General features: G+C 40.7%; 3 protein-coding genes, 2 long non-coding RNA genes and 1 other non-coding gene across 12 annotated transcripts; 4 read left to right on the top strand and 2 right to left on the bottom strand.

Annotated features, from left to right (window-relative positions):
* Positions 1 to 3376: 3376 nt before the first annotated feature.
* Positions 3377 to 182886, bottom strand: UBAC2 (UBA domain containing 2). Of its 2 annotated transcripts, XM_072782516.1 has the most exons (10): positions 182727 to 182886; positions 151493 to 151620; positions 148482 to 148601; positions 147830 to 147939; positions 72768 to 72891; positions 69128 to 69175; positions 48238 to 48480; positions 18639 to 18761; positions 15380 to 15434; positions 3377 to 4607 (listed from the first exon to the last, which is right to left on the bottom strand). In XM_072782516.1, exons 1-9 carry the CDS (start codon positions 182755 to 182757, stop codon positions 15399 to 15401), a joined length of 963 nt encoding a protein of 320 aa, XP_072638617.1. In that variant the 5' UTR covers positions 182758 to 182886; the 3' UTR covers positions 3377 to 4607; positions 15380 to 15398. The 2 variants fall into 2 exon arrangements, with proteins under 2 accessions (XP_072638617.1, XP_072638616.1); XM_072782515.1 differs by lacking the exon at positions 15380 to 15434.
* GPR183 (G protein-coupled receptor 183) lies at positions 81745 to 96799 on the top strand. 3 transcript variants are annotated; one of them, XM_072782512.1, is made up of 4 exons: positions 81762 to 81894; positions 87149 to 87329; positions 89795 to 89964; positions 95176 to 96799. In XM_072782512.1, the coding sequence occupies exon 4, from the start codon at positions 95206 to 95208 to the stop codon at positions 96274 to 96276; it is 1071 nt and encodes a 356-aa protein (XP_072638613.1). In that variant the 5' UTR covers positions 81762 to 81894; positions 87149 to 87329; positions 89795 to 89964; positions 95176 to 95205; the 3' UTR covers positions 96277 to 96799. The 3 variants fall into 3 exon arrangements, with proteins under 3 accessions (XP_072638614.1, XP_072638612.1, XP_072638613.1); XM_072782513.1 differs by lacking the exon at positions 87149 to 87329 and having other exon boundaries at positions 81745 to 81894; positions 95178 to 96799; XM_072782511.1 differs by lacking the exons at positions 87149 to 87329; positions 89795 to 89964 and having other exon boundaries at positions 81751 to 81894.
* On the bottom strand, positions 126046 to 126152 carry LOC140608505 (U6 spliceosomal RNA). Its single transcript, XR_012010525.1, has one exon. It is a non-coding gene; the product is annotated as a U6 spliceosomal RNA (small nuclear RNA).
* GPR18 (G protein-coupled receptor 18) lies at positions 134302 to 141658 on the top strand. 2 transcript variants are annotated; one of them, XM_072782517.1, is made up of 3 exons: positions 134302 to 134464; positions 136742 to 137095; positions 140493 to 141658. In XM_072782517.1, exon 3 carries the CDS (start codon positions 140526 to 140528, stop codon positions 141519 to 141521), a length of 996 nt encoding a protein of 331 aa, XP_072638618.1. In that variant the 5' UTR covers positions 134302 to 134464; positions 136742 to 137095; positions 140493 to 140525; the 3' UTR covers positions 141522 to 141658. The 2 variants fall into 2 exon arrangements, with proteins under 2 accessions (XP_072638618.1, XP_072638619.1); XM_072782518.1 differs by having other exon boundaries at positions 137039 to 137095.
* LOC140607899 (uncharacterized) lies at positions 150181 to 153237 on the top strand. Its single transcript, XR_012009812.1, has 2 exons — positions 150181 to 150321; positions 152565 to 153237. It is a non-coding gene; the product is annotated as an uncharacterized lncRNA (long non-coding RNA).
* Positions 181085 to 243557, top strand: LOC140607900 (uncharacterized). 3 transcript variants are annotated; one of them, XR_012009813.1, is made up of 6 exons: positions 181085 to 182479; positions 184061 to 184164; positions 200467 to 200613; positions 201972 to 202168; positions 221790 to 221967; positions 243456 to 243557. It is a non-coding gene; the product is annotated as an uncharacterized lncRNA (long non-coding RNA). The 3 variants fall into 3 exon arrangements; XR_012009814.1 differs by lacking the exon at positions 243456 to 243557 and adding an exon at positions 223863 to 224062; XR_012009815.1 differs by lacking the exons at positions 221790 to 221967; positions 243456 to 243557 and adding an exon at positions 216730 to 218606.
* Positions 243558 to 243793: the final 236 nt, after the last annotated feature.

The following is a 243793-nucleotide window of genomic DNA, read 5'->3' on the forward strand; positions in this document are numbered from 1 at the left end:
AGGAGGGTGGGGGCGGCCGAGTCCACGGTTGGGGCAGGGACCTGGCTGGCAGGGCAAGAAGGCTGCTTTTAGCCTCAAGTCCATCCTGCCCTGTCCCTGCTCCTGGCTCCTTCTGACCCCATGTCCTCACTATAAAATGTAGGCTGGAAGCAGGTGCATGTTCTCTGCTCCTCTGACCGGTGTGTGAGCTGCGTAAAGTTAAGATACCACATGGGGCGGGGGGGCAGCTTTGCTTGTGGAAGCCTTGGGGGTACGGGGGTTGCTAAGGAGTCTGGGCCAAGTGGCAGAAGTCAGATTGAATGGGCTCCTTCCAAGCCTGGGCCCAGATGTGGGGGTTCTGGAGGTTTTCTCCAGGGTCAACCACTGGAGGTTACTGGGTCACCCTGCAATCTGTTTGTTGCTTCTCTTTTTGCGGCAGCCAGGTGGAGGCCCTGAGATATGTGGGTCTGGCCACTGGGGGACACCTCTCTGCCGGCCTTGGAGTGATCCCAGGGCCCCCAAGGCACCCGTGTGTTTGGGTGAGGGGCGGGGGGTATCTAGGGGTTGGAAGCGTTGGGGTGGCCCCAGGAGACCCCTGTGCCCTACTCATCCTCAGGAGTCTCCCGCCCCCAGTCTCCTCAGACCCCAGGGCAGCTCAGAGCAGGGAGAGGCGGAGTCGTGGGTCGTGGGTCCAGAAGGCCCTGGGAGGGGCGGTGCAGGGGAGCTGGGCTGGGACTGCCTGAATTTCTGTCTGCATCTCTTAGGGCTCTGCAGTCCCCGCTCAGGGGGCCTCAAGTGGCCGATACGGAGTGTGTGTGTGTAACAGGCCTTCAGCAGTGCTCCGCCAGCCCCCAGCCCCACCTGGGGCCCCTCCTCACTTCCTTCTTGGTTAGGAAGCCAGAAACGGCCACTTGAATTTCTTCAACTTTGCTCCAAGGTTACGGCTCACCTAGCTCCTTTCACTGTCCCCTTCCTCTGGTCCTGAGGACAGAGCGTCCTCCCCGGTTCCTAAGGCCAAGGCCAACCCCTGTTCTCGGTTCTCATCACGCGCCTTCCCGGGCCTCGAGCTCGGGGCTCTCCATGTCTTAGTGACCTTGACCTGCAGCGGGCCCAGGACCCGTCCCCCCGCCCCCTCCTGCCCCACATTTCCTGGACCGGTGCACACACGGCCCCTGGCCTCCTTCCCGTCCGCTGCTGCGGCTCTTGTCCTCTGGCACCGCCACGGCTGGGCTGCCCGACCTCTCCCCTGGCCCTGGCCTGCAGCACCGCCACGCTGGCCCCTCCCCCGGATTCTCACCTCCTCTCCAGCTTCTCCTTCACCAGAAATGCACGAAATTAACCCTCTTCTTTCCTCTCTCCGCATTGTCACCTGCCTTCGCTTTCTTCCTCCCCGATTCCCGGAGCAGGACTCCCAACCTAGGTCTCTAATCCCCGCCTCTTTCGGGATCTACTCCCCCCATCCCTGGTGGTCACCCCGACTCCGACTCCGGGCAAACCCCCTCCGCCTCCAGACCCAAGCCAGCTGCACCCCTCCCCACCCCTCTGCCTGAAATCCCACCTCTGTCTAGGCACCAGCACGTAGCCATCGTGGCTCCTCCGTAGACACGACCGTATCAAGCGGGTTAGCAAGTTCACAGGATTCTGGTGAGTCTTCTCACGTGCAAGACTGCGGTTTTCAGAGCTAAAATTTCACTCGGAGCCAGAAAGCCCGTTTGACATTCTTGGCCTGTCCCTTTACAAACATGCTGCAGCGGTTAGGGGATTCTGAAGAATAACCTTTGATTCTCACAAATTAAGTACCACTGCAGCTACCTGAGTAAAATAAAAGTCAAGTTCGGACTGGAGACCCTTCTATCTCCACATAAGAACCACTGCCATGGGAACCTGAGCTCAGGGACTCAGAAAAAGTCCTAAGCGGTCCTGGAGGGTGTGCGTTCCCAATTTTGGACTCCATTTCCCCGAAATTTTGCTTTTTTACTTTCTAATCCTAAACTCAGCCTCGGTTTATGAATCAGGACTTCAGAGGCAGACTTTCCTTAATTTGGAAAGAGGGGGAAAGGGGGGGTAGTTCACCATAGACTTTTTCCTTCTTCCCTTCTCTTTTCAGTCTGGAATCTGCTTGTTTGAAAATTAGGCCAGATCTGTTACTACTGTTCTCACCAAGTCCCAAGTCTGCATGATCTTTTCTGGGCTTTGGGAAACCAAACCACATGGCTCGCTGATGCCCCCCGCTGGCATGCGTCACTATGCATTGAACACAAAAGGTTTTTCTCTAGGGATCCCATCAGCCCGAAAGATTTCTGGGGTCTTGACAAGGGGTGGTTTGGGGTATTCAAGCTCTTGGAATCAGTGGCTGCAGTTGGGTCAAATCTGCAGGAAGAGCCACGGGCCAGGGATGGGAACTCCAGTGAGGTCAAGAGAATATCGTGCCCAAGACTGAAGAGTCAGATGCTTGTGCAGGGTTGGGGCGTGTTGGGGGTCGGGGTCGAGATGAGCTGCAGGGGTGCGGCGGTGGCTGGGCCTGGCAGGTGCGTGATACAGATGGGCAGCTGGAAGAGAGGCTGGGGGTCAGGGTGAACTTGAGGGCGACTTCCCACTCTGCCCCTGAGCAGGTGCGTGTCTGCGGTCATAGCCCCCCCCCATCATACTCCCGTCAGTCGGAGGGCGCGGAGGCTCCTCCTTCAGCAGGACGAGGACCTTTGAGAGGTGATCCCATTTAGGAGAGAAGCCTGACCCAGAAAACTGACCAGAACCGCCGGGTGCTTGGACCCTTCTGATCGGGGCTGCACGCTGGGGTCCTCGCAGGGGGGGCTGTCTGCTTCCCAGCCTCTGGGCCCTGGGCCCTGAGACGCCTCTGCCTCCGGTTTGGTTAGGCCTTGTGCAGAGCTGTTTGAGAGAAGGCGCACAGGAGCTGGTGGAGCTCCCGACACGGGGGAGTGCTCCCGGGACCTTCTCGTTGGAAGGTCGGAGGGGGGGCGCGGACGGGCTCGGCCATTCGTACCCGAGCGCACCTCAGTGCACTCGCAGCCTGTCCTGTGTGAGCCACTCACTGGTCTGTGAAAGGAGCCGGGGACGGTCTGCCCGTCAACTGTCCTTACACCCAACGCAGGGAGACTCAGATCAAGTCAGGGCCTGTACTGGGACCAGTGAGTGGGGCTCCCAGAGTCATCTCAACCCCCATTCTGAGCACCTGAGGGCCCCAACAAGCCTAAGGATGGGGCCTCACAGGGTCATCTTACAGGAACAAAGGGGCTTTTCTCACTTCCAAAAAAAGCACCCAAATCTTCTGAAGAAAGATGAGCACTGGCAAAACAAAAAACTAAAGAATTTTGGTGGTAAATTATACAGTCTAGAACAAAGTTTTATTTAGGTAAGTCTAATAAAAAATATCACAAAGTAAAACACATTAAAAACTTTATTATAAGTATTACACTTGTCCAAATTTGCATCAATTTGATACATTGCCGCTCCTTTTGCAGAACACAGGAGTCACATCATTGCCTTTGATCTTAACAGTTGCCCTGCTTCCATCCCCTGGCCCTCACCAGGCCCACCCCTGCCTCCCTCTGCCTCCCTCCTCCCTGTGGCGGTGTCCTCTGCAGGCAGTCCACCCCGCCTGGCACAGACATCAGGTCACACGGGGCTGGGGAGCTCCTGCCTCCAGAGCGGCTGGGCCCCACACTGCTCCAGGGAGCCCCTGCTCTGTCCTGTTTTCACCCCCAGCCTGAGAGGATAACCGCACATATTCTGAGCAAAAGGAACCTCAGTTAAGTTTCACAGAGTATTCCAGAACCTTGAATCAGAACTTACTATTTTCTTTAATGGAAGTGAGGAAGAGCAGGAGTTAGAGATACTCCCTGGATGAAATGGGCAGGAACTGTGGGGAGTAGAATCTGCTTCTCTGTTTCTCCTTCTTCGCTCAGGCCTGGCTAAGACCGAGGGCAGCAGATCTGTGCTGTTCACTCCCTAGAAAAGGTGACACCCAGCAGCCACTGGGGTTTGAAAGCAAATGTGAGGGAAAAAATAGTGATAAGAAATAGTCCATAAGGAATATTTTGCCATGTTCTTCCTGAATAACATTCCCCTGTCATGGGATTTATGATCGGATATAATGTAGGCTGACACATTACAGTGGAAAGAAGATTACGTTAGCAATAATTTCCCATTGTGGGTGCTATTCCATTGCTTACAGAAATTTGCAGTTTTAATGGATTTTAAACACATTAGGAATGAGTGATGATTCACCAAATGAAGGAAAATGCCCCATTAAAAAAAATGCAGATAGAAAAATACATGCTGATTTAATGGCAAACTTATTTTCGAGACTTTTTTTTAACGGCAATGGCCTTGGAATGAAGGGAGGAGCGGTGGGAACCACCGTTTGCCCATGAGAGCACAGGAAGACGCATGCCCAGGACAGTGCTGGCCCCAGGCTGCCTCAGGGTCAGGACCTCACCCGCTTGAGGGGTGGGGGTGGGGGGGTAGCAGCTTGGCCAGTCTCTATCCACCACTCAGGACTCTCAGTGCTGCAGCAGGAAGTTGGTAGCCACATTCAGGTCATTGTTTGAAGCTCTCAGGGCTTCCAAAGCATCACCCCTAGAAAATCCCATCTCCATGAGCCGAGCAACCTGAAAACAGAAAAACCAGAAATCTGATGAGGTTGAAGACTCTGCTACTTAGCCACCAGCCCCCATAATGTTCCCCATGAGAGTTCTGTAGGAGAGGTTTCTTTAAAAACCCCTAATTTTCATTTCAGTCTGAAATCTGATCTTTAAAAAATTTTGATTAAGCACAGCTTAATGTGCCATAAAGTGCTTACCATATAGCTAATAAGTATAATTATCTCATTTAATCCTTATTTTAGAGACCAGCAACAAGCGTCCAAGGGTCAAGTGACCTGTCAAAACGAGCAGAGGGTGGATGAGCCCAAGGGGTGCTGCCTGGAAAGCTGGTCTGTACAAGCAGCCCTCCGTTCACACAACTTTCACACTTCTTCAGTATCAAATCTGATTCCTGCAAACAACTCCTCAAGGCATGTTTCCTTGTGCATGTAAACAGTTGCTTAATTGAATATTATTTCTGATGCTGGCAAACACCGGTGACAAAAATCTGTGCAGGTTCTTGGAATCACATAGAGAAGTGTCCTTTGGATGCCTATACCTCATTAACCTTTCATGTGAATTGTAACATTTGCTAGGTTCCTGGTGGTGGTGGGGGCTCTCTGGGCAGCAGCAGAGAATGCATGCACAAAAAAGGGGGGGGGGTGAGGCCTGAGGCAGAAGCAGGGGGGGAGGAGGTAGCTAAAGTTACCAAGGGTAGGGAGGAGGAGGCTTGCATTTTCTTGACCACAAATCCTGAACCTGTGAATACAGAGGTTTCCTGTACTTTGACATACAATTTCCAATGGAGTGGGCAGTGCCACTAAAGTTTATTTGTAAACTTTTTTCGCATTTAGAGATGTATTATACACATATTTATGACCCCAAACTAGCCAAAGGAATCTATTCTTCGTACTTATGTTGAAATATACATTTGCAATAATATGTAATGAAAAATGACACACACGTTGAGATTTTCACATGTGGGTGAAAGAGGCTTTTGTGGACTGAAGACTTAGTCACCATTCCTAATGTCTTGGGCAAAATGGAAAGAAAAAGCCTGCTACTGCCCTCCTTCCCCTGCTAGGGGAGTCGGGGTGTGTGAGCAGGGCGGGCAGAGGGGCCGCAGTGAGGAAGAGGGGGAGGAAGGAGCGCAGAGCCAAGCAGGTGGCAGGGCCCTCGTCCCTCCAGGAGCCTCAGGGAGAGAGAGGAGGCAGGGGGCACTTCTCAGAAGCTCAAGTTCTAGCTGGAATCTTTCAAACTGAGGCTGTGATACCTCTTTAGTGCATCACCAACACTTAGTGGGTTAAGATTAGCGTTTAAAATATGCACGTAGTGGGGGTCTTTCTTCCATAAAACTGCATTTCAGTTCTCCATATGCACACATATGCATGCTGTGCACGGTGTTTCTTACTGTGGGCTGTGGTCAGAGACTCTCGACAGCTGCTTTCTAAAGAACCGTCGGGCCTGGGAAAGGGCTGTCGGCGAGTGACAGGCATGGCCCTCACACGCGGGAGAGCCCCGGGGGCCACGGGCAACGGCCAGCTCCGCTCCCCAGGCCGACGGGCAGTGTGCAGAGTGGCAGGGTTCTTCTGCTTTCACTTCCGGCTCCAGGAAAGAACCACCTTCCCCAGAATGTCACAAGCACTCCTCACTCACTGGTCAAGATGGAAAGTTCTTCCTCAATCGAAGAAGAATCTGCCTCTCACCGGTTGCCACCCATGGGACTTCAAAGGTCCTAATTTTGCCCTTTGAAGTACCAGGAAACAACCCCATTCCCTTTTCTGGGTGAAGCACTTGGCACGTCTGAAGGCTGCCGTCCTGCCCTCCCCACCTTCACTTCTCCGGGCAGCACCCCGGCAGGGCCCTCGCCGCCTTCACTGCCGGTGCCTCCTCTCCCGGGGGCTCTTCCTTCGTCCCTGGCCTGGTTAGCTCCGCTTCATCCGGGGGCTCCGGGGCGCCTGGCCCTGCCCCATTCTCCCAGACGAGAAGGAACCCCAGAGACATCCTGCGGCTCCAAGGACCTGCGTCCTGTGCTCGCCATGGTTGTGACTTGCACCCGTACCCGTCGGGAGGGCTGCTCCCGGCCACTCCGTGGGGCGGCCTCCGAGAAGGGCCGTGGCTGCCTCACCGACTCCTGAGCTTCAGGACTCGTCACTTTCTCGCGGCCCTCCCGGCAGTGCTCGCCCGCTGCGCCGCCCTGGGGTCGCAACCTCCATACGGCACGGTGTGCTTCTGTCGTGTGCACACACGTGTGTATGCGTGTGCCCATGCTCCTTTGTGTGCGGCCAGGTATGCTGGGGCCTGCTATAAACACTCCGGTATTTTCACCTGAAATGCCTCCAAGCCAGGCCTCACATATCCTACCGTGGAAATTTTATGTGCTCTTCTGGGTTTAGGACCTCACGGACCTCCGTTAAATGTCCTCTGGCCGTTTTCTAGCCAAAAACTAATTTCAGTTTAAATTCTGTTGTCTCCAAGTTACTCAGCTCCCTCAAAACTGTATCATCCCCAGATCTGATTAGTAAACCTCTATAAGGTCACTCATGTGATTATTGAAAATGTCAAGCAGGCAAAATCAAAGATGTGGCCCAGAACTCATGAGAGGCCTCCCTTTCTCAACTGGCGAACCAAGAGATTTTTAGCCAGCTTAAAACCCACTTCATATTATAACTATCCATTCCACTTGTCACCGATGTACCTCTCACAGTGACAAGATTTAGTTAGATGTCTTGATGACATCCTGTGTTAGCAGGAGCAGGTTGGTACCTACAGACCACAACGCTCTTCTTAACACTCAAGTCATCTGTTTGATAATCTATTTTAGGCTCTGCCAGACATGAAACATCAATTTTGCCATTTGATTACCAGAATCCACACTTTCCTCTTTCCTTGGGGGGATTTCAAACTGAGTATGACTCGCCTTGCTTTTTCTGCCCCAACCAGCACACTCTCGGGGAGTTGGGCTCCAGGACTCGGGCTGGACGCGTGTCAAACCGAGGCAATCCTTCCTACATTATTACCTGGATTGAAGTAACCCTTAATGATGTCTATTCCACCTACTTCTAGCTAAGAACCACTACCTTTAGTGGAGTTAATGGAGCTTAGTGAGGATGTGGGCAGCTCTACCCGCCTTCTCTCTGTTATTCATGAAAACAATAGCACTGGCCAGCAACATGGCTGTTCTGAACAACTTCAAACAGTGTGGCCAACACTACACTCATCACCACCACTTTGTCACCTTTAGTACGTCAAGCATAGCTAAAGACTGGCGGCTTCTTTGCACCTAGCCAGCAGGAATAAATCTATTTGTTTGACAAATCATGATTCACAACCTGGAACTGATGACATGTGAGCCAGACCCACAATGGTGGCAGGCGAGGGTGCTAGGCCACAACTTCCAGCTGGTACTTGAGTCTTCTGTCCAGGGACTCTGAATCTGGTTTGGAGTCCAAAAGGTGCTGACGGTGGGCTGGCTGCACAGACCACCACGGCAGAGCACCAGTACTGACTGCATGCAGGCCCTGCACTTGCCCCCCTAGAGGGGATCTCCTGGGTGTCCCAGGGAACATAAGTGACGTCAGTGCAAAGGGAAAAGCTTTCTCTGCATGTGAGGCTTCCTCCTGAGTTTGCTCTCTCAGAAATGAAGAAGCCCACGTGCGCCATCGTTGGTTTTAACAACTGGGCTGGGTTTTTCACAGGTCTTCGCTGAAGAGCACGTTGGCTGTACGTATAAGGTTGCAGCGGCTGGCCATGCCTCCTCTGAAGGCTGGCGATCAGGCCCTGTTAGCCAAAACTGACTTCAGAGCTTCCTGCGATTTTTAGGGGTGAGACAACAAGTGTGATTGGAGAATGGTCCTGGATGAATGACCGTGTACTGTAACCAGATGAAAAAACTTATAAAGTAGAAATAATGTTAATAGTTCTTCTTTTAAAAAAACTGTAAAAATTACACTAAAAAAGTGTATCTGTAAGTTTCTCCTAGTGTCCCAAACAGTAAACACCCAAGGGAAAGTGAAATTGTATGCTTGGGCTTAAGAATGTGGGTAATAACCAGGCAGAAAAGACAAGAAGCAGGGAGACAGCAGTTCTGACAGAGGTTTCTTAACTGCTCCCATTTGCCAATGGGGGGCGGTGCCAGGAGGGGTTCCCCTGCCCACAAGGAGGCCTGGCGCTGCCGTCCCTTCCCAGTGTGGTACAAGGTTCCCAAGCAGAGTTTGAACTGCAGCGGGTTGGCGACACAGACAACAGGTGCCTACAGCTCCCCTGGGTGCTCCACCATCACATGACAATGTAACAACTGCAACACCGTAGCAGTGACCTGTCCTTGACCTCTAGCCAGCTTGCCCAATGCCAGTGTGCTCTGTCACTGTCTGAGGAAGAGGCTTATCAGCACCTGAAGCATGAGCTCCTGCAATGACCTGTAGTCAGAGAAGCAAATACAAACAGGACTCCAAAGATTCACAACTCCTTAAGATAAAAACACAGAGAAGGCTGGCGGCTGTCTTAGCTCTGACCTCAGTGCAAGAGAACTGTCCCAGCCCCTGCTGCTGAGAGGGTAGGGAAAGCCCATCAGCAGGCAGGTAGGGCCCAGGCTCTGGGGTCAGGCCCCACACGCCACATACGCACCGTGTGAGCCAAGCAGGGAACTAAAACTGTGGGCTTGAAGCATCGCCACGGTGGGCGACATGTGTGAAGGGCCTTGCCTGGTAACCAGCATCTGACAGGTACCCAGTAGGCACTGCCCCTGGTGAGAATTCTCACCCCCCTGAAGACGGACTGGCCCAGGTGTGTGGGTCCCTCCCTCTGACCCTCTTAGCTTCAGTTCAGAGGGTTCCCACAACCTGACAAAACCACTCTCAGGTTTTGTTTTTAGCGTTCACTTTAACTGCTTTCACTTTACTCAATTTATATCCTTTGTTGGGCAAAGAACTACTGTGTCTATTACACCAATTAGGGAGCCCTGGTTTGTTTTCAAGGAACCCCAGCTAGCCCCGAGTGGCTGGGAGGAGGGTCTCAGGGCAGAAGAGTCAGTCCCTCTGGAGCCCCTGGTCACTGCCATCGAGGGACAGGCTTGAGCTATGCCCAGAGGCCAGGGACCTGGTACAACACTGGCTCACAGCAAAGTCCACCCTGACATACACAACCTACTGGAGCTTACTAACAGCCATGCTTAAACACGAAGGCAAGAATGACTTTTGTTACCTATTTCTAGTGATCAAATAGCACACAGAAGAGCTGGCCTGAAAAATCTAATGTGGTGAGCCCAAGTAAGGGAAAAAAGATAGGAAGAATCGTTTTAAAAATTCTATCAAGGGCAGCTCGGGTGGCTCAGCGGTTGAGCATCTGCCTTCAGCCCAGGGCGTGTCCTGGAGACCTCGGGCTCCCTGCATGGAGCTTGCTTCTCCCTCTGCCTGTGTCTCTGCCTCTTTCTCTGTGTGTCTCTCATGAATAAATTTAAAAAAAATTCTAACAAAAGCCTACATTATTTGTGACTCTTATAAAGCCTTACTTTACATTTGTATAAATTCTGGCAAATATTCAATTCTGATGATTATATAAATAATGATATTTACAGATACTCAGTCTACCTCCTTCCCCATCCAAAGCATATATATTAGCCACAAAACACATTAAATCACACTGAAAACCCAATTTGTTTCCTCTACAGGCTGCTTCCTGCCCTTTTAGTTCAGCTATTAGAACGTCCAAGGGAAGAGAAAACATCAATGTAGTATCTCTTCGTTCTGACTAGATAAAAATATGGAAATACATCCCGATCAGTTTAAATCGAGTTGTGACCATATAGGAGTGTCCCCTGAGGGGATCCCTGGGTGGCGCAGCGGTTTGGCGCCTGCCTTTGGCCCAGGGTGCGATCCTGGAGACCCGGGATCGAATCCCACGTCGGGCTTCCTGCATGGAGCCTCTTCTCCCTCTGCCTCTCTCTCTGTGGCTATCATAAAAAAAAAAAAAAAAAAAAAAAAAAAAAAGGAGTGTCACTAACTCAACAAATATTCAGAGACTCTCTCGGCGGCTCCAAGGGTCTGTGTGAAGTAACCACGGTGAGCCGGTGTCTGTGACTCGGGCGCTGTCCATCTTCCCCAGCAGATGAACTCCCGGGGACTGGGACCACGCCGGCCATGTGTCCCCCTGACTCCCTGACACAGAACCACAGAGCCTGGCACAGTGGCGATTAGAGAAGGGGCTTCAGTTTAGTGATGTAAGTTCTTTAACGAACTGAACGTGTGGTGGGGGAAGACCACTAATAAACAGCCAAAATTATAAAGCTGGTAAAACACCAAGGCCACCACGGCAGACGACCATGAGACAGACCACAGACACGGGCAGACACACCTGGCGTCTCGGTCCGTCTGGGCCTGGCTATGTTCGCAGTAGTTTGGGAAACTTAAAAAATGCTCTGTAAACTTTTCTGGAAAACATTTCTTTCAACATTCCTTCTGCACTTTGGAGCACGGTGAGTACTCTCTTTCTGCTTGTGCATCGTAGGAAAGCTTCTGCCTAAAACTTCTCACCACAAAACATCAGATTAGAGTTCACCTGGGTTTCTAGTCTAAACATCTAAATAACCCTTCTAATTTCTTTAAAAAACCAGGTGTAGGGCAGCCCAGGTGGCTCAGCGGTTTAGTGCCGCCTTCAGCCCAGGGCGTGATCCTGGGGTCCCGGGATCGAGTCCCATGTCAGGCTCCCTGCATGGAGCCTGCTTCTCCCTCTGCCTGTGTCTCTGCCTCTTTCTCTCTCTCTCTCTCTCTGTGTGTCTCATGAATAAATAAATAAAATCTTAAAAAAAACAAACAGGTATAGTTGGGTAAACATCCAGAGAGAGTGTGTTAGGCTTTCCTGTCTTCCACATCACTGATTCATAAAAACTGAAGGTACCTGAGGGGAACACCATCAATGCCTGTTTTCTGGAGCTGAAGACCTAACTTTCTCGAGGCAAGGTTCAGAGATAATTCAATGTAAGGGACAGCAAGGGGAAGCTGGCCCTGGAATCTAGCCTAGCCATGTGGAAGGTCCCCCAGCAGCATGTGACTCTACCAGTGGCTCTTGGTCAAGGTCCGAGGCTCCCATTTGGCCAGCTGAGTGCGGGAACTTGACCAGCAGCAGGCAGCGCAGGAGAGCACTCGCTTAGGCAAACAAGGCACGATGTGTTTTCCCCATAATAAGCTTTCTAAAGAGAGACCCTGCCAAACAAGAAAAAGAAACCTATAGACATGGAGATAAATCTGCATCAGTTCTCCTTTCCTTTAAAAAAAAAAATCCTTTATGAGTGGGACATGTGTGCCTACTATCTCAAGATAATTCTTACTCGAGGGAATAAATGAAATCCCACTTTGGCCTTCTACTTGCAATTCAACTACTTTTCGACACTAAGGAAACAGGACATTCTTTCCAATGAAATGTATGGCAGTGAAATACACTGTTTTGTTCAAGTAAAACTGTGGTTTTCTTTAACTTCCCTTTAACTTAGGGTGTCAAAAACAAATGGTTTTGAGGGTTCTTACTTCCCAAATTCTGATACTTGTAGGAAGTGATGCCCACCTGAAAGATGCCCGACCCAATCCCATGCTGCCTTGCCCATTCGTGGCAGGCAGCTGGGCCATGTGCACACCCTGCCAGGAGGAGCAGCCCAAAATCACAGGGAGAAGTGGCTCGCCCTTCCCTCCCCTTCATTGTAACAATCACATTACTGCTTGGGGCCAGCTGGCTCTCCTAGCTCTCATGGCTACCCCCACCCCCAACCTGGCCTGCAAGTGCGGTGTCAGATCACCTGGGGATCTCTTTCGTTGTCACTTGACCACTCCCCTCCTCCTCAGAAATGCTGAACCCCTTTGATGACACCTGTTGGCTGAGTGAATGGTTACTGGTTATTTTATGCTTTTGCCTGGCTACAGACTGCCCAGAGGCCCCTTATTTTTGCATTTCTGCTTTGTTTAGACTTTGATACTGAGAAGACCCTCATGACAGACTGGATGAGCTCCAGTGCTTGTATCTTTTGATACCCAACAGAATTAGGCAGCCCAAAAAGTTGGTTATTTGATTGTCGTGCAATATTTCATTCTAACACGTTTAGCTTTGGTATTTCTCTTAGAAAACCTATTTCTAATCTAAGCATTCAGATGGAAAAGTCTGACATAATACTACTCTCTAACACATTTGTAAAATGAAACAAAAGAAACAAGTGTTCTTTTGACCACAACTTCACATTCAGCCCTGCTCTCACCACTGCTAGGCACCCTCTGTGTCATGTGGGAAACAGGAAGCGATGGTACTAGCCCTCACGGAGCTCACCATCACCAGGGAAAAAGACACAACTTGGGTCACCGCTGGACCAATTCCCCCCTTGCTGCAATTGTAGATACACAGAGAAGTACAAAGTGTTTCCCAAATAAACAGCATGTTAGTGAGGGGATTGTTTGTACAAGGCTGAGTATTTACGGTTGAGGTGGGTTTTTACAGTGACGGTGAAGGTTCCTGAGATGGGAACAAGAGAACCTAAGATTAAGATTCTCTCAGATTAAATGCATTTTGCTATTTACCAGCTAAGACTGAAGTGTCTTCTGTGCTGAAAGCCATTCTCTCTCTACTTGGGTCAAAGAATAGTTCAGACGACATGAGAATGGAATCCACACGACAGGTCTCATGTATCATAAGTGTACTAAATGGTCATATAGCTAGCTCATCAGGGTAGAAGTCTCATAAGCGCTTCTAAGCACATTTCCTGGGCAGTTAGGGAAGAAGTTATAATATGCTCCTTTCTCCCTGCGTAGTCCACCTTCCAGGGAAACCCAATGACGTAACTCCCCTTTAGGATACTACCATGGTTTGTTAGTGCCTACAACGCAGAAGTGGAAGTTCACACACCACTACAGGACCCTAGGGAGCCTGCCTGGGCCCTTGGGCCATCTTCCACTCCAAACTCCTCCCTCGTGCTTCCCCAAACTTAATGCACTTTTCACCACACCACATGCAGACAGATGCCGCTGCCCCCATGCTCCGGTGCTGCAGTCCTTTCTTAGTTTCAATGGTACTGGGGCACTTGTGCAGAGTGGGCTAGAGCTGTCTCCAGGCCTGGCTCCCTACACCAGGCTCTGCACCAATTAAGGGCAGGAAATGATGCCGTATTTATCTCTGTATTTCATGAATCAAGCCCAGGGGTCAACCTGACGCAGAACAGACAGGTGATAATTCTTGGTTGATGAGGAGGAAAAGAGGGGTGACTTGAAATCTGTAACATTTTACCTCCCCTAGCTCTGGATTAGTCCTGTTTAATTTCCTAGTCCAAGTTTTCTTGTGTATCCCATTAAGAATAAACTGAAGCATCATTTTCTAAGATTGGGGGGCTTTGGGAAAGACAAATTTAGTGATTTTTTTCCTCCTTTGATTTAAAAAAAATAGGATGCTTACAGGACAGAATTTCATTGTTAGAGTATAGGTGTAATGAAAATCACTGGTTAAAAAGAAGAAAGAGAAATGGAATAACATATATACTTATTTTTAAGATAGGAGACATTTGAGAAATGGAATAATAATTTTTAAGATAATAGACAGCTGAGTACATTTTATTATTATATAGAGTTTTGACAGGGTGGCGCTAGGTTTTGATTTTTAAAAGGGACTGGAATGGCATCTTCAAGGGCCAATGAGTTAGTTGGCAAAGGTGTTTTGAGTCCATCCACTAGTTGAAAAATAATAAAAGTAGGTTGGGAAGAACTAAAAATTCAGAAACTTAACAAGAACATAAGCAGAAAAAGTGGCAAAGTTTTGGGATCCCTGGGTGGTGCAGCGGTTTGGCGCCTGCCTTTGGCCCAGGACGGGATCCTGAATCCCACGTCAGGCTCCCGGTGCATGGAGCCTGCTTCTCCCTCTGCCTATGTCTCTGCCTCTCTCTCTCTCTCTCTCTCTCTCTCTCTGTGTGACTATCATAAATAAAAAAAATAAAAAAAAAATTGTCCCTTTAAAAAAAAAAGTGGAAAAGTTTTTCTATGGCCCTGTGTTTGACTATTACTAGATTTAATAAGAGATGCACATTCTTCCTTAGAATATTCCTGGCTTTCCTACCTTAAAGAACTCTCACTAAAATTCCTAAAGTATTTTTTTTTACATCAGAAAAACCTCAATCGTTTTTATTGTCCTTGGTTTAGAAAATTATTAAGTTTCTTAATGAATGTATTAAAATCGCATGACTCTGATATTTAAATAAAGAAGATATAGCACGATTAATTGAAGAATGAAGCATAAAGAGGTTTTGTTCATTCAAGCTGACTACATTACTAACAAATATTATTTTAGATAGTGTGCCTCAACTAACTAACCAAGAGATTATACACGAACTGTATATTTCTTAATGTTATTATAAACATCCTGAGGGCAAGAACTTTTTTTTTTTTTTTACAGTTTGGCTAACACCTATCACAAGAAGAGCCAAGAGTCTACATAACAAGCAACACCCAGAGAAGGATCTGTGTTTTAATGAAATGACAGTCTGTAACAGCCATGTTTGGGATAATCAAAAACACAAAACACAAGGTTTAGAAAATCAATGAATAAAAAGAAGTTTATGTTAAAAACAGCCTGTGATATATTTACATCTCTTCATATCAGAGCAGGGAAGTAAATGCCATTGAAACGGATTCTGACAACATGTTAACCTGTTGTTATTCTGGGAGGATCAAGGAAAATGATTCATTAAAACACCCTGAAGACTTCAATTACACACATTCTCCTTATTGTCATGTTCTGACACTTTTGTTTCAAAATGTCAACACTAAGAACTATCTCACCTTTAAATACCTCATATCGTTAACGGCTGTTCTGTGATGAATGTGACCCACGGTTCTGGCAAGTAAACAGTAATAGAACAGAACTTTACTTCTTTTTACCTGAATTGGAGAGTATTAGCTTATGTTTTAATGTTACCGTATATATTGTACAAAAGGCTGAGTTACTGGGATTTTCATATGTATGGGGGTACCATTTTTCTAGCAATCCTCTAATGGAAGTGGAAGAGAACATCCCCTTCCTCTACCTCTCCATCCTAAGAAGCTACTAAAATGATCAGTCTGAGTGAGAAGTTGTGAGGGGGAAAAGTTAGATCAATTCATCAGGCATATTCAACCAGTTTCTTTCTAAGGCATTTATGGTGGCCTAATCCAGGGTAGCAGTGGGAACCCTGCCCAGACCAGGTGCCCTGGGTCCGAGTGACCTTTATTGACTCTGGGGATAGGACAGGTGATAGCCTGGATGGCGTGACCAGCTTTGGAATGCTGCACTTGATTTGTTGGATGAGAAGAAATCAACATATGCAGAAGGAAATTTAAAAGTCTTATTGTAATGCTCTGAACTTCTTCGATGGATATTTTTTTTAACTTTCTAGTTTGAAATTATTTCAAACTTATAGAAAAGTTTCAAGAATACCAAGAACTCAAACACTCTTCATTCAGCTCACCAGAACTTTGCCACAGCTGCTTGCTTTCTCTCTCTCTCTCTCTCTCTCTCTCATGCTTTCCTGGAACATGTGAGATGAAGCTGCATATACCATGTCCCTTTACCCTGTAGTACTTCAGTATGTTAATTTTCTTAAGAACAAGAATATGCTCTTTCCTAACCACAGTCCGTTAGAGATACTAAATCCTAGACACTCAACCTTTATATAAAACTTTGATCTAGGGCAGCCCGGGGGGCTCAGTGGTTTAGTGCCGCCTTTGGCCCAGGGTGTGGTCCTGGAGACCCAGGATCGAGGCCCGCATCGGGCTCCCTGCATGGAGCCTGCTTCTCCCTCTGCCTGTGTCTCTGCATCTCTCTGTCTCTCTCTGTGTCTCTCATGAATAAATAAAATCTTTAAAAATAAATAAATACTGTGATCTAATCCAGTGTCCAACTGCACCAGGTCAGTCAAACATGTCTGTTCACCTGAAGTTCTTCCTGGTACAGAGCATGGTCTAGGATCATGTCTGACATGTCCTTAACATGCCTCCTTAGTCTCTAACTGGAAGCAGCTTGTGATGTCACTACTGAAGAATACGGGTCAGGGATTTTATATAATGTCCCTCAAATTGGGTTTATCTGCTTTTTCTTTACGACCAAAGTTATGGATTTTTTTAAATTTTTTTTTATTTATTTATGATAGTCACACACACACAGAGAGAGAGAGAGAGAGGCAGAGACATAGGCAGAGGAGAAGCAGGCTCCATGCACCGGGAGCCCGACGTGGGACTCGATCCCGGGTCTCCAGGATCGTGCCCTGGGCCAAAGGCAGGGGCCAAACCGCTGCGCCACCCAGGGATCCCCTGGATTTTTTATTGTAATATATAACTGATGTATCCTTTAAGGGCATGCCCATGGCGTCTTTGGTCCATTACTGGTACACTGATCCTTATAACTGGGTTAAGCTGGTGTCCAATCTCTCCACTGTACAGTTAACTATTTTTCCTTTGGTAATTAATAAGCAAAGTATCTTGTGGGGAGATACTCTGAGATTACATAAATAGTCCATTCTTCGTGTTATTGATGATTTGTACCTAAATTGATTTTTGCTCTGATAGCTGCAAAATTATAATTTTCTAATACTATCCATCATTATTTTTTGCTTTATATTCCTTTTCCCCTGAGGATGTATCCATATAAATATGTATCCATATAAATATCTCCTAATATCAGTATGAACTCATGCATCACCCCCCATCCAGTGGATTATATTAAGTACTATCCTTATTTATTTATTTTTAAAGGCTTTATTTTTCAGAGAGAGCAAGAGAGAGCACGTGCATGCATGAATGAGCGTGCGCGCGCGCGCGTGTGTGTGTGTGTGTGTGAGAGAGAGAGAGAGAGAGAGAGGAGCCAAGGGAGAGGAGAGAAGCTTAAGCAGACTCTGTGCTGAGTGGGGAAGCCCGATGCAGGGCTGGATCCCACAACCCTAAGATCATGACCAAAACCAAGAGTTGACACTTAACCACCTGCAATACCTAGGCACCCCTGTGCTTATTTATTTTGATATCCAAATCTGATGTGCCAAGTTTGATCAGTGGGATCCCATCAAGCTAGCTCCCTTAGTTACAGAGCACTTCCTTAATTCCCTGCATGCTGGTCCAGGGTTATCATGTTCCTTCCCAACCATGGGCCTGTGACCCACCATTTCATTTCTCTAAAGAGGCTCATTTCTGTTAGTGGGCCAACATATTGAGAAACTAGATCTGGGCACTAGGTGTGGTCAGTGCTACTGGGATGCCATTGCTTTGGATTCTTTTAGTTTGACAGAGTTAAGACACATGTGCACACACACATAGACACACACAATCTTATTAAATCATGAGTTTACACTAATACCTCTAATTCCAATCCAACCCCACAGGGTTCTTCCTGTATTTGTATTTTCTTTCTTCTACAGTAAGATCAACCTAGCTCATTTGCTCAAATTTATAATACACATACAATATAATTTCAGAATTGCTGTACTCCTACTACTGTGAAAATAAACCCAGGAAGAGCTTATGATTTCTTTGCAATTATTTTTTGTCTTTAGACTGATGGTATATTACGTTCAAAAATTACTAAAATTAATTTTTCCCTCTCTCCTATGATTATGTTATTCATTTAAAGTACAGTTGGATCCTTTATTTGTTTCTTTTTAGTCTATGGTTGTCCCTATTGTTGATTTGCCTTTTGATTATGTAAAATAGTAACCTGATTCCTAAGTCAAATCATACAAAAGCCATACTTAGAGAAGCATTACTCCCTCCCAGTCCTTCTGTCTTGTTCTCTCCTAGCCCTTATAGAGAACAAACGTCAGTAGCTTCCTCTATATATAAAGTATTATAGATTTCAAAATAAGTGATCACATTTTTTTTTTTCAAATCATGCCTTCCTCAAACCTGTAAGACCCACAGTGGCCAATAAAGGCCCAAGTGTCTATCACTGTTACCAGTAACAATTTAACTGTTACCAAAAGTTTTGTATGCTTGCTTTCTTTCAAGTCTGATTTACCAAGACTGCTTCAAGTCTCCTAAACACAGGTTTAGGAGAAGCACCAGTGTTACTGCTTACCTGTTCCTCAGAAACCTCCAGAGGAGGAGATGCTTGTTGTTCAGACTGCCGACCATCCTGATAGTTTATATTTCGTCGCTGACGTAAAGGAGGGAAAAGACGATTCCAATTGATCATTCCTCCCTAAAAACAGATCAATACATAGTGATCAGACATAGGAGAACCATCTTAATGCTTGGAGGCGTTTTTTCTTGCAATGAAGTCACATCCATAGATTGGGAAATAAAAAGTCATGCCGATCTGCTGAATGCAAGCAATCCAAACCCTGAAGTATCACATCACCCTTCAACAAGATGAAATCAAGAGAAATGGGGGAGGAGCACAAAGAAGGTAATGGTACTGCCAGAGTTATTTGTGCAACTTGGCTCTGGAAGGCAAGGGAAGATGCATACAGATACAGACACTCCTAACCTCAGCCTCACTGACCCTGTGCCATCTCCCCTGGACTTCAGGGCTCTACCGGGCATGACAGGGAAGATGACACAGAGCTAAGGCTAACTCACTGCTGGCAACCAGAAACCCGGAGCTTCCACAGCTTCTCCTTCTCCTTCTTCCTCCTCCTCCTTCTTCTTCTTTAAAGATTTTATTTACTTATTCATGAGAGACACAGAGAGAGGCAGAGACAAAGGCAGAGGGAGAAGCAGGCTCCATGCAGGGAGCATGACATGGTACTTGATCCCGGGACACCAGGATCACACCCTGGGCCGAAGCCCAGGCGCTTAAACCGCTGAGCTACCCAGGCTGCCCTGCATGATGCTTTTTAAAAATCCATGTTTTTAGCTATCTGCCAATATTTTAATTCATCAATTTAATGCTCTATTTCTAGATTTAGGTAAATTACAGACTGAGATAACATGAAAATTTTCCTACTATAAACATTTAAAAATGTCAGACAAAATTTAAAAAAAATATTTCACATGCATAGCTGAACATAAAAGGAAGACATGGAGGTCCCAAGGTGCCAGAGACAAGCACTGGCAAACCAGAATAGTAAGCAAGCAAGCTGCCAAGGGTGAGGGTATAAGGGTGAGCACATCCTGCTAACCTAGAACCATTTGGGTTTTATCACCATTTGGGTTCAGGAGACGAGGCCTTGGGTAGGAAAGAGGTAGTGACTCTGAGCTCATCACCTACTTAAAGGCACAATCCTCAAGTGGCAACATCCTTAGTGAAAGAGAAGATGATAAAAAACAAACCCAAAAGGTGCTCTTTTTGAGGGAGAGGGCAGGAATGCTCACCTGCCTGAGAATTAAGAAATGAGAAATCTGAGGTTGAAGTTACATAAATATATATTTTAAGAACCCATAAAAAATTACGTAAGAACTGGTTCTGGGATAGAGTTGGATATACCCAAGGAGCCAAGCAGAAGCAAATATAAAATTACTCTGTAGGGCCACCCTCTTACCCTGAGATTACATGAGATTTATAGATAAAACTCCTATTGGAAATACTTAGTATCCAAAATTCAAAACCCACGAGGAGAAAAACCTATCATAATCAAGACTCAGTATATACAATAAATAGGACGATTAGATCCCAAGAACCTAAATTTTTTAAAAACACTTTATTTATTTGAGAGAGAGAGAGTGAGAGACAGCAAGCACGAGTTGGGGGAGAGGGGCAGAGGAAGAGGGAGAAGCAGATTCCCTTCTGGGCTGGGAGCCTGACGTGGGGCTCAATCCCAAGACCCAAATATCATAACCTGAGCCAAAAGCAGATGCTTAACTGACTAAGCCACCCAGGCACCCTCTCCCAAGAACCTAAATTTATAACAATCTGAAAACAAACATAATTTCAGAAGTTTTAAAATGACTAAGACATAGAAGGAAGACTTTTAAAAAGGTAAGATATTATAAAAAAAAAAAAGATTTGAGGGATCCCTGGGTGGCGCAGCAGTTTAGCGCCTGCCTTTGGCTCAGGGCGCGATCCTGGAGACCCGGGATCGAATCCCACGTCGGGCTCCCGGTGCATGGAGCCTGCTTCTCCCTCTGCCTGTGTCTCTGCCTCTCTATCTCTCTCTCTGTGTGACTATCATAAATAAATAAAAATTAAAAAAAAAAAAAGTAAAAAAAAAAAAAAGATTTGAAAAAAATTAGGGAAATTAAAGAGAGACACTAAGATATTATATAAAATTGTTTTAGAACAATTTGAAAGAAATTCAAATATGGTGGTGATCATAATATATATACATGGACAAATTCTCCATTTTGAAATGTCTCCCACCTACCTCCAACAACAAACCTAAACATCAATAAAGATGCTGATGGAAAAAGATGGAAAAGGAAATATTAGAGAAGTATCAACAAAAGAAAGCTGATGTCATTATATTCATGTCAAATAAATTAGACTTCAAGGGCAAAAAAGGCATTAGTGCTGATATAATCACTGAGATGCATCAGTATCTTTTTTTTTTTTTTAAGATTTTATTTATTTGAGAGTGAGACAGAGCAAGAGAATGGGGGAGGAGTAGAGAGAAGGACAGGTAGACTCCCAACTGAGCACAGAGCCGACGCAGGGCTCAATCCCACAAGCCTGAGACCACGGCCTGAGCTGGAACCAAGTCCAACGCCCAACTGACCAAGCCATCCAGGCACCCCATATCACTATTATTTTTACTAACACAACAGCGTAGAGCTCAAAAATTAAAAGAACTACTCAGACATGTATTTAATTTTTAGCATCTGTTGATAGAGCAGATAAAGTTTAATAAGACAGAATATAAATAACAAATTATATCAGTGGGTGTATATAAGCTTGTACTCTGTATTTATAGTATATTTTTCTATTATAGATAAAATATTTTAAAAAGTAATGGTGGATTAAGTCCTTATGAAATGTCCATAAACACCAAAATGTAAATACTACACAGACTATATTTTTTGGCCACAATGCAATTACATTTGAAATTGATATCAAAATTACAATTAATACAAAACAAGATTCACACACTGGAAATCAGAAATGGAAAAACCCATAATGTATATTAGAATATAGCTACAAGTGAATAAAACTGAGCACAGTCAATTGAACATCCAACTCTTGCTTTCAGCTCAGGTCATGGTTTCAGGGTCATGAGATTAAGCCCTGCACCGGGCTCTACACTCAGCAAGGAGTCTGCTTGAGATCCTCTCTCTCCCCATCTCCCTCTGCCCCTCTTTCCACTCACATGTATGTGTGCTCTCTCTCAAATAAATAAAATCTTTAAAAAAAAAGAATAAAATTGAGACTATTACTTATCAAAGCTGGTGGGATATAATTAGATATAATTTTAAAATATTGACCTTAAAAAGAAAATGAAGACTGACAAAGAATTAAGTATATTCAAGAAGTTAGAGAAAATAGTAATAATCTAAAGAAATAAAATGAGAGCAGATGTTAGCTGAGAGATTTGGGAGATGTAAATAAAGTGGAAAATAAAGACATAATAGAATCAATAAAGTCCAATGTTGGGCTTTAAAAAAAAGATTATATATATATTTTATATATATTATATATTTTGTATATATATATTTTGTGTGTGTGTATATATATATACACATAAATATGGAGAACATGAGTGAGGGGGAGGTGCAGAGGGAGAGAGACAGACTCTGTGCTGAGTGCAAAACCTGAGATCATGACCTGAGCCGAAATCAAGAGTCGGATGCTTAATCAACTGAGCCACCCAGGTGCCCTGAAGGTTGGTTGGTTGAAAACTCAAGTAAAATGGAAAACCTGGCAACCCTGATGACAAGACAAAGAAAGGGACATAAATTGTATTAGGAATAATGCAAGAGATACCATGGCAAACATTAAAAACCATAAGAATATTTTATTCATATTAATAGCTATGATGAAATAGATTATTTTCTAGGAAAAATGTAACTTACTAAAACTTGATACTCAAGAAGAAACAAAAATCGATAATCATTTTTGAAAACTGTTCAGGAGCATCTACTAAAGCTGAACACATGTGTCTACCTCAGCAATTTTGCTCCTAGACACCAGAAATGCAAATGCATGTCCACCAAAAGGCATGGGCTAGAACATTCTTAGTAGCATTACTTGTAATAGACAAAGACTGGAAACTACCCAAATGTGCACTAAGTATAATGGATAAATTATGGTATTATGGTATAATCACATAATATAAAATTACACAGCAGTTAAAGTGAAAAAACTACAATTATATGTAGCAATATAAGTGAATCTCTCAAATATAATGTTAAATAAAATAAAACACAAAGTACATTTATATAATTACTTTTATAAATATTTACTTCTATGTATACTTCCATAAAAAGCTACAGAAAGAGCTAGAAAACTGGACTATTTTAGCCACTAATATAACTGAAATAATACTTAAAAAAGTGTTCCCACCAAAAATCTATAGGTGAAGTCTACAAAACTTTTAAGGATATTCCATCTTATAGAAATTGTTCTCGAGAACAGAAAAAGAGCAAAAGCTCCCCACTGAATTTTTTGAGGCTATATAACACTGTTTCCAAAACCAGACAAGGCCATTACAAGAAAGAAAAATTATAGGACAATTTGTTTTTCATTTATGGACAGATATAATAATCCTAAATAAAATACTATCAAACTCAATCCAACAATGATTTAAAAATAAGCATCTTATCTGAAATAACGTACTATATTAGGATTTATCTCAGGAATCTCAGAAAAAATAATAATCTAATTCACATATTAACAGTTTGAATGTCTACTACCACCTCTTGCATTCAATACAAGTCATAGGATAATGAGGGCCAAACTAACCAACCATGAAAGAAAATGCAGGATGAAAAGAAAAACAAAACTGCCATTATTTTTTTTTTTAATTTTTATTTATTTATGATAGTCACAGAGAGAGAGAGAGAGAGAGGCGCAGAGACAGGCAGAGGGAGAAGCAGGCTCCATGCACCGGGAGCCCGACGTGGGATTCGATCCCGGGTCTCCAGGATCGTGCCCTGGGCCAAAGGCAGGCGCCAAACCGCTGCGCCACCCAGGGATCCCCAAAACTGCCATTATTTACACATTAATTGTCTGCTAGGAAAATGAGAATAAGAGAGTACAAGACACAAAAGTATCAGTAACAGTCCTCTATTGTGATCATTTAGAAGTATAAAAAATAGCTAACAAATAAAAACTACTAGGTACTTAAGAATTAAATCTAACAAAAGATCTGCAATATTTAATGGAGAAAATAGTAAATGATGTGGAAAGCAAAGGTAAAAGATACTTTAATTAAACTTCCTTACAACTTAGAGCCCATGGACAAGTATGTGGGACAGGAAGAGTGACCCTCCTCAAGGTGCCCAGCTGCCTAAATGTTAATACTTTGTTAGAGACAAAGGCAACCTCAGCTTGACATTAACCCTACCTCAAGGATCCCATAAGTCTTCTTTAGCATATAAAAATCCCTTTGAATTTTTTTTTATCACTACCCCCACCCCAAGATATATGTTAGCAATAATCCTCTAAACACAGGGCCCACGGATATCCATCTGAAGGGTCCCGTGACTAAGGTTACACTAGACAGTAGTAAATGACCCCTCAAGATCCTGGAAACCTCATTGCCAAATTCCTTAGGCACTTCCACTATTCCTGACCTTCTCTCAACTTGAAAGTTTATGATCAGTCCCTCCTTACAACCCTACCGCAGTTCTTTCTGTCTTTTCCCTGTGCTTTAATAAAACCATCTTTTTTGCACTGAAGATGTCTCAAGAATTCTTTGTTGACTGTTTGTTCCTGAACCCCAACATTTCACATCAATAAACTTGACTGCTTCAGATATCAGAAGACGTAAGTGAAAAGACTGCACAGTCTTGCCTGCAAAGATTCAACTCTGCAGTCTGCTCATACACTGTGGATTTCAGTCTGCAGAAAAGAGCACACTGGTTGGCTCTGAATATCTATATTCCCTTTTCTTTAAAAATAGGGTTTTCTGTGTGTGTCTGACATATGGTTTCAACATTTCTCAGTTCTAGCCACAAGGACTCAATTCTGCCAATAGTACTATGTAAAGAGAGGGGCGAACAGGACTTCCAGATGATCTCAGAGGCTGGATGTGCCCTTCCTCATCAGGTTCTACTTTTTCCTGGAGCTAAAAGCAGCTGTCCTGGGCAGACAGGTAGAAGCCCTGTATCAAGGACAGAGCAGGGCCCAGAGTAAAGGAGCCTGGCCCCACAACTTCATGTCCCTGCCTTGTTATCAGGCCAGGGCTGTCAACATCAGCACTTCTTTTATATGAGAAACAAGTGTCTGCCTTTTAAAACTTTATTTTGTGGGGCATGTGGGTGGCTCAGTCAGTTAAGCATCTGCCTTCGGCTTAGGTCATGATCCTGGGGTCCTGGGATCCAGCCCTGCATTGGGCTCCCTGCTTAATGAGAAGTTTGCTTCTCCCTCTCTCTCTGACCTCCTCACTGCTCTCTCGCTCTCAAATAAATAAATAAAATCTTTAAAAAGAGACATCTGTTATTTTTGTGTTTTCTGTCATATGAAGCTAAACCTATTCCTAACTGCTATATACTCAAAATCCAAAAGTGTGTGGCTGTGTTTTGGCTGAATTAGATAATGTGAAAGTGAGTGAATTAAGGGTCAAAACTAGACATGGATATTTTGAAGAAGTATAATAAAGGGTATTTTTTACTACTATTACCAGTCCTAATGGACTTCCTATTAGACTGTGGTAGTAAGTAGAGTGGCATTAGTACATGATAGGCAAACCATGCAAAGAAAACAGGACAGAGTGTCTAAGAATCAAAAGTAAACACTGGTACTTAGTCTATGACAAAGCAGACATTACAAGTCAGCAGGAAGAGGGCACGCCACTTAATGACAGCCATGGGACAACCCTGGTTATATGGAAAAAGATAAAATTAGACCTTTACTTCATACCATATACAAAAATAAGTTTATTTTAAAAATAACTTTAAAGATTTCGGTGACACAAAGGAATGGAAAGACATTCCATGCTTATGGATTGGAAGAACAAAGATAGTTAAAATGTCTATACTACCCAAAGCAATCTACAGATTAAATGCAATTTCTATCAAACTACCAACAGTATTTTTCACAGAACTGGAACAAACAACTCTAAAATTTGTACGGAACCACAAAAGACCCTGAAAAGCGAAAGCAATCTTGAAAAAAAAAAAACAAAAACAATTCTAGACTTCAAGTTATATTACAATGTTGCAGTAATCAAAGCAGTATGGTACTGGCATAAAACCAGACACACAGATCAATGGAACAGAATAAAAGCCCAGAAATGAATCCAAAATGATATGGTCAATTAATCTTCAATAAAGGAGGAAAGAATATACAATGGAAAAAAGACAATCTCTTCAACAAATGGTATTGGGAAAACTGGACAGCCTCATGCAAAAGAATGAAACTGGACCACCTTCTTACACTATATAGAAAAATAAACTCAAAATGGATTAAAGACCCAAATGTGTGACCTGAAACCATAAAAATCCTAGAGGACAGCATAGGTAGTAATTTCTCTGGCGTTGACTGTAGCAACATTTTTCTAGATATATCCTCTGAAGCAAGGGAAATAAAAGCAAAAATAAATTATTGGGACGTTAAAAAAAGCTTCTGCATAGTGAAGGAAACAATCGATAAAACTAAAAGACGACCTATGGAATGGGAGAAGATATTTCCCATTGACATTTCCAATGAAGGGTTAGTATCCAAAATATATAAAGAACTTACATGCAACCAAACACACACACACACACACACACACACACACACACACAAAATCCAATTAAAAAATGGGCAGAAGACATAAACAGAAATTTCTCCAAAAAAGACATACAGATGACCAATAGGCATGTCCCTCTTCATCAGGAAAATGCAAATCAAAAGTACAATGAGGTATCACCTCATACCTATCAGAATGGCTAGTATCAAAATCTCAAGAAACAACAAGTGTTGGCAAGGATGTGAAGTAAAAGGAATCCTATGCACCGTTGGTGGGAATGCAAACTGGTGCAGTCACTGTGGAAAACAGTATGGGGTTTCTTCAAAAAGTTGAAAACAGAACTATCCTAGGATCTAGTAATCCTAGGATATTGGGTATTTGCTCAAAAGAATTTCTAAAAACACTAATTCAAAGGACACATGAACTCCTATGTTTATAGCAGCATTATTTATAATAACCAAATTATGGAGCAGCCCCAGTGTCCATTGATAGATGAATGGATAAAGAAGATGTGGTGGTGTGTGTGTATATGTGGGTATAATGTAATATTATTCAGCCATAAAAAAGAATGTTCTTGCCATTTGCAACAACATGGATGGAGCTAGAAAGTAAAATGTTAAGTTAAATAAGTTAGTCAGACAAAGATAAATACCATGTGATTTCACTTGTATGTGGAATTTAAGAAACAAAAGAAACAAGCAAAGTGTAAAGGAAAAGGAGAGAGAAATAAACCAAGAAATAGATACTTAACTACAGAGAAAGTAAGTAATTATGGTTACCAGAGGGGAGGTGGGTGGCAGGGTGGGTGAAACAGATGAAGGAGATTAAGAATATATTTATCATGATGAGCACTGAGTAATGTACAGAATTCCTAAATCATTATATTGCGCACCTGAAACTAATATACCACTGAACGTTAATTACACTGGAATTAAAATAAAAAACAAGGAAGGAAGGAAGGAAGTTAATTAAAGATTTAAATGTGGAAAGCTAAATTGTTAAAAATTTTGGAAGGGGGGCCTGGCTGGCTCATTTGGTGAAGCATGCTACCTTGATCTTGGGGTTGTGAGTTCAAGCCCTGCGCTGGGTGTAGAGATTACTCTAAAAAACTCCACTCTTAAAAACAATTTTTAGAAGAAATAAAGAATATTCTTTATGTCTCTGAGATGGAAAAGAATTTCTAAAACAAAAATATAAAAAGTAAATCATAAAAAAGGACTGCTAAAAATTAGAGCAAGAACTTTGTATGATTAAAAAAATAAAGTTAGAAGACAAAGTACAGATTAACAAAAAATGCTTGCAGCATATAACTGAGAAAGAATAACCAGAATATACAAAGGATCAATGAGGAAAAAAAATAAATGACTTGAGAGAAGCTAATAATGTATAGCTGAGCTTTAAACAACATGGGTTTGAACTATGCAGATCCACTTACACACAATTTTTTGATAAACACAGTACAATTTGTGGTATCAGTGGGCTTCCCAACAACAGGCTATTAGTCATTCTATTTTGGGGGAGTCAAAAGTTATACCTGGATTTTCCACCGTGTTGGGGTCAGCACCTCTAACCCCCACGTTGTTCAAGGGTCAACAGTATTCCCACAGACCATTTACACAAGGGAGAACCCTGAGTCAATGTGCAAAAGAAAAGACGTTCCACTCACTATGATTAGGAAATGCAAATTAAAACAGCAATTATTTCTTATCCACAAGACCGGCAAAAATAAAATGTCTAACAAAACCAAGTACAGGGAAGGTGTGAAGGAAATGGGGACTCTATGCATTGTCATTTAGAGTATAAATCGGCACAAACATTTTGGAGAGCAATGTGTCCAGACTGAGTAAAACTGAAGATATTCTATGACCCAGCAATTTCACTTCCAGGTAGTTACAACCGTCTAATGTGACTGTGAGGATGTTCTACGAAGCACTGATTATAGTATCAAATAAGAGAAAACGTAAAAAATGCAACTGTCCTTAAGTAGGGAAATAAATTAATAAATGGTTCTATTACATAAAGAACTATCATATGAGCAGCTGGAATAAATGAACTACATCTATCGAATAAGTCTCCAAAATACAATGTCAAATGAACATAGAAAGTTATATGAAAATATGAATATGTAATACCATTTACATAAATTTTTTAAAAACTCAGAACAGTATACTGTTTAAATGACTTTATAGGTATACACTGGTGGTGATTTTACCCCTGAGAGGATATCTGAAGATGTCTAGAGGCATTTTTGGTAGGGTGCGGGAGGCGGGGGATAGGATGGTGGTGGTGCTGCTGTGTGTAAACAGGGATGCTGCTAAGCATCCTATAATGCACAGGACAGACCCCCACCACAAAGAATGGTCTGGACCAAAATGTCTGCAGCTTCTAGGTTGAGGAACTCTAACATAAAAACATGTGCTAAAGATACAAACACCCTTAGGGTTAAATACCACCCACCAGCTGCAGGACAGTGGGAAGGGGGATGAACCTTTGGTTGAAACTGTAACAATTTATTTCTTTAAAGGGAGTGAGAGTGGAAGAGTAGGCGAAGCAAAACAAAACCTCAGTCCCTCTGTTCTTGGGATGGCAAAAAAGTGCTTAAAAAGCAGAAAATTACAGGAGTTCTAGGCTCTAGGATGTTTTGACACACTAATCTGCTCTTGATGCAGGTTAACTAGGAGCCTCTACAAACAGGAAACGCTTCCTTCACTTTGTCTTCTTCAAAAGCAATAACCACATATTTAAGAGAGGAAAAAGGAAACAGCTTGCATTTTGAACAACCGCTTTATGAAGTATCTGTTATTAGTTGGTAAAGAGATCTTCAAATGAAAGAAAATTTCTTATGAAAATAAAAAAATGACTAATTTTCCATCTGAAACCTGTAAATGTTCGTAACATTTTATCAAGTGGACGTCCCATGGAATAGAACTCCACCTCTGAAGGCTGTGGCAGGTGTCAGGACAGGCTAATGAGGCAGTGTCTACACTGAGAAGCTGGGTCAGAGTTACTCACTAGTGGCTTTCTGTGGGCAGCTCCCTAGGGAAGGTACAAGCAAGGTGCATGTGGAGCCCATGATCTCCTGGGGGAAGGCAAGACCTCCAGAAAGGGAAAACATCAGGAGGCAAGGTGGTATTTAATAGAGAAAGAAGCTGAGCAGCATTAGTTAAAGGGCTCGGGAGGTTCAGAGTGGGCACCAACCAACCACAGCCTACATGTGGGAGTAAAACTTCAGAGAGGACAGGGGCTTAGTGGAATTTTAAAGGATGAGGATGATCTCTGCAATGGAGGAGAACCAGCCACTCTTGTCCACCTGTTCAAAGCTCAGGGTTTTTTTGTTTTTAATTTTATTTTAAAGATTTTATTTATTTATTCATGAGAGACAGAGAGAGAGAGAGAGAGAGAGAGAGAGAGAGGCAGAGACACAGGCAGAGGGAGAATCAGGCTCCATGCAGGGAGCCTGACATGGGACTTGATCCCAGGTCTCCAGGATCAGGTCCTGGGTCGAAGGTGGTGCTAAACCGCTGAGCCACCCGGGCTGCCCAAAAAGCACAGGTTTATACCTAGTCCAAGGGGCAAGGCAGTGCTAAGGAGTCGGGACAGATGAGCAAAGAGGGAGAGGAAAGCTGAGTAAGAGTAGTCTCTGGAGGGCAGCCCCGGTGGCTCAGCGGTTTAGTGCTGCCTTCAGCCCAGGACCTGATCCTGGAGACCAGGGATCGAGTCCCATATCGGGCTCCCTGCATGGAGCCTGTTTCTCCCTCTGCCTGTGTCTCTGCCTCTCCCTCTCTCTCTCTGATGAATAAATAAATAAATAAAATCTTAAAAAAAAAAAAAAAAAAAGAGTAGTCTCTGGAGCCAGACAACCTGGGTTCACATCCCAGGTCTGTCACTTATGGCCTTGGTTTTAGACAAACTTCTCTGAGCTTGTTTTCTCATCTGTAAGAAGAGAACAATAACGACACTTACCTCGTAAGGATGTTATGAGAAATAAATGCGTTAATACATGGAAAACACTTAAAACAGAGCCTGAAAACTTCTAAAAGCTTATGATATATATTAGCTATTATTCTCATCTAAATTTGCATTATGCCTTCCAGTGTTATTTCTTGTCTTCCCAGTTTGACCGTGGGACCCTGCAGGGCTCTGTGATGGGGTAAGAATGATGTTCCCTCCAGACTCTCTGGGTGGTTTGCTCAACTCTAGGCTCAGTGCCTCCTGAACTCATTCCCCAGCGAAGATTGCGTTTTGTCAAAGAGCAAAATGAAGAACAATGATGGAATGGACATTGAGAATGTGACATGTAGAACAATTAAAATTCTTTCTGGAAGCATCATTGTCTTATTTTAAGAAGGTTCGCCCCTGGAAAAAAATGCATCCTTTGTTCTCAGTTTTAGGTGATCTTAAGGGTTTTCTCATGTTTGGTTTTGAAGTGGAAAGCAGGCAGCAGGGCCACCTCTATTGTACTGTCTTTGGCTGCTGGGGGACCATGTCGGGAAGAGTCAGAGGGAGGGTGTGGGTTCAACAGGGAGCTGATAAGACTGTGTAGTGTTGTCTGCTTTAGGAAAAGAGGAAGTGAGCTGGCACCTATACAAGGAATTGCTAACCCTCTAAAGACCAAGACTTTCCAACAGTCTTTACGTCACATACAGAAGAAGATATATCTGCTTGATGCTCAGGACACAGAGCCAAAGTTGCTTGTAACCAGTTGCCCCGTGGGCTGAGGCGATCTATATCGCAGCCCATCTGTGACCAGGACACATGGTGGTAAAGTTCTACCACAGATCCTCGGAAATACCTATACACATTTAATGTGAGCAGTTTACAACGGGGATGACCTACCATAAAGTTCAAGGGCAGAAAAGACCAGTCTGTTTCAGTAGCACCAGTTAAGGTAAAATCCACATAATTATTGAGTGTCTACTAATATGCCTGTAGTACCTCAGGCAAAGAAGCTAGAAAGAGAAGTAAGGTGATCCCCTGCCTTCTAGAAGCTTTTTTGTCTTCCAACCATTAGTTTTTCCCTTTTTCTTCTAGGGTATCAATGACATCCTTTGCTAGATCCAAAGCAATCACCTCAGCTGTGTGCTAGAAAGCCTAGAGGCCCTGGGCCCTATGACTTCTCACGGCTCTGCTCTTGTGGCATCCCACTTTCTTGCTCTTTCTAGCTCTCTGGCCATGCCTTCTCAGTGGCCTTCAGAGCTGTCTTCTCCTACTCACATCCTTTAAATTCTGGTGTCCCTTAGGTTCTGTATAGGGTTATTTCTTTTCTTTTCCATGTTCTCTCCCCAGGTGCTGTGGTGGAAACTCCCTTTTTTTTTTTTCTTTTTGTGGTAGAAACTCCTAACCTCCTACCTCTCAGTGCTGTACCTCAGAGCTACATACCTATTTATCTCCTAGACACTTCTACTTAAGACATTCCAGAGATATCTAAAGTGGAGTATGTCTCAAACAACATTCATCTTCAATCCCATGTCTCCACCTGCGTCCCCATTCTTGGGGACTGACATCAATACCACCCATTCACATATGCCAGACCAGTGGGCTCTGTCAACAGTAACTCCTCAATGTCTCTGAGTCCATCCATTTCTCTCCACTCCACTCTCACTGCCCTATAACACCTGCATCAAGGGTGAGGTGGCTTCTGAGTGAGTTTCCCAAGATACAAATCTCACCATGTTGTTCTACTTTTTTTTTTTTTTTTTATAATTTATTTATGATAGGCACACAGTGAGAGAGAGAGAGGCAGAGATACAGGCAGAGGGAGAAGCAGGCTCCATGCACCGGGAGCCCGACGTGGGATTCGATCCCGGGTCTCCAGGATCGCGCCCTGGGCCAAAGGCAGGCGCCAAACCGCTGCGCCACCCAGGGATCCCCATGTTGTTCTACTTTAAGACCCATCAATGGCTCCCCATTGTCTTTCCATGAATCTTAAAATATTTACTAACTCATTAATAACAATCACAAACTCATCACTTACTAAGATAATATATTTTTACAAAAAGCTACAATGTTTTCCAAAACATGTTTTTTATGAGGGCTGATACATTCTTTAAGGACATGAAAAAGAATCAGTTCATGAGAAGAATGTCACTGTTTTTCCCTGTTGCAAATCTTTTAACAGTCTGATAACAGAAGATAGTTGGATTCTCATATTTGCTTCTGTATTCAATTCTGTTATAGGTTTATTTGGCCTCTGAAATATATAGCCACAAACAGAATACAGTTAAGAAGAAAAAAAGCAAGTACACTAAAAGTCTTCTCAGATAATTGTAGATATTCTTCTTTGATACTACTCAGCAAGTCCCCAGGCTTTTGGGGTATAGCTGGAATTTCTTACCATGGTTTGTGAGCCTCCTGTTCACCATTCCAATGGTTTTTCTCTACCTTCACATTCTAGACTCCTGCCTGGGAGCCTACCCTAATTCCCCAAATGCTCTTCCTCCTCTGCTCAACTCTCACTGTACTTTCCCAGGACAGCACATGATACAATATACACTGTGGGTGCGTGTTGACTGGTGGAAATCTCATGGCAAGCCAGCAGCTCCATGAGGGCAGAGACTATCTGTCTGGTCTTTGTAGACTCAGTCTCATATGTGAGTGAGTACTTAAGAAATATTCGCTGAACGAATCAATGAATGAACAAACCCACAGAGAAGCATATTGCTGAGTTAAGTTCTATGGGAATTTCTATAGCAAAAACTTCACAGTTAGTTGTTATGGGGACCTAAGTGGTAGGCTAATAAGGATGGCTTGGATGGAAGGGATGAGAGGGGCTGAAGCAAGACAAGTTCAGAGAACAAAGCTTGTGGCAGATCTATTCTTTAAGGACGAGAGGCACACTCTCCCTCGGACACTGGAACCAGTAGTTATGAAGAACCATTGCTGGGAGACTGTGGGGGCTGCCAGTGAAGCCACACGCTATCTCCTCACATAACAGGATACTCAGAACTCACCACACTGCTTCTAAGCGCTCTGTGGAAGCTACAGCTTGCAGCTCATTCATTTATCTTCTATGTGCAGCGCACTATCTGGGGCCTGATAAAGTAGGCTGTGACACACACAGAAAGACTAACTTCCCACAGCCCCAAAGGAGCCCAGCAGGGGTGACAAAACAAAGGAGCCCATGAAACCAAACAACGGGCAATGAAGACGCAGCCTGTGACTGCCATCTCAGCAGACTTACAATTAATAATATGTGCTACTCATTTAGAGGAAAGAACAGTATCAGAGGCTGCTGTCATCGGCGAAAGCTTCATGGCAAAACTCGGAAAAAAGAAAAACAAAATCATCCCTCACCTCCCCCCCCGCCCCGGCCCATCCCTGCCAACACACACAAACTACCAATCCATCCATCTCTTGAATAAAAGATGGGAGGGTCAATGATGAGGCACAGAATAAATCCTACTGCATATTCAGAGAACAAATCACTGGTAATACCTTACAAATATGGAAGTGCCCAGACCTGGAATGTAGCACATTGTGTGAAGTGCTACACCCTTGCACCTGTCCAGTGTTATGGTGTGTTCCTGGGCAGACAGCAGTCTTAGCAGGTGTTGAAAATAATAAGCTAGAGGGAAACTCAATGAATACTTGAACAAAATCCCAGTCTACTCTCACAGCTCTTGGTTTCACTTTTTTGTGTGTGTGTGGTTTATGCTACTGACCAGTTTTGGGGGCTCAGATACTTCATTTCATACCATTCTTCTCAGCAAAACAGACCACTTTTCACAGCAGTAAGATAAGGAGACAAAACACATCCTTTTGCTCAGTGTTTATAGCCTTTGGCTTGGAAGGCAGAAGTTCCTGACAGTACTACTGCTCTCTGCCACGTCTCATCTTCCTTTCTTGCTCTGGTCAGCAGAGCGCTGGAGGCCATGGCCTTACCTGTCCACTCCATTCTCGGGTTGAGAGGGCCAGATCCAGGAGTGCCAGCCTAGGGCCTGAACTGCGGTGTCGGTGAGGGGAGGGGCACAGAGAGACCTGGAGAGTCTGCCATCAGGAAGCTTTGTGACAGCCTAGGACGCAGCCCAACGGCTGGGCTACAGCGGCAAGGAACACTAAAACTGGGGCACAAGCCAAGGGAGGGGCCCCAAGTCTCATGTGTGCTATGTGGTGACATTTCTCTCAGGAGGCCCCAGGCTCCTTCCACAGCCACTCTTACTTCTCCTGAGACATGGGTACAATTTTAACAACAGTTATAGTTTCTACTTTAGCTGCAAACTCAAGAGATGGATCTTCCCTCTGCTGCCATAAAGCATAGTACCTGGTAGATTCCTGCTGGGGGAACCACAGTGGGTAGGGGAAAGGACTGGAAAAAGAGCAGCAGGATTCAGATTCTGCTTGACTATCCACCCTGGTGACAGGCTCTGCTGTCTGCCCTTCAGGGCATGAGGATGGAGTGTGGTACTGGGAACACACACTGAATCCTACAGAGAGTGCTCACGGTTTTTCTGGGGGGGGTGGCTAACCGACCCCTCTCTTTGGGAAATCAGGAGCAAAGATGACCCCAGTTTTGGGGGGAGGGGTAGTTTTGGTTCTGGCAGAGCACAGGAACGCTTAATCTTTTCTGTGAGGAGGAGATGGTGGGAAGGGGTGGTGTGAGGGAGATCACACGGTCCCCCAGACCCAGCCTCAGGCTGGGGACACTTGGTAGAGGAAAAGAGGACATCTATCTCTTGTTCTAAAGCCTTTTTTCTATCTTAGTTTTATTTACCTGCTTGCAACCAATGAACCTAAGTGATGGTAGGGACAACAGAGGGTAAGGACTTCAGTGCAGCTTCCCTGAAAACAGGAATAAAAGCATCTTTCAGTATGGAAATTACTGATTTCTGTGTTCTGTCTTTTGTTTTCCCCCTTCGCCGCCTGCCAAAGTTCTGGTCATTTTTTTCCCTCCTTATCTTGAGCTCTATACAAAAATCATTAAGTAAAAGTCAAAGCTAAAATAAGTTCTGGTGCTTGTTACCATAAGTATTTTGATAGAACAGGTGAAGCCCATTATTAGAAATGAGATTGGGGTGCCTGTGTGGCTTAGTCAGTTAAGTGCCTGACTCTTGATTTCAGTTCAGGTCACAATCTTGCGGTTGTGAGATCAAGCCCCACATGGGGCTCCATGCTGGGTGTGGAACCTGCTTAAAATTCTTTCTCTCCCTCTACATCTGCCTCTCCCCTACTCCCTCTCTTAAAAAAAAAAAAAAAAAAAAGAGAGAGAGAGTGGGTATTACTCAAGATTTCCCCTCTTTTTACATCTCCCCCACAAAGAGGCCAACCATTTTCATATCTTCAGTGATCACATCTTGCTCACTTGCTTATCCTTCAACCAGCAGTGTGCCTGGGCAGGCAGTGATCTTCCCTCGGTGAGTTCCTGAAAGCCTGGTCACTCTTGGACTCTTCTCTCTCCTCTGTACATCAAACCGAGCCAATTCTCAAGTACACTGCGTTTTCCTTTGAAGGGGGTGTGCCACTTTATAAATCCTTGTTGTTCCACTCTGAGATTAAGCCAAAGGCTTCTTGGATGACATCACTGCCACCAGCACCATCCCTGTCCAATACTCACATCCCTGCAGGTGAGTGACATCACCGCCACCAACACTGTCCCTGTCCAATACCTACAGCACTCAGATGAGTGACATCACTGCCACAAAAGCTGCCCCTGTCCAATACCTGCAGCACTCAGGTGAGTGACAGCACTGCCATCAATGCTGTCCCTGTCCAATGCATAAACTAGGTGAAACTTCCTGATAAGCCCTTTCACAATGCCACTGCCTCTACTGAAAATCTTACTGCATCGTACCTAAAATGTCATCCTGTTTGAAGGTCTTCCAAAACCAGACCCATCTTAAATTATTTCTTTTTCTGTCCTGCATGTTCCTTCCACTCACTGTGTCCCTCATAAAGTGTGCCTGTCCCTAAAATGCCCACCCCTGTTCTGACTGTCCTTCCTCCTACCAGTTTGTACAGGATCCAGCTCTTGTTTTATATTTGTAATTGGCTTCTTTCTCGACAATCCAAATACTTACTGCATCTACTCTCTCTTTGCTGAACTTCTATAGAACTCAGTCAAGTTGCTGATTTTAAAAAATATTAATACTAAGTCCAGGTTTCCCTATCTGTAAAATGGGAAGCTAATCTAGATGATTCTTAAACTAATTAAGAGTTGCCTCTTCCTAATCAATATATTAAGATTTTATTTATTTATTCATGAGAAACAGCAAGAGGCAGATGCAGAGGTAGAGGGAGAAGCAGGGTCCTGGCAGAGGAGGGAGCCCAATGTGGGACTTGATCCCACGACCCTGAAATCATGACCTGAGCCAAAGGCATATGCTTAACTGACTGACCCACCCAGGTGCCCCTAATCAATAGATTAAAGAATATCTTGAACCAAGCAGTTCTCTCTCAAAAAGAGCCCAATGGCCACTTGCCAGAGCTGTTGCAGGAGGGATTCCTAGGCAGACTCTGGTCTAGGGGGCCTCCATTTTATACTCTCCTGTCTATTTCTGAGTGTTACTGCACTGATCAAGGACTTCTATGAGCTATGAACTCCTTGAGCAACCACCCCTACTAGAACTGCAGAGTGAACGGTCTCCCAGGGAGGAAGGCAGATGCAGAGTAGTCAAGCGCTGTGCAGTGGCCACTCCTAGCCCAAAGCCCATGCTCACTTCCCACTGTCTACCCTGGAATCCAGGCTCAACATGCATGCATAAATTTCTATCCCTTTAAAAAGTATGATTTTTTAAAAATCTCGGTATCACTAATCTGTATTATAATCTCGGACAAGAATCATTACTCACCGCTCTGGAAATTCCTGGGCTCCTGCTGCATTATGCACAAAACCACATCTGTCAACCACAGACCAGGGCTACAGGGTCTGAGCCTGAGGTGGTTCCACGAAATCAAGATGATCAGAAGGATTTTTCCCAAGAGACTCCTTCACAAGATGATCAGAAGGACTTTTCCTAAGAAACTCCTGGGTACCCCAATGATCGTTCCTGCACTAGAAACATTTTCTGTTTTTGAAAACACAGAGGGATGGCTTTTTTGGGTTGAAAAAAATTGTGAAGTGATTATGAGGATGATTTTTCTAATATACCTGTTTAGCATTATGTCTGCTTTAGGGCATATCTCTACATTCATTTGTGGTTTTAAAAAGTGATTAATAAGAGTATAAAAAGTTATGAAAAGGACTAGAATTGCTTATAGCTTCTATCTCTCCAAAATACTGAGTACAGCATCATGAGATTGTACCACACTCTTCTTTCTCATGAAGACACCAAGGCAAAATGGAAAATAGAAATGATTTTCTCGAGGTCACTTAATGAGTCAGTCTTGGAAAGGGATTAGAATTTAGATTGATCCTATCTTTCTCTTCTGAATTTTCGTCAAAAAGGTCAGTACAATCAACTAGAAGAGCACCAAAACCATAACAGTTTCTGCAAGAAGGTACAGATCGAGATAAACAGCTTAGCTTTAATTTCACTTGAAAATAGCGTTCTCGCACCTAATTTTCATTTAATTTGCAGATTTTTATCAACTAAGCACTAGTAACTTATTCCGCACCTGATACTATACACTTCATACTCATAAAAGAAAAAAGTCATAAAAAAACTAGCTCTAACTGATTAGATTGCTTTGTTGACAAGGCAGCAGAGCAATGTGGCGAGAATGGTTTTTAAATCAAATTGCACCAAAAAGTGAAAGAGCAAAGTTAAAAAGGAAAAGTGCTGAGAAGTGTGCCACATGCCACATGCTGTCTTCAAGGCTGCCTGGGTTCATCCAGGCTGAGAACTTGCTCCTCTGGATTCAAGGTGGACTCCTATGCTATGTGTGTGTGTGTATACAAACACACACACACACACACACACACGTGAAGGTACGGACAGGTATACAGTTTGCAGGGTTCACTTAGAACGTATTTCCTGCACAAACTATTTCTTAACCCCCAATTGCTAGGCAGGGTGCTTCTCCTAGAAGAGTGCTCATGACATTTTACAGTAATTGTCTTGTTTTACTCTCGGCTCAGAGAGAGGAAGGATCATGCTATGCTGTCTTGTTCATTGTGATGCTCCCCAGAGTCTGGCTGAACATCAATTATATTTTGTGGAAAGTAAGTATTTTTTTTTTTAAGATTTTATTTATTTATTCATGAGAGACACAGAGACAGAGAAGAGAAAGAGAGAGAGAGAGAGAGAGAGAGAGGCAGAGACACAGGCAGAAGGAGAAGCAGGCTCCATGCAGGGAGCCCAACATGGGACTCCATCCCCGGTCTCCAGAATCATGCCCTGGGCTGATTAGGCAGCGCTAAACCGCTGAGCCACCCGGGCTGCCCAGGAAAGTGTTAATGGAAATTGTAGTGCTGGTGTGGCCAAGAGGTGAGTAAGAAGCTTATCAGACACCTAGCCAGATGAAGGGACAATGACAGAAACTCAGTCCACTGGATAGCACATGCTAGCACAAAGGTCTACCAGGTGGGTCCTGCTGTTTAAACACATCACAGAATAATCACGCATACTGTCAACAAGGATGAGCAGGCCACAAAGGACCAGACGGGGTATGATTCCATTGTATGAACAGTCCAGAACAGGTAAGTCTAGAAAGAACACATTAGCCCCAAGTCTCATGTGTGCTATGTGGTGACATTTGGAAATGTCCATCATTCCCTCAGGGCTACTCACTTTAGTAGGACCAAGAGAGACAAAAATAAATAAAACACATAGCTAGAGCTAGGGGTATGGGGAGATTGAGGAGTGAGTGCTACTGGGTACAGTTTCTTTTTGGGGTAATAAACACAGTCTAAAATTGAATGTGCTGATGGTTGTACAACTCTGTCCATATTCCAAAAATCATGGAATTGTACACTTTAAGTAGATGAATTATAAGGTATGTGAATTCTATCTCAATAAAGTTATTAAAAACTTAAAAAACACATTGAGAACCTAAAAGCACTTTTAATACACTAAAAATATTTTACTAAATTAAAAATACTTGATTAATGAGAGGAACACTCATGATTTACAAGGCAAATATGACTCATAATAATGTGTGTTAGGTGTTACCTAACAACCGTCGCTGGGTAAAGAGAGAACAATTTTCACAGCCACAAAATGTAACTAAGAGAGGGTGAGAGAATATAGCTAGCTCAGTTCAACTGAACACTGCGAAAATAACTGAAATGCACCTGTGAATAATGGTGAACTGCTATAGGCAGCAACATCTTCTTTCCTTGCAGGTCAAACAGACTGCTTATTACTGAAAACAGAGGTGATGATCATTCAGGAAACATTGGGAAGGTCAAAAAAACAAAGAGGTAATAAAGAAACTAGCACCAATGGACTCCATTGCTTTGCTGACAAAACTTCCACTTGGCTTATCCCAAGCACTGTGCACCCACAATGGGCTTCACCTTAAATGTGGTTCCAAGGGAAATGGAGATTTTTACAGATGTACCTTCTGGAAAAGTTCGATCACCAAGTCAGTGTTGTGGCATATAATGGCATTAATATCATCAGCCAACAGAGAAAATGGTGGACACACAAATAACAGATGATCAGAACCCAGAGAGAATTAAGACTTTTAGTAAAACTTCACTTTCAAAGTTGCTGGCCATATAATCTTCTAGAGCAACTGGTTGGCAAAGTTCTTTTTATAAAAGGTCAGCTAGTGAATGTCTTAGGCTTTGAAGACCAAGAGGCAAAACTGAAGATCTCTGAAAATGCAAAAGCCATTCTTAGTTTTGGGTTTGGCCCATGGGCCACAGCCTACTGACCCTTGTTCTAAAGGTTACAAGTTTTCAAGAGTAGCAACTATCAGGTTAGCTCCTAAACCAGAACTCTTTCTCAAATATTCTGAGAGCCAGAAAACAGATGTCCAATGAGATTATAATACTAATACTTAATAGATTTTTCTGTTATATGAAGTAAGTCTGTATAAATTATTTTATTCTCATGACAACACTATTAGGTATGTGTACAGATCTCCTGTCAACCCAGAGCTGATCTCTAGTTAAACAAATTACTTGCTCCTTCTTTTACATTCTGCTGCTTTTCTATTGCGAGCATTGGAGTTTCTCCCATCATTACTGGTGGAGAGGCTCTTATATGCAGAGAACCTGTGCAGATGCATGCAGCAACCCCATTCAAATGTTCATGACTGGGGAATTTAAGCGGCTGCCCTGGAGGTGTGAATGCACGGAGGTTCTGCAAAGCCTGATTGTGGCCATTTACTATTATTGTGGCCATTTACTATTATTCCGTGAGGGAGCTCTGCCTCGCCACCATGAATATCCTGAAAACCCAGAGTCCTCATCACATCCCCACTGGTCTTCTTCATCCAGGGTCACCTTTTCCACTGATCACTCAGATTATGGCCAAAAATAATCCTTAAAAAACAAACCTAACATGCTCTCCTGCTTAAAAGGCTTCATGACTCCTTGCAGAACAAAAGGAAAAACAATTCTTCACGTGGCCTACGACCCCCTTTGTCCGGGCCTTTGCACTCTCCCCAGCCTCTTCCTTCAGGAAACCTGTGCTCAGGCAAAGGCAATCACTTGTCACTCCCACAGCTATTTGGAGCTCCTCTGCTTTTTCTCCCAAGGTTTCCTGGGCCTGAAACCCTACCTGAATGCTGGCATCTTCAAGGTTCCTGTCAGCCACAGAGTGGGATTGGGACTCTCATTTTGCTGCATATGAACTCCAGCAGGGACCCAGCACCTGGTACTGACTCATCTCTCTTCCCCTAGTAGGGAGTGGGCTGCAAATCTCTTGTGGGCCAGAGAAATGTCCATCATTCCCTCAGGGCTACTCACTTTAGTACGACCAAGAGAGACAAAAATAAGTAAAACACATAGCTCCTGGTCTTCAAGAGCTCACATACTACTTGAATGAAGAAAGCACAAACTTGTGAAAAGTTATGTAATGGCCCCGAATGGAAAAATGATCCACAGCTGCAAGTAGCAAAAAGACTCTGAACTGTCACCAGCCACGCAGCCTGCTATCTTGTCATGGGGAGAGGAGTGGAGTCATGGCATAACTAACACCCTGCCCCATGTGAATGCACAGAGGAGTGGGAGGACCATGGTGGTGGAGGGTGAGGAGAACCAGAAGGAAGGACTGGAGCCTTACCATGTGGTAAACTCAGTAATCGTCATTATGACCTTGAGACAAGGGTCCATGGGCTTTTCAGCAGTAAGTACCATGGTAATGTTCAGAAAGATCATACCGCTGTGCCTGATGAACCTAAAGACATTATACACTGACTCTGTCAGTGTTCTGGTCTCAAGAGCCAGAGGAAGCAAGGTCTACAGAGTCATCCCACCGTTCACTGTCCTTAGAAGCCATGGAATGTGTATACACTATGGAACATTCTAAAGATGTTTGCTCATATAACATTGCCGTTAACTTTAAAGAGTGTTGCTGTGATGACCGTAGCTGTCTCTGAGAATGAGGCCAGCTGCTCAGAATAAAAGTGATGCATGCGGGATCCCTGGGTGGCGCAGCGGTTTGGCGCCTGCCTTTGGCCCAGGGCGCGATCCTGGAGACCCGGGATCGAATCCCACATCAGGCTCCCGGTGCATGGAGCCTGCTTCTCCCTCTGCCTGTGTCTCTGCCTCTCTCTCTCTCTCTCTCTCTCTCTCTCTCTGTGACTATCATAAATAAATTTAAAAAAAAAAAAGTGATGCATGCTCCTCCTCCACTTCCAATCCATGTGTGGCTTCTCAATGTTGCATTCTCACTGACACTCTTCAAAATTGAACCAGTTCTTGCTGAGTCTACTGGTCTTTTCCTCCTCACTATCTCTGCTTGGCTTTTAATTTGGGGAGGAGAGTACCTGAATCTGAACACCTCCTCTCCCACTTTCCCTCAAACATTCTATTCTCCCTGGCTGCTGCACCTTGTGGTTTTCTCCTTATCTCCCTGGAACTGCTTTCCTTTCTCCTCTCTTTGCACTCTGGAAACATGGGTCTCAGGGGATCTTTAATGGTTTGCCTCACACTAGTCCTTTCTGAGGTTATCTGTATACCTTCCCCCTGACTATTCACCTGTATTCAGCTGGCCTCAGGACATTAAGTAATTCTGTAAATATTTATTGTATACATATTTAATCATTAATTTCCCAAATATGTGAGTTCCTCCCATGTGCCAAGCACTACTCACATACTGCAGATACAAAGAAAAAGGTCTCTACCCACCTTTCTCCTCAAGACACCCTACTGGTAGAGGAAGAGAAATAAATTAGGAGTGAGGTGTCCAACTGGGGAGTACCATGCAAGAGATACCTAGGGGCTGTAGGAACAGGGAGAGGATCAGAGCCACACCAAGAGACTGCATGAGGTTTCCCAGAGGAGGTAACCCTTGAAAGGAAGACTGGAGAGTGAATAGGAGTTACAAGCAAAGCCTGTGTGTGGGGGTGGGCGGTGGGCATGTTGGCATGGGAAGGTGAAGGCAAGCAGTGACCAACACCGGGGCTCTGATGTGCTCCGACCAGTTGAGCAAGGTTAGCCTAAGGCTGCACCATGGGGCAGGGGAGGACAGGTGGCTAAAACACAAGAAGGGCCCCGGGTAATGAGTGCTAACTATCCTGAAAGCCATGAAGAGTTTCTGAAGGAGTCTGGTGGAGTAAAACAATCATATTTGTGCCTCTAAAGAGATCACTCTGGGGGACGACTCATGGGGCTGGGTGGGGACAGGGAGTTGTGGCCAGGCTCCAGGTGAGAGCTAAGTGACAATGATCTAAGGTAGTGGGATGGACACAGGGAAGAATGGCTTTCTACTGCTGAGGTGAAGCCTCATTCTGGCTTGAGTCTCTGGGCAGGTAGATGATGGTGCTTTTCATTCAGGGAGGGAGCCAGGAGAAGCCAGTTTAGCAAAGAAATGGAAGACTTCACGAGCCTGTGGAGCATGTCCTATAGGGGGTGGGATGTCTGGGTCTGGAGCCCGGGAGAGAGGGAGTCAGGTCTGTAATCGAGATCTGGCTGCTGGAGCTGACGGCGGGGTGAACAGGAGGGACTGGGGGTCACCTGCCGGGATGGCAGAGCCTTGAGAAACAAGAGGGAGCCAGCGGAGAGGTGCTCAGTAAGGAGACGGCCCTCAGCTCACAGCTGAGAGCTAGATTTAAAGATCTTCTGTCTCCTCCTCCCTGCTCTCTGCTTTCTCCATTCCACTGTACACTGCAATACAATGGATTTTTCTAGAACACTGTCCTACCTTTACTACTGGCTAAACCACATTTCACAGCCTCCCATGTCAAATCCCAAATATGCTATCAGGTTTAAACACCTCTCCCTCTATTACAGGTGCAACATGATTTCCCGTCTCTCACTTGTGCCCTGTCATCCTTCAGCAGGGGTGAAGGATGGGGGGGTGGGGGGGTGGGCGGGGATGACTGCATGCTCCATTGCGCTTCAACCAGAGGGCCTCCCAGACGTCTTCCTTTCCAGGACCTCTTTATCACCTCTGTGCCTGCCTCATTCCTGCTGGTCCTCTGCTTGGGGATAAATCTGCCTCATCTCAGCCCACTCAATCCTGCCTGTCCTCCTAAGCCCTGAAACCACACAGTATCATGCCACACTGACGGGGTTCTTCTCCAATACCTTACACCCAGGGTGCTCAGGCCAATGCTTTTGTTGTACCCGGGTATTATCTAATTCAAGTATATCTGCTCAAGCTCCTTGAAGTTGATCACAGAATCATTAAGGGGAAGGGCATATTTTTCACTTCTCTTGTGCCCACAGAGGACCCACCCAGATTGCTCAGAGATCTCAAGTAACAACCGACTGTGACCCCAGAACCAAGTGAGGACCACAGGTGGGTGGGTGACAGAATACTAAGCAGTTGCCAGGTGGTGAGATGAAACATGACAGCACAAGGCAAAAGAAACATAAAGGCATACACTGAAACAAGACTTGAGCATTACATTGGAATGCTCATCTACCAGAAACATCTACTACAGAAGAGGGAGACAGAATGACTCAGCCAACGGACATCAACCAGCCTCTCTCACCGGCACCCCCAGTGCTAGCACAGGAACAGAGCGACCATGATGGCAGGGATGGAGGCTATGCCTGGGCCCCACTGTCCAGGCTGGACTAGTGACTGCCAGCAACAGAGACCGATTCTGAGCCCTCATACATCACCATCCCTTGAGGAGAAGCAACAGTCCATGCAAGACAGGCTATACCGGGCCCTTTCCACCTTGGAAGGGACAGTGTTATGGACTTATACATTCACCCCCAAATTCACAGATTGAAGTCCCCTAACACCCAACGTGACTATATTTGGAGACAGGTCCTTTAAGGAGGTAATGAAGGTTAAATGAGGTTGTAAGGGTGGGACCCTAATCCAATAGGATAGGTATCCTTATAAGAAGAGACACTAGGAGCATGCATAGTGTGGGAAAAGGCCATGTGAGGACAGAGTGAAAAGGTTGTCATCTGCAACTCAGGGAGAGTCCTTTCCAAAGACCAACCCTGCCAGCACCTTGATCTTGGAATTCTAGCCTCCAGAACAGTAAGAAAAGAATTTTCTGTTTTTAGACCACCTAGTCTGTGATATTCTGTATGGCAGCCTGAGCTGACTATAACAAAGGCAGCAATTCATCTTCACTGCAATCGACACATATTTTGGTTCTAGGTCTGCCTGCCTTTTCTGTCAACCAGCACCACCATCTACGGGTTTACTGAAGTTTGGTCTACTGACCAGGGTTCCAACTAACATTGCATCAGATCACAAGATCACTTACAGCAAAGTTAAGTGGGATGCACTGATCCTCTCACGTATCACACGACCTAGGAGCTGCCAGCCCGCCAGACCAATAAGACAGCCAGATGAACATACAAGTGTAATGCCAGTTTGGAGAGGATGCCCCACAAGGATGGCACTGTGGGCTCCAGCCAAGCAGTACAGACCCTAAATTAACAACCATTACCTGGGTGCTATGTCCCTAACAGGTAGAACACATGGATCTTGGAAATAAAGAGGTCAGAGTGGAAGTGGCCCTGAATACCCTCTCACCCAGTAACCCACTTGGGAATCTGGGCTTCTGGTCCCTGAAACTAGATTCCGTGGGTTTAGAGAGCTTGCCTCCCAGGAGGGTAACACATTTCCATCAGGGACAAAGTAAGAAGGCCATTACATTTTAAGTTATAGCTGTTGCCCTTTTGGGCTCTTGTGCCAACAGGGCAACAGGCAAGGAAAGAAATCATTGTCATGGCAGGACTAATTAATTGCAATCCTCAGGAAAAAGTACAGTGAGGGGGACAAAAAGTAGGAGGAAAAAGTACGTGTGGCACTAGGGCATCCCTCGGTACTCCCGTGGCCCCCTTTTTACAGTAAGAGGACAAAGGCAGCAGACACAGCCTGAGAGAGGTGTGGTAATTGGGGACTCAGAGCTCACAGGGATGAGGCTCTGTATCACTGCAACAAGTATGTCTGCCAGCCAAGGGTGGAATGGACAGTAGAAGACGGAGATAATGACCAGTATGGCCTGGAGATCAGCTTCTGCAGAAGGGGATGAAATGTGTCCTATTAACCTTCCTCCTGAAGGTCTCTCCTGGGGAAGGACTGTCATTAGAGTCTTGGAGGAGCTGCTCCAAGAATTTATGTCAAATAAGAGATGCAAGCAGCACCAACAGGTGGATGCTTTGGTCTGCTGCCCAGATCCCCTACCTCCCCAGGACTGAAGTGCTTGGTCTTCCTGCTGCGGGGATTGTTGGCAGGGACACCCATTCTGTGGATAGTATGCACCTAAGGAGAGCCGGTCGGTCCAAGACCTGCAATCGCTCCCAGTGACCAGCTGGTGGAGGTTGCCAGTTTCAGCTCCTTGGCCAAATCTGGTGCAATCTGGAAGGGCTCTCCTTATCTCCACAGCTCTCTGTAAGGCTGGCTCAGACCCTCTTCATAACTGTTGTTCAGCCTCCCTGTGTCCTTGACCATCACTCCTCCAAAAGATACCAATCCTGACAGCATTCCCTGAGAAACTTCATGCATAAAACTGGGTCTGGGGATGCTAAGCTGAGCGATTCAACTTCTCTGGCTTGCTCATGAGCATGAGATCTGTAGCCATCTGATGGGATTCCCAGGTATTCCAAAAGTACCCCAGTCAATATATTTCTCCCGCCAATCTACTCTTTCGATATTGGTGAGACGGTGCTATCATCAATCTATCCCATTATTAAGCCAGAAACCTCAGAATCCTACCTTATTTGTTTCTCTCCCTCACAGCTTTGCCCTTTCTACCTGAAAAATATTTTTACTCATCCTTACTTCATTTTTTGGACGCTGGTCATTCTGAGTTCTCATACTTTTCATTCTTCCTTCTATTTCCTTGAAGAATTCAGCTCCTCCTCTTGCTACATATGAGGCTTCATCTATAGCTTCTGTTCATCTTGGATGTAATTCTCTTAAAGAACTCACCTAGCACCTAGTCAACCCTACAAAGTTGACTCCATGATCTCTACCCCCAGCTCTGACCTTTCTGAGAGGGTGGTCTGTCCTCCACATTTAACTGTATCACAGGTATCTTTGTTGTACATTCTATTTTTTTTTTTTAATTTTTATTTATTTATGATAGTCACAGAGAGAGAGAGAAAGGCAGAGACACAGGCAGAGGGAGAAGCAGGCTCCATGCACCGGGAGCCTGATGTGGGATTCGATCCCGGGTCTCCAGGATCGCGCCCCGGGCCAAAGGCAGGCGCCAAACCACTGCGCCACCCAGGGATCCCTGTACATTCTAGAGTCATCTCAAGTTCAAATACATCTGTAGGGAACACCCTCTGCTTCTGTTTTTCTTTTTTTTTTTTTTTTTTTTTTAAGATTTTATTTATTTATTCATGATAGTCACAGAGAGAGAGAGAGAGAGAGGCAGAGACACAGGCAGAGGGAGAAGCAGGCTCCATGCAGGGAGCCAGATGTGGGATTCGATCCCGGGTCTCCAGGATCGCGACCTGGGCCAAAGGCAGGCGCCAAACCGCTGCGCCACCCAGGGATCCCTGCTTCTGTTTTTCACCTGTAGAGTCAACCCATTCATAAGGGACCCCTTCTTCCAATCCAGATCTAAATGCTGGGACCCATACCTCCAATGGGACATCTGGGATGCCACACTTGATGCCACTTTTCCAGACCACTGTGAGGCCTGCAGACCTACTTCTCACACTCAATAAGGGCAAGAGATAGGGAGATGGCAAGAGAGTACGGTATCCTCTCTCACACCCCAGAGGGTAAAGAAGATGGACATGAGAAATGAAGAGCCCAGTATGCTGTATCACAGGGTGCCAAAGCAAGATCACGTGTGAGGTTTTGGCTGACATATAGTAACCCCTGACAGACAAGTGTGCTATTAGAGTGTTTGAATACAGCAGTTTTTGTAGATAAATGCTCAAGATTTCCTGATATCAATGACAAGGCTAAGAAAACAGATTTGATTCATTGGTTATTCCCCTGAAACTTTCTTACCTTCATATTCTCTCCATCGAGAAGTTTTACATCTGCTCTTCACTCCAGAGCACATGATAATAAGCATTTTAACAGGAAGACACTGTGGCTTTTACAAGATTATAAGAGCAGATAAATATCATATCTTGTTAACTAGGTTGGTGTTTCTCTAAGAAATCATGTTTATTTAATAGAAGTGGAACAAGAATGTCCAGTTTGACCAGTCTTTCGGCTGCAGTTTTTGTTGTTTTTTTTTTAACTTAAACACACACACACACACACACACACACACACACAGCTAAGAAAGCCACTATCAGAGACCTCCATCCTACCTTGAAATGTCAAATGATCCACCTTGTAATGCATAGGGGTAAAATGTACTCTCAATCACACCAACAGTCACAGAGGCGAAGTGTACTGAGACCACTGAGTATTTCTGCATTTTGAATTACTATTCTGTTGCTACCTGCTGTCTCTGCCTGTTGCTTACCTGCTGTCTCTGCCTTCTCACTTGTGCAAACTGAGAAAGCATCAGCTGCCGGTCAAGCAGCTCCATCCTTTGCTGTCTCTGGATGTCTACTGTGGCTCCCATCCCGATTCTGGCTTCAGTGGTGGGTTCTGGAGATGAGAAGATAGGCTCAAGTGTCCAAGAAAAGAACTTTGCCATCCATCTGGGAATGCAGAGCACCTGCTGGAGTTGGAACACTTTGCTGTTGTAGCAGATGCCTGATATCTGAAAGGAGAAAAGTCCAACTGGATTGTTTCAATGTAATGATATTAAAGAACATAGTAACACAGAAATCAATAACCATAAAATACTTCAGATGTGATTTTTCTTCATTTTAGTAGCACTGGGTGACAATCAAAACTCCTTCTAAGCTGCAGAATAGGAAGCAGTACAAATCAACAAAAATCTAGTCAGTGAACAAATTTGTTTTTATTAAGCTAGAAAAGACAGCAAAATTCTAACCACTTAACACTCAACGAACTGGTAAAATATTTAAAAAAAACAATATTTTCTTAAAGCCATACGAGATCTGATTATCAAAAACACTTTCACAGTGTACTAACTCTGTGGTTACTCTTATTGGCAGATGGCCATCAGAGACAGGTACTGGCAGAAAACAACTTTAATGGCCAATGATGCGATCCAGCATATAATAAATTTATCACAAAATTAGACAATCTACATTTTGTTCTAATACATTTTTCAAGTACTGATTTTTCTAGTTTCAAAATCCTTAAAAAAAATAAAATCCCTGCCAATACTAATTCACAATTCTCTTTACAAATAAGCCTATTTTTCATCTTTAAGGTAATTTGTACAGTAATAGACATCTAAAGACTATGGTTTTCTAGGTTAAAATAAGTATGGCTATTCCTTTGTAAAAAAAAAAAAACTAACAACTTGAATTTTGTGAATTTGATTTTGAGGATAAGAAGTTGAATTATTCTCACCAAGTTAGAATGTATTTGACAATGTGCTAATAGGAGAAAAGTACACTTTAATGTTTTCTTAATACAATTTAAATTAATTAGGCAAGAATTTGCTGAGCATCTACTATACCCCGGACACTGTTGCAGGCATTTAGAGGTCAGTGGAAGACAAGATCAACAAGGCCCTACTCACAGAGGTAATAGTGGTCAGTATGGAAAATTAGGGAATAAATGAGCAAACATCAAGCAAGTTCTGTGAAGAAAACAAGTGGCCTGGAGCAGGGACCGTCTGTAGGTCAGGTGTCAGGGAAGCTTTGGAGGAAGTGACATTTGAACAAAGCTCCTCAGGATAATGGGGTGGGTGCCAGGGATTTGAAGACTCAGAGGAAGAACCTTTCAGCCAGTGCAAACAGCACATGCGATGCAGCAATGGGCCTGGCAGCATCTATTCGAGATCTCAGTGGGATATCAAGTGGGCAGTCAGGTCTACACATCTGGAACTCAAGGGAAAACATAGCAGAGGTAAGGATTCGGGGCTCACAGGCACTGACGGTGGTTAAAGCCCTGGGATTAGGTAATGGCAAGGGCATGGGACAAACAGCAAAAGGGAGAAGAGGATGTAGATTCAACGCAGCAATTCTCTGTGCATGGACAGAGTGGGAGAGGCCAGTGATATCACCTGGAAGTGCTGCCAAGGGAGAGGAGAAAAACTAGGAGGGCTTGGTATCACCGAAGTGAAGAGAACAGTTTTAGGCTGGGAAAAGCCAGCTATGAACCATGCAGCTCCAGGTTCAACCAGGCCAGGGAGGAAAATGAGCACTGGATTTGGTGAAATGGAAGCCCTGATGACCTTGTAAGAACAGTTCTGGTGCAGTGGTAGGAGCAAAAGACAGACTGGGACAGCTAGAAGAGACGATATAGAGGACTTTTGGTTTCAAATCATTTGTATGCCACTTCTCTCAAAAACAATACAGAACAACAAAGAAAATGGAAACAAATTCCACACTCAATGAAACTAGAAGGCATCTACAATCCTGAACCACACTAACAAAATGGAAAACACGCTGAGTAATGGAAGTGATTTCTAATGGGAAGAAAGGTAAATCTAAATGCTGGCAAGGTCTCCTGGAGCTTAGAGAGCCTCATGGATTAGAGGCACCAAGGACTGTGAAGGCAGGAGGGAAGCAGAGTCCTCCTTAACTCTGCAGGAAGGAACCCTGAATCCTGCCCCTACCCAATGTAGCCCATATCCACCCTCTCTCCTTCTCAGGGAGAAGGTAAAAGCTCTGTAGGGTGTGAATCAAAGAGGCTTTGAAGTGGGCAGAGCCTGCCCAGTGGGGAGGCCCAGGGCTCTGCCCATAAGATTCCAGACAGAGAAGAGAGGCCCTCAGTGAAGGTCTCATAGAGATTCCAGAAAAAGACTATGGGGGGAGGTGGGGAGAACAGGACAGTATTTCAAGAGATAATAGTTAAGAGTTCTCCAGAATTTATAATAAAGAATGTAAATCTCAGATTGAAAATGCAAGAGTCCCAGAAAGGATAACAAAATGAAATTTATATCTAGATGCATTGTAGTGAAACAAAGAAAAAGTCCTTAAAAGTTACCAGAGATAAAACAGACTGCCTAGAAAGGAAAAACAATTATCTACAGAACAGCAAACTGTTACAACAAACAAACAAACAAACAAACAAACAAACAAACAAACAAACACTAAAATGCATTTGGAGGGCAGCCCTGGTGGTGCAGCGGTTTAGCGACACCTTCAGCCCAGGGCGTGATCTGGGAGACCTAGGATCGAGTTCCACATGGGGCTCCCTGCATGCAGCCTGCTTCTCCCTCTGCCTGTGTCTCTGCCTCTCTCTCTCTCTGTGTGTGTGTGTGTCTCTCATGAATAAATAAATAAAATCTTTAAAAAAATAAATAAAATGCATTTGGAATATTTAAAGCTTAAGTTTAAAAAACATAATGTGAGAAGGAAGAAGCCAGACAAAAAATGCATACATTATATGATTCCACTTTTGTGAATGGATCAATCTGATCTATCTATCCAACTGTCTATCCATCCACACATCCATCCATACCAAGGGCAAAAACGAAGGAGCAAAGCATGAGGGTGATGACCATCTGTCCTGGGAGAGCTGCCACAGGAGCAAGAGGTGCCAAGAGGCTTTGGAGGCTGGGAGTACTCTGGCCTGTATGGGTTTTTATGGGTGTGTTCACTTTATAGTGACTTGTTTGGTTTCACGACATTTATAGTTTATGAAATATTTGGTGTGTGTGTGTGTGTGTGTGTGTGTGTGTGTATCATTATAAAAAGATTTTTAAATAAATCAAAGGATCCAGAATGGCCAAAGTAATTTTAAAGAAACGTAATAAGGCTCATCAGATTTCAAGATATGATATAAAGTTTGAGTAATTAAAATAGTGTGGTCTTTATGTGGAGCTACTCAAATCGACCTAAAGAAGAGAGCATAGAAAGGCTTCGGAGGAGAAGGGCATGTGGTACCCAGCAGAAATGGTAAGTTAGAGGGAGCTCTACATCAGGATAAAGATAAAACATCCCCCCTTCCCAACATCATCTGTAAATTCCCAACAGATGAAGGAAACAAATAATTCACTGTACTTGAAATCTTTTTACACAAAATACAGAAGGCACATCTTTTTGACACTGAGATGGGAAGAATTTTTAAATAAGGACCAGATAGCACAAACTATAAAAGAAAACATACAGTTATTTACTTTATAATTTAAAAGCTATAGTATGCTAAAAGTTACCATAAGTGAAGCCAAAGGACAAGTAAGAGCCCAGAGAACACACTTAGAATCCTTGCTGCCAACAAAGGTAGTACTCAAAACACAGAACTATAAATTTCTCAGAGAAAGACAATCAATCCAACTTAAAAAGTGGATGAAAAGGCAATTTCAGAAAAGGAAATTCAAAAGGCCAACAAACACATGAAAAAGACGTTTACCCTCCCTTGTTTTTAGGGAAATGTAATGTTAAATATAATAATTGGGAAAAAATGGAAAAATCTGGGATCAAGTTTTGGTGAGGAGGAGGAGAACTCCAAATGCTCACAGTCCTGAGGGAAAGTAAAGTGGGACAAGCTCTCCAGAGAGCAATCTGATAGAACCTAAGCAGGGCTGAAGCCATGCTTTAGGGAATACTCAGCTGCAACATTGTATGTAACAGCTAGGAAATGCAAACAAAGTGTCCCCAGAAGAGGACTGGCTAAGGACTGGTTTATAAACATCAATTAAAATAAACTCAGTTTACATGTGTCAATATATTTTTAATATATCATACATCCTCCTTTTTACAAGATTCCAAAGCACAAGATAATAGTATAGACTATTTATGGGTACAAACTTACATCGTAAATACAGAAGCATGGAGGGTAGATTTTTCTATGACAGGATGGGGAAACAGAAGGGACGTGCAGGGGAGGCACTATCTGTGTGTGTGTGTATAAATTTTTTTTTTAATAAAGAAAGAGATAGTATGTTATGGCAAAAACACATAATGGACTGGAGGCAAGGATCAGAAATTCCTTTTCTAAAGATCTGGGTATGAAGGAAAACAGAAAATGGGACTGTATCACATTGATTTTGCTTAAGACAGCAGAATATTGTTATACACATAACAAAATATGAAAATAATTTATCAGATTAGAACTATGAGATTTGAATTATATAAAAAATTTTAAATTTTTGTTTTTAGCTTCAAAGCCTCAACCATGAATGTGAATTTGTCCATTTCTTCCTTTAGTTCCCTTTTCATTTCTTGTCTGTGTTCAGAAACAGTTATTAGGTGCACATACACATATAATGGACCCTTTTATCATCACAAAGTGATCTTCTTTGTTTTTAGGATTACTCATAGAGAAATCTATTTTGTCAGGTATTAATGTGGCCATTTTGGCTTTTTGCTTCCATGATATATCTTTCTTTATCTTCTGACTTTTGACCTGTTTTGTATGTCTGTGTGTAAAGTTTGTCTTATTGACTACATATAGCAGCTCCTGGGTTTTCATTCCAGATTGACAATCTCTGCCTTTTGTCTTTTTTTTTTTTTAATTTTTATTTATTTATGATAGTCAGAGAGAGAGAGAGAGAGGCAGAGACATAGGCAGAGGGAGAAGCAGGCTCCATGCTCCGGGAGCCCGACGTGGGATTCGATCCCGGGTCTCCAGGATCACGCCCTGGGCCAAAGGCAGGCACCAAACTGCTGCGCCACCCAGGGATCCCATCTGCCTTTTGAATGGAGTGTCTAGCTCTTCAGACTTACTGGGCTTACTCTGATATCGGTGGTCTTTGTTATTTGCTTTCTATTTGTCTCCTCTCTCTCTCTCTCTTTTTTTTTTTTTGTTCTTTGTTCCTCCTTTCCTACTTTCTTTTGTGTTAAGCTAACATTTTAGTATTTCACTTTCATTTGTTTATTGGGTTTTGTTTTGTTTTTAGCAATACTTCACTGCTTACTTTTCTTGTGTCTGTTCTGCAGATTACAATACCCACCTTTAACTTACCACAATATGCTTAGAGTTAATACTGAATTATTTCAAATAAATATAGCAAGCTTAAAAGAGTACAGTCTCACTTAACATCATCCCTGTCCCATATGACTTTTTTTGTCTTATATATTACACCTATGTGCCTTATAAACCCAGCAATATGATATTATTTTTACTTTATGCAATCGTGTCTTTTAAAGAAGTTAGGAAAAAATAATGAAAATGCATAGCTGTTGCCTCTACTTAGGGAGTTCACAATTTATCCGGGGTTCATAATTTGGAGAGTGAAGGAGTAGTTCATAGGTTCTTTCAAGGAATTGATGAAAGCTAAAGACTTTCACTTTCCTGCCCGTGTCTACTCTTGTCCCCCACTATCATGTATATACACTCACCAAAATCATGTATTCAGTTTTATTTGGATCATTCTGTGAACAACTATGATAATTTATAACCCCAGTAATAAACAAATACACCACTGCAAATTCTGGCAGGGATAAAATAGGGCTTTTGTGCTCATTTGCTTCAATTTCATCCTAATGGTTCACTTCCTATTTGAATGTATGCTCTGGAAGAGGAAGAACTGTGGTTGGTTTTAATCAGTTTGGCTTCTGAACCTAGAATAGTGCCTGGTACATAGTAAGAACTCATTAAGTATTTGCTGGGAAAATGGCAAATGAATAAATGTTCTAAAAAAATACAGTATTTCATATTTCTTTTAAAGGAAACTGGAGGGATCCCTGGGTGGTGCAGCGGTTTGGCGCCTGCCTTTGGCCCAGGGCGCGATCCTGGAGACCTGGGATCGAATCCCACATCGGGCTCCCAGTGCATGGAGCCTGCTTCTCCCTCTGCCTGTGTCTCTGCCTCTCTCTCTCTCTGTGTGACTATCATTAAAAAAAAAAAAAAAAAAAAAAGGAAACTGGAGAGTTGCCAACAGACACATTTTTGGTGCTAAGTTTCCACTTTCCTATGTTATACAAAGATAGAGTTCACCCGTCCATGCATTTGGTACACCAGCATGACCTCAAGTTGTCCACTAAATAAAGTACTATCCATAAATGTTTTAGGTATTCATAAAGGATTAAAATATGAAGAGTTTAAACAGTTTAGTTTCCTATAAATATTTGATAATCACCACCCTATTCTATGACAAGACTGGATAAGAATCACTATGTTAAATTTTCCCTGAGTTAAACCTCATTACTACTGAGAGCTTTCAGAGAATATCCACTTATTATTATGCTACCTTACATTTATACATTACTTTTAACTTTAATTTTCATTATCTCATAAACCTTTCATGTATTGGGACTTCTGAATGAGAGTTTTCTCGAAACACTCTGTTCGTGAAAAAAGAGGCGTTAAAAATAGACCATATGCTCAGATTTGCATGTCAAGAAGCCAGGGGAAACACTAACAGAGGGGCTCTGTAAGCCCTTAGAGCAGGAAATCAAAGGTCAAGCTGGCAGGCCCAACGATAACGGACAAAGTAGTAGCACTGGTCTCCGGAAGGCCAGGAGTGAGATCCAGGATGACCAGATATAGTGAAATGGAACAAGTGTCCGAGAAGGCCAGCTGGAGCCAAAATCAGAGCATTCAAGCAGCAGGAATCAGGAGCCCTGGCCTAGGAAAAGAAACTCAGAGGTCAGGAGACCAGAGAGCATTCTGGGCTACAGGCAGTTGAAAGCCTACACCAGAGAGCCAGGCCACAGCCCTGGGTTAGTGCTAGGAGGTGCCCATAAGCCAACAGAAGCTATTACCTCATAAATCTGAGTGTACAACAACAGGAGATTGTTTTCTTTGAGCCATTAACAAACATGGATGTCTTACATTTATTCTGATTTTTCAGATTATTAGTCTGTTTAGAAAGGAAATCATGAAATGAGAAGTAATTTAATTTGCTGGGTAGAAAATAGGTGAAACCCTCTTGCTTATAGAGAGTAAACCTCAAGTGTCCCCTGGTCCTGCTTAGCATTAGTATGAAACCACAGCAGACAAAGGTGAGAAACCATGACTGGGCAATGACATCCAGGTGTTTGATGATCTCTTTTTGCAGACAACCGTGGCTGAACAAAAACCTGCATGGCCAACTAGAAACCATGGTCCTGGAAATGTGGATCCCAACATTCAGAAGCCTATCATCTGGGACATCTGGGTGGCTCAGCAGTTGAACTTTTGGCTCAGGGTGTGATCCTAGAGTTCCGGGATTGAGTCCCGCATCGGGCTCTCTGTGTGGAGCCTGCTTTCTCCCTCTGCCTATGTCTCTGCCTCTCTGTGTGTCTCTCATGAATAAATAAATAAAATCTTAAAAAAAAAATAAGCCTATCATTTAACAGAACAACAGAATAAACACGAGGAGCTGTTCTCCTGGGGAGAAAGCACTGCCTTCTTAAGACAGGGATGAACTAAGGGAACAAGCATCCTTTTGCATCATGCAGACCCCATGATACAGACTTCATATGTATTCCAGTCCTGAGGAAACCAGACTGACTGAGGTTTCTCATCTAACATTTATTCTTTCAACACATACTTACTCAACATTTATTATGTGCTAGGCTGTGTTCTAAATGCTGGGATACAGTAGGGAACAAAACAAAGAAAATCCCTGTTCTTAACAGACCTTACATTTACATATTCCTTTTCATCACTTAAAAAAAAAAAAAAAAAAAAAAAAAGAAGGAAGAAACTTTGGAATTATCTTTTTTTTTTTACCCAAAGAATATGTATACAAATTAGAGATGCCTAAAGTTATTTCTGCCATTTGTGATTAATTATGGAATGATTATTCTTTTCCTAACAGACAGAATCATGTGGCTTTAGCACTTATTGAAAGAGTCTTGCAATCTTGTTCTTTGTGAAGTGTAAAAATGATTCAGGTGAACTTCCTATAGCTCTCATCTCTTGTACTATCATCTTGAAGTATCTAATGAAAGCACTGGATATCTTGATTCTTGGGAGGTTACACTGGAATAGGAACAGAATTAATTAGACTGATCACAGAGTCTTTGTTTCTAAAGAAACTGTATTAGGAGGCTGCTTTAAACTTTTGCTTTCGGAAAATCATACATCAGGATTATCAGGTTAAGTGTGCAAAGCAGAAAACCACAAATAACAATAGCTTAAATACAACAGAAGTTTATTCTCCCTCATGTTATAAAGGCTCTATCTATCTATCTTAGCTGCACTCCAGGTGGCAGAGGGAAGAAAATTAGGGAGGACAGGACAAAAGGCTACTTAAAGAAACCTTCCCAGAAGTCCCACCAATATGTGGGTTTACAGCTCACTGGCTAGGACACAGGATTTAGTGTGATGGCTATACCAAATGCAAAGGAAACTGGGAAGTGTGCTCTTTCGGTTGGAGGCACTGCTGCCCCAAATAAGATGAAGTTTCTGCTACTAAGTGAAATTACATCAGGAGACAACTAGAGTCTCTGGCACGTGCAAAAAGCCTTCATCAGGTGTTAAATATAAATACCTTTTAGTATTCCTTTTAACAAGGAGACCACCTCCCTTTATTTATTTAAAAACTCACTTCTTTTTTTTATTTAAATAAATTTTATTTATTTATTCATAAGAGACACACAGGGAGAGGTAGAGAGCAAGGCAGAGGGAGAAGCAGGCTCCCTGTGGGGACCTGACCCCAGAACTCCAGGATTATGCCCTGAGCCAAAGGCACACGCTCAACCACAGAGCCACCCAGGCGCCCTGATCAACCCCCCTGTAAAATTATATTCACTTTCATAAACTGATTCAAGAAACTAAAATTAAGGAGAAAATAGGCTTATTCTGAAGCTTGCTTCTTTTTTTTCTAAGATTTTATTTATAAATAAATAAATAAATAAATAAATAAATAAATAAATAAATAAATAAATAAAATACACAGAGAGGAGAGAGAGAGAGAGGCAGAGATACAGGCAGAGGGAGAAGCAGGCTCCATGCAGGGAGCCCATTGTGGGACTTGATCCCCGGTCTCCAGGATCACGCCCTCAGCTGAAGGCGGAGCTAAACCTCTGAGCCACCCGGGCTGCCCAGCTTGTTTCTTATATTGGTCTCAAAATAGCAAAATAAAAATGAATGTGAAAATGGAGAATGATGTATGAATTTGTAGATACAGACTCAATGGTGAAAAACTCCATGCTTTCTAAGGCAAGAACAAGACAAGGATATCTATTCACCACTTTTATTTAACATTGTGTTAGAGGTCTTAGCTAGTGCAGTAAGATTTTTAAAAAAAGGCACAAGGATAGAAAGAAGTAAAACACATAAACAAAACATATTTCCTGATGACATGATCATGCATGTAGAAAACCCTAAAGAATCCGACAAAAAAGCTACCAAAAGTAATAAATATAGCCAAATTACAGGACAAAATAGCAATATACATAAATCAACTGCATTTCTATATATCAGCAACAATTGGGATAAAAATTGTAAAAACAGCTCCATTTAAAATAGAATCAAAACCCAAAAATGCTGAGGAATACATTTAATAAAAGAAATGCAAGGCCTATACACTGAAAATCTAAAAACTGTAAAGGGGGAATTAAAGACTTGCTAAATAAATGTGGAAATATACCATGTTTGTGGATTGGAAGACCCAATATTATTAAAATGCTTCTATTTAGTTATCTATTACTGAATAACAAATTACTCAAAACTCAGTGGCTTAAAGCACTAAGCACTGGTTACACACACAGTTTACAAGGGTCAGACACCTGAGGGCGGCTTCATTGGATGGTTGTGGTTCAAGGTTTCTCACCAGGCTGTAGTCAAAGACGTCAGCCTATCTGCATTCATCTAAAGTTTGCGCTAGATGAACTGGAGGATCAGCTTCCAAGGTGGCTCCAACACGTAACTGGCACATTAGTGCTGATTGCTGGCAGGAGGCCACAATTCTTTGCCATGTGGACCTCTCCATATTGCTGCTTCAGTGTCTCTGGGACATGGCAGCTGGCTTTCCCCAGAGCAAACGATCTAAGAGGGAGCAGGATGGAAGTATCCATGTTTATACAACCTGCTTTTAGGAGTACACACCATCAGTTCCACCACTGTGAATTGCTAAGTATAGCCCTCACTCTAGAAGGGGAAATTAAACTCCATTTTTTGAATTATAAAAGGAGTTGTGGGCATATTTTAAAATCATCACAATGGTAGCTCTCTCCAATTGATCTATAGTTTCAATGCAATCCCAAATAAAATCTTAACTGCCTTTTTACATTTTAATTAATTAATTAAAATTTTAAAAGATTTTATTTATTCATGAGAGACGGCGGGGGGCGGGGGGTGGAGGGCAGAGACACAGGCAGAGGGAGAAGCAGGCCCCATGTAGGGAGGCTGACGTGGGACTCAATCCCGGGTCTCCAGGATCACGCCCTGAGCTAAATAAAGGCAGCGCTAAACCACTGAGCCACCCAGGCTGCCCTGCCTTTTTTTAAAAAGAAATTATAAGCTAATTTAAAAGTACATTTTTCCAAATGTACTCAATGTTCCAAAAATAGCTAAGCCTGTTTTGAAAAGTAAGAACAATGTTACCTGATTTCAACTTAACATAAAGCAAAAGTACTCAAAACAACAGAGTACTGGCATAAGGACAGACATATAAAGCTTTGGAATAAAAAAGAAAGTCATGAAATAGACCCACACTGTCAACTGATTTTCAACAAAAGTGTCAAGGTAATGAAAGGAGCAAAGAGGGATCCCTGGGTGGCGCAGCGGTTTGGTGCCTGCTTTTGGCCCAGGGCGCGATCCTGGAGACCCGGGATCGAATCCCACATCAGGCTCCCAGTGCATGGAGCCTGCTTCTCCCTCTGCCTATGTCTCTGCCTCTCTCTCTCTCTCTCTCTCTCTGTGACTATCATAAATAAATAAAAATTTAAAAAAAATTGAAAGGAGCAAAGAGTTTCTTCAACAAATTATGATGGAATGATGCTACATATCGGTATGAAAGAAAATAAATCTCAACCCTTACCTCACAAGAATTACACTCAGATGGGATCTTAGACTTAAATGTAATAGCAAAAACTATTACATTCTAGAAGAAAATACAGAATAAAATCTTTGTGTCATTGGATTAGGAAAGATTTCTTAAATAAGACTTCAAAAGCAGAAGCTATTTTAAAAATTGAAGACTGAATTAATCAGGATGAAAAACTTTTGTCCATAATAGGGAAACAAAGAAGCAAGCCACAGACTGGAATAAAATTTTTACAAAATATATTCAACAAAGGGCTTATATCCAGAATATAAAAAGAATTCTTTTAACTCAATTATGAGACAAATGTAACCTAATGAAAAAGTGTGTAAAATATCTGAACAAATACCTCATAAAGGAAGCTACAAAAATGGTCAGTAGGCACAAGAAAAGATGTTCAAACCACTAGTTATTAGAGAAATGCAAATTAAAGCCACAAGTAACACTACATGCCAACTAGAATGGCTCACGTTAAAACCACTGACAAGGCCAAGTGTTAGGTAGCAGGGATGTGGACCAACTGGAACTCTCATGTATTGATGATGGAAATGGAAAATGGTACAGCCACTTGGTAAAATTGTATTGTTATTTTATAATGTTAAACATACGTTTATCACATGACCCAGCAATTCTCCTCCTGGGTATTCACCCAAGAGATGTAGAAGTCTATTATGCCCACACAAAAATGTATGGACAGATGTTCACAGCAGCATTACTCAGAACAACTCAAACCTGGAAGCAACCAAAATGCCCATCCACTGGTGTATGGACAAGTTGTGGTACAACCATACTATAGATTAGTACTTGTAGTAACAAGGACTGAGAGTAATAATAAAACAAAGATCAATCTCAAAAACATTATGTTAAGTGAAAGAAGTAAAACACAAAGGGCTCATACTATACAATTTCAACTATATGAAACTTTAGAAAAGGCAAAAGTATAATGACATCAAGAATATGAGTGGTTACCTGGGGATGGCAGTTGGGTGAGACAACAGAATACAAAAATAAAAGGAATGAAATAATGTTCAAAGTGAGCGGACTGTTCTCTACCTTGATTGTCACGTTAGTTACATGACTATAAAATTATCTGCATTGTAGGGGTGATTACATGATACAATTACCAAAATTCACCAAACTGTACACTTAAAACTGGTGAATTTTATTGTATATAAATAACACTTTACTAAGCAAAAGGCAAAAAAGTTTTCACAGGAAAATGAATGTGAAGATCTAGATATCTAGATATCTCTAGATCCATAAATCTTTTCAATTTCATAAAAGAGGTAGAACTTTAGCAGACTAAAACCAATCTTCAGCAACAAAAACTTCTGGTATCTTAAAAATGTTCCCAGCTAATATGAACTAACATGAGAATTTTCTGATAATAAGCTATACCATTGTTTATAATTAACAAATTCAAAATCACATGCATTCATTTACCATAGTCCTTTCCTACAGGTTATAATCAAGTTAGAAGAGAAGTATCAACACAATCAGTCTCAAAGAGGAAGGAACATTGGATGCTTCTATTAAAAAAAAAAAAAAAAACACCTGGGTGGCTCAGCGGTTGAGCATCTGCCTTCGGCTCAGGGCGTGATCCCAGGGTCCAGGATCGAGTCCTGCATCAGGCTCCCTGTGAGGAGCCTGCTTCTCCCTCTGCCTATGTCTCTGCCTCTCTCTGTGTCTCTCATGAATATATGAAAAAAAATATTTTTAAAAATAAAATAAAAATGTAAAAACCGTTTAAAGAGCCAAAATTGAAAGCCTTGTCTCTTGATAGGAAAACAATGTGAAGACCCTGTGTGAAAATGATCTGTGCTGAAACGGTCATGATAATCTACCAGAGATCATCTAAAATTTAAAAGTATGGGTGTTTTCTTGGTAATCTTATCTTGATCTTCCTTTCTTTGACCAGCAGCACTACTGAACCAGGTTAATGTATTTTAAATCATCCTTTAAACTTTTTCAAAGCCATTTTAAAATTTCATTTTCTTGTACATGATAATGCCAGAAACACAAGGCAATGAACTGTTTGCTAAAAGGTGGGGTCTGAGCTGCATTTTTTATCCATCACACGGAGGACAAGTTAAATACCTTGATCCTACAAGAGCAAGTACAGCTAAATGCTGCAGTCTGCACATCAGGAGGGTAGTAGAGGCTGTCAATGGGATAACATTTTCTTGGATATTGTTAAGCCCACAAAATACATAACTAAGGCTATGGAAATTTGAGATGTGTCTTTGGCACCTGTGGGTACTTTAAAAATTTCTTCATATTCAGGATCTCCCTCCAGAATCCTGTCTACGTTGATGATGAACAGGGCCTCATCTTAGCAGTATAGTCAAGGGAAGATCTAAGGATAGCTTTGTGAGTGTCTTGTGGTTGAAAGAGACATGGAGGAGTGCCTTGAAAGGTACAGTGGGAGACACTGGACCCATGGACTGAGACCAGAACACCTGGCCTTTGGTCCTAGTGACATCATCCATCAGTTGTACAATCTGAACTTTAGCCACTCCATCTTTGAAATCTTTAAAATGGGAAGCCCAGTTTCTCTACCACAGTAGAGATAACCTAACAAGGCAGTATGCACTGAAAGTATCCTGATGGTCACAAAATATTAGTGTTTAACAGCACAGAAATTATTTTGTGAATTTTGTTAATACCGAATTTTGAAATTCTATGATTTTTTATAGAATGTAGATAAAATGTCATTGTGTTAGGCACTGGGGATTATAAAGAATAGTGTATAATTCCTAAATTGAAAGATAGGGCTGACTCCGAAAAAGCTTCAGAGTCAGGACTTAAATGAGTAAGATTTTGCTAGGAAAAGAAGGAATCTAACAGTGAAAGAAGGGATACAGTTGGAATAAACTGTGTATGGTTATACAAATCTACCTCTTAAAAGCATAAACACTATTGCTAGAAGACCTGCTTTTGAATTCTGTCACTACTACTTATTAGCTTGTGTTCTTAACAAATCACTTCATCCTCTGTGCCTTAGTTTCATCTAATAGTCCCTACTTCATCAGGTTTTTACAAGTGCTAATTAAGATCATACTTATAGAGTGCTTAGAAAAGAGCTGTATTAGTCTGATTTCTCTCGGCTACACTGTGTTAACAAATTATCCCAAATTTCAGCAGCCTAGAGCAAACACTTCCTTCACACTCATCATGCATGTCAGCCACGACCACGCTCCATGTGTCTCCTTCATTCCAAGGTCTGGGCTGAAGGAGTAGGTTCTATCTGGCACATGCTTTTCTCACGGCAAAGGGAACAGAGGAAAGGTGGAACTGTGCAGCAACTCTTAAAACTTCTGCTTGAGAAGCACTCATCACTTCTCACATTTCAGTGGCGAATGTAAGTCACAGTGTAAAGCCTGATGTTAACAGAGCACGCAGAGGTCCTGCATGGAGGCCCCCCAGTACAGAGGGGCTGCAAATATTTTGAACAAACAAAAATATTTGAATGAATAACAATCTATCACAAGTGCATGTACACAGTAAGTGCTATGTGTTTGTTAAGGAAAAATTAGTGACTGCACAGTGGCACAGAATCCTGAGACAGGACAAGATGTTCAGAAAAAGTTAAACTTAGTCAGTTTCTTTGAAGTATATGGTGCATAGGGGTTAGATTGGTACACGAGGAGAACAAATTTTGAAAGGAGGCTAGGTTTTTACCTATAGGTAAAAAATTAATTGCAACAATAAAAACTCTACACCTATATTTTATAAGGCACTTCTGTGACAGTTTTATCAGGACATTGGCAATAATATTTTCTTTTGCAATGAACATGTAAAAATTAAAGTCTACTGGTCACTTCCTCCCTGTAGATACCTGATAGGACATTTGTACTGTCAGCCCTGGATTGAGCTACAACTGTCATGCCAGGGCAGAGGACAGAAGGTTTTTTTTCCAGTAGGTCCTGGCTACCTGTGGTCAGGATGGGGGATGGGGGCAGAGTGAGGGGGTACGGAGAGGGCACTAAGAGAGAAGGAATGAGTGACTCCATACAAGAGAGAAACTGTGCACTTGCACGTGTGTGTGTGTGAGTGATGCACAATGGGCTGATGAGCACTCCATTTGATGGTGGAATTATAAATGCCACATTAACCATAAGAAGGTGAAAGCAGCCTCTACAGCTGGATACTTCCTGGGAAGTAACTAATGTTTTCCTTCTATAAGTGGCCTTCCACAAGCCCAGCCAACCCTCACAGCTCCAACAAGCCTTGACATCCCTCTGCTATGTCTGTCCTCATTTCACTGAACTGCTGGAACTAATCTCAATCCTTAAAATTCCACTGAAAACTTTGGGTATCGTGGGAGTTACCTGACACACTCTACTGTACCGTTCTTTGGTCAATCCAGAGAAGAAATATAAGGGAAGAAAGAAAAAGGAAAAGGAAGCATGAAGAGAAGAACAAGACATGAAAAGCACAGAAAGGAACAGAGGACCCCACACACATTCCCATTCACCAGAGAGCAGTCAGGTCTCTAAAACTTACTCCACACAAGTCTGGATTTCCACCGATGATGCTAGTTTCATAAGCTTTCCCCTTAATGGTCCACCATGACTTAGAAAGGCAACCAACGTAAGGTTCTGTTTGATGCTTTTTCTTTTACAGTTACCATAAGACAATGTTTTATATTTTTTCTTTTAAACTATTGTGGATAGAAGAGAAAAAAGTAATCACAGCCCACAAATGAGGCATCCTGACTCCTACAAGATTGCTCACTTTTCCCTTCCTCTTTTCTATGATTTACAAAGATTAGTAAGACTTCTATAATCTCCCATCGTCGTGAAGTTTTTTGTTTGAAAAGCTTTAAAGATCCCTACTGTCTATAGAAAAAATACACAGACATCATATTCAGACTCCTAAATAATCTGGTGTTGATCTATGTTTCTTTTTTTTTTTTTTTTTTTTTTTTAATTTTTTTTTAATTTTTATTTATTTATGATAGTCACACAGAGAGAGAGAGAGAGAGGCAGAGACACAGGCAGAGGGAGAAGCAGGCTCCATGCACCGAGAGCCCGATGTGGGATTCGATCCCGGGTCTCCAGGATCACGCCCTGGGCCAAAGGCAGGCGCCAAACCGCTGCGCCACCCAGGGATCCCTTGATCTATGTTTCTAATCTCTTTATTGGGTAGGACAGATTTTTTTTTTTTCACATTCAAGTTGCTTGATCACAAGATAAAGCCTGGTATATTGTACAGAATAGGGAATGAACATAGGAAATGGGTAGGTTGTGAAGGGGAGCTGAAGGGGAAAAGCCTAGAGTCCAAGAAATACAGGCCTGTCTGCTATCTAGCCCCCAAACAGCTTGAAAGAGGACCAAATGATGATAAATATGTGAACTGTAAAAAGAAAATTGGCAAAAGTAGGCTCTTTCTGTTTTAATCATTCCAGAATCAGCTCAGGCCCCAGACTTCAACTTTCGAGAATCCGGGTACATCCCAGTGGTAATGACTCACTACTATGATTCATACGATGGCAGAAAATGAAGAAGTGCAGGGATATGGACAGCCCAGAGGTTCTCTGCAGAACCACAAAAATAACTTAAATAAAATTCAATAAGTAAACAATACATTCTTTAAGGAAAAGAAGTGTTAATATGTAACATGATTAGAGAACCTGTGACAATGTGAAGAGTGTCCCTGATCTTTGAAGTTCTCTTACCAAAGATACTGAGAAGATGAGTCAAACAATGGGGAGAAGATGACAGAAGGAGGTAGATAAGAACATCGTCAAAGTTCATGCTTAAACGGAGACATTTACCCTTGGCTGCTGTCGCCAAGCTTTCCAATTACAGTTTTGCAGTCTTTCACGGAAACAATCGTATTTTAAATATTAAGTGGTGGTATTAAAAACCAGAATTTCCAAAGGAGGGACGACTCAACATAAAACACGTATCAGTGTTATATGTGATTAATCTCAGAATGATTTTTATCTGTAATCCTGAATACCCCTGACGCTTTCTGGACAGCAGGCAGAATTTCTGACGGATCACAGAATGGAACTGAAGAAGGACAGTTGTTAGTTGCCTGTCAGGCAACTGGTGAGCTGAACACTTTCCCCCTCTAACCCAGGAAAGAAATTTGGTCCTCGTTTTTCTCTGTGACATCACTGAACACAGAAAGTGGGCTTCCACCTAGAAAGTACTGTCTTGACTATAATCTATCAATCTCTCTTTCAATCAGTGAGGTATTTTATTATTTTTTTAAAAGATTCTATTTACTTATTTGAGACAGAGAGTGCATGTGAGCATGAGCTGAGGGGGGCAGAGGGAGAGGCAGAAGCAGGCTCCCCACTGAGCAGGGAGCCTGACATGGGGCTCGATACCAGAACCCTGGGATCATGACCTGAGCAGAAGGTAGACACTTAGCTAACTGAGACACTCAGGTGCCCAATCAATGAGGTATTCTAAAGTTATATATTCAGAAATATTTACAATCATGTAAGAATAAGTGACATAAGGAGAGATAAGAGCTAGCCTAACCAAAATAAACCCACCAATAACTAAATAAAATAAAGCTGAGGCTGGCAGCTTTCCAGAAAACCATGAGTAAAGTTTGTGGTTTCTATGACAGCAGATACACATGACTTATGTTTTACACAAATGTCTTTAAAAAAAAAAAAAAAAGGCTCTTTCTCTTAATAAACACTTAATTGCCAGATTGAAATAAAATCACTTCCTTAACACACACAGTATGTCAGGAGAATTATTGATTTCAATGCTGAAAGGTGAAATTTCATTAGCAGGTTTCCTAACATTCTTCCAGAATGTTGAATGCCATCTGTGCATTTCTTCATGATAGTAAGAATTATTTTCTTTTTAGTATTTTATTTAGCATAAAAAAAGGGAAGTCACTTGATTTATATGGGAAGAGGAGAGGAGAAGTCACGTTGAGCAACAGACATCTGGCTGTGGCTTTGTGGATCTCAGAATTTAATTCTACAATCAGTAGAGTGTAAAACAAACATTTACAAATAATTTTAATTCCCTCTTTTATAATTATCCTTATCTAAAGTGTACTATATTAAATATTTCATAATAAGAACATGGCTTTCTGGAAAAAGTCAGAAATAAAATATTCATTAAATTCATAACTAGCACCAGCATTAGAGCATAAAGGAAAACTGGCTATGATTATCCTGATATTAATCATTGTAAATATATGTAGTATCATCTAATTGTGGTGGAATAATAATGAAAAGTAAAAGTGATATGAAAATTTATCAGATTTGTGTTCATGGTAGGTCAACATTGGCTGAATTAATCACTATAAAAAGTGAAATCTCAGTTGACTCAGAAGAATTCATTAATGGGGGATTATTTAAGTGCTAAACTTTGGGAACTATATTCCAAATACTGAGCAATTTTACTTACTCTCCTTAAACAAGAGTTTTTTATGTTAAAAATTTATTATTGTGGAGCCTGGGTGGCTGAGTCAGTTAAGGGTCTGACTCTTGATTTCTGCTCAGGTCATGATCTCAGGGTTGTAAAATCAAGGCCCATGCTTAAAAGTCTCTCTCTCCCTCTCCTTCTGCCCTACCCTCACTTCTTTCTTAAAAAAAAAAAAAAAAATGTTAAACTTCTGATTCTTAAAAAAAAAAAAATTTCCAACAATTCCATATACATCATCCAGTGCTCATTACAAGACATTGGTTAACAATACTGGAATTAAAATAAAAACGTAATTTTAAAAAAAGCAAAAAAATGAAATTTAAACAAGTATCTACCACCTGTTAAGCATGTGTACTGGAAAAGACTACACCACAACATGAATATTTTAGATTTTAAAAAGACTACAAAGACATAACAATAAGGCAACATCCAATTCTAGAGCTCTGAATGTCACAAATTTAAACTTTCTATGGTGATAGCAAGCATCTAATTTAAAACCAGAAGTCTGAGAATAGAGAAATAAAATGAGATGTCTTAAAACAAATGTCACATAATGAGTTATTAAAGAAGAGTTTGGGTAATAAGAGCCAATCAATCAACAGTAAACTAACACAATGAAATGGAATACAGTCTGGTACTTCTCAAATTCTTAAGTGCTTTAGAAAAATATCCAAAAACAGGGCTCTAGACCATTCACTGCTAAGAGAAACACAATGTATTAAGAAATAAATGGTGGGCTGTCATGGCACTTACATTGTGAGAGCAATAGGCTATCTATCTATTGTTGGCAGGCTGGCGGAGTAACTGTTAATCAAGCTGGCAGTTTCAAGTGGGAGCAGATCAGGCCGAGGAGAGCCTGGTGATCTTGCCCCACAGACCGAATCTGACCTCACACTGTCACCAAGTCACTATAAAGTCTTAGGAGCACCAAGTGGCTTGGAGAGTTTAAAGACCACATAATGGAGGTCAGTGCTGTGGTCTTAAAGGCCTGGGTATCGGAGATGGATTTTGATGGAGGGAAAAACAAAGTGACTTCAACTTTCAAAATGTGGGCTGGCAGTTTGGGGAACAAAGGACTAAACTGTATATGAAAAGACTGGACATAGAAAAGAAATGATACAGAGCACATAAATGAGGGAGAGAAATGAGCAGTCCTAACATAATGACACAGGGGCCCCAATCCCACTCACCAGAGCAGACAAGAATAAATCATGATAACTTACTGACAATGCCTGTAGGAGAGGGCATGGTTATTTCCAAATCCTTCCCCTGCGATGTTATATACACCATAATGAATCCTTTCTGCAATTTTCTTAGTCTTTCCCAAGAAAGAAATTAAAACTGTATTCCATATACATAACTATAAACTTATTTTTATACAAATTTGGGAGTGCAAATTTAAGTCATAAATGAAAGATAAAGCCCAACTTCATGTTCTAGATGTCTTTTTAAATATCTCATAAACTGATCAGTTTAACACAAATGCTTAAGAAAATGAAATGAATTAAATTAAATTTAAAAGAGTGGAAGGGGGATGAGTGAGATGAAGGCATTTTTGCACATGGGTGAGGACACGACCTGATCCTTGAGTTCATCCCTGCTGCTGCCCTGGCTGCGCACCCCGATGATTCTCCTGCCAGTTCCAGCCCACCTGACTTTCCATTTCGCCTTATTTTTCCCTTTGCATGACAATGTCTCCTTATAAAACAAACAGAACATCTCTTGCTATTTTTAGTAAATCCAACTTCATTTTTTTGGTCATTTTTTTCCTACTAGGAGTTCGACTCATTAAGGTAATTTTTAAAAACACTAACAAAAAACTCAGCTAAAACTTTCATCAAAATTACCTTGAAAACTGAGACAAACTGCCCCTCATCTCAACTGCTTGTATAACTGTCCCCTTTGCATTAATAAGGGAGCAGCACAGAGATGGAACTGACATAGTTAAAAGAAAGTTGGAGACAACTGAATGTGAGCCATAATCCAAACATGACATTTTTCCTAAAGTTGCTTCAGAAAAGAGAAAGAATAGGGGGAAGGGAAATCACACTTACAAGTCCACTTATGGCTACAATCCAGATGTAGGAACCAGAGGTGAAAAGCTACAAAAGAAAAAAAAGGCAACTAGAAATGAAATTGAACCGCCAGTTACAGCATACTTTTGTTTTTACAAAATTACGGTGATAATCATTGAAGTATTATTCAAATATATCTCTTAATATAAACAAGTAGAAAATTAATAAATATCAATTCTGTCATCCAAAAGAAAATGATATATTATTATTATTTTCTTTTTTTTAACCAAGCTCTCAGCTTTTCCGTAGCCTAAAACAGACTAACTAAACCTGGCCTACTCCCACACAAAGAAAAATAAGTGAAATTCAAGCAGATTCTTCTTTACAAATGGACATTAATTGATTTAAATCAAATGAAATACCACATACAAAGAAATTATTACAATCAAGAACATACAAAATATGTAGTCACCATCCCATGCTTGGTGTTGAGTAATGACAAGTAATATTAGTTTACGTTATTCTCTCATTTTAATTTCTTATCACTGCAACTCCAAATTTAGATGAGCAGACTTCTGCAAGCATGCGGGCCACTGTTGTAACTCTCAGAGAAGTGCAAACCAAGTAGTGATATCAAAGTTAATTAATGTAGAAGTAATTAGAATTAGGTTTCATAAAATCTCTCTTTGTTTTCTAGTTATTCACATAGGAGAGTTGTGCTTAGGGTAAAAAAAAAAAAAAAAAAAAAAAAAAGTTATAGAGATTTAAAGTGTTCCTGAAAGAAAAAAAAAGATCTAGAGCCTACTGTTTGTTCATATTCAGATTGGGAGTATAAGAACTTCTGCCTCTAGAGAAAGCAGCAGAACCAGGGGTTAACTGCAGACACTATGCTAGATGAAAACCTCAAAGTTCTGCACATCTATCAAGGATACATTAAAAAAAAAATCCATAAAAGGCAGATTCAAAGGAAAGAGATAACAAAGCACAGTAAAAAGGAGGCTGGCAGATTTTGTTTCTAGTGCTACCTCAGACAGAAAAGAGCACCAGTTGCAAATTTAAATTTAATCCCTTGATCTAAAACTTAATCCTTAAAAAAATAAATAAAACTTAATCCTTTTATCTAATATGGGTGTTATTTCAGAGTGTTAACGATTCTGAAAATAACAAGGATAAGACTATGTGGAAAAATATTTTTCTGTAGTCTTATTCTAAAAATAATAAAATACTAATGCTTTCTTCTTTGCTGTTCTGTTTTTTGTTTTCAGCTAACACTTTCACAGCACTTACTATGTGCCAAGCAGGGATCTTAACGCTTTTCATATATGGAACTTACGGAAGCCTCCTAATCATCCTACAAAGTAAGTTCTATTAAGAACTCTATTTTAATCATGAAAACTGAAAGGTTAAGGAATTTGCTCAAGGTCAGACAGCTGGTGGGTAATGGAACTGGGAGCATACCCAAGTGGTCTGGCTCCACAGCATAGTGCTCATGACTTCTATGTTTTATACACAAGTAGGAAGAGCAGATCATTAATTTCATCAACAAAAAATTATTTTCTTTGTACTCTTAAGTGCCTCATCCTATTGTATGTCTGGTCTCAATTGCGTCGGCTCATGTTTTAACAGTGTGCATGTTTTTTCTCACTACTGGGCTCTTTGAGAATAGGTGCTACATCTCATCATTTTATCTTCCAGTCTCTAGTACAGGGCATTACATGACTGGTTCTCAAGCCATTTGATACCTTCTCATATATTTTTGTTTTTCTGATGATGATTAAAATCATTCAGTCATTTAGTCATTCCCTCATTCATTCATCCACCCAATGTCCCTGGATTCAAAAAGCTGTTTTGTGGGAGATAGCACAGAAACACGTGTGAAGGTCCAAGGAGGCGGGAGATAGGGAAAGAACGGAAACTTTGAGAATATAGGGTTCACATTCACTTCAAGGTGGGGAGGGGCAGGCAAAAAGAACCCTGGATGCCATTCATGCTAAGGACTAGATGTTATTGAGAAGCCAATGAGGCATCTTCACATCCACTTTCTGATACCAACTTCTACGAAAGAAAAAAGAAAAGAAAAAAAGAAAGAAAGAGAGAGAGAAAGAAAAAAGAAAGAAGGGACATTCACAATCTCAGAAAAACCAATAGTGGCAGCTCTAGAGACATAAATTATTAATTAATAATAGTAACCAATCGACTTAGTTCTGTATGGATTATTTTATTTTTTGTTTGGATTATTTTAAACAACCAATACTATTATCTCTAATCCTTCAAGTGACCTCATAAAACAGACATTATTATTACTGCTCTACAGGTGGGCAAATGGGACCTCACAAAAGTGACAAAGCAAATAATCAAACCAAAGTCCACTTGGCTCTAAAGACCTTCCACAATGCTCCACTGAATTCCTATGTCATAATTAATAAAACAACACTTGTCATCCCTCTCGAGCTCTATAACTCTAGAGTTGGAAGAACTATAGCGTCAACATGAGGTTCAGAGCCCTTCCATAACTTGGCCCCAAGTCTCAGGCTAGTGGGTGCCATGCTAGAACTAGAACATGGCTGTCCTGCTCCTGGTCCAGAGAACTCTTCCACCACTGCATTCTGCCTTCTGCTGTAACATCTTTTAAAAAAGTCCACGTGTCACAGCAAATCCTAGTAATAAGAATAAACTGCAAAAAGGGGCTATTAGATGATATGAACACTAGGAAGGATAAAGGAGAGTTAACAGCATGCTGGTTGAAAGATGAAGAATAAACATTTCATGAGAAACAGTTGTAAAAGTGGCGAGGAAACACCCACCCCAGATGAGCCACTGATAACACCTGATAGCACACCAGACAAGTTGGAGGAAACACCAAAGGTTAAAAGGGGAGGGAGGAGGACATTTGACAGAGACACTAGTATCCGGTTTGATATGTGTGGGATAAGGAATGTTATGAGTATTGACAGTGGATCAAAAGGCCAAGCTACACATGGTACCACAGGAAACAGAAGAATAAAAGTTCACATCAAAAGCTCTGAGAGTGAAAGAAAAGTGAAGAGTAGTATAGGTAGAAAATGAAAATCGTGTATCTTCTGTCACTTGGCCTGGAACCCAGCAGAGATAGGTCAATGGCACTAGATATTGGTGAACATAACCTTTTTCAATTTAAATCAAACAGTAAGAACTCTTAATGGTCTTCATATCAAACCATTTAGCAAATGGTGACAGTGCCATCATGCCTATGCAGCACATGCTATAAGGTATAAAGTGGGTAAGGCATATCTGGTTTTTTCTTTAGAACTTTATTTGGGACACTGTACTCAATAATTTAATTTTGACAGTGATTTTCCACTTTCTACCTTTTGGTTATTCTCCTTTGTTTCTACTTCATACTGTGATTTTTAAAAAGAACTTACACAGAATTGTACAATGCAATTAAAATATTTTCCACTGATACAAATTACAGTGAAAGCTCTTATCAGATTTCTAAAGACTATGAAAGTATTCTAGTACTTTATATACCTTGATGTTCTTGTTCTGTAACACTTCCTTTGAACATTTGATATAGATCATAAAGCCAAACTTATGGGGAAAAAAGCCATTGTTTTCAAGGAGATCAAATGAGAAAAAGACACACACCCCCCGAAAAGATCTGATTAAAGAAATGTGAACATAAAAATGCATACTGTACCTGTAGTCCCAATATATAAATCAATGTCTTGTTTGTGATGGACAACGGGCCCAGAATTTGTGCCACTTGGATTCTTGGTATGGAGCAGTAAAATGGTACAAACAGAGCAAACACAGGTGCCAGGCTACGCAAACAAACAAACAAACAAAATCACTATAGTATAATACTCAATTTAAAATACCACGAACAAATACATATCTGAAGTAACACTGCTTATAATTTTGTTTCTGTCTAAAAACATGGTCTCTGATATACAAGTTGGGTTTCTATACATGCAACACATTGGAAATAACTTGTACTTATAACATTTTATGAAAACTCGAATTATCTAATAATTCCCTTTTTTTTTAAAGATTTTATTTATTTATTCATAAGAGACACAGAGAGAGAGAGAGGCGCAGACACAGTCAGAGGGAGAAGCAGGCTCCACACAGGGAGCCTGACGTGGGATTCGATCCGGTGTCTCCAGGATCACACCTGGGGTGAAGGCGGTGCTAAACCGCTGAGCCACCCAGCCTGCCCCTCGAACAATTCTCCTAAAACTACTGCAAAGTGGTTCAGCATCTACTAATTAATTGTCGGGCATTGTGGGAAAATTTAAAGTTGCTGCTATGTTTTCTTCCCATGAATGACTTAAATCTAATGAAAGAGACTGTACTAAAGTGACAAACATAATCCATCACAGTCATATCTCAAAGGCTCATCTCACATTGTAGCACTTGACACCCTTACCACTCCTGCCTTCCCTCCCTCAAACCCCTTTTTCCTTCTGCCTTAAAACCTGTTCTTGCTAGTTTCCCAGATTTCTCCTGCTACTCTTCTATTCTCTCTATGGTTCCATGATATCCTCTTCTTCTTGTTCCAGTCTCTCTTTGTTTCATCACAAGCCCTTCCCTGGCATTGATTACGAAAATGAAGTGGACCCACCAACTGTCTGCCTGTCCCTCCTCTTGCTGATGAAACTCAATTTGATACCTGCAACTTGACATATTCAAAAGTCACAAATGTCTTTCTAAACAAAGTCATTTCTTTTTAATCCATCTCTTAACACTGTTGACACACAAACCACAACTCTGATCACATCACATGCCTGTTTAAACTCATCCTTCTACAGGCTCCTGGTATCCAAAGAAGAAATATAAATATTAGTATGGAATAGCAAAGGCCTCCAATTCTTTCTTATTAGTGTAATTTTGCACACCTGGCTTCCTCTCCCTTCCCCTGATCTAGCTCCACCCCCCATCTCAACTCCCCCAGAGATGCTCCCTGGGTACATTAGGCTTTTCTAAGTATTCACTGACACAAGTAATACTTCCAGACTAAACGTCCTTCTCACTTTTCTGCTGAGTTAACACCCATGGTGTAGGACAGCCCAATTCTTTCCCACAGGGATCACTCCAACTCCTCTCGTGGCCAGAAGCTCCCTTCTTCACCCTATTGCTACCTCACTTTTACTGTTTCAGTGAAACAGTAAATCAATCACCTGGGTACTGTGGGAGAGGCGGTAGTCCAGATACAGGAGCTCCAGCTATATCTGTAAGTAATGAGCAGTCTCTAATGCCAAGAAACTAAGCTCCAGGACTGCATACTCACATTCCTGCCAGGAGTAGGCAAGCAACACGAATGAGAAGAGTGGTCTGGACACACATTTGCACCAATTCTTTTATCAGGCACTTGGCTTCATGACTCAATCTGTCTTTTATTTTCCCTTTACTTTTTTGGTGAGTGGCACCAGTACATCTTTACCATGAGAAAAATACAAGAAATGTCCTTTCTCCATTTTTGTGGAAACACAGGACCCTCTTGTGCAAAGTTTTCTCTTCTTTGATAGAGATCATGTTATTAAAAAATCACTCCTTATCCTCTCAATTCTGCTTCTAAAAACAAAACTAAAGTAAACATACACTGCAAATGTGAAAAATGGCAGCAGCATCAATAGGCATCTATAAGAATGCATCAAGTGCCAGAACAGGGAAAACCCCAAGTAGCAAACACCTAAGTGCTAGACACTGGGTAACAAGGGGAGATACAGATGTGTAAGATGCAACCTTTCTCAGTCTTACAAGAAGGATGACAAGGGTAGGGCAGCTGAGGTATGTACACAGCACAGCACATTAGTCTCAAGTGCCTCATCTGGCCTTCCTCCTAGGGAAGGAGGGAATGCACCCTCTCAGACCCTCCAGCATGCACCACAGTACTTGGCACAGCACAGGAGGCTCATTCAATTTAGGGCAATAAACTATTCCTTATTCTTGAAGAGTTGTATGATCAGGTTTTTTTTTCAAAATGTGATAGTACTTATGAGTATAGCCTAGTGGCTATAATTCTAATCTTTTTGTTACTCATTTTTTAATTGAAGTATTAATTAACACATAAGTGTTATATTAGTTCCAACTGTGCAATATAGTGATTTAACACTTCTGTACATTACTCAGTGCTCATCGCAATAAATGTACTCTTTTTTTTTTCTAGGGTAGGGTTAGGTTTGAGGTTAGAGTTAAGGTATATGTTTGGTATCCTATAGTTCAGAGACCTCTCCAGAGGATTAGGGTTAGTGTTAGTATTAGGGATAGGATTAGGGGCAGGGTTTAGGGGATGTGCCTGATATCTAGCAGTTTGGAGACCTCTCCAGAGGCTTATGATTAGGATTAGTGGTACAGTTAGGGTCAAGGGTTTGAGGTTAGTGGTTAGGGTTGTGCCTAGTACCCTACAGCAATTCAGAGACCTCTCTAGACAATAGACTCTACTGGGGTGACAACAGACATAGAAGCCATCTACCGATCTGAGGCAAGGAGGTGATTTGGTGCTCTAAATGTTCTTTATTTAAATAGATATTTGGCTGCTCCTTCCATTTTTATCTCTACCTTCACACACAATAAATATACTCTTAATCGTCTTACCTATTTCCACCCATCCCTACACCCATCTCCCCTATGGCAACCACCAGTTTGTTCCCTTGTATTTGACTCTCTTTTTCATGTCTTTTCTTTTCTTTGTTCATTTGTTTTGTTTCTTTAATTCCACATATGAATAAATCCATACGGTATTTGTTTTTCTCTGACTTATTTCACTTAGCATTATATCCTATAGGTCCATCCATGTTGTTGCAAATGGTAAGAACTCATTCTTTTTTTTTTTATAGCTAATATTCCAGAGAGTGTGTGTGTACAGGTGTATGCAACATCCTTATCCATTCATCTATCAATGGGCACTTGAGTTGCTTCCATATTTTGGCTATTACAAATACTGCTGCAATAAACACGGGTGCATTTATCTTCTTGAATAAGTGTCTTCATTTCCTTTGGGTAAGTACTCAGCAGTGGAATTAATGGATCATAGTAATTCTATTTTTAATTTTTTAGGGAACCTCCATACTGTTTTCCACAGTGGCTGTACCAATTTGCATTCCTACCAACAGTGCACAAGGATTCTTCTTTTTCCTCCACATCCTTTTTTTAAATTTTTTTAAAGATTTTATTTATTTATTCATGGAAGACACACACAGAGAGAGAGAGACAGAGACACAGGCAGAGGGAGAAGCAGGCTCCCTGCAAGGAGCCCGACGTGGGACTCGATCCTGGGTCTCCAAGAATCACATCCTGGGCTGAAGGCGGCTCTAAACCGCTGAGCCATCCAGGCTGCCCTTTTCCTCCACATCCTTGCCAACACTTGTTATGTCTTAGCTTCCTGATTGTAGTCATTCTGATAGATGTAAAATGATATCCCATTGGTTTTGGTTTGCGTATCCTTGACGAATGAGCATCTTTTCTCAGTGTCTGTTGGTTATCTGTATGTCTTCTTTGAAAAAAATGTATGTTCAGACCCTCTATCCACTTTTTAATCAAATTATTTGTGGGGTTTTTTTGGTGTTGTGTTGTAGAAGTTCTTTGTATTTTTTGGATATTAATCCCTCAGCAGATAAATCACTTGCAATATCTTCTCCCGTCCAGTAGGCTGCCCTGTCATTTTGTTGATGGTTTCCTTCATTCTATTTTGGTGTAGTCTCAATAGTTTATTTTTGCTTTTGTTTCCCTTCCTTGAAGAGATATATCTAGAAAAATGTTTCTACAGCCAATGTCAAAGAGATTACTGCCTATGTGCTCTTCTAGGAGTTTTATAGTTTCAGGTCACACATATAGGTCTAATCCATTTTGAGTTTATTTTTATGATCCCCTTTTAATTAACTATATACAGTTTTTAAAAGTCTCCGATTAGAAGGGCACCTGGGTGGCTCAGTTAGTTGACCCTCCAACATGTGATTTCGGCTCAGGTTATAATCTTATAGGTCATGAGACTGAGCCCCATGTAGGGCTCTGTGCTGAGCAAGGAGTCTGCTTGAGGTTCTCTCCCTCTGCTCCTCCCTCAACTCACGCGTGTGGATGATCTCTCTCTCTCTCAAATAAATAAATAAATCTTTTTTTAAAAGTCTCCCATTCTGTATGTTGGTAAATTGAACACCAATAAAAAATAAATTAAAAAAATAAAAAAAAATAAAAGTCTCCCATTAGATTATTAATTGTCAGAAAGCTCAATATTTTATTTGGCATTGCATCCCCTGATACTATGTAAATCCTTACATATAATTTACTCTCAATATTTGATTGTAAAAAACTGACAAAGCAATTTTAATGAAGAGAGAGTTATATAAGCTGCCATTCTATGGATAAAGAGGTTTTATATATTATATATATATATAATATATATATAATATATATTATATATATATAATACTCAGCCATGAGAAAAAATGAAATCTTGCCACTTGCAACGATGTGGATAAAACTAGAGTATTATGCTAAGTGAAATAAGTCAATCACAGAAAGACGATTTATCCTATGATTTTACTCATATTTAAGAAACAAAACAGGGGATCCCTGGGTGGTGCAGCGGTTTGGCGCCTGCCTTTGGCCCAGGGCACGATCCTGGAGACCCGGGATCGAATCCCACGTCAGGCTCCCGGTGCATGGAGCCTGCTTCTCCCTCTGCCTGTGTCTCTGCCTCTCTCTCTCTCTCTCTCTGTGTGACTGTCATAAATAAATAAAAATTAAAAAAAAAAAAAAGAAACAAAACAGGACAATAGGAGAAGGGAGGGGAAAACAAAACAAGATGAAATCAGAGAGCGAGACAAACCATAAGAGACTCTTAATCCTAGGAGACAATCTAAGGGTCATTGGAGGGGAGGAGGGATAGGGTGGGAGGAATGATATTCAGGAGGGCACATGAAGTAATGAGCACTGGATGTTATATGCAACAGATGAATCACTGAACCCTACCTCTGAAACTAATAATATACTATATGTTAACTGAATTGTAATAAGAAAAACCCTGCCATTCTAAATACCACACAAGAGAACACTTTCGTTATATTTTAACTTAGCTAAACTCAAAGTAGCTTTCCATTAAACCTACAAGGCCCTGCATGCCAGACCCTGAACTCTCCCTGCCACTTGCTGTGGCTGCTCCCTCCACGCTGGGCCAGTGCGTGTCTCACTCTAGCCCCAGCAGGCATGTGGTGCCCCCGGGCATGTCCACCTCCTGGCTACCTTCCCAGAGACGTGTACCATTTACTCCCTCATACCCTTCTGCTCTTTCCTTACATAGCTCCTTCTTGGCCTCCTCATTCCAAAGTGCAACCCCTAGGCCACCTCACAGACCCAACCCCACTCAGAATTCTCTATTTCCTTTTCCCATAGCACCTATAACCTCCTAATCCACTACATGACTTATCATCTGTTTCTCTGACTGAAGGGAAACTCCATGGAGCCTGAGATTTCTGTTGGTTTTGTTTGCTGCTTTATCACTGCTCTCTAAAATGATGCCTGACACAGAGCGGTGCTTAAAAAATACTTGCTGAACAAATAAATTTCTCTTTAAAGTGGCAAACTACACAGTTTCATATACATACTCAAAATATGGCCTTCTCCTCTCCTGATAATAATAATAAAACTCTATTTTGGTTGCACTTGAGAGATCTCACACCAGGACAGGTTTTTTGAGGTACTTAATTTATAGAAGTTCTTTTGTTTATATTTAGCAACACAGTGTAAAGGATGATGTTACAATAGAGAATTGGAGGCCATGTTCCTGTTTGAGGTTACATTTCAATGTGAACTAAGAAAAATCCTGATAGGAATTTTAATGACCACAGTTCATGTCTTATACACCAATAAAAGAAGTTTAAAAATTCCTTAGAAGTTATTAATCACTGTGTAGTTTTAAATGATGACTAAGTACTAGACCACATATACATACCCATAATACAAAAGCACACATTTCAGACCATGAACATACAGGTTGTTTTGTAGAAATTTCCGTTGCTATTTCTATACACACAGACTTCACAAAATATCATACTGTTATTAGTCACTGACCAGTTTTTCTCTTTTCCTTATTTTATGACACAACATCTGTTCTATTGTCAACAATAATTCAGTTTGACAAAAAAAAAAAAAAAAAAAAAAAAAAATAATTCAGTTTGACCCTTTTCAAGCTATGACTAGCTAACTTCTGAGAGCCCTATCGGGCTCAAGCATATGAAGCTGAAGTACAGAAAAAGGAAAGGAGGTTATAGTTCATTTCATCCTTCCTTCCTTCCACTAAAATCACTAATATTTACTATCTACTATACACTCACAATAGTACTTGATAGAATACTAGAAAACATTCACTTCAGATCACAAATGTCCATCGTATCTCTTCTAAGAAGAGGACACTGATTGCACTTTTATAGTACAGCAGAAGAAACCCTGGTAACTTTCAAAGACAATAGAAATAAGGCTTGTGGGCTCATGCAATTATCGCACACTATGCCCCACAGCATCTCACAGGACAATCACTCCATTCCCTTTTCTTTACATACTCACCTTCTCTAATACCAAATAGGAGGTAGATCCAGTTTGCTAGAACATTTCCTTCAACTAGGTGAGTTTTTCATTATATAACAATGTTTTACATAATAAAAGCTATTTCAAAAAAATAAAAATCAAAACACCCCACAAGGATGTTCTTCCAACAAAGAGAGAAGCTTCTCAACAGTGTCCTCCTTGGGACGCCTGGGTGGCTCAGCGGTTGAGCACCTGCTTTCCACCCAGGGCATAATCCTGGAGTCCTGGGATCAAGTCCCACATCGGACTCCCTGAGTGGAGCCTGCTTCTCCCTCTGCCTGTGTCTCTGTCTCTCTCTCTCTCTGTGTCTCTCATGAATAAATAAATAAAATCTTTAAAAAAAACAAAACAAAAAAACCCCAGAGTCTTCTTCAAGTATTCTTCAATACAAGTTTTAAATAACTCATCCTAGAATATATTTTATCATATTTATCCAGCAACCATAAAATCTCTTTATTTCCTAAGAATTTTTGCACTAGGAATTATCTTGGCGATCATTTACTTCAATACCTTTATTTTACAGACAGTGAGATGGAGGTCCAAAGATTTGTGTAAGTTGTTGCTCTTCTGTCTGTCAGTGTTCCTTTATAGATCTTCAGCCTTTTAGAGCTTAGAAGAACCAAGTATGCTTCTAGATGGAAAGATATCACTGAGGGGCTGAAGCCCCTTGGCCATTTTGACAGATCCTAGAGTGGAAGGTCTGAAGTCAGAGTTATAAATTCCTACCAAATGATTCAATTCTTTCTATATCATTCCTCAAAATAGTCGACCAGTTTATATAGGCACCTAAATCAGAAACAGCCTATTCCATTTTTTTATGATCCTAACTTTTGGAAACTACCTTTATAATTTGATTTGAAAGCTGTCTCCAGTAACTTCCTCTACTGGCCTTCCTTCTATTCTCTAGAGTCAGGAAGATTGACATACGCAACCTAAATTCTTTTCTGTGAGACAGTTTTCAAATACATGATGATGATCACTGCCCTGCCAAGCCTAAACATTCTCAGTTTATTAGATCATTTCTCCTAAGACTCAGGATCCAGACCCCTACCAGCATAGTCACAGTAGTCATCTATATGCCCTTCGTAAAATGCAGCACCCAGAGCTGACTGCGAATAGCCATATCAGTCCTGGGTAAGTGTAAATATCACCTCTCTCATTCTGACAACTATATGTCTATTCACTTAGCCTACATATAAATTGCACTGTGCTAGCCCTGTTACATAGTTGGTTTAAACTGAGCCAACTAGAACTATACGGTGAACACCATAGTCTCCATCCTATGCACAAAGTCTGGATTTTCAGCTATAAAATGTTCCCCTTTAACTCCTCCCTTGTCACTCCTGTGTCCATGCAGTCATAGATTGTGTCAGTTGGCCTCCTGCCTGAAAACATTGACTAGTCCTAGTACAATGCAAAAGAGCATCATTCCTACTCACCACAGAATCCTTTGCTTCTTTCTCATAAGCTGTTAAGATACAGAATGAGCAAACTACTCTCTGCAACAAGTTTCCAGGTAGACAGAATTATCATAGTCAACATTTCTAAAAAATATTTTATTTATTTATGAGAAAGAGGGGCGGGGGGAGCAGAGACACAGGCAGAGGGAGAAGCAGGCTCCATGCAGGGAGCCCAATGTGAGACTCGAACCCAGGGATCCAGGGTTACGCCCTGGGCCAAAGGCAGGCATCAAACCACTGAGCCACTCCACTGAGCCACCCAAGGACCCCCATTTTTTTTCTTCAAAAAAATTTTTAAAATCACTTTTACACAGAATATGGATACAAAGTCATTAGTAATTGTTTTTTTCTTTTTCTTTAAAACATTTAAAAACTCACACTTTTACACAGAATATGTATACAAAGTCATTAGTAATTGTTGGTTCTTTTTTTTTTTCTGGTTAAGGTTTATTGCTTAGTCTTCCCTTCAAAGAATTTTAATACTTAACTCTTTATTAAAAAAACTTACAAAGTTCCACAGATATTACCAAGGGGTTTTTGGATAATTATTCAAAAAAAAAGTCACTAACAGAAAAATTTCACTTCCTACTTGAAAAAAAAGTGCTCACGCATATATGAGGTTAAGTGATCGCTACACTATGCTCAGTCACAAGGTGACAGGAAAAAAAAGCCACCACCCATAAAAGGATGCCTGCATAATCTCTCTTAACAACATGCCAAAGTAAGCTACTTCAGTTGGGCAAACACTGCTACTCCATGGAGGCCCCAACAAGTCACTCAGAGGTAAGTACTACATACATATATATATATATTTTTTTAACAAAGTCTTTTGTAAAACTTTAAAAGCCTACTTAAGGAAGGTATATAGGAATAGAATCTATTCAATGGCAACTATACATTTCTAACAAAAACTGTATAATTAGTATAGTTTAGACTCTTTGATAACCGGCAGTTCTAATTAGCTAATATTGAGGTCGGTGAGAATAATGGATCATGCCAGAAATCTATGCTCAAAAAAAGGGTTTACTTTGTACTTCTGTGTGAACTCAAAATTGCAAAAAAACAGTATCCACTATAAATCAGTAAATAATGCCAATATTTCAGGATACTTTAGTATGAAAGGAAAGGAACAAAGTTGTTTTTAATTTTTTAATTTTTTTAAATTTTATATTTTATGTATTCATGAGAGACATAGAGAGAGAGAAGCAGAGACACAGGCAGAGGGAGAAGCAGGCTCCATGCAGGGAGCCCAATGTGGGACTCGATCCTGGGACTCGATCCTGGGACTCCAGGATCACGCCCTGGGTCGAAGGCAGGGGCTAAACCACTGAGCCATACAGGTGTCCCACAAAGTTATTCTAAAATGGAATATTCCTACACTTAAATGCATGTGTATACCAATTATTCAGCACAATTTAAAATAAAAGAGTCATTACATTCTACTATTTGACCATGTATCTATGTATATAAAGGTCTTTTCTATATCTCTATTACTTCTATACTTTCTGGCATTTCTCTGGAGAGAATCTCAGTACTAGAATTCCTTGGGCAAAGGTATAAATGTTTTTAAAGCTTCATATATAAATTGATATTTTTTGGTTTACAAAACATTTTAGCAATTTACCCTTCCACTAGTGACAGTTTGAGCTTTACTGCTTCTCAGCTAACCTGAGTATTTTAATTATAAATATAAACTGTTAATTTGATAAGTGAAAAATAAACCCATTGCTTGCTTTATATTTATTTGATGATCACAAAAGCTACACATGTCTATTTTCTCTAGAATTTCATGTGCCTAAAATAATGTCATAAAACAATAAGGTATATGCAATGATTTGCAATATTTATGTCCAGATTAGGAATGGAAGTAATAGAAATTTTTGGCAAAATATAAGCTGTGAGGAGACTTCCTCTAAAGGAAGGGGGGGGTGTCCTGGCGGGTATCACTCGAAGTACAACACAGTGCAGTGGTTCAGAGCATGGGCTCTGTAGTCAGGCTTGAACCTGGGCTTGATTATTTCTAGGCTGTGTGGCCTAGGGTAGTCTCTGACTTCAGTTGCTTCATTTGTAAAACGGGGAGTAGTAATACAGCTAAGTCCTTGTCACCCTGGCCATCACATAGTATATGCTAGAAAACTGCTATCATTCCCCCCTCCCTCTACCCATTAAACTACCAAAGGATGAATCCAATAGGCAGTTTCCTTGCCCCATTATTTTGTGAGAGTTATTTTTCTTAAACTTATTTGCAGATCTTTATAGAATATTTTACATAAAGATTGGGTCTGTGGAGGGTAAACATCTCACTGTGCTCACCGTCTGGACTCTGCATCTGCTAATATTTCAGTACATGCTTTCTCTCCAGGGCTTAATTGTACTTTTGGGACATAACATTGCAAAGAGCACACTGCTGCACAAAGCCTCCTCACTCACTGGCTTGCCATCTACCATGTGGCGATGGTGCTGGTAATGCCTCTTCTAAGTTACTTTCAATTGGCTTCCAAGAGCTTATTAGTAATACGACCAGTCATTTACTGGAATAAACACCACCTCAGGTCACTATATGACTTTCCTTCACTTAAGTAACCCATAGGCATTTATTAGCTATCTATTGTGGGATGGTTCTGAAACACTCTACGGGATAAGAATGTTGTAAGAGAGAAAGCCATGGTCCTTTTAAGGATGAGCGTTTAAAAGGAAGAGCTTCCCATCCAGCAGAGGAGTTTAGAAGTGAGGCTTCTCCCCCTGCCGTGAGTAAGGGCCTGCTGCAGCGTTCAAGGCCACAGAGTACAGAGCATGCTGAGGGTGTGCAAGCCCCTCCAGCCCATAGAACTCCTCAGCTTTTCAAGAACTCTGTAAAGTACAGGGCTTCAATGTCAGATGAGATAATACACATAAAATCATCTGGAAACTGTAGAGTTAACATGTCTTGAAAGCTCAAAGAGAAGAATAAAAATATTGTGTTAAATGTCTGCAAATACCTAAATAAGTAGTATAAAAATAAATTAATAGCATAAAAGCTATCCTAGGGGGTGCCTGGTGTCTCAGTTGGTTAAGTGTCTTCCTTGGGCTCAGGGGTCCTGGGATCAGCCCCTGCTCAGCAGAGAGTCTATTTCTCCCTCTCTGCCCCTCCCCCTGGTCATGCTTGCTTTCTCTCTCTCGAATAAATAAAATCTTTCTAAAAAATAAAAAAATGAAAGACGCTATCCTTGGTATTTACCATCTTCTTTCAGTCCAAATTGTTTTATGGAAATATTATTAAAAATAGTAAAATCTAAATTCATTTGTAAAACCTTTACTTGCTTTAAAATATGTTTCAAGTAAATTAATGAATGCCTTCGTTTAAATCAATATATTCCCTTCTTCTCCTCCCTTCCTCCATCTCCCCAGCTCTCCTCTTCTTTCTAGTTCAGACAGGATAAGTTGGTATGTGTTAAAGTTTTGAAAAATCTTCCTATTTTTACCTGTTTTCTACCAATAACACCAGATCATGTTGGAAACAGGAGCTAGGGATAAAACACTGCACCAAATGTGATTTCTGGAGTCAAACTGCCAGGATTGAATCCTGACACCTAACAGCTGTGTCTTTAGACACATCATGTAAAGGCTCTGTGCCTCAGTTTCACCACTGGAATGGGTTTGTGAAAATTCTGTGATGATTCAGTGAGTGAATAAATATGGAGTACCCAGAACAGTACCTGGAAGACAGTCTGCACTTCACAATACTGGTTACTATTACTAATCAAGAACTCTGATAAGGAACCTCTGACTGAGGATGGAGAAAGCTGGCACTCTGCTGTCCTGTACTGGGTAGTTATTGGGCCTCAGTCCTGGGTCAGCTGGAGATATACAAGATTCACAGTTCTTACTCAAAGGATTGCACCGGCTAGTGGGAAACAGAAAAATAAACCTAACAACACTGATGCTAATACAGAGCACAGTGTCCTCACAAGGATATTCCATGCTGCTTTTCTTGAGGGGTGCTGGTAAGAAAGCAGGAGAGGATAAAATCAAGGAAGTTTCTAGGAACAGTTGATTTTTAACTAAGTCTTGAAGGAAATAGAAGCAAAGGATTTGGGACAAAGGAAGGATGCCTGGGTTGCTCAGGGTTGAGAGTCTGCCTTCAGCTCAGGGTCCTGAGATCGAGTCCTGTATCAGGCTCCTTGCAGGAAACCTGCTAATCCCTATGCCTATGTTTCTGCCTCTCTTTCCATATCTCTCATGAATAAATAAAATCTTAAAAAAAAAAAAAAGGATACAGGACAAAGGAGAGGAGGCATCAGACAGAAGCAAGAGTGCCTAAAAAGCACAGAGCTGTGAGAGAACACAGGACATCAAAAAACTGCAAATAATTTAGTAAGGCTGGAGCCAGGGATCACAGGGAGAAGACGGCCAGAGAGCCAGCTGTGGAAGAAGACAGTGCAGTCACAAGGAAATCATGTGTCACGACTGAGAGCTTTCCATTTGCCCAGGGTGGTCGATAGGCTGCATTTGAAAGGCATCGTGAGAGTGGCAGCAGTAGCTCCAGGGAGAAGCAAGGGTGGTCTGAGGGCAGGCAGTGGGAGTGGGAGTCGTATAAGGACAGGCAGAGGGACAGACAAACCCACAGTGCAGTGGAGAGGTGGAGGGTGGGAGTCAGGAGGCTGAAGGCACAGGAACTGCTGATGGGAGGTGGTGGGTGAAGGAGCGCATGGAGCCCTGGACACCTCTGGGACTCCTAACCTAGCACCCACGCTGAGGGAGGACCCCAAGCAAATGACCTTATCTCTGAAATTCTGTTATCCACAAAGTAAGGATATTTAATGTTTCTGACTAATTTCCATGAGGTAAGAGACAAAAAACAAAACCTGAAACTCCCTTGAACTTTAAGGAGAAAAGGCACATATGTTTTCTAGAAACCTTCTGGACTTAAAGGATAAAGACTCTACAGACTCAGATCTTCGCTATAAAATCTTTTTAAATTATTCAATTATCCTACTTATAGGTCAAATCCTGCCACATGGAAACACAGTATTTGTCTTCCTCACACTGTAATGAGTATTACAGTGGGGTTCTTTTTTTTCTTACAACTCCTAAACATTACATTGTATAACTCTAGTCCTTTGTACTACCACCTCCTTTGTCTTCATGTTTGAGAACTTTCACACCATCCTCGTCAGTACTAAAGCTGCCAAAAGCCACACAAAGAAAATCAGTGAAAGGTGAAAGAAAAATAGCTGGAATATGTGAAACCCCAAATGTGCAAGTGGGTGTTTGATCAAATAATCCAAATGTCAGGCCCCTTCCCCTTTAATCCCAAGGTACATGTTTACAGAAGGTGACATGGTCTTCAGTGCCCACTAGGTCAGGATGCCAGAGGCACAAGTAACCTACAGATTGGCAAATGCTAGTTGGGTTTTGTTTTGTTGTTTGTTTGTTTGTTTGTTTTTCCTGGATCTTCAAAAAGTTCTCCATGGCCTTAGTAAGACTGTTGTCCTGTACTGGGTAGTTATTGGGCCTCAGTCCTGGGTCAGCTGGAGATATATAAGATGATGTTCTGCAGACCTCCTGAGAGGTGGTCAGAACCAGCCTAGGCCATGGCATCAGCGGCAGCATCACACTTTCCAAAAAAAGCGAGCTCCCAGGGGGCAGGCCAGGGAGGTTCTCGCATACAGACAACCACAGACAACACTACACTGAGCACACTCTGGCAGGTGTGACATTCTATCCTGACAAAGTACAAGCAGCTGTCAGTGTGTCAGCTTCCTGGACAATGTTCCCTATATCCTTCCCAAAAGGACTCGACCACAGTTACCTACCAAAATAGGACTCAAAGCTGGTTGGGGGAAAAAAATCACCTGAAAGTGTAGAAAGATTTGCTTCATTAAAGTGAACTGGGCGTGTGCTACCAGTGCAGCCGAGTGGCAGCTTACTGGAACACCCCTTCTGACTTTGCCCATGAAGTGACAAAAGGCTGTGCCCATGCTGCTCGTAGTCCTTCTGTGCCTTAGGTTTCTGTCCCCCAGCAGGAATTAATGTTTCCCACCTGCCTACTTTACAGGCAAATGGCCCACACAACTGCTCAGGTGATGATTTTTAGTCAACTAAAAAGAAGGTGAAAAAAAATCATTGGTTGAGTGCGAGGCCACCATGTGTGTGATGCTGGACCAAACTCAGATGTCTCTGATCAGTCAAGAAGGAGGAGGCTTTCTCAAGTAACTGACAAGTGCTCATAAAACTAGGTAACCAGAGGAAGAAGTAAAGCTTTCTTTTGTGTGTGGTGGGCAGGGGGAGAGGGGTGTTTATTCTCAAGGGCACTGTTAAACAGCCAAGGCCTGCTACTTGATACATCTGTGTTTGTGTAGTTCCTCAGCAGATCGAATCCTTATTGTTCCGCAGGACCCAAGCTTTCACCTATAATCTCCTTTCTCAAAGCTTTCATTTTTTTCCCCCACTCCAGAAACTCCTAAACCTTACCTCTCCTCCAGAAAATAGTCAAAGGACAATGTATCAAGAGAAATCAGAGAAAGATCAGATCAATCAACACTTATCATTTAACAACATACAAATATAATTCATATCTATGTGTCCACATTGTGTGGCTCTTCTGGTTTTTGAAAGCATGGTCCTGGAACTTCCTCTTTGGTGCATGTGGGCACTTGAGTGAGATCATCTTGATGTGTAAATATGGTCTCCAGCATACTTGGTCTTACAGAGAAGTCACCTCCTATTGCCTCACATGACTTGAACCATTCAAAGCAATGCTAAGGCCTGAATTTACACAAAATTACTAGAGGTTTAGCTCTTTTTCATTTAAGGTTGTTGACGGTTATTATGTGAATAAATTATCAGAGGTAAAAGCAACATTTCAGGAATCTTAAAGCAAAAACTAAAAGCTGGTATTCTCGTTCATACTAAAATCTTTGAATATAGTGGTTTTATTCTGTTTCTGCTACAAATAAAAGCTAAGATATCATTATCCAAGCAAGTTGGTACCAGGGTAAATACTTCCAGAGTACAAATTACATTAGAGCTTAGACAATTTTCTTAAATACTAAAAGATGAGTTTTGCTTTAGTTTCTGTGGCTAGAAAGAACTTGTCAGCTCATGTCAACATGTCCGGTTATGCAAAAATGAGATGATAATGTCTTAAGAAACGTTAGCTGCTCTAGTAGCAGTGAAGTCAACTCTAAACACACAAAGACCCACTTCCGAAAACATAAGTAAAAATACAGTGGAGGATATTTTGCTGTGGAAGAACATGCTGTTTTACATATGCTAGAATAGTAGCAGAGTTATCAATATTGCATTACAGAGACAAAACTGGGATAGACTCCTTTGCTTAATAACAAAAATGGCAAGAGAACTGGCATAGGTGGCTGCCAGGAAGGCTGTAGGTACTTCACTGTCAAGAGGTAAGGGGGTTCCTCAGATAGGACCTGAATACAGCCCCACACTTCATGCAGCCCAGTTACTAATTGTGCTCTTGGGGCAAAGTCTCAATCCTCATTCATGTCCCTCAGAGATGGGGGTATTAAGGACAGTTTCGTGACCACATACACCTTTCCACTAGAAAGCGTTATGAGGAAATTATAATTATTATAGATAAAAGTATTCCAAGGAAAAAAGAGCTAAACACTTCTTTGTGCTGTTCTCTAGGTAGTAAAATTATAAGACACAATACTTCCAAGTACAATACAGTATATCTATACTACTAACATGTCAGAAGCTGTTGTCTAATGATTATAAAAATGTAAAATACTTAAGAGGTGCTTGGCTGGCTCAGGCGGTAGAGCATGTGACTCTTGATCTGGGGATCATCAGTTCAAGCCCCCCGCTGAGTGTAGAGTTTACTTTAAAAAAAAAAAAAAAATTGGGATCCCTGAGTGGCTCAGTGGTTTAGTGCCTGCCTCTGCCTGTGTCTCTGCCTCTTTCTCTCTCTCTCTCTCTCTGTGTCTCTCATGAATAAATAAATAAAATCTTAAAAAAAAAAGATTAACTTATTTTAAAAATATTTAAAATGTATTAAAAAAATAAACAGATAAAGGAAGAAAAGGAGAAAGGGAGGTGGGAAGAAGTTAGTTATACCTGAAAAAAAAGATTAAAAGAGCAGTTTGCAATCCAAAGGTTGCTAAGGAGTATTGTAATCCAAAGAGCAAGCAGAACCCTGGTAGGTGTGAGAAGGAGCCACTGGAACAAGAGTGAGATAATGTCTCTTTAGATGGCAGCACATTCCCAACATCATACATACATCCATCAGTTTCAGGCTCTCCCATACTGAAAGATCTCCTCTCGGCATTTCCAGGACCTAGCATATGACAACACTAAAAGCAATTTTTGCTGAATAAAAGAATGGAGTAAGTCAAGGTTCAGGAAAGTAATATCAAATGGATTAGAGGAAGGTATAAAATAATACCTCCGAGGGAAGATATTAATAAACTAAGATTCATTCATCTGAGAATGTAATAACAATGGTCAAGCACATGAAAGCATCTTCCTCTCAATTTGGAAAACATAAAATTGACTAAAACTAGAGCATCAATAGCTTAGGACAATCAAGAACTAAGGTAATATGCTAGTGTCACTAACAAAATCAACTTTCGAGAGCTTATCAAACATCCAAATGACCAGATTTGAAGACTGCCTTGGTTCGTCTTTACCAAAGATCATTTCTGAGCCATCCTATTTACATGACCACATTGTGCAGGTGTCTCTCTGATTGACTCAGCACGAAGGTGAGCAGTAAGAGGCGCATCAAGAGTCTTTCCCTCAGGGTTCTACGCTATCCCAGAAGTGGGAACTCCACCGTCCTCAGAAGAATTATTCCCCTGCTCTGGAGCGGCTGGGCCACATTGTTCCCGGGCTGTTTATTTACAGGTAAGAATGGTTCTTAAAGCCTGGATGACTTTGAAACCATAGGCTCTTAGTTCTATGAGCTGCCCCTGCCAAGCAAGGACGGGACAGAGTAGGAGACCCAAAGCCTGGTTGCCACGAAGAAGCATCCAGCATGACCTTTTAACTTGTATGACATGCAGTTTTCTCACACGGCAAGTAAGTAGGTGAGAGCAGTACTTAGCCCACAGGCTTACTGTGAGAGTGCTTCCAGATAGGGCTTCAAGGTAGGCGCCTAATAAAAATTCATGCATCAACCCAAATAAAGTGCACTGAAGGACCACCTCTGAAATGCATTGCAGATGATAAGGTTTTTGTAAGAAGAACTGACCTAAAGAATTTTTTTTTATTTTAAGAATTGTTTTTCTTAGATTAAGTTATTTATCTAGTTCCTCATTTCATAGGCAATTCATGTTCGGTATTAGAAATTTAAAGGTATATGGACAAAACTCAAAAATGACTTGTACAAAATTATGTTTTGGCATACATATCCATACAGGTGTGTATGGATTGTGTATAATTGCTTTTCCTTTCCCCGAAGTGATATGTTGTGTAATCTGCTTTCCTTACTTAATATACGTCTCTGCCCAGTAACAGGCACCCACACTGCCACTTCCAGTGACTGCAGAGTATTCCACTGTATAGCTATCTCATAAGGTATTAACCAATCCCCTGATGATGGACATTTGATTTGTTTGCAAATTTTCATCTTTATAATTAACATCATGTTAAATATTCTTGAAAATCAAATGTTCTGCAACCCCTGCCATTTCTGGCTCTAATGGGTGCCATACTTCATTCAGTAAGAAGTTGGATACATATTTACCACATGGCAACAATGCACGTTCTTCTCTGAGTCTCACATTAACATAACTTTTCTCATCTCTGCAATAATATTTATTCATATGGAGAATTTCTATCCCAGCATGTATTTCAAAAGCATTTCCTGAATCTACCGAGAAATATTCCTCAAAATAAAACAAACATGTTGAGATTTTCAGAAAAAAATTTTCACAGAAAGTACAAAAATAAAAGTTCTTGCTACCTGTTCCTTAAGTTACAGCCCCTGTCTGGGATTTTCACATCTTTGTGTCTAGTCTCAGTTCTTGAAAAGTTACTTCTCACATAAAGCCTTTCCCAACTAAGCGGATAAAGGTTTTTCTACTTTCATTCCACAACTGCAATTTCCATGATTCAAGAAACATTTTTTTTTCTGCACAAAATAGAAAGTCCATATTTGTTGGGTTTTTGTTTTGTTTTCAAATTTATTAATTTCTGTAATTGTCATTTTCTTCTACTTTCCTCGGGCAAACAATTCTCTTCTAGCTTCCTGAACTGTATGTTTATCTATTTTCAATCTTTTTTAAAAAATGCTTTCACAAGCACACAGAGTTGAGTCACTGCGCTGTACACTTGAAACAAATGTAACATGTGCTAACTAGCTCAAATAAAAATTATTTCAGAATAAAAATCTGCAAATAAATGCATTCAGGGCTCTCCGTTACTTCTGAGATTAACACTTCATCTGAATCCCACAGTTAGGCATAAAGTATTTTAGTCATTTTGTTCTAAGTACTTCAAAATTCCCACTCTCATTTCTTAACCCATGAGTGCTTAGAAACATATTTTTTTAGATTCCAAATTTATCCTTTATTTTTTTATCATTCATTTCTAATTTAGTTGCCCTGTAGTCTCTGGCATGTCAGCTGCTAAATTAACAGTTTTCTGAAAGTTCTGAGTCCCTCTGATGACCTCGTACATAGTCAAATTTGCAAAAATGCTCATGTACAAATTCTATAAGGTCACAAATTCTATAAGGTCACATTGGGTAGATCTAAGTCTCTAATCTCTTTTTTATCTGGCATAGTCCAATAAAGATGTGCTAAAATCTCCCACTATGGTTGTGAATTTGCCAATTTCTCCTTTAAATTTTGCTGTTACATGCACAATTTAAGATTATTTTTATGTTTTTTGTGAACTGTTCTTTTTACCTTCTATAGTGACCCTCTTCATCCCTATTAATATTCAATTTGCCTTAAAGTCTGTTTTTTCTTTTCTTTTTTTTTTTTTTTTTTTTTTTTAGTATTGCTACTCTGGCTTTTCACTGACGGATTTGCCTGATACACATTTTCCCGTGTTTTTATTTTCAACCTGAGTCATTTTTTGAGTTGTATCTCTTCTAAGCAGCATACAGCTGGATTTTTCTTTTTTACAAATCCAAACTGACAGTTCTTTTAATAGGTGAGTTCAATCCATTTAAATTTCTTTCTCATTATCAAGAAAGAAATTATCTTTCTTGATTAATAGAATGTACTACTTCCATTTTTGTTCCCTTTTGCTTTAGGTCATATTTCCTTTTTTTTTTTTTTTTAAATAAATTTTTGTTTATTTATGATAGTCACACTCAGAGAGAGAGAGAGAGGCAGAGACACAGGCAGAGGGAGAAGCAGGCTCCATGCACCGGGAGCCCGACGTGGGAGTCGATCCAGGGTCTCCAGGATCGCGCCTTGGGCCAAAGGCAGGCGCCAAACTGCTGCGCCACCCAGGGATCCCTAGGTCATATTTCCATAGTTTAACAGTTAACCTATGTATGTGATGCACACCTATAATATTATAACATTATTCTCTGATAACCCCCACTGTGTGTTAGTTTCACTGTGTAAGATTGTTAGAACTAGAGGCACCCGGGGTGGCTCAGCAGTTTAGCACCGCCTTCGGCCCAGGGCTTGATCCTGGAGACCCAGGATCGAGTCCCACGTCAGGCTCTCTGCATGGAGCCTGCTTCTCCCTCTGCCTGTATCTCTGCCTTTCTCTCTCTCTCTCTCTCTGAGTCTCTCATGAATAAACAAAAATCTTAAAAAAAAAAAAAAAGATTGTTCGAACTAAGCAATCAGAGGAGCAGTTGGTGCTTTGATATGGCTAGGGATAGAGTCTTTCTCTTTTAATATAAACATCATCACTAGATATATTGAAATTTTCCCTAATTTTGCTGAGTTTCAGATGAGATTTGTGCATAGAAACTGTCCTATCAGAATATTTTTCTTTTAAAAATAATTTCACAGAATTTATTGTTCTGCTCTTCCTAAGTTTTATCAAAGTTCAGCCCCATATAAGGAGTTTTATTGTAGTTTCCCACTTTTCGATGTAGGACTTGAAATTTCATCTTAACATTATTTATCACAAGAAAAGAATTGGAAATAATTCATCAAGGGAGTAGCTAAGCAGATTATGCATGAACACACTGGAATACTGTAGAAATATCCAATGTCTGCATGAGATCTATATATGACAGATCTATAGATTATACTGGTCCATGGCCATGTTAAGTGGATAAAGCAGAACACAAGACACCATATGTGTAATGCTTACTAGCATGCAAAATACAGGAATGTACACCGCATGCATCAGTGGGGTACTTGGGAAATGATCTAGTTCAGAATTAATCTTTCCCCCTTAAACAGCTTAAGTTTTTTCTTTCTCTTTCGTCGTTTTTGTCGTGGTTGTCGTGGTTACCATCTTCTTCTTTTTTAAAAGAAAACCTAACTTTCAGTTCCTAACAAGGCCTTAGCTTGTTTCTCATACTTTTTAGGTTAACACAAATCAGATCACTGTGGTAAATTCATATTTCACTAAATAAATGTAACTGATTTCATTTCCTGGCAGTGATATGCATTTGCCCCCCCCACAGAAAAAAAAAAAAAAAGTCCAACTGAAATTCAATTTAAAAGCAGAATTTTACTCTCCTCAGAAATGTGGGTGCTGCACATGATTTTGTTCTTAACCAGACAGTGAATCAGGAAAAAAAGGGGATATTTCTGCCTAAAAAGTTAGTGCATCCCCTCTTCCCACAAAAATATATTTGCTCTATTTAGATGGTTATATTTCCTTTGCCAGAGCTTTGCCAAAATCACCAAATTGTGAGTAAAAACATAAATTTTATTCTTTGATCTTTTATTAAATAGGTAAACATATTACATATCACAGATTTTTTTTCCTTTTGAGGGTACTTCTTAATAATCCCCTTTATCTATTTCACTTATACTCCCCACCTACTTCTCTGGTTAACTACCAGTTTATTATCTGTATTTATGGGTCTGTTTCTGCTTTTTTGTCTTGCATTTCAGACTCCACATATAAGAGAAATCATCTGGTACTTATCTTTGACTTATTTCACTTAGCATAATCCCCTCTAGATCTACCCATGCTGTTGCAAATGACAAGATCTCATTCTTTTTTATGGCTGAGTAATATTTCAGTGCGTGTGTGTATGACTAGTATCTATTCACCTATCAGTGGACACCTGGGTTGCTTCCATATCTTGGCTATTGTAAATAGTGCTAAAATAAACATAGGGGTACATATATCTTTTTGAATTCATATTTTCATTTTCTTTGGGTAAATACATGATAGTGGAATTACTGAATTGTGTGGTATTTCTATTTTTCTTTTTTTTTGAGGAACCTCCATCCTGTTTTCCAGAGTGGCTGCACCAGTTTGCATTCCCATTAACAGTGCACAGGGGTTCCCTTTCTTCTGCATTCTCACCAACACTTGTCTTTTGGATACTAGCATTCTGACCAGTGTGAGGTGATACCTCACTGTGGTTTTCATTTGCATGTTCCTGATAATTAGTGAGGTTAAGTATCTTTTCATGTGTCTGTTGGCCATTTGTATGTGTTTTTTTTTTAAGATTTTATTTATTTATTCATGATAGACATAGAGAGAGAGAGATAAAGAGAGGCAGAGACACAGGCAGAGGGAGAAGCAGGCTCCACACTGGGAGCCTGACGCAGGACTCAATCCCGGACCCCAGGATCGCGTCCTGGACCAAAGGCAGGCGCCAGACAGCCGAGCCACCCAGGAATCCCCCATTTGTATGTCTTCTTTGGCAAAATATTTATTCAGGTCCTCTGCTCATTTTTAATCAGATTACTTTTGTTTTGAGTCAGAGAAGTTTTTTATATATTTTGGATATTGACCTCTTATTAGATATATCATTTGCAAATATCTTCTCCCAATCACTAGGTTGCCTTTAAAGGTTTTGCTGATGGTTTCCTTTACTGTGCAACACATCACAAGATTTTTAAAAATTATATAAATCTTAAAATTTTAGATGTTAGATCTATAAAAGGGAGTTTACATTGTTTTTACCTAAATATGCTTTTAATCAAAAGTACTCTTCTTGGTTCTTCCTAGAGATTCTGCACACCATTAACGGATACAAAAATGGACAATTTAACTACACCCTCTGCAGCTACTCAGGGAAGTGACTGTGATCTCTATGCACACTACAACACAGCCAGGATACTAATGCCTCTGCATTACAGCATTGTCTTCATAATTGGGCTTGTAGGAAACGTGCTAGCCTTGGTGGTTATTATTCAAAACAGGAAAAAAATCAACTCTACCACTCTATATTCAACAAATTTGGTGATTTCTGATATACTTTTTACCACTGCCTTGCCTACACGGATAGCCTACTATGCACTGGGCTTTGACTGGAGAATCGGTGAGGCCTTGTGTAGGATAACTGCTCTTGTGTTTTACATCAATACATACGCAGGTGTGAATTTCATGACCTGCTTGAGCATTGACCGGTTCTTTGCTGTGGTGCACCCTCTACGGTACAACAAGATGAAAAGAATCGAACATGCAAAAGGCATTTGCATATTTGTCTGGATTCTAGTATTTGCTCAAACACTCCCACTACTCATAAAACCTATGTCAAAGCAGGAGGAAGAAAGGACTACATGCATGGAATATCCAAACTTTGAAGAAACAAAATCTCTTCCGTGGATTCTGCTTGGTGCATGTTTCATAGGATATGTGCTTCCTCTTCTAATCATTCTTGTGTGCTACTCTCAAATCTGTTGCAAACTCTTTAAAACTGCCAAACAAAACCCACTGACTGAGAAATCTGGTGTAAACAAAAAGGCTCTCAACACAATTATTTTTATAATTGTTGTGTTTGTTCTCTGTTTCACACCTTACCATGTTGCAATTATTCAACACATGATTAAGAAGCTTCATTTTCCTGATCTCCTGGAATGCAGCCAAAGACATTCATTCCAGATCTCTCTGCACTTTACAGTATGTCTGATGAACTTCAATTGCTGCATGGACCCTTTTATATATTTCTTTGCATGTAAAGGGTACAAGAGAAAGGTTATGAAGATGCTGAAGCGTCAGGTCAGTGTGTCAATTTCCAGTGCTGTGAGGTCAGCCCCTGAAGAAAACTCACGTGAAATGACGGAAACTCAAACAATGATACATTCCAAGTCTTTAAATGGAAAATAAAAAGGATTAAATCTTGGATTTATAGCAAAGTAGACTGTATGATGAACTTTGCCAGACTTTTCTTATAAAGCAAAATGATTGTTTAACTTCCAAATAGGATTCATGTAAATTCCTTTCATTGGGCATGAGCTCCCATCTCCGACTTGGAAGTAAACTGATATATATTATTTTTTACACTCAAGAAAACAACATAAAGCAAAGTTCTAATTTGTAAATGGAATACTATACCAAAAGGGAGGCTAACTCTCAGTGTAAAAAGTTTTGTGTTAATAAAAAATTTAAGCATCAGTATTTCCTGCCAATCATTTGGCAAAAGAAGACTGTAAGACTGTATATTGCCCATGTAAAAATGTCAATATTGTAATATGTTTCTTTCTTTACGGTAACATATTATTTTGATCCATACTTCTTTCAATCTTAGACTTTCATCTCAATAACATTGGTGTTTTGTTTTGTTTTGTTCTGAGTTATAAAATTTTGTTTCAAAGAACTCTTTTGGAATAAAGAGCAGGATACTACAAAATTAAGAGTATGTCTTTCAATGCCTACTTATAGGTAGAACAGAATTAGCAATAGATAGATTTGGATGACAACGTTTTAAGTAATGATGATGACAGAGTCAATGAAAACACTGAGCTCTTTCCCAAGCAGCCAGCAGAGTAGTTAGGGCCCACAGGTCAGGCACATGACAAAGATTTTATGTGGAGGTACCCACTGGGAGGAGGGTCCACTTGCTGAATTCTGCTTAGGAATAAAATAATTTGCAAATATGCTTGGTTTTTCTTGGGTATCTAGGGGATCATTTCATTTCTTTTTTATTCATAGGTTAGTAGTACCCTGATCTGTATTTCAATGGGCTGGGTTACCAGAAAGGGCAAAGAGCATGAGCAGCAGAAGGCATAGTTGCCACCTGCTTAAATAAGATAGGGGACAGGAATCCCTGGATGGCTCAGCAGTTTAGTTCCTGCTTTTGGCCCAGGGTGTGATCCTGGATACCCGGGATCAAGTCCCACGTCAGGCTCCCTGCATGGAGCCTGCTTCTCCCTCTGCCTGTGTCTCTGCCTCTCTCTCTCTCTCTCTCTCTCCCTCTCCCTCTCTCTGTCTTTCATAAATGAATAAACGAAATCTTTAAAAAGGAAAAAAAGGGGACAAAATGCCCAATTATAAACTTAGAGTTGCCAAGATTCTCTCCAACATTATATATATATTTGCTCACATAAATACCTCAGCATGAATTGTATGACCTTTGCAAGTATAGTCACCCTAGTCTGTCAGCTCAATTTTGTTTTACTAAGTCCTCAAATTACTTCAATATAGTATGATTTTAGCAGTAATACCGATTTTGATGATAGAACATAAAGAAATGACACACTGGGGTGGCCCCGGTGGCGCAGCGGTTTGGCGCCGCCTGCAGCCCGGGGTGTGATCCTGGAGACCCGGGATCGAGTCCCACATCGGGTTCCCTGCATGGAGCCTGCTTCTCCCTCTGCCTGTGTCTCTGCCTCTCTCTCTGTGTCTCAATGAATAAATAAAATCTTCAAAAAAAAAAAAAAAAGAAATGACACACTGTATCATGAGTCATACTTCACATTTTTCTTAGGCTTTATATCCTAGAAATCTTTTCTTTCAAAATCTTATCTTACTCATTTCAAACTTTTACCTTGTAAGAAAATTCATCTTTATGGTTGAGTCAATACTATTTACTGAGTACTTTAAGATTTGTATTATGTGTATTTCACAAAGAGCTACCTGACCTTGAAGACACTGACCAAAAAAAGGCATTGATCTTTTTAACACCTGATGGAGACAGGTTGAAACTACATGGAGGGAAGTCAAGATCTTAGGACCTTTTCTTCCCTCCACATATAAACTCCCCAAGTAAAGGAGAAGAAAGGGCAGACGACTACATACATGCTATACAGGGCAGAGTGGCACTTACATAGTCATTTGAATTGGATCCCAAAAGAAAAATTGTAATGAAAGCTACTGAAGGAAAATCAAAAATAGAGCCACCATAATTTCAGAGAATCTCTATGGTGCACAAGTTCGATGATGACACTGGAGCAGAGACCAGCTTACATGTGAGCCAACATGTTGCTTCACAGAAGATGAGAAAGTCCTCTCTGCGCTAAGGATCTTAAGATGTTTCAAACAAGAAAGTAAATATCTATGTTACTTGGCAAATGGGTAACACATTATTTTTATCTGTTTAGTTTTCTGCCTTCTACCTCCATTCTAACACAAACCTATATAAATGATTTTTTCCAATCAGTAGCCATATTACCAAAAAGGTAAACTTTAAACCTATCTCCAACTAATTAAAAAAAAAAAAGAAGAAGAAGTCTGTACTCCAGTCAAATCCAGCTATTCACTCTCCTTCAAAAGGCCCTTATTGCCTATTTCATTCATGAAGCCATAGTTTGTTTATATCTGGCCTTTGGGCACCCTTACACTATCTGGGATTATTAGTTGGCTTTACATTTTTTTCCCTCATGGAATATGTAAACCTGGAAAAAAGGGACAGTTGTCATAAAATCTTTGTATTCTGGAGCAGCCCGGGTGGCTCAGAGGTTTAGCACTGCCTTTGGCCCAGGGCCTGATCCTGGGGACCAGGGATAGAGTCCCACATCGGGCTCCCTGCATGGAGCCTGCTTCTCCCTCTGCCTGTGTGTATCTCTGCCTCTCTCTCTCTCTCTCACATGAATAAATAAATAAAATCTTTTTTAAAAAAATCTTTGTATTCTGTTACAAAGAGGTGGCCTTATATAAAACACACTCTTTGAAAATCACAACCCTGTAAAAGTATTTTCTATATGAATCAGGTGATACATTATTAATAATTTTAAATAATAATCGTGAGCTAGAAAAACTTACCTAGGAAAGCTGACAGTTATATAGCAGCTAATCATATCTACCTCTTCATAATTTGTCTTCTAAAAGGATATTTGGTTAATTAAAAAAAAAAAAAAACCTCAAAGCTATTTAGCTTGAATCAACTCTTCAACGATAGTATAGAATAGTAATTTAGATGTTAGAAATCATATTAGGTATATGTGACAAGCTCAGTAATTTACAAAACAGTCCATACTTTATGTAATGTCTTCCTTTCCATATTCCTGTGAAACAGGATGAACACATAGTATCACCCATACTTTATTACAAAATCCAAAGTTCTGGGATGCCTGGGTGGCTGAGCGGTTGGGTGTCTGCCTTGGGCTCAGGTCGTGATCCCAGAGACCCGGGATCAAGGCCTGCATGGGCTCCCTGCGTGGAGCCTGTTTCTCCCTCTGCCTGTGTCTCTCTGCCTCTCTTACGAATAAATAAAATCTATAAAAAAAAAAAAACACAAAAAAAACTCAAAGTTCCAAAGAGGGACCTGGTAAATTGGAGGCAACATTAGGTATATAACCCTAACTCTATTATCCTAGCCATAAAGTAGACAGAACTGTATCACAAGACCTTGAAAAAGTATTAGAAGGCTTAAACTGTTCCATTATGTGCCAGCAGACCATCTAATCTTTCAATGGGACAAGAAGCCAACAGTAGGTAGATTATAAACTTGGCTGAGGTATGAGTTCCATGAACACTAGGATGCCATTTGCTATGTATGTACCAGCACCTGGTACAGAGCCTGGCACACAAAAAGTTCTCAAATATCCATCTAACTGAATAGTGCCTGTTTTGTACTATTACTAACAAAAGTCTAAAGCCCTATAAAATTATCTGTGAAGTTCTTCATTTCTCAATAGAGGATGCACCTTAAATGCTTAATTACATTAGCCAAAGCATATACATATATATGTGTGTGTGTGTATACATACATATACACACACACACACAAACACACACACACTAGAGCATACATGTAATTGAAGACTGTGATCATCTAAGACCTTGCAATTTAAACTAGGCATATTTTAAAAACAGAGCTAATTACTCAACAAGTCAATTTAAATCTAGAATATGTTCTGCTTGGAAATGATTTTATATTTCAAGAGGCGAGGGCAGTGACTCTCACCAATCAGAAACATACTGGGCAATTTTAAATGGGGAAGCACTGATCTTAAAATGATCTATTTTGGTCACTCCTTAGCCCATTATGATTTGTTATTCTTTGCAAAACTTAAAAACATGTCCTTACTGATTACTCAGGTCAGAATGAAAAAAATGAAAACTTGATCTGGTGACAACATGGCATATTCTTTGAATCCAGGGAGTACTAAAAGCACTCATGAGAACTGCTGCCAATGCAAGTCTGTTTTACATTAAATTCTGAAAAAAATGATCGCTTAAAAGATAATCTCCAAATTTCTTTTAAAATAAAAGCTCAAAAAAAATAAAATAAATAAAATAAAAGCTCAATTAGCTAAGAAGGACATTTATTGACTGCTTCCTACGTGACACTTTTCCAAGCACTTGACAGGCATTATTTCACTTAATCCTCATTGCCTTAAGAGATGGGGACAATTATTATCTCAATTTTGCCAATGAGGGACCTTGAGTGCCAGAGCACATGCAGAGGTGGAGCCAGGAATGAAATCCAGACCGTCGGACCCCAGTGCCTGGAGGCTGACTCAAGAGTGCAAGGATGTCCCTGCTTACAAAAGCATGTTTATTAAGAGATGGTTCCATTCCCCCACCTCCTGTGCCTTCCTGTGGCCTGGGCATCCCCCACCAGAACATGAGAGCTTCCATGAAGCCTCCTTCCTGCAGGGTCCCTAAGTTCTCTACAATTCAAGCTTCAATCTCTCAGACACCCATACTCCATGGCCCTCCTCTCCAGTGACTGCCACCTGGGTGTTCTTTCTCCCCGTGCATGTTCCCTTGCCCATCTTTTCTTGACCCAACATTGTCATCCCAGTCCAGATGCTGACATTGCACACCTAAATTACTACAGCTTCTTTCCCCTGGCCCCTTAACTACTGTCAGAAACCAGCCTTCCTGTCAGATGTTATAGTGGAAGCCAGCAGAGCAGTAACAACAAATACTTGCTGACAGTAACATGGCATAATGCTTTGACCAATATACATACATACATATATATAATCTCTCTACAGAAGCACTAGATAGATAATCTCATTCAAGCCTCATAATACTTCAGTGAGGTTCATCTCATTACTATCCCTATTTTACAGGCAAGGAAATTATACTCCAAGAAACTGAGTAACATGCCCAAGGTCACACAGCTCTAAATATTGGCAGTCCAAATCCAAGGTCTATCCATTAGTCTTAATCACTATACTATTTGTTTTATTCAAGTAGAATTATGGCCTACATCCTCGGAGAGCCTTGAAAGAGACACTCACCAAGTAACTTCAAATTCCCTTAGGGGGTATATGTGACTACTTTCGGCCAATGCAGTGGTGGCAAAAGTGACATATGTCACTTCTAGGCTGATGTGTTAGAGAGCAGAGCGAAATATTCTATTCCCCTCTTGCCTCCTATCACAGCAGCCAGAGCTGTTCTAGATGGTGGGAACCTTTGTCAGCCTGGATCCTTGAATGAGTCAACGGAGAACCCCCCTACCGCTTACCCTAACCATTCATGTTGGCCAAGTGGCACAAGTAAGAAACACACTTCATGTATTTATCCACTGAGATTTCAGAGTAAATTTGTGGCTACAACATAAACTGGCCTTCTGACTAATATAGTATTTAATCTAGTTAGAGTGAAACAGACCAATAAATAGAACATTAGAAAAGGGCAGACATGCTCCAGTTCTCCTGGCAAACAAACATAATTTTTATTCCCACTTTCACTGTGTCATTTCATGCTCCAGGATTGAGAATAGTTCCCCATGATCTACCACACCAAGTCCAAGTTCCTCTCCCACACTTTCAAGTCCCTGCAACCTAATTCCCCTCTATTGCCCAACATGGACCTTTCAAGTTAGTCTAGTTGGTTTTGTTCCTGTACCATGAATATAACGAATATCTGGTTCCCAATAATTGGATTCTTCTACTTCCCCTATTTATTCTTTACACTCATATCCCGATCATACCTCCTCCTTAAATTCTTCTTTGACTACTCACAGCCACCCATCTTCCTTTCCTCAATTTATTTGGATCTCATACAGTCAATGCCATGTAGCTGTAACTTTAGATGTATATTATCTTAGAATAAAAGAGAAAACACACTGGCCTGCAAGCCTGTGGCCTGGTTCTGGTCTGACTGTTAATCAGCGACACCACCTCCGTCTAGTCTTTTAGTCATTCTAGGGTCAGTTTTCTTATCAATGAAACAATAGTGTTAGATAATGTGTAAAGTCTGCCAACATCACATAGCCCACAGTCTATTACTTCATGTACATTTACTCTTACGTAATACAACCGCCTCTGGAGCAGAGACTCTTACTTCTTTCTATTCTGAGTAACTCCAAGCACAGCACCTTGCACATCAAAAATGCTCATAAGATATATTTTGATGATGGGCAGCCTGGGTGGCTCAGCGGTTTATCACCACCTTGGGCCCAGGGCATGATCCTGGAGACCCAGGGTGGAGTTCCATGTTGGGCTCCCTGCATAGAGCCTGCTTCTCCCTCTGCCTGTGTCTCTACCTCTCTGTCTCTGTTTCTCATGAATAAATAAATAAAATCTTTAAAATATATGTATATATATATGTTGATGAAAAATCATCAAATATTAGCTAAAGTTACTATGATTTGTAGTATTTTTTAAAAATTTGTACTGTTAAAGCGCAATGGGTAAGGGGTTTTATTATTGCCAGTTATAACTTGTTAAGCAGCAACAGATTAACACATGCTTCATATCGGAATATTAATCATGAAAAATATACTAAATTGGAACCTGGAATGGCAATGAGATCAATCAAGATTTATTTTAAAAACAAAACAAAACAAAATCCCTCCAAAAATAGTTTTCTGCTGTGAGTCTAAGTAATACCGCCAGCTTTTCCTCTTCCTTCCACATACAAGGAAGCAACGTGTGGTAAATAGTTATTTAATGTCTCCCTGATAATATATATCCAGACTGCCCTACCTTACCACACTACAGCTATTAGAAAGAGATCACAGAGGAAACTAGTACATGTGGGAAAATACATGATCTTATTTTTCAATAGTTTATCTTCCTCAAAAGTTTTAAAGACATTCTTTTCTCTTTATTTGCATACCTACTATGTAGCTTCTTGCTGCTAACAATGTTTTTCAGATGTCTTGCCTACTCAACTAAACAGCAAGCCACTTATGGGCACATTACTCTTCTGTCCCACATGGCGCCTACCACAATTGATCTAAACCAAGAATTCAAATAGTGTTTGATTGGCTTTTATCAGTTTTCTCAGAGTGTGAGAACATTTATTTCTGTTTTCTACACTTGCAAGAATGACTTTTCCCATGCAGGTTTTGAGAAGAAAAGAGTGTGTCAGAATGAAACTACAAGGAGGCTACAAAAGGTTTTAATGGTGCTCTAAAAATGGTAACATCACTATGTGTTCTTATTGCTGAAGGGTGGCAGCTCTACAATTTTCCCCTTATGTCCTAGAGTGAAACATCGGTTTTTTTGTTTTAACATACATAGTGAAAATATATGGAGTTACTGCCTTGCAGTCAGGCTTAAAAGATAAATGCCAACCAGATTATGCACTGATTTACCATATACTTATTATAGTTCAAGAGAGTAATGAAAGCATCCCAAGAACCATCATATGTATTACTGATGGTTTTCCCTATTAAGGGATCAGGAGCAAGGAAAGATCAAGAATTTGAGTGTTACTAGCTTTACCTAAAGAACAGCTGTTAAGAAAAAGACATCATCAAAACAGACTCATAGACACACATTCACACAACAAGCAATCAATGCACGCCCATTTTTAGTCCTACAACCTGGTAAGTACTCTACCTAGGACATGGCCCACGATTGTGCCTATACCCACACACTCAGGTATCAGAAGAGACCCAGGGAGAAATCAGTCAATTGGAGGCAGGGGCAGGCCTTAAAGATGCTAGAGGTCTTGGCCATGCAGAACTGAGGAAACAAATGGTAAAGTGGTAGATGGAAAGAAAAAAAAAGTATCCCATTAGGGAACCAGTTGTCAAATTATTTAAAGATTGTGTGTTTGGCAAAATTATCAGCATAAGGTGACAAGTACTTGGTAGTCATTACAGTATTCTCTCTGCATTTGTGTTATGTTTAAAATGTTCCTGTAATACAGTTAAAAAACTCGTAAGTAGTCTCGAACACATTCCCATACTCTTGTTACATGAGAGGTGGAAGCAGAAATTTGAGGACTCACAAAGGACTGAAAGAGAGATGGGTATCACGTGGCTCCAACCCCTCTCTCATCAGTAAGCTGCATGACCCAAATCATACCAGAGGACAGGAATGGGACATTTTAAGACCACATGTAAGAATAGTCTCAACAGACCTTCTAGAAGTCCTAGTAAGAGATGGCTTTTGGTAACGAAGTCATCAGCAAAGAACAGGTTATACTAGAAATCCACATGAAAAGACTGTCAGGGTTTCATAAACATATACACATGCATACACACAATGCTCCATTGATCTCCTAACACCAAAGTCCACTTCCTTTTCCTTAAACCATGTTCCAGTTCAAATATAAGTATTTCAGATTCAGGTATGCTGCTTCGTATATATACCTTTGAAGTCAAATGTAAAAGTCGAATTCTCTTAATTACCAGTCCTGTCAGCAAAGATTCACTTCTAGATAACAGAATAGCTCTCAAGCTATCTTGGGGGAAAAAAAGACTTAGTACACAGATTTTGGTCTTATAAAACTGCTGAAAGAGCCAGACAGGCAGATTTAGCCTGTGCCTCCAAGGAACAACAAAGAACAACTGGTCTACCTGGAAAAATGCATCCTCTGCCACATTTAGGACACTGGGAATCAGGAAGTCGTTACATCATTTCGATATAATCTAGGAATCAGGAAGTTGTGTGAACTGTAACCTCCAGTGCCTTGGAGGTTACAGTTGGGTCTGTAGAACTAGACCACAAAATTGGTATTTCATATGTTACTGCCTTGCCTCATATTGAACTCAGCACCATACATATTGTTCTGACTGGTGGAGCCTAAATCATATCTAGAAAACTGGATGCAAGGGGGCTGAAGAAATAAAGCATACAGCTTCCCACCCTTTGCTTTATGTGGAGGTACACTAAGGACCACGGGAAAGGTAATGTGCAAGTCAATCTAAGCATATCCATCATACCACATAAAATACCAAAATACTCTACCAAAAGAGAGGAAGGAATGTTTAAGATCTTATTTATTTATTTATTTATTTATTTATTTATTTATTTATTTGGCAGAGAGAGAGCACAAGAAGGGGGAGCGATAAGCAGAGGGAGAGGGAGAAGCAAGCTCTCCACTGAGCAGGGAGCCCAACATGGGGCTTGATCTCAGGACTCTGGGATCATGTCCCAAGCAGAAGGCAGACGCCTAACCGACTGAGCCACCCAGGCACCCTTGAAAAAGAAGAAACAAAAGGGGTGCCTGAATAGCTCAGCTGATTAAGCATCCAACTCTTGATTTTTGCTCAGGTCAGGATCTCAGGGTTGTGAGATTAAGCCCTGGCAGGTTCCGCCCTCAGTCTCCCTCTCACTCTGTCCCTCCTCCTACTCATGCACTCTTTCTAAAATAAATATTTTAAAAAAAAGTTTAGTTTTACCATTTATTAAATAAGATCCATCTTCTATACAGTAACTGGCTTAATCTCTTTAAAATGTCAAGCCTGGATGGCTCAGTTGGTTGAGTGCCTTCCGCTCAGGTCATGATCTCAGGGTCCTGGGATTGAGCACCGCATTTTCCTCTCCCTCTGTCTCTCCCCCAACAGCTCATGCTCTCTCTCTGTCAAATTAATCAATCAATCAATTAATTAATTTTTAAAATCTTTTTAAAAAAAATCAGGCTCCTAAAAAAGACAGAATGAGAACTGTTCCAGATTAAAAAGTTAAGGGACATAACATGACACAATAATGGATTGAACCCAGACCAGATTTTTTTTTCCTTTTTGCTATAAAAAAGGACATTATTGGGACAATTGCCAAATATGAATAAAAATACATACTGATGTATTTAGGTGTAAAGGGGTATTATACCTAAAATTTGCTCTCAAATGATTCGTTAAAAATTCCATTCATATAAAGAGAGAAAAGGACAAGGTAAATGTGAAAAGTGTGAATATTTTAAGGTTTAAGGTCTATAGGAGTTTTTGTCCTCTTCCTGTAACCTTTCTACGAGCCTGGATTACTTCAAACATTTTTTTAAAGCCTAAAACATAGCTGCAGCATTTGGGAGCTCTACAGAGGAACAGCACAGTTTCTTCCACTAAGTTAAAATGAAAATTAAAAGCCAAATAACTGGAGTGGCAGGCATACAGTTGGTGCTTTTTCAGATACTGATCCATGGGGCATTTCCCCTCACCCTGAAAAGTTTCTTGCAGCATGTGCTTATTTTGTACTTCTCATTTTAGCAGCAAAATTTGAATGCAGTCTAAAAGTTGTCTTTAGACACTAATATCTACTTTTATAAACATCTGCAACACTGCAGTTGAAAATGTATATAGGAAGACCCCATTTGGTGAGTTCATATACTCAAATGTCTTCCTAGTAAACAGAGGACCATTCACTACATCTTCTACCTTAAAAAAAGAAAAGTAGCATTAAGGCTGTGTTACACAAAAGGAAATGTCTGAGCTAAGAGTCAAACAGGCATGAATTTCAGTCTAGGCTCTGCCTGCTAAATACGTAGACATGACCCTAGTGACTCAATTGATTCTAAGAACCTCTGCTTTCTCACAGACAATAATACTAACATCTACTCTTGTAAGACTGTTGTGGATGTTCACTTAAATCAGGAACATATGTAAAACAATGCTCTATGGTATTCAATATTCAATATGTATCTGTCGAGATGCCTTAACAGAAAGAGTAAATTCTGCTATCAAAAAATCTCCAAATACAATGTATAATATTAACATTTCATAATGCTACTCTCTGTATTTTTTCCATGTTGTTGCTAATATTACCAAACATATCCTCAATGCAGTAATTTATTTATACAAGTATTTATTAAGTGCTTACTATGAACCAAGTACTGTTCCAGGCACCAGGATGAGAGTTGAAAATAATGCAGACCAAGTTGTCCTCATAAACCTTAGGTTCTCCAAGCCAACATTAAAACATTAAGTAAACAACTAGTATCAGTTTAGGGGAGGGATAACTTTTGAGTGTCATTCTGGCTTTGCTGCATCCATGGCTGGTTCTTTGCCATCCCAAATCTTCTCTGAACTGCTTTACTAATAAACTCCCTTTCTGCTAGATAAGCCAGAGTTCGTTCTATTACTTCAACTAACAAGCATGCCTGTGCTCTCATAACTGAGAAAGCCTTTTTCCCTTTGACCTCAGATAACAAAAGCACATTAAATACTTCAAAACTCAACACAAATCATACACACACAAAAATTCAACCCTAAGAGAGGTATGAGATTATTTTTGCATGCTGTATATATTGATTGCTATGGTTACCAAGACGTGGTTAGCATTTTGAACTTTTTTTCTTAGAATAATGCAATGATCTGAATCTCAAATCTTTCATAAGGTGCAACTTTCCAATGATAAACAAGAACAGGAAGTGAATCTCGAATATACCAGACTTGTAGTTCCCTTCACTATTATCTACATTGCTGTCATTGCAGCTTGACGTAACATTAAACTTTCCACTGTCCTATCTTAAGTTAAAGTTATTAATAGTTTTATTTCTGCATTAAATAAAACGTATCCCATTAAACTAGAAATTCTGACATATACTCAAATGTTTTAAGTTCTAAGAGGAAACATCTAAAATAAAGGAATTGAGTAGCAAAGCAACTTACAAAAGCAGAAATGAAAACAGATGTTGAACTTCTTTGAAACAAATTTTTACTAGTAGCTTCAACCAAAGCTATTTCAGTCGACTACTAGAAATATTCTACATAGTCAAAAGACCTCAGCAAGCTTCACAGGCCAGCAACTCAAGGGTGTGGGCTCTTTTCAAGGTTCTACTTACCACCCAGCACCGTGCACATTATGGGATTTCAAAACACAGGTGATCGGTGCCATAAGAGCTCAGTTTAAGTCAGTGACCCTCCATCGGGTGCAATTTTGCCCGCCCAAGCATCATCTGGCAATATCTGGAGACATGTTTAGCTGTCAAGACATGTTTAGGTGGGGTTGCTATTGGCATCTAGTGGGTGGAGGCCAGGGATGTTGCTGAACACCCTGCAAAAGCACAGCATAGCTCCCCCCGCCCCCCAGTGAAGAAGTATGTAGCTGAAAGTGCTGACCAAGGTTGAGAAAAGTGGGTTAGGCTAACTAGACCAACTCCTCACATTCACATATAAAATCACTGATCACGTGGCTTTCCACAACCCTCTCATGACAGCCTACAGACCCTTCTGAACAGAACACATTAAATCTGTACCCTGGAAAGACACTCTGACCCTTGAAACTGTCAAGGAAACCCTGCAATATGAAAAGCCAGCATCTCCTTTCACAAGTAACCAACAATCTCCAAGTTAAGAAATTCTGTATGCCATTTTATTTGCTTCTAAAGACACTGGGCTTCAAATTTTACTAATATCTCGATTACACTGAGTAGCTATTTCATTTCCTAATCACTCCTGGGACAATATCAAGCACATAAGCCACTTCCTCTCCATACTTATTTTCTAACATCATGATTTTTCTTTCATCACTTTACAGAAAATGGTGCTCAAGGTTTCTGAGCCTGTTTCCTTACTGGAGAGGATTATTCTGAGGATTAAAGTGACATCGAGGCAGCACATGGTACATGGGACATGGTGTGTGCTCACTGACTCCTAACAGATACGTCATACACATGGCATTACACACCCAAATACTGAACTGGTGGGAAGATTGAGACCTTGGTTGAGAAAGATATTTTGAGAATGACAGAATGAATGGATCATATATTTCTCTCTAGATAAGATGTTGGAAATGATTTCATAAATCCACATTTCAATTCTTTAACTCAAATTTGGAATTCAATGTTTATATTTTTCTGAGTAACAGATCTGAGGTGACTTCCTGAGAGAGAGACAGAGGAAAAAAAAAGAAAAGAGCGAGCCATTAATACAAAAGAATAATTCAAGTAACTAGCATGTGGCAGCCCAAAATCTCAATCACAGCCAGGTCTCTCTCATATTAAAAAACAGTCTTTTCCCTACTTTATGCTCCACACTGAAGGAGCCATAAAATAGAAGAGCCTGCTCTTAATTTGAAAGAGTAGTCAATTAGGTAAATAATTACAAAATCAAGTAATAAATATTATATGTAACTTGTAAGCATAAAGTCATCTGTGAACACAAATGGATAAGTGATTAATTCTGGCTGGGGGAAGGTTTCACAGACTAGATATTCCAGGTGAGTCTTGAAGGATAAGCAGAAGTTGGCCAAGCAAGGGAGAAAGGATGCTGCAATCAGAACTATCTGCATACACAAATTCAGAGAGATGGGAAATGACACAAAAGTGACAAGTAGAGGTGAATAATGCACCGAACCTGATGTGTAGAGTATAAGGGGAGAATGAGGGAAAATGAGACTAGAAAGGTTGGTAGGAACTCAATTCTGAGGTGCCTCACTAACAGACAGCAGTGGGAAGTCACAGGTTTCTGAAGGCGTAAAGGAATAAAGATAAGATCTCCTTTGGAGGTAAACTCAGGGGGCGTGGAACAGTGTAGATGATAGCTTTGAGATGGTGACAGAAAGGTTCCTGCAAGAGTCCAGACAAAAGCAGAAGAAATGCAATCAAAAGACCAATGCCTTTTCATTCATTTATTTACTCTGTCCACCCATCCGCCATCCATTCACCCACTCATCCAACATAGGTGCCCACTAGGTGGAGCCACTAAGCTAAGCGAGGCAGGATCAGTAAGTAGGTGAGACTGTGATTAGCTTGCATAAAGCTTCAATTCTACTGGAGGAGACAGATATTAAACCATTCATTACACAATGAATTATTCAATTTTTATGGTGATAAGTGCAATGAGAAATGTTCTCAGAAAACATCTCTCGAGACCGTGACCTAGTCTGAGGACAAGGATGCTCAAAGAAAGCTTCTGCAAGAAGTTACTTTTTAGTTTTCCTGCCGCCCATGAGCTGAGGTTATTTATTATCTCATATCTCTCATTCTGAATAAGTTTTGAGAAACTTCTGTCTCATTAGTCAACTTTGCTTGGTACAATTACATTTAAGTACCTACTTACTAAAATCTCTGGTGAGTCTAGCCAAAGCAGTAAGGTATTTCTGGAAGGGGGAAGAAGGACTAGGGGTGAGCAGAGAAGGGTGGGGAAGAAGTTAAAGGGTGAAGAGGGTGAGAGAGTGGAAGGAAACAGGACTTAATTCCAAAGGTTTTAGCTACACAACAGGAGACTTTATAAAGAGAAACTCATTAGGAGAGAACACCTCAATATTTCTTATAATCAATACTCAGAAACATAATCCTCTGCAAATTGATAAACAGGATGAACCACCAACCTGTCAACTTCTACTAACTTATCTTGACTGGGAAACACTCTGTGTTTTAGATCAAGGAGTGATCTAGGTCTGTTTTTAGATCTAGGAGAGATCTGGGTCAAAATTCCAACTCTGGTCAACTGAATTACATACTCCTGGGCAGATTTCTTGGTCTGAGAATCCATTTTCATACCAGTAAAACAGATATAACCATACCAAATTTCACAAAGTATTTTTTGATAGGAATCAAAGGAGAGAAGAGATTTAAAATATCTATTCATTCAATTCAGTTAATCTATCATTCTAAACACATTAATGTGATCACTTCAAATCTGGAGGCCCTGGCAGCTCTATCTTTGTCTTGAGAAATATCCCTTTTCTTCTAAAATAAAGGCATTGATCATCACTCAAGCTGTAATGATTATATGTTAAATATTTAGCCCAAGTTCTAGTCAGAGGGACAAATAATTCAGAAAGCTAACTGTCACTTATTGTTAACTTTGCCCACAATACCCACTTCCCTTAAAATATCCCAACGGTTGATATACAAGATGACCACAGATGATTATAGGTGTGCTGCTAACTCTCCAATTGGCTCTTGGCTGTAGAGAACCTAATCCCTTAGCACTTTCAAGATTAAAAGTTAACACTACCTCTTGGCACCAACTCTTTTACCACCGTAACACCATGGCACAACTGAAAGTCTAACATAGGACTACAAAATCAACAATTACATTTAAATATCTATGACTGATTCTTTTAAATAGGTCCAAATAACCAAATTACTCCATCAAATAATTATGGTGGCATATTTATTAGCATTCTGAATCATCTGTGCCCATTCCTGGAAAGTTTTACCCTTTTGCAATGCCAAGAAGCATAATTAGAAACTCTGGATAAAGCAAGATCTAAGTCAAACATATAATTTGGTCACCAAGAGCAACAGGAAAGGTCCTCCTATGATGAGATTAGTAGGAAATTTATCCTGCTAGAAAGGGAGTATTTGTAGAACTCAGAACATTAAATTTCTGTAGACAGAAATGGATACCAAGCATCCTCCTCTTTGCTCCTTTCACCACCGCTGCTCCAGCAGACTACGGGGAACAGCATGTCAATGACTAAAACATAATTTGCAAGGAAACAAAGAATGAGCCTTGAAGAAATGCTACTGGTTGCTACAATTGGGGGAGATAAAATGACCGATATACTGAAAGACAATATAGTACTTGGTTACAAAGTCTATTTTATTTTGAGTAAAAGAACACTGAGAGGAACATAAGGTACAATGACTTTAAAAAAAATTTCTGAAGGCTTGTAGAGATAACCTGATATAATCAATGGAGAAAAAATAATTTGAATCTACAATTTTAAGTGTTCTTAAAACACACACTCACTTTTAAACAATACTGCCAGTTAAAAATGGTGGATTGAGCCCATGTACTCACCTCCTCTGTTCCCTACTGGAACCGTGCCAGAAGAATATTAAAAGATTTTTTAAAAGGCATAAACCCACCAAAAAAGGAAGAGTGGATGACTATAAAAATTTCCCTAAGCTGGAAAAACAGGAATAGAGTGCTAACTAAACTTGGCATATCTGAGAAAATGAAATATGAAACCAGCAATGGTGAAATCTGAGAAGCAAACTGAATGAACACTTCACTCTCCAGGGCTGTAGCACTGGCAGTGCCAGGTTTCTCTGGAACTGCTCAGACACAGCCTGATCACTTATCTTCTCCCAATAGTCTGCCCACCTGCTGACTGCTCCTTCCCATCCCAGTGATTGACTGGGGTATATTATCTAGAAATGGTTAACAAGGAATGTCTTTGCAACTGGGGGGCTCCCATGCAAACATATATGAGAGTGCAAATATAATATTAAAAATCAGGGGCAGCCCCCGTGGCGCAGCGGTTTAGCGCCGCCTGCAGCCTGAGGTGTGATCCTGGAGACCCAGGATCAAGTCCCACGTTGGGCTCCCTGCATGGAGCCTGCTTCTCCCTCTGCCGGTGTCTCTGCCTCTCTCTCTCTCTCTCTCTCTCTCTCTGTGTGTGTGTGTGTGTGTGTGTGTGTGTCTATGAATAAATAAATAAAATCTTTAAAAAAAATAAAAATAAAAATAAAAATCAAAGTTTATATATTAAATGTTAAGACTCCTAGACTTACACCCTATAAGTAGCAGACAAGAGAGTATGCTCTGGGCAATCTGACAATTCATGAGAGGAAAAAAGACATAAATGCATAGATTCTGATACTGAGAGTTCATAGTGACATCCCAACCAGGAGGCCCTACAATGAAGTTCATGGTCTTTCAGCACCTTGCACACAATTCCATTTCTTCAATCAGCCTTTTTTAGAAGCTTGCTCCTAAATATAAACAGATAGCCAAAGGCTCAGAGATATTTAAGGAAAACCCCTAACATCAAAAGCAGACAACAAAGAGGAAAAGAAGGAACTCAGAAGAAACAGAAATTGTGCAGGGAAATGAAAAACCCTGGCAGTGGGGCAGGGATTATCCATAATATCATAAGAGATGTAAGAAAAAATACTACGTCCATGGAAAAAAAATTCAGGATGCCAGCAGAAATGAGTATTCTGAAAATAAAAAGGAACCACTGGAAATTAAAACTAGGAGAGCAAAAGTATTTAAAAGCTACTCAAAAGATGAAAAAGTACTTCAACTGATTAGTCATCAAGGAAATATAAACCCCAAAGTCCATCAACAGTAAAATGGATAAACAGTAGCAATTCACATGCCAGAACACTACATGGTAAATGATACAGTGTGAACTACTAAGAGGTACATGGATGAAACTGAACATGATACCAAGAGAAAGACACTAGACATTGAGTCTATATTTCCATTTATACCAAATTCAAAAGCAGACAAAATTAAAAGTAAGTACAGACTTTGGGGGAGGAAGGTATTAAAAGTCAGTACAGACTTTGGGAAGGAAGTAGTGATTGGGAGGCAGCAAAAGTGCAAGTGATGCTCTACTTCTTTATCTGGATGGTGTTTAAATTTAAAAGAATGTCACTTTGTAAAAATTCAATAGGCTCTGAACATAGGACATGTGCATGCTGTCCTTCAATATAAGTTTATTTTACTGTGTCTCTGCCTCTCTCTCTCTCTCTCTCTGTCTTTAAAAAAAAAAACAACAAAAGTTTATTTTAAAATATTAATTAGAAAAGTTAGAAGAGGGATGCCTGGGTGGCTCAGTGGTTGAGGGTCTGCTTTCAGCTCAGGGCTTGATCCCAGTCTGGAGATGTAGTCCTGCATTGGGCTCCCTGCGGAGAGCCTGCTTCTCTCCATGCCTATGTCTCTCTGCCTCTCTCTGTGTGTCTCATGAATAAATAAATAAAATCTAAAAAAAAAAAGTTAGAAGATAGGACTCAAGTAGTTTCTCAGCAAGGAGCGCAAAAATACAAAAAAGGAAGAGAAGAAAAAAAAAGATTAAAAATAGACCTGTTTAACCAGATAACAGGATCTTTGGAAAGAGAGAACCAAGAAAATGGAAGAGGAGATGATCAAAATAACTCATGAAAAATTCAATGGAAACGCATGAGTTCCCTGACTGATGGGGCCCACCAAGTGCACAACCAAAAGAGGTGAAAGCCAGATTGAGTCCAAAGCACCTCATCACAGACTGTCACCAAGTATTATTCGTTAGATCTCCAATACATTTGTCAACCACACTACAAGGCTGGTACTGGCACAGCATTCCCTCATCTACTTCTTCCTCATATCCTGCTTCCCCCCACCCCAGACAAATCACCATATAAAGAAAAATGCTGCTTCTCAATATTGTTTATTTCTAAGAGTTTGAAGATGAATACCCAAGTAGCCTACATGCCCAATGGAACATCAGCAAACAAGAGTGGGAAACAAATGATGCTGTGGTGACTGTGGGTTCTCAAACCTGGGGGGCTCATTCCCCCCACATCTGATCTAACATCACCAAAATAGTTTAATATGCCTCAAAGGAACATGAGTTTTGAGGCCCAAACAGCTAGACATTCTTAGAATACAATCACAACAAAAGAGAAATAACAAATTGCATGGCATTATTAATGAAACAGAATTTTTGGAAGAACTCCAAATTATCATCTGTATTAATAACTATACTAGAAAAAGAGAAGATATTAAAAATATGAAATCAGAGTATATGGAAACATTAAGTATGAAAAACATAACAGATGGGTTGGATACAGTTGTGGAATGAATTACCAAGCTGAAAAGAAAGAAACCAAAACCAACAACTAAGGAACTCTCCCAGAAGTCAGCACAGAAGGCTGAGGAGAAGGGGTAGGGATGGAGAGAATATATTTGAAGAACACAAAAATATTTCAATTAAGGGTTAGCCATACAATTTAAAGATAATCTATATGTACAGACATTACTAATTAAGTGATATTTAAGAAAGTAAAGGGTAAATTCAGTAACTTCCAAGGGCTAAACAAATGACAAAGAACAAGATCAACCTCAGATTTCTCAAGACACGAGATTCAATAAGATCATGGAGGAATACTATGAAAATAATAAAGAAAACGAACTTCAACCTAAAATTCTCATCCATACAAATCATTATTTAAAAGTGACAGCAAATGAAAAAAATCTTGTATACAAGAAAAAAATCTTCATTTATACAAGAACGCATGGCTTTGCCATGCACAAAGACAAACTTTGGGAATACTTGTGGAGGAAGTGCTTCATTAAGAATTGAGGAGGGCAGCCAGGGTGGCTCAGGGGTTTAGCGCCACCTTCAGCCCAGGACGTGATCCTAGAGACCTGGGATGGAGTCCACAATCAGGCTCCCACGTCAGGCTCCCTGCATGGAGCCTGTTTCTCCCTCTGCCTGTGTCTTGCATGAATAAATAAATAAAATCTTAAAAAAGAAAAAAAAAAAAAAGAATTGAGGAGGAGGATGCTTGGGTGGCTCAGCAGTTGAGCATCTGCCTTCAGCCTAGGGTATGATCCCTGAAGTCCTAGGATTGAGTCCCACATCGGGCTCCCCATATGGAGCCTGCTTCTCTCTCTGCCTATGTGTCTGCCTCTCTCTTGTGTCTCTCATGAATAAATAAAAAAAAAAAAAAAAAAAAAAGAATTGAGGAGGAAACTACAGAAAGCTGAAATGAAGGGCAATCAAAAAGAAATAGACAAATCCACAATTAGAGTTCAAGTATTCAACATTCCTCACTCTGCAAGTAACAGAACAAGTGGACAGAAAACCAGCAGGGATGCTGAAGACATAAAAACCGTATCAACCACTTGACCCATTGACATTCCTAGAGCACACCACCCAATGACATCAGAATATATACTTTTTTTAAGTGCATATGGAATAGTTAGCAAGATAGGCCAAAAAACAAACTTTAACAAACTGAAATGAACTGGAATCATACAAAACAGGTTTTCCGAATATTCAGAATTAGCAACCAGTAACAAATATATTTGGGAAATCCTGGAAATAAAACAATACACTTTTTTTTTTAAGATTATTTAAAAAGATTATTTATTTATTTATTCAGAGAGAGAGAGAGAGAGAGAGGCAGAGACACAGGCAGAGGGAGAAGCAGGCTCCATGCAGGAAGCCTGACATGGGACTTGATCCCGGGTCTCCAGGATCACATCCCGGGCTGCAGGCGGCACTAAACCGCTGCACCACCGGGGCTGCCCAACAATACACTTTTGAATAACTCATGAATCAAAGAGGAAATCACAAAGGATGCCAGAAAATATTTTTAATTGAACGAAAATAAACACGTCAAAGAACCTGTGGGATGCAGCTAAAGCAGTGCTTATAGAAAGTGTATAGCACTGAACATTTATATTAGAAAAGAAAGGTTTCAAGTCGCTGGTCTAGGCTTCTGCCCTAAGAAAGTAAATAAAGACTATCAAATTAATGACAAAGTAATCAGAAGGAAGGAAATAACAATGGCAGGGGGGAGAAATCAATGATATTGAACACAAAGAATAGAAAAAAATCATTTAGACTTTTTTCAATTAAAAACTTTATTCTTCCTAGAGCAATTTAGGTTCATAGTAAAATGGAAAGGTTATGGATATGTCACCCACACACGCAATCTCCTCCATTATCAACATCCTCCACCAGAGTCATGTACTTGTTACAACTGATGGACTAACACTGACATATTATCATTCAGTCCATAGTTTATAGTATGAGTCACTCTTGTTGGACATTCTATGGTGTCAGATACCTACCACTACAGTACCATACAGAATAGTTTCATTGATCTAAAATCCTCTGTGCTCTGCCCATTCATCCCATCCTTCCCCTTAGCTCCTGGCAACCACTGATCTTTTCACGGTTTCCATTTTTCAGAATGTTATATAGTTGGAAATCACACATCAGGTAGCCTTTTCAAATTGCCCTTAATTGCCTTTTTTTCAAATTGGTGTGCCTTTAAGGTTCCAGGTCTTTTCATGGCTTGATAATCTCATTTTTTAATTACTATATTTTTTTAAGTAGGCCCCACACTCGCATGGAGCCCAACTCACAACTCTGAGATAGACCTGAGCTGGGACGAGATCAAGAATCAGATACTTAACCAACTGAGCTATCCAGGTGCCCCTATAATCTCATTCCTTTTTAGCACTGAATAATAATCCATTGTCTGGATATGCCAAGTTTGTTTATCCATTCACCTATGGAACGACACCTTGGATGCTTCCAAATTTTGTAATTATAAGTAAACACCAACGTGTGTATAAACATTCACGTGTGTATAAACATCCGAATAATTTTTTACAGTTGTTAATATGTAAAAGAAACTGAAGACATGGAGAAAAAATAAAAACACCTACCAAAAAAGAAAATTCTAGGCCATATGGCTTTGCTGGCCAAAACTGTCAAATGTTTAAGGAAGAAATGATACTAATTCTTCAGAAACACTATAAGAAAATAGAAGAGAAGGTAATGCGTCCCAGCTAATTTTATCAACTAGTTTTGGTAAAATTTGTCAATTTTACCAACATTACCTTAATACCAAAAGCACACAAAAATATTATAAGAAAACCATAATATTATGGACCAATATCATACAAAAATATAGACATAAAAGTTCTCAACAAAATATCAAATCAAAATATCTAAAAGGGAGAATACATCAAGTGGAGTTTATCATAGAAATGCATGACATCCAAACATCAATGTAACACACAATATAAACAGTCTAAGTAGACCATACCAGTAGATGCCAAAAAAAAAAAAAAAAAAAAAAAAAAAGGACAAAACTCAGTTTGTTCATGATAAAAACTCTAAGCAAACTATAAATTAAAATAGACTTCCTCAGGGCAGCCCTGGTGGCTCAGCAGTTTAGCGCCGCCTTCAGCCCAGGGTGTTATCCTGGAGACCCGGGATCGATTCCCATGTCAGGCTCCCTGCATGGAGCCTGCTTCTCCCTCTGCCTGTGTCTGTGCCCCTCCTCTCTCTCATGAATAAATAAATAAAATCTTTTAAAAATATAAATAAATAAATGAACGAATGAATGAATAAATAAATAAAATAGACTTCCTCAACCCCATAAAGGGAATCTAATAATAAATATCTCTACTAACATACTTAATGATGAAGACTGAATGCTTTTCCCCCAAAGATCTGGAACAAGACAAGGTCCATCAACTCTCTCCATCTATGCAACAACGCACTGTGTGTCCTTGACAGTGCAATAAGCAAGAAAATGAATAAAAGGCAAATTGATTGGAGAGGCACAAAAATATCTCTATTCTCAGACAACATGAATATCTATGTAGAAAATCTAAAAGGATCGATAACAACAACAAAAGGCTACTAGAGCAGCTCTGTGAGAAAGTAGACTAGTGGGTACAAAGGGCTAGGAAGAATGGGAAATGGGAAGTTACTGTTGCGGTTTTTTTGTTTTTTGTTTTTAAGTAGGCTCTATGCCCAATGTGGGGCTTGAACTCACAACCCTGAGAACCTAACATGCTCTACTGACTGAGGCAGTCAGGGGCCTCTCAGAGTTACTGTTTAATAAGTACAGTATCAGTTCTACAAGATGAAAAAGTTCTGGAGAGCTGCTGCACAACAATGTGAATATATTTAACATTACCACCCATAAAAATAGCTAAGACTAGATAAATTTATATTATGTGGGATTTTTTTTTTACCATAATTTCAAAAAATAAAATTTTTTTTTAATTTTTTATTTATTTATGATAGGCACACAGTGAGAGAGAGAGAGAGGCAGAGACACAGGCAGAGGGAGAAGCAGGCTCCATGCACCGGAAGCCCGACGTGGGATTCGATCCCGGGTCTCCAGGATCGCGCCCTGGGCCAAAGGCAGGCGCCAAACCGCTGCGCCACCCAGGGATCCCCCAAAAAATAAAATTAAAAAGCAAAAGAAAGCAGGGTGCCTGGGTGGCTCAGTTGGTTAAATGCTTGCCTTTGGCTCAGGTCACAATCCGAGATCAGGGTCCTGGGATAAAGCCCCAAGTCAGGCTCCCTGTTCAGTGGGGAGCTTGTCTGTCCCTCTCCTTCTGCCCTCCTCCTTGATCATGCTTTCTCTCTTGCTCTCTCTCTCTCAAAATAAATAAACAAAATCTTTTTTAAAAAAAGCAAGAAAAAGCTATGGTTTCAAGCATGGACATGACTTGACTATATCTGAATTGTCAAATGACCACTTGTGATGCCTTTGACCTACTGACCTATTTCATGTAAAGAAATACATGATACATGCTGATAGATCTCTTTATACTAAACTATATCAGTATTCCTGGAATAAACTCCACTGGAAAAAAAAATCAATTGTATTTCTATATACTAGCAAATCACTAAAATTTTTTCAAAATGCAAGTACCTTTTACCATGAAATACTCAGATATGGATATAACAAAATTTTTATACTGAAAACTACAATTCCTAGAGAGAGAATTTTTTTTAAAAAACAGAACTAAATAGGGATCATTGCATGCCTCAGTGGTTGAGTATCTGCCTTCAGCTCATGGAGTGATCCCAGGGCCTGAGGATTGAGTTCCGAAACGGGCTCCTTGTTGGGGGAGCCTGCTTCTCCCTCTGCCTATGTCTCTGCCTCTCTCTGTGTGTCTCTCATGAATAAATAAAATCTTAAAAAAAAAAAAAACAGAACTAAATATATGGAAGTATAACATGTGCATGGATTAAAAGACTCAGTATTATTTAAATACCAATTTTCCTCAAATTGATGTGGGTTTTTGTTTTTGTTTTAAGATTTTATTTATCCTCCCTTTATTCACGAGAGATGCAGAGAGAAAGAGAGGCAGAGACACAGGAAGAGGGAGAAGCAGGCTCCATGCAGGGAGCCCAACGTAGGACTCGATCCCGGGTCTCCAGGATCACACCCTGGGCTGAATGAAGGCAGTACTAAACTGCTGAGCCACCAGGGCTGCCCCTCAAATTGATGTTTAAAGTCAGTGTTATCCCAGCAAAATTCCAAAATTCGTAACAGAAAGCAAATGAACTGGAATAGCCAAAGCAATTTTGGGAAAAAAAAAAAAAAAGTTTGAAGGTTCATAATATCTGACTTTAAGATTTAGAAAGCTGTAATAATCAAGACACAGTACTACTGAGAAAAGGAGAAATATATATCAGTGACACTGAATACAGAGTCCAGAAATAGACCCATATGTACTTGGGCAGGTAATTTTTAACAAAGATTCCAAGATAATTCTATTCAAAAAGATACTTTCTTCAATAACAGAAGCTAGAACAATTAGACATTCATATTTAAACAAATGACCTTCAACTCATAATTCATACATATATAAAAATTTACTCAAAATGGGTCACATACCGAAGTGAAAAAACACAAAAGTACAAAATCTCTGCAACCATGAATTAAAGATTTTCTTAGACTGAATACAATAAACATGAGCTATTAAAAAAAAAAAAAACCTGACAGATCAGATTTCATCAAAATTTATACCTATGGTCTTCAAAGATCATGATTCAGAAAGTCAAAAGACAAGCCAGACTGGGAGGAAATATTTGCAGGATACATTTTTTTTTTTAAAGATCTTATTTATTTGAGAGACGGAGACCATGAGAGAGAGCATGAGCATGGAAGAGAGGGAGAAGCAGGTTCCCCGCTGAACAGGGAGCCCGATGAGGGACTTGATCCCAAGACCCAGGGATCATGACCTGAGTTGAAGGCAGATGCTTAACCAACTGAGCCACCCATGTGCCCTGCAGAATACACATTTGATAAAGAACTGGTGTCCAAAATGTTAAAAACTTTCACAATAAGAAAAAAAAATTGTTTTAACAGGAAGGAGGAAGAGATTTGAAAGATATACCAATAGCAAAGAAGCATATGAAGAAATGCTCAACACATCATTAGTCATTAGGAAAATACAAAATAAAGTAATAGTAAGCAGTAGATACCACTGTACATCCTTTGGGTTGGCTATTTTTTTTAAATTGGTACTGCTAAATTACCTGTGATGCAGAGTAATGGGGTTTCTCACACATTGCTGATGAGAGTGCAAAATGTTATTGACACTTTGGAAAACAGTTTGGTAGTTTCTTAAAAAGTAAAACATACACTATCATGCCACATAGAAAAATGAACAGAATCAGTAACAGGAGAGTTCAATATGGCTATTAAATGCAAGATAACTTACGAAAATCAATAATGTTTCTCTACTCCAGCAATAAAACAAGTAGTTAGGAAACATAATAAAATAGCATTTACTTTAATAAAAACTACACAGTATCTAAGAATACAAAAAAATCTGCACAAAAAATGCTTAAGTCTTATAAACATAGATCTTATAAATAAACAGATATTTTATAAGCTTGGATAAGAAAACTTACCAAAGGTATCAGTTCTCTCCCAAATCAATCTATAAACTAAATGTCATCTCAAACTCCAGCTAAAATAACTGATTAACTTACTCTAAAATTTGTATGGAAGAATAAAAGTACATGGAGAGTTAGGTTATTTTTTTACTTTTATTTTTTTTTAAGATTTTATTTATATATTTATTCACAAGAGATGGAGAGAGAGGCAGAGACATAAGCAGAGGTAGAAGCAGGCTCCATGCAGGAAGCCTGATGTGGGACTCAGGACTCTGGGATCACGCCCTGAGCCAAGGGCAGACACTCAACTGCTGAGTCACCCAGGCATCCCAAGGTTATTTTTTTAAAAGATGAACAAAAAAGTGACTTGTTCTACTAGATATTAACATGCTCTAAAAAGTAAAATCATTTAAAGACATTGGAGTATGGGGCACATGAACAGATAAATAGACCAATGGCACAGAATAAGGCCCAAACAAGCAGGCATATGTAAGCATACACACACACACACACACACACACACACACACACACACACACACACATACCCTCTGACCCTTCATTTTTGCTCCTGGCTTTATATACTAAAGACAGTCTATCACAGGACTGTTAGAATAACATAAGTGTTAAGTGAGGATACAGATAAAACAAGATGGCCGGGAGTTGGTCACTGCTGAAGGTGGTGAAGTTGAAACTTGGGTTCATTACAGTATTCTTTCCACTTCTGTATCTGTTTAAAAATTTCTGTAATAAAGCCAAATACCAGAACAAAGACAAAAATCAAAGCATATGCTGCTTCAGTAACCTCAAGAAACTTAAATACAAGCCCCTCAGGTCAGGGCTAGATTTTTAGGCCTACTCAGAGATAGAAGACATGGCCTCTGGAGCCTGCTTCTCCCTCTGCCTGTGTCTCTGCCTCTCTCTCTCTCTCTCTCTGTGTGACTATCATAAATAAATTTTTAAAAAATTAAAAAAAAAAAAAAAAGAAGAAGACATGGCCTCAAGCTGCTTAATTAAGGAGTAGCACCTGGGACTGTGCCCAGATGCTCAAAGACCTGTGTATTTTACAGAGAAGGCTAAAAATACTCCACTCCGCCCGCTGAAGCAGTGAAGACATTCAGCTCTCATCAGGGCCTTGAAATAGAAAAGAATAAACTGCTCCAACAAATAGTAAAAATCCATGGCCTATATCATACCTAAATTTATGGTCTAGATTGAATGGTATAGAATGGTATGGAAACTCTAAGGTAAGAAAATAATATAAAAGTCAGTCTGGGACAACAAAAATCCCTGGGAACTCATCAGTAGTAAAAATAAAGTCCCTCTGTAGGAATCCTTTCATGAGATGGCACATAGGTGCTCCAACAGCAAACAAAATCCATTGGAAATGAGTTCACAATCAAAAATCACAAACCAGGATCCCTGGGTGGCTTGGTGGTTTGGTGCCTGCCTTTGGCCCAGGGCGTGATCCTGGGGACATGGGGCCGAGTCCCGCATCAGGTTCCATACATGGAGCCTGCTTCTCCCTCTGTCTCTGTCTCCCTCTCTCTGTGTCCCTCGTGAATAAATAAATAAAATCCTAAAAAAAAAAAAAAAAAAAAAAATCACAAACCATAGCAGGCAGCAGGCTGCCCTGAGGGAGAATTTGACCACTGGAGAACAAGAAGTAACAGAACAATGTGTAAATGTGTTAAATGGTTACATACTTTCTTAAGGGAACAAGAACAATACTGGAAAAGAAAGTATATACTAGGGTGCCTCCATCTCAAGATTCATAAATGGATCCCTACTGCCCTCTGCATAAACCCCAAAGTCTGTGCAATCGCCTTAAGGCCCTGTGACCTCTCTTACCTCTTACCCTGACTTCATCTCCTACTAACCACCTCCCCGCTCCCTCCACTCTGCTACACCTACACAGGTGCCTCAGGCAGACCTGCACCTGAAGGCCTGCCTCTATGCTGGCAGCTCCATATGCCTGAAATATACCTCCTCCAGCCTGCCACATGGCTCACTCCTTGACTCCTCCAGGGCTCTGTTCAAATGTCACCTGCTCACTGAAGGCATTCCTGACCATGCTGTTTAAAACTGTAACCCCACTCACACCCTGGTATTTCGTGTCCTGTCTGGCTGGTTAGTTGGTTTATTTATTTCTACACAGCATATATCATCATCCGACATACTACATATCTTGTTTACTGCCTTCCACTACCAATTAAAATGTAAATTCAAGGAGAATATTCTGTTTTGATCAGTTTAGGATCCTTAGAGTCCAGAACAGCATCTACCATAAACCTGGTGCTCAGTAAACACTTGTGAAATGCAGAAATGGGGAAGTTAGAGAGAGATGATCATTCTCGTAAAATATGTGGGAGAATTCTCTCATTCATATCTGCATGGACACACTACACACTCAAACATTTACTAAGTAGTTACTTTATACAGGGGAGCATCAAGGTATTCCTTTCCTCACTGGAAATTCTTCATTTCCAAAATAAAAAATTAAAAAAAAAGATGAAAACTGACTTTACAAAAATAATAATTTACTACAAAATATTATTAAGTTATTAAAAGTACACAGAGAGTATAATAAAAATCACCTTTCACGGTTCAGCTTCCTGTTCCTTATTTTTATCCTTCCTTAGAACGAACTCATGTGTTTGTCCACAGCAACACCACCAATTTCTATATGACTATGTGTCTAAGTAAAACTTCTTGTCTCCTACTTACCCGGTTTATGGGTCTTGAGAATATTCTTATTGTTGATACCTATACTTATATGTGGTTTTTTATATAGAAATGCTAGAAATAGGTATTAAAATCTATGACTCCATCTCTGCCCCAGAATCAGCTAAGATATATTATGATATTATAATATCCACCTCTACTAAATTCCAATCGTTTTCTTACGAACAGGTACATGCACATGCATTCTGGTAAAAATACAGCCTGTGCCTCATGCAAGACCTCAGAGACACAAATCACTAAACAATATTACTGTATCCCTCCAACAAAAATTGCTGCTTATAATTCTCTTTGGTTACCCAAGAATTTTCAGGTGACACAGTACTTTTTTTCCTTAAGGTTACCACTGGGGTCAAGCAAGACGTTACCTCACCTTGCTTAGTTATAAATTTGGAACTGAACTGTATTGAGCCCACTCATAATCAGAACCTAAAATTATTAGATTTGTATCTTTAGGAGTTTCACAATTACTATACCTATGGTGTTTGAAATACTTGGGTCACGTAGTTTAGGAAAAGAGAAGCACACATACACAATACTGGTTTTAAATTCTGTAGCATACACATGCTCTAAAAAATATTCACATGGTATCCAAGCTGTTCAAGCTGTTTGTACAATTGCAACACGTCTCTCTCATTTATTTGATTACAAAACTATTTCACCATTTGGGATACATTTAGTAACTTTCAGAACAGGCTTACAGCTTCTATTATCAAGTCCTGCCTCACGCTGCCATCTAGTGGTTCACAGAGTGACTGCAGGCAAAGCCTATTAAACTTCCAACCTACTCTTTCAGAAAAATAGCTTAAACACAGAAGCTTAAATAGTCCCTATCAGAGTTCTATAACAACTGTTAGTAATATATATAAAACATAAATTATTTTATTTTACAAATGTTTCAAAGAAGTCATCCTACCAACTCCTTATCTAGGTCTTGTCATTTTACTCTTATTTTAATAATGTCAAGATTACTTTCATTTTATTCCTCCTTAGGTACTTTATTTTCTGGAACTATATATATATTTTTAAAGATTTTATTTATTTCTTCATGGGAGACAGAGAGAGAGAGCAGAGACATAGGCAGAGGGAGAAGCAGGCTCCCCGGAGGGAGCCTGATACGGGACTCAATCCCAGATCCTGGGATCAGGCCCTGAGCCAGAGGCAGACACGCTCAACCGCCAAGCCACCCAGGCATCCCTGGAACTATATTCTTTAAAAATTTTTAAAGACTCCTTGCTCATAAGAAACCAAAATCAATCATTTAGATTATATAGAAAAATAACAGTTCATTTTACAATAGTTTATTGTACACATAAGTACATTTTACATTTGTACAGTTTACTTCAATGGTGTTAGAACTCTATATTGCACTGAATCATTGTCCTTGTTATTTTATTTTTATTGAGGTAGAATTGATATAAAAGTTACATTAGTTTCAGTGCACAACATAATTCAATATTCATGTGTATTACAAAATGATCACTTACCACAATGTGGTAATAAGTCTATTAAGATCTGTCACATATATAGCTACAAAATTTTCTCTTTTTAAAGATTTATTTATTTTTAGAAAGAGACAGCAGAAAGAGGGACAGAAGGAGAGGGAGAAAATCTTAAGTAGACTCCCCACTAAGTGTGGAGCGTGACATGGGGGTCAATCTCACAACCCTGAGATCATGACCTGAGCTGAAACCAAGAGTCAAATGCTCAACTGATAGAGTAATTTTTTTTAATGCTTTATGAATTTATGTGTTATTCTTGCATAGCGGTCACGCCAATCTTTTCTGTATCATTCTGATTTTTATATATGTGCTGCCAAAGTGAGTACTGCAATATAATATTAACTTGTCATTACAGTAAACACATTACATCAACAAGAGTTGTTTGTATCTTATAACTGAAAGTTCGTACCTTTTGACCCCCTTCACCTATCTCTCCCACCCCCCTCAATCCCTGGTTCAGGCAACCACCAATCTATTCTCTCTATAACTTCAATTTTGTTCAGTTTGGTTTAAAATTTCACATTACTAGGGCACTTGGGTGGGTCAGTCAGTTAAGCGTCTGCCTTTGGCTCAGGTCAAGAAATCAGGGTCCTGGAATCAAGTTCTGCCAGGCTCCCTGCTCAGCAGAGTCTGCTTCTCCCTCTCCCTCTGCACCGTCCTCCCACCCCCAGTACTCTGTCTCTCTCTCAAAAAAATAAATAAAATCTTAAAAATAATAAAATTTTACATTATTGAGGTCATCAGTATCTGTCTTTTTCTGACTTATCTCACTTAGCCTAACACCCTCAAATGTCCATCCATGTTGTCACAAATGGTAAGATTACTCTCTTTTTAAATGAATATTCCATTGTGTGTGTGTGTGTGTGTGTGTGTGTGTATAATGAACTCCACAGTATAAAAGAACACAGAATCAGAGATGCTCAGGGGTTGAAGAGCTTCCCCAGGGGCTCCATTCCTGCTACCTGCTCAGTGTGTGGATTTCCTAGACAACATCTCTACCCAGCGCTTTCCCAGCCGCTACTTGAGTATCTTCTGTGTCTGAAACTCAGCATCTCCCAAGGGAATCACTTTGCCTTGAGACCGTGAGTGTTAGTGTTATTCCTTACCAAGTCCAGTAACTTCCTATAGCATCCTCCCATAACACCTTAATTCATCCTTGGCCATGCTGCATCCCCAATTTTTAACTCCACATTCATAAAGCAGCCCATTCAATAAGTGAAGACTGTTCTCCTGCCCTATCTTCACCTCTCCGGGATAGACACTGCCCACTCTCTCAGCCATTTCTCACTTGGCAAGTGTGCAACCTCACCCCTTCCTGACGCCAACCAGGAGCACCAGAGCCATACCTGTTGCCCTGTAATACTATGAGCATATTATTGTTAACTGTAGCCACATCATGATGGCATTTCATGGGCTTCCTGTGGCTTTTCCAAACATTTCTGCCAAAGCAACAATTATGCCATTCATTGCCAAAGTTGATTTTTGTAGACTAAAGAGAAAAACCTGTTCTTTCTTCAGTGTTTTTTTTAAAAAGATTTATTTATTAGAGAGAGCGCGCATGCGCACACATGAGAGATAGCAAGCACTAGCGAGCAGGGGGCATGGCAGAGGGAGAGGGAGAAGCAGACTACCCGCTGAGTAGGGAGCTGCCAATGCAGGGCTCTAACCCAGGACCCCGGGATCACGACCTGAGCCAAAGGCAACCGACTGAGCCCCACAAGCGCCCTCTTCAGCGTTTTATATGTTGATTGTGAGCCCATGGCTCCCACTTGCTAAACCAGCTAGTGTCATAGCTATTGCTCTTTGAAGACACTACTAGCAGTCCCCCCAGAACTGTCTCTCCTTTATCTCTAGGGGTTTGATTGTTTCCCGGCCTCTGCTATGATTATATGAGACCACAGAATCAAATTCTTGACAAAAGTGTGTGAGCAGAAGTGACATTTATGACTTCCAAAGCATCTGATGAAAAATCAATCTCTCATCTTGGACTTGCCTCGGAATTCCTTCAAGCAGGCTGGAAACAAGGAGATCCACTGTGGATGATGACTGAGTCCTAACAACTCAATTCCTTAATGACTTCCTAGAACAGAGCTCAACTTCCTACCAGGGATGTTACAAAGAGAAACAGACATCTGTATTCTCAAATCACTGCAATCGGGGCTTGTTACAAGAGTTTAGCCTAAGGGTACTTGGGTGGCTTGGTCAGTTGAGATTCTGACTCTTGGTTTCAGTTCAGGTCATAATCTCGGGGTTGTAGGATTGAGCCCCTTAGAGGGTCCCATATTCTATGGGGGGTGTGCTTGAGATTCTCTCCCTTTCCTCTGCCTCTCTCCCTACTCATGCGAGCATGCTCGCTCTCTCTCTCTCAAATAAATAAATCCATCTATTTATCTATCTATCTTTAAAAGAAAAAAAAACTAAGGCAGGATGGCTCAGTCAGTTAAGCATCTGCCTTCAGCTCAGGTTATGATCCAGGGACCCTGGGATCGAGCCCTGCATCAGGCTCCCTACTCGGAGCCTGCTTCTCCCTCTCCCTCTACTGCTCCCTCGTTTGTGCTCTAATAATAAAATCTTAAAAAAAAAAAAAAAAAAAAAAAAGAATACACATAAAACAAAACTAAGAACTTAGGTTCTACCACTACTAAAATACCTTCCCAGCTTTTGTAATTTGAAAATTTGATGAGCAGACATGCTATTATTTTTAAAGCAATCATTGATAAATATCAGTCAGAATGAGCAGGGAACAAAAACACTCTAAGAAGGTAAATGTAATTCTTCATTTTCATATTATTGTACTAATAGAGGCAAATGATTCTCAGGGCATAAGAAAAAAGCACTTGCAAGTGGAAGGCTCTGAAGTAAGCCAATTCTAGAACAGAGCTTGTTTCTGCCTACCCTATTTTACACCCTTCTGGATAAAAGGAAGATGTTGAGCACTAGAGGTACTCTTCAGATTAAATTACTGGGAAAGGCCCTCTAAAAACATCTGGATTTTACTTAGGAAAATCTACCCTAATATTTAAAAATGTAAAGCTTTTCAATTTCTCCTTATCATGAGACTATGGATAAATGAGTGCTGGACCTAAAACTAAGCCAAAAGAATTTCTGTACATCACAGGGCACACTCAGAGTAAAAAGGCAACCTATGCAAATAAGAGGGAATATTTTGCAAATCATACATCTGATAAAGGATTATTTAGAAAATATAAAGAATTCCTACAACTCAGCAAAAAACAACCTGATGAAAAAATGGACAAAGGATGTCATGAATAGACATTTTTCTTTTTTTTTTTTGAAAATAGACATTTTTCCAGAGAAGACATATAAATGGCCAATGAGCACATGAAAAGATGTTCAATGTCACTAAACATCAGGGAGACAAAAATCAAAAATACAATGAGATTCCACCTCACACCCACTAGAATTGCTATTATCAAAGCAAAACCAGTAACAAGTGTTGGCAAGGACATGGAGAAATTTGCACCCTTGTGTAATGGCGTAACCATTACAGAAAACAGTGCGGTGGTTCCTCAAAAATGAAAAACAGAATTACAACACAATCCAGCAATTCTACTTCTGGGAATACACCCAAAAGAATTTAAAGTAGGGTCCCGAAGAGACAGTTATATACTCATGTTCACAGCAGCATTAGTCCTAAGAGCCAAAAGGTGGAAGCAATCCAAGTGTCCATCAACAGAAGAATGGATAAACAATATGTGGCTTATTCATACAATTCAGACATGTGCTATAGTATGGATGAACCTTGAGGACATTATGCTCAGTGAAATAAGCCAGTAACAAAGGACAAATACTGTATGAATCCACTTAAATGAGGTATCTAGAAGGTAGAAAGGTGACTGCCAAGGGCTGAAGAGAGGGATGGGAGTTGTTGTTTTTAAGAGTACGGAGTTTCAGTTTGGAAGGAGGAAAGAAGTTCTAGAGATTGGCTGCTCAACAATGTGAATGTACTTAACACTACTGAACTATACACTTAAAAGTGGTCAAGATGGGGGCACCTGGCTGGCTCAGTCAGTTAAATGTTCTGACCTTCGGTTCAGGTCACGATCCTGGGGTCCTGGGTTCAAGCCCCGAGTTGGCCTCCCTGCTCAATGGGGAGCCAGCTTCTCCCTCTCCTCCCTGCTCATGCGCTTTCTCTTGCTATCTCTCTGTCTCTCTAATAAAAAAAACAAAATCTTGTTTAAAAAATGGTTAAGACAGTAAATTTCATGTTATTTTCCCACAATTAAAACATTTTAAAAGCAGTATCAAATTTGTTCCAAGGCCACCTTTACGTTTAACTCTTAGTAGAATACCAGGCACAAATAACATTTAAAATAGAATTTTCTCAAGGCCCTAGCCCAGGGATACAAAGTCCTACAGAAGAAAATGGTTTCCTAAAAAAGATAACATGCAATGAAGGCAGACATGGTCTATAGCTAAAATGTTTATTAGAAGAATGAGGACATATCTATCACTGAGTACTACACAATACAGAAATACTTAAAAAGTTAACATTAAAATATCTTTATTATCTTCTACCAATTAAGAGCTTTTTAAATTTATTTCGAAAATAAATAAATTAAAATAAAAATAGAAATTTTATTCCAGTCTCAACAAGACTTCAAATCAGGTAAAGATGAAGAGCTCCCAAACCACCTACTTATCTGTAGGTGGCAGTAAAAGCACAGTGTTTTATGTCAATGCAGCCTTGAAATATCAATTTTCAGTGGCTGCATTAACTGTGCAGGTTCTCTTACTGTTACTAAATTCTATGAACTTCTGTAATACAATGTTTCTCCTGCCCTAATCCTTTCACCCCCAGCTGGTACTCCAACAACCCCAATTTTTTTTTTTTTTTGGGTCTCATTCCTTGGCTTGATAGGTCTTTGTGATCATATCTACCTATATCTACCTAGAAACATGAGGTATTCAATTCTGAGGACATGGCAGTCTTCTTTCTTACAGAAAAACACACAAACACCAGTCAAATCAATAGCCTATTTACTAAGGTTATTGATGTGAAGCATTCTGTTAGGTACTCGGAAGTCCCTGAAGATGGATGTGCCAGGTCGTTACCAAGACAGACACACAATGTACAGAATAACACAAAAGAAAAGTGTGCTGTCAAGGGAGGAACAGCAATACAACCATCAAGGACAGATATCCCAGGCACCTCTAACTCCCAGTTCTAAGAACTTCTGATTACTGTTAGGAGAATAAAGCCTATACTAGAAGCAGGATGAAGCAGCCCAAGGGTCTGCATCCCTCGGTCCAAACACACACCTCTGCAAGCTCTCTGCGACTCTCTGAAGGTGGTATCACCTACCTGCTTCCTTCCCCTGTCTGTTGAGATTCTTTTAGACCATGTGGCTGGCTGGTGGCAAGAGGCTGTATGAACAAAGGTCATACACTTCTCATCACGAATATCCATACAAGGGGCCCCTGGCCAGCTCAGCTGGTAGAGCATGTGACTCTTGATCTTGGGGTTGTGAGTTTGAGCCCCATACTGGGTATAGAGCCTAATTAAAATTAAAAAGAAGAAGAATATCCACAAGAAAAGTATAAGCAATAAGAAAATAGCAACTGACTCATCACTAGGGAGCACATTAATTTATAAGCATAAGAGGGAAAGTTCTGGCAAACAGCTCTTCTGAGTAACCCAGAAATCAGTGCAGTTTTATCACCAAGGAAACAAAAAGCCTGCATGATTTTGGGGTCTTCCTCTGCAGGCTGATTATAATGTCTCCTCGAGGTCCTCAGTCACCAAGAATGACAGCTCTCCCGGGAGAGGGTGGGAGACACAGTGACTGGACGGCAGCCTGCACCTGGTGCTTTCTCACAGCCACTCCTGCTGCCTACCGCATATAAGAGGGACGGTTACGGGAGAAAGGTGAAAGGAGGTAGGCAAATTAGCTGCAACCATCGAACAAGCTACTAGAAATGGCTGTGTAAAGAATGAGTAGAATCAAATCTGTTAAGAGCAAGTTGACTTAAAGATAAATGGAAAATGAGGTAAAAACACACACTGAAGACCACCACAACATGACACAGATGGAGGGCAGAGGCCAGAAACACACAGACCCCTCAGCGCTCTGGGTGCTCTGTTTCAGACGAGGCCCCAGACACCTACATACACATTCAAGGGTTTCTCCAAATGAGTCCTGGACACATTGAGGTTTTTTTCATGCAGTGATGTAAGGACACAGATCCCCAAGTCCTGGCCCATGTTTCTCATCTGCAGGCCTACAAAAATTCAGAGGGAGACAAAGATAAAATACCCACTGTAGCGGGAAGAGTTACTTAGAATTGTATGGTGCCAAGGGTGGGAAGTCTTTCCAGAAAGCCTTATCCAACTTCCCCTTTCTTCCAGTTGGGGAGAGTGATGATCAGCGAAATGAATTTTTTTTTTAGGATAACTCAGCAAATTAACTAGTGGAAGAAGCAGAGCTCCCACACTACACTCCCAGTCTGAAAATTCCCAAGAAAAATTTAAATGTGCCGCGAAGCAAGAAAGGGGACATTTCAGGCAGGAGAGAGACGGAGAAAACTAGTATTCTGGTGTCTAAAACATATATTTTACAAAAGCTCCAAGGAATTAGAGGACTCACAAGATGTCTAAAAAAGTTACAAATACAGCTTGCAAGAGGCAGAGACACTCAACCCAGTCCTTGCCAACTTAAAGCACAAGCTTTAAAACAAACAAATAAAACTCTTTTTGAATATAAAATGTAATACACATACCAAAAAGTGCAGCATGCCGGAAAATCCATTTGCTTTTTTTCCCCCTTCTCCATCCTGTTCTGTTCAAGAGGCTGAGGGTACAGACTGCACCCAAAGGCCCCAGCTTTCGCTGTGTTCGGCTGATGTGAGCCTCAGAGCAGACCGAAGTGGAGAGAAACCCGAGGCTGGGGGATTTATTCCCCTGGTTCCCTCAGGCTCACTGTCCCTCAACAGGAAGTCACTACTAGTCTCCAGGCAGGTTCCCTTCCTTCCAGGTTCTAGTAACCTCTCCAGCCCTAGATTTCTTCGTGCCTAAGCGGGGGCAGACACCACAAGGCAACAGTCCGGCCAGTTTCCCCTTTCCCCACAAGGTTCCAGTCTTGTGTCATGAGATCCTTACAAATAAACCCTCCTTGATTTATCTTAAAATCTGTTTTTTACAGACACCCTTACAGATACAAGGACAAACCATAAATATACAGTTTAATGAATTATCACAAAATAAACACTGGAGTTACTAGCACTTAGATCAATGAACAGAACTTGCCAGTATCCTGGAAGTTCTCCCGGTATGCCCTCCTTATTATATGCACCCACAGCTCTCCAGAGAGTTTCAACACCTAAGCATGAATCCCTAAACATTGTATTTCAATTTGGTCTACTTTTTGAAATTCACATAAATGAAATCATAAAACAGAAATTCCTTCATGTCTGGCTTTTTTCACAAAACATAATATACACAGATTCACCTATATTGTTGCACGTGCCTGCTATAGGATTCATTTTGATCATGAGAAGCATTCACCTGTACTCTACACAAGTGATATTTATCCATTCTACAGCTGAACATTTGGGTTGTTTCTAGAGCTACTGGAAATAATGCTACTATAGATATCCTTACCTATGTTTCCTGATGCCTAAGACCATGCATTTCTACCTAGGAGGGGAATTGGATTCATAGGGTAGATGTATCTTCATTTTACTACTTAACAACCATTTTCCAAACTAAAACACCTGCCAGCAATACACAAGAGTTTGTAGTTGCTGGAATATACTATTTCCCTTAACTGTAAGACCAGAGTCTGTAGAAAGCCACCAGATACCACACAGTTCTACTCAATCAGCTATCCTCAGGACTCTGATTGGACTTCTGGTCAGCTAGTGGAATGTTACACTGCTCACTCTTGGCCTGGGGTCTTGCAAGATTTCAGTGGGTTCAGGACTAATTTTACTGTCATGTAGCAGCCTTCTCCTAAGGTCCTCTAAGTGAGAGAATCTTAGTATCTTTAAAGAGCTCTACTTTCATTGCTGATTTACATCTATTTTAACTAGAATTATATATAGATCACTTTGGTCATCTAGGGTCAATTTGTTTGCTATGAGTTAAGTAACTGCCTGATTATATGTTTGTAAAATTTTCCAACTGTACAAAAATTGCCAAGGAAAAGGAATTTGAGGATTGCTAAATTTATAATTTAGGAAATCAAGTGAAAAGGAGGTTCCAATTAACTGACTGTAGATTTATAGCTATAAGCTGTGGACATTTTTTCTTAAAAACAGATTTAGACAAATAGTACTACCTCAATCTTCTTTACCCAGAAAACACTATTCAATTAAGCTCCCTCATTAAAAGCAAAAACAAAACCACATACACAAAAACAGAACAGGTCGTTTAGATACAAGTTTGACAGAGACAGACAGTAGAGTAACAAAGATTCCACGACCTCAAAGTGGGGGACCGTTAGGGCCAAACTGTAAGATTCTCCTTCTAGTTCAGAGCATCCTCACTTCCCTCACAACCCTCTTCTTGGGAGACAGGTGGGCTGTTGACCCACCACTCCAGCCTTCATTGCTTATGGCCACCCACGCTGGGAAAAATGAACATCAAGTACAGTGATCCCCTTCCCAAAACGTTGGGGTAAGGAATGAGAATGAGGGGCGCCTGGGGGCTCAGTCGGTGAAGTGTCTACCGGCAGTTCAGGTCTTGATCTGAAGGTCCTGGGATCAAGGCCCACATCAGGCTCCCTGCTCAGTGGGGTGTCTGCTTCTCCCTCTCCCTCTGCCCCTCCCTGCTCATGCTCACTCTCTCTCATTCACTTTCTCTCTCAAATAAATAAATAAAATCTTTTAAAAAAGGATTAGAACAAAAACCCCGACTTACACATGCAATGGTAAAGAGAAATATGTTTAGAACAGGAAACATAATTCTATTTGTGGTGTAAACAAATCTCTAATGCAGAGCACATTTTATAATTGGGATTTAATGTATAAATCTATTAACTACATCCTTCCTAATAATTATGAAATTGTCCTAACTAAACTATATTCACTCAAAAACTGGGCTCAAGTGCTAAAATAAAAATTCATTGAGTTCTTTTAATATTCTAAACCAGAATTCAAAAATGGAATGAAAACAGATTACTTCACAAAATGAAACCCCTTGGATATCTGTAATCCCTTTTTTGCAAGGTGAAAAATTTCTCTTTTACTCATATTCCAAAATAACTGAGGAAAGTACATCTGCATGAACAGTCCCAGAATGACGTAAGTTTTTCTACTTGAATAAAAAATTTATTAGGCTCAAGTATTAAAGAAGCAAACTAGACACTTAAGAGTTTACTTCTCAATCCATTGTTTACTTGTTGCCAAAAGGTTTGGGGGAATTGTTCCCACTCTAATTCTTTTTTACAACCAACATACAGGTATTGTGGAGGACCAGCAACACAAAGAACAGTGCAAAGTGTCACAGGTCATGGAGAGGAGAGAAGGGTCACTGCCAGAGTTTGAGTCTCCACATCTGTCTGCTGATTGGCAGGTCCCCTCCCCTAAGAGGGTCAAAGCATCCCTGATGCCATCACCCCACTCAGTAATCCACCCATGACTCCCTTGCCCCTCTACTTCTTCAGTCACAGTCCACCAATATTTATTAAATGCTTGCTATACACACACACACACACACACACACACACACACACCCCACATGCCAACCCCAAGAAACTATGGTTTTTATTTGAGGACAGAAAGAGCACAGGCCCTCAAACTGTCTTAAGTTCAAAAAACAAATAGTTAAGTTCATGTACCTTTTAAAAGTTGACAAATCATGCATAACCAAAAATAAAGAAAAGTAAAATTTTAAGACAAGCAAATGAGATTTTTTTTTTTTTTAAGAAAAGAGAAAGTTTAATGCAACAGGGCAGACAATGATTAGGTTTGCTCACTTCCCTTTCCATTGGTTTCACTTCCCTTTCTAGGTTAGAATACTCCAAACATGTAAATTATTCCACTAAAGAATTCCAGTCCTTTCTTAGCAATTTGCAGAGATGTTTATATAAAAGGAATTATTTCTAGACTTCCATGCAACAGAAAAGGGTTAGGATGCATTGGAGATTAAAAAATAGGGATCCCTGGGTGGCGCAGCGGTTTGGCGCCTGCCTTTGGCCCGGGGCGCGATCCTGGAGACCCGGGATCGAATCCCATATCAGGCTCCCGATGCATGGAGCCTGCTTCTCCCTCTGCCTGTGTCTCTGCCTCTCTCTCTCTCTCTGTCTCTGTGACTATCATAAGTAAATAAATAAAAAAAATTTTAAAAAAAAAAATAAAAAAAAAAAATAAAGCAGGGGCAGCTCAAGTCATGATCTCAGGGTCCTTAGACTGGCCCTATGTCCAGCAGAGAGTTGGCTGGAGATTCTCTCTCTTTCCCCTTCTGTCCCTCCCTCACAATCCCCTCTCTCTTAAAACAACAACAAAAAAGACAAACCAAAGTGGATAAATGCAAATGCAACGCAGAAGCAAATAACAGAGGACCCCAATTTTAACCACTTAGAAATATGTTAACAATAAAAGTGGGCATTTTATGACTTCAGGAACTTTGTAGTGCAGGGTTAACTCTGTTTAGGTTAGTACTAAGTGCCAGACACTATGTTCAGCATTTGGGATTTTTCTGGTTTAGAGGCCTCATAATCCTATCACATGAGTATTATTTCTATCTTAACCGTATAGAAACTAAGTAGGAACAGAGATTCAGAGGGGTTAAGTAACTAGACAAAGTCCCACAACTTAGAAAGTGAAGAAACTACTATGAACCCCATTCTAGTCAACATCGAATCGCATTCTCTTTCAATAGGTGATGTAGACTTTAAGCATCAAAGTAAACAAACTGAACACATTTTCCTCTTTTTGTTTGATTCTCTTTAAGTACATGCCATCACTTCAAGGGGAGTTTATGCTAATCATGACCTCATAAACAAATCACTTGTGAGAGAAACCACATCCAGGGCAAAGTCAGAAGTTAAAAAAGCCTTATTTCAGAGAGTACTTCCTGAAAGAGACAAAGCAGCAATTGCAGCCAAACGAGTACCAACTCCTGTGCCAAGTTTTACATTTGAAACAACTTTGTAAAGGAAAAGAAGAGCCTGAAACAAAAGAAATACTGCAACTTCTTAAATATACCATTTCTAGAAAGAGCTATTTTAACACAAGATATCTCTTTTAGATAACTGGGTATGACGAAAAATGCTCTTCTCTAACACAGCCTTTTGATGGACAGGAGGTAAGTAGCATTTAGTTAATTTCATCACATATTATCCACTAGGTAATGCTTACACTACAGAGGTATAAACTTCTAGTTATAAAATAAGTAAGTCATGGGGATGGAAAGTACAGTATGGGAAACATAATCAATAATATTGTAATAACTTTGTATGGTGACAAAAAAAAGTAGTGCTAAGTTACAAAATCATTTAATAATATGTTGCTGACACTATGCTGGCAAAGGACCTTGAAATGGGTTATGCTGTCATCTTCCTGCACTATTAATGTGATTTTTTAAATTTATTTTCAACATTGTTTTACGTTAATAGTAAATAATTTTTTCAACTTAAAAAATGCTGATATGATAAATCACAAGTATATTTAGGAGTCTTTGTCACTTGGTTTCAATTACACTGTTCCACAAAATGTATTAAATGCTTTAAAAAAAAAAGACTATGGGGCACCTAGGTGGCTCAGGGTCAAAATCACTGACTATTTTTGGCTAAGGTCATGATCTCAGGCTCTTGAGATCAAGCCCCACATCAGGCTCTGTGCTCAGTGCATAGTCTGCTGGAGAAAAATTCTCTCTCTCCCTCTGCCCTTTCCCCTCACCATACTCTCTCAAATAAATAAAGCTTTATTTTAAAAAAGACTATAGATAATCACTGAATCTAAAGTTTTTAAAACAGTGACTTGAAAAAATAAAATAAAATGCTGACTTGAAAACAATCACTTTCTAATATTTATCCAAAAATGTATCTGTGTGTACAGAGCAGAGCACAACCAATCTGGTAATGCCTTTAAAACATGCATTACACATATTTTTTTCAACCTTAAGCAAATGAATACAAGTGTTGGTGACATAAAAGCAGCTTGAGCCCAATGGAGGTTAAAAAATTTACTCATAAAGGGTTTGTAACTATGAAATTTACATGACAAAATTCAGGGATGAGGATGGGGGAAGGGAGTCCAAACACAGTATCAAAAGATAAAAAAGAGGGACGCCTGGGTGGCTCAGCAGTTTAGCGTCTGCCTTCAGCCCAGGGTGTGATCCTGGAGACCCGGGATCGAGTTCCGCGTCGGGCTCCCTGCATGGAGCCTGCTTCTCCCTCTGCCTGTGTCTCTGCCTCTCTCTCTTTCTGTGTCTCTCATGAATAAATAAATAAATTCTCTAAAAAAAAGAGAGAGAGAGAGAGAAAAGATACAAAATTTCATTTATATTACAATTACTACTATTTAAAAATTCAATGAAAATTTAAAAATAGTAAAGAGTCCAAAATTATTCTCCTCGATATGATACTGGAGATTTTTCTATATAATACTTTTCTCATTTGATAGAAATTAAAATTCTAGTCACATCAATATTTGGATATTTTAATAATATAAGTATAGGCTACTAATACATAGACTTCTATTCCAAAATCATATCTAACCTAGATACTTGGCAAACTAGCTATAGTCAAGAAGGAAGGAAAAAAGGGAGAAGTGTAAAAACAAACTCATATCTTGTGTTTGTCCACAGCAACTGCTCAAATTCTATTTATTTATTTATTTAGCTCAAATTCATTTTATATTCTCAACAGCCCCTGATGCCACTAACCAGAATGCTAATCACCCCCACAGTTCTCACCAAAGACAGACTCAGGGTTGAATTAGAGACAGCCCACTCTGCAAAGTGACATTTCTGAAGGAAACTTTTCTTGCACCTCTAAGTCAAGTCTAAGATACCACAAGATTCCATCTCTTCATAAGCACCTTTACTCTTAAAATCATTGTTGTTGACGTTGCATCATGGGTGATGGAAGTTTTACTCTGGTGAGGGGTCGATGATATTTATAATCACAACTGAACTTTCTATTAGAAGTGAACATTTTTTTTTGGTGATGGGAATTTGTTTTTGCATGCATCTAAAGTTACTGAATGACTTCTAATTAAGAACTACTTTTTCTTTAATATTCCTTTTTAAAATTTAATTTGCCAAATAATACTTGTGTCTTTATGTAGTTAGAGTAAGGGCATAAGAGTTACTATACTAGCAATGTCCTCTTCTCAATGTTGTTTCCTGGCACATCAGTGACGTCCATTTCTGGGACACTGGTAAATACCATCGGGAAGACAGCATTAAGCCCTTCCAACTAACTTTGAGTGAAAAACTAGCTCATCTATTCTTCTAAGAGTCAGGTTCTTGATCTGTAGACCATGGCAGAACACGCTGTTTCTAGAACTATGATAATTGAGAAAGAACATAATACTATGAGGAAGTGTTTCCATTTCAAAAAAAAAAATAGGCTTAATAACTAACCAAGCAAATATTCATTGACAAACTAGAGTAGCTGCTGCAGGTCCTTCCTTCACTCATCCATCAATTCAGCAAACATTTACTTAATGAGGACTCCTATGGACTCAAGCAGCAGTGGAAATATAGCAGCCAAAAGGAAAAGTTCCTGCTCTCAAATGAGAATTAATGTGAATCAACCAGTTGTGTGGTTCCTTTATTAGTTTTCTAATCCACATTTTATACATTAAAACTATATTTAATGAGTAAAAGTTCATCTTTTGGACATTACTAACCTGGATTACAAAACATTTAAACAGAATAAAGATGATAAAAAGTAGCAAACTATTTTGTAAGATTCAAAATTCAGAATGACCTTCTCCCAATTAGTCCCAATCCAAGAACATTTAGTATAAGAATAACTGCTACCCGGGATCCCTAGGTGGCGCAGCGGTTTGGCGCCTGCCTTCGGCCTAGGGCGCGATCCTGGAGACCCGGGATCGAATCCCACATCGGGCTCCCAGTGCATGGAGTCTGCTTCTCCCTCTGCCTGTGTCTCTGCCTCTCTCTCTCTCTCTGTGACTATCATAAATAAATAAAAATTAAAAAAAAAAAAAAAAAAAGAATAACTGCTACCCAATTACACACTACAGGAAAAAGTCATTTAAAAAAGGAGGGGGGGATCCCCTGGTGGCTCGGTGGTTTGGCACCTGCCTTTGGCCCAGGGCATGACCCTGGAGTCCTGGGATCAAGTCCCATGTCGGGCTTCCTGGATGGAGCCTGTTTCTCCCTCTGCCAGTGTCTCTGCCTCTCTCTCTGGGTCTTTCATGAATAAATAAATAAAATCTTTAAAAAAAAAAAAAAAAAAGGTTATTCCCTAGGGGAAAAGGGAGGCGAGCAGAGAGAAAAAATAAATCTGCCAGTGCTTTATAACACACAGACTATTTTAATGGGTCAGTGCACATGAGTAATAGTATCTAGGAAGTGGATTTCTTAATAAATACTAAGACACATATATTGACTGTACAACATAAAATACTCTTAAAATTAAAATCCACTGACACAGCAAGTCAAGTAGGACAGTGTTAAGCATTTATTTTTCAAAAAGGTTTTATTTCTATTATTCTTAACTATTTTACAGTTTCTAAGTGTCATTCCCCCAACAATCTATAAGATGACCACTCCTCACAATCAAGCTCAACCTGGCCCTTCCAACAATTCACATCCAGAAGAATACAAGATCGCAGCCCTTGTCTTCTACAGCTGTATCTTCATAATTGGATTATTTGTTAATGCCACTGCCTTATGGGTTTTTAGTTGTACTACCAAGAAGAGAACCACTGTAACCATCTATATGATGAATGTGGCACTATTGGACTTAATATTTATAATGAGCTTACCCTTTCGGATGTTTTATTATGCAAAAGGTGAATGGCCATTTGGAGAGTACTTCTGCCAGATTCTTGGGGCTCTCACAGTGTTTTATCCAAGTATTGCTCTATGGCTTCTTGCTTTTATTAGTGCCGACAGATACATGGCCATTGTGCAGCCAAAATATGCCAAAGAACTTAAAAACACAGGCAAAGCCATGCTAGCATGTGTGGGAGTCTGGATAATGACCCTGACAACCACCATCCCACTCCTACTGCTCTATGAAGACCCAGATAAAGCCTCCACACCCCCCACCTGCCTGAAGATTTCTGACATTACCCACTTAAAAGCTATTAACATGCTGAACTTCACTCGACTGATATTTTTTTTCTTGATTCCCCTGTTCATCATGATTGGGTGCTACTTAATCATCATTCATAGTCTCCTTCACGGGAAGACATCTAAGCTGAAACCAAAAGTCAAGGAGAAGTCTATAAGGATCATCATCACACTCATGGTACAGGTGCTCGTCTGCTTTATGCCTTTCCATATCTGTTTTGCTTTCCTGATGCTGGAAGGGGATGAGAACAGTTACAATCCCTGGGGAGCCTTTACCACCTTCCTCATGAATCTCAGCACCTGTCTGGATGTGATTCTCTACTACATTGTTTCAAAACAATTTCAGGCTCGAGTCATTAGTGTCATGCTCTACAGAAATTACCTTCGGAGTGTGCGCAGAAAAAGCTTCCGATCAGGTAGTTTACGGTCACTAAGCAATGTAAACAGTGAAATGCTTTGAATGATAAGCAGGTTTCTGTTTTTAATTTCTTTATATTCACTTTACTAACTATCCTAAGGTCACTGGATATTCTGTATGATATTACCAAGCCCCTTCTCTCCTGAAAAAAAAAAAAAAAAAAAAAGAAACTTAAGAAACACTTTTGTGGGGATCCTACTATGTGGCAACATAATTAAATATTCTAAGTTTCTAATGAATTCATTATTTTTATTTTTTTTTATTTTTTATTTTTTTATTTTTTTTTATTTTTATTTTCAAAACTTGTATAAAACATATTCGTGAGTTACTGAGAAAAATATCCAATTTATATCTCAAAATCAAGCTTTATCTAAATACACAGTTGACAACTTTTTGGATTTAATTCTATGTGCAAGTGAATCATGATGTCAATCAGGTCAGTAGGCCAAAAAAAAAAAAAAATCCACTTACTGTTCAAAATAAATTAAATTATTAAATTATAATTTGATTTAAACCAAAACCAAAGTTCCCTCTGGTTTAGTTTACATTCGGGATTGATGGTCTAAATCTTACAATATTTTGTGTTCTAAATATCAAAGATTCCTACACAAACAATTATATTCAACCCATCACTGTTACTTGCCGCAAACCAAAATTAGCAGGAACAATCACCAGAAGGGACCTGCAAAGGCAATCACCATCAGCCCTCCCCTACTCTGAATTCATTTTATTTTGGAAACAGACTGGAGTCATTGAATAACGCTTACAGAGAGCCTACTATGTACCAGAGTCTACTTACAACCAATGCAAGAGACCTAATCTGAGACCCTATTTCTGCCCAACAACCCAAGTCCATTCCTATGACATGAAGTTTCTGCTGTAGGGTAAAATACTTTTCTCCAATATAAACAGTTTGCTCTTCTTATTGATTAAACATCATATTACAAGAGGATGATTTTTTTCCCCAGGCTGTATATCACAGTATAATAGCACCAGTCAGGGACCCTGGATTCTCACCCTAGCCTTGCCATTTAATTTCCCCTAATAAAATAACAAACCAAGTAACTTCCCCATTTAAAAAGAAAAGAAAGTGAACTATAATCGGTAAAGCACATATTATTCTAAATATTATGGAAGCACGCAAATGAGTCTACCATTACTTCCTCTCTGCTAAATCATTTTCAAAAAAAAAAAAAAAAACAAAAAAAAAAAAACAAAAAAAAAATCATTTTCATTACTCTTAACATGATCACCTCCTAATGGGACTAAGAATCAAATAAATGCATTAGTTAGAAACGGATTTCTAGAATTAACATGGGTAAATTCATATTCTTAAAAAAAAAGAGAGAGAAACACGAAGGAGCCTAATCATAAAACAGTGTTTTAATACTGGAAGATCCCTTACATAATCTTCTCATCTAATCCTTGTTTGTTTGTTTTTAAGATTTTTTTTTTTTTTAATTCATGAGAGACACAGAGAGAGACCGAGAGAGGCACAGACACAGGCACAGGGAGAAGCAGGCTCCATGCAGGGAGCCTGATGTAAGACTTGAACCCTGGACTCCAGGACCACATCCTGGGCTGAAGGCAGGTGCTAAACTGCTGAGCCACCCAGGGATCCCCTAATCCTTCTGTTTTATATATAAAGAAACCAAAGTCCAAAGATATTATATAACTTGCTCAGCTGAGAATCAGGACTAGAAACCAAGTTTCTGTTATGTTAACCACCAATTTTCAATACTAAAAGCAAACAAGTTCACAGAACACAAACATTCTCAGAGCTACATAAGATAAAGTAGTCTCAAGGTGATACTAAGACGTAGTTCCTCCACAAAGAGAAAACTACTTGAAGTTTTAAGTCTGAATAATCAAGTAAGCAAGGTACTTTAACAAACATCTTTCAACAAAAAATTAGGGGCACCTAGTTGGTTCAGTGGTTGAACATCTGCCTTTGGCTCAGGGCATAATCCTGGGGTCCTGGGATGGAGTCCCACATTGGGTTCCCCACAGGAAGCCTGGTTCTCTCTCTGCCTAGGTCTCTGCCTCTATCTCTGTGCCTCTCATGAATAAATAAATAAAATCTTTTTTAAAAATAATAAAATAAAATAAATAATTATTTCTGAAACATGTGAGTTCCTGTATTGGATATATAGCTTGTGGTATCTATGTACTCATAGCCTACTCTCAACTATACAGTTTAGTCTGCTCTTACATAATTTATTATTTTATTATTGTTATATTTAACTTCTATTTTTTTAAAGATTTTAAGTATACCCAGTGTGGGGCTTGAACTCGCAACCCTGAGATCAAGAGTTGCATGTTCCCCTGACTAAGCCAGCCAGACACCCCTTGTATATTTTATGAAATGACAAGTTCTCTGCAATCGGTTTTCTTGATAAGAAGAATTTTATTTGGGAGCACAAAATACAAAAAAAGCTTTATTGGCACAAAGTGGAAATATATCTTATGGTTTTAACAGTAAAACTACAGATAATTTAAAGCACAATTAAAAAATAATTTCATTAAGTGTTGTAAATCAGATACATTTTAACATGATGTGTGAAAACTCAAAATTCCACTTATTCTGGAGAACTTCGATTCTGAGAAGTTCTCAGAACATTGTAACACCCATATGTAAGTGCTAACAACTAAAAATACCAAGTATATAAGGACAGGTATGTGACAGGCATGCATTTCTAGAAGCACCTAATATATATGGCTTTTAATGGAGTTATTTTTATTTTCAAAACATAATGGCTACATTTTCTGATTTTTAAATAACAGTCTTGAGAATCTATCAGATGCCAGGTATAATTTCTATTCAGAACACTAGAAAAAGAGATGAAGATGTCTATGTCCAAAGGCCTTACCTTATAGCCTTATGAAACGACACTGCAACCAAGGCTATCCTTTCAACATTACAGAATGTAAGGCAATGAGTACATAAAGTAAAACTAGTTCTCCCTCAAACAGCCAGAAGAATGGCATGGAAGGCCCAGGTAATGATGACAATGACAACATAATGTGATAAATGTTAGGAATCTTAATAAATTTGTTGGAATACACATAAAAGGATAATTACTGCAAAAAGAAAACCAAGCAGACATGAGAATACAAATACATAACATGTTAAGAAAGCTGAATGAGCAAGGGAGTGGCTTGAAGGGAACTGGGACCAGATTATGAGGGCTCTGAAGGGAAAGAAGAAAACCAATATGAGGGGTCAGTGTTGTTACTGCTAGGATGCTTGTATGAAAGAGCTAATTCTTTCCACTGCCTGGGAAGTAGAGTACTGATCCTCAATTTACATATGAGGGTCAACTATAAACTGAGCTCAGGAAGGGAACTAGAGAGAGGTCACTTGTTCAAGATTACACACATGTACCAATGTGGGAGAGCTGGAATCTCAAATCTGGTATATCTGATAGCCAAGCCTCTGCATTTCCACTATTCCAGACTGGTCTGATGCCATCTTGGAGGAATCTGGTTTTTACTTTGAAGGAAATGAGGATTTAAAGGATTTTAAAAAGGAAGACTGGCATGGTTGAACTTGCATTTTGGAAGGATAACTTCTGACCACATTGCATGGGATGCTTTGAAATGGACAGCAAGACTAAAAGAATTACTGCAAAAGTCTAAGCAGAAAAAGATCAGAGTTTAGGGGTGCTTGAGTGGCTTAGTTAGTTAAGCATCCGCTTTCGGCTCAGGTTCATGATCTCAGGGTCCTGGGTCTGCCCTGCATCAGGCTCCCTGCTTAGCATCTCCCTCTGCCCCTCCCCCTGTTTGTGCACGCACTTCCACTCTCCCTCTCGAATAAATAAATAAAATCTTAAAAATAAATAAAAAATAAATAAAATAAAATAAAATAAAATCTTAAAATAAAAAAAATTCAGAGTTTAGACTGACCTGATAGCAGGAGTAGAGAAGATGGGGTGAACAGATGATTTATACAGGACTTCGAATTAATAGGACCTGGTGGTGCCCCATTCCAAGGATGAGAAAAGAGAAAGACTGGATGATCATGTAGATGGAAATGCCATTAACAGAGATGGGAGCCCAGCAAAAGAGGAGATTAGAAGAGAGGAGAGCTTGGAACATGACAAATTTTCTCGGAGTCTTAGAAGTCACTAGGAAATATGACTCTAGCAAGATCAGGAGAGTAATACGGGCTGGAAATAGAGAGCTGGGAAACAAACAACAGATGTTAACTGTAGCTGACTGAAGCCATGGGAGTGGACAAGAAAGCCCAGAGAAAGCTCAGAGTGAGCTTGAGGAAGGAGCCACACATAGTAAGATCAAAACACACCAAGAGGGAGCAGAGTGTTGGGGTCAAGGGAGCAGGTGAGTTCACGAAATAATGGGCTGTCAAAAGGATTTATGAGCTACTGAAAGGTCAAATAGAACAACTGAAAATAAGCCCCTGACTTTAAAAATTAGTTGGTTGTTGGGGACATTTATAAGAGAAGTTTTAACAACAGTGAGGTTAAAAAAAGAGTTAAACAGACATGAAGAATTGTAGAGAGTGCAGATAAATTTGGCATTGGCGGCAAAGAAAAAGGGTAACACGATGTGATGTAAAAAATACTGCAAGTGGGGCAGCCCGGGTGGCTCAGCGGTTTAGCGCCACCTTCAGCCCAGGGCGTGATCCTGGATCCTGGAGACCTGTGATCGAGTCCCACGTCGGGCTCCCTGCATGGAGTCTGCTTCTCCCTCTGCCTGTGTCTCTGCCTCTCTCTGCCTCTCTCTGCCTCTCTCTCTCTCTCATGAGTAAACAAATAAAATCTTAAAAAAAAAATATTGCAAGTTATAAAGCCCACTTTCCTCTCTTAAGTTCCTGAAGCTTTGCTACCATCTAATGGAAGACGTGTTTACAAAATGCAGAGTTTATTAGAATAAAGATTTATGTTTCAAGAAGTCTATGTTTAGAAAAGCTTCGGGACTCTTAAAAGCCATACTGGAATGTTTCATGATTTGAAAAGGAAAGAGAAATATATTCTCATTCAGGTGATGGCTGAATTAACATTCATATTGTCTTTCAAAATACTTGCATATCTCAGGAGGTTATATAAAGAACCAAAAAGAATTCACCTGGATAAGAAATGTTTGGGGAAAACTGAAGATTAAGTAACACTGCTTCTCTTCTGAACCAACATAAATCATTCCTGATGACTACACTTCTTTCCACAATAGCAGAAGAGTCCACTTAAACTTCTCCATCTAATTATAATTACAACCCATGTACTCCAACAAAAACTGCGTAACAGTTATGACACAGAACTTTATCTGTCTCCATTCAGCTACCATTCAGGATCACACATTATTAAAACAGCTAACAGTCAACACTTAATGAACGCAACTACAATTAAATAAATCCCATAAAAGCTACATTGTAAATATTAACAACTTAAGTGTAGGCTATTAGATCACTAACTATATTTTTAATATAGAGATCCAAAGTGAATCTGAATTAAGATACATTGAATACCTAAACAGTTCACAAAAACACATACCTAAATTAAAATAAGGCAGAAGTTAGCACACACAGAATTTTAAATACTGGTATCTTTAGTTCACAGTATCTCATCTCTCAGACACTTAATTCCAAGATGCTTAAGGTTATATGTGCTACTTACTCTACTTTTAGACACTAGTTATTTCACAAACTAATACATGGTTTTTTATCGTTTGGTTTTTAAAGAAGATCAACACAATATGAAAACATACACACACATACACAAACAGTGTTCAGTTGGCCATTGTGGGCTGGCTACAAAGTTATAAACTTTGTTTTATCTTTGGCAGAAGTATCTAAACAATATTAATTTTAAAAACATGCTTCAGAAGCTTAACTTCAGACAAATTATTTCTGAATCTAATGAACTAAATATTATTTAATTGGTTCATAAAACTAGACAAAATTCCACTATAAAAATACAAAATTAATTCTACCTTCTGGACCAGAACAGGAAATTCATGAAAAATTCTCTAAAATATGGGATTTCAAAGCTAAAAAAAAAAAAAGAATGACTGTGAAACATATGGGGGTGCCTGGGTGGCTCAGTGGTTTAGCATCTGTCTTTGGCTGGGGTCATTAACCCCAGGGTCCCGGGATCGAGTCCCACATCACTTCTCCCTCTATGTCTGCCTCTCTCTCTGTCTCTCATGAATAAGTAAATAAAATCTTAAAAAAAAAAAAATGAAAATGTGACTAAGTATACACTGGATTTTTTTACGCATAAAATCAATTTCACTACATCTATGAGTTTAAAATATTCTTTTACTCACTTTCATGTACAATAACTTAAATCAGATTTAAGTAATTATTAAGCTAATCTCTGAGAGCTACTTACAATCCAGAAGGCAAATTCCCGGCTGTAGCAATACCAAAGAAATACCACATAGCCTCAACGAGGATGAGGTCAACCAAGGCCGACAAAACCCAGGAACCCAGCAAAAAGGACTAAAAATAAAACAAGAAGACTGTTACTGAAAGGAGTATTCAAAAAATAAACTTACATTTAACTAGAACCAGCTCAGGTACATTATTGTTTTAATTTGTTTTTATTATATAGAGTTTTCAAAATGAGGGTGTAAAGCCATATTGGTTAAATGTAGTATCACTTCCATAATCTCTAAGTATGGTAAAAAAAGATATAGCACAATTTATTTTTAACAAGTAACACACAAACCATTAAACAAAATAAGTGATTAAAATTTTATTGAAGTTAAAATCCTAATAAAAATTTGTATTTGCCACTCACACCTCATATTATCTATTAACACTATCATTATTATTTTACTATGCAAGTGGCTTAAATTTAAAATTTTTCTTTGGCTAATATCTATGCTCCAAATAAGATAGAGGATCATGTAATTAAAAGATAATTGTTAATAGTAATACCTACCTTAATGAACACAAACTTAAAACTATTTAAAAATAAGAAAACAAAAAACACTTTTTCCATAACCTAAGTAGCAAAGGTAAAATACATAAAAACTTACTGCAAATTTTCTGCTTCCATATCTTCTTTCAAATATCCTAAAATTATAAATAAGCAGACTACTGCAGAAAGTATCTTTCAAATCAAGGCAAATTATTCTTCCACATATCAACCTCCAAATCTAAATGGGGATTCAAAAAAGAATAATGAGTAAGATTTGTTCAGATCTCTGCCTTAGCAAATTTATTACATTTACTTTATACTGCTTATTTTTAATACTCTAATAAAAATCACAATGAATGCACAAAAAGAAAATCCTCCATGTAAGTGGGTCCCCACCTGTACAGCACAGGTGCTCATATAGTGGGGCATTAGAAGGGGACTCTTGCCTATGTGGCCAGATAAACCAAATTAATCCCCCAAATCAGAAATGTATCAGCTAGGGATGCCTGAACGGCTCAGTGGTGGAGCATCTGCCTTTGGCTCAGGGCGTGATCCCAGGTCCAGGCTCCCTGTGGGGAGGGACCGGCTTCTCCCTCTACCTATGTCTTTGCCTCTCTCTGTGTGTCTCTCATGAATAAATAAATAAAAGTGAAAGGAAAAGAAAAGAAAGAAAGGTAGGTATCAACTTGTAGCTAAAGGGCCTTTATGCTCCTTTACAGCAGTGGTTCTCAGAGCTGGCCACTTAATAGAATCCCCAGAGAAATACAACAACAACAACAACAAAAAAATCAAAAACAAAAACACCAACACCCAGGCCTACTACTAGATTTTTCTTTTTCTTTCTTTTTTTTTTTAAGATTTTATTTATTTATTTATTCATGAGAGACACAGAGAGAGAGGCAGAGACACAGGCAGAGAAAGAAGCAGGCTCCACACAGGGAGTCCGATGTGGGACTCAATCTCGGGACTCCAAGACCACGCCCTGGGCCGAAGGCAGGCACTAAACCGCTGAGCCATCCAGGGATCCTACTACTAGATTTTTCAACTCAGTTGGTCCAAGGTGAGATCTAGGCGTGTGTGTGTGTGTGTGTGTGTGTGTGTGTGTGTCTGTGTGTGTTTAGTTTATTCAGGTAATTCTAACGTGCAACCAGGATCCAGAAGTGCATTAGAGCAACTGAAATAATACAGAAGCAATATTATATTCTGACAGAAAGCAGTAATTTGGATAAATAACTGAAAGACTTTCAGAGGAACTTGATAAAGTCAACATAAGCAATGGTATTAATAACATCACTATGAAGAAAAGATGTCAAGAGAGTATTAGGCTTAAAATGGCTAATCAAGTATAAAGAAAAGGTAGTAGGTTATACACCATAATTTGCACTAACACACTGTGATATTGTAAGTTATGATAAGAAATATAGATTTGGGGGAATCCCTGAAAAGAAAGAGAAAGAAAGAAATACAGATTTGGTCTTCTTTTTTTTTTAAGATTTATTTATTTATTCATGAGAGACACAGAGAGAGAGGCAGAGACACAGAGGGAGAAGCAGTCTCCATGCAGGGAGTCCAATGTGGGACTCGATCCCAGGTCTCCATGATCAGGCCCTGGGCTGAAGGCAGCGCTAAACTGCTGAGCCAGCCACTGCAGCTGAGTGCTGCCCCAGATTTGGTCTTCACTCTCATTTCTGGTACAGAACTCTTAAAACCCTTTGAATTTCCTAACTGATGAAACCCAGAAAGGTGGCTTTTTTTCTATCAATGTGTGACTTTTAGATGTACCTCAGAATGGGGGCTGGTTGCCAGGGGAACCAACCTTGGGATTAAAGGGCCTGGAACTTTTAGTTCCACCCTCTGACCTATCTACAAGGGACAGTGAGGGACTGGAGGTTGGATCAACTGCCAATGGCCAAAGTCTCCCTAAACACCCGAGAGGACAGGGTTCAGAGAGCTTCCAGGTTAGTAAGTAGCACCTCAGAGAGACCACAGAAGCTCCGTGCCCTACCCCTATTCCTTGTCCAATGCATCTCTTCCATCTGGATGGTCATCTGTGTCCTTTATCCTATCCTTTTATGATAAAGAGGTAATCCAGTAGGTAAAATATTTCTTTGAGTTCTGTAAGCCACTCTAGCAAACTAATCAAACCTAAGGAAGGGGTCATGGGAACCTCTGATTTAAAGCCAATCAATCAATCATTAGTACTAGTAACAACCTGGACTTGCAACTGGCATCTCATGTCCAAGGGGGAGATCATGGTAATCTCTAATCTGTTGCCAGTTGGTCAGAAGCACAGGTAATAACCTGGGCTTTGCAACTAGCATGGAGATGGGGGCAGGCAGCCTTCACCTGTGAGATCTGATGCTATCTCCAGGTAGACTGTGGTAGGATTTAGTTGAATTGTAGGACACCCACCTGGTATCCAAAAATTTCCTGGTGGTGTGGGGAAAGCTCCCACTCCAGGATTGGTGCCAGAACATCCCTTTTATGCTCCAACTCACCAGTAAGACCCAGCACCAGCATCTTCAAAGAGATCAGCCCATAAATCTCAAAAGCCATAGAGTCCTGCTCTTCCCAGAAATAAAAACCCAAGAGAAATTTCCTACTTGGTATAACTACCACTATAAAAGTAATTCAGAGATTCACAATATGTTAGAGCTGCAAGAGCTTAGATCATTTAATCAACACTCAAACTTGGAATATTGGTATAACTACCACTATAAAAGTAATTCAGAGATTCACAATATGTTAGAGCTGCAAGAGCTTAGATCATTTAATCAACACTCAAACTTGGAATATAAAGCTTTGAAATGTTAAGTACGAAAATGTTTTTTAAAATGTTAAGAATGCATACTAATGATAAAAAACAGATTTAATATTGTTTTTCTTTCGAAGTTGTAAATTGCATTTCCATGAGTAAGACATGAATGCGAGATGTGCCTACTAGAGAAAGGAAATACTGCTTTGTCAACCAGCTTTCCTGCAACTAGAAAATTCACTTTCTAATGAATTATGAATAATAATATTTCTTAAAAGTTAGAGGCTTTGAGGAACTAAAAATAGAAAAGAAATAGCCAATCGAGAAAAAATTCTGCCTTCTCTCCTCATAAATGCCAATGAAGTAGAGCTCACCTGGAGGTCTTCCTTGACTGCTTGGAGGTCATACACAAAGAACCTCTGACAGTGTGGCAGGAGAAGGGCCAGCAAAAGGGACAGGGCACTGGGGACCAGCAGAAGACTCTTAGACAGAGGTGCCTTATCTAGATGGAAAAAGAAAACTTCTTTCAGAATGACTGATTTTAAGACTTAAAAAACCACCTGAGTGAAAAGCAAGAGAATTCACTTCTTTTGTGTTAGAATGAAGACAAAGTTCACAAACTCTAGAATTTATTTCTTATTAACGTATATTTTCAAAACCTTTACCTGCAGAGGTATGTGATCAAAGGGCACTGGAAAACAAGTGGAATTTGCAGGCAAGGGGTCATTATCATTTGGCTCTCACATGAGACCAAACCAAGTTTACAGCCAGTAACTCCCACACGATACTTTTCAGAAAACGGCCACCAGAGTGTGAAGAAATAGAGGAGTATGTTTTCTGCTAAATTGACTGGTTAGCTCCTGAGCATCTATGAGATTCACACACAAAAACAATTATTCAAAAAATTTTAAAAGCAGTTAAAAATGCTACCATTGCTGACTGCAGTGGCATGCTGAGATTTTCCACCAGAGGTACCACTGGGGCCCAAGTCAGTTTTCCACTGGAGAGCCTCCTCTAAGTCTTATGCAGCCTTCAAGTTACAGCTCAATTTCCACTTCCCTCCATGAGTCTCAAGGAAACAAATTTTAACCTCAGGGGCTTTTCCCCCACTCTGCACCCTTGTTTCTAGGTACTGTTTGAATAATCAGGGTTTTATACTTGTTTTGCCTTCTTAACCACATTTCTGAGGGGAGGCCACCTGCCTTTTCTTCTCTATAGTGGTCATAGAGCCTAGAGCAGTTCCTTGCACATATGAAATGTTCAGGTCAACAGGTAAAACCAGAGGAAAAGTATCACCAATGCAACATTCTTAGATCATGTGAGGTTCACTTTAATTGTATTCATAAGAAATTCCCTGGGAGTGAATATACTAGTTACAGTTGGTAATGTGGTTATCACACCCGTTGAAGTGTACAAAAATAGACCAACTGTTTCCTTTCTGGTAAGGTCTTGCAAACATCTAAATTGGAACCATACTATCTTCATGACCCAGATGCAATCAAGGCACAAGGCACTAAAAACTAAGAGAGCTCCTCATGGCCGAGCACCACACAAGTACAGGAGAGCACTGCAGCTGTGAGCTTGACCACTAACTCTATCTGCCCACCTGTAAAATGAAGAGAAGAAAAACTATCTCAAAAGTGTAGGAGAAGCAAATGAAAGAAAGGATGCCTACAGGCCAGAGGGCTCCTGCCACCACCCACACCATCCAGGAGAAACTGTTTCCTTTGGGACAGGTGAGCTCCTTCATCTTTCTGACAGGATGCAAGACAGAGCAGGGGTGATACCGCTGCACCCTGAAGGGCCAATGAGGATCTCATTTCCTCCTTCAACCTGACCTCTCCCTATCCTTATGAGATGGGCCCCAACCTTCCTGCCTGCCTCTGCTTTACCAGCTCCAGAGCAACTTGACATTCCTAGAGGAAGTCACACAGCTGAGCAACAAGATCTCCCTGCAGGTTCATGGTGTCAGATCTCAACACTCTCCACCGACCAGCATTTCTACGGCTTTTCTCCAACTTCTCATTTCACACAGTCTCCTCCTTTCTTTTCAAACATCTCTCTCTACTCAACACTTCCACCTGAGCTTACATGTTGCCAAGTAAAGAAATGAATGATTTGCCCTGGTTTTTCTCAACATCCCATAAAATTAGTAAGCACTTCCTACAGATCACACATCATCCTATGCCCCTAGGGTACAGCAATTAAGGACGGACAAAGTCCCACTTCTCTGTGGTCTAGACAGAAGAGAAAAGAAAATACACAAAATGAGGTAAATGTGTATTGTGTCAGAAGGAAATAAATGCTAGGGAAAAATTAAGCAGGATAAAAAAAAAGTGTGGCTATTTATCCACCATGAATTTCCTGATCTCTTTCCAGATACGTGATAAGACTGCTCAGTCACTCATACGTGCCCCTAGCTGAAATGAGGTATGACAAAATGACTACCTTTGGTCAAGTCAGTGTGATAGATGTCACTTCCATGAAGACACCTGCAGGGCAGTGAATGGTGTTTGCCTCTGCCAGTGCTCAAGATGGTAGTAGCTAGGCCATCTGACAGCTCTCGGAGTTGAAGACAGTGTGAAGACCACCCAGGGGACTTGCAACAGAGGCATACCTTCAGTGAGAAGTCTTGTCGAATTAGGCCCCCAATATTTTGCAGTTGTTGCTACTGCAGCATAACTCAATCTAGCCTGATTTAGGGGAAAACACAGTGCTGGCGGGAAAGAGGGTATTATTTTACATAGGGTGTTTAGAAGGCCCCTCTGATATGGTGAGATTTGAGAAGGGACCTGAGAAAATGGGCCTTGCAGATATCTGGGGACTGTTCTTGCAGGGGAAACAGCAAGTACAAATGCTCTGAGACAGGAACATGCTCAATATGATTAAGAAGCAACAAAGCTGCCAGAGGCAGCTCAGAGCAAAAGAAGCACAAAGCAGACAAGTAGGATAGAAGGTCAAAGAAGTGGGGTAGCAGATGGAGTAGAGCCCTGTAGGCAAGCATAAGGATTTTAACCTTTTCTATAAAAGTGACGGGATGCTTTTAGGAGACCTAAGGGGAGGAGTAATATGATCAGACATGTTTCAAAAGGATCATTTTGGTTGCTATATTGAGAAGAGATTACAGGAAGGCAAGTAGAAGAAAGGAGACTGGTTAGGAGGCTATCATGATAATCCAGGCAACAGATGAAGATGGCCTGAACCATGGTGTTCTAGGTCGGGGTAGTTAAGAGTGGTCAGAATCAGGATGCAGTTTGAAGGCACAGCAGGCAGGATTTGCTGGCTGACTGAATGTAAAGTATGGGAAAATGGAGAAGTCAAAGATGACTCCAAAATTTTTGTTCTGAGCAACTGGAAACACTGTTTACTGTTTACTAAGATGGAAAATGCCATCAGCCTTGCCCTTTCCAGGCATACAAAATCTGGTCCCATCTTGCAAAATACTCCCAACCCCCATCCCTAACCCCACTTGTCAGGGCTCTACCCTCTACCCTGCTACTCAAAGTAATCAGTCCACAAACTGCTAGCAGTCCACAGTCCACAGAGGTACAGAGTTTGCACCAATATGTGACCAGCACAGTGTATCCTTCAGGAAGAAAGTCCTGCTCTGGAAAAAAAAAAAAAAAAAACCTGAACATGTGCTTTGCTCAAATGTCACCTTATTTGTGACTACCCCATGTAACTAACTTTCTATCCCCATTGTTCTGGATTATTTTTTTCATAGCCCTTATCTACAACCTACTTATTGGTGACTCATCAAATCTATGATTCAAAATGACTGTAAGATACACCATTATTGTAGGTGTCACTAAAAAAGAAATACTGCCTTATAAAATTATAAGATGTTATTAATTATAAAGTACATCCAATTTCAGAATCACTAAAACATGAAAAATCCAATTCAGAACCAAGAAATACACTTCTTTGTGTATTGCTTCTTGAAGGCAGTAATTCTGTCCGGGATATTCATTGTTGCAGTATCCCCCATGCCTAGAACATGATCTGGCCCATTAAGGGAGTCAATAAGTGTTTAATGAAAGGTGACTGACGCATAAGAGGTGCTCAATAAATACTGGTGGAAGCCACCCCAGTGTCCATCCATAGATAGGTAGACAAACAAAATATGGTATACACATCTAATGGAATAACATTCTGTCCTAAAAAGGAAGGAAAATCTGGCACATGCTACAATATGGACACACCTTTCAGACATTACGCTGAGTGAAATAAGCCAGACACAAAAAGATAAATATCATATAACTCCACTTATATGAAGTACCTAAGTAGTCAAACTCATACAGACAGGAAGTAGAATGATGGTTGCCAGGGGCTAGGGGAGGGAGGAATAGGGAGCTGTTCAATGGGTATAAAGTTTCAGTTTTGCAAGATGAAAAGAGTTCTAGAGATAGATGCACAACAGTGTGAATGTACTTAATGCCACAGAACTGTATGCTTAAAAATGGTTAGGATGTCGATTTTATGTTAGATATATTTTACCACAATTAAATATCAAGACTAAAAAGAAACAAAATAATTACTGAGTGAATAACTGATCCTAATTTATACAATCATTTTAATCCTGTCCAGGCCTAAACAAATCCCTAAAAACACAGATCTGGTAACTTAAATTGAGTCCTCTTCTTAGGATGAACAAAAATCAGATCTCAAGAGTCTATGCAGAAAGCAACAATATACAAATGTCCAAGAAGTCCCACATTACAGGATAAGTATACAATATTACTACAGACAGCAAGATTTAGTGATCAACTCATGATCCGTACAGGTCATTATATGAAAATTTTACCTAGGGCAGCCTAGTTAAAAATTACACTAATAAGTAATTTGTCACTATAAGTAGGTTGTCAGCGGTTTAGCACTGCCTTCAGCCTAGGGCGATCCTGGAGACCCAGGATCTCCCTCTGCTTGTGTCTCCGCCTCTCTCTCTCTCCTCTCTGCATTCTCATGACTAAATAAAATCTTAAAAAAAAAGAAAAAGAAAAAGAAAATTTTAACTAAAAAAAGGAACTTTAAAAAGTTATTAAATTCTCATTAATAACATGCATACTTAAGTGTTGAGAGACAAAGTGGCTACAAATTTTTTGAAATGCATCAAAAAATGAATTGCAGCGCCTGGGTGGCTCAGTTGGTTGAGCATCCAACTCCTGATCTCAGCTCGGGTCTTGATCTCAGAGTCAAGAGTTAAGGCCCTGTGTTGGGCTCTGTGCGGGGCATAAAGCCTACTTTAAAAAAAGGGGGAGGGGGGGATTGATGAAATAGAGGGATGGATATGTGCTACAACAAATATAAGAAAACATTAATTGTAGATTCTAGGTGGTAGGTATATGATGTTCCTGTACCATTCTTTCAACTTTAAGCATGTTTGAAAATGTTCATAAGAAAACATGGAAGGAGGGCACACAGTGAATCACAGAATTTGAAAACTGATTAAGAAGCTGAAAATACTGGGCAGCCCCCATGGCGCAGCGGCTTGGCGCCGCCTGCAGCCTGGGGTGTGATCCTGGAGACCCGGGATCGAGTCCCATGTCGGGCTCCCTGCATGGAGCCTGTGTCTCTGCCTCTCTCTCTCTCTCTCTCTCTCTCTCTCTCTGTCTCTCTCTCTCTCTCTGTGTGTCTCTATGAATAAATAAAATCTTAAAAAAAAAAAGCTGAAAATACATGAAGCAATAAGTGATAGGAATGAAAAAAGAAAAAGATAAATCCACAAATAAAGCTGGATACTTCAGCACTCCTCTGTCTAGAATCAATAATGTAAGTAGAAAAAAATCAGTGTTGTGGACTGAATTGTATTCAAAATTCATGCCTCCCGGGATCCCTGGGTGGCTCAGCGGTTTGGCGCCTGCCTTTGGCCCAGGGCACGATCCTGGAGACCCGGGATTGAGTCCCACATCGGGCTCCCGGTGCATGGAGCCTGCTTCTCCCTCTGCCTGAGTCTCTGCCTCTCTCTCTCTCTCTGTGACTATCATAAATAATAAATAAAAGTTTAAAAAAAAAAAATTCATGCCTCCCAACACTCAGTGTGGTTACATGTGGAAACAGAGCCTTTGAAGAGGTAAAGTTAAGTGAAGTCATAAAGGTAGGGACCAAACCCAGTCTGTCCATATAAGAAGAGACACCAGTAATATAGACATATAGAGAAAATACCATATGAACATACAGGGAGACAGCCACCTACAAGTCAAACAAGGAGGCCTCAGGAAAAAACAAACTTGCCAACACCTTGATCTTGGACTTCCAGTCTCCTAACCTGTGAGAATATAAACCTCAGTTATCTAAGCCAGGCAGTCTGTGATATACTGTTATGGCAATCAGTAAAAATATATAAGACTTGAAAAACAACATCCATCACTTTGACCTGATTGACTTTTAGAGAACACTCCACCCAAAAACAGCAAATTACATTTTTTCCCACATGTATATGGAACATTCCCCCAAAAAGATCATATTCTAGGCCATAAAACACACCTCAATAATATAAAGAAATTAAAATCATTCAAAGTATGTTCCCTGACTATAAGAGAATTAAACTAGGAAACAGAAAGATGGATGGAAAATACTCCCAAAATTTGAAAATTAAACAACATACTCTTTTAAAAGATTTTCATTTATTTGAGAGAAAGAATGAATGGGAGGAGGGGCAGAGGGAGAGGGAGCAGCAGACTCCCTGCTGAGCACAGAGCCAGATATGGACTTTATCCCAGGACCCCAAGATCACAAGACCTGAGCCAAAATCAAACACTTAACCAACTGAGCCACCCAGCTGCCGCAATCCGTCTTATTTTTTGATGCATTTCAAAACAACATATTTCTAAACGATATCTAGGTCAAATGAAGTGATAAGGGAAATTAGGATATATGTCAAAGACAATGAAAAGTGAAAGTACAGCCAAGTAAAATTTGTAGCCTAAAAATAAAGCAGTGCTCAAAGGTAAACTTAGAGAACTAAATGCTTGTATAGGAAGAGAAAGGTCTCAAATGATGATATAGACTACAAGCTTTAAAAAAAAATAGAAAAAGAAGGGTAAATTAAACCCCTAAACAAGCAGATCAAAAGAAATAACATATGAGCAAAAATCAATGAAATAGAAAACCAATATATATAATAAAGTCTATAAAACTAAAAGCTAATTCTTTGAGAAGATCAATGAAATTGATACCCCTCTAGGAGGATTGATCAGAAGAAAAAGAAGATACAAGTACCAGTATCAGCAATGAAGGAGAAGACATCACTACAGATGCCACAGACATCAATAGGCTAATAAGGGGTTGCACGACATTGTAAAATGTAATTCATGCCAGTGGACTGTACACTTAAAAATGGTTAGAACGGTAAATTTTATGTATGTAGTTTTTATCACAAATAATTTTGTAAAAAGATAAGGGAGTATTAGACATAAAATTCTATCCCTTAACTTGACCACTTAGACAAAACAGACCAATTCCTTGAAAAATATATTCTACCAAAGTTTACTCAAAAAGAAATAGATAACTTGAATTATAAAAATGAAGACATTGAATTTCTTAAAAGTCTTCCAACAAAGAGTCCAGGCCTGAGGGTTTCATTGAACAATTCTACCAAGTATTTAAGGAGGAAAGAGTACCAATTCTACACAAACTCTTCCACCATAAAGAGGTGAAACGCTTCCCAATTCATTTCATGAAGCCAACATTATTACACTGATATCAAAACCAGACAAAGGCATTAAAACTGGAGACCAATATTTCTTAGGAACAGAGATGCAAAATTCTCAACAAAATGTTAGCAAACTGAATCCAGCTACATAGAAAAAGGATAAAACATCACAACAAAGTGAAATTTATATTAGGAATGCAAAGCAAGTCAATGTACTTCACCAAATCAATAAAGTTTAACCATGTAACTCTATTCACAACCTGTACAATTATCTGCTTATTCTACAAAGTCCATTTTTGTCAACTCAGTCAAAACAGGCCACTTACTGTTGTGTAGTTAATGATAACTATCTCCTTGATCAAACCTTACTACTAATCCTATCCAAAATGTATTGAGCACTTACGAAATGCCAAGTACTATACACAGCACTTATGTATACTACCTTGCTCCTAACAATTGCACCTCAGGACCTTTACACTTGCTACCCAAAATGTTCTTCCCAAATCCAGCTTTTCCTCATCATTCAGTCCTCATTTCAAACAGCATCTACTCAGACTGGCTTTCTCTCCTGACTTTATTGTTCTGGAGCACACTATCCTGTTTTATTTACTAAATTTCTTGTTTGCTTACTTCTTTGTCTGTCTCCTTTATCACAATGTGAACTCTATGAAGGCAGGGTTCCTGTTTGTCTTGCTCTGCTATATTCCTATACCCAAAATTGCACCTAGCACATAGTAGTGTTTCAATGTATTTGGTGAATGAATAATGTAAGGTAGAAACTACTCTGCAAACTAACACATGAGAAAACTGCAACTCAAAGAGAAACTACCTGCCTGTGATCACAAAATGTCTTAGTCTGGGTTCCAATGAAAGTAAAGGGAAAGACAAAGGTTTATAGGCAGGGAGTTTATTTTGGAATGTGATCCCAGGGAGCAGGAATGAAGAATATAGGGAATCAAACAGGGAGAGTCAATGCAAGGATTCATCATCAAGCTGGCCACCACTATGAGTGACAATGTTTCTCTTTTTTTTTTTTTAAGATTTTATTTATTTATTCATGAGAGACACAGAGAGAGGCAGAGACATAGGTAGAGGGAGAAGCAGGCTCCTCAAGGGGACCTTGATGCAGGACTTGATCCCAGGACCCCTGGGATCACGTCCTGAGCCAAAGGGAGACGCTCAACCACTGGGCCACCCAGGCATCCCGACAGATGTTTCTGACAAAGGCTTGATCCTGCAGGATTTTCTAAGAAGTCTTGCACATATATCTCAGAATTATCACCTGGCAAACAGAAAAGCATTTTTATCTATCATCCTTCAATAGTGTAGAGAGGCCACAGAAAAGTCCTGTGGGAGGAACAAATAGGCTTTAGCAAACTAGACTGGCTAATCCAAACAAGACTATAGAAACATATGGAATAAGAGGTGAGGTTGAGTGCACTGAAATGCTGTGTAGTATAAGATATCTGCTGTGCTGGTTAGGGAAAGATAGACCCAGGTCCAAACCCTGACAATCCAGCTGCAAATAAAACTGCTTCCTATGTTGCACTGCCATAGAACTCTAGAGCTAGGGATCCCTGGGTGGCGCAGTGGTTTAGCACCTGCCTTTGGACCAGGGCGCGATCCTGGAGACCCGGGATCGAATCCCACGTCAGGCTCCCGGCATGGAGCCTGCTTCTCCCTCTGCCTATGTCTCTGCCTCTCTCTCTCTCTCTGTGTGACTATCATAAATAAATTTTAAAAAAATTAAAAAAAAAAAAAAAAACTCTAGAGCTAAAAGGGATTTTCAACTGAATGGCAGGTTTTAAGTGAAAGACATATACAGTCACAAACATCAGTAGTAGAAATTAAAGTGGTGTCTTGTGTAAATAAACTAAATGCAATTGTGAATAGAGATATAAAGACTGCAGTTGGGGGAGGGTGCAACAGAGAGCAGTGGGTACTTAACAATGCTGAACTGATCAAAAGTTTTAAAATATATGTAAACCCTTTGATCCAAAAAAAGTCTACATTAACCTAGGAATTTAGCCCAAACTAATTATCATGGATATGCACAAAGATTTTGCTACAAAGATGTTCATCACAGCAATATATATAATAGTAAAAAGACTAGAAACATGATGTCCAGTAGGAAAATGGGTAAATTATGTTCTATCCATAAAATGAAATAATATTCAATTTTAAGTAGCAGAAAACTATTTCAGGCCTTGGAAACTGTTCCTAAATAATAAGTGCAAAATATTTCTAGCAAGATTATTATATAATAATACTTTTAAAAATAGTACATAAATAGTACATGGGTTTTTTTCTAAGCATCTATCAAAGTATAACCAGTGATAATCTCTGAATTATCTGTTCATAGAAGATTCAAGTTTTTTTAAATAAAAATCTATTTTAAGAATTCAAAAAAATAATTTTTGTTAACTAGCTACTAATTCAATAAAAAGTTTCATTAAATCCCTACACACTGAGATAAGGCAAGTCACTAGCAATCATTCTAGCCTCTCTCTGAATAGAGCCAGGAAGTGGTTCATATATGAAGTACCCAAACAGTGATCAAATGAAAGTTTAAAAAAAAAAGTCACTTCTCTGCAACAGGTCCTACTACCTCTGAAAATAAACATGTTACAAATTTTGAGAATAACAGACAATATATTAATCTAAAAGTAAAGATGCAAAACATCTATAGCCAAGATAATATACAACAACAAAGTTTAAGATATTTTGGGGGGGTCATTCACCTCTTTGGTATGACCAAAGAACACAGCCATCTCTTTGTGGCAATGAATAGCAATCAGGCTTTGGTGACTATGTATTATCCCAAAATAATTATTACAGTATATGTGGATTACTTTACACTAAGCATTGTGTTTTAACAAGCACTTTCTGTGTAATACCATCTCAGTGAATGCTTACTGTAACCATGAGGCAGCAATTAGTTATCTGCATACTCTACATGAAAAACAGATTAGAGGGGCAGCTGGGGGGTGGTTCCGTGGTTAAGCATCTGCCTTTGGCTCAGGTCATGCGTGATCCCGGGGTGCCAGGATCAAGTCCCGCATGAGACTCCCCATGGGGAACCTGCTTTTCCGTATGCCTATGTCTCTGCCTCTGTCTCTGAAAAATAAATAAAATCTTTTAAAAAAAGAAAGAAAAATAGGCTTAGAAAGGTTAAATAACTTGCCCAAGGTCACAGCTAGTTAGTTGAGGAGCTGAGATTTAAACCCAGTTCTGCCTGATTCTAAAAAAAAAAAAAAAGATTTTCTAACATGGAACAAGGAAATATGGTATCTTGATATCATGGCCCATGGTCCAAAGAGATTTTCATTATTACTATTTTTTGTACTTTACACGTTATCTTTTTGGTTCCTCAAAAAGTTAAAAACAGAATTACCATATAACCCAACAAATCTACTCCTTGCTATACACCCAAGAGAACCGAAAAACAGATGTTCAAACAAAAATCTAAATATGCACATCAGCATTATCATAAGAGCCAAAAAGTGGAAATAATCCCAAATGTTCAACAGACAAATGGATAAATAAAATGTTGGTGTATCCTTACAACAGAATATGACTCAGTCAGCAGAGGAATGAAGTACTGATGCGTGTTTCAGTATGGATGGACCTTGAAAACATCATTCACTGAAAGAAGGCAGCCACAAAAGCAACATACTGCATGATTCCATTTATAAGTAATGCTCAGAATTTAAAAATCCACAGAGACAGAAAGCAGGTTAGCAGTTGCCAGAGGAAGGGAGGTGAAGTGACTGCTTAACGTGGGTACTGGGTTTCTTTTTGGGGTGATAAAAATGTTCTGTTATTAGATAGTGAGTGGTAATGACTGCACAACAATGTGAATGTACCGAAGTCAATAGGTGAACACTACAAAATGGTGAATTCTGTGTCATGTGAATGTTACTGAAATAAAAATAAGCTTTTTTTCCATACTGAAGACACTAACCACAGGTCTTGCAGAGCTTAGCCATGTGGGCTGTTACAGAAGCATCAGAGCTAAAGAGAAACAGGAGGGGCGGGACTGGGGGGGGAAGAAAAAGGCAGCAGCCCAGCAACTACGCCCGTCCCTACAAGTCAGTCATGTAAAAATACACTCATCAAAAACCCCAGTGTGGTTCACACCCCAGAGAGGAGAGGCCACCATATCCTATCATATTGGTTTTCCTATTTCTGACCACTTGAACTTAAAACTTCTCAGGGTTCACAAGAATGGTGTCTCATGAAGTAAGTTCCTTAAGGTTTTTCATCAGAAAGGGGCTAGAGCAAAAATAAGTATGGAAGTCCACAACAGTGCAATAACCTGTGCACTTCAAGGGCCACCTTCTGCTGCCATCATGATTTCTTCTTTGGCCTATGAGAAAACTAGAAGAAAACTCAATGATACATCCTCACTAAGTTAGGGAGGAACGAGTGTCTTTTGCTAACATCTCAACAAAGATTTCCATAAAATTGCCTGGGAATCAAAAGGCTCCAACTTTATTTTTGTCACATTCATTTCCTATCCATATTCATCCTCATTTACGGAACAGAACTGAAGGATACTGGGCACCTGCCACACTGACTGCTTCTCACGTAGGTCACCAGACAATTTGGCAGAGTGCCTGGCTCATGAGGGCAGCCAATAAACACTGGTTACTGGACCAATGCTGGTAAATTTATCAGGGAAATGAATAGAAGAAATGACAAAGAGTTTCTAGAAAACAACAACAAAATCCTCTAGATACAAAATATATTCTAAATCTAAAATATTTAGACAGTGTAATTTGGGGGTGGGGATGAAGCAATAAAATTTAAAAAGTTCTAAAACAGAACCTAACACAAAGGCTTATATGCCAGAGAAAAGTGTGCCAAATGTGCAAGTCATCAACAATGGCATTAGTCACCTATGCTTTTATTTTGATCCTGCCACTACCTCAGGTTTATCCTTTTTTTTTTTTTTTAATTTTTTATTTATTTATGATAGTCACAGAGAGAGAAAGAGAGGCAGAGACACAGGCAGAGGGACAAGCAGGCTCCATGCACCGGGAGCCCGACGTGGGATTCGATCCCGGGTCTCCAGGATCGCGCCCTGGGCCAAAGGCAGGCGCCAAACCGCTGCGCCACCCAGGGATCCCAAGGTTTATCCTTTTTAGGAAGATTTTATACAAACATAATGCCTTTCAAAAAAAAAAAAAAAAAAAGGAACAATCCAACATTAAGCCTTTCATTAAGCATAAAATGTAGTGATTGTTAAAAGTGCTAATTAGAAATAGCACTTAAGTTAGGGAGGAACGAATGTCTTCTGCTCATTTAATAGGGAATATAATTATAATGAAATAATAATTTTGAAAACCAAAGTAAGAAAACCAGAAATTTATCACAGAGGATAAATTATTCAACTGTAAGAATGACTCTGAAAAAGTGAATCTGTAGATAGTTCTGAACCCTGCGATAAATTGTAAAACAGAACAAAAAAAGTAATTTTAGAAAAGGGGGAAATGTGTGATTATTGGCAAGGAAATCCATTCAAGTACCTAAAAAGGCCAGGCAGGAGTCAGTGAAACAGAAGTAGATGGCATAAAGTATGTGATCAGGAGATTTCTGTCACATAACAATTCAGTCTCGATGTTGCCAGATATAAGCAAAATCTGGATTTTTATCTTTAATACTCCGACTTTAAACTATTGGGAAAGTAACTCTCTTCTCCACCCCTGTACCCTCACCAACAACACATGAATCATACAAAACACATCTGTTAGCCTATCAGCTTTCAAAGCCTGGTCTAGAGAATCACCAGAGAGGTGGATGTCTACCAGACAAATGCTAATTTGAGAGGGCTGAAAAAAAAAAAAAAAGAGAGAGGGCTGAACTGTAAAGGCCAAGTGAGAGCAAAGTGTAGCCAGTAACAGCGTCCTGACAAGCCACAGATGGTTCTACATGTTCAAAGACCCAATGGATCTTTGAATGAATCAATGCAATGTGACAAGGACACAGCTACAAAGATATACACTAGAACATCTGAGAAGACAAATGGGAAACGGAGTTACCTAGTCAGCAGACGTTTAAACACAGACTAAATGGAACTATTTTGGGAAAGGATGCAAACAGAACAAATATCCACAAGGTGGGAAAACTCAAGTCTGACTTTAAATCTTTGAGGATCTAATGAACCTCTTCCACTCATGTCTGCTGGAAAATCATAAGAGAACCAAATTTAAAATCTATTTTTTTGGATCTGTACATGGTCTTTGGGCACCTAATCTGTGTGTGAGCAGACATGCAACTGACATCTCTAAACCCCTCATACTGAGATTGGCTAGCTGATGGGGCAAAAAGCCCCACTTAAACTCTAAGCACTAGGACTAATTCTAAATGGACTACAGAATCAAACAAAAGCAATGAAACCAAAAAGATAGCTAGATAAAATTTCAGTTCAAGATGACAGACTCCTACACCTGTCCACTTTTCCTCCCTTCTAAAGTTATACTGAAATAGAACAACCCTCAAAATACCAGAGAAATGTCTCCTTCCAAGTGAGTCCAGGGAACTAATCAATAAATAAGAAGACCTGGGGAGAAGCAAGAACAGCAAGAATTACTCATCTGAATAATATAAATTATTCATAAGAATATTTTTCAAACTTCAGTCATTCCCATTGTCGCACCATAATTGCTATATCCCATATCATGTATCCTATTATTTAATATTTTCTTCAAATCATCATACTATGATTTAGTTAACCAAACATATTTTAATTGAAACTTAGAATTACTACAATAAATGGAAAATGAGTGTCACTTTGTCATCAGTAGGTGGTAACTACAAAAATAAACACACTTTATTAAATTCTAACTAATTTTATTGCTGATAGAAAGACCTGGGTCTGCCTCCTGTTCTCTGCTATGATAGGAAACTAGCTGCTATCAAAGAGGTATTTCAGACTAGTTCCTAGCTGAGACTTGCTCTTTGATGCAATCAAGATGAAAAACTTTCTGAAAGGGAGTCATCATCTTACCTTTGTTTCAATGACACTTAATGTTGGACCCACATCCTGTTTAAACCATGTCCAGTGGTGTCAACCTCACATGTGTACAGGTGACAGCTAGGCCTGCAGGCCTTTCCACAAAACCCCGCCCCTAGACACACTCTCTCACGTTTCTTCCCATACTTGGCCATTCACTCGACCACTCCAGTTGGAAAAAAGGCTTTACCTACAAAATAAAATCTGAGAAATGCTCTCCAAAGAAAGGGGGCAAATCACTTCAGGAGGACCCTGAGAGGGCGGGAAGTCTGAGAAAAAAGTACAGAAGAGCTTGGGGCAATGTCAAACTCCCAAAGCAGATGACAGCCTGGGTGACAGGCAATGGAAACAAGAGGGGGGGATCCCTGGGTGGCTCAGGGGATCCCTGGGCCTGTGTCTCTGCCTCTCTCTCTCTCTCTCTCTGTCTATCATGAATAAATAAATAAATAAAATCTTAAAAAAAAGAAACAAGAGGGGCTAGAGGGTTTACATAAGATTAAAATTCACAGAAAGTGCCAAGCCCGCCTAATTCTGCTGTCTGCACCAGCTTCTCACCCTCCCTTGCCCCAAGGCCTGCTTCCCATCTCTGCGCCCTAGATGGAGACCAGCTTATCCACATGCCCCACATACTTGAGCAGAGCTCACAATCAGCCCTGACGTTTAAGGTATGGGCCTCGTGGAGAAATGACCTACCCACAAATAGAGAGAAACCCACACCAACTACTTACGAATTCTTTCACTACATACAAGAGTGGCCAAGCACGTATCTAGAAAGCTCACTACCTGTGTCCTCTAGATGAAAGTTTATTCCAGGAGAGTGTCCTTGGCCTCAGAGAAAAAACAAAGAGGAAGTCAAGAAAAAAATGATGTAACATTCGAGAAACAGCAGGAATGGAGTTGAACTTAAAGCAGAAGAACTACCAGAACTGATTAAGAGACTCCTTGAAACAGCACAGGTTTTCTGACGTGGGCTCTCTTTCCTCCTGACTCCAATCACACATCTTGGTTCTATCATAAACATACAATCATAGTAACATAAATAGGACTATTGGTTTTGACTTTCTACATAAAAATCAACTAACTGATAATGCATGAAAGGCTTCATCACCATTACAAAACAGACTGTAGGGAATCCCTGGGTGGCTCAGGGGTTTGGCCCAGGGCATGATCCTGGAGACCCAAGATCAAATCCCACATCAGGCTCCCAGCATGGAGTCTGCTTCTCCCTCTGCCTGTGTCTCTGCCCCTCTGTGTGCGTGTCTTTCATGAAAAAATAAATAAAATCTTAAAAAAAAAAAACCAGACTGTAAACACACATAGCATATACAGAACACAAACCAGGAATTAGAGTACAGAAGAGGTACACACGTTCTTGATCTAGTTTTTCATTATCACAATAGAGTCTACCAATCATGGCAAAAATTGATAAATCACAAAAAGGAGTTTCCTCCATTATTTAAAACTATAAAGGTAACCAAGGAGTAACCAAAACAAAAGTAAAAGATGAAGGAGATGTTGGAGGTATGGAAATTCCTCATCCTTCATTATGTGGAATCTATAAACAATCTCCAGTAGTCAACAAATTAGTAGAGGCATAAATACGTCATTCAAAGCTATAATAGAAGCAGCAAAGAAAAAGGAACTTAAAAGTGGTTACTCCTAGTGAGGAAAATTCATATTATATCCTTATTTAATTATTTTTACCATACACTTATATTACTCATAGTAATCACACACATACACAATTCATAGAGAAAAGTATACTCCATACCATTGCTGGCAATGAGAGAGAATTTCACATTTTGTTTTTTACTCTCCTGGACTGTTCGTATTTGTACCAGCAGTATATAGTACCTTCATTGTTAGGTAAAAAGAAACAAAAATGTTAGATAAATATTCAACAGATCTCAGAGGCTTAGGGCCTGATAAAGAATAAATTTGGCCTAATAAAATTTATGAGCTAAATATCTTTATTTTAATGACTTATTTATGAAAAATTTTATATGAAAAAATTCATGAATAAAATTAAAAAGCAACTGATAAGTGGTAAAAATATTTATAACATACACCAAGACAAAAGCTAATACTTTACAAGGCTTTTATAAATCAAGTTAATAAAATACTAATATTCCAGTAGAAAAAGAATGAGCAAAGCACATAAGCAGTCAAATTTGTTCAAAAACTATATTAAAATGGCCAGTAAAAATGAAAGAGGAAAAAAGTTCACTTTCCCAGATATTCAAAGAAATGCAGATTAAGGCAACAATAAAATGCCATTTTTTCATCTCTCAAGGGGCAAAAATTATTTTAACTTATCGTGTTCCACTGTTACAAGTTTGGTGAGAAAGATACGTTACTGAACTGCTGAAAAGTGTGAAGTAAAATTTATTTACTTATTTGAGAAAGAGTGCATGGGGAAGGTGCGAGGGGAGAGGGACAGAATCTCAAGCAGACTCCCTGCTGATGATGGAGCCTGACTTGGGGGGGCGGGGGTGGAGAGGCTCAATTCCAGGATCCTGAGATCATCACCTGAGCCAAAATCAAGAATCAGATGCTCAAATGACTGAGCCACCCGGGTGCCCCTGTGAACATTTCTTCAGATGAAGTCAAAGAGATGATCAATAACTTTTTTTTTTTTAAGATTTATTTATTTATTCAGAGAGAGCGAGAGAGAGGAAGAGACACAGGCAGAGGGAGAAGCAGGCTCCATGCAGGAAGCCCAACGCGGGACTCGATCCCGGATCTCCAGGATCACACCCCGGGCTGCAGGTGGCACTAAACAGCTGCACCACCGAGGCTGTCTGATGATCAATAACTTAATTATAAAGATGTTCACCACAACACTGTTTAAATGGGAAAATGCTGGAGAAAAACAATTTAATATAACATAATCTTTCAGACTTATAATTCTGTATCTAAGATAATTTCGGGGGAGCCAACAAATGCATATTTGAAGGCCATGTCTGTGTAAAACTACATACACATACATGTAAGCATATATACGTGTGTGAGAGAGGAAAAAATGCACAGGAAAGCACATGCATGAAAAAAGTCTAAAAGACTGAGCAATAAACTATAGTGATGTTTATTTAAATGGGGGAGTAATTATATGGTACTATTTTTATGTTATGATTTATATAATTTTTAAATTTTTGGCAGCCAAGCATGTCTCAATTTTGTAATAAGGCAAAACTGTTAGAAGTCAACTTTGAGCATTATTAATGATAGGAGGCAAATTCATTTAAAAAGATTAAAGAATACAAAACTGTGTACAGGTCCAATTTTACTTTTAAAAAATGTTTATACATATACATACAGGCCTAAAAAACTTGTACAAAACCAATATGTAAGTAGGGATGAAGCCTGAGCAGTACAGACATTCAACTTTATGTTTCTTCCTTACAGTCCCAAATTTTATACAATGGAAAACCATACCCTCTAGTCTTAAGAGACAAAGAGTAAAGTTAAATCTCTTTGTTGCAGGGCCTCTAAGGGTCTCAGAAGCACTAATCTGCCTTCTCAGTCTTTAAGAAACAGTCTACCTGACAACATTAGGACCACACGCCACTACGGAACACTTTCCAAAGAATTCTGTGCTCTTTCCACTCTATCATACTACATTCAACGGACTAAGATGATATAACACTGGGAAATGTCTGAAAACAACGGCAATATAACTTACAAAATCTTAAGACAAATATCTGGGAAAGAGAATAATGATTTAAATGAAGGTTAAATTACAATTCTCATTTATAATCATGATTTAAATGAGGGTGAAAACTTAAGCAATGTACAGAACAATGACTCTAGGTGATAACATTGTATTGTATACCTGAAATCTGTTGAGAGTAGATCGCAAATGTTTTCACACATACATATACACACAAAGATAACTATGTGAGGTGATAGATACATTAATTCACTTGATTTCAGTAATCATTTCACAACATGTACATATAACAAAATGTCACATACAACATATATATAAAGCTTTTGTCAGTTAGATCTCAATAAAGCTAGTAAAAATAAACTAAGTAAGGGGTGCCTTGCTGGCTCAGTCAGAAGAGCATGCAACTCTTGATCTCAGGGCTGCAAGTTCAAGCCCCACGTTAGATGTAGACGTTACTAAAAAATATAAATAAATCTTAAAAAAAAAAAACATTGTAATATTCAACGTAAAAATAAGCTTAAAGCAATTTAAAAAAAGAAAAAACTCAAGCAGCCCCACACTTCAAAAATGCTGGAGTAAATTATTTACAAGATACTTTTTTTTTTTTTTTTAAGAGATGGAGAGCAAGAGAGGGTGAGGGGAGGGCAGAGACAATCTTAAGTAGGCTTTCTGGCCGGTGCAGACCCTAATGTGGCGGCTTGATCCTACAGCCCTGAGATCATGACTGAGCCAAAATCAAGAGTAGGACACTTAACCAACTGAGCCACTCAGGCGCCACAACAAGATATTCTTCCGCATATTATACTTATTAAAATTCTATAGAAATATACTTTTAACATAGCATGATTTAAGATAGGTCCCATCTTCATTAATACAACTGAGACAATTTGAGAATGGAAGAAGGCAGATAGTAACTTGACTAATGAATGAAGAAAAGGGAAAAAGGAGAAAATGCAAATAATTATAGTTCATTAGCAATGACAAGAAGATCATAATTAGGTGATGAACTATACCTACTAAAAGCCAAACTGGATCTTGGTTCCGCCTTAGGAACAAAGAGGGAACAGAGGGAGACTGCGGGGCGGGGCGGGGCGGGGGGGGGGGGGGGGTAAGGGTTGAAAACAACAGGTAGAACACAGGAGCAGGTGCAAGGGGAGGAAGGAAAAGCAACAGTATTGCAGCTTCCAAGGACTGGGAAACCAGCTCAGCAGCTAAACTGAACTATTATCTTAGTCACCAGACTGACTATCTCAGTGGTCAGGAGACATAAATATAAATAAACTCCCTTAAGTCTGTGAAGCAGTAGTGTGCATTCATTCAGAACACAATGGACTCAGATTGTCTAGGTTCAAATTCTATTTTTTTTAAAGATTTTATTAATTTATTTGATAGCACACATGGGGGGAACAGCAGAGGGAGGAGAAGCAGGCTCCCACCAAGCAGGGAGCCTAACATAGGGCTTGATCCCAGGATCCTGAGATCGTGACCTGAGCCTAAGGCAGACGCCTAACTGACTGAGCCACATATGTGTCCCTAGGTTCAAATGCCAACTGTGCTTCTTACCAGCTATGTGATCTTAGTGAAGCTACTTAAATGTCTGTGCCTAAACTTTCTTATCTGCAAACTGGGGATAATAATACTAATACCTCATTGTTCTGAGAATTAAATGAGTTAATATATGTAAACTGCTTAGAACAGAGCCTAGTAGTAACTGTTACATAAGCAATGTGTTATATAAATGAAACTTAGACTGTGACAGAAATAAAACCAACAACCTATTACTTATTGATTGAAAATTCTTAAGAAATCATATAGATACACAGAATCCTCATTTAGATTATGATTCTTTCCCCCAGGTATTTTTCCTAATGCTTAGAATTTATATTGCCATTGCTCCTAGCATTTTACTTAAACCTAGGCAAACCTGGATTCAGATCCTAGCTCTCTGACATACTAGCTATATGATTTTGGACAAATTATATTCTGAGCTTCAAAATGTTCATTTGTATAGCAAAAACAGAACAGTATCTAGCATTACTCTGAAAATTAAATGTAATAACTTTTTTAATGTAATAACTTTAGTAAAGCAATCCTTTCTCTCTTAAACTGCTGGTGAAGTTATACATACCATCCTTTAGGGTTGGAATTTAGCAGTATGTATCAAAAGTTATAAGAGAATATGCTCTTTTTTTTTTTTTAAAGATTTTATTTATTTATTCATGAGAGACACAAAGAGAGAAAGAGAGGCAGACACATAAGCAGAGAGAGAAGCAGGCTCCCTGCAGGGAGCCCGATGTGGGACTCCATCCCAGGTCTCCAGGATCACACCCTGGGCCAAAGGCAGGCACTCAACCGCTGAGTCACCAGGCTTCCCAAGAGAATACTCTTTATTTACTTTTCTTTCATTTCTAGAAACATCTGAAAATTAAGATGCTCTAAGCATCCCCATAATAGGGAGAAAAAAAGAAAGAAAGAAAGAAAGAAAGAAAGAGAGAGAGAGAGAGAGAGAGAGAGAGAAAGAAAGAAAGAAAGAAAGAAAGAAAGAAAGAAAGAAAGAAAGAAAGAAAGAAAGAAAGAAAGAAAGAAAGAAAAGCACCAACCTAATTCTTTAAGAAGAGCATACTTGAGAAACACTCATGATAAATCAGAGAAAAGCAGGATACACACATAGTCACTGTGATTGCTTTTTAAAAGTCTTGGTGTGAAATAAAGGCAAGTTACAAAATAGTATTTGAGAGTGATAAATTTATTTTTAATTACTTAGATTTTCATTTTTGCACTAGAGTAAGTATGAATATAAACACCAAGATGTCAATAAATGCTATTTTTATTCCTTTCTACTACCTTTCCATATTTTGGAATTTTCTAAAATGAATTCTATTCATTTTATCATAACAAAATCAGTTCATTTAAAACAAGAACATAAATGTGTCAGAAAAAAAGATTAAGGGATCCCTGGGTGGCACAGCAGTTTGGCGCCTGCCTTTGGCCCAGGGTGCGATCCTGGAGACCCGGGATCGAATCCCACGTCGGGCTCCCGGTGCATGGAGCCTGCTTCTCCCTCTGCCTGTTGTGTCTCTGCCTCTCTCTCTCTCTGTATGACTATCATAAATAAATTAAAAAATGTTTAAAAAAAAAAAAAGATGAAGAAAATTAAGTGAAATACTAACAGCGCTTTTTTCTATCTTTCAAACTTTCTGTAACATGATTAATTACTTTTAGACTGAAAAAGAAACATTGTTTTTAAAAGCTTTCTCCTTAGAAAACAGTATGGAGTTTCCTTAAAAAGTTAAAAACAGAACTACCTATGACCTAGCAATTGCACTACTAGGTATTTATCCGAAAGACAGAAAAATGCTGATTTGAAGGGGCACATGTATCCCAATGTTTACAGCAGCACTATCAACAATAGCCAAATTATGGAAAGAACCCAAATGTCCATCGACTGATGAATGGATAAAGAAAATATGGTATACACCTACAATAAAATATTACACAGCCTTCAAAAAGATTGAAATCGGGATCCCTGGGTGGCACAGCAGTTTGGCGCCTGCCTTTGGCCCAGGGCGCGATCCTGGAGACCCGGGATCAAATCCCACGTCGGGCTTCCGGTCCATGGAGCCTGCTTTTCCCTCTGCCTGTGTCTCTGCCTCTCTCTCTCTCTGTGACTATCATAAATAAATAAAAATTAAAAAAAAAAAAGATTGAAATCTTGCCACTTGCAATGATATGGATGGAACCAGAGTGTATTATGCTAAGTGAAGTAAGTCAGTCAGAGAAAGACAAATATGATTTCACTCATATGTGGAATTTAAAAAACATGAACACAGGGGAAGGGAAGGAAAAATAAAATAAGATAAAAACAGAGAGGGAGGGGATCCAAGGGTAGCTCAGCGGTTTGGTGCCTGCCTTCCGTCCAGGGTGTGATCCTGGGGTCCCGGGATCAAGTCCCACGTCGGGCTCCCGGCATGAAGCCTGCTTCTCCCTCTGCCTGTGTCTCTGCTTCTCTCTCAGTCTGTGTCTCTCATGAATAAATAAATAAAATATTAAAAAAAAAACAGGGCAGCCCCAGTGGCGCAGCGGTTTAGTGCCGCCTGCAGCCCAGGGCATGATCTTGGAGACCCTGGACCGAGTCCCACATCAGGCTCTCTGCATGGAGCCTGCTCCTCCCTCTGCCTGTGTCTCTGCCTCTCTCTCTCTCTCTCTCTCTCTGTGTATCTATGGATGAATAAATAAAATCTTAAAGGAAAAAAAAATCTAAAAAAAATAAATAAAAATAAAAAATAAAAAACAGAGAGGGAGGCAAACTATAAATATAATTTGGTTGCTGAGGGTTGCTAGACCGGTGGTGGGTGGGAGGATGGGCTAAATGGGTGACAGGCATTAAGGAGGGCACTTGGGATGAGCATTGGTCATTATATGTAAGTGATGAATCACCAAATTCTACTCCTGAAACTAATACTACAGTTATGTTAACTAACTTGATTTTAAATAAAATAAATAATAAATATATGTATATATATTTTTTAAAGATTTTATTTATTTTTATTCATGAGAGATAGAGAGAGAGAGGCAGAGACATAGGCAGAGGGAGAAGCAGGCTCCATGCAGGGAGTCCAATGTGGAACTTGATCCCGGGTCTCCAGGATCAGGCCCTGGGCCGAAGGCGGTGCTAAACCGCTGAGCCACCTGGGCTGCCCATAAATATATATATTTTTTATATATATTTTATATATATAAATAAATAAATGCATTCTGCCTTGGGATACCCAGCTGGCTCAGTCAGTAGGGCATGCAACTCTTGATCTCCAAGTCCTGAGTTTGAGCTCCACACTGGGTGTAGTAAATGAATAATTTAAAAAATAAAAAATAATACCAAGCTTATCCTTCCCTAATGAATACCTGCCTTTCCTTCTCAGCTAAAAAAAAAAAAAATTTAAGATTTTTTTTTTTTTTTTTTTTTTGAGAGAGAGAGAACACAGTAGGGGTGGACAGGAGAGGGAGAAGCAGAGTGCCTATTGAGCAGGGCACCCAACGCGAGGCTCGATCCCAAGACCCTGAGATCATGACCTGAGATGAAGTAAGACACTTAACCGACTGAGTCACTCAGGACATCTTCTTAAATAAATAATACATTCCTCAAGAATTTCAATAATAGGACAGCCTGGGTGGCTCAGCGGTTTAGCGCCGCCTTTGGCCCGGGACATGATCCTGGAGACCCGGGATCCAGGCCCATGTCGGGCTCCCTGCATGGAGCCTGCTTCTCCCTCTGCCTGTGTCTCTGTCTCTGTGTCTCTCATGAATAAATAAAATCTTAAAAAAAAAAAAGAAAAGAAATTCAAGAATATACTCCTCCAAAACTTAAGAAATATAGGAAATAGCTTCTCCCCAAGAGTCAGGCATTAAAGGCAGTGCAGGGTTTGGGCAATCCAGGCCTGATGAGTTAGTTAATCTTTACTGCAACGAAGAATGAAATTAGAGCAGAGATATATAAATTCTAAAGTCACCTTTAAAGAGGTCAGCCAGGGATGCCTGGGTGGCTTAGTGGTTGAGTGTCTGCCTTTGGCTTAGGGCGTAATCCCGGGGTCGGGGTCCTGGGATAGAGTCCTACATCCAGCTCCTGAGAGTGAGCCTGCTTCTCCCTCTGCTTAAGTCTCTACCTCTCTCTCTCTCTGTCTCTCATGAATAAATAAAATCTTAAAACAAAATAAGAAATAAATAAATAAAGAGGCCAGCCAGATGAATCTTGGCCACCAAAACAGAAACCCAACTAAAACAAGACAATAAAATTGGAGTTTCCATTAAAGTACCAAATACATAAGCTGCTGCAACCAAAGGGAGGTTCTATACCAAAATGCAGAATTTACAAAGAAAATTAATCTAAATGTAGTACCAAAACTCTTAGTCTCCTCTCAGCCCGATTATGAATACAGAAAGAGTGAGTGAAATAGCAAGAGTTCTCTACTGCACAGAGAAAATTAGGAAAAAGATTTGTAGAGTAAGCATCCAAGTGCTTTGAGTACAACCATATCTTCACATCACAACCATATCTTCACATCCCCCTTGAGTCAGGGGCTCAAAGGGCCTCTCCAGTGAGTTAAGTAAGTGACTCAAGAGGTGGGAGTCCAGTGGATTTCCACCTTGGGAAACCTAAAGACTGGAAGGAGAACCCACATTGATTTTAGGGTTCAAAATGTACAACCAAGGCAAAGAATCAGCAATTCCAGCAGAGACGTGGTAGACCACATGTAAGAGTCACCACTGGGGTTATCTTTGGCTCAGTCTGACAGTGCCCTTAAGCAAGCCAAAGGACTCCAGAAGGAGGAAACTGAAGGTGGAAGGAACTAAGGAATAGCAAACCAAAGAAAGCCCAACAACATAAAGATGCATCCCCTGAAGACAGGGGAGCACCAGACATGGGAATCTCAAAAGAATCTCAAGAGCCCTGAGGAGAGTCAGCTGTAACCATGTACCAGGCTGAGGGCGCCACAAAAGAACTCTCCTAGTTCCTCCCTCCTTCCTCCTCCCACTCCACCTAATCTAGAACCTAATAAGGGCAGAAACAGAAAATCTGAGAGACAATAGAGGAACACAAAAAGAGCAGAAGCCAATCACCCTCCTTTCTCTCACAGCAAGTGGTTGTCAAGTACAAGTCTTAACCAGGAGAAAAAGGAAGAAAAAGTCTTACCTTTGAATGAAGACTTAAGTATTGATTCAAATACTCAACTGCATATTTATATTTTTACTTTATTTTTTTAAGATTTTTTATTTATTCATGAGAGACAGAGAGAGAGAGAGAGAGAGAGAGAGAGAGAAGCAAATTCCATGCAGGGAGCCCAATGTGGGACTTGATCCCGGGTCTCCAGGATCAGGCCCTGGGCTGAAGGCAGCACTAAACTGCTGAGCCACCTGGGCTGCCCTATTTTTACTTTTTTTATTTAATTTTTGTAGAGAGTTTTTTTGTTGTTGTTTTGTTTTGTTTTGTTTTTTTAATTCATAGAGACACAGAGAGAGAGAGAGAGAGAGAGAGAGGCAGAGGGAAAAGCAGGCTCCATGCAGGGAGCCCGACGTGGGACCCAATCCCGGGTCTCCAGGATCACACCCCGGGCTGCAGGCGGCGCTAAGCCACTGCGCCATCGGGGCTGCCCTATTTTTACTTTTTTTTAAAGTAAGCTCCATGTCCAACATGGGACTTGAACTCATGACCCTGAGATCAAGAGTCACATGCTCTACCAACTGAACCATCCAGGAGTCCCTAACTGCATATTTTGAATTTTAAATAGAGCCTCTATTTTGTGACTTTTATTCCCTAAGATTATTGCTACTTGAATGTACTTTTTGTCTTTTATTTGCTACTGAATTCCAAGCACCTGAAGAGTGGCTGGCTCACAGGAGTGCTCATTAAACAGTTGCTGAATCAATAACTTGAAGAGTAAATACAAAGTCATAGGTCTGATACCCTTTCACAAAAGCACAAAGCTCTCCAAGCTGAGTACATTTTAAAGAGATGGTGAGAGATAAAAATATTTGATCGTCTCCTACAAGTTTGGTATTTAACACACTGAATCCATAACACAGCTTGGTACTTTGTACCACTACAGCACAAAAATAGCGGTAGTGGTAAATTTTCATGGTGTCCATTTCAGCCTTATGCAGGGGACAGAGTAGGCAGGCCGTGAATGACCCCACCAATCCTTACGGCTCACCCATCTCTAGAGTGAGATGAATGTCCTTCCTGCAGGCTCACACCACTCACTGGACCTTGGATGCATCCAATTTCCCTAACTACATCTGATTCCAGGCTCTCTAACTGGTTTCGGGCCAAAACCAGTTTCACTGGTTTCAGTTCAGCTCAAAACCATATTTCTCACGCTAATAAATTTGCTCCGGTTTCCATCTCAGTGCTGTGTAAATTTTAGCTAACAAAACACCCAAGCTCCTGAGTCTTCAAAGGGCCTAACTCAGCTGTGTCTTCCCCAGATTCCCTCCCTGCTGCATGTCCCCATGGTCCAGTCTCACTACTTGTACTGTCCACCTAGTTCACTCCTTATCTCAACAAAGCAGGTTTCAGCCTTAATGCACCACTGAAACTGCTCTCCTTACAGTAACTATAATAACCCAGTAATGCCAAATTCAGTAAACTCTGAGGAGATGAGAGAAACTAAGAAGAGGTGGTCAAGAGGTATGAAGAAAACCAGGTGGGCATGGAATTCAAAAATAAAAGTCAAGGAGTACAGAATTTTAGAAGGAAATGTTCACCAAGGCTAATGCAAGAGAACATTCCACGAAGTCAAGGACTGAGAAGCATCTGGTAGATCCACTGGAGTGGACGTCCCTGGTCACCTGGTTTGTGGCACAGTGGCAGATTCAGGCTTGCAATGTGTAGAGTACAGAGCAACCATCATGCCAGTGAGCAACATCAAAGAACAGCTGATGAACTGCAGAGGGCTAAAGATTAGGGAAGTGAGAGAGGAAATAAAGTGAAGATCATCTTTCAAGGACCAAGGTTGGGAAGAAGAAACAGAAGTCAGCAGCCCGGAAGGTACAGGATAGGGTCAACAGATGGGCTATGCTTTTGTATTCTTGAGAACACACTCAGAAGGATCCAGCTAAAAATACCTAACCCTGGCCAAGGAGCTTTACACACAGTAACTCTTAATCTTCACAACAACTCAACAAAATAGACAATAATATTCTCTCCTTTCCACAGGTAAGGGATCTGAAGTACTCTGGGAGTCTCTGGAAAGCCCACTACAGCATCAACAGGAGAAAGCACCAGATTTAACCACATGCCAGGCTCATCCTCTCAGAGGAGAGGATGAAGAAGTGGTGTTAGAAAAGGCAGTAGAGAATGAGTTAAGAAGAGACGGGAGGTGGGCTCCAGCTAGAAGAGTGCTTTATTCTTTTAGCTTGGGGAAAAGGGAAAGGAACAAAATCTGCATGCCTGACCAACTCCTACTCATCCCTCAAAGATCAACTCAAATATCACCTACAATGGGAAGTCACTGACAACTGTTAAAGGGTAGATATAAACAAGTGACAGCTCTTATTTTGGGGTACATTAGGATGAGATGGGTAGGGGCCCCTGGGTGGCTCAGTCAGTTAAGTGTGTGCCTTCAACTCAGGTCTCCATCTCCCTCTCCCTCTGCCCCTCCTCCCCGCTTGTGTATGCTATCTCTTGCAAATAAATAAACGAAAATCTTGGGATCCCTGGGTGACTCAGCGGTTTAGCACCTGCCTCTGGCCCAGGGCATGATCCTGGAGTCCCAGGATTGAGTCCCACATCGGGCTCCCTGCATGGAGCCTGCTTCTCCCTCTGCCTGTGTCTCTGCCTCTCTCTCTTTCCCCTCCACCCCCGTTTTCTGCCTCCCCTACCTTAGTGAATAGTAAGACCATCTGTCTAGCAAGAGCCACCTTCAACTCCTCCTCCCGCAAATCCAACAAGTTTTATTGACACAATCTACCTACTTGCACATCTTTAAAATCCTCCTTCTCTAACCTGTTCACTGCCTTATCTGGTGCCTTCAGCATCTCCCACTGGACTCTATTCTCTCTGCCTCTTCTGTTGGCCACCCTCGTTTTGATCCAAATCTCTTTTTCCCTTAGAATCTCCTGGGGATGCTTTAAAAATTCAGATTTCTGATGCCCACATTAGCCCTTCTCAATCTGTCTCTCTGGGGATGAGACCCAGGTGTATGGACATTCAGAAAGCTCCATGGCTGGGATCCCTGGGTGGCGCAGCGGTTTGGCGCCTGCCTTTGGCCCAGGGCGCAATCCTGGAGACCCAGGATTGAATCCCACATCGGGCTCCCAGTGCATGGAGCCTGCTTCTCCCTCTGCCTGTGTCTCTGCCTCTCTCTCTGTGACTATGATAAATAAATAAAAATTAAAAAAAAAAAAAGAGATCTTAACATTTAAAAAAAAAAAAGAAAGAAAGCTCCATGGCTGATATTTTTTACAGCTAGGACTCAGGCAGCATGTGGAAAATACTGCTCCCATCACCAACAATAATCTCCCATCTTCCTTCCCATGGCAACATGTAGCATTCCCAAGTAGTGATCTAGATCATCACCTTCTGCTTCTCTGGACTTTCCTCTATCATTCATTCCTATCTGTGTTCCTGATGAGGAGGAACCTTAGCCATTCCTCTGCCTTCTTCCCTAGCTCCTCCCTCTTCTCTATCTTCAAGTGGATGATTTTACCACACACCTCCTAAACTGCTCAGTCCAGCCATAACCAACAATCCTCTAATTCATTACTTCCTGCTTCTTTGCCAGGCCTGCCCAGGCCCCATCCCTCTTTGAGGCCCTCTCCCAACTTGCATGCCTGAAAAATTCTTACTTATCCGTCAAAACTCAGTTCAAGTATCACCCTATGCTAACAACTGTGCCTCTCCCCTCACCACCCCATCCCCGGCAATACACCCACAGCACCAAGTACACAAGTTGTTTCGTTTCTTTTTAAAAATATTTCCCCACTAGACAATGAACTCCTTGAGTCTGGGAACTAAGCCTGGAATACATTAGACATGCAATTAATGTAGGTTATGTCTATTGTTACCCAGTGAATATACTACGAAGTGACTAAGTAATGGGAAAACTTATTAGTAAGTATAATAAATAATATATTTATTACTCAACATATAATTAAGTGATGCACTGGTCTATAAACAAGCACCCTAAAATACGTCTTAAACATGTTTCCTACGCACTTTGATGGAGTTATAACTACATGACTAGATAGAGAGCAATACAGTTTCAAAGACAGTCAAAAATGCCCTACCCTTGATTTAACACCCAGCTTTCTTTAGTACCTTGAAAATGCCCTGCCGTGCCTGTTTCGGTCTTTGTGTTTGCTGCTCCCTTTCTGCAAAATGCACATTTTTTGACAAATTCTGACGTGGCTGGCTCCTTCCCACCATTTGGTTCTCACCTCAAATGTCACATTCCCAGGTTACCCTCCCTGACCACACTTGCTGAAGCAGGCAATCATGCCATTACACTCATCTTGTCTTCATGACACTTAACACTAAGGGAAATCACACTGTTTGTTAACTTATTGCATGTTGGTCTCCTTTATCCTGTTTACCTCTCTATCCTTTGTACACAGTGTGTGGCTTACCCAATAGACACTTAATGAATAAATAAATCAGAAGGCAAATGTAACACTAAAACCCCATTATCTACCAGTCACAAAATGAGGAACCTATGCAGGTGGTAGGAAATGCAGAGACTTTTTCTCTTGAAAAGAGAATGTTACTCATCATCCATGGGGTCATGGGTAGGCAGATTAGCCTTCCTTAGGATACTTAACTTAAAATCTGAGCTTTGACTTGCCAAAGAGCCATACAACTTAGTAAATGAAATCACTTACTTCTCAGTGGGTAGCCTTGCAAGGAGAAATTTTAAAGTAGGTAACTGCTCATACCCAGTCTTGCCAAGACCAGTCCTGGAAAAACCGCCCAAAGTCCACTGTAAACACTGCAAACACAAGGGACCAAGACGTGTTCAACATCGCAATCCCAGCACCTAGCAGTTTCTAGCTCACAATCGATGTTCAAAATGTTTGTTAAATGGGCACAGAAGACATGGCCTTCTGAGGAATGGCCATCCCATCAAGTCTTTTTTTTTTTTTTTTTTTTTTTTCATCCCATCAAGTCTTACCCTGAGGAAACACTTACTTTAGAAACAGGGCAGGACAGCTTAGGCCCTGGCCTAAGCCTTGGCCTATGCCTCTCCCTGGGTAGGAGTTTGGTTCCTAGAATTCAGTACTCATCAACCCTGTGCCAAGTGATCAAGTGTTAACCCCAATGTCACCACGTATCACATCTGAATAAACTTTGCAATACAATGGCTACTACAATATAGTAATCACCAGCAGTAACCAGTAACCCAGTAATGCAGTATAGTAACCTTTTTAACTTTTTCATGTATTTTGGTCAGCAAGTAAAAATAGCTCAGAATGCTGAAATAACTAAAATGGAAGATTCTACCATTAATTTTATATCCACCAGTGTAGGACTCACTGTGTGATCCCAAGAAAATCACCACTTTCTTGACCAGCAGTATCAACAGTCCTATGTGTATGTATTTTATCTCAAGGGTGGTTTGGAGAAGATTAGCTCGTAGTTGTAACCTACTCTGAGGCCAACGAGTACCATAAATCGAATTAATTAGGAAACAAGGAAAATCATAAATACTCAACCCGCTCCAGAACCCGAGAGGTTGAGAGAGGAAGATTTAACCTTGCGCCTGTGGCTCTGATGGGCAGTCTCGGACTGAGACCTGTATTCTCAGAAAAGATTTCTGACAATCACAATACATCTTTTAATATTTGAAAATGTCAACTGCTTCCATACTGAGGCACGATTAAGTTCGCGTGCAGAGAGCTCTGAAGTACCAACAGTGACAAGCAATTTTAAATTACGCCTGTTCAAACAGTTCCTGTTACTGTACCAGTGCCTAATCTCGGTGCTGTTTACTTAACATACAGTCCACCTTACCGAAAGCCAACTAAACAATTTCAGCGAAAAAAAAAAAAAAATTGTCATTTAAAAGGCTCCATGCACTGCTTTGCCCTCTATCTGCTGACCACCGCGGACGTTCAAGTGAACGATGACAGCAACATCCAGCAGCAATGTCCGCACTTTCCTGCCAGATGACTTCTTCACTTCCTTCCACTTTAATGTACTTTAATCAGTTTTTATTTGTCGAAAAACTCTCACGGGAAACCGAGGAAGAAAAAAAATCTAAGTAAACCCTTGGGGTCGGCTCCTGAGACCGAGGCTGGAATGTGCACCTGGGGGGGAGCCAGTTCGGTCCCTCTGTAGCCTAAATGGAGCAAGGTGACTGGGAAGGGGGCAGGCTTCCAGCATCGGCTCCACCAGGACAGCCTCCTCTTTCAGCCTGGCACCCGCGCCGCGGAGCGCAAGGGGTCGAGCCCGGAGAACACCGGGACGCCCAGGCCGACCCTAACTTTCCGGTCCACCTGGAACACCTGAGCATCGTACCTGGGGTTCACAGGTGAGGGCCGGGGCTGCCGGCGGGACTCAGCGCCCACTGGCCCCTCCGGGCTGAGGGCGGGGGAGGGGGGGGCCGGGCCCGCCGTCCCTCACCCGCAGGAGGAGCCCCCAAGGTTCGGGCGCGGGGATGGAGGGTCGGCCCCCAAACCTCCTACAACCCCGAGGGTCCCCGCTGCCCCCAGGCTTCTCAAGGAGGTGCCCAGGGTGCCGCGTGGGAAAGAGCCAGGATGGCGGCGGCCGGTACTCACAAAGCCCGCTGGAGCCGGTGCTGGCGAACATGGTCCCGCCGGACCCGGAGCCCCCGAGGGGGGACAGGGGGAGGAGAAGCGGAGGTGGAGGGACCCGGAGACCGCGCAGGCGCACTCCCGGCGCAGCGGCGAATCCGGCAACTGGATTCCACTCCTGGGGCTGCCCGTGAGCGGCGCATGCGCGGCCCGTGGGCCGCACCGCTCCGCCCGCCCCCTCCCTTCCTGCCCGGGAAGGGAAGTCGGTCCGCAGCCGGAGGCGTCCGCCCGTCCGGGTTTTTCCGACTGCCGCGGGCCTGCTATAGTGAAGGAAGGGGAGATGGTGGGAGGAGCCGGAGGGCAGCTGCCGCGAGCAACGTTCCAGCGCTCAGCGGCGCCCACGCCCCGTGGAGCAGCGTGGCAGCGGATTCCTCCGAGTGCCGGCGTCGGGGCGGGGGTGCGGGGCTAATTCCTGGCGACCTCTAACCTCTCCCGGGACGGGACGCGGGCGAGCTCCACGCATGCTCAGTGTGTCTGGGCGCCGAAGCTCGCTCCCCCAGGGCGTCGGCAGGGGCTCCCCGGGGTGCGGCGTCCGGCCGAGGGCGAGAGGCTCTGAGCCGCCTTGCTCCCCAGGCGTCTGCTCTGGCGCCCTCCAGACCTGGCCTTTTTTTTTTTTTTTTTTTTCCTCTCTTGCAAAATGATATTAATTTTTTTTTTTTATGAGAGAGAGAGAGAGAGAGGCAGAGACATAGGCAGAGGGAGAAGCAGGCTCCATGCACCAGGAGCCCGACATGGGATTCGAACCCGGGTCTCCAGGATCGCGCCCTGGGCCAAAGGCAGGCGCCAAACCGCTGCGCCACCCAGGGATCCCCAAAATGATATTAATCTTTAAGGCAAAGTCATGCTTTTTTTTAAATGAGTTTGAACCTGAAAACTATATTATCTAGTGTAGTTATTAAAGAATACTTTTTGCGAAATTGACAAGGCTAAATGGAAAGGACACCTTACAAAACTACAGGAAAAAAAAACAAACATTTTTTTAGTGTTTATAAGGACCAGGCGCTGAGCTCAATCTGGAATTTGTGGATCAATCAAACACAGTCCCTGCCTCTGAAGAGAGGTGCCAGTGACCCAAAATTTCAACACGGATTTATTGCTAGAAGGCGAAAGTATAAGTGACTTTATTTATTGGGCTTTTCTTTGTTTTTGCAGAAGCTGTTGGTTAGCAACAAAACCGGTAGCCAGCATAGGTCACTGGTTCTCAAAGTAGGTGTGGCTACTTCCCCCACCCCAATTTGGGGAATCCAGAAGGCCAGAACTATTTTCACGATTGTACAAAGACATTTCCTTTTACTCAGGAGTGTACAGTGGAGCTTCCCATTGTGCCTTTGGAAGGGCTGCAAACTCTGTGAACCAACATTCTCCAGCTGATCAATGCATCATGTTACAAAATCCTGCGTGGGTAAGATGGAGTCAAACTGCAAGATAGATGAATACCTATGCCATTCACTTCCCCTGGGATGGGACTAGAGCATATTATGCTGAATGAAATAAGTCAATCAGAGAAAGACAATTATATGGTTTCACTCATGTGGAATATAAGAAATAGTGAAAGGGACCATAGGGGAAAGGAGGGGAACTGAGTGGGGAAAAACTAGAGAGGAAAACAAACTGTAAGAGACTCCTAACTCTGGGAAACAAAGGGTTGCAGAAGAGGAGGATTGTGGGAATGGGGTGACTGGGTGATCGGCATTAAGGAGGGCACATGATTGGACAGCCCCCGTGGCTTAGCGGTTTAGTGCCACCGTCAGCCCCCAGGGTGTGATCCTGGAGACCCGGGATCGAGTCCCACATCCGGCTCCGTGAGTGGAGCCTGCTTCTCCCTCTGCCTGTGTCTCTGCCTCTCCCTCTCTGTCTCTATGAATAAATAAACAACAACAACAAAACATGAATAAATAAATCTTAAAAAAAAAAAAAGGAGGGCACTGATGAGATGAGCACTAGGTGTTATACGTTGGCAAATTGAATTTAAATAAAGTATTTTTTAAAAAACAAGATAAACCAATAAACTTTAGTGTAACAGTACAAAAAGCTCATTGATAGGGTTTCAGAGTTCTCATTGCAACTAACTTTTAAGAAACTACTGCTTGTTAAGTTCCACTGTAGTATCAAAAAAAGTCCATATGATCTGAAATGACTATTAAAAATGCTTCCTTTTCCAACCACAATGCTGTGTGAGGCCAAGTTTTCTTCATATATTTCTTTTTTTTTAATTTTTATTTATTTATGATAGTCACAGAGAGAGAGAGAGAGGCAGAGACATAGGCAGAGGGAGAAGCAGGCTCCATGCACCGGGAGCCCGACGTGGGATTCGATCCCGGGTCTCCAGGATCGCGCCCTGGGCCAAAGGCAGGCGCCAAACTGCTGCGCCACCCAGGGATCCCTCTTCATATATTTCAACCAAAACAATGTATCCCAACAAACTGGAAGCAGAAGCAGGTATGAGGATCCAGTCTTCTATAAAGTCAGATCTTAGACATTTGCAAAAATGTGCAATAATGCTATTTTTCCCCATAATTTTTTGTTTGGAAATGTACAGTAATTTTTCACAAAAATATTTTATGTTAATGTGCAATGGATATGTTATTTTTATTTTTAAATGAATTTCAAATGGGTTTTAAATTTTTCTGTCTCTTAATTTCTAACATGATAAGTACCTATAGATATAAACCCATGTTAGCAAAAGCTGATAGTTCTCACTTATCCTTGAGGGTTCTGAAGAGATCCCAAGATAAAAGGCTTGAAAACCACTGAAATAGGAGATACAGCAGCGTTCTGAAGTTTAGAAAAACAAAGACAAAAACCCTACACTTATTTATGTTAAATTCTGCAACATTCTTAACTAGATACACAGTAACAATACGGTATGCTTGAGAGTATTTTCAGATACTCATACCCTGGGTATACATCTACTCTGTACTCAGAACCTGTGCATATTAACTGGGAGAAAGCTGTAGGTTTGTCTTTTAAGAAGCAAGTATTGTCCTTGGATGGGCAACATGGCTTCGCCTGGGATCTTGTTTGGACTAGGGTGCCAGGCCCTACCCCCAGACCTACTAAAGCAGCATTTAACAAGACCCTCAACTGCTTTGTATGCTTTAAAAGTCTGAGAAGCACTGGTGCAGCAATTCTCAACAGGGGGCAGTTTGGGGCCTCCAGAGGACACTTGCCAATATTTGAAGACCTTTTTGGTGTTAGAATTGCAAGGGGGGGAGATGGGAATCCCTGGGTGGCTCAGTGGTTTAGCGCCTGCCTTTGGCCCAGTGTGTGATCCTGGAGACCCGGTATCGAGTCTCACATCGGGCTCCCGCTTTGGAGCCTGCTTCTCCCTCTGGCTGTGTCTCTTCCTCTCTCTCTCTCTCTCTCTCTCTCTCTGTCTATCATGAATAAATAAATAAAATCTTAAAAAAAAAAAAAAAGGAATTGCAAGGGGGGGCCATTACTGGCATCTAATGTGCAGATGGAATGCTGCTAAACATCCTACAAGACACAGGGCCACCCCCACAATTAAGAATTCTCCCAGGAGCCTGGGTAGCCAGTCAGTTAAGTGTCTGATTCTTGATCTGAGCTCAAGTCTTAGTCTGTGTTGTGAGATCAAGCCCCGAGTTGGGCCCCACTCTGGGTGTGGAGCCTACTTAAAAAAACAACAAAACTGTCAGTAGTGTGAGGTTGAGCACTCCTACACTGGTGTGATTTAGCCAATGTTTATCACACAGTCCCAGATTTGTGATAAACAGTGTATATCATTTCTAATGTCCTTGCCTGTATTTCTACCTTGTCTCTTCTCTAGATTGTATTATGGAGAACTAATTCTGTCAAGTACTAGGAATCCTCATTTGCCTTACCATGTCTTGCTGAATCTGCTTTCTATATTGGGATGGTAGTTTAAGAGTAAGCCCCTAGCAGGCAGGGAATAGATAGGTCTTACCAAATGTTGTATCCTCTTGGTGTGAAGGCATTGTCTTCCTTTCATAAAATAAAACACAGCATCTCTAAAGTTTTAGCATTAAAAAGCAAATCTCTAGGAGAGTCCTGGGGGAAGGTTGCTGAGCAAATATCCCTGACAGGTGCATTCCCTATATTTCAGTTTGCCTTTAGCTCAACGTTCTATGAAAGCAGAGAGCAGAGCTAGAAACAATTTTTCCTAAAGATTACTAACAGTAGAGGAGGACAACAGCCCAATTAAGAACCACAAACTTCTGGAGGGTATTATGCTGAGTGAAGTAAGTCAGTCAGAGAAGGACAAACATTATATGTTCTCATTCATGTGGGGAATATAAATAATAGTGAAAGGGAATATAAGGGAAGGGAGAAGAAATGTGTGGGAAATATCAGAAAGGGAGACAGAACGTAAAGACTGCTAACTCTGGGAAACGAACTAGGGGTGGTAGAAGGGGAGGAGGGCGGGGGGTGGGAGTGATTGGGTGACGGGCACTGGGGGTTATTCTGTATGTTGGTAAATTGAACACCAATAAAAAATAAATTAAAAAAAAAAAAGAACCACAAACTTCCAAAGTACCAAGTTCTGATCACATGACAGCCTTTGCGCCTTAAACTTGTAAACCACATCCTATTTCCATGCTCTGGCCCAGGACACCCTTTCCAAATCCCCAGGGATTGTAGTCAGCAATCTTTTCGAGGAATCAGTAGATAATGACTAGGGTTGATGGTCAGTCCTTAGATAAAGGAGCCTTTATACGACATCAAATGCATTTTCAGCATTTTAATTTCTTTAAATTAATATTTATAAGAAAATAAGTCTGGAAGCTTTTTAAAGATAGTTATATCTTGTTACTGATTCAGTAATATTCATAATAGATATTTACTGAGCAGGGAGCATATCATAATAAGTTACTGTGCAACGAGTTAAGAATGTTGCAGAATTGAATGTAAATAAGTGAAAGGTTTTTTGTCTTTGTTTTTCTAAACTTCAAAATTTCAGTGGTTCTCAAAGTGTATTTTGTAAATTGAAGAATACTGCATGGGTTCCGGTAACTGCCAGACACAATCCTTTTACCAAAAAAAAAAAAAAAAAGTTAATTGTTCTCTTTGCTATGTCTTACTCTCCAACCTCATGCTTCTTATGTAGGTAAAAGTCCAATTGTATTTATTTGAATCTAGAACCAATCCCAGGGGATCCCTGGGCTCAGCAGTTTAACGCCCACCTTCAGCCCAGCCCAGGGCGTGATCCTAGAGACCGAGATTGGGTCCCACGTCGGGTTCTCTGCATGGAGCCTGCTTCTCCCTCCGCCTGTGTCTCTACCTCTCTCTCTGTGTGTGTCTCTCATGAATAAATAAATAAATAAAATCTTTAAAAATAAAAAAAAAAATAGAACCAATTCCATTTTACATGTAAATGTGTGCTTGGCAGAGTCTTAATACATGCTGAATGCAATTATTTGGAACTTAATCAAGAGTTGTCCACCCATTCAAAACACCATACCACCTACAGCATTTGAGTAGTAGGTTTTTGCATTTGAGTCACCAGTACCAGTTTACATGTGTCTGATGTAGTCTTTGTGATTCTATGTCTTTCAAAGGATGTACAAATCTAGCGCTTATTATAAATTGTTACTGTAAAAATACTCTATATAAAGAAAAATATTTGGAAAAAGTGTTGAGAATACTCAGTTGAATATTTGAAAGTGTCCATATGTACAACATAGTTTTTTTCCAATTCATTTAGATGAACCCACCAAGATTAAGTGAATATTTTATAAAGACATAGAGTTGGCAAAGGTAGAAACTTCACAGATTTAAGGAAAGCTTGAAAATCATAGTATTGTCCCTGAAACGTTTCTTTTAAATCTAATCTGAAAGATACAGGTACCATTTCTTATAGAATGGCACAAATTATAGCAATCTGTGGTAATCCAAACAATATAGGAGAAAAATTAATTTGACCACCCAAATGAAAGGTTAACTATTGCAAGAGTAAGAAATTTTAAAGATTTCTTCTATTCTGTTGAGCAATAATATTGTACATAGAAGGATCTACAAGAAATCCAAAGAGGTAAAAAATAGGCTATGGAGTCATCTGCAAACAAAAGAAAGCCTGTTGCAAGTGAATGCAAGTAACCTACATGATAATGAAACTTTGCTGACCACAAATTTAAGATCCACGGAAGTAAAAACACAGCAGAAAATGCGCTTCTGTATGTACAGACAGTGGATACTCAGAGTTGTGAAATTTTGAAATTCTTAAAAATTATTTCACAGGAAATGTTTTCCTTTTCCAATGTCCTTTTGCAACAGATGGTCAGTGAGTAACATGGGTTGATAAACAACTGGAAAGTATAAACAGCCATGTTAGTGAGTCATTGAATTATTCATTGACAACCTCAGTCACCAAAAATCTTAGTGAAACACCCAAAAATCAATGAACCCTATCAGTTCTATTGATAAAATTCAAACTAATGCCTTGAGTAAAAGATATTTTGTAATGTTTGCAGTGACTGAAAAGGAGATTGACTGCTTTATGCTACATATGAAGTAGGATGATATTCCAAAGAAAATTGTTTTAAAATACTTTAATTGTTCTCTGATACTGACATGCAATTTTTGTTTCAATCAATGAAAAACTAAATAGTAATTCCAAAATATTACAAAGTGATTTGACACATATAATGCATGTATCAGAACTGTTAAGTGAAGACTTTAAACTGCAAGTAAATAAGATTAAGATTATTAAAGAGGAAGGAATTATCGTGAAACTTTTCAACAAACATATCATTTTAAGAGATGCTTTCTTATCCACAATTTTCACAGTTCCAGAATCTGTAGCAGAAAAGACTGGAGAGGTCTAAAATACTGGTTTGGGATTGTATTACTACCTTTCATGCTACTTAAAAACACATAACGGTTAGTTCTAAAGATCAGTGTGGATTTATAATATCAAATTAGGTGACTAATCCAGTTGAAAATGCTGCAACATGTTAGCCAATTTGCAAGAAATGTTAATTAAACTAAAATGTGATTTAGGGGGGTTGTTCTTTTCTTCACATTATTTTCCCAACTGCATGTTTTTTTAAGATTATTTATTCATTCATGAGAGACACAGAGAGGCAGAGACATAGGCAGAGGGAGAAGCAGGCCCCCTGCAGGGACCCCAGTGCTGGACCGATCCCAGGACCCCAGGATCACGACCTGTACCAAAAGGCAGATGCTCAACCCCTGAGCCACCCAAGTGCTCCCCAATTGCATGTTTATGTGGAAAAGATTTCAGTGAGTGGAGCACTTCCTGCAGAAGCAACAAAATGTAATATAACATTTGAGATTTCTTTTAAGATAATTAGAACCTCATTACGTTTCATCAATTAATTAAAAAAAATGTTTCAGATGATCACCATCTGTCTTATCTTGGGTCTCACCAAAGGTAGACTTGGAAACAAAGTTTTAAGTTGTCTGGAAGCTGTCCTAGGAAAGACCAGTGGGAGAATGGGAAGTGAGACCGGGAAAGGAAGGGTAGAAGCCAATAGAGATGAATGACCAAACAAATTAGCACTGTGGGCAACCGGAGCGAGTGCTTCCGAGTCATCCCACCAGAGGGGGCGGTAGGTGGCTATTTACCCACTGGCTCCCATGGGTCCCAGAAGGCTACCCGGGAGCAGTGCAATTTCCTAGCACTTGCAGCCTGGGCTGTGAGTGAGCAGAGGCTGCAGTGGCAAGGCCAGACTCCAGGCGAAGAGCTGCAAGTAGGAAGTAAGGCTTGGCAAGGTTAAGGCTTGGGGCAAAGGCCTGACACTATTCTGCCTGTGGGGTTCATGTTTTCAGGGCACCCTCAGAAGAAAGCTTGGCTGAGAAATTTACATATGAAAATTATGGTGCTGGGGTGTGATTTGGGAAGTGGTAGGGTTGGTTTTTGCCTTTTCCTTCCTGTCTTCCTCCAGTGCTCACCCTAGACCACCACTTTATTTCTATAGAGCTTTTTCTTTTTCTGGTTCATCTCTGTTTCACATCACATATCAAAGGATGTGATCTCCTGGATTTAAGTTCTAAAGATGGAGCACATGCCCTAACGTGGTGGGATTTCAGAATAGGAGATCAGTTTTCTGTTGCTTTATCACTACCCATAGAGAAGTATTTTTAAATCATTCATATAGAACCTGTCACATTTGTGAGACAATCACACTTCCTCATCTTCTCCACTCACACCATCTGCTCTTTCTCAGAGGCTAAGTTAAGGTTACTTCTCTTTCTTGTGTCCATACAAACGTGTCCCATCTGTTCCTACCAGACGTGCACTTACTTGTCCTGCGCTAGTTTTTATTCTGCTGTGCATCGTCCTTCTGCCCTCTCATTTTTCATTTTTCTTTATTTTTTAAGATTTTATTTATTTATTCATGAGAGAGAGATAGAGGCAGAGACACAGGCAGAGGGGGAAGCAGGCTCCATGCAGGGAACCCAATGTGGGACTCGATCCCAGACTCCAGGATCATGTGCTGGGCTGAAGGCAGAAGCTTAATCGCTGAGCTACCCAGGCATCCCCCTCTCATTTTTCTATGCATCCTGTGTGGTATCATTCCTGAACCTACTTCTATATGCTGCACAAACATCCATCTAACATATTTATAGATGGATGCATGCATTGTGCCTCCGGGGTTGTCATACTCAAACACAAAGAAATGAAAATATGCATTATTTCATTATAAATTTCTTTCCTTTGTTTTGTTTATATCATCAATGTATGGATGTTATATTGATTATTAAAATTATGTGTAGCATATTTTCCTTAAGTTTCATTAAGTATACTAAAGGCAGAATTGCAGAATATTTGTTATAAAAGTAAGAGTTGGGTCACTTAGGATTGAGAGCCATTATTCTAGATCTCTGCCATTTATGCCATGCATACATTTGACAAAATGTATTTGGGTTTTGAATAGCCTGATGTGAATAAAGATAATGCAGTCTTAGGTAATCTTCAAAATTATACATGATCACATTACATTCGAGACATTTTCTTATACCTTGTTTTCAGGTATGTTACATAAATAGGAGACACAGAAGTTTTTAATTATCTTAATATAGCCATACGTATTCCGTAACTCTAACCATTGGTGAGAATATTCATAATTGTACACAATAGGATTATTCTGCTTCTTATCCATTTTTCTTTCCGGAGAGTCTTGCTGATGGATTCCTAGCCTTCCACTGCAGTGGAAGGTGTATAAATACCACACCCCTCATTTCCAGGCCCATCCGTATTATTTTAAAAAATTGAATATTCCCCATGAAAGAGGATATTGATTATAATGCTATTAGCTCCTGTTCCCCCAAAAGCCAACCTCGAGACAAGGATTTTGGTGCAAATCCCACCTCTGTATTTGAGAGGCAATCCCAGGAAGCAGGGTGAGAAGCTAGGGAAGAGGGCTGTCAATAATGAGCAGGTTACAGCTATGCGGGTTGAGAATTAAATCCTGCTAAAGACACTCTAAGAGACTGAGCAGAATGCACCTCAAAAATGTCTCACCAACGGGCAAGAAAGCTGAGCTATTTGCTCACCAATCCATCCTCATCCATTGGATGAGTGTTGCTCCTGGGAGTTATAAACCACCCTGCATTTTCAGCGTGCTTCATGTGTGGTCCGAGCACAATCCTGCATCCAGAGAAAGCCCTTAGGCAGAGAGACACAGGTGCCTGTATGAGAGTTGTCCACTGAAGCTCTAGTGAACCCCAGGATGGACAGAGAAGATATGGTTAGGACACCAGCAACATCTGATAAAAGTGGAAAACGAAGTGAGACCAAATTGCCAATTCCCTTTATCCTATTACCTCTGATCCCAGGACAGGATATTTTTGTAGGGCCAACATTTTCCTCTTTTTAATGGGTATAGCCACTGATTGATACTACATAAGTGACTCCTCTTGACGTAGCTGCCCTGGATCCTTGCTAAAGTGCCAGCTAGATTTCAGGACATCATCAAAACAGGAAAGATCCACCAAATATCATAATCTCATCCCCTGACCAGGATATGTCCTCTTCCTGAACTGTCCAGGCACTCCTGTCCATCAGAGCAAGGCCAACACCCACAGATCTACTTCCCCCAAGGTTGTTTCAACATAAGTGGAAGCTTATCTCTCATTTGCTCACTTTTAAGATGTTCTTAGAGACATGAGGGTCCTTATTGGCTTAAGCATTTCATCTTGCTTGCTTGTGTGTCTTTATGGCCTGTTGACACTGACCAGTAGCACATTGATTCAAACGGATTCAAATCTGTATATTCGATATAATGGTCTAAAACAAAATGCATCCATTTGATCTTTTATTTCTCCTTTTGCCAAGGTGAGATAATCATAAAAATACTGTGTACGAAATTGTTTATCATTCTTATTCCCATCATTGCCAGTATTTATTATTGTAAATCCATAGAAATCCAATTGAAATGTGCAAACACAGGAAGAGTGTCACTTCCACAGCAGCTAGGGAAAAAAGAGCACATGAAAATATTTTGAAATTTCAGAAAATAAGCTGGAAATACAAAGTACTAAAAACTAATTGACTATCCTATGCCGCATCACCTTGCTTACCGATTTTAGCTTTTCTATTTTTTTTATGGAGAACTAAGCCCAGGGCTGCTTTTATCTCTCTCAGTGTTATTAACTGAATTGTGTAACCGAAAAAGTATACCAAAGTCCTACCCCTAGGTCCTCAGAATGTGGCCTTCTCTGCAAATAGGGTCATTGCACATGTAATTAGCTGTGACGAGGTCATTATGGAGTAGAGTAGGACTTAATCTCATATGACTGCTCTCCTTGTAAGAAGAGACTCATGCAGACCTGGAGACACCATCTCATGACAGCAAAGGCAGAAATCGCAGTGCTGCCTCTGTAAGCCAAGGATCGCCAAGAATGGCCAGCAAAACACCAGAAGCTGGAAAGGGCAAAGTAGGGTCCTGCCCTCCACGTTTCAGTTTCAGTGGAAGCATGGCCCTGCTGACACCTGGATTTGAGGCTGATAGCCTCTGAGACATTGAGGCACTAAAGTTCTATTGTTTCACGCAACCCCCCCCCCCAGTTTGTGTACTTTTTAATGGCAGCTCTAGACAACATTCAGCTTTTCTGTTTAATTCACATTTTAAAATTTCTTCTTCCATCTGCTATTCACCTGTTTCCCTTTGCACTTTCTTAATTTCTACCTAGGTAGAAACTATGTGAGATTTTATGTCTGCCCAGCAACCATAGGGACTCGGCTTCTCATGCTCTTTATAGCAACCCCATTGTCGCAAAGGTGACAATTTCTTTGATTTCCTATGTCATGCATATGATGATGATAAGATCAGGAATCAAAAATTGCACTGATAAAATCTTTCCACACTTCATGGCCACCAAATCTAAAATTGCTTTGTTAAGGCTGTGGGTTTTGGTCCATTTAGCATCAAGGAGAAACTGTCACTCGCTCACTCACCTTGCTCCAACCTCTCCCCTTCCCCTGCCAATCTCTCTCATGGTCATGACTCACCTAGTATTCCCTCTGCAGATGAATCTGTGGTCCAGTCATTAGGACCCATTCTGATGTTAGCTAAGGAACATAAGAGGTTTCAGTCCACTGTTCTGTGATGATGGCCGAATTCTATGCCCTTGACCTCCTTTTGCACCTCAGGAATTGCATTCATTTATCAAAGCCGGTACACACTGCTTCGTGGTCATCGTCCAATTGCCTGTCTCCTCCACACAACTGCAAACAGGGCCTGCCTATGTTTCATCTTTGTTTCCCCAAGGCTTACCACAGTGATTGGCACACAGTAGGGCTTCAATATATATATTCGATTGAATGAGATGAATGGGGGAAAGGCAGCATCAAGACATACTTGCTGCTTCCCCCCGTTCTGACAATTGAATGGGCTTCAGATTGTCCAGATATCTAGCATCTGCCGCATGCCCTAATGAATGGGTAGTACGTACAAGTATGGACAAAGGATTTCTAAAACCATTGCAAGATAAATGATGTTCTGGGGCACCTGGCTGACTCAGTGGGAGAGTATGCAACTCTTGATCTTGGGGTCGTGAGTTCAAGTCCCACACTGGGTGTAGAGATAACCAAAAAGAAATTAACAAACTTAAAAAAATAAATTATGAAAAATAAATAAATAAATAATGTTCTAGGAAAGTCTCATAAAGCCCAGTGGTAGAACCACAAAAACAAGGGGATTTAACATTCCCCTTTATGTTGTTTCAGTGATATTATGTATGTATAGAAACTGGGGCTGGTTAGGGGTTAAAGTTAAAGTGAGGTGCTTGTTCTGATTTGGCAATTATTTATGTCCTTATGGACATAAGTATAAGATTGGAATATTTATTTATAGGGACTATTCAGCAATGAGTGTCCTACCAATGGCTGTAAAAAATCTGAAAGAGTAACAACCTGAGTTTTCTGTACCAGCAGATAGTGGTGTCCTCACACATAGGCCGAGGAATTTCTACCCTGTGCGAATGTGCCAGACCACCTGGGACTCAGATGGACCCTGTGTGAGCGAGCCTGACTCTGAGGAGAAGAGGTGGGATCCTGACACTAACTTCGGAGAAGCCCTTGGACCATATATCCATCTGGCTGAGGATCTTTTAATAAACTCTGCCTTGGTACTCCTATGTTCTTCCAATGAAAACATGCCCATTGTTGGTTAGAAGCCTGATCTCTGGTGCTGATACCTCTATTTTATTCCCTTACAGTCGCTCTGTGTAGTATCCTTAACCAAACGTGCTCCACCAGCCACCAGATGCCTAGAACATCTGTTCAGTATCTTCCTGATTTGTTATTCACCTCGGAAGTGAGTTTTTCAAACACTTTTAGCCTTCTCTTCTCCAGACTAAGTATTTCTGTAACTTTTAAACCCTTTGATCATTTTTTTAAATTCTCTCCAATTTTCCATATATTCCTACACCATGGAGGTTTCTTTTTTTTTTTTTTTTAAGATTTTATTTATTCATGAGAGACACAGAGAGAGAGAGAGAGAGACAGAAACACAGGCAGAAGGAGAAGCAGGCTCCATGCAGGGAGCCTGATGTGGGACTCTATCTTGGGACTCAATCCTGGGACTCAATCCTGGGACTCGATCCTGGGTCTCCAGGATCATGCCCTGGGCCAAAGGCAAGCATTAAACCGCTGAGCCACCCAAGGATCCCACACCATGAAGTTTATTTTATTTTATTTTTTTCCACACCATGGAGTTTAAATGGTGTATGAGACTTTACATATAAAATAGAGGCATAGAATACCAATGATCATGACATATTTGTGATGATAACTGACAAGGTCTGATCTCTTATTCCAGATTCCTAAAGGAAAGGAAAAGAGCTTCTAACACCATCTGCTGATAAACCAGAGTTGGATTGATAAGGAAAACAATCCACCTGAATTCTTAAGATAAAATATATCATTTTAAAAATTACTCCATGCTAATTAAGAGTGGAACAACTTTCTTAAAAATATTTTTTATTTGTTTATTTGAGAGAGAGCATGGAGAGGAAGGGGCAGAGGGAGAAGCAGGATCCCTCCTGAGCAGGGAGCTTGATGCCAGGCTCCATCCCAGGATCCTGAGATCATGACCTGAACCAAACGCAGAGGCTTAGCCTCAAGAACTGAACAATTTTTTATTCCTGGTAGCTTATACAAATTCCAGCTAACAGTCCATCATACCAAATATGAAGACATCAGGGCCTGTTATCAACAATTCTATTTAAAATAATTGATCTGGGGATCCCTGGGTGGCGCAGCGGTTTGGCGCCTGCCTTTGGCCCAGGGCGCGATCCCGGAGACCCAGGATCGAGTCCCACATCAGGCTCCCGGTGCATGGAGCCTGCTTCTCCCTCTGCCTATGTCTCTGCCTCTCTCTCTCTCTCTGTGACTATCATAAATAAATAAAAAAATTTTTAAAAAATAAAATAAAATAAAATAAAATAAAATAAAATAAAATAAAATAAAATAAAATAAAATAATTGATCTGTATACCATCACCAGATGTTGTATGGTATCATTGTGAAATGTGAATACAAATGTACATAAAATAGAAAGAGGTAATTATGCCTTCTTTTTTTTTTTATGGCACATTGACATATTGTAGGAGTTGAACCACTCTCCAGAGAGCCAGAATGGTGTGTGTAGCAGTGAAGTGCCCAGAGCCTGGAGCCTGGCTTCAAATCCCAGCTCCATTCTCAGCTATCTGTAGACCCCAGATAGGCCTCCTTAATTCCCTTTCCTCACCTGTAAACAGGGAATGATGGTAATAACAACACCCGCCTCTAGGGGGCTTCTAAACATTAAATAACTTAAAACATTAAAAAAAAAAAAAAAATCACTTAGAACAGGTTCTGCCCAGAGTAAGTTCTTGCAATTATTATCATTATAATTTCTGTAATTATACTCTGAACATTGGCAAGGAAGCTAAAAGAGTTCTCAAAATCGAGCCTATTTGTGCCAGAACTCTCATGAGACAGTTGGTTCCTAAAGTAGTAATTAGAAATGAAGAACCAGAACAGTGTGATCATGCCACTTGACGAAGGCCCCAGGAACACAGGTTCTGGCTTAGCTGAGCTGCTTTCCCGGTGGTGCTCCCAGGGTGTGCTAATAGCACCCTGTACCATCCCTCACTGGCTTGAGATCCTCGTGCAGCCCTCCGGTAAGGAAACAGGCTGGGCATAAGTAACCAATGGTCACACTTAGCTTGCACATTAATCATACGAGTAATACCCTCCCACTGACACGAACAAAAGTAATTTCTCCCAGTTTTTAAAAACACAGGCTTACTTGATTTATCTTTCATGTTCTCTCTTTTGATAGCAACCCAGATATAGATAACGGTGTTTTGGGTTTATTTTGTTTTTTTGTTTTTGTTTTTTTCATAAAGAAGATGGCAATACAGGCATGCTAGTAACAGCCCCTGAAAAGAGTTGAGAACAAGAGAAAGTAGTAGAGATCACATCGAACTGACCAGCACATGTCTCCACCAAACAGTTGAGCCACCCCTAAGCTCTGCTTGGGATGCCATGAGGGAATGAGTGGGGGGAAACAGAAATGCAGCCCAGACTTTTGGACTTTAATAAAGAATTTCCCAATTGTTAAACATTGGCTCACCAATCAAAATAATGGTGCAGAAAGCCCACAGATACAGGATGTCTAATCCATGGTAGCATGGGTGCCATTAGCATTATAAATTGGACATGACATCAAGGGTGATCCTGGGGCTGTGCAACATGGTGGCATGGATCCAAACCACAGTAAGCAAGGGATCTCTGTGTCTCTGAGCAGACAGTCTCTAAGACACTGTTTTCCAGACATCATTGTGCATAAAACCAGTGAGATACTTGTTTACAATGCATAGTCCTGAGGCTCATTGCCTGAGATTCAGAGGGGAGGTCCAGGAATTTGCATTTTAAAAAACACAAATATTGGGCAGCCCAGGTGGCTCAGCGGTTTAGCGTTGCCTTCAGCCCAGGTCATAACCCTGGATACCTGGGATCAAGTCCCACATCGGGCTCCCTGCATGGAGCCTGCTTCTCCCTCTGCCTGTGTCTCTGTCTCTCTCTCTCTGTGTGTCTCTCATGAATAGATAAAATAAAATCTTAAAAACAAAAACACAAATATTTTGGGGTGCCTGGGTGGCTCTTTGGTTAAGCACCTGCCTTTGGCTCAGGTCATGATCCTGCTTGTCCGTGAGTCTGCTTCTCCCTCTGCCTCTCCCTGCTGCTCATGCTCTCTGCCTGAAATAAATAAAATCTTTAAAACAAAAACAAAAACAACATTTTTAGTCATCCTCATTTTTTAGAAAAGCTTTAGGTTTACAGAAAAATTGGGAAGATTGCACAAAAAATTCCCATAAGCCCTACATCCAGCCTCTCCTGTTATGAATATCTATTTACCCATTTGTCACAATTCATAAACCAGTATAGATATATTGTGATGAACTGAAGTCAGTACTTTATTTACATAAAGTAGTTTTTACCTACTGCCGTTTTTCTGTTCCAGGATCCCATCTAGGATGCAGCATTACATTTAGCCATCATATCTCTTTAGGCTCTTCTTGGCTGTGACGGTTTTATGACTTTCCTTGTTTTCGATGACCTTGATAGTTTGGAGGAGTACTGGTTAGGAAGTTTGCAGAGTATCCCTTTATTGGAACTTGTCTGACCTTTTTCTCATGATAAGACTGAGGTTATAGATTGTTGGGGAAAATACAGACAAAGGCAAAAAGCTATTGTTTTCACACAATATCAAGTATACATACTATCAACCTGACTCATCGGTACTTATGTTGACTCTCACCTGGTTGAGGTTGTGTGAGTCAGGTTTCTCCACTGCAAAATTACCCACTGCCTCTTTCATACTGTGCTCATACTGCACTCACTATGGGCAGCCCACTCTTGAGCAGGAAGTTATGTTCCACCTCTTTGAGGATGTGGTTTGTATATAAATTATTTGGAATTCTTCTGTACAGGAAATTTGTCTCTTCTCTCCCATTTATTTATTCAGCCATTTATATCAGTATAGACTCATGGACATTTATTTCATACTTTGGGTTATAACCCAACATCATTTGTTTTGTTGCTCAAGTTATTTCAACTCTGGTCCCTGGGAGCTCTTTGGCTCCTGTGTCACACTGACAAACCCCAATCAATGTGGGTTTTGAGTCAGCATTTTCGAAAAGCTCCCAAGTGATTCTAGTGCCGGTGGTCCAAGGACTGCACAGTGAGAAATGTGGCTCGAGGGTGTGCCATGAGCTCTGTCTGCTAACCACAGAATCCCACCCATTCGTTGATTCCTTCAGCCAGCAGCAGCCCTCTGTCTACCATACCCATTCAGCAAACACTTACAGGGTGTCACTTGCCTGCCTCCTCCCTGCCAATCTCTGTGCTAGATTCTGGGAATGCAGAACTTGTCTGGGAATTCAGACTTAGGTGGACATGCTACGGGGGAAGTGTGGATGTGGTTAACAAGAGAGAGGAACAGAGTACCTGCCAACCCTTTTGTTCATTCTTAGTTAGCTTCCTAGAGAGCTTCTCTATAGAAAAGAGCATATTAAGAATTGAGAGAAGATATAAGGGATAGAGCAGAATAGGGGACATTGGAGGGGTTGGGCTCAGAAGTACCTATGGAAGATTTGGAATTAAACAGAAATGATTTATCTTCTGAGACTGAAGAAAAGGAAATTGGCTACAGGAATTTTTATAGATTGGCTGGTATTAGGAGAAGCATGTTTGAGGTCACCTGAATGGCTTTAATTTTCTTTCTTTCTTCTTAAAGATACATGTATTTATTTTTAGAGACAGAGAGCGCTTGAACAGGGAGGGGGGCAAAGGGAGAGGGAGAAGCAGACTCCCCACTGAGCAGGGAGCCCCACTTAGGGCTCAGTCCCAGGACCTCGAGATCATGACCTGAGCTGAAGGCAAATGCTCAATCAACGGAGCCAGTCAGGTGCCCCTAAATAAAAGCTTTGATTTTCCAAAGGAAACAGGAGGCCAGGTCATCCTTTCAAATAGGAGGGATGTGAAAACATATTGTTACAGCTTTGAAATAACGGTCGGGGGTGCTTCAGGTAGAATTAAGTCAGGAGACAAAACTACAGCAATAACTTAAAAAAAGAGTATTAAATGTAAAGAATTATTAACCAACTCCAAGACAATTCCAAGATACCACAGAAGAGATAGCTAGCACCTCTTGGGCTAGACAAACAAAGGGAAATGCCTGGAATAATGAAAACATTACAACTTACAGGAGTAGTACCATGGGACTAGGACCTGGACCTCAGAGGGGACGCTGGCTGGTTGGCGATGGTCAGGATCCATGATGTGCCTCTGCAAGTATTGGATCACCTGGCAACTGGATTGTGCTGCTACTACAGGAAGGCACAGCTTCTCCCAGGTGACATGGCATTGCTGGGGTGTTGCTCAGAGGAATCACAAGCAGAAAGGAGGTCCCAGGGCCCTACTTCTTCCTCCAGGCTTATAGCCTTCCTGTAGCACCCCACACTGGTAGAGCCCGATGTGTGGTTTGCAGGGTCTCAGCCTAGCTCCACGAAGCCAAGTAGAGAAGCATGGGTTTGGAACTGAGAGACAGTGACCATCATGGTCTCCACTGTGTGAGTGACATTTTAGGGACTAAATACACTTGGGGGTCTGTATACTGGCTGAATTTCTTTCCTCCCTTGTCTGCAAATTCTTTCTTGTTCTCCTAGGCCTTTGCCATATTGGAGATATCTTTTCATTCCAGGGGTCAGCCACTGATTCCCTTGGTTGCTTAACCCTTCCCAGAAAAGCCTTGATGGATCTTCTGGTTCAAAAGGAACCAAAGAATTACTCCATCAACACCCAACAAGTGGATAAACAAAATGTGATATAAATGTGATGGGCTATTATGCAGCTGTAAAAATGAAGGAAACTCGGACATGCTCCAATACGGATAAACCATGAGGACATTACAGATGCCAGTCATAAAAAAGACACTGTATGATTCTGCTTATATGAGGCACCTAGAGTAGTCAAATGTATAAACAGAGAAAATAGAATGCAGTTGCCAGGGGACTGGCCGCGAGGCGAACGGGAAGTTAGTGATGAATGGGTAGAGAGTTTCAGTTTTGCAAGATGAAGAATGTTCTCAAGATAGATGGTGGCCATGATTGCTCAACAATATAAATTGTGCTCCATGCCACTGAACAAACACTGAGAAATGATTAAGATGGTGAATTTTCTATTATGTGTATTTTGCCACAATGAAAAAAAAATTGTTTTAAAGACCAAAAACAAGGCTATAGCTGGAGGGAATGGGTGGGTGGCCTCTGGCCTGGTGTGTCACATGTCTCCATTTGGTGATTCATTCTTCAACTCAACTTTGTGAGCAGCATTTTCCAGGCCTTGCTTCCTAAGTTCCAATGCACTGTGTCCTCATGTGCTCTGCTGCATGCATACTCTCAGATGAATAAGTGCAGGGGCAGCCCTGCCTCCTCGTATCAGTGGATGATACTACTAGCTAATATATTTTTTTAACCCAAGTTGTCTTTTTCTTAGAATTTTTACCCAAGATTTTATTTTTCAGTAATCTCTACACCCATCGTGGGGCTGGAACTTACAACCCTAAGATGAGGAGTTGTAGATTCCACCAACTGAGCCAGCCAGGCATCCCTCTAATAACTAATATTAATTGAGTATTTACAATATGCCAGTCACGTGTATTAATCAGAAGAAACGTGCGTTGTAGACACTGTTCTCATCTCCATATTACAGATGAGGAAACCCAAGCTCAGAGAGGTTGTGACTCGCCTTAGGTCACCTAACTGCCAAGTGAAGAAGCCAGGACCCATCCAGGGTCACAGAGGCGGTGCCCTAACCACTGTGCTCTACCGCCCTCTAGTGGACCCAGGTCTTGCGGTGTCTCGGCGACCCCGCACTCCAGCAGGAGCACCTGGTTTCCAACCCACTGGGTAAGAAGTCATCTCGCAGTCGTTATTTTATGCTTCCAGAGATCCGCAGCGTGACCCTCCTTCTAGCTCTGGCACCATACTGGCTGTGTGTGGCAAGTGGCTGCAGTGGCTGAGTTTGGCTGCATGGCTCGGGAAGCTCCTCGGGTGCTCACACCCCGCCAGCCAAACCGGGAGGAGCCCTGGTGGCTTCTGAGGTTGTGAGGGGATTGTCATGTGTTGCTTACAATGTTCCATTGCTCCCTGTAGGAGCCTCTCTCATAGATGTTAGTCTTTTCCTAAGCCTCTCTGGTTGTACTGATCCTTGGAACTCTATAGAAACTCCTAGGTTTCTTATATCCCAGCTATACAAAGTATTTTCTAGAATCAACAACTCTCCAAGTTTCTCTCCTGATCTGAGCCGTCTGCATGAGGTTGTGAGCAGGGGAATCTGTCTTCCAAGAAGTGCCTTTTCCATACCACACAGGCCACTGGGAGTGTCTTTGGGATTTCTGGCTTCAAAGTCCGAGTCTGTCGGGTGACACAGATACCTTTTGTTGTTCTTCGATCCAGGATTCACACATTGCATTTGGTTGTTATGTATATTTAATCTCTTTTAATCTAGAATAGTCCCCCTTCCCACCTTATTGTTTACTGTTTTGTCCTGTGGAACTTTCTGGAAGAGTCCAGGTGTGTTGTTTTAGATGGCCTCCAATACAGAATTTGTCTAGTAGTTTCTTCATGATTGGTTTCAGGTTAAATATTTCTGGCAAAAATACTTTGTAGATGATGTTTTGTACTTATTGCCTCATATCACAAGGCAGAAAAAAACCTCATTTGGGAATTACACATTCAGCAAATATATATTGATAGTATGTTGCCTGGTGGGCCAAGAACTCTGCTATGCAATGAGTATGCATGGATGCCATTGATATGATTGTGTGCTGAGAGATTAAAAAGGAAAAAAACGGGCAGCCTGGGTGGCTCAGTGGTTTAAGCAGTGCCTTCTGTCCAGGGCCGGATCCTGGAGACCTGGAATCGAGTCCCATGTCGGGCTCCCTGCATGGAGCCTGCTTCTCCCTCTGCCTGTGTCTCTGCCTCTCTTCTCTCTCTGTGTATCTCATGAATAATAAATAAAATCTTAAAAAAAAAAAAAAAAGGAGAAAACCAGAAAGCAGGTTTATCAACTAGGAATAGGTTTGGCTACACATACAGAAAATTCAACTCACAGTAGCTAAACCAAAGAGAGGTTTGCATTTTTTTTTTAAGATTTATTTATTTATTTATTCATGAGAGAGAGAGAGAGAGGCAGAGACACAGGCAGAGGGAGAAGCAGACTCCATGCAGGGAGCCCGATGTGGGACTCGATCCCGGGACTCCAGGATCACACCCTGGGCTAAAGGCTGGCGCCAAACTGCTAAGCCATCCAGGGATCCCCAAGGTTTGCATTTTGTTCTTGGTTTTGATTTTGTATTTTACACAGCTGCAAATCCAGCACTGATATGACAGCTTCACCATATTCTCTCTCTCTCTGCCATCATGAGGGGATTGCTTTAGTTCTCATAAATCCATGGCTTCTGTCCCCCACATATTTGACGTCCTTCCAGACAGGAAGGAGAAAAGGGCCGTGCCTACTGACTCCTCACTTTGAAGGAGTTTTCCCAAAAGCAGCACCAAATGATTCTGCTCACATCTCATTGGTTATGATTATGTCACATTGTCAACCACATATGCAAGATTGTCTGGGAACACTGCTGCTGTTAACAAAAACAGGGCTCTATTAATAAAAGGGGAGAATAGATATTAGGTAGGCAATTGGCAGTCTTTGCCATGGAGATAAAGATTTTTAATGGCTGAAGAGATAGCTACACAGCCAAACAGGAGAATTGCAAAGTTCCCACCAATTTAGGGAAACCCTGATTGTTCTGTAGCCATGGAAACAAGTAGCCACCAGAACTGGTTTTATATCCATTCAATTGATCAGTGACAACTTGCCCTAGTGAACATGCTTTCACAGGCTGACCAATCAATTCAACCCCTATTAAATGAAAATAAGCCAATCAGAGATGGACTCACTTTAATAAACACACCTGAGGGATCCCTGGGTGGCGCAGCTGTTTGGCGCCTGCCTTTGGCCCAGGGCGCGATCCTGGAGACCCGGGATCGAATCCCACGTCGGGCTCCCGGTGCATGGAGCCTGCTCCTCCCTCTGCCTGTGTCTCTGCCTCTCTGTCTCTCTCTGTGTGACTATCATGAATAAATAAATAAAATCTTAATAAATAAATAAATAAATAAATAAATAAACACACCTGAATGCCAACCAACCAACAAGAGCTCAGCCAGCAACTACACTTCTGCAGATGATGGTAATCCACTTATGCCTCTGAAAGTCTCCCAATCCGTGAGCTCATGTTCCCAAAACCTTTTGTAAGTCAACACTGTACCCTGTGCAGAGAGTCTGACCACCACAGCTCTCCCTTATTAGATAAGCAATACATTCAGCTTCGTTTTCTTATCTTGGGTATTAAATGTGGTCCTGTTATAATAAAACCAGAATCGTATTTTTTAATTTGTTTGTATCCTCCCTGGAGGACCATTCCCCAAGCAAAGCTTTCAAACATCTCCATCTGTAGCCTTAGTGGATGAGGCCCCAGAGTATGCAGAGATGTCTGCAAGTATCCAGTGACACAGGATGATGGAGAAAGGCAAGACAAAGATCCAGAGCACCTGGTGCAGGGGAACCATCCAGATGTTGATAGTTACAGGTGATCTGTCTGTTTAGAGCAGACCTCTTGCTTACTGTTAAGAAATAGATAGAGGCAGGACACCGACTGAACAGTATGGGGCAGAAGTAGGAACACTAGAGTCTGTAGGTCAGTCTGTGTCCCCTCCTACCCACCTGCACCCCACCCCCAGCCTTATATTTAATGTTTTTAAGTGATTACATTTGGGAAAGGGGAATAGCGGTGGTGGTGATGGTAGCAAACTACATCTAACATAAAATTCCTAAGAATTGTATTTTTATGTGTACAATGCAGTGGCATTAAGTACGTTCACAATGCTGTGTAGGGCAGCCCCGGTGGCGCAGCAGTTTAGCGCCACCTGCAGCTCAGGGTGTGATCCTGGAGACCCTGGATGGAGTCCCGTGTGGGGCTCTGCATGGAGCCTGCTTCTCCCTCCGCCTGTGTCTCTGCCTCTCATTCTCTCTCTGTGTCTCTATGAATAAATAAATAAATAATCCTTAAAAAAGCAAACAAACAATGCTGTGTAACAATCATTACTATCCATTTCCAGAACTTTTATCATCCTTAGAACTCTGTCCCTTAAACAACAATTCACTATTCCTTCCTCCTTCCAGTCTCTGGTAACCACTGTTCTACCTTCTGTCTCCACAGATTTGCCTGTTTTAAGTACCTCATATAAGTGGAATAACACAATACATGTCTTTTTGTATCTGGCTTATGACACTTGCCATAAAATATCATTTTGAGATTTATCCATGTTGTAGCACTTGTCAGAATTTCCTTCCTCTTAAGGCTGCATGATATTCCATTGTATGGATATACCGCACTTTATCTATCTTCCCAGTGAACACTTGGGTTGTTTTCACCTTTTGGCTACTGTGAATAATGCTGCTATGAACATTGGTGCGCAAGCAGAAGCATTACATTTTCAATTTATATTAGCAACTACAGGATATTCTCTCTCTCTTGCCTCTTGACATTCCAAGATTAAAATAGTTACTCTCTGGCACTCTGCAGGAAAAGTTTGCCAAACCCTGGTGTAAGGGATGGGTTCAGGACGGAGAGGGATCCTAGCAGAAGTCCATTCATATTGGCTTGTTGAATGAGGAGGAGAGAAGAATTGGCATTTAGTGGGAAGGAATGTGTGAGGCTTGCATTTGTCTGTTAGGACAGCCAAAGTACCACAGACTAGGTGGCATGAACAACAAAAATTTATTTCCTCACAGTTCTGGAGGCTGGGAGCCCAAGATGGGGGGGTGGTCAGCAGGGTTGGTTTCTTCTGGGGCCTCCCTTCTTGGTTTGTAGATTGCTATTTTCTCCCTGTATCTTCACATGATCTTTTCATGTGTGCCTCTGTCCTAAACTCCTGTTCTTACATGGACACCAATCATCCCATTAAAGAGGGATTAGGGCCCACCTTAATGACCTTATTCAGCCTTAATTATGTCTTTGAGGGATGCCTGGGTGGCTCAGTCTTGAGCATCTGTCTTGGCTCAGGGCGTGATCCCGGGGTCCTGGGATTGAGTCCTGCATCAGGCTCCCTGTGGGGAGCCTGCTTCTCCCTCTACCTGTGTCTCTGCCTCTCTCTGTGTGTCTCTCATGAATAAATAAATAAAATCTTTAAAAAAAATTATGTCTTTGAAAGCCCTATCTCCAAATACAGTCACCTTCTGTGCTCCTGGAGGATGGAGCTTCAATACAAAAATTTTGAGGGAACACAGTTCAGCCCATAACAGGGCCCACACTCCACCCAGGAGATAATAGGCCTTTAAAAGACCAACAAATTCTTTTTTTTTTTTTTTAAATAAGACCAACAAATTTTTAACCAACCTGATAATGATGGTGCTGGAAGTGAGAAAATATATTAATGTACTCCTGCCCTCATAATTATTGGCTCAGAAAGTGGGTAGGTCTGAGTCTGCTAGTGGAGAAAACTCACTGCTATAGAGTTTGCTGAGGACAAGTGCAAAGGACTTCTTTTTGGACAGAGTGTATTTTTGTAGCATTTCCTAGATTTTTTTTTTTCTTGTGACAATAAAGAGTACCAGAGAGAGAGAGAGAGAGAGAGACAGAGACAGAAAGAAAATCCATCATAATTTTAGCAGCAATTAACCTGAATTCGTGTGGGAGTGCTTTGGCCCTGCCGTGAGCCGGCTACAGCAAAGGTGTCCAGTCCAGGTTTTCTGTTGGGAATTCTATTCCCAAAGTCCTCTCTGCCCTGAGAACATCATTACCACCCTCGCCCCTGTCCATAGTTATCTCTTGCCTATTTCAAAAAAATCATGACTAGAGGACACTTTAAAGGAACATGACCAGATACACTTTGGGACCAAGAAGTGACCCTGCCACTCAGTGGAGGCAGCTGGGGCCAAATTCATGTCACATTTTTGTTTCTTCCCTTTGGCTCAGAGGCAGAAAATACTAGTTTCTGACCTATGACATGAAAAAAAAAGCCCAGCGCACAGGTCCCCATACTTCAACCCCCTACTGACAGAACAAAAATAGAAACTTTGAAATGTTTAGAACAAAAATTTTCATACGGACTGACCTTGTTTCATTTTAGGACACTGCAGCAGATTCCAGTCAGACGAATGGAAGTGGCAGCGATAAAAGATCCAATTGCAAGAACTATGATAAGATCTTAAAAAAAAAAAAGATTTTATTTATTTATTCATGAGAGACTCAGAGAGAGGCAGAGACACAGGCAGAGGGAGAAGCAGGCTTCCCACAGGGAGCCTGGACTTGGGATCGCCCTGAGCCAAAGGCAGACCTCAACCACTGAGCCATCCAGGTGTCCCAAACTAGAAGAAGGTACTTACAAATTAGATTAAAGTAGAGTGGATTAGATATTAAAAAAAATAAAAGATTCAGGGGTGCCTGGCTGGCTCAGTCAGAAGGGCATGTGATTCTTGATCTCTGGGTCCTGAGTTCAAGCCCCATGTTGGGTGTAGAGATTACTTAAATAAATCAGTACAAATACACTTAAAAAGATAAGACATAAAAGATTCAGGCAACCAGTGTATAATTTCAGACACCTAATGCCGTTAGCATACTGTCTGTTCTATCTAGATGTGCAGTGCACTCCTCTCCTGAACATCCTCTATTCTTTGTTTCCTGTAACTGCTGTTTTCAGCAGCATTTCCTTTGCATACATTTTCTTGGATCCTCCTTTTCCCACCAGTTTTTCTTAGTTCAGACCTCATTTGCTTCTCTCAATATAGAATTTCCAGATTCTATATTGTCTCCTATTTGGACCTCACATCGCCTGTAGAAGGAGGTATCAATACCTCCAAAATGGAGTCCTAGACTCAGAAGCTGGTGTATCCTCTTGGTTGAGCTAGGTCCGACCCATGGGGAGGTCTCTCACATTGTCAGGTGACTTCATACAGTGTGCAGCACATAGCTTGGGTTTGTGCTCAGTAAGGTTAGATTCCATTATTATGGAGACAGGCTAGACACAGCAAGACTTTAGTGGGGGGCAGTGGAGATGAACAAGTAACTAAACACAGGGATAATCAGGAATATAAATACAGTCTGTCTTAGAAATAAACTCTAATACCATCATTGCTTTCTCTATGTCCTCAAGGCTCATGGTCCATTCCCTTTACATATGGGATCCCAAAGAAAGGGTGCTTCTGGCCTGTCTCCTTAGATCATCTCAGCCAATTTCCCATCATTGGGTTCCTCCTGGATACCTTGGCCTTTCTGCAATTAAACCCAAAATAAAAGGCCTCTTTTTGTCACTTAGGATCTCCCTCCTGGTTCTGGTTTCTGGTCTGAAGGAGGTCCCTCCTCCTAGGTATTTGACATCATGAAAGTATTCATCTTCTTTCCCTACCTCCCATTCTCAGGTATGGTTCCTGAGTATAGATAGAAGTGGTCGGCTTCAGCTCTAGCATTGTTCCATTTGTATGAGATCTTGCCCCTTGACACACTTGGTGTATCCATATAGCTGCACCCTATACAGTAATTAAAGGATTGCTCCATTATAACCTGGACTCACACTTGCCATTTAAAGTGTAGCATTAAGGGCAGCCCAGGTGGCTCAGCGGTTTAGTGCCGCCTTCAGCCCAGGGTGTGGTCCTGGAGACCTGGGATCAAATCCCACGACAAGCTCCGTGGATGGAGCCTGATTCTCCCTCTGCCTGTGTCTCTGCCCCCTCCTTTCTCTCTGTGTCTCTCATGAATAAATAAATAAAATCTTTTAAAAAAAAGTGTAGCATTAATACCTATGTTCCTGGTTGATTTGAATTGGGTTGAGATGTCTACTAACCTGTCCCAAGCACTTCAAATTCATGGAGTCACACATGGTAGAGAGAGGAGAGACCTAGAGATTCCAAATTAGAACTTCAACTCTGGAACATAAATAAAGTGTTAAAGCTCCCCAAAAGAGCGTCTTATAAATTTCCTTACTTCTTTTTAAAAAAAGATTATTTATTTATTTATTCATGATAGACACAGAGAAAAAGGCAAAGACATAGGCAAAGGGAGAAGCAGGCTCCCTGCAGGGAGTCTGATGTGGGACTCGATCCCAGGACCCCGGAATCATAATTTGAGTCAAAGGCAGATGCTCAACCACTGAGCCACCCAGGCGTCCCAAATTTGCTTACTTCTTATACTTCAGTGTGATTCATTAACTGAGATTAGATTGTGAAGGTTGGGTCTGGAGAGAGAATCTGAAAAGAAAGAAAAGGAGAGAGGACCATAAGGACAAAGAAATAATCAGAAGGCAGCTTCTGGAAACAACGTATCTGCTTCCTAATCTGTCTTCATCCCTGTCCAAAGACATCAGGGATGGTTTTGATATCGTTCCCATCACCAGTATTCTGACCTTAATTAAGATATTATAAGTCCATGTGCTCTGTTCTGTTGTGTGAAGATTGCTGCCCACCCAGCTTTGGTACTACTGCTATTTCATGAATAATATCAATATACAATTTTACAGTCTTCTCTAAGGCCAACTCCTTTACTGTTGAACTGTATCTCCTCATTTTTCAACTATTCAAGAATTGATGCAATTCTTTTTTTTTTTTTGATGATGCAATTCTTAATAGTCTCTCCTGAAACAACTATTTTCACTTCCTTAAAAAATATTTTTTCCAAATATATCTATCTATCTATCTATCTATCTATCTATCTATCTATCTATCTATATACTATTTTTCTGTTCCCCATTACGAAGAGTCTCAGACTGAATGGTACGTGATGTTCCCATTTCCTCACCTCCTGTTCTCTCTTCAACCCAATCCAAGTGTGCTTTTTACCCATGACTCTCTGAAATTGTGCCCAATAGGGTCATCAGAGACCCCTACCTGGTGAGATCCAATGGTCAATCCTCTGTCCTTAGCACAATCAACCTCTTAGCAACTTGGGGCATTCATTCCCATCTTCTTTTTTAAAATAATTATTTTAACATTTTTCATGCATTCAGAAGATGTAAAAATTAGTATAATAAACACCAGTGTACCCATTGGTCAGCTTAAAAAGTAGAACATTTCCACTAGAAATTCTGGTGTGTCTTTCTCTGATTGCTTGTCTCTTCCTACCTCCCGGATATAACCACTTTTTTTGTGTTTATTATTCCCTTGTTATATCCTACATTGTTTCACTGCATATGTGTATATCTCTAATAGTGTATTAGTTTCATTTTATTACCTTTACATAAATGGTAACTTAGTGCACATATTTTTGTGATTAGCTTTTTTCTCTCAACATTATTTTTATAAGATGTAGTCATGATGCTATTTGTAAGCATCGCTTGTTTACACTGCTATACAGTGTTCCAGGGCAAATTGTATTAGTTATCTATTGCTGTGTGACAAATTACTCCAAAATTTTGCAGCTCAAAACAACAATAAACAGTTTCTGTAGGTTGAGAATTTAGGAAAAGCCTAGCTGAGTTGTTCTAGCTTCAGTGTCTCCCATGAAGTTGAAGTGAAGATATAGTTATCTGGAGGCTTGACGCAGGCTAGAGAATTCATTTCCAAGATGGTGCACTCACAATACTGAGAATTGATGTGTTTGTTGAAAAGAAGCCTCAGCTACTTGCCATGTGGATATCTCCACAGGGCTGCTTGAGTATCCTTATAACATAGCAGCTGGCTTTCTCCAGAGAGAATGAACCAAGAAAGCAAAGTAGAAGTCACAGTGACTTTGATCATTTCTGAAATATCCCATTGGCTATAGGGTGGGAGGTGTGGGAGGGAAGTACACAGCTGCATTCGGTGTGGGAGGGAAGTACACAAAGCACGTGAATACCAGGAAGTGATGCTGGAAGCCATCCTGGAACCTGGCTACCACAATGACTATGCCAGAATTAGTCTATTCTCTTGTTAATGACATTAATGTTATTCCTATTTTATTTTATTTTATTTTATTTTATTTTATTTTATTTTATTTGTTTGCTATTACAAACACAATGATTATGATCATTCTTGTTCAAATTTCTGGTGCACATGGGGCACAGTCTCTCTAGAGGGAGATTGCTGGGCCAATAGGATATGTTCATCCTCAAATTTATTAGAAAATACCAAATTGAGCAGCCCAGGTGGCTCAGTGGTTTAGTGCCGCCTTCAGCCCAGGGTGTGATCCTGGGGACTTGGGATCGAGTCCCGCATTGGGCTCCCTGCATGGAGCCTGCTTCTCCCTCTGCCTGTGTCTCTGCCTCTCTCTCTGTGTCTCTCATGAATAAATAAATAAAATCTTTAAAAAATAATACCAAATTGCTCCAAAATTACCCCAAAGTAGTTTACCAATTTATACTTCCACCAACAGTAAATAATATCTACCATGCTCTATATCCTTGTCAATACTTGGTATCATCAGGTTTTTAAATTTAGGCCAGTTTGGTGGTTATAAATAATTCCTTTGCAGATTAAAATTTTCATTTTTCTAAATTACTAATGAAGTTGAACATCTTTTCATGTGTTTACTGTGTATTCAGTCTTTTCTACCAAGTGTCTTTGGATTATGTGTCTTTGTCTTACTAATCTATACTTTTTTTTTTTAAGATTTATTTATTTATTTATGATAGACATAGAGAGAGAGAGAGAGGCAGAGACACAGGAGGGAGAAGCAGGCTCCATGCCGGGAGCCCGACGTGGGACTCGATCCCGGGACCCCAGGATCCCGCCCTGGGCCAAAGGCAGGCGCTAAACCGCTGAGCCACCCAGGGATCCCTAATCTATACGTTTTTAAAATATATTTTGAATTATTAAAAAGCTTTGGAAGATTATATGTGCCACAAATATCTCCTAGTTTATGCTTTGTCTTTTTACTTTTTAATACTGGTTTTCGATGACTGGAAATCTGAAATTTATTCATTTTTCCCCCTCTGGTATGTGCTATTTATATCTTTTTAAAAGACATTCTTCCATTAACTGAGGTCATAAAAATACTTGTCTATACTTCCTTTGAAAAGGTTTTCAGGCTTGCTCTTTACCTGTAGTTCTCTAACCCAAATGGAACTTGTTTTTGTATGTTAGATGAGGTGGAACATTACTTATAATGTTTGTTTCTGTATAGATAACCACTTGCTCAAGCTTCTTTCTTTTTTTTTAAATTTATTTGAGAGAAAGACAGAGAGAGCAACAGAGACAGTGACAGAGATAGCGAGAGAGAGCACAAGTGGGGAGGAGAGAGAGAAGCAAATTCCCCGCTGAGAAGGGAACTCATCTGGGGTTCAATCCCAGGACCCCAGAATCATGACCTGAGCCGAAGGCAGATATTCAACCCTCAACCAACTAGGCCACCCAGGTGCCCCTCAAGCTTCTTTCTTAAAACACTTTCTTCAGGGGCACCTGGGTGGCTCAGTGGTTGAGCACCTACCTTTGGCTCAGGATGTGATCCTGGAGTCCTCGGATCAAGTCCCACGTTGGGCTCTCTGCATGGAGCCTGCTTCTCCCTCTGACTGTGTCTCTGCCTCTCTCTGTGTCTCTCATGAATAAGTAAATAAAATCTTAAAAAAAAAAAATACTTTCTTCACTTGGCTTCAAGGACATTACACACTCCCTGTCTTCCTTTCCCCTGGCTCATTGCTTTTTCTTGGTCTCCAGTGCTGGCTCTTGGTCTCCAGTGTTGGCCTCTAACTGATGGAGTGACCTGGGAGTGCCCTTCCTCTCCTAACTATCTAGATTTCTCTCAACATTCTGTCTCTAGATAATTTCATCCAAGTCCATGGCTATAAATAACATCTGGATGTTGAACACTCCCAAGTTCCTATCTTTACCCTCTTCATATCTCCACATGGCTCACTCCTTCTCATGTCTTGGGGTTCCCAAGAATAATGTCATCTCCTCAGAGACCACACAATACAAAATATCAGTACCTGTAACTCTATACACTTGCCTTGTTTTATTTTATATCAAAACTTTGTCAGTCACCTCCTGGCCTTGTATTAGGAATCTATCCTATATTGTCCATCTAGTACTCATATATATCATGGGCTTTGAATTGTTTACTGATGCGTCTAAATGACTAAGCACAGTAGCTGACGTATTCTAGATGCACAATAAATGTTTGTAGTAAAAGAAGCAATAATAACTATCACTTAGGGACGCCTTGGTGGCTTAGTGGTTGAGCGTCTGCCTTTGGCTCAGGGCGTGATCCCAGAGTTCCCGGATTGAGTCCCACATCGGGCTCCCTGCAGGGAGCCTGCTTCTCCCTCTGCCTATGTCTCTGCTCTCTCTCTGTCTCTCATGAATAAATAAATAAAATCTTTAAAAAAATAACCATCACTTAATATACCACTTGATACCCTATGAAGATTGTTTGTATGCATCTTGTTTCTTCTAGGATCAATTTAATCCTCAGGGCATGATTTTTTTTAAATTAATTAATTTATTTGAGAGAGCATGGGCCAGGAAGGGGCAGAGGGAAATGGAGAAGCAGATTCCCTGCTGAGCAGGGAGCCCAATGTGGGGCTCAATCCCAGGACCCTGAAATCATGACCTAAACTGGAGGCAGATGCTTAACCAACTGAGTTACCCAAGTGCCCCTTCAGAGGCATGATTTTGCCTATATTTGTAGCAAATAACAACAATAATATATCTTCCTTTGGAGGTCTCTTAACATTTTTTACTCGGAACATTTGTTATTCCCCGTTCTGTGCGTTATTAGGTATGTGAATGTCACTTGAGGAGATTGAACTGTAATATCTCTTAGATGACTTCAGACCATGACATCTGTCATTCATTTTTTCATATAAAAGGGATATAGTCGTGAGAAAGCGACAAGCAATTCAAATAAATGCACCTTCTAAGGCATTTGGATGTTATATCTTTAAAAATCCAAAACTATTAGATTAGTAATTCTCAATCATTTCTTTTCAGCCAGAATACAAGCCAATGAGCTACTCTTATTTTTATACAACCATAAACATTTTTGCTGGAAGCAAAATACTACAGTATTCAAATAATACTACAAAAGATTTTTATCCCCTACAATTGCCAGAATCCCATTCCAATTTACACACAGGCTTATCTAACAAACATGGTCTTTGCTTTAAAGCCCCTCCAGGGGCAGCCCCTGTGGTGTAGCAGTTTGGCACCGCCTGCAGCCTGGGGTGTGATCCTGACGGCCCGGGATCGAGTCCCACGTCAGGCTCCCTGCATGGAGCCTGCTTCTCCCTCTGCCTCTCTCTCTCTCTCTCTCTGTGTCTCTATGAATAAATAAATAAAAATCTTAAAAAAAAAATAAAGCCCCTCCAGGAGATGTACAGATATTATCCAGTCCTCTATCCACTTTACATTATTGCTAAGCCAGTAAATCTATGTAGCTGAACCATAAAAATACACATTTGGCAAGTTTGAGCAGCCAGAGAAATTTATTCACTTATTATGTCTACTGAGGGGTTTTGAACCTAATACACAAGAATTTGGTCACTTCGGTCAAATTACTAGCACTCTGACTCATTCCACAACACAAATAGAATGAATTTGTGCATATCTCTCCCTGAGGAAACAAAAAGGGAACTTGAGGCTGATATTAAAATAGATTTCTCACTCTCTGAGAGCTCAGTGGTCTGTTTATGTTATCGAAAGTTCTGGCACTGTGGGTCAGGCTCTCCTGGGTGCTGACAGCTCACAATCTCAAAGCACACATTCAAGACAATGTGGGAAAGATTCGACACTTTGCAGAGAGGCAGTGAAGCTCTAAGGCCTATTGACAGATGTTGAAGCCGGGTGGCAAAGTATAAAGCAGGGAGCCCCGAACAGTCAAAGCTTCTTATCAGCAACACAGCTAACTGTCGTCACAGAAACGTCCTGCAGAGGTGGTTGGACTTAATGACACTGAGTGAGAGTGAAACAGAAACTGAATCAAGAGGAGTGCTTTATGGGGGTGGGGGTGGGAGTGTGGTAGCTACATAAGTACAACACTAATCTTAAATAAATGAAAAAACAGCAGCTGTGTCTAGTGCTCTTGATACTCAGGGTCCAGACATGACATATAGGTTACCTAGAAAGTCTCAGCAACTTCATCAGATTCTAAGAGGTATGATGTACCTTAGTCAGGAGAGACTCACTGCCATCACATGCAATAGCCAAATCTAACTGGTCTAACCAAAAAAGAGTCACAATCCAATATGGCAGACATGGGGCAAGGAGCTCTTCACATGCTCACTCAGGAACACAGGCTTCACTTCTCTGGTGGCCTTTCTATCTTCCGGAGCCCTAGTGTCCTCAGAAAATTCTCTGCACCCAACCAACAGACAAGGGGAGAGGAACTCTTGGAGAACCTGAGGAGAGATTAGGGACCACATTCAACAGGCCAAGACTAGCTACATGACCACCATTACACAGTGGGAACTTGGGAGACTCAGTCTAGCTGTGTGAACAGGAAGGAAAGAAGAGCCTGATATCGGTGAGCACTAGTAGCCTCTGTTACAAGCATTTGATGAATGAAAAGAATGAAACTCAGTTTTGAAAACAAACTTATTAGGGGTCCCTGGGTGGCTCAGTTGGTTACACATCTGACTCTCAATTTCAGCTCAGGTCATGATCTTAGGGGTGAGATGGAGCTCCATATCAGGCTCTGCACTAGGCACAAGAGTCTGCTTGTCCCTCTCGCTCTGCTCCTGCCCCCCCACCCCTGACCTCTTTCTCTGAAATAAATGAAAGAAAGAAAGAGAGAAAGAAAGAAAGAAAGAAAGAAAGAAAGAAAGAAAGCAAGCAAGCTTGTTAAATTTGGGAAAAGCAAACACAGGACTGAACTTCAGTAAGAGGTCATATATTTAATTCAACTAGTGTTGTCTGTTTTCAAAAATGTTCTTTGGGCCACCACATTTGGAATTTCCTTCAGAAACAGCACAGAAGGCCCGCCCGGGTGGCTCAGCGGTTTAGCGCCGCCTTCGGTCCAGGGCATGATCCTGGAGACCCAGGATCGAGTCCCACGTCGGACTCCCTGCATGGAGCCTGCTTCTCCCTCTGCCTGTGTCTCTGCCTCTCTCTCTCTCTCTCTGTATCTCTCATGAATAAATAAATAAAATCTTAAAAAAAAAAAAAAAAGAAATAGCACAGAAGCTCAATTCCACATGGTCATCCTGGTTAAGCCAACCTGAATTTATCCACCATGTGAATGATATCCATCATTAATATCCATCAATTTGGTATTTGTTTTTTTTTTTCAATTTGGTATTTGATTCTAAAAATAATGCCTTGAATTGCTTAAATTTTACATAGTCAGAAAGCGTAAATTTAAAAAAAGAAAGTATAAATAATTCTCTATGAAGTGTGAATGAATGTAGATGAATCTTTCCAGAATTAATCTTTATTCTTTGAAAGGTAACCTGCAGAGTGATGTCAGCAACATGGTAGAATAGTTTTCTACTGTCTTCCTCCCAAGGAACACCAATTTTAACAGTTGCCCATGGATGAGAGTGCTTTTCGGGAAGTCCAGGAGTTTTAGCAGAGAAGCTCCAGCATATCATTGAAGAAAAAAAAAAGCAACAACCAGGAAGAGTGGACACATGAAGATAGTAAGAGGAAAAGTTTTATTGGACCCACATGGCTCCTCTTCCAAAGCGGCACAGCTCATGCCAAGAGAGGCCTTGTCAGCTGGTTGGCAGCATCTCCCATGGGGGAAAGTGAAAGTATGTGAGCGAACGCCTGGCTTCCCCAGCTGCATGAGAAACCCACTTCTTTCCCACTCCATCTAGAATACTGAGGTGAGCTGCATGACTAGGGGGAGGAGCTAAGGGAACTGCAGTACTCTGAGCTTTCCCCTGGACTTCAATTCTGAAGACCAAGGGTTGGCTCTGTCCTAAGGTAAGCCAGTGCCCACACCAGTGAAGTGACATTTAACCATTTTCCTTTATTTCCACAAGGCAGGAGCAGAATGCTTGTAGATCAATCTTCCTGAAACTTCTTCTAGCTCTGTTCTTTCATGTACATGTACCTTCAAAGGGTCCCTTTCTCTCAGAATCTGAGATCTCTGTGCTTTGGACCCAATCAGCTTTTCAAGGCTGACCTCCAAGAACTCTCCTGCCTTGGTTTGTGTTCCAGGTACACCTTGCTCTCTCTTCCTGCAGTCACTTCTCGTGCTCTGCCTCTGTGCTCTCCCTCCTCCCTCCTCTGAGAACGAACCTCATCACCCTGTCTCATATCCATGGAAATTCTATCTATCCTTCTAGGTCCAGGGAAAAAAGGCCTCTTTCTCTACAAAATTCCCCATGATCTATCTGAATCTCCATAACACTTAGGGATCATCTCTTATCTCAAGTACTTTGTTCCTTATGTGAATTGTTTTCTCCCTATCTTAGAAGAAGTGATATTTTGTATTTCCCTGATGGCAAGTGACGCAGAGCATTTTCTCATGTGCATGTTGGCCATGTCTATGTCTTCCTCTGTGAGATTTCTCTTCATGTCTTTTGCCCATTTCATGATTGGATTGTTTGTTTCTTTGGTGTTGAGTTTAATAAGTTCTTTATAGATCTTGGAAACTAGCCCTTTATCTGATACGTCATTTGCAAATATCTTCTCCCATTCTGTAGGTTGTCTTTTAGTTTTGTTGACTGTATCCTTTGCTGTGGAAAAGTTTCTTATCTTGATGAAGTCCCAATAGTTCATTTTTGCTTTTGTTTCTTTTGCCTTCATGGATGTATCTTGCAAGAAGTTATGTGGCCGAGTTCAAAAAGGGTGTTGCCTCTGTTCTCCTCTAGGATTTTGATGGAATCTTGTCTCACATTTAGATCTTTCATCCATTTCACACCAGTGAGAATGGGGAAAATTAACAAGGCAGGAAACAACAAATGTTGGAGAGGATGTGGAGAAAGGGGAACCCTCTTACACTGTTGGTGGGAATGTGAACTGGTGCAGCCACTCTGGAAAACTGTGGAGGTTCCTCAAAGAGTTAAAAATAGACCTGCCCTACGACCCAGCAATTGCACTGTTGGGGATTTACCCCAAAGATACAGATGCAATGAAATGCCGGGACACCTGCACCCCGATGTTTCTAGCAGCAATGTCCACAATAGCCAAACTGTGGAAGGAGCCTCGGTGTCCATTGAAAGAGGAATGGATAAAGAAGATGTGGTTTATGTATACAATGGAATATTACTCAGCCATTAGAAATGACAAATACCCACCATTTGCTTCAACGTGGATTGAACTGGAGGGTATCATGCTGAGTGAAGTAAGTCAATCGGAGAAGGACAAACATTATATGGTCTCATTCATTTGGGGAATATAAATAATAGTGAAAGAGAATAGAAGGGAAGGGAGAAGAAATGGGTGGGAAATGTCAGAAAGGGAGACAGAACATGAAGACTCCTAACTCTGGGAAGCGAACTGGGGGTGGTGGAAGGGGAGGAGGGCGGGGGGTGGGGGTGAATGGGTGACGGGCACTGAGGGGGGCACTTGACGGGATGAGCACTGGGTGTTATTCTGTATGTTGGCAAATTGAACACCAATAAAAAATAAATTTATTATTTAAAAAAATAAAATAAATTAAATTTTAAAAAAAGAAGTGATGTTTCTCTCAATGGTGCAAGTTATCTCCTTCAACTTTCTGTTCCCTCATACAGTGGAGTAAGATGACTTTTACCCAGTAAAAATACACTAAGCATTTATTACATATTTCATGGACTCAAATGTGAAGCAAATTAATGATATCAAATATTTGTCAACAAAAAACAACTTTTACTTAAACACGTATGTGCTAGACTCTGTCTTAAGAACTTTTCATGCATTATATCATGTAATTGTCATGTAGATATTTCTATATAAATAATACTTATATTTATTTTCAGTTTGCTTGGCTATTTTATAACTATTTTATATTTGTCAACTCTAGGTATAACTTAATAACTCACTTACTTGTAATGTATAAGTTCCAAAATTAAAGTTAAGTAAAGTATTAGAGGAAATACAATATAACCTTTCCCATTTAGGTAGACTCATGTGTAGGAACTTCATATTTTTTGGTTAAAAAAGACTTTAAAAAAAAAGATTTTATTTATTTATTTTGAGAAAGAAAGAGCAAGTGAGGAGAGAGCGAGTGTGAGAGTGATGGGAGGGAGAAAGAATCCCAAGCAGACTCCACACTGAGTCCAGGGCTGACTTGGGGCCAACACAGGGCCTGATCCCAAGGCTCTGAAATCATGACCTGAGCAAAAATCAAGAGTCAGATGCTTAACCAACTGATCCACCCAGGTGCCCCCAATTAAAAAGCTTTGATTTAAAGTACATTGGTAGTGGGGCACCTGGCTGGTTCCATTGGTAGAGCACGCAACTCTTGATCTCAAGGTCAGAGTACAAGCCCCATGTTGGATGTAGAGTTTACTTAAAACAAAAAACCCAAACCAATACATGGTAGTTAAAAGAATTAGTGTGTATCAGTCAAATGATAACACATAAGGGAGGGGTGACAGTTAATAACATCAAGGATGAATTCTTCACAGATTGTGCCCATAACAACAACGAAACCCAGTATTTTCTCTCATTAGATCATGCATTTCCACTATTTTTTAAAAGTGGGTTTTAGGGATCCCTGGGTGGCGTAGCGGTTTGGCGCCTGCCTTTGGCCCAGGGCGTGATCCTGGAGACCCGGGATCAAATCCCATGTCGGGCTCCCGGTGCATGGAGCCTGCTTCTCCCTCTGCCTATGTCTCTGCCTCTCTCTCTCTCTCTCTCTCTCTCTCTCTCTGTGACTATCATAAATAAATTTAAAAAAATAAATAAATAAAAATAAATAAATAAAAGTGGGTTTTAAGTAGAAATGTTAGTGAATTCCTGCTCTACAAGAAGAATTCTTTTCCTGCCCTATGCTTCCTATTGTTAACATAGGGCACAGGCCAAATTTTTGACCTCTTGCCCTTGAAAGCATTCTCTTAATCACATTCTTAGTTATTCTGTCAGTAAGTCAGAAAGTGGATTTATATTTTATCATGCAAGGCACAGCAATACTCCTTGAAATGGTTGATTTTTATAGCCAGCCAGGCCTAATCACCAAGTTCACTGTCTGGTCATTGCCAAGGAGGAGGTATAACCCTCCTGCTCGCTCATTATAGCCAAGTTTCTGCAGTAAATATTTCTTTTATTGTGGAAAAATATATGTAACATAAAACTTACTATTTTAACCATTTTTAGGCATACAATTCAGTGGCAGTAAGTACATTGGCAGATGGTTCTACAACCATCACTACTACCCATCCCCACATTTTCATCAGCCCAAAATCTGTACCCATTACACACTAACTCCACATTTCTCCTTCCCGCTAGGGAGCAACCTGGCACCCCTGGCAACCACCATTCAACTTTTTGTCTCTGTGAATTTGGCTATTCTACATACCTCATGTAATTAGAATCAACCACTAAATATTTTTAAATCATCTCCTTCCTTAAAACAACAACAACAAAACAAAAAGCCCTAAAAACCCCATGTGTTATATAAATCTTAAGCATCTTTGATTAAACAAACTGGCTGAGTTTATTGAAAAGCCTAAATAAGTCTCTCCGTCCTGGGACTCCTGGGTGGCTCAGTCGATTGAGCACCCAACTCTTGGTTTCAGCTCACATCCTAATCTCATGGGTCGTGGGATTAAATTGGCTCGGCACTCAGTGGGAGTCTGCTTAGATATTCTCCCCCTCTGCCCCTTCTCCAGCACAACACTCTATCTTTCTCTCTCTCAAATAAAGAAATAAAATCTTTTTTAAAAAAAATTAAATTCAATTTGCCAACTTAGAGTATAACACCCAGTGCTTATCCCATCACTTGCTCTCCTTAATGCCCAGCACCCAGTTACCTCATTCCCCCACCAACCTTCCCCTCAATTTGTTTCCCAGAGTCAAGAGTCTCTCAGGTTTGTATTTCTTTAATTTTTCCCTATTCAGTTTCCTCTCATTCCCTATGGTAAATAAATAAAATCTTTTAAAAAAAATTCCTCCATCTCTCAAAAAACGATTGCAGATGACGGATTATTTAACCTGTATGTGTACCAAAGCTTCATCAACACAGGCTAGCGCCACTTGAAGTTTCTAGAGAGATTTCACTCTCTCGTCATCGGGGAGATATCCCAAGAATTCTGGGATTTTCCCAAACTCTAGGAAAGAAGTTTATGCTTTTAAATTGTGAAAGTAAGAGGTTTTGTTTTTGTTTTTTCCCATTGCATGTCAATTTGGGGAAATATTTGCTGAGGGGAACACATTTTTCCCCCCACATCAAATCAAACGGCTAAAGTTAACTGGTTAAGTTTTCGGTGTTCTTTTAGAGATAGTCCAGTTTTGCTAAAAAAGAATGATTGGTTTTAGTTTGCCTCAAAAATGTCATTAGAAAATCCACGAGTTTTTTTCCCCCTTATTTTATGTAACAGTTGTTGGTATATGGACTTCCTTTTAGTTTCTAAATGTGTATTTAGACAAATGGAGCTATTTATTTTGGTTCAACACCCTTTTTTTCTCCTTCAGTGTTGAAAAAGAAAGTATGCTGTGTGGTTATCTTGGAGGCCTCATGAGTTTGGCCTGACATCTCAGCTGTCCTTTGACCCCTGCAGCCACTGCAGCAGAAACCTACTGGCAGCCTCCTGCCTCACCTCCTCCCAGGGCTTCTTGTTTTCTGCCCTGAAAATGTCTACTTGGCACTCAGGTATGTGCAAGCTGGAAGTGTGTGTGAGTGATGGGGGTGCGGGGGGTCAGGGATAATTTGTCAATGTCAGCTTGGTGGGACATAGTCATCCCTGATAGTTGGTCAAACATTATTCTGAATATTTCCATGAAGGTGTTTTTTTTTTTTTTTTTTTTTTTTTTGATGAGATGAACATAAATCAGTGGACTTTGGGATGCCTGGGTGGCTCAGGGGTTGAGTGTCTGCCTTCAGCTCAGGGCATGATCCTGGAGACTCAGGATCAAGTCCCATGTCAGGGTCCCTGCACGGAGCCTGCTTCTCCCTCTGCCTGTGTCTCTGCCTCTCTCTGTCTCTGTCTCTCATGAATAATAATAAAAAAAAGAAATCTTTAAAAACAAAAAGGAAAAACAAATCAGTGGACTTTGAGTAAAGCAAATAGTTCACCCTGACGTGGGTGACTCTCATCCAATCAGTTGAAGGCTTTCAGGGAAAAAGATGGAATCTCTGTGCAAGAAAAAATTCTGCCAGCAGCTGGTCTGTAGATTCAAACTGCAGTTCTTCCAGAGAGTCTCCAGCCTGCCAGCCTACGGCATCAGGCTTTAGATTTGCAAAATCTCCACAATCACATGAGCCAGTTCCCTCAAATCAGTCCATCAATCTATCATCTAGCTAGCTAGCTCCTGTTGTTTCTCTTTCTCTGAAGAATTCTTTTTTTTTTTTTTTTAGTTTTTTTTTATTTATTTATGATAGTCACACACAGAGAGACAGAAAGAGAGAGAGCGAGAGAGAGAGAGAGGCAGAGACAGAAGCAGGCTCCACGCACCGGGAGCCCGACGTGGGATTCGATCCCGGGTCTCCAGGATCGCGCCCTGGGCCAAAGGCAGGCGCCAAACCACTGCGCCACCCAGGGATCCCCGCTCTGAAGAATTCTAAGAAAGGTGGGGAAAAGAAGTTAACACCTCATGGAGCATCCCTTGGTCCAACAGGAAACTGGAGCCTTGGCTATATGCTTCCCCTTATAAATGATTCTGAGGTGCTCAATATGGCTCCTTAGAGGGTCTCAGTGGGGGATGCCTGGGTGGCTCAGCGGATAAGTGGCTGCCTTCAGCCCAGGGCGTGATCCTGGGGTCCCAGGATTGAGTCCCACATCGGGCTCCCTGCATGGAGCCTGCTTCTCCCTCTGCCTGTCTCTGACTCTCTGTGGCTCTCATGAATATATAAATAAAATCTTAAAAAAAAAAAAAAAAAAAAGAAGGTCTCAATGGGATCCTCATTAAACATGCATGTGACCAATAATACATCTTCCCATTGGTCCTGCCTTCTCCCTGATTTCGCTCTTGGTTGCTCGCTCTTGCCTGGGGATCACTTCCCAAGACAAAGTACCTCACATAAGCCCTTGCATAGGTAATGTCACCTGTGTCTCTGTATTTCTTTATGTCTCTGTCTCTCTCTGTCTCTCATACACGCACAAACACCCTTCTCCATTCCGCTTTCCTCTGTGTTGGTTTTCTTCCTTGGTAGGTGAAGCTTACCTCAACTGAAGTCAAGATACCCACAGTTTTAAGCTTGTGTCTTACTCCCTTTGCAAGCCCACAGTGAAGAAGAGCGTTTTCCCCCCAGTAGTGCTTGTACAATTCCTGGCTTGATGCTCCCTGATTCCGGTTCCCTGGCCATAGGGAGTGGCCTGGCTCCGAACCAATCTTGGCTGAAGAGGCCAGTCCCACCCAACCTATTTATACTGAGAGCAGGAAGGGGATACCCACCCAAAGGGGGTCCATATAGGAAACCAAATCCACAGGCTGAGGAGATTTAATTCCTCTTCAACCTCATCTCTGCTAAACCATTCCCTCTTCCCCTCAAGATAGCCAGGAAGCAGTCCCTGTGCCTTTCCTGATTACCTCCTGGCTTATCTCCAGGTGCCAGACTACGCTGGATGTGTGGGCAGATCTCTCTCACATAAGTAGTAAGTATAGGGATCCCTGGGTGGCACAGCGGTTTAGTGCCTGCCTTTGGCCCAGGGCGCGATCCTGGAGACCCGGGATCAAATCCCATATCGGGCTCCCGGGGCATGGAGCCTGCTTCTCCCTCTGCCTGTGTCTCTGCCTCTCTCTCTCTCTCTGTGCGTGACTATCATAAAAAAAAAAAAAAAGTAATAAGTATAGGACTTTGTCAAAATGACTCCTTCCTGGGGAGCCTGGGGAGCTCCATGGTTGAGCATCTGCCTATGGCTCAGGGTGTGATCCCGGGGTCCTGGGATTGAGTCCCACATCAGGCTCCCTGCAGGGAGTCTGCTTCTCCTTCTGCTTATGTCTCTGCCTTTCTCTGAGTCTCTCATGAATAAATAAATAAAATCTTTTTTTAAAAAAATGACTCCTTCCCCTTCGTTGTACAAAGCAAGGGCCTTAGAAACATAAGACTTCAGAACAATGGTGCCCCACTCAGTTTTCCCTCATGATCTACATCACCCCTCTCTTCCTCTGACACTTTGTGTTTCTCAAATGCATTTTTGGGACACCAATGGAGTGTTCTACAATTCGTTTGACACTAGCTACCCTAGCTTCCCAGAGTTAGCACAGATCCCACACATTAAGAAGGGCCCAGTCCTACAAGACCACTCCCACTTAAGACACCAGCTTGAGGACTGGGGGCCACGCTACTTGAACTTCTGTCCAGCTCAGCTGCAAATTTGGATGTTCTCATGATGCCCCCTCATGTTTGATAATTCACTGGAACAACTCACAGAATTCAGCAAAGTGCTGTACTTGTAATTACCATTTTATTATAAAGGTTTCAAGTGAACAGCCAGATGAAGAGGAATATAGGGAGAAGTCTAGAGGGGTCCAGAGCACAGGAGCTCCTGCCACTGTGGAGTTGGGGTGTGCCACCCAACTGGTATGGAAATTGCTCACCATCCAGGAAGCTCCTCTAAACCTTCATGTCCAAAGTGTTTTAAATCAAGTTTTCATTATATAAGCATGATTGATTAGATCATTGGCTATTGATGATTAGGCTCAATCTCGGTCCCTTTCCCTTCCCTAGTAGTTAGGGGTGGGGCTGAAGGTTCTAACCATCTAATCCTAAAATTGGGCTTTCCAGCAGCTTCCCCCATCCTGAAGCTTTCTACTTCCCACACCCACCCCAGTTGCAGCATTAGCATAACAAAGGCACACCTAGCTCTTGGGAAATTCCAAAGATTTTGAAGCACTATGCCAGAAACCAGGGACAAAGACCAGATTTTATCTTATGATACCACACTCTTTCATGACTGCTTGCCTAGTGACGCACCACTTGCCATCTGGAGGAAGATTCTGGCTGCAGAAGGATGGGGATGGGGGGCTCCAGACTCCTGTATTAGGAACTTCATCTTCATTGGTTCATTGGGAACCAATGATCAACGTGACTGATTTCACTTTTTTAAAGTGAATAAGCAGACACCCTCATCAAAGTAAGCATTAGTCTTAGGAGCAGAAAAATGTTTGCCTTTAGCCCAAAAGGCTGACTTCTTGCCCGCAGAGTTTTCGATAAAGATGAAATAAGTGCTGATTGCTACGATTCTTTAAGGATCTTATGATGTCCTGTACATCTCATCGATAGTTAATATCAGACTGAATGATAAGCGGTAGAGAAATCTTGCAGAAGTAGTTTTATGAGTAGACATTTGAAGAAACATTTATGGTCTAATACTCCATGCATGTCTCTCTCCTCCCTCTTGAGCATTAAGTGTATAACCACCAGCTTCATACCGCAAAAGTAACTCTTTCTGCCCATGGGTCCTGTCCCCATGCTACTTAAATAAACTTACTAAGTTGCATTTTGAAACATCTCAAGAATTCTTTCTTGACCGCCATACTCAATGATCCCGCAAGATTACTAACTTTATTAGGTTCATAAAAGAAAAGTATATTCTCATTAATGAGACTTTGAGCTTGGTTACCCCTTTGTGCTAGACATGGAGAGTCAGATCCTCCTTCTACCACTTCAAGGAAGGACTCGATGCCCAGATGTGGGAAACAGAGTCAGCAAGCAGCTTCCAGCTGGCAGTTCTATTGGAGTTTCCAATGCCAATGGTCACCTCACCTCACTTGAGGTCATGCCCTTCCTGGGCAGCTCACAGCATATGGATGAATAATGTGAGAATAAAGGCCTAGTCATTTCAACTTAATGCATGACAAGTCTAATGGGCAGCATTCACTCAAATGGTCAGATTGGCCAATACCAAGGGTTTGATGGGTCTTCACTGCATTTCAACTTCTTCCTTCCTTTCTGCCTGACCTGATTTCTTTTCTCCTTGAAATAGGGGTCATAAACTCCATCTCAGTATCTTCTGGAGCACCTACCCTGTGACAACTTTGTAAAAGCATAAACTTGGTGTATTTGTGCATCCTTCCTGACACTGGCTTCAGCAGTGATTGAAATAACTAGAATGGGGATACCTGGGTGGCTCAGCAGTTGAGCGTCTGCCTTCCCTTCAGGGTGTGATCCTAGAGTTCCTGGATGGAGTCTCACATCGGGCTCCCTGCATGGAGCCTGCTTCTCCCTCTGCCTGTCTCTGCCTCTCTCTGTGTCTCTCATTAATAAATAAATAAAATCTTTTTTTTTTTTTTTAAAAAGAAGAAAAGAAATAACTAGAATGGCCCTGTCCTCCCAATCTGGTATTGGTGACCTCAGCTCCAATTAGATTACTTCTGACTCCTAATTTTCTCCTTGGTTGGGATGAAACCACTCAAGATTATTGCTATTCTCTCTCTCTTTTTGTTTAACTTTTAAAAAAATTTAAATTCAACTTGCCAAAATATAGTATAACACCCAGTGCTCATCCCATCAAGGGCCCTCCTTTGTGCCCATCACCCAGTTACCCCTATTGCCATTCTCTTTAACAAGGATAATCTTAGGTGGTTTTCCTTCCTGGAATGGCTCCTTTCCTTTTCCTACTCAGTGTGGAATTGCTTTTGAAGAAATTGACTTTTTTTTTTTTTAATAATTGATCAAGGGCACCTGGGTGGCCTTCAGCTCAGGTCATAGTCTCAGGGTCCTTGGATCCAGCCCCACATCAAGCTCTGCTCATCGAGGAGTCTGCTTCTTCCTCTACCCTGCCCCCTGCTTGTGTTCTCTCTCTTTCTCTCAAATAAATAAATAAATAAATAAATAAATAAATAAATAAATAAATAAATAAAATATTTTAATAAATACACAATCACTTTAAAGGACTATAGCGTCCCCACAAATTTTTTTAGATTTTATTTATTTATTCATGAGAGACACACCGAGAGAGACAGAGACACAGGCAGAGGGAGCAGGTTTCATGCAGAGAGCCCGATGTGGGACTCCATCCAGGGACTCTAGGATCACACCCTGAGTGGAAGGCAGATGCTCAACTGCTGAGCCACCCAGGCATCCCCACAAACAAGTTTTTTTTTTTTTTTTTCCACAAACAAGTTTTTTAAGGGCTATTTTCCTTGGAGACCTTCACTTCCTTGGTTTCCCCCTCTCACCCAAACACAGAAGCTGTTCAATCTAAATTCCTGCCCTGAGTTACCTGGGTGGCTTAGTCAGTGAGGCGTCTGACTCTTGATTTTGGCTCAGCTCATGATCTCAGGATCTTGAGATGGAGCCCTGTGTTGGGCTCCTGGCTCAGCAGCAAGTCCACTTAATATTCTCTCCCTCCTTCTGCCCTTCCCCATCCACCAAAATAAAGCTCTTGCCCTAACCTTTGAGGCTCTTCAATCTAAAACTCTTGCCCTAATCTTTCTCTTGATAGGTAATTAGCATGTTAATCAAGGACAATCTCCAACATCATCACCTGTCGTACATGTTCATAAATTCTGTGTTTCAGTCAAGTCTATTTGATCTTAGAGTATTGGGTGCATTTCCAAAACCTATATTCGTTCTCTACTCCTCAAGCCACTTTTCTGCCTGTGTGTACTCCCCTGTCTTTTCATTCCCACTTTTAGTCTCTCTTTCTCCATGAAGACTCCCAGCTTTCATTTATTTCTTTGTGCCCTGAACACCTATATTTAGGAGTCATGTGCTACCTTGAACTGTTACTCTATTATGTAAATGTCCTTTCTCCCCATCTGGACTGCATCCATACTCCTATCTCCCAGAGAGTTTTATGCTTCATATGCGCTTGTCACTTTCTGACCCCCTATATCACCTGCATGGCAAATGTGTCTGTCACTGTTGCTGCATAGCAAGCCAGCCACAGTCCTGTGGTTTGACTGAGCTCAACTGGAAATTCTCCTGTACGGTCTCTCGTGCAGTTGCAATCAGATATCACCTGGGGTCTCAGCCATCAACCCTGCATTGCAACTGTCAGGGGATCACTTGCTCGGTCTACCTGAGGCAGGGCTCGCTGCTCCTGCTCATCACTGGGTAGTCACATGGCTGCCCTAATACTTAATCTCACTTCAAATACCAGCATATTTGATCAGCACATCAGGAAATAAAATAGGCTTCATGAGAACAACCAGGGACTGGGCAGAGTTGGTAATTCACCTTAGTCATTGAACCTGGTTCTTAGCAGCTACTCTTCCTCTTGTCCAATAAAGCTGTGTGCTAATTTAACTATCAAAGGGATACATGGAAAAGACAGATTAAAAGACTCTCAGAGATTTCCTTGAAACAGGCTTGAATTCCCAGAGGACATCATTCTATAGCATCGTTTTCTTCCTTTCAATAACATTTTCTTCCCATTGTGTGCCAACACCCGTCATGTGGCATAGAAGTATTAATCATCCATGTGGAATTTTATGTTTTCAAAGTCTCTGAAAAAAATCAACCCTCTCCCCCGCCCCCACCAACTGAGCTCAGACCATGGCCCTCTGGACATGCACAAACCAGTCTGGTTTTGTGTGTGTGTATTATTGGGTTACCAGCCAAGTTGCTAAACTGACTCACCTTGTTGGTTAAATACCTGTGAATTCAGGGAAAATTAGTCGAACTCATCTAAATCAATCCTAGATAGAGATGGGTTAGTGTTTCACCATTTGTTGCATTGTATGTGCTGAAGTCCCCAGCAGAGGGGACAAGCGGACGTTGGGTGAGGTGATGACATTGCAGGTATTGTGTTAGTGCTCTCAGTCTCTAAGTCACTACCTGTGAAAATCGGCAATGTAGTAATTACTGTTTCAGACATGCCAAATATATAGTTTGACTCAACATTTCACTTTGATGAGAAGAACCTCAGAAGATGATGAATGAACAAGACCTGAATGTGTGTCACATTATGAAACCAGGCATGTGGAAGCACATCTCCAAAACAGGTTAGAGACTTGTTTCCCCTAAAATCTTGTCCATCTCAGTAGCATCACTGTCCATCTAGGTACTCTGAGGCCAAAGCCTCAGAGTCAACGTCTCTTTTCCCTCACCTTACCCAACCCCATCCCACCCCAGCCCTGCCACCATGTTTGCTATAAGCCAAACTCTCACCTCACAATCCTGATATTGTCAAACCTACTCCTCATCTCTACACCCAACAACATCACTCCAGCCGAAGCTACCAGGCCCTCCCACTTGGACAATTGCAATAGTCTTCTCCCTGATTCATAGATTTAAGTGAAAAATATTTTTTAATTTCTGCAAAACAAAAAGTACTATAACAAAATAATGACAAATGACTAAACAGGAAAAGTCTCTCTCTCTTTCTCTCTCTCTCTCATATACACATAAAACTAAGGTTGGGTTCCTTAATATATAAAGAGTTAACACATTTTTAAATTATTATTGTTAAATACAGAGTATTATTGAAAAGTAAATATTTAAATTGAAAAATGGGCAAATTATTTGTAATAAAGGAAATATAAATAATTCATAAATGATAAGATGCTCAGTCTCACCCTAACAAGAAAAATGAAATTCAAAGTTTAATGAGATGCTGTTGACACTCATAAGATTGGAAAATTTTTTTAAAATTTAATAATGCCCCGAGGCAGATGGAGGAACTAATGGTCATGGTAGGTTAAATTTGTCCATTCTCTTTGGATACCAATTTAAAAAGCAATAGCAGATTTTCCCATGCACTTACTTTTTTTTTTTTTCAAGATTTTATTTATTTATTCATGAGAGACAGAGAGAGAAAGAGAGAGAGAGAGAGAGAGAGAGAGGCAGAGACATAGGCAGAGGCAGAAGCAGGTCCCATGCAGGGAGCCCGACGTGGGACTTGATCCTGGGACTCCAGGATCATGCCCTGGGCTGAAGGCAGGCACTAAACCACTGAGCCAACCAGGGATCCCCAGCATTTACTTTTTTTTGACTTGGCAATGGTACATCTAGAAATTTATTTTACAGATATATTTGCCCATGAGCTTAAAAATGCAAACATACATTGTAGGAACAAAACCCTGGCCAAATGCCTGTCGGTAGGGAACTGGTTAAATACATTTTGGTATCTTTATGGTGTGGAATACTACACAACAGTGAAAAAGAATAAAACAAAATGACTTGGTATTAATAAGAGAAAATTCCCTAGAAATACTATTAAATTGTAAAACGCAAGATGCAGAAGAGCATACATAATATGCTATCTTGTCTTCAACTAGGGGTGGGGAAACATACATGTACTGGGGTGGGGAAACATACATGTACAATGTATATTTCTTGCATATGCATAGACTTTCTGCAAGGATTTTTAGACCGTGGTAACAGTGTTTGCCTTTGGAAATATGATCGGAAAATTGGGGGTAAGGAAGAGGAGACTTACTTTTTACTATATTTCCTTTATGATGTTTGAATTTATACTACATTAGAGAATTTATACTACATTACTTTTCAAAAAGCCATCATATATCATTTAAAAATTTTCCCATAAAAGGAGTTTAAGTGATCATTTTATTTTGATAATATAAAGTTAAATTATGAAAGATAAAGAGAAAAGAACAAGTTTTATCCTGTTGTTTTAAAGGATAGCATTAGCAATGTCATCTGGAAAAGTGTGATTTTACCTAAAGAAATAATAAGACATTTCATGGGGCAGCCCGGGTGGCTCAGCGGTTTAGCGCCGCCGTCAGCCCAGGGCCTGATCCTGGAGACCCGGGATGGAGTCCCATGTGGGGCTCCCTCCATGGAGCCTGCTTCTCCCTCTGCCTGTGTCACTGCCTCTCTCTCTCTGTGTTTCTCATGAATAAACAAATAAAGTCTTAAAAAAATAAGAAATTTCACTTCTGTTATGTCTTTCTGTTTTCAGAATTACTACATATAAACTAATACTTCAGACAAAATAATAACTAATATTAAGTGTTTACTATGAACAAATACTATGTGCTTCAAAATTACTGTTTTCATCTCCCTGTTATAGGTGAAGGAATGAGAGCTCAGAGAGATGAATTAACTTGCCCAAGGTCACAGAGCTAGGAAGTTACAGAGCTGATGCAAACCTACGCAGTCTGACCCCAGAGCCCACATTCTTAACCACTGTACAGTTTATTTATTGTGTTTAATGACTCATTTGTTTCACACAAAACAACACTTAAAGGTATATAATTTCCAATTCAAAGCAAATACTTATCAGAAAAAAGCATCTAACCTTGATTGTAGCAAATAAAAACACAAATGTCATAAGTTCATAAGTCCCATAAACAAAGCCATAACATTGTTTTTTATTTTATGGGCAATGATTAATAAAAAATATATATAATATTTTAATACATTTGTTTTTTTATTTTAATACATTTGAATAACAATTGGGAAGTATGACAGCTGGGTTATGCATATAGTACACAAGATTTTTTGTGTTCATATTCTTGACCTTCATGAAATTTTTTTTAAGTTAATGTGAGTTTATATCAATGTAATATTAGTTTCAGATGTACAGTATAGTGATTCAACAATTCCATGCATCACCTGGTGCTCATCACAAGTTCACTCCGTAATCCCCATCACCTGTTTCACCCATCCCCCTCCACCTTCACTCTGATAGCCATGAATTTGTTCTCTATAGTTAAGAGTCTGTTCCTTGGTTCGTCTCTTTCTCTCTTTTTCATTTGTTTAATTTCTCATGAAATCTTAAAGTAACAAAATGTTTTAGGTCAGTATTAAGGATTGAATTGTGCTCCCCCCAACCCCCATGCAAGATACGCTGAAGTCCTAACTTCCCAATATGGGTTGAATTGTGTTCCCTCAAAATTCTTATATTGAAGTCCCAATTCCTATTCCCTCAGAATGTGAGTTGATAGAGAAAAGGTCTTTACAGAGGTAATCGAATTAGGGTGGACCCTAATCCAATATGACTGATCTCCTTATAAAAAGGGGAAATAGGACATGGAGCCAGACATGCAGAGGAGAGATGGTATGAAAAGATATATGCGAGAAGACAACTACAGCTGTCTATGTCCAAGAGGAGGCCTGGAACTTTTCTTCCCTCAGGGCCTTAAGCAAACACTAGCCTCCTCCACCCACGAAGGTAACCAAATTTGGAAACAGGGCCTTTGTGTTGAAATCAAAAGCACCTCCAAAGAGGGGAAGATAAAAATGGCAAATAGGAATTCCAGGGGATCCAGGCAGAGCAATAGCATTATTCAACCTGTCAAAAGATCTGCCTGTGATATCTGGAGTCCAGAAATCTGGATACTAATTGCCAGTCCTGCTATTAACTTGGGTAACTTTAGGGCATACGTTTGTATCTTGAATCTCAATTGACTCTTCTGGTAAAATGAGATAATGTTAATGCTTTTACAATTTTTTTCCCATAAAATGTTTGCTCTTTGGGCTGATATTTAGGTGTAGGTGGTATAGCTACATATTGGTTGCTGAAACAAACTGTTCTGTATGGGGAGATAAATAGTCCCTCCCTTTACTACTTTGGTCCCCTCCCTGGAACCCCTGGATTTCCCTACAGCCTGGCAATGGAAATGCTGGGGATCTCCCCCACACTATGGCCAGTGTTCTTTCTAATTAGTTGGCTGTTAAAGATTTTGACTATCATCCCCTAATCAAGCACTTGCTGTATGTCTAATCCAGTGATCCAGGGACATAAAAGACTTAGACGATTTCTGCCTTCAAAAAGTTTAAACTTGGGGTGCCTGGTTGCCTCAGTTGGAAGAACATGCAACTGTTGATCTTGTAGTTGTGAGTTCAAGACCCATGGTGGTTGTAGATATTACTTAAAAATAAAATCTTCAAAAAAAAAGATTACACTTAATTGACATAGTTAAGTGTAGTTTAAATAATTAGGAATAATTATGCACTAAGCTCTGTGTCTTAGTTCATGTGGGCTGCTGTAACAAAAATACCATACACTGGGTGGCTTAAACAATTATTTCTCATAATTCTGGAGACTGGAAAGCCCAAGGTCAAGACCTCAGCAGATCCAGAGGCTGGTGAGAATCCACTTCCAGGTTAATCGATGGCTATCTTCTCACTGTGTCTTCACACAGTGGGAGGGATAGGGTTACTCTTGGGGGTCCCTTTTATAGGGACACTAATCCTGGTCATGAGGGGAGAGCCTTCACCTCCCAAGGGCCTCCCCTCTTAATGCCATCACAATGGACATCTGAATGCCCATCTGTGAATTTTGGAGAGATACATTCAGTCCATAGTACTCTGCAATTCTGACACTAACCAGTGAACATTTTCTGGGAAAAAAATTATAAAAACATTATACAAGGGCACAGTACTAATCTCCAATTTTCCAGACTGGTTGACTTCAGCCATGACCCTCAGGTTTCAGTTAGGCTCCAGGACATTCAAATTAAAAATTCATCAGTCAGTGGCTTTGTTAATGCAGTTCCCACCACTTTATTACATTTTTTTCACAAATTAATGAGCTCTTTTCACATTGTGTATATTGACACAACTAAATTTAATACACAAGGAACCTGTAAAGTTCTGGAACCGATATTTTCTGTAACAGGATTGGTGGCATATTACCTTTTAGTAAGAAGATGCTTTATTAGAGGAAAAACAAAATGGCCAGTGCAAAGACACCTATGATTTCTTTCAGGGTATTCCAAGCCACACGGGTGCAAAAGGAAAAGAAGATGACAGAAGATCCACCATCTTCCTAGTATAAAGCTTTGAAAAGCAAATTCATTTCCACTTGATCACAGACCAGGAAGATGAGTGTTTGATGATACCATCTGACACCATTGATTGACCATCTGGGATACGTTTGGTCCAAGTCCTCACCTCAGTTTCAGTTTGCGGAGATAAAAAATATGACCCAAACCTACCCATGAAAGTTGCCTACCTGGCAGTGTTCTCAAGACCTAGTGAGAACCAAAGATGGCAATTGGAGCTGGAGAGTGATTAGTTAGGATCCAGGACCCAAGTCAGGGGAGAAGGCAGGCACTGGGGAAAACTTCTATTCTTCGTCCTGATATTTGGAGAAAAGGTTGGGAAGTAATTTGAAAAAATTATGAGCCTCTTCACATAATTTTATGTTGACATCTAATTGTTTTCATTACAAACTTGACATTTCTTAAGTATTATAATTCTGAATATTAAAATTTAAAATATTCTTGAACTGTCACATCACTCATTTGAGTAAACCCAATGGAATCTTAATTCCATGGCAATCTAATAATCACATCATTTGTTTAAAAACACAGGTCATCATTACAGTTGGACAGTTCACATTGTTTTATTTATTTATTTATTTATTTATTTATTTATTTATTTATTTATTTTAAAGATTTTATTTACTTATTCATGAGAGACACAGAGAGAGAGAGAGCGGAGACACAAGTAGAGGGAGAAGCAGGCTCCAAGGAGGGAGCCCAATGTGATACTCAATCCCATGACTCCAGGATCACGCCCTGGTCTGAAGGCAGGTGCTAAACTGCTGAGCCACCTAGGGATCCCCTCTTGTTTCCCTTCAAACTTCTATTTCTTTTATACTTCTTCCTTAGTAGTTTATCTTAATGTATATTTTTAAAAATACTATATTTATTTGAGAGAGAAAGAACATGAGTCAAGGGAGAAGCAGAGAGCAAGGGGGAAGGAGAGAGAATCTGAAGCAGACTCCTCATTGAGTGCAGAGCCTGATGTGAGGCTCAGTCCCCACGACTGAGAGATCACAACCTGAGTGGAAACCAAGAGTCAGAAGCTTAACCAATTGAGCCCCCCAGGTGCCCCTTAGTGTAATTTTTTATTCTGGAAAGTTTTTTTATTGCTCACCCTTTCATGATGCTTTGCAATAAAAATATGTACATAAATTTATGTATGTATGTATGTATTTTTGAGAGAGATATTGAACTGCATAAGAGCAGGTGGGCAGGGACAGAGGGAGAGGGAGAGAGAGAGAATCTTAAGCAGGCTCCATGCTCAGCACAGAACCTACCATGAGCCTCACTCTTAGGACCCTGAGATCATGACCTGAGCCAAAATCAAAAGTTGGATGTTTAACCAACTGAGCCACCCAGGCATCCTTGTGTTGTTGTTGTTTTAGGATTTTATTTATTCATGAGAGACACAGAAAGACAGAGGCAGAGACACAGGCAGAGGGAGAAGCAGGCTCCATGCAGGGAGCCTGACATGGGACTCGATCCCGGGTCTCCAGGATCAGGCCCTGGACTGAAGGCAGGCACTAAACTGCTGAGCCACCCAGGGATCCCTCAGCCAGGCACCCTTGCATATAAATTTAACTTCCTGTGACCATAAAATTGAAAGTGATAAAAATTTCTTTTGTACTGAGTTGATATTATTACTTTTAGTCCACAAATGATTAATAGGACAAAGTGTATTACAAACTTTTATAAATGATGATTAAAGTACAGATTTATTGAAAATGTTGCCAAAAAAAAAAAAAAGAAAAAAGAAAATGTTGCCAAAAACTAGAAACTGCCTAGATGACCATTGACAGAAGAATGGATAAACCAACTATAGTATACTTAGACAGTAGAATCTTACTTAGGAATAGAAAGGGACAAACTACTTCCACATGAAACAACATGGGTGAATCTTGAAAGCCTTATTCTGACTAAGAGAATCTAGACACACAAGAACACAGGTTATATAATTCCCATTTATATGAAGTCCTAAAATAGGCAAAACTAATCTATGATCAGAGCATCAGAACAATGGTTGCCTCTGGGGCAGATCTGGAGCAGAGACACAAAAGGAAATGATGTCAGGGAACTTTCTGGGTGATTGTAGTGCTCTGTATCTTAATGGGATTTGAGTTACACATGTATATGCATTTGTTGAAACCCATAGAGTATTTTCCTTAATATCTGAGCATTTCATTGTATGTTTATTTGTCCTCAAAAGTAAAGGGCACAACTGACAACAAGTATTGAATTCTAACTAATGACCTGCATGCCGAAGTATTTCAGGTGAGAATTTACCGATGCCTGCAATTTACTTTGAAAGATGTCTGGATTGATAAATGGATAGAGGGAAGGATAGATGGATAGATAGGTGACATAGCAAGCTAAGTAAAATAATTCTAGAATCTAGGCAATGAGTATTTGTACGTTTACTGCAAAATTCTTTCAACTTTTCTCTATGTTTGAAATTTTTTGCAACAAAATATTGGAAAAAATTAATTTGAAAATGCACCTCTTACTGAGGTGGGTGAAATATCTTCAGCCACGTATTTCCCTTCATTTATCTAGAGAATATTAACTCTTGCTAGAATTAATGCCAGGTTTAGCATCTGCTTCATGCATGTTTTCCTCTTTCTAAAATGTAAGCACTATAGAAACATGTTTAAGTAGATGGGGAGATGGAGGCTGGTGGAGAGAAAGCATCCAGTTGAGAGAAAAGAGGATCCGACCAGTGTTGGTGGTGTGGAAAGAGGGCCCTGATACTAGACACTACAAGGTAAAATCAAATGGACTTATGGCAGAGAGAATGATCCAGAACTGACAACCAAGTGGCTGTTTGAGAAGAGAAGACAAAGCTGTTTCAGAGCGTTCTAACGCTGGGGACAGTAAAGCTGAAGAGCCCATCAATAAAACTAGGAAACACATTCTGGGAGCAGAGAGAAGGTATTTCTGAACATTTTTATCTTCAGGCCCCAGGGGGATACCCAGGGGGAGAGTGAGGAGCAGGGATTCAGAAGCGTGTGTATGAAGCTTAGAAGCAAGTGGGGGAAACTGAGTGGGGGAAAAATCAGAGAGGGAGACAAACCATGGGGTACTCTTAACTCTGGGAGACAAACGGAGGGTCGCGGAAGGGGAGGGGAGTGGAGGGTGGGGTATCCGGGTGACAGGCATTAAGGAGGCAGGTGATGGGATGAGCTCTGGGTGTTCAATGCAGCTGATGAATTATCAAACTCTACATCTGAAACTAATGATGGACTGTATGTTGGCGAATTGAATTTAAATTTTAAAAAAGGAAAAAAAGAGGCACGGTCAGAGATAAAAGAAGTTGATTTGCATGATGGCTGTGTAGCTGATTTTACTGTGCAGTGACCCAGGCAGTGTTCATGCCGCGCCAGGGGCCATGGCTTCTCAACATCCCCTGGGGGCCTGGGAGTTAGGTGCTATGGGGGGGAGGGGCAGGCACCAAATCAGGTTAAAGCATCAAAAAATGGAGAGATTCTCAGACTCTACCTGCTTGAGGGATGATTGACAAAGAGTAGACAGTGAAGAGGGAGGAGAATGGGGCAGCCCCGGTGGCGCAGCAGTTAAGCGCCGCCTTCGGCCCAGGGCATGATCCTGGAGTCCCGGGATCGAGTCCCACATGGGGCTCCCTGCGTGGAGCCTGCTTCTCCCTCTGCCTGTGTCTCTGCCTCTCTCTTTCTCTATGTCTATCATGAATAAACAAGTAAAAAAATTTTTTTTTTTTTTTTTTTTTTTTTAAGGAGGAGAATGAAGGGATTAAGGCCTCACTGAGGCTGAGAGAAGGGACAGTTTACAAAAGAAGAGGTGGTCAGATGATAATGCTAAATGTTGTACAGGTTAAATAGGATGAGCACTGTACCTGGGCAGACAGCAGCTATTCTCAGCCTGGACAGTTTGTCCCTCAGACCTGGGAGGATGGTGCTCCTGGCATCTCATGGGTAAGAGTCAGAGATGCTTGCTGAACATCTTGCAACGCACAGGGTGGCCCTTCCCACATCAAAGACTTGTTCTACCCCAAAAGTCAATCATGCAGGGATCCCTGGGTGGCGCAGCGGTTTAGCGCCTGCCCTTGGCCCAGGGCGCGATCCTGGAGACCCGGGATCGAATCCCACGTCGGGCTCCCGGTGCATGGAGCCTGCTTCTCCCTCTGCCTATGTCTCTGCCTCTCTCTCTCTCTGTGACTATCATAAAAAAAAAAAAAAAAAAAAAAAAAAAGTCAATCATGCAGAGGGAGAAACCCTCCTCATAGAGCAGCCCTGGTTCCTGGATTTTCTGGGATAAATCCATTTTCAAACATTGTATCAGAGCATATGTCTCAAACACGGGCTTAAAAGATGTGTTCCCTAGTGTCGGGAACCTTGAGGGGAACCATTCCTTGAATTTTACCCAGAGGGATGAAATCTGCATTCTACTTTATTTTGGATCATATATCCTATTGGCTGGCCTCTTCTCCACTCTCATTTTTTAAACTCTTAGACTGATGCTCCTGAATGATTCTTAAATCTTCCATCATCTCCAGGAACCATGCCTCATCCAGCTTTCTATCTTTGCACAAAAACTCTCACGCTCATACTTACACCCCCACACCACCCCCAGGCATGCACCATTTTGCACACATCCTTATCCCCCCACCTCCCACCCCCATGACATATCTAATTTCTCCTACTCATTGGATTGGTCTAGTTGTTGCCACTTCCCTGCTTCTCCTGCCCCATACTCTACATTCAGGAGCCATTGGTGTCCCACATAATCTAAGGTTTGAAAATTATGTGCCAGCCCTGACACCTTGATGAGAATTAGAGTTGACAGTTTTCTGGAAAACAAACAAAATTCATTCCTTCTCACCTGGTCCTTTATCTCTTCTCCCCATAGAACCTTTGCAATGAATTTCCAAATTGGTTAAAATCTACTTGACTAAATTTCATATTCTTCACTGGTGATTTTTCTCTTTCATTTCACAGGATTCTACTTTCCTGCTTTGGCTATGAGACCATAGGGTCAAATAGCAATTTTAAAAATGAAAGCATTACATTAAATAGCTCTCCCCCTCTTATGACACTCCATAGCACTTCATTTCCCCTCTTCCTCCACCCACCTGATTATATTGGCCAGAAAAGCGCCCCCACTTTTTGGCTCCAAGGCTTTATTCAGAGTTACTTTCATCCTGAGTTTTCCAGGGAATTAGGGGAAATAAGATGCTGGTGGCAGCAGGTCTATCATGCCCTGGCCAATGTGTCATGTGTATACACCCTGAGTCTCCTCTGGCTTGTGAGCCAGGCGAACTGAAAATCATAACTGTACTTTTTATAATCAGTTTGAGCACTGGCCAAAAGGATGGGCAGAGTTTCTTGGGGATTTTCTCATATGTTACGGTTTGCCAAAGTTACTCTCTTCCTTTGAAAATGCTCTAGAAAATGAAACAAGAATAAAAGTGGATTTTTCCTAACAGTTATTGATACATCAATCTGTTACTTTTAAGTTTGCTTCCTACTCCTCTCGCTAACACTTTAATGAGCTTGTGTTAATCAGATCAGTAAGGACTAAATTTTTAATGATGGATATTTTATCGCTGGTCTCCTAGTGGTCAGCTTTAATTTTTAATCTACTGGTTTATTTATTTAGACACTGGCTGTTTGATCATTTGTATATATTTGGTTTGTGACTCATTTCCTTAACTGGTTTCTTGTAAAATGCTGAAACACAAATAAAGGACAGTTATGTAATCAAATGATGGTTTGATAACAGATACAATGGGCATCGGCAATGAAATATGCATTCAGAGATGAGATAGCAAGAAAGGGAAAAAGTAGACTGAAAAAAAAAAAAAGCATGCAGAGCTTCAGGGACCTGTGGATAATAACTAACCATATAACATTCATGCCACTGGTGTCCCCAGCTTTTGACCAGTGAGAGACAGGACACCATGGGCAATCAGGAATTCTATTCCTTCCAGAAGCCTTTCTGAGATGCAATAGTTTATACCCTCTGTCCGAACACATTCTGCAAGGCCAGCCTTTCCCCCCATGATTTTCATGAAGCCGTGGCCAGTTCCACAGGAGCCCCTTAGTGATCACTCTCCCTCCCTCCAGCCTGGTCCCTGCTTCCTTCCCCCAGTGCTGTCTGGAGCCTGGAGAGCACACTCTCATCCACACTTTAGCACCAAAGGTTTGATCCTAATTTCTAGCAAACCCCTATCTTTTTTTTTAATATTTTATTTATTTATTCATGATAGACACAGAGAGAGAGAGAAACAGAGACGCAGACAGAGGGAGAAGCAGGCTCCATGCAGGGAGCCCAATGTGGGACTCCATCCCGGGTCTCCAGGATCACACCCCGGGCTGGAGACAGGTGCTTAAACCACTGAGCCACCCGGGCTGCCCAAACCCCTATCTTTTTATCCTTCTGGAATCCTGTTCTTTATATGTTAATATTCCCAGTCATGTCTTTTCAAGTTTTTAATTTTTCTCTCTCATGATTTCTGTTTCTTTATATATTTGCTCTTTTAAGCTTTTTTCTTTCTTTTCTTTTCCAGAGAAAGAGAGAGAGAGCATGCGGTGGGGAGTGGGAGAAGAGGGGGTGGGGAGGTGGAGAGAATCTTAAGTAGGTTTCATGCCCAGCCCAGAACCTGGCACAGGGACCCTGACATTGTCACCCAAGTCAAAACCAAGAGTTGGAAGGTATCCCTGGGTGGCTCAGTGGTTTAGCACCTGCCTTTGGCCCAGGGCGGGAGCATGGAGCCTGCTTCTCCCTCTGTCTGTGTCTCTGCCTCTCACTTTGTCTCTGTGTCTCTCATGAATAGATAAATAAAATCTTAAAAAAAAACAAAAAACAAAAACAAAACCAAGAGTCGGATACTTAACTGACTGAGCCACCCAGCTGGCCCTAAGCTTTTTTTCTATTTGCTTTCCCTACCACCAAGTTGGGTCTTAACTGTGACTATTTTATTGTTTATTTATTTATTTATTTATTTATTTATTTATTTATTTATTTGAGAGAGAGAGAGCATGAGCAGGGGGAGGAGCAGAGGGAGAGAGAGAGAGAGAGAGTATCAGGCAGCGCTGAGTGTGAAGCCTGATTTGGGGCTCAATCCCATGACCCCAAGATCAGGACCTAAGCCAAAATCAAGAATCAGCTTTCAACTGATTGTGCCACTCAGGTGCCCAACACTTACTATTTTATCTTTTATTTTTTACTTATTTATTTTAAAGATTTTATTTATTTATTCATGAGAGACAGACAGAGAGAGAGAGAGAGAGAGAGAGAGTGAGTGAGGCAGAGACACAGGCAGAGGGAGAAGCAGGCTCCATGCAGGGAGCCTGACATGGGACTCGATCCTGGGTCTCCAGGATCACGCCCTGAGCTGAAGGCGGCGCTAAGCCGCTGAGCCACCCAGGCTGCCCACTATTTTATCTTTTAATATTTTATTTAAAAATATTTTATTTTTATTATTTTTAAAGATTTTATTTTTTTTATTTATTTGAGCGATTGAGAGAGAGCAAGCACACAAGCAGGGGGAGCAGCAGAGGGAGAAGGAGAAGCAGGCTCCTGGTTGAGCAGGGAGTCAGATGTGGGGCTCGATCCCAGGACCTGAGATCACCAGTGGAAACCAAAAGTCCCACACTTACCCCATTGCACCACCCAGGTGCCCCTCCAGTGTCTCTTGACTTAGTTTATTTTTGTTGCCTGACAACCTGCTGTCCCTTCAACTAGCCCTGCGACTGCCAGACTTGCCAGACGTTACGGCCTGTTTGGATCGTCATGTATTACCTTCTCCTGCTGCCATGCCTCATGGTCTGCACAACGCCTGCGTACAACTTCTTTTCTGGACTCTGACAGTACTCTCTTGGCAGGTGATGCTCTGCCTGCTTGTGGGTCCCCTTCCTCCCAGCATCTGTCTTCGCCCCATGAGCATGTGTAGACTTCAGGTGCAGACCCCTCCTGGACTGTCCTGTCCCACCTACCCCACTCCTAAGCTCCCGTTCTGGTAGAAAGGATATGGAGTGCGGAGACTTCCCAGCAGGGCAGCTCCTCGGAGGTGGGGGTAGGGGGTGAGGGTGGGGAGCCTCATTTTGCACAGGCTCAACTATATTAAACTTTTAGTTGTTATGAAAAAAAAATCTGATTTTGCTCAATCATATTAGACTCTTAGTTGTTATAGGAAAAAAAATGTGATTTTTCACATTCTCGTTTTACCTCCCCAAATATATAATATCATTAAATTGCCCTTCACCAATGGCTTTTATATAGTTCATTAACCACAAAGTTTTGTTCTCTTATAAAACCATATTGGAAGGATTTGAGAGTCTGTAGCTGTGACGAAAACCCTGTGTTAGCCTGAGCACATGAGGAGAGTGGTCAGGAACATTTTCTTCCAGCTCTTCTCAGACAGCAGCTGAGGAGCCTTCAGCACATTCTTTTTTACACTTTGGTGACTCATTTCCTCACTTGTAACACATAAATCCTGATGCAGTGCCAGCCAACCATAAAACGGTGTTATGAAAATTCCAGTCATGGAGTAATTAAAACTTTATTTCATATATGATTTTGACACTATGCATGTAATAATACAATACTCTAGGGTTTGAATATCTTACATTATTTCTGGCTCTGCTTATTGTGACTAGAAACTGTGAACTCTATAGACCAGGATAAAAAAATCATTCCCTATACAGCATCCTGGACTGCAGTGTCCATAAAAGGCAATGTGCTGGCTCAAGAAATTGCATGATTTCATAACTAACCTGTGATCCTAGCTGCCCCCTTCACATCTGAAAGCACACTGGCACAGACAGGAGAAAAGTCTCTTTTTTCACATGCTTTCATCTTATAGCTCTTTTTCCAGGTCTTGTAGTTAAAAAAGATATTTATTTCTCCCTAGGTGTATTGTCACTCCAAGAAGAATCTTCATGGTCATATAGCGCAGCCTCTCCACTAATGCAGAAATGCCATCTACAAAATTGATGACCTGCCAAGATTAATTAATTAATTTGTGCATTGAGTGCTTACTGTGTGCTGGACATTGTGCCAGGCCTCCCTCCTTGGCAAAGACTGAGATAAACATTCAAGTACAGGGCAGCCCGGGTGGCTCAGCAGTTTAGCGCCGCCTTCAGCTCAGGGCGTGATCCTGGAGACCCAGGATCGAGTCCCATGTCAGGCTCCCTGCATGGAGCCTGCTTCTCCCTCTGCCTGTGTCTCTGCCTCTCTCTCTCTCTCTCCCTCTCTCTGTGTATGTGTGTCTCTCATGAATAAATAAGTAAAATCATAAAAAAAAATTTCAAGTACAAGTAGTTTATTTGAGAGAGAGGATCTTAGGAGATACAAGACATGGTACATGTGTGACAGGGAAGGGGAGGAAGGTGACAAAGCATCCATTTCCAAGCAAGTTACCACTGTGGGCAAATAGAGCTCAGTTCCACCAGGGAACTTTGAAAACATGGCTCAGAATGAACCAAGGAGCAAGGGAGCTGGGATATTTATTCGCCTGTTCTCTATTTGTCATCGTCTCAGGGTAATTTCAGGAGAATTAATCATCCAACACTTCTGACTTTCCTGTGCATACTTCCCAAGGCCAGAAAAAACCTTCAAGTGGATATTTTCAGGAGTCAGTGGTAAGTAGCCCTTGACTTTGGAAGTGAATGCCGAGGGGTTTGTTGTGGAGGACATCCATAGCTTCTGTGACATACAGGAAGACAGAATTAAGATCCCCTCTTTATCTTTATCTCCCTGCTTTTGACCCAAAGGAGGGAACACTCCTTGGAACCCAGTTCAGGGTAGGGAGGGTTCCAAGAATAATGGACGTGACAAGTCTGAGGGAACATGTGCAAACCCTGAGTCAAATTGTGGTG

This window comes from Canis lupus, chromosome 17, assembly GCF_048164855.1.
Source record: "Canis lupus baileyi chromosome 17, mCanLup2.hap1, whole genome shotgun sequence".
Lineage (NCBI taxonomy): Eukaryota > Metazoa > Chordata > Mammalia > Carnivora > Canidae > Canis > Canis lupus.

Coding starts and splice junctions, on each gene's coding strand:
- GPR183 (XM_072782511.1), top strand. CDS start 81,868: ATGGAGGCCCCAACAAGTCACTCAGAG. Junction 81,895..95,175: donor CCCCAACAAGTCACTCAGAG/GTAAGTACTACA, acceptor GGTTCTTCCTAG/AGATTCTGCACACCATTAAC.
- UBAC2 (XM_072782515.1), bottom strand. CDS start 182,757: ATGTTCGCCAGCACCGGCTCCAGCGGGCTTT. Junction 147,940..148,481: donor ATGGAAGCAGAAAATTTGCA/GTAAGTTTTTAT, acceptor TTTTATTTTTAG/TCCTTTTTGCTGGGTTCCTG. Junction 69,176..72,767: donor TTTATATATTGGGACTACAG/GTACAGTATGCA, acceptor TTTCTTTTGTAG/CTTTTCACCTCTGGTTCCTA.
- GPR18 (XM_072782517.1), top strand. CDS start 140,526: ATGACCACTCCTCACAATCAAGCTCAACCTGGCCCTTCCAACAATTCA.